The sequence below is a fragment of the Pituophis catenifer genome, unplaced genomic scaffold, assembly GCF_029215685.1.
Source record: "Pituophis catenifer annectens isolate HBS135680 unplaced genomic scaffold, rPitCat1.0.hap2 SCAF_3, whole genome shotgun sequence".
Lineage (NCBI taxonomy): Eukaryota > Metazoa > Chordata > Lepidosauria > Squamata > Colubridae > Pituophis > Pituophis catenifer.
In genome coordinates, this window is record NW_027256883.1 from 108645272 (window position 1) to 108887705 (window position 242434).

At 39.5% G+C, this 242434-nt stretch overlaps 3 protein-coding genes across 4 annotated transcripts; 1 reads left to right on the forward strand and 2 right to left on the reverse strand.

Moving 5' to 3' along the window:
- Nucleotides 1-18027: 18027 nt before the first annotated feature.
- OLFML2B (olfactomedin like 2B) lies at nt 18028-53722 on the forward strand. The gene is made up of 8 exons (XM_070939210.1): nt 18028-18174; nt 20368-20631; nt 29405-29512; nt 34817-34981; nt 37365-37590; nt 44297-44893; nt 50834-51010; nt 52772-53722. The coding sequence occupies exons 1-8, from the start codon at nt 18028-18030 to the stop codon at nt 53371-53373; spliced, it is 2286 nt and encodes a 761-aa protein (XP_070795311.1). The 3' UTR covers nt 53374-53722.
- A 2980-nt stretch (nt 53723-56702) lies between these two features.
- Nucleotides 56703-149937, reverse strand: ATF6 (activating transcription factor 6). 2 transcript variants are annotated; one of them, XM_070940915.1, is made up of 16 exons: nt 149866-149937; nt 145446-145522; nt 143462-143549; nt 141138-141238; nt 140098-140221; nt 138276-138476; nt 134709-134929; nt 131829-132014; nt 131289-131380; nt 126670-126789; nt 113176-113289; nt 111885-111987; nt 111175-111233; nt 110307-110421; nt 90230-90314; nt 56703-60765 (listed from the first exon to the last, which is right to left on the reverse strand). In XM_070940915.1, exons 1-16 carry the CDS (start codon nt 149927-149929, stop codon nt 60557-60559), a joined length of 1959 nt encoding a protein of 652 aa, XP_070797016.1. In that variant the 5' UTR covers nt 149930-149937; the 3' UTR covers nt 56703-60556. The 2 variants fall into 2 exon arrangements, with proteins under 2 accessions (XP_070797016.1, XP_070797017.1); XM_070940916.1 differs by lacking the exon at nt 56703-60765 and adding an exon at nt 89170-89239.
- Nucleotides 149938-154800: 4863 nt separating this feature from the next.
- Nucleotides 154801-198203, reverse strand: LOC139313766 (P-selectin-like). Its single transcript, XM_070939212.1, is given in 20 exon segments — nt 154801-155189; nt 157892-157947; nt 158875-158905; nt 169604-169726; nt 170384-170569; nt 172049-172234; nt 173465-173650; nt 175784-175969; nt 180439-180587; nt 180589-180619; nt 180874-181059; nt 183084-183269; nt 185074-185259; nt 186537-186722; nt 187590-187775; nt 188957-189145; nt 190207-190314; nt 193487-193870; nt 195449-195518; nt 198177-198203. Coding segments are annotated over 19 exon segments (2817 nt in total). The 5' UTR covers nt 198180-198203; the 3' UTR covers nt 154801-155189; nt 157892.
- Nucleotides 198204-242434: the final 44231 nt, after the last annotated feature.

The following is a 242434-nucleotide window of genomic DNA, read 5'->3' on the forward strand; positions in this document are numbered from 1 at the left end:
GAAAAATTTTTTTATTTCCTTATTATTGATTTTTGTATTTTTTTTCTTTCTGTTATTCTTTAACAATAAAAATATAATAAAAAATTAAAAAAAACTAAAAACTAAAATGGCCTCAACCTGCCAGGATGGGAGCTCCAAGATGGGACTTGATAAATGGAGCGGCTTAGGGGGAGAGAGGGGAGGGGGTTGCTCCAACGAGCCCACCAGCTGGGTTAAACGCTCGGGTGGTGGAAAGGGGTGGGGGGGAGAAGGCAGCCATGATGACAATGCCAACGATGATGCTGGGATGCCAGAGTCCCCAGACTGTCCATTCCAGCGTCTGACTTATCCAGACAATCCCCGATGAGCAGAAGCCAGAGAAGAGAAGGAGGAAGAGGAGGAAGCGCCCCTGCCCCCCCGGCTGAAGGGCGGCCTCAATCCAGTGCCTGCGAGGATGCCCGAGGGGGATCTGAGCGCCGTCCTCTTTCCCCCCTGCTTGAGCTTCATGCCTTAACTCCCAAGTCTGCCTTTGTTCACTCCGGCATTCCCAAGACCAGAAAACCCGCTTGTTGCAAGCTATGGCTACTTTCTGCCCAAAGAAAAGAAAAGCACCCTGTTTCTGTGTGGATGGCAGGTGCGCGTGGGGCACCCCCTTGCCCCCCCACCTTGCCTCCTCACCTAGTGCTGTTTGCACAGGAAGATTGCTTGAGGTAGTGGCCTGGTTGGCACTTCGGGGCCGAGGTTTAGGGATAAGACACATACACACACACACCGATAATAAGGCCAAGGCCATATTTTGGGGGTCAAAAGAAAATAAGACCCTGTCTTATTTTTGGGGAAACACAGTATTAAGCACTCTCAGATCCCATCCTCTCTTAAACCTCTGTTGGTTCCTAAACTCAGGTACCAGGTCTAAGGTGAACAGACTTGCCCCCAGTCAAGGGAGGAAGGGGCAGAATGTTTGCAGTGCATTTCCTTAAGGGAGTACTAAGTGTGGTTGAAAAATCCTGCCTCATCAGCACTGCAATCAGAAATAAACTTTCCAGAAAAATAGTCCCAATCTTAGTTTCAGATTCAGTGATGCAGATGACCTCTGGTTTGGCTGAGAGCCCCCCCCTCTTTTTGGTTTTTTTTTTTTTTTGTTTGCTCAGGATCTTAGACTACATTTGTAAGCATACAATTAAAGAAAATCAGATGGTTATGACAGTAGGTTCAAAGTGCTTATAGAAAGTTCTCAAATTTCATGAAATATTTGGAATGTTATTGTTACTGGTCATCTGCCAGCAGCCCAAGGCACTTTCTGCTCTCTTGCAATTCAAGTTCTCAATATCAATTATTTTCTCCTTCATGGATATTATCTCAGTATGAATGCTATTCTGACTGAAGCATGGAATCTGGAGTTTAATCTATAATTGACAACCTCAGCTTCTCGTTCGTTTGCTTTTTTGGAAAATAAAAAAAAAATATCTTCTACAGCTTTGCACTATGGTTTGCCTCTGCTTCTTTCTTACAACTAAGAGAAAGTGACTAGTCCAAGGTCCGCAAGCTGGCTTTATCCTTAAGGTGGAACTAAAGCCCAGTCTCCCAGTTTCTAACTTGATGCCTTAACCACTAGACCAAACCAGACCTAATATTTTAATTTTATTTATTTGTTCAGTTTCAATGGCCACCCAACTCAACCAGGTGACTCTGAGTGGCTATTTTATATAATTAGTTCCAAAATCCTATAGTAAAATTTCAATATTCTAAACTTGCCTGGACACTTAATTCATTTATCACTTACTTGGCTCAAAATTTTATTTCGCTTTTTGCCATTTACAGTATTTCAAATTCTTTAAATACTTATATATTATTAATTTAATTCTCCTTTTGTTCAGAAATGAAAATAGATTCATCCTGTTTATTAAGCCTCACTGGGATGTGGAACAAAAGGTCTGCAAACAAACCTGATGAATACTTTGCTACTGATCTCTCAGTGACAGGAGAATGCAACCATTAAGTATCTTGAACTCGACATACAGATGAGCTTTTAAGACTCTTCCCTCCTTTCTTCCTTCACTTTGATTTTTATCCTTCTTTGTTGATTTTTATGTACTGTACTGGTTTTGTAATACTTTTCTATTATTTTACAAAAGACAAGGGAATGTGATGTTGGGAGCGGTGGAAACGCCATTCCTGTGAAGTAAAAAATTGCTCTAAATTGGCTAGGAAGTTTTTGGGTGGAAAAAGTTTTATTTGAGATCTAAATTAAGACACAGAACTATGGTGAAGGAATAGGATGATTAATTATATCTAAGAAGCTGCTGAGAAGGAATTTACTATTTTAGAGCCGATGGGAAGGGAACCTGTAATTTACTACTGTACTCAGTTGTAAAAGCTGTATTTAGCCAGTGGGCAAAATACATGATGGAATTTCCACTCTCTCAGCAAATCATCTACCTCAAATCTCTCAATGAATGCATGGGCTAATCTCTGGGAAAATAAATAGTGTTACCAAAGGAGTGTCATTCCCAGTTTGGTGTTCAGACAAATAATGGAGCCAAAGAGGGCTGAAATGAAATATCCAGCTGCCCCTGATATATATACTAGAATTCTACTGTATCTTTATAAAACAGACACACATCTGAACTATACTGTGTTGATTCTCTGTGTCATATAATATATGTGGGTACATGCATAATTTTGTATTTATTTATTATCTTGTTATGTTTGTTTATATTAGAGGTAGAGACCCTTTGAGAGCTGTATGCAACGTAATTTCATTTTAATGTATGCTGATTAGTGTACATTCAAAGTGACAATAAAGTTATTCTAAGTCTAGGAAGCCTTCCAACAAACATCACTGAAAAATGGTGCTTTATTGGCAAATTAATTTATAAACTTTAGTATAGATCCAAGGCCACAGGATTATATTCAGGAGAATCAAGTCTTCCCTGATGTACCATTCAGTAGAAGAAAAGGAGTCACACGGTGTCACTGTAACAAGTTATCCAGTTACCAAATTATATAAAAAGTGTTTTTAATGTGCTCTTCAACCAACAACCAGTGGGCATTATGCTATGATGATAACCTTGCTCAGAAACAGATGGGGAGAGATTTTCAGATTTTCTTATAAGTCTTTTGAAAATTCCAAGGAAATAATGTCTTCTGGAATATGCTATCCACATAATGAAATTGTGGTGATCATGTATTCAACACAATCATTTGCAATTTAGCAAGTCTCTGGGACAAGACACATGCAAAAGGCCCTAAAACTCCACTGTCTCAGGCAGAAACCATTCTATCTATCCATATTGATCAGATATCTGCTAAACCTCAGTGACATGAAAGAGCTGTAGTAAACCTGATTTCTATAATATCCCCATCCTATCCCAAACTGAGTTTCCTTCTGCTTACTTTCAATTTGTCATATTGTACAAACACAATTACTATTAACATTCTTTTTTTAAATGGCTATCAATCAAACCACAATGTTTTTCCTGCTATTTTTACATCTTCCAACCAAGAGCCATTCTGTCACTAAGCAACCATCTTCTTAGATAGATGATCCCCACCCCACCCCTTTCTGTTCAATCCTCAGAGACTGCCTGGACAAATCTTTGCAGTTTTCTTGGCAAGGTTTTTCTGAAGTGGTTTGCTCTTGCCTCCTTCCTAGGATTGAGAAAGTGATTGACTTTGTACCTAAGACAGGACTAGAACTTAGGGTTTCTCGGTTTCTCGCCTGATGCTTTAACCACTATACCAAATTGGCTCTCTGTTAGATGATTCCTGTGATCAAAGCTACATGTCTATATGAAATAAGATTAGGATATGAGAAATTTCATTTCATGGAAGCAACACCTGCAGTGTCAAAGGCACAGGCCCAACCACTCCATCTGCTATGGCAGGACAACTAGAGTTCTAACATAGCAGTACAGGAGAAATTGCATGTGTTCAGGTTTTCTTTCACTGCTGCTTCTTTAGAGCTTGTATTTAAGACATGCCATTCATGGTGGCACAAATAGCAAACTGTCATCAAGATTAGTAGTCATTGATCATGTGATTCCCTGATTGTGATCTTCCTCCTCTCAAAATCATATACATTGATGGTGATCCGATAAAGGTTATTGTCATGGTAAATGTCTAACTACTACATCTCCCTGATCACCCGGACCTGCAAGGGTTAACTGACCACATATCCCATAACCCCTGTAACCACTCCTTACCTCTTTGCCCCTCCTCCTGGGTATAAAGGCTCCGACCACGTGGTCCACAGGCTATTCCAGATGTATACCTGAAAGAGAAAGGTACAAGGTCAGTGACCTCCAGTACCATTAAATCTATAATAAAGTTACAGAAAAGAATCGAAGTCTGTCTTTGAGTTATTGGGCTAGATCCAGCTTTCAACAAAATGGTAGCAGAGGTCGGTTGCCCATAACTCCAGATAATGACTGAACCCAAAACCTACCCTGAAGAAGCAGACAGAGTACAGACCAGAGCTCTTACCAAGAAGATGGCTGAGAAACTTGCAACCAAAGCCACAGCCATGGAGGAGACAGAAGCTGGAAGCGAGCAGGACTCCAGCCTGGACTCACAATCAGATGAAGAGGGGCCATCCAAGGAGATCATCGCCCTGGAAGAAGAAACAGCACAGAAAATGAATAAATTCAAACTCTCCATCCTGAAACTGATGGAGGCAAGCAGCGACAAAGAAAACCTCATCGCGGACCTTCAAAGCCTCTTCGAGCAGCAAGAAGCAGTGATTGAGGCCCCAAAGACCACCGAGAGAGAAAAGCCAGCAAAAAAGGGTAAGCCACCCCAACCCGATGATCCTGAGCTGGCAGAATCCATTTTCGCGCCCTCTTCCCGGCGGCCATCTTGGGACGAGCACCAGCCAATGGGAAGCCAGGATTTGAATCCCTTGGCGCGAAAATGCCCGAACCCCGAAACAGACGAGGGGGACTCAGAAAGCGACAACGAAGAGCCCAACTCTGAAAGCGACCACGAAGAAACTACAATCACTAAGAAAAAAACACCTACCGATCTCGAGTTGCAAAAGGCAATCGAGACCATCACCGCTGCCCTGGGCTCCGCTTTCGAGCCTCCTGCAGCACTCAAAAAATCAAAGAAAAATCCTGGAAAACACAAGAAGGCCAGGACAACCAACAACGACCAGGCAACCGAGTCACAGCCAACTAAAGACACCGCGCACACCAACAACCGGCACAAAAGACCGCCCACCTGCAGGAAGGATCAACCACAGGACTCGAACTCGCCACCCGCTACACCAACTACGCGAGGCCCGAGGGAGAAGAGAAGAACCGGCTACTCACCAACGCCACGACATCCACCAGGCTGATCCACGCGACCAGGGACCAGCGACCATGAGGGAGGATCCGCTGCCGCCGCCGCCATTACCGCCGAGCCGCTGGGTGCAGGGAATCCTCAACCTACGACCTCCGCTGCTGCCGCGCCGCCGACCCGCGGAAGTCCTCGACTTACGACCGCGTCACCTCCTCACCTTCTACCCTTCTTCGCCGGGGATACGGACATCCAGCAGTGGTGTCCACCTTCAGGAGGAATCTTCGGACCCACCGGGGGTGGGTCCAGCCTCCCACTGACAGGCCTAGGCCTGGGAGCTCCAGCAACAGGAACCTCACCCGATGGACTCCAGTGCGGAATGAGTTTCGCGCATGCCCAGTACCTGCCTGTAACAAGAGAAGCAAGCTACATAGATCCAAGCAAGTACAGAATGGCCACAGACATCCCAAAGCCTTATTGTGAGTTCAATCACAGTTTGGACCATGGACAGCTCCCCCCAGTAAGTAACCTTACTAACATTTATGGGGCAAATTATGCCAATTTGCCAAAATTACAGTTAGATGGGGGTAATGTTATAGAATGGAGTCAACAATTAAGAGTTGCTCTCATGAGAGAGAATGCACTGTTCCTAGCTAACAGACCTCCCCAAAAGCCCTGGTCACTGGAAATTGACTGTATTCATCACAGGGCATTTTGTATCATGTTAACCTCCATTCCATCTGCTATGTATCCATCTATTGAGGACAATCTGACTGTTTATGATGTTATGCAAAAACTATGTAACCTGTTTTATAGCCAGAGTAGAGCCACTACCACTAGGATATCGAGGGAGTTCCACTCCACCAAGCACAAGGCAGGGGTCCCCATGAGTGAGCACATTTTAAAGATGAATGCTACAAGGGCAGAGCTCATGCAGAGGGGGGAAATCATCACTGAAGAGAGCATGATAAGCATAATCATAAACTCTCTTGATAGCAGTTGGGACAGCTTCATAACCCAACTAAATAGCCTCAGCTTGCAATACCTAACACTAGGCGCACTGACCAGTCAGCTCGTTGCAGAGGACACTCTGAGGAGGGAACACCAACTATCCAAAAGGGATCCTAGACCCATGAAGAGGGTGGATTTCCAAGATAGGGCCAGGGATACCTCAGAATGTTATTCTTATGGGTCAAGGAACCACTTAAAGAGGGATTGCCCCAGGAACCATAGGGACAGGGGACAGCATGACAGTAGAGGGGGGAGGTCACCTGAACGCAGGTACCCAAAGGAAAGGGGGCGAGGGTGGTCACCCAACCCCAGGAAACACCACGAGCGCAGAGACCACTCCAGGGACAGTAACTCTGGCTCCATGTACGGGATCAGGCACGATGACCCAAATGACAAACATAAGGCAGAGAGAAACACATGGCTCCTGGACTCAGGGGCCACAAGTCACACTACTTGTAACCCAGAGCTGCTAGACTCACTCACAGAAGTAGACTCAGAAATAAAGGTGGCAAACCAAAGCAAGGTCAAAGTAGTGGGGAAAGGAAACGTACACATCACACAGATAGGGGATTTAAAAGGGGTACCGTACGTGCCAGAGATACCCCACAACGTGCTGACACGGGACACAAACATAGAGATAAAATTCAAAGATGGAAAGGCACACTTGATCAAGCAAGGGAAAGAGATAGGAAAGGTAACCATACACGAGGGACTTCCCTACTTCACACCCAACGCAAGGGAGGAAGAAGGCATTGATACCAACACGAACCACAAAGTAGATGAGTGGGGGGGCCTTTTATCAGGTTCGCCTGATTCGCCAGTTGCAGCCCTTTCTGGATCGGGACGCCTTGCGCACGGTCACTCACGCCCTTGTCACCTCCCGGTTGGACTATTGTAATGCTCTCTACATGGGGCTCCCCTTGAAGAGCACTCGGAGGCTCCAACTGGTCCAGAATGCGGCCGCGCGGGTGGTTATGGGTGCAACCCGTTGTGCCCATGTGACACCCCTCCTGCGCGAGCTGCACTGGCTCCCAGTGGTCTTCCGGGTGCGATTCAAGGTGTTGGTTACCACCTTTAAAGCGCTCCATGGCATAGGACCCGGGTACCTTCGAGACCGACTTCTGCCACCAATAGCCTCCCACCGACCAGTTCGCTCCCACAGAGAGGGTCTCCTCCGGGTGCCATCAGCCAAGTTATGTCGGCTGGCGACACCCAGGGAGAGGGCCTTCTCTGTGGGAGCTCCAGCCCTGTGGAATGAATTGCCCCCCGAAATACGAAAGATTTCCGACCTCCGGGTGTTTCGCTGCGCTCTGAAGACCCTGTTGTTCCGCCAGGCAGGGCTATTAACATAATGTTTTAAATTGGGGTATTTTAAATTTCTGGGATTTTAATTGGAGCCTAATTATTTAATGATTTTAAATTTTAATTGTTGTCGTGTTTTTTGTGTTTTTAAATAGGCTGTACACCGCCCTGAGTCCTTCGGGAGAAGGGCGGTATAGAAATAAAATTATTATTATTATTATTATCCAGAAATAGAGGGGGTGCAGCAAGAGGCAGGAAGTAGCCATGAGAAGGCCAACAAGTCTGTATCTATCGGTAAGCCATTGCATGATAACTGCGCCCACTTCCTCCACAGGAGGCTGGGACACATAAGTTTCCCCATTGTAAAGAAAATGACGGAATGTACCGAGGGTCTCAAAGTAAAGAACTGCGAAAACTACTTGGAGTGTTCGGTCTGTAAGCGTTCTAAGATCAAGGTTAAGGCCATCCCCAGGGGATCTAAACGAACCACAGAGTCCCCCTTCCAATTGGTGCATATGGACTTGGTAGGGCCATTGAAACCCTCTGTAGGGCATAGGAAGCGATTCTTCCTCACGATTGTGGATGACTACACCAGATACGGGTATGTCTACTCCCTCAGACACAAAAACGAAGTATTCCAAAGGTTTAAAGAATTCCACAGAAGAGTAGATATGCAACATAACATGAGAATAAGACAGATAATGACAGACAGGGGCTCAGAATTCATGGCCAAGGAATTCACAAGGTGGCTGAGAGAACAGGGCATAGCGCATTACACCTCTTCACCTTTCTCCCCCTTCCAAAATGGAGTCTCAGAGAGAAAGAACGGAGTATTGCAAACCATGATGAGGTGCGCCCTGGAGGATGCTGGGATGGGGCAGCATTTCTGGTCAGAGGCACTACACTACACTAATTACACCCTGAATAGACTGTGGTCAAGCTCTATCAATAAGACACCATACGAGATGCTATACAACAGAAAGCCCAACATCGCACACTTACACATATTCGGCGCCCCAGCCGATGTCCACATCCCCAGACAATTAAGAAAGAAAGGGGAGAAATTATCAAAAAGACTGAGATTCGTGGGTTATGAACCGGGCACAAAGGGCTACAGATTTGTCGACAACAACAACCGTTTTGTGGTTTCCAGGTCAGCCAGTTTCCACGAAAATGCAAACTGGTCAAGGGTACACTCCAACGACATTCCCACCAATAGGGTCACATTTGAACATGGCCAAGGGGAAAAGGAGGTCAGAGAGGTTGGAGGGCATAAAGCCAACAATCGCAAGGCGAGCATCAAAGAGTGGAAAAAAGGGCACCCTTCCCTGAAGATAGATGACCTGACAGACAAAGAGGCAGACAACATGCAGGAAACCAAGCCAACCCCCAGCAGGCCAATCAGAGAAACCAGAAACAAGCTGCCAAGGAAGCTGGAGGACTACGTTATGGCCAACCACAACACCCATTTCACGCCCAGCTCATACGAGGACATCCTCGGGCTCCCCCAGAAAGAGAAAGAAGAATGGATGTCTGCCATGGAGAAGGAGATGGAGAGCCTAAGGAACCTCCAAGTATACTCACCTGCCCAAATTCCAGAGGACAAAAAACCAATAGGAACCAAATGGGTGTTCAGAGTTAAGACATTAGAAGACAACAAGGTCCTGTACAAGGCAAGACTAGTCGCGCAGGGTTTCGCCCAAGGATACCCCGAAGACTATACAGACACCTACTCGCCAACCGTCAGGGCGGAGAGCGTCAAAAGCGCCCTGGTGGTGGCCACCATCCTGGGCTTGGAGGTTTTCCAATTCGACGTACAAACAGCGTACCTGCACGCCGAGTTGGACAAAGAGATATACGTTAAAGCACCGCCTGGGTACAACGAGGGTGGGAACCAAACCTGGCTGCTGAACAAAAGCCTGTACGGGCTCAAGCAGTCGGGCAAAAGGTGGTATGACTGCCTAGCCAAAGCTCTCAGATCCATGGGCTTCGAGGCCACCTCAGCCGACAAATGCTTCTTCACGAAGAGAGAAAACAACACATTCGAAGGTGTGCTCATTTACGTGGACATCTTGTACATCAGCAAGCACAAGGACAGATGTGACAAGTTCTCCACTGAGCCACTTCTCCCTAAAGTCACTTGGAAAGATCGATAAATACCTAGGGGTCCAAGTGATAAAAACCAACAAGGGTTTCCGCCTCTCCCAGAGAGAAAAGATCATCGAGCTGCTGTCCAAATGCAAGATGTCCGAAGCAAAACCCAGCGAGACCCCCATGCAACCAGAGTTCCTGAAGACCATGTACGAGGAATCTGAACCCTTCACAGACAATAAGTTGTATAGATCAACGATAGGGTCACTGCTGTATATATCCAACTGGACCAGGCCCGACATCGCCTTGGCCGTCAATCTACTGTCCAGACATGTAAGCAAACCCACGGTAACACACTGGAACGCCATCAAAAGACTACTTAGATACTTAAAATTCAGTGCGGATGCCCTACTCTGCCTAGAGCCAGAAACATCCGAGAAACCAAAGCTAACCTGCTATGCTGACGCTGACTGGGCTGGGGACATAGAGTGCAGAAAAAGCATCTCTGGCTACGTGCTACTACTCAACAATTGCCCCATCCATTGGTACACTGGAAAGCAAAAACTGGTGGCCACATCAACTACGGAAGCAGAATTTGTTTGCCTATCCAAGGCTGCAAACAACTTAGTATGGTTCGATGACCTGCTCTGCAACATCTGGGCTGAACCCTCATATCCAATAGTCATCCACGAAGACAACAAGGCAGCGATAGAGATCTCAAAGGCCGATGCTATAGGTCAGCGGTCTAGGCACATTGACATTAAATACAAACACGTCAGGCAGTTTTCAGAAATAGGTTTCATTAAGGCAGTACACTGTGAAACAGAGGAGCAAACAGCAGATATTCTCACTAAACCCCTACCACATAAACAGCATGCGTACCTCATGTCTAAAATGCGTGTTTACATGTAATTCGTGCCTGTGCCTGTATATTCTCTGTATGTATACAACCACTTCCCCAGGTACCCAGTTAGACATTTAGAGGGGGTTTTGTCATGGTAAATGTCTAACTACTACATCTCCCTGATCACCCGGACCTGCAAGGGTTAACTGACCACATATCCCATAACCCCTGTAACCACTCCTTACCTCTTTGCCCCTCCTCCTGGGTATAAAGGCTCCGACCACGTGGTCCACAGGCTATTCCAGATGTATACCTGAAAGAGAAAGGTACAAGGTCAGTGACCTCCAGTACCATTAAATCTATAATAAAGTTACAGAAAAGAATCGAAGTCTGTCTTTGAGTTATTGGGCTAGATCCAGCTTTCAACAGTTATCACCACAGTTTACCTTCTTCACTTTAACATATGATGACGATTAGAAATGCTTGACCTTCACTTCATTAAAGTTGTAGGCAGACTATTAATCAAATGTAACAATCAGTTGTCTCAGAGGTGGAGGAGCCCTTTGCTATTTCCATCAAAAGTTATCCACCCATTCAGTTCAATAGGATTTGAATGAATTCTGAAGTGAGACATAAAAGACTGTTTTGGGTCTCTTAATATAGAAAGTACTCTGCTTAGATTTAATGATGGATGGTGTTCTTGGTTCCAGTTTTCACACAGCTTTAATGCATCTGATGCAGATATATATGCCATTTTCTCAATCCATATCAGCTATCTGCAGAAGTAAGCTGTTCCTTGTAAAATCCCATGCTGGAATTAGTTAGGCACTTTCAGGCAATATATTTTCCCAGTAAAAGAGCAATTGTTAATTGTTTGCAGCAGACATCTAGAAACTTTTAAGTTGAAGAGGCATTTTTATAGGGGACATCAGGTTTCCCCAGTACTCAAAATGTGATACTGATTGTATGAAAAAAATGTTTTCCGCCCTCCTCCAGGCCTGATGTCCTTTGCAATTGTGAATGTGATAATGTGTCAGGGATATCTCAGCATGAGCTAAACTGGAGCCACTTTTGGGTGTGAAACACAGCAATGGTGTGGTTTTCCAAATACGGTTTATGCTTAGTAAGCATATGATAAATTACATAGCAGATATCTGCTGTGCTGAGAATATGAGCACTAAATACACATTGGGTAACTATGGTTAAGTGAAGGAGAAGATGCCACATATTTTGTGTGATTTACGGTACATTATTGCACCTGAAGGTATAAGTTGTTATTAAGATTGCCTGTTTATATACTTTAGTTCAGTTTTTTACCTATAAATGGAGAAAGGAAGAGAGAGGAATGGATTCATATTGCTAGCAATCCATTTGGGAACGAGTGAATTAAGCGCTCCCTCATTTAATTATTCCCTTTGTCTTCTACCCAGTTGTTAGTCAATTTCATATTCTGGGAACCCAATACAATCATTTTTAATAAGGATAAATCAACAATTTTATAAATAAAAATGGAAAACTTCCTGGTGTGATTTTTTCTAAATTGCATGAACTTTCCAATAGACAGAAGCCATACATTAGACTGATATTACTATACTCTCAAACACATGGTGTATTTTTAATTTTTCCTCCTAAGGAAAAATTGATTTAAAATAAAAGAATGTTGATACATCATGTGTTCCACAGGCAAATTTAACAAAGTGATAACAGTCATTGTGTTCCAACTTTATATTGAAAAGGCTCCAATTCTTATCTCTTTCCTTAAACTTATTTATTTATGAAATGTATTGGCTGCTGATTTTACCATAAGGTAATTCTGAGCAGTTTACAGTTGCATATAAGCTAAAACATAACAAGTTAAAAACAAACATTAAAATCAAAGACACATGGAGAGGGTTGGGGCAGAGTTGGGGGGAGGTGGGATCTGTTATCACTCAATCAATCACTTCCATTGCACTGGTCCCCTACTGGAGCCCCAGGCTGACTGGCAAATCCACGTCTTTAGGCCCTTATGAAAGGATAGGAGGGTTGTGGCCAGGGGTGAAATGCTACCAGTTCGCACAAATTCGGGACAACCAGTAGTAATAAAAGCTACCAGCTCAGGTGAACCGGTAGTTAAAAAAAGCTACCAGTTCGTCTGAACCAATATTTCTGACGATCAGCTGTGCTGCGTGATTTATATTCGCTAGAATGCAGGAAATCCTGCTTTCTAGTGAATCTAAATCACACGGCACAGCTGTTCCCCTCTCGCTGTTCTACTTACCTTCAAACGGCTCTTTTTTCTGAGCAAAGAGTGTGTTTGGTGCACACTGTGCATGCGCATGCGTGTGCTTGGCACGCACTGCACATGCACACACAGTGTGCGTTTGGCACGCACTGCGCATGCGCGGGCAGTGAACCGGTGGCAACCTGCAGAGGATTTCACCACTAGTTGTGGCCAACCTCACATGGGGGAGGGCAGGATATTCCAGAGGGTAGGAGCAACAGCAGAATTCCTGCCAGCCAGAATTCTTGGGCTCACGGGACGTGCAGCATGTCTCCTCTGCTGGCACAACAGGTACTGGCTAATCCCATAGGGTGAAATGGTCCCTCAAGTAACCTGGACCCATGCCATGAAGGGCTTTAAAGGTGATCACCAACACCTTGACTTGCACCCAGAAGCAGACTGGTAACCAATGCAACTTGCGGAACAGTGGTGTTACAGGGGCCATTTTGGTCCCCCCCCCAAAAAACTATCTGCGCTGCTGCACTCTGCACCAGCAGTAGCTTCTGAATGCTCTTCAAAGGGTGGCCCCATGCAGAGCGCATTACAGTAGTAAGAGACTATATACAGTAAATGGACTATATTCAGATCCTTGATTATTTTAACTGTTCTGTATTTTTTTTTGTTTATAACAGTAAATATGTTCAAGACAGAGAAAGAATATTATTTCAAATATTATAAATACATTCCTTTTTTCCTCTATATAGAGACTTCATAGGTATGAGAATTACCCCAGAAATTGTTAATTTGCTATTTGTCAACTTGCAAAGCTGTTTATTTTACATGCTTTTCCAACATATGTAAACTATTCTGGTAATGATGATTGTTTAATATGCAAAATGTTGATTTTTCCCCATTAAGATAAAGATACTTTGTCCTTCTGCTTCCATATTACAACATTTTTATCAACACAATCAATTTCATTGTACATATGTTGTGCACTGACAATAAAGATTTGAATTGACAATCAACAATATAGTAATTTTTGTCTCTTTTAATTTTTGCATTTAAATCTTTTTCCCATGTAATTTTTAATCTAAGGAATTCACAGATTTTTTTAAGCAGTTGACAAATATTTGAAATAGATTATTGATGCCTTGTGGGGAGGTGGTAATGTTTTCTAGTATTTCTCCAAAAACTTTAATGTCTAATATTTTCATCATATTATTTGATGCATAATTTTAGCTGGGTATATTTGCATGTAGCCTCTTAATGTTTCCTTTTTTCCTGTTTCCAATCTGCCTTCTGGATATTTGTTTTTAATTGGCACAGAAATCTAATGCCAAAACAGTTCATTCCGCTTATGCCTTGGATACAAGCAGTTAAGGAGGTCTGATTTATGTACAACTCATACTTACAGATAGCCTGCCTATTACTAATAATGGCAGATGCCGTTTTTCTTCCTTGAGCCAATGGACTGTTAGCCATGTGATGTTTTGTGAACCTCGGAAGCTATGCGTTTTTCATATAAAACCTGTTTACAGTGGTTTTCAATGGTTCACAAAAACATTGGGTGGCTTCAGCGCTTTGTCAGCTGAAGTTAAGGAGAATGCTATGTGCCATTTTTAGTAATAGGTAGCTCATTCCTAAATATAACTTCCAACTTATATACAAAGTTAATAAAGTTAAAGACAGATGGAATTCATTCTTAACCCAGAGACTGTCTTTATTAGTTTGTCTTGGCTGTAAAAGAAGGAATGGCCTACTGCTAGAAAGTGAAATAAGTAATACTGTGCTGACTTTTTTTCCTGTTTCCCCGTATTTCTACAGCCTATGCTTCATCCTATTCTTTGCTGTTTATATATTTGGCAGAAATAGAGAACTATGTCATGATAATGTCCTAGGAAATGTCAGTTCTGTTTGAATTTTGCCTAAATTCAGATATTTTAACCAATTAAAATCATAGTGTTTTTGCAAATTGGATATGCCCACATCCTTATTTCTTTGTTTGTTCACCAGATTTATAAAGCTGCCCATCTCACAAATGTAACTCTGGGCAACTTACAATAAAAGTCAGTTAAAACATAGTCTAAAACAATCATTAAAAACTATTAAACACAATCACAAATAAATATAGAATAGAAATAAAAGGAAACAGATTGACATCCAACATACAAAATAATCATCTTACAGGCTCCCCATTTCCCTGGGATGCCCAAGCCTGCAAAAAAAAACCCCACAATTCAGGGATTTCATAAGTGCCAGTGGGATCAGGTTTAATCTCATCTTGGGGGAACCATGTTCCAAAGGGTAGGTGCCATGCAGAAAAGGCTCGCCTCCTGAGCCCCACCCGATTAAGTTCTTTAGCAGATGGGACCCATAACATGCACCTCCTGCCAGTTCTGACAGGATGAGTAGATGTAACTGGGAAGAGGTAGTCCTTCAAAAAACTTGATCCCATGCCATGAAGAAATTTAAACATCAAAACCAGCATCTTAAATTGAACCCGGAAGGCAACAGGTAACTGAAGCAGCTGGTGGCAGAGAGATGTAAAGTGTGTTGTTCTAGGAGCATGTCTGCACTACCACATTTTGCACCAGTTGAAGCTTCTGAATGCTTTGACACCCGTGGCCAATAGCATCCAACACCAATATAAGGTTTGTAAACTCTGATGCCTGTCCCTTCCCCTTTCATTATGTAGGAAGTTAGCACCCACCCCTTTCCTAGAAGAATGAAATATTTTAGGAAATATTAAAAAGGCAGAATATTATGTTTCCCTGGATGAGAAATGGAGAAGCATGTTTTAAAGAGGAAAGCAGCTCCCACCTTCTTGCCCCCACCCCTTCCTTTGTCAATGGGCCAGAGGCAGAAACTCAATTCCCTCCCATCTTTGTCAATGGACCATCATCTGCAACACAATAGGACTCAGCCTGGTATGTAAAATATATTCCAGACCCAGTGGTGTATAAGTACAAAGAGACATGGATTTCTCTCAAGAAGAGATAAAGTGGATTTGCCCAATTGTGAAGGTGCACAAGAGTACTAGACCTGTTTTCTCCTTTTACTTTATCATGGTCTCATGTGTTTAAGCACAATATTATGTCTGTGTGTGAATCTTCATGATCCCATTCACTTCCCAGTGCTTAGTTTTTATTTATCAAGAGAAAGAGTGCAAATGTTCACAATCAGATCCTGCCCCATTCCAAGATTACTGCCATGATAATTGCATATTTTCCTGCCAACTGGTGACATTTAGCAAAGATTCCAAAGCTGGAGCAGCCAACCAGACACTTTCCTTCACCCAGCCAAGGAATGTCTAATCAGATCACCATCATTCACATGTGAGTTAGAACAAATGCAATAGAGCTAAGATAGGGATTGACAATCTGGGTACAAAACATTCTATCATTTAAAATTTCTCCTGACTGAATGGGTGGATCATGAACCAGTTTGGTGCAGTGATTAAAATACCAGGCTAGTGTAGAAAGTTAGCGCCCCACCCCTCTTCTAGAAGAATGAAATATTCTAGGAAATATTAAAAATGCAGACTATTTCCCCTAAAAGAGAAATAAAAAATCTTAAAAGAAACAGAAATAGAAGATTCCACCTCCCTGCCGCCAGCAGATATTTTGGTGCCAGTCTATCTACAAATCAAAAGACCTCAGTTTCAGGATGATGGGATTATCCTTCAGGGCAAAGCCATTCAGCCACAATAGGAAATTGCCCTTTATTGCACATCACCCAGCAAGATTCAACCAAGCCTGAATACACAGGTACAACTGCATAGCCCCATGGGAGTCTGACTGCAACCAATAGGATAAGTTCAAATGCTCAAAGCCCAAGAGAGGGTATAAATCTCTCTCTCTCTTCATGTTGTTAGCTATCCAGGACTTCAAACCCATGTGGTCCTGGTTCACCATTAAACCATCCTTCCAAGCAGTCTCCATATTTCCCGTGTCTTTCTTCCCACTTGGAACTGAACCCAGATGGACATTTCTTCCAACACTAGAAAATGGAAGACGGTAAATTCAAGTCCCTCCTTATACATGAAGCCAGCTGGATAACTTTGGGACACCCCTATGACAAAGGAAAATCACTTCTGGAAAAACCTTGTCCAAGCAATTGCCAGGAGTCAATATGTACTGACTTTAAGGTATCAAAAAAAAATGTGTGTGTGTGTGTTTGATAAGATTCATCTTCTCAAATCAAAGTGCCAGATTAGATATTAAAAACAGAAAAAAAGTGTAATTCTCCAAGAAGGGAATTCCAGTCTTCATGTCATGAATTGAGTAGGTTATTGAGGTATGTGCAATACAAGCTAAACCTCCAGGAATAATCAGGGCCGGTCAACTGGTTGTGTGGCTTTTCTCATCCTTGAAACCACCTCTCTCTCTTGAATGAAAATTCTGAATCAAGGAAGATCCCCAAATTACATTGGGGTGCAACCTATCCAGAACAAGGCATTTACCCAGTTTCCAGAGAGGTCCTTATTCCCAGCACTTCCTCTGGATAGGAGAATCAACTGCAGTTAATTGGCCTTATCCAAACCATTGTTGCCTCCAAGGTTGTTCCACAAAACACAACACAGTTTCCACCTCCCAGGTACTAAACCAGGCATATGAAAGCAGATGGTGATTTCCGTTATTTTTAGCCAGTCATGAAAAAAAGTTTCAACCAGAGAATTTTTGTGAAGATGAGTGGCCAGCTTCTCCACTAGGATCCAATGATGATTCAGTTGATGATGCCATTGAAACTGACCAGAAAGGCGCCAATTCTACGTACATCTGGAAGCCTTACTTTTGGCTCTATAGTGTCCCTAGAGGATTGTCCATGCACAAATCCACATATTCCCTGCATATGGATGTAGAGCATTGTAACTTTCTAGCCTCTTCAACCTGTCCTCAGCTTGCGACCCAAACATCCGATTCTTCGTGGTTTCACCGCAGATTTCAACTCTTTTGAGACGCGCCTTTGGGTTGGGGCTCGGGGAGTGCACCCCCCGGGGACCAGGAGCCTGCTGTTTTCGCCCTCTTTTCCCCCCACAGCAGCTCCTCCGGCGGACAGACGGGAGGACACAATAGCCGCAGAGAAGGAGAAGCGGGGGCAAGAGGGAGACTCCTCCTTCTGGCCCGCCTCGCTTTGCCTCAGCCGGGTAGCAACGCCGCACGATTCAGCCCACCTTCCCCCTCCTAGCTTCCCCCGGCGCGCCCCGTCCAGTTTGCTTTCCAACCGGGCAGAGGAGAAGCTTAGACCGCTCGTGCGCCGCCGCCGCGCCCGCCCCATGCCCGGCTCTCCCCCCAGCGGCGACCGCTAGCCGTCCATGGCGCGGCCCGGGATGCTGCTCTGCTGCTGCGCCGCGGCGCTGCTGGCGGCGTGGTGGGGCACCGCCAACGCCAGCCTGAGCTCGCCTCCGACCGGCGCCCCGCTGGAGGACGAAGCGGAGAACCAGGAGAACATTCTCTCGCAGGTAAGGCTTGCTTGGAAGGGGGAGTCGGACCCTCGAGGTGATTTCCCAGCGGCGCATCAGGAACGATGGGGAGTGGACTGCAGGAGTCCCAAAGGTGCTCTTGAAGTGCACAGATTCATCCCTCACCCTGGCTTCTCTCATGGCACCAAAAAAACAAAAACCCAAACCCACCACTAGAAATGCCTCTGAACATGTGCAAAAAGTCCTTCACAACTAATTAAAGCTGTGTACATTTGCAACTGCGGGAGGGAAATCTATCCTGGAATGGTCTTACCAATAAACTTGGATTGCATGGAGGAGGAGGTTTATGCTGTAGAGGGCAATTTGACACAGCACAGAGTGTGGCACAGTTAGGGAACCCAGTTAAGTCTTCAACATAAGTTTGATTTTATGGGATGATTTTAGAAGCAGTGAAGAACAGAGCAAGGAATCTACAGGTAGGTTTCCAAATAAAGACAGCTTTGTCACTTAAAAGAATATTTGAACTTAGTAGGACTTGCTAAAAGTTTACACCCAAAGGCTATGCCTAAAATTGTTGGCTGGGTTTATGTCTTGAATATATTGTATTAAATCAACCCTTCTTAAGTTCATTTCAGGAAAGCTGGGTCCTTGCACTCAGTAACAAGTACAAGGGTTTCCATTGTGTAGAATCAGCAAGCTTTGCATTATAGTGTTATACTCCACCTGTACAGAATTTGCTTTGTCCTCACCTGGTACCTGTTAGACCCAGGGGTGGTGATCAGTGCAGAAAAAGGACAAGCAGCTGTAGTTTTAGTGCATGGAGAAGCAAACAAATGGAAAAGGTGCATCTGCTAAAATCTCTCTCTGTGTGTTCTTTGTGAACTATGAAATACACAGAGGTAGCACACTTATGAATTTGACTACTCCAAGTATCTCGGATAAAAGTCTTTCTGAAGTAGATCTCTGGTCTCTCCATTTAGTAGACCAGGTTTGGGATTATTGCTTTGCTGCTCCTTTCTAAAAGCAACAAGTCCCTTCCCCCAACATATTACTTATTTCCTAGTCAACTAATTGAACAGAGCTGAATATATCCATATAGAATAGTGCTGTGAGAGCAATGCTATCTGTCAATTCCTCTGGTGCTTAGAGCCTGCAGCAGCTTTCACTCTGCTCCTCTTGGTTTTCCTTTGTAGCTAAAGCCAGCTAAAAGAGAAAAGTGCTGCAAATGGCAACATTTGTACAGTCTGTGGTGGCTGGGCCTCCTCCTTGTCATGAGCAAAATTAGTTGCATGCATTTATATTGAAGTAATTGTGCAATATAAATTGAAATTGTGTTAGGTTTGATGCTGAGCAAAAAGTCTTAAAACGGCCTTGGCACAATATCTGTCTGGATGGTGGAGGCCAATATCCCTTGAAAAATATCTGCATGAATTCTGTGCAATCAGAAAAACATACGTTTGACTACTTTTATTATCCAAAGTTGTATCTGATCCAGGCATATTCCCTTAAAGGAAATTCTTTGAATTGCATTTAATGTTTGTTGAAACCTTGTGTTGGCTAGGCAGGATGTGCCAGTCTGCTTCACAACTTTTGTCTTGTTCTTGAATCCAACCAGAAAAATGTCCTATTTATGTAGGACTAGCATTACACATTGGAAACTTCCTATCACATGTATCCTGATAGCTTTGGCTTTTTAAAAATCATATCTTCAACTTTTTTCTGAGGGAAACTCTTTTTAAATATACCTAAGTTGGGGTAGCCTGTCTTCCCAGCATGATTTTATGTACAGGATGCATGAAAATAAAGGAGAGATGCAAAGATCTCATGTGGAGCTCCTCTGTTCACTTCAATGAAATGTGTATAGGAGAATTTCCCAACAGATTGTTCCCATTATATTTAAATGAGATCATTCTGGAGAATGTCTGTGTTGAGCACAGCAGCCTTTTAATTTCCCCAAACCCAAGAGAAACCAAAGTTGTTTGGGTTCAAGTTGACTAGTTTGGGGTTTGGCTTTTGGATTCTTTTAGGTGGTAGAAGAAAATTACTTTCTCAGATAACCAAGGAGCAACGAACATGAAGCGTCAGCAACATTTTAAGCCAGACAGCCATTTCTTCAAGGTTTCAGAATGTCAGAGTTTCTCCCAAACATTCGGCCAAAGCAAACCCACTGAGAATTCCAGGACAAATTGACTGGCTTCCTTTCCCTCCCCTTCCCCTCCTTTCCTTGATTAGTTGCTAGGTGACTATGACAAGGTGAAGGCAGTGTCCCAAGGCTCAAACTGCCAGTGCAAGTGCGTGGTGAGACCGTTGGGCAGAGGAGCATGTCAGAGGATCAACGAAGGCTCTTTCAAAGCTGAGGATTTTTACATGGTGGAAACAATTACTTCTGGACCAGAATGCAAGTGCTCCTGTGTGGCTCCACCTTCTGCTCTCAATCCCTGCGAAGGGGACTTCAGGCTGAAGAAATTGCAGGAAGCAGACAACAAGGACTTCAAGGTATTTGCCTTTCCTGAATTTTTACTTAGTTAAAATGTATTTTTATTATTTCAGTTGATGCCACACCTTTCTACCCAAAGGGCAGTCATGAAGATTTTCCTCTCCCAAGTAATGGGAAAATTAAGGCAGGTTTTAACAGGAGTTTCATCTGGAGATTTGGTGTTTCTTTGCAGTACTTGCAGATGTACAAGGCTGAGATACCAGGGGACAGTTATCCTCAATTTATGACTACAGTTGAGCCCAACATTTCTTTTAAGTGATATGGTTAAGTGAATTGCCCCATTTTACCACCTTTCTTGCCACAGTTGTGAATCACTACAGTTATTAGGTTAATAATCTGGCTTCCCCATTGACTTTGCTTGTCAGAAGGCTGCAAAAATAATCACATGATCCTGGGACACTGCAATGATCACATACTAGTCAGTTGCCAAGTGTCTGAATTTTGATCACGTGATCATGGGGATGCTGCAACATTGTACACGTTATAAACATCATAAATCATTTTTTTCAGTCATTTTTTCAGTGCTGTTGTAATTTTAGATAGTCACTAAATGAAGTTGCAAACGGGGGATGCTTCCCCTGTTCACAGTCCAAATACTAAGTTGTGATCTGGTTTGTATGTTAAGCCATGGTTTAGAAATGTAAATTGCCATGTTATAAAAACCAAGGGTGATTCAGTTCAGAGAGCACATGTCAAGACCAAACAGACCACATAATATGCTCAATGAGGTGTGGGAGCCCCAGTATGTCTATTCATGCAATCTTAGCAGGACAGGGAATACCTGGAAGGAAGAAGCCAATGGCACTTAAGTCCATTTATGCTTATAATGTAGCTATCACTAGCCATTAAAACAACAACATAATCTGTTAAATATAATATGAGATGCACACCATCATAATGTCAAGTTAATTTTATAAACCGTGAACTGAAACAGTAAGATCAGGTTAACTAAAATGGCAGCTGCAGTATTTCATCTTGGCTTGGTTGTCCAGCAGGTGAGAAATTCATTTGCTCCTAGAACAGCTTTCTCCAACCTGTTCTTTCAGCTGTTGGACTGCAGCTTCATAATCGCAGCCAGCTCATCCCTTAGCGTCAAGGGACCAAACGTTGCAAGTGGGCTTAGCAAATACTTCTGTATGAGGCTCTTTAAACACACTCCAAAGTTTACTGCTATGAAGATTGCATCGAGCAGGAAGTGAACAGATTCTTGGCCTTCTCTGTCTGCTGGGAACAGGAAGAGCAACAGTCTTAATAAATATGTAGCTCTGAATTCTCCCACATGCACTAGGATGGAGACCTAACAGATATATGCTACATAATGGCACAGAAAGACACTCCAGTCATGAATGTTTTACCATTGTTGAATAGGCAAGGAAAAGATTCCATTATGGAACAATCTTATTTGTTACAAAAATGTGCATTATTGGGTGTTTAGCACTCAGTTTAAGTGGAAATGTGGTAGACTGCAGGGATAGATTTAACATTGATCTAGAGAAGAGGGAGGGAAAGTATTATTCCCTGGAAACTGTCCATTGACTGGTTGCCAGAATAGATATTTCCCCATCTGCTCCTTTTCTACCATTGTTGCTTGTTTTTCTCCCTTGCTTCTCAGGCCATTCTTGCCAGTGATGGCTTGAATTATGGCTTGCAGAGGGTTTTTGACATTAGACCTAAGGCTGCAGATTCAGAAATCTCTGGCTAAATCAGTGTCCTTGGCTTAAGCAGTTCAATAAGTCTAGTGCAAATTGGGAGGTATAAAATGGAATATAAATGCAAACACAGATGGGAATGTGGAGTTTGTACTCCCTCTTTCAAGTCTTCAGGCTGGTTCCTGTAAATGACCTAAAACTAAAAGTTCAAATTAGCATTAAAAGGGGGGAATCCCAGAATTTCAAACATTTTTTTGAGATCCAAACTTTAAAGTATCAGGACATCAGAAGATGTTCTTTAGCATCCAATTCTCAAGCTTTAAAGATAATGGCTACTATTTTAAACTGGATGTAATTATTTTATGCCTTGGTGAAACATTAGTTTGAGGGTCAAGATTCAAATCTATCCAAAAATAAAAGGGGGCAGATAGATCAAAACTAACTCTCAGAATCTGCTAATTGGATTGAGCTTCATTTCTTAATCCTCATTACTGGTCATAAACATTAATATTATCCCTTCCAATGCCAACCCTTGACTGAATCAGTTGAAAATGAGAAATGGAGCTGGGTATCATCAGCTTATTGATCACATTTCATATTATCAGAAAGAAAAAAATAAATGAAAAAATCAAAATCCTGAAAAGCCCTCTAGCTCAAAAATCAGTCTAGTTAGCACTTCTTTCTGGAATTAGCCATCCAACAGGAAGAAAAACTTGAGCACAGTGCCTCCAATCCACAGCCAAGAGCAGATGGTCCAGAAGGATACCATGGACAATAGCAGTAAAAGTGGCTGAGAAATCCAGCAGAATTAGCAGAGTGTTACTCCCTGTAATTTCTGCTTGCAAAAATCATCTGTCAGAGTGATCATGGCAGCTTCAATATCACAATTGAATAAGTACTGCCATTTTAAGACATGGCCCTCCAAAGGTAAACAAAAGAGAATTATTTTCAAACTGCACAAACTTATTTTTGAGGAAAGGACAAGAGAGAGGGGCACACTGCAAACAAGTAAGTAAGTAAGGGGCTTTATTCTAAAAACTGCTATAACATATTACCCCCTTTCTCAATCTGAATTCATGCTGGGGAGCAGAATTCCTGGCCAACATGGCCTGAGAATGTGCTGAATGAGAATACCTGTAGTCCAAAATACCCTGGACATGGCAGATCAAAAAGGATGGTATATTAAACTGAGATATGAATCCCAGTGTTTATGACAATTATCCTGATTTTTTCTAAAGAAAATCAGGATGATATATGTAGTTATCTTTCCCTAATTTATTTGCACCCAAAAAGTAGAATTTAAACTGGATCTCTCAGTAGAATTTACACTGGATCTCTGTTTGCAGTTCAACATTGCAACCATTCCAGTACATTGGCTCTCATAAGATCTTAAATTGAAGTGCCATCCAAAGATAAGTCAAGATTTTATGTCCTCTTTCCATAATCAAGTGTGGAGCGTTCTTATATCTGAGCTAAATTATTATTTAAATATATGTATATATAAATATTGGGCTTTGAATTATCCAAGATATATTATTAATGAATATGAATTATGTACTGATCAGTTCTGGTGAATATGCTTCTCTCTGTCTAAACATTTTATACTTCTTGGCTGCAAAAGGTTTCACCATGGGTTAAGCTCAGTTTACATTATACTTGATTTCCTCATCACAAATTTATATCACTTTTATATTTTGCACTTCTTGTGGGAAATTATCCACTGAAGGAGATCATGTACGTGGCAGTGTGTGATTGATGCAGCAGGTCTGTGATGAACGACAAGGGGTAAGGGAAGAAAATAATCTTTCTGGGAAAAAAAATCAGAATGCATTTTTAATATACCCTGCCTTTCTCAGCTGGAAATAAAATCTGATTTTAAAAAAGAATTGGCCAAGCAACATCCCAACATTCTTCTTTCTAATCTTGATGTACAAAATCACATTTATATTAGCATGTTTTTCCCAACAGCTATAAACTTGGAAATATTACAAGTCCAAGAATTGTGTTACTGGATCACATCAGTGGAACCTATTGAATTGCTATTGGCATTAGGAGGCAACAGCCCCATTTAGAGATATCTAAAGCACAGCATAAAAGCAGTGGCAGTCCCTTGAGCTGTTATTTTCCACATCTGGTACAGATTCTGAAAACGGAGGGTTCGTTTAGTGTTCTGCTTTATTTGGTTTGCAGTCCAGTTGTTGTCACCTTGGGACCGGATCCTCCAGGTGACTGCTTAAATTTACTTGGATTATCCTGTTAGGGAAAAGAAAGCCTGTTCTACAAGGCTGAGCCAAAAATGCAGGCAGCAACCAGCTTCACGTACTTGTTCTGGCAATGTTGTATTGTTTTATTTTCTGCTTACAAGTGTTTAGCTGTCCAAAACGTAACTGGAGATCATTGTTACAGTTTCTCAAGCAACGTTGTCCTTGAAGGGCATGATGAAAACTGAGCCATCAGCTCTTCCAAATGTGAGCAGCCTCAAATAAACTGTAATCCATTTAACAATTTGACCAGCTAACATCTGTTTCAACAGAGTAGCCAGGTGACATGGGACAATATTCCATTTCTGAAAGAGTCACTAGAAGAACATTATGAAAACCTACTGCAACATCCTTTCCCTATTTTACCATTCTGTTGGCAAATGATATAAATTCCCCAAACTTTGGGTGACTCTAATTATTTGTAGTTTCTTTAAGGCATAACTGTACTGTTATGCCTTTCCCTATAGCAATGATCTGTTAATGCAAAAATAATTTATTTCATACTTACTCCACCTATTTTTAAACTTTTTTCCTCATTTGTCAATTGTATATTCCTCGGAAATAGCCTCTTTAGAACTAAAAATATAAACATTTGGAAGGATGGTTTTCTCTTGATTAAAGCAATGCTAAGCTGTCCCCTGTGTATTATATGGACTGAGGCCAGTACTTGCTGGATCCCAGGTTTGAGAATAAGTCTCCCATTGATCCTAGATGTTCTTCTCCCCATTTTCCAATGGAATGAATGTCTCTTGGTAGCAAAAGAAACAGAATCATACTTTGCATCTTAGAACCTTCTTAATGGGTCACCACTGCAAAGAATCCAGGCAAGTCAAGGTTGACTCAGCGTTCCATCCTTTCTAAGGTAGGTAAAATGAGGACCCAGTTTGTGGAGGCAATAAGCTGACTTTGTATAAATATACAAAAGTATGAAGGCTATTGCTTAATGCATTGTAAGCCGCCCTGAGTCTCCGGAGAAGGGTGGCATATAAATCAAATTAAAAAAAAAAAGTCCTCCACACCAGATAGAAGAGGCAATGGCAGACTTGCGTTTTTCTTTCTCCATCTGTGCTTATGGTGGTGGGTAATCTTTGGACTTCTGATCTTGAGAGAAGTTAACTGTGTTTCAATTCATGTGCTAAGAAACCCTTGCTTACCTGCTATAGAAACTTTATTTCTAAGGCAGTTTCTAATTTCAAAACTGGTGGTCCTACCCTATCCTGGCTTCAGAGTCTATACAGTTAACGGCAAAACAGACTACTGTCCACAGAGAAAAGACTTCTCAAAAGAAAACGGGAATCACACTATACTATAGGACACTTAGAGGCATTGACCAAAAGATGGACCTCATGATTACTTGTATGAAAAGAAAGCAAACTCTGGAAGGTTTAGATCCATTCAAAGGAAGATTGGCAATAGTAGCTGCCTTTTAGGTTGCCAGTGCAGTATTTTGGCTTTTGGGAACCTGGAACAGAATTTGGAAATCTCTTCTTTAGAAAGCCAGTTATGGACACATGCTGTTAGATGCATTATAATCAGCCTCATTCAGCAACACATTCTTTCTTTCCTGTGTTTGTAGAAGTCCAGTTAGTTTTAAATACATTACTTGGAAGATTGTTTGATTTAAATGAAAAGCATCTGTCAAAAATACTGGCTCCTTACATAACACGTTTAGAACTGGAATACAACCATTGAGCCCCCCCCCTTTTTTTTTTTAACTGGTTAGTAGGTTGCATTGACAACCAAGAAAAGAAATGGAGTTTAAGAACATCGGAGTTTGGAGTGTTGAAGAGTACCAGTTTCTTCCTATTTGTTCTGGGAATTTAAAATGAATAAGTGTACCTGTTGCTTCAAATGCTAGTCTAGCTTTGCTGACCAGTTCTCCTCCTAATCCTTAGAACTATGTGAAACAAAAGGCATTTTGTTCAAGCAATTTGATTGCACTAAGCTGTTGTTGTCATAGTAGACCAGGCGATTTTAAAGCATGGTAGTTTTCCTGTCTGTCAATATATTATGCAGTTTGATTTTAGACTGTACAGACTAAGTAAAAAGCTGCAGCAGCAGTATTGTTTCTTTTGCAAGTGTTCAAAGGAATACATTTATAATGTAAGACTATTACACTGTCATGTTATGGATAATTGAGAGGGTCACAACTGTTCTATACACACCAGAAGGACAGCATGCTGGAGAATCTGTGCTGGGATAGCGGCTTGTTACATCCTGCAGTGACTTGTGAAATCAGCATGTATTATTTGAAATTATATAATTAAATTTCCACTTTGTCCAAAAACATTTCAGGGTGACAATGGAGATGCTTTGGTTTTATGGTACCACATATGGCATCGTGATTATCCTGAACTATGAATAAGGTTGTTCTTGATTTGAATCTTCCACTGATAATAGTGATTTGTCTTCCCCTGGTAATATAATAAAGCATGAAAACTGGTGGTTTGTGTGTGTGGAAGTAGTATTATTATCATTCTGTGCACAGAACATGTGTTTTGAATTCAGAATTAGGAGATAGACCAAAAAGGTTCACAGTGACTTTTCTTTCAGATTTTTTTTTAAAATCTGCCTTCCAACCTTTCCTTCTCATAAGCTCTGCGTTTCTGTTTTTTCACCTACCTTTTGCTGATCCTACCAATTTTATCCACTGCTCAAGTCCCAGGGAGAGGCCTTTCCTGGTCAAGATTCAGCAATGACTGAATCTGAAGCCTCTGTGTGCATGTGGAGCAGGTACTCTGCCATATTGCTATGAGCTTTTCCTGAACTACTTTGTGCTCCTTAAAAATACCACTTCACTTCTTCCTGCCATTATCCCTTTATCGACTGTACTTGTCCCACTGCTTCCTGCCTTTCCAGTAGTGAGCAGTCTAGGTCATTGAAAGGTGAGGTTTGTGTATTGTTAAGAATAAGGTGATGGGTCTGTAATTTCTTCACACAGCGTAATTCACACATATGCTTCTTCTGATGGTGGAATGATGACAAGGGTTTCTCTATTCTACCAGTTTGGGCAGGTATCTCCCTTCAAATTCCCAAGTTGTTTATAGAGGTTTGAATCTGGTACATTCAATCATGGCTAGAAAAAAAAAGGCAACCAAAGCAGCTGTTTCAGGTGCAATATTACATAGGCCACAACATTTAAAGCTAGCAACATTTTTTTTGTTCAGCTGTAATTTTCAAATTGCCTCCTTTAATTTTCAATGGGCCAATTCAAAAGACTCCTTAAAGAGGGTTATGCAAACATCCTTGGCGCTAGAACTCAAGCTGAGGACTCTCAGAACTAGGCCATTCAGGATGTGTTTCTGCCAAACCCAGTTCAAAGCAATTTATCATCAATGCTTCTCAGTGTCATTTAATATCTTTATTATTATTAATTTGTCTAGCTTAAAGAAGAAATTGGTGGAGGTGGCAAAGAAGAGCTTATTCTTCTTTTAATATAATGTTTTCCAGCTGTTGTGTAAAGTACATGTGCATAAAAGAGCCTCTTATTGTACTCCAAATATTGTTGGAACGCAAGAAAAGTTACTGTGCAATATTTTCTGATTTTGAAAATTTAAATTGTCATAACTGGATCATATCTGCATTGAAAAGAGAACAATCAATTATAAGTCTCAAAAATTAATGTATGAATTATGTACATACATTATGCAGATCAGAAATGTGAGATGGAAGGAGAGAGCCATGGAAATGGCCCTGAAGGGGTTATTCAGAAACCATCATAGAAACAACAAGGGCAGAATCATTTGTTGAACCCTGGCAGAGGAGTTAATACTAGGAAGGAGCTCAGACTGGCTCCTCTTTGACTCAGAAGGTTATAAATGGGAGGAAGGATAAAATACTTTACTTTTCAGATTTGCAAGATTCTATATATATCAATAATTTATAGTTCTAGTCTTCCTATGGAGTCAGTTTCTTGATCTGTCTCTCTCTCTCACATAGGGTGATCAAGTAGATCAAGTATTTATTAAAAAAAAACAAAATCACAGAAACGTACTCCTCTCTATTTTTATAAGCGTATAAAACCATGTGTGCAGAGGTGCCGTGTGGTTTGGGAAGGGTTTGCAGAGGCGCAATGCAGGTTGGAAAGTTTATGCGGGAATGTGCAAGAGATGCTGTGCAGGTTAGGGAGGGCATGTGGAGATGTTTGAAGGGTCCCACACAGGTCAGGGAAGGTACATGGGGTTGCAATGTGGGTCAAGAAGGGTGTGTGGGGATGTGCAAAAGGTGCCATGTGGGTTAGGGAAGGCATTCGGGGTTGCAATATGGTCAGGAAAGGAGTATGCGAGAGGTGCGGCACAGATCAGACAGGGTGCGCTGGGAAGCATGAGTAGCAGGCACAGTGCAAGTGAAGAAAGGCTGAGGAAGTTGCATGGGTGGAGAACACTTACCTAAGCAATTTGCGACCCTTCCCCATTGCCAATGCTCCCTGTCATCTTCCACAAGCAAAGACTTTGCTTATGGAAAATTGGCAGGGAGCTTTGGAAAGGATGATCATATGACCATGACTGACTGTAGCAGTGAAGCAGTAACAGCAGAGTGGTGCTGTGGTAGATAATGGATAGAAATATTCTATGTGAAAAGCAAGAAATGTGATTTCTATGTTATGGATCATATTACTCTTAAAGACATTGAAATAAATAATATTGTTTCTTTACTGGTGTTTAGTATACCAGTTGCTTAGATCCTCAGATCCGCTGCAGTGGGTTAGATTAAGTTATGATTACTTGTCCAGTGACTGTCATACTTAAGCTATTACATTTACTGCTTTCATCAAAACTATATGCAAAGTATGCTAATTAATGGAAAGCAAATCTAAAGTTTATAACTGTTACATCATCACAGCATTACTATCTGTTTTACAGCTTGCAGCTGTCATTGAGATGCTAGAAAATGCTTTCTATGGTTTAGACTTGCTAAAACTGCATTCTGTTACAACGAAACTTCTGGGTCGTGTGGAAAAACTGGAAGAGGTAAGAAGAATTCCATCTCCTTTGGGGATTATCTTAACCAGGGGTGAAATCCAGCAGGTTCTGACAGGTTCTGGAGAACAGGTAGCGGATTTTTTTTTTTTTTTTAAATAATCTTTATTTACATTTTGGTTAAAAAGAAAAGACAACACAACATAAAATTACACACAAAGAACAATACAACAATAAACAACCATACTTCCATATAGTACCTTAATAAACAAATATTCGGTACTGTAACTCTATATTATATTCCGGAGAAGACAGCACAGCTTATAAACCTTAATACATCAATTAGGTCTATCCGACCTCACTTATCCTACATAATATAAGTTTCTCATTAAATACCATTCCTCATCTAATGTGGGTTATAGTTTCCTCTTTTCTAACCATTTATAAAATTTTTCCCAAGCTAAACCTACTTGTGTTTGCTCTCTATCCTTTAATTTTTTAGTTAGCGTATCTGCTTCCGCACATTCTAAAAAAGTTTTTATAATAGCCTCCTCTGTTGGGATATTTTGATTTTTCCAGAGTTGAGCATACGTCAGTCTCGCCGCTGTAATGATATGTAGTGCCAAATACCATAAATCCCTTTTTATATTTTCCGGCTTAGAACCGAACAGGCATGTCTCTGGTCGCCAATCAATTTTTAACATTAAGATCTCATTAAGCCATTTTTTTATTTTCCCCCAAAATATCGCTGCTTTCGGACACGTCTACCACTGATGGTAATAGGTGCCATGTTCCCATCCGCATTTCCAACAATCCGCCGACTGCCCAGAAAACATTTTAGCTAGTCTATCGGGAGGCAGGTGCCACCTGTATATCATCTTATAAATATTTTCTTTATAGGCCGTGGATACTACTAATTTCATATTATCCCACCAAATTTCTTGCCATTTATCTAAGTGTATTGGATACCCAAAATTTTTCCCCCAGGCGATCATGGTATCTTTAACTATTTCCTCAGCTATCTCTATTTTCATGAGCAGTTTATAAGTTTTTGAAATCATGCCTTTTTCTTGGCCCATCAAGATTTTGTCTAGCTCTTGTGGGTCGCCATTAATACCTTTTCCATCTCTATCCTTTTGATATTTAGACTGAATCTGCAGGTAACTCCACCAATCCATAGCGGAAATTAGTGCTATTAGGAAATATTAGCGCTATTAGGGAAATTAGGAAATTAGGGTAGCGGAAATTTTGAGCAGTTTGGAGAACCGGCAAATACCACCTCTGGCTTGCCCCAGAGTGGGGTGGGAATGGAGATTTTGCAGTATCCTTTCCCTGCCGTGCCCACCAAGCCACACCTACCAAGCCACATCACACCCACCAAACCATGCCCACAGAACCGGTAGTATAAAAATTTGGATTTCACCACTGATCTTAACCCTCTCTTTATGGCTGATATGCAGAAATCAAACAAGTTTACAGCCCCATTCCAGAAAAAACTTCCTCTGACTTATTATCTATATTGTGGACTGAAAAAAATGATATGCTGTATGTAAATTTATGCTGAGTTGGAGAATTATGTAGGTTAACATGTTGAGAATCAAAGCTATTAGTAATAGAAACTACTGAAAGCTAAAGTCACTATATTTCATAGCCAAAATATGGAATGTGATCAAGTCAAGGTTGACCATTTAAAAGTTCTTCAGTGTGAGAATTTAAACAGGTGACATCTCTGTAAACTGCTAGGTTTTTTAAATATCAGAGTCTCTGGAAATAATTCAGGTGAAGTTTTGCTGACCGCATGGTTATTAAAAGCATATTTGACAACTCAATAAATATGAAACAACTGTTTTTTCACTAAGTAAAAACCATACTAACAGGCTTAATAACGGGAAACAATTTCAAATTTGACATTTAATTCTAATTTTACACCTTCTCATATCTTGGAGTGAGAATCTAAAAAAAAAAAGAAGTACTAGAGGTCTGCAGGGCAGTTGGATGATGACAAGACTGCATTTTAGAGAGGGCAGTTTGGGCTTATTTTTCCTCTTTGTGAGGATTTACCTTTTACAAAAAAAAGTGACCAGGTATGTATATGTTATGTGAGCTTTACTATATGTCTTCTTTCATAATGAAAATGGGTGGGAAATGATTGACTGCTACTTGTCAGTGGTGCAATCATGGATGGATAGCAGGACATAAGAAAATGCATGGTTTTTTTTCCATGCTGGCTATGCGCACACCTGCCTTTTAATTTATTTTGTCTTTAATTATAGCTTTATTTGGACCTACTATGAGAACTAGGTAGCCTTTTAATATTTGGCATCTTTTGATGATTTGAATCATCTGGTTGAATTGAATTTTGGACACATTATGCAGCAATTGGCTGCAGAAAATATATGGATATAAATTAAGATGTGAGCATAATGGAATCTCAATCCAATCTGTTATGGTGGAAATTGGCCTTGAACTTTTTTGCCAGCCTTCCCCAGTCTGGTATCCACCAGATATGTTGGACCAATTCTCACAATTCACAGTCAGAGGTAATGGTTCATTTATCTAGAGGGCACCTGATTGGCAATGCTGTAGTATTCAGGTTAGAAATACCTGTGCCCAATTTAGATGGGAGCATGTGTTTTTCCATAGATGTCTGATCTGATCACAGTGACTCATATCTTAACATACACCTGGGTTATTGTAATGTGCACTGTGCACAATTTGCTTTGAAAAGTATCTGGAAATTTACAATTGGTGCAGAATGTAGCAGCCAGATTGTTAACTGGAAATGTCTTTGAGGATCATGTTACTCCATTAATAAAATAACTCCACTGACATACATTCCATTTCTCAGTTTAATTCAAAGTGTCTATGCCCCTTAAAGCCCAAAGCCACTGGAAAATTGCTGGCTTCCATATGAGCCTGCCTAGTTATTATGATCTTCCAGGGAAGTACTTATGGCTTTTTAGCTAATTTCTGTGCTGAGTAAGTCTGAAGAATAGCTGACTGTGATATTCTCTCTCTAACTATGTTTATCTGGTCCCTGTCTGGATGGCTTGTGAGTCCTATATGAACAGAATCCTGCTTAAATCCAGCCTTGGAGCTATTATGCTGCCTTTCACTGCTTAAAAATATTTTGCCAATTTTCGTGTCAGTGATAATGGTTGATTTTTAATTTGAACTTTAATATTTTATTTTTTTTAACTGTCATATTTATATTTGCTCTTGCTGCTAGCTACAGGCAAGACTCCTGGGAAAAATGATGGCAAGAATAGGAGATGAATTAGGTAGACCCACAGTCTGACTCTGTAAAACTCAGTTCCAACTTGATGGGCAGCTTTTGTAAGCTCATAGCCTCATAAAATTGAATTGCAACCTGGAGCTTTAGCATAGGAACAACATGCTGAGTTGCAGCAACACACCCAGAATAGTGAATGGTCCATCACAGGAAGCCTTCAAAAAGGTTTGAACAGCTATTTGTCCAGAATACAATAAGATGTCCTGCCTCGGGCAGGAGGTTGGTCTAGAAGACCTCCAAGAACCCTTCCAGCCCTATGATTCTATAAACTGTTAATAGTAAACTAAATGTAAATTTTACATAGTTTTAAGTATTATTGTAAGAGTGAAATTTTTGTTCCTAAAAGTGGTGCTTACTGCAAATTGCACTTTTTGGGCTAAAAGGAGCCAGAGACAGCATGACTTCCAAAAGAAAACAGTTTTTGGAGTCCTGTCTGGGTTGGGAGCAGAATTTAAGGTGAGTCTCCTTGGGCACTGTTTTCCTCTTCAAAAGAAAAGTGGCTTGTATATGTTTATTTTTTAAAAATCACAGCAACAACATAAGGTAGATTGTTTCATAGTTTAGTTGTTACAATAAGGAAGACCAGTATTCCTGTCTTACACTGCAGCTGGAGTTGAAGATATATACTAGTGTCCCCTGAAGAGCTTGGAGTTTAAAGAACAGGCCAGATTTCAAGGAGAGAATCGCTTGTTTCTCAGGTGTCCATCCCCGTCCCCACTGTTCTCTTAAGAGTTAATTTTTCACAGTAGGATGACTGATGTGGATTATCTACATTTTTCCCCCACATCTAAAAGTAATTGTGCTGTTGCCTTCCATTAGAATTGGAACTGCAGCCTTTCAGAGAAGCCATTTCATCCTATCGACTATAAAATATCCATCTCCACGTGACAAAATAGAAAACACACACACTGTCTTTCTTGATAAAGTATTGCTGTTGTTCGTTAAAATGCCACAAGAGTCCTTGATTATTTTAAGGCCACAATCAAGTTTTTGCAGTTTGTAGTAGGAGGGATAGACATTTAGTTATATACAGTTTAATGGGGTGTGTTTGAACCTTCAGGTAATTCCACATAGTCATTGGGTTTACACCTTTTAGTAGCAAACTTGATAGGACTTTTTTTAACGTTGGGTAAATGAATGAACCCATGGCTGAATTCCACCATCCCATGTTGCCAGCCAACTGGCCAAGGGAAGGGGGCAAAAATGACAATCACCCCCCAGCCTATCCAAATGTAAGAACTTCAGTTGGCCACTAGAGATGGGCCATGGGAAATCTCAGAAGGAGTTAATTAACGTGGGAGATCCTGCCAATAGGAAATTACCACCTACCCTGCAGCTCCAGGGGAAGTGCTGCAAAGTTGTTTGTGCTGTGTTTCCTTTGTAGCAGGAGATGCGCCAATAGTTAATTAGCTTGGCTTCCTAGTCCCCAAGACATAGTGAGAACATGTGTTGAAAGATTTTAGGCAGTTATTGCATGCTGAATTTAGGAAGCAACAGCATGCAGGGATGCTTCTGTTGTCAGGAATGCTATGCCACATTCTGGGGTTGGATTGTTTGACCCATGGCAAGAATTAAATGAACTGTTGATAGATCTGGTGTCCTTTTAGAAATAGAGCTTGAGTCCTCTTGGAAATAATAGATGATTATGTGCCATTTACTGCCAGACTGGGCAGGTCTAAGCGTATATTGTATTGAATTGCTGCTGTTACAATTTGAGCAGAAGGAAGATAATATACTAGCAGGTGTTGTTGAATGGAACTGAACTGGTCCTGCTTCATTTCAGTGATACTCACCAGCTTCCCTAAATTTAATACCTTTGTGTATTTTTAAAACACTAAAGGGAAAGTGATTACATGCCTCCTTTTTCTGGCTATTGACTGAACTGGGCTCTTTCCCCTGTTTCTGGAAATTCAAGGCAACTAACCATTGAAGGCAGAAGGAAAACTCAGAAACAAGAGGATCTTTGATATTACATTGCCTCCCTGCCCAACACGAATTATAAAGTATTGAATGTATTCCAGATATAAATGATGTTTACTTTCTCATTTTGAAACATATTCTAGAAAACATCTAGAAACCTCATCAAAGACAATAAACAGAAGAGACAGAATGCAGAAGAAAGTTTTCAGGAGGTGGATATTGATAGCACAATTAATTCTTCCAACAACCATGCTGACAGCCAGAGTTCATTGCAGAGGGATGCTGCAGCAGTTTACACACTCACAGAGGTAAGGCACACACTCCAATCAGATTTCTATTCCACCCCCTCTGAACATTAGAAATATCCCTTACAAATAAAGTCAGAATTCTGTTGCCCTTGTTTTAAAATCTACAGTTCTGTGAGGAGCCCACTTAGTCCAATTACAGGCAATTTTTTAAAAGGGAGAAACTTAAGCAATGGGTAACTGGATTCTGCGCTTTTGAACCCACCCTTTGGGTTTCTGTAGGTGGATGATATCTTTGTGATTTAGATTTAGAGTTAGAGTGCGAAAGAACACAATGAATTTCTAGACCATCTAAATAATATCCCCTCTAATATTCAGTTTACTATGGAGATTGGACAATATAGCCAACTTGTATTTTTGAACGTTTTGACCAGTCAAGAAAAAGTAAGGCTTACGGTATTTCGAAAGACAATGAAAACACATTTCTATCTACATAAAAATTCTAACCATCCGTTCTGCCAAAAGACAAGCATAGTAAAAAATGTTGGTGCCTCTGCCAGACGTATCCGTGAGCTGGCAGATTATCAGATGAGTTGAGCCATCTTGCTAATGCTTACAGGATAATGGATATTCTTCCAGGGGAATCAGGCAAGCCATGTGCTCCGGCAATAAAAATAACATTGAATAAGGACAACCCACTCCCACTGGGAAATGTCTTTTTTCCTTACTCTGAGAATGTTAAAGATCAAACTGGTAAATTATTGAAAAGCATAACTTTTTAAATAACCAATTATAAACCAACAAAAAAGTCCAAAAAATTATTTCAATCACCTCAGGAAAGTAGCGGTCCATTCCCGTCATTAGTTTATTTTATCCCCTGAAATTTTTGCCAGGTTTATCTTGGATCCACAAAATGTATTAATAATACCCAATTAAAATAACATGAAAGGATTGCTGATTAGAACAGCTTAACAAATCAGGATGTGCACTGCTACATAAAGGACATAAAATCCAGTTTAAAGCCATACACAGGTATTAGTAACCACAATGCTTATATATGGTTGCATGGAGAAGCCATTGAGATTCACAAATATTCTAACAACTTTAACAAGAAGGAAGAGAGTCTAATGGTCAATCAACCAAGCCTGGATTGTGGCTTTATAGTTTACACTGTACCAATACAAACAATCTTTAATTAACCACCAACAAAGGGAATTTGCAGCAGCCTCACCCAGAGAAACACATAGCTATAGTTTGTCTCAAAATCAGGCTAATCAAGAATCAGTTTCCTTTCAGATTTCTTCACAAAAGGGAATTTGAAAAATCACCTAGTTAAAGAATCAGTCTAGAATAACCTTTCTCTGATTCCCATGAAATAATCCAAGGAGACAGTAGTTTGGACGAAAGATCAAACAGCAGAATTCTAATACCCAGCAGGTCACTTAGCTTTTGAAGATGTTGACCACAGATGCTGTCAGATTATCAGAAAATTAGACCAGAGCCACTTAGTCCCCAAACCCTCTGACTTATTTATGATTCCAGACCTATGAAACACAAATAGAAAATTTAAAATACAGAAAAGGCAAACCTAAAAAATTAATATTGAAAAGAGGATACCAACAAACCTTCATATTTTTAGGACATGTATGACATTGACAAGCTGCTTTTGCCCAGGAGGAGAATAAAATGTGTGCACCATTTTAAATTGATAAAAGTAATTTCTAATACTGATGCCATGTGGTTGTTAAAGCAACCTGCAACTGGCAAGTCAGAAGGATCAGCAACAAATTGTACCCCATAAGAATTTGGGGCTTTAGTTGGATTTCATTTTATTTAACCTTATCTAATCAATGTCTACGTTTTTATTGATTTCTAGAGAAAAGAGAAATAAATCATTCACATTAATCCGTTGGTACAGCTCTGATTTCCCTGACATATATGATACACAGTAATCTAAAATGAGATTGAAATACTTTTCTCATTAAATGCATATAGAGGAAAGTGCAGGAGAATCTAGCCTTAGGAATACTTTGACTGGATTACTGCAACAGTGTTGTTAAAGAGTTCTGAGAAACTGCAGGTGGTGAATAATACTAGACTTTTTACTTTGATGTAATACCACTTGCCTTACTATATTTCTAGGACTAATTGGTATTGACAGATATCTAAAAGCATCCTTTTTAATGTGGTCATAAATTGCTTCAGAAATCCCGATACGTCAAACCATTAGAAAATTTGCTTGGTGGAAATGCCAAACAGGCTGTCTTCATGTTCCTTCCAAAGAGAAGTTAGATTAAACCTATTTCTGATGGCTTTTAGGCAATTTGGGTTGCCACTGAAAGAGGATAATGGATGGGAAGGGCTTTTGGAGGTTTTCCAATTCATGGATGTGTCCCCTCAGCTAAGTTTAATAAAGTTATAGTTTAACAATTTTGGTTTCTTAAAGGAAAAATATGGAGATGTTTTTCTACATGATGAAAAGGCTTCTCGGCATATAAACTCTGCTGAGTCGTTGCATTATGCCCTTCCAGCTACAGGGGCAATGAATCCAAAGGCAGTTTCACCAAGAAAACTTCACGTGAGGAGCAGGCCTCCCACCCAGCAGAACGTTGTCCGAGAAATCACCTACTATAAGGCCAAAGATGCTGAAACAGAAAATGACCTTGAAGAACGTGAGTTAATGTTTTTTTTTAAAAAAATCATAATTGTTATAATTTTGGAAACTGTACTTTAATAAAATTCTGTTAGATGGTTTTTACTAATTCTTAAATTACTTTAACTTGATATTACTGATACATTTTTTAAAAAATAAAATATTTAAAAACTTTTTTGATAGGAACACAAAAGTGTTCAAGACTGATAAGAAAAGTATGTGTGTATGAGCCAAGGAATGGGCCTGAAAATACCATATGGCTTGAAAATTATATTCTTAGAAACAGTTTTACTGAACAAATGAACACATGTAAATGAGTCTCAGTGTGGACTTTTGAAATCAATGTGCCTTCACTTCCTAGGTTGTGATCTCAGACTTATTCAATTCTGGATGCAGTATAGATTATATTATAAGGTATGAATTGTGCTGCTAGGATTTCCGTCACATGAGGCAATTTAGAGCCTGGGATTTAGAGATTAACCTTTCCATTTGGTCAATTATCCAAGTTAGAGGGTGAGAGAATGTATGGTGTGCATGAGTGTTTGTCTTCCTTCCCTGACGTGAATCATTTGCTGTTGAACATATGGTGCTTTCTACGCTACAAAGTCCTTTTTTCAGAGCATTTGCTCTCTGTCACTGTCACTCTGTGGATTAGACTGCATACAACTTGGAGCAAGCAGGTGTTTCTGCTTCATAACTGGGAGTTGGATTATGGGGCTTCCACATTTCACCCCAGATCCTATTTTGGCTTTATCTACTTATGCCTCTATATTTTAAATGCAATTCAGAATTCAGAGAATTAAGCACATACTCATACATGACCCAACTCAGTTGCAGGTTTTTAAATATATCCTGAAGCAGATTTTGCAATCAATTATCTATGCAATAATTCCCCTGCTGTGTTAGTGGACATGTGTTTGTCTACTAAACAAAGCTGGAAGGCTGCCAATCAGCTGTTGAAGAAGGAAAGCTGGATCCTGCTTCTTTACTTCCTCTTCTCTGCCAAGCAACTGATCCGAAAGATGACATTTGAGTTTACTAGCTCACATATGTTCATTTCTCCAGTCTTGATTTAATTAGTATTACAAACACCTCTCCGAGGGAGTGGGTAAAATGCCTCTTTGTATAAAGATGACAGTTACAACACCTGTCTAATGAAATTTGTATGGGATGTTTCAAAGATGGGCAATTACAGACCAGTTTTTAACCTTTCATGTTTGAAAAAGGAGATCGTGATGTTGGTGGCTTCTCCAGAAGTCCTGGAGAAAACAAAGATCTCTTTCCATTTGAAATTAGTTTCAGAATGAGCTACAGATCAAGCTGATGGATGACTTTTGCTTGGAGGCTGGCAATGCCTGGAAAGTTTGGGAAAAAATGATTTTGCAATACGTCCATTATAATAATAATAATAATAATAATAATAATAATAATAATAATAATAATAATAATAATTATTATTATTATTATTATTATTATATTTCTATACCGCCCTTCTCCCGAAGGACTCAGGGCAGTGTACAGCCTATTTAAAAACACAAGACAAATGGATGAAGATAAAGAACAAGGAAGCACTAAAGAACAAACACCAACAGATAGTGCTCAATTAGCTGGAAAAATAAAGCACCAAATGGAAGATGCTGAAAGAACACGTTTGCCAAAGCTGAACCAAGTGAACCGGAAAGAATTGAGAAATGTACTAAAAAAGGTCAATGAGGCTGTGCAAACTATTCGAACCACTACATTAGCCGAAACTAACCAACTGATGTATGCAGCAGCCGTCATAACCACCAAAGAACTGGGGTTGAAAATACAAAAGAACCAAAGAGGCAAGAAGGGGAAGCCTAAGTGGAAAATTCGGTTAGAATTGAAGATCAAAAAAGTACGTGGAGATTTGAGCAACTTGAAGAACCTAAGGCAAGGTCAGCTAAAGAACAAGCAGGTCAAAAGCAGCCTGGAAGCAAGATACGATCTAAGGAATAAGGAGATTGCAGTAGTAATTGAAGAGCTAAAGCAGAGGATTGTTGCCATCGCTGAAAAGATTAAAAGGTATGAAAACCGAGTAACTCAGTTCAAGGAAAACTCACAGTTCAGAGCAAATCAGCACCAGTTTTATAAGAATTTAGAAAATGGAAACGGAGTAACAACAAATGAAAAGCCTGATAAAGAGAAAGCTCTGAAATTCTGGAAGAATTTGTGGGAAAACAACAAGAAGCACAACAGAAATGCAAAATGGAACAAACAGGTTGAGGACTCTATTAAAGTGCATAAAATGGAAGATGTGAAAATAACAAAAGCCATGGTGCAAAGACAGTCAAGAAAAGTGAAGAACTGGAGTGCACCTGGACCGGATGAGCTGCATGGCTTCTGGTTAAAGGCACTTACAAGTCTGCACAAAAGATTGGCAACCCAGATGAACCAGATCCTAAAAACACCTGAAAATGATGGATGGATGACAACTGGAAGGACATTTTTGATCCAAAAAGATAAAGAAAAAGGAAAGGACCCTGGAAACTATAGGCCAATCACCTGTTTGCCAACAACATACAAGCTTCTTACTGGTATCATTGCAAACCAAATCTATGGATACCTGGAAAGAAATAACTTGCTTCCTGTAGAACAGAAAGGATGCTGCAAAAACTCAAGAGGAACAAAAGATCAATTGCTGATCAACAAGCTAATCCTAAAGAACTCAAAGAAAAGACGAACCAACCTGTTCATGGCTTGGATAGACTATAAGAAAGCATTTGATTCAGTTCCCCATAGCTGGATCAAGAAAAGCCTGGAAATATTAGGCATCAGCAGCAACATACAAAAATTCATGGAATGTTCAATGAACCTCTGGAAAACAAAACTTATGGCTAATGAAGAAGAACTGGGTGAAGTTGAAATTAAACGAGGCATTTTCCAGGGCGATTCCCTTTCACCCCTACTTTTTATACTCTCAATGCTACCACTGACAATCATTTTGAAGAAGATGAACTGTGGATACGAACTTGCAAAGAAAGGACTGAAAATCTCGCACTTGATGTACATGGATGATTTGAAGCTGTTTGGTAAAACAAAAGCTGAACTGAATTTATTAATTGAAAACACAAAAGAATTCAGCCAAGACATTGGTATGCAGTTTGGAATTGACAAATGTGCAACAATAGCAACCAAAGCAGGCAAGATCATAAAAGAGGATGGAATAGAACTAGAGAATGAAGAAATGATAAAGGCAGTAAAATCAGAAGAAGGCTACAAGTACTTGGGGATTTTAGAAGCCTCTGACTTAATGCATAATAAAGTCAAGGAATTAACTTCAGCCAAGTACATTCGGCGAATTCGTAAGATATTAATGTCCAAATTGAGTGTGCCAGAAGTTTGGATTTGAGTACAGCAAAAACCACTGGGAACATCAGGTTGAGAAAGTTTAGAGAATGAGAAACTCAAGATCTTGTGGGACTTTAGGATTCAGACTGACAGGCACTTGGTCCACAACACACCTGACATAACAATAGTTGAAAAGAAAAAAGTATGGTTCATTGACATTGCAATACCTGGTGATGCACGAATTGAAGATAAGCAGCAAGAAAAAATCACAAAGTACCGGGACTTACAAATTGAAGTTGAGCGACTGTGGAAAAAGAAATTGTGTGTTGTCCCGATTATAATTGGAGCCCTTGGAGCAATACCCAAAGGGCTACCCCGCTATTTAGAAATCCTAAATTTGCCGGACTTGAACATTTTGACTCTACAAAAAACCACCTTACTCGGAACAGCTTACATCCTCCGACGATACCTTAACAGTTCCTAGGTCCTTGGTTAGGACTCGAGCTGCTGAGCTATTAACCAGCCTCAAAGGCTGTGAATCTCACTAAAGATTAACCAATAAATAATAATAATAATAATAATAATTATTATTATTATTATTATTATTATTATTATTATTATTATTATTATTATTATTATTATATTATTATTATTTCTATACCGCCCTTCTCCCGAAGGACTCAGGGCAGTGTACAGCCTATTTAAAAACACAAGACAAAACAGCAATTAAAATTTAAAATGATTAAATAAATTTGGCTCAATTAAAACCCCAGAAATTTAAAGTACCCCAATTTAAAACTATTATGTTGATAGCCCGGCCTGGCGGAACAGCAGGGTCTTCAGTGCGCAGCGAAACACCCAGAGGTCGGAGATCTTATGTATTTCCAGGGGCAGTTCATTCCACAGGGCTGGGGCTCCCACAGAGAAGGCCCTCCCCCTGGGTGTCACCAGCCGACATAACTTGGCTGATGGCACCCTGAGGAGACCCTCTCTGTGGGAGCGGACTGGTCGGTGGGAGGCTATTGGTGGCAGAAGACGGTCTCAAAGGTACCCGGGTCCTATGCCATGGAGCGCTTTAAAGGTGGTAACCAACACCTTGAATCGCACCCGGAAGACCACTGGGAGCCAGTGCAGCTCGCGCAGGAGGGGTGTCACGTGGGCACAACGAGTTGTGCCTATAACCACCTGCGCGGCCGCATTCTGGACCAGCTGGAGCCTCTGAGTGCTCTTCAAGGGGAGCCCCATGTAGAGAGCATTACAATAGTCCAACCGGGAGGTAACAAGGGTGTGAGTGACCGTGCGCAGGGCGTCCCGGTCCAGAAAGGGCTGCAACTGGCGGATCAGGCGAACCTGATAAAAGGCCCCCCTGGCCACGGCCGTCATATGCTCTTCTAAAGACAGCCGTGCGTCCAGGAGGACACCCAGATTGCGAGCCCTCTCCGTGGGGGGCAAAGATTCACCCCCAATAGTCAGCGATGGCACCTGCTGACTATATCGGGGCACCGGAAGCCACAGCCGCTCGGTCTTGGAGGGGTTGAATCTGAGCCTGTTCCTCCCCATCCAGACCTGCACGGCCTCCAGGCAGCGAGACATCACATCAAGGGCATTGTTGGGGTGGTCCGGGGTGGAGATGTACAGCTGAGTATCATCAGCGTACAGATGACACTTCACCCCAAAACCACGGATGATCTCACCCAGCGGCTTCACATAAATGTTGAACAGGAGGGGCGAGAGGACCGACCCTTGCGGCACTCCCCATGCGAGACGCCTCGACTCTGTCCCCCTGCCAACACAAACTGCGAGCGGTCGGAGAAGAAGGAGGAGAACCACCGCAGAACAGTGCCCCCTATTCCTAACCCCCTCAACCGCTGCAGCATGATACCATGGTTGATGGTATCAAAAGCCGCTGAGAGATCTAATAGGACTAGGACAGAGGAGCAGCCCCTGTCCCGAGCCCTCCAGAAATCATCCACCAACGCGACCAATGCCGTTTCTGTGCTGTACCCCTGCCTGAAGCCCGACTGGTACGGGTCTAGATAGATAGCTTCATCCAGCTGCCGGGGAAGTTGTCGTGCCACCGCGCTCTCAACAACCTTCGCCACAAAACGAAGGTTGGAGACTGGACGATAGTTGGCTAATTCAGCTGGGTCCAGGGAAGGCTTCTTGAGGAGGGGCCTCACTACCGCCTCTTTCAAGGAGGCAGGAAAGGCATCCTCACTCAGAGAAGCACTTACAATCCCCTGGAGCCAGCCTCGTGTCACCTTCCGGGAGGCCAGTACCAACCAGGAGGGACACGGGTCCAATAAACACGTGGCGGCACTAATCTTACCCAGAACCCTGTCCACATCCTCGGGAGTCACAGGATCAAACTCCTCCCAGATAACATTTTCAAGACCTGCCCTCGTCTCCTCCCGTGGACTCTTCCAATCGGAGTCCAAGCCATCCCGAATCCGAGTGACTTTATCCCTCAGGGAGAGTTTATGTGCAGTTAAATCTTCAGTTTAACTGTTTTTTCCCCCTAAGATAGTGACAGGGTGTCTTGCCCTTTTGAGTTGTGAATGGATTTGAGGAAGACAGAGACAGAGATCTATTTCTCTGTAATATTTCCAGGTATTAAAGCTCCTGAGTCCTGACTCTGAATAGTCTAACTGTAGCTGGTAAATTAGGAGTAATAAATCAAACCAAATTCAGTAAAATGGTCATCTCAATATAAAGTGTTTTAATTCCAGGGAATAAATAGATCTTCTCTTTCTGGATGGAGTTATATTCTCCCAAAATGAGCAGATTCAAAATCTGGGTTACATCTTGATCTGGATCTCTCTCTGGTTTCTGGATTGAAGTGATCATGAGGAGAACTTTATATTGGTTTTGGCTGATATACCAATTGTATTCTATCCTGAGGAAAAATTAATGTGCTCTGTGTGTGACAACCTATGTAGCTAGTCCAGAAGCTTAATTATTGCTTAATGTAACAACCAGGCTGGTGCCTGGAAAGATTTAAAGACAACATCCTACTGAAAGCAAGACACTAGCTGCCAATTTATTTTGGAGCACAAAATAAAATTTTGATTATCTCCTGCTTGTGCCCTAATTACAGGAAATATCTTCTTTTTATAGGAATATTTTGTGTATTAAGATATCTGGGAAGGTTTACCTTCAGATGCCACAGAAATATGTGGAGGAGTTTCAGAACTGAATTGCCTGTGTAGTCAACCCTGATTTGTAGAATGTGCTCATTGTTGCAATGGGAGAATTTACTAGCAAAAATCTTTAATGTCATATTTTTTCCCAGACAAAAAATGATTTTAATTTAACATATGTAGAGTTTTAAAAATATTTTATATTTCATATTTTATTATCAATTATAACTGTATAATTGATAAAATGTAATATTTAAAACATCTGTGTTTTAGCAGAAGAAGAGTCTTCCAGTGGTGATACTATAGATTTGCTGATTGAGGACCAACTTTTGCAACACAACTACCTGTCAAATGTTCCTTCAAGGAAACCACCACCTATGGAAGATCTGCTTTTACATGGTGATATTCAACTCCTGAAGGGGCATGTTACAAGCACTGCACCCAGTGGAAAAGTAATGTCTGCGAGCATTAGCACAACAACAGAAGCACCACTGTCTTCCACAGACAGGGTGCTTCCTCTAGAGTCAACCCCAGTCACTACCTCATCAGTTGTCTCTACTACCCAAGTCCCAGAGACCACATCAACAGCTGAATTTCCAGTAACTGGGGCAGCATATAAAAATACCCCATGGACCTTGAAGACAATGTCTCAGATTGCCACTCAGGCCCCCACAATCACAACTACAGCAGAACAGGACACAGCTACTATGGGGGGCCCCATAATTAGCATGACCACAACAGATTTCCACATACAGATGACGCCTGAGCCTACCATGATTGAAACTGTGACCTCTCCAGCCTCTGTGAATCCTAGCCTTACTGTCACACCAAAATATAGCCTCGATGAGGAAGATATCAGAAACAGCATTGGTGAGTTTGTTTTCTTTTCCCTTCCCATTTATCTTATTTCATTACTAGTGATGTGGAATTAGAATGGGATAAAGAAAGCTCTTACTTTGGGCCGAATCAATAGAAGGGGACTAAATAAATTATAAGTAAAGCAGTGTTAAATTCTCTAATCATGAATAGATGGTGTCAAGGACTGCAGAGAAGAATTCTTAGGTTAAAAAGCATGATGGGTAGAGACAGCATTGGAACAGAGCCTGGTGGATCAGAGGAAGAATCTGCAGGGGGATTTTTTTTTTTTTTTTTAATTTGATTTATATGCCGCCCTTCTCCGGAGACTCAGGGCGGCTTACAATGCGTTAAGCAATAGGATTTGGTGTCCCAGGGACAGGGTTAAAGAGGACTCTGTCATGATACAAGAACACAAGTGCTGCCCTGGAAGGTCAAAGGCTTTTCTCCTTAATACAGTATTGTTTCCATGAAATCTAAGTAGTTGCCCTCTATTATGTTTGGGTCTCTGCTGGTCTTAAATCACATTGTTGTGCTTTTTTATTTTAGTTTATGAAATGCAGACTTATACTGGAATTTTGTTTTTATTTTATCTTTGCAAGATAAAGTTTGTTTTCTAGAGGAATGGATGAATGAATTGGGCACAGGTTGACGTAATCTAGAACTATCAGTTTTTTTCTGGCCTTTTATTCTATTCATCAAATCAGTGTGCCCAGCTGACTGCCTCAGGCTTCCAACAAGCAGGGCTAGAGATTTTTCTGTGTATCGTGCTATAGTTCTTCTTATTTTGAGAATTGGGTGGACCTACTTATTTTTAAAATTTCCCTTACTGTGTGGCAAAACCACATATTATATGAGGAAAGCCAATTTTTTTGAATTGGCCAGAACCAAAATAAACATAAATTATCAAAAGGCAAAATGTCTGGTTCAAGACCCCTGTTGCTCACTGCCCTGTTGTTCTATTAATCACTCCTAGAATTTGGTACTAGTAACTTGTGATGTCTCTACTTTAAAAGATTTAGAGTCTAGACATTGTCCTTGACTATCTTTTGTGCCATCATTGTTCTGTTTATTAATATATTCTTGCTTAGGCACTTAGCATAAAAATGTATTATTAATCAGTTCCCATACCTTTGGTATGCTTATTTATGGGGAGAAATAGTTACAGGTTGGGACTGCAAAGAAAAGATGGTAGGCTGTCTCTGCCCATCATTTCTCCTGAAATGTGTGCACCCAGTTTTCTCAGGATTGCTATCATCCTAGAGCTGATTGGAGGGCAAGATGCTAGTACTTATGTGCTAGAGTCTGTGCTGCAGATAAGTGAATGTTACATCCTTGGTTGAAATCAGTTATAAGGAACAGTTGGAATTTATTTATTTTATTTATTTTTATTTATTTATTTGTCAACAAGAACAAGGAAACAAGTAACAGTATAGACATAGACATGTACACATGAAAAAAATTGGCACAAATAAAAGGATATAAATAGGCAAAACTGTTCTGTCCCCAACCACATGCACACACACCAACAGACGTTCAAGAGTTAAAGACCAAACCAGCCGGCAAAATCCTTTTCCGTATGATAACGGAACTTGGCAACAACCTAGTGGCTGCCTGCCAAGAGTTTATTATTTACGAAGAGGAGAGAGAACTTCTCCCCACTTCTGATATATCAAAAGAAACAGCTCAATAATTACAATCAAGTCCAGAGATAATCCAGCAAAGTCTTATAGCAAAAGTCCGGCAATGCAGAATGGCGTGGAAGCTTTCAGCTTTGTTCGTCACAAGGTTTAACTGGCCACCACGCTCCCTTTTATATCCTGTGGGGTGTGGTCCAGTGACTCAACCTAATCTCAGGCACGCCTTTTCTTCTGTTGCGCGCGCTTATCTCTGCGACGCTGACGTGGATCCAGCCAAGACTCATTACCCTCATCACTGTCCATCTGTGGCTGCGTGGACGTGCTTGGCCCCAGCCCTATCTCTTGCTCTTCGGCGGACACCGAAGGCATTGCCAGAGAGGAGGGTCCTGGAGAGGGAGGCCTTGCCAACTCCTCTCCTTCACTCTCAGAGTCCTCTCCTGCCGAAGACACAGGCTCAGGTAACGGAGCCACAACAAAAACATAGCCATAAACACATAGAATGATTACATATAAATGGGGACAATAGGACAGGGATGGTAGGCACGCTGGTGTGCTTATACACGCCCCCTTAGGGACCTCTTAAGAAACATGAAAGGTCCACAGTAGACAGTTAAGGTAAAAGATATGGGGATTAGTGAGACTAACAACAGGATCAGGTAGAGTGTTCCAGACATTTACTACTCTATTGCAGAAGTCATATTTCCTTCAATCAAGATTAGAGCAAATTACATTGTGTTTGAATCTATGGATAGCCCTTGTGTTATTACGGTTGAAATTAAAGTACTCATTTACAGGTAGGACTTTTTGGTAAATAATCTTATGAACTAAGTATAGGTCGGAACGTAGACGGTGTAGTTCGAGGCTATCCAGACCTAAAATTTCAAGCCTGGTGGTATAGGGAATTTTATTTCGAGCAGAAGATTTGAGTACTCTTCTAGTAAAATATCTCTGGACCAGGGGTGAAATCTATTTTTTTTTGCTACCGGTTCTGTGGGTGGGGCTTAATTAGTGGGCGGGGCTTGGTGGTAAGGTGACTGGGAGGACATGGCTTGTTGGTCAGGTGGGCGTGGCCAAGTCAATGTCACTTCTTTGCCCTTTTTTAACCTACAAAACACAACACAACACAACTGGCTCACCCACAATATAAAAGCAGCTGTGCTAGACCCAAAATGGCCCCTGCAACAAGCAGGAACCTCACACAGCCACAAAAAGCCCAAAAAACCAACTTTCACACACACAAAATTCCACATACAGCTTTGTGAGATTTTGTGTTTGTGTAGTTAGAGTGAAACACTACAGAAACACACTAAAACTCAGAAAGCTGCACAAATATTATTTTATTTTAATTTATTTTTATTTTTATATAAAAGCAGCTAAATTTAAAATTTCCTAAACTTTAAATGGCTAGGTCTAAAAAAAGAACAACTAAAAAAAACCCCAATTAACTATTTTTTTAAAGCTCCCAAAGGGGGAAAAAAGTTACCCAATAGAACAGGGGTCTCCAACCTTGGCAACTTTAAGACTTGTAGACTTCAACTCCCAGAATTCCTCAGCCAGCTTTGTTTGGCTGGCTGAAGAATTCTGGGAGTTGAAGTCCACAACTCCCTGCCTGCTTGATTGCAGGCAGGGAGATTCAGTTGCTTGCTGATGCAATCGATTGCAGGGATTACAGCAAGGTGTTGCGACCAGCAACTAAAGTAAGCAAGCTGAGGGGGGGAAGGGGAGGGATTTTTGCTACCGATCAGCAGGCAGAGCCATTTAAAAGGAAAAAAATTTTTTTTCTTTTACATGGCTCTGGCGATCCAAGCTGAGTTGCCTGATTAGCAGGCAACTCAGCTGGGATCCTCAGAGCTTGGCTGGTCAGAGCCAGGCAGGTGAACAGTATTCAGGTATAGGTCTGGCAAAGGTTTTATTTGCCCTAGTTTGAGGTTTAGAGTTACCAGAGAGAAAACTTTGTAAAATGAGATTGACAACTCTTAATGTCTTTTTTGCAATGATGTTACAGTGAGCTCTGGGATTTAGATCTTTTGAAGCGAGTACTCCTAGGTCCTTGACAGAGTGTGGGTCAACTTTTAGATCATTTCCAGCCAGCAAATATTTGATGTTCTTATTTCTATTGCCAATGTGCAGGTATGATAATTTGTTAGCAGAGATTTGAAGTTGCCAATTGTTTGACCAATCAGATACATAGTTTAGGTCATTTTGAAGGGTAGTAGAGTTGTCTATGGTGTTGAATATTGCTGCTGATGTACTGCATTCCCTGCTGCCCAGCACTATCCTTGCCTAATCTACTTGATTTCATGGCAAGAGATCCTGAGATTGTTAATTCTTAGGGATTTCAACTGATCACCAAGCAACATTCAGTTTGGGGCAGATTATGGAATGGTAGAAAGAAGTAAAATGGCTTTTTTTGGGGGGGGGTCATTGTATTGAATCCACTGACAGAGTCTGATGGCTCTGTTTAAGGTGACTAATTCCTTGTGGGGGAAGGACAAAATACTGGAAATTTTGTACAGCACTGTAAAATATATTTAAGCTCTCTGGCAGATAAAATTTCACAAATCCACTCAGAGGTCGCTATCATTTGGACAAGAGTAACTGAAATGCTCAGAGCATAGTCTTGTGTTGAGTAAATTGGAGCCTGTGTTAGGGATTGGGTCTCTCAAACTATGAACTTGATTACCTGTCATCCAGGCTCCCCCTTAAATTGTTAAGGCTGCCTGGGGGAGGGGGGGAAGATCTGAGATTGGGTCCATATGGCTCATACGGTGATGAGTTTCTTTGAGAGACAGAGTGATTCCTTCAGCCATGAAAGAGGTGGTTATGTGCTCCTCCTCAAGAAGTTATTGATAAACCCAATAGTCCTGGACAATTTTGTCCAATCTCAAATCTTCCCTCTTTTGGAAAAGTTGTTGATGTGATCAGGCAAGAGTCCTAGAGGATCCTGGAAGAATCAGATTATCTGATCTATATCAGTCAAGTTTCAAGCAGCATCATGCTTTTTTATGAACTTTGGCAGAGCTGGGATGGGAGTGATATGTTCTTCCTTGTGTTCCTTGATCCTCAGTGCTTTTGATACTATGAGTATCTTTCTGAACTGACTGTGGGAATTGAGAGTAGAGTGATGCCATATTGCAATGATTCTCCTCATTTTTCTGTGATTGTTTCAGCATATTTAGGGTGGATGGAATGTGATGGAATGTGATAGTGGGAAGTATGGTGTGCTCCTTTGTAAGATTAATACAGTTGTTTCATTGCTTTTTTATTGGTTTTGTTATGCCTAGGCTTATTGTGCATGATAGTAATCCATAAAAGTTCAATAAATAAATAAACATCTACATGAGATCATCTGTTGATTCACAGGGTCATCTGTATGCTGATGACATCCAATTATATATCTTGACCCTGCAAGATCCAAGTGATACTCTCTCTGTGTCCCAATATCTAGAGGCCGTACAGATCTGCATGACTCTCAGGCTCAATCCTGACTGGACTGAGTAGCTGTGTATATTGGGGGTCTTTAGTCTTGGGGACTTTCCATCTTTTAAATTGGGTGGGTAGCATTTCCTCGGTCAAGTCTGATGCACTATCTGGTCTTGGACTTATAGGTTCTGCTCAAAGAGCAGATGGTGCTGTGGCCTAGAGGGTCTCTGCAAAGAGCAAACTAGTGTGTTACTTATACCCATTTCTGGATTGGGAGGCTGTTCAGAAGGCCACACAGACCCTAGTCGTCTCATGAATGGATTATTGCAATGTATCCTATGTGGGGCTGCCATTAAGACCATTCAGAAACTACACTAGTAGCAGTACAGATGGTATTGGGCATGCCATGGTGTGCTCATATGGCACCAGTTGCTTCTGGATGCAATTCAAGGTTCTGGTTACCACCTATTGAGTTCCACATGGCATAGCCTGGTTATTCGAGATAACACTTAGGAAAATCAGGTAGACCAGAGAGCTCCCAGTCCCCTTGATTAAATAATGTCATATGTAGGTCTTAGAAAACAGCACTTATCTCTGGAAAGGATAGTGTCAGACATCTTGGAGTAAAGCAGTTGTTAAACCCCTACAGGATGCTTGGGTTTGAATGGTTTACTTCTGGGCAAATATGATCTTTTTAACTTTGTTCCTGTTGCGTTTAAAGTGTCAGCCACCCAGAGTTGTTTACAGTTGAGCAGTCTGTACATTCTCTCCCTCTCCCCCCCTCTCCTCCCCTCACTCTGTGTGTGTGTGTTAAGAAAGAGAGAGAGAAGCTACAACACCTTAAAGCCTTTACATATACATAGGAAGTGCTAAACATTCTTTGTTGTTTCAGGTCAATGCAAGGACACTTTGTCCACTATTACTGGGCCAGTAATTCAGAATACCTATGGGCGGAATGAAGGTGCTTGGATGAAGGATCCAGTTGCCAAAGATGAGCGAATCTATGTCACCAACTATTATTATGGCAATACCTTGATGGAATTCCGGAATCTGGACAGCTTCAGACAAGGTTTTATGTTTGCTCTCTATTATGGGGTGAATTGCTAGAGAAGATAACTGACAGAAGAGAAGAATTCTGGGTTGGGAGGTCAGGAGAGATTTGATACATCTCAAGAAAAGTTTAGATGGAAAATTGAAATCTTCCAAGCACAAACATTTAGAGAAAGGGCAGTTAAAGTGAGTTTGGGATCAAAAGTCTTAGAAATCTGTGAAATAAAAATTACATTGCAGGTAGTTTGTACACCAGCTAGGGCCTCCTCAGTTGGTGCTTTTTTTATGCTGCCAAAGCTGGAGCCTTTTTTCACGGGCTTCGGCCTCTTTTGCAAAAAAAGAAAAAAGAGAAAGAGAAAGAGAAGACTCTAGCTGATGTACAGATGGCAGCCCTGGCTGGTGCACGAACAGGGCTGGGACAGCTGGCAGCATTGGATAGATAGGCAACAAAAAAGGCTAAGTTGGGGAAGGGTGAGATAGGGAGATAGGGAGAGTTCCAGAGGATGCAGTCCCTTATTTTACCCAGGCTCCGGAGTAGGAGGGACCAAACCCAGAATGGCTTGGCCCAGGGTGGGTCCTTGCCTAACAATCGGTGGGATTCAGTTAATGATGGCAATGGGGACTGCCAGGATTGCCATTGCTGAGTGATTTGGTCATGTGACATTGTGCCAGGGGTGAAATCTAAAATTTGTTACTACCGGTTCTGTGGGTGTGGCTTGGGGGGGGTAATGTGACTGGGTGGGCGTGGCCAACTTTTTTTTTTTTTACTTTTAAAAGCATTTTTTCTACAACCTTAAGAGGTTGCAGGAAAAAAATGCTTTTAGAAGCCTCTGATGATCCCAGCTGAGCCGCGCGATCATCAGAGGCTTTTTTTTTTTACTTTTAAAATAATTTTTTCGGCCGAAGAGGTTGTAGAAAAAATGCTTTTAAAAGTAAAAAAAACAGCCTCTGATGATCGCGCAGCTCAGCTGGGCAGGGGGGGGGAGGGTGCAGGGATTTTTGCTACCAGTTCTCCGAACCACCTGCCGCCATCACTACCGGATCGGGCAATCCTGTCCGAACTGGGAGCATTTCACCCCTGCATTGTGCCTTATGACCACAGTGCTTAGCAACAGAAATCCCTGTTCCCAATTACAGTCATTAACCAAAAACTATCTGTAGAGAATTAAGCCTAAAATGGTGTAGCAGGTATGTGCCAAATACAGCACTTCTGCATCAATCCAGTTTCTCCCTATAAACATACATAGAGGAGCTAAATGGATTTTCTATTAATGGACAAACTGTTTGAAATCTGTTACATTTTAATGCAAAATTTGTGGTGCTTTATCTTTCATTTTAAGTGCTTTAGATATGGTGATGTCTTTATTTTTGGCAAGAGTCACGTAACCTATCCATGGCTATATATTAGAATACCTTGTTTGCCACAAGGCGGATATGCTTACTGTTAACAGATTTTAAAAAACTGAAAGCCTACAAATAGCAGATACACTGCAGATGTACAGAATACTAAAGAAAGAAATACTGAAACTTGAATGATAAAATCTACAGAAGAAAATGTGGGAGAATAAATTTCACATCTAGTTAGTATGTTCCAGATTAGGAGTTCAGTAACACATGAGTAAATCTCCAGATTTAATATTTGACATCTGCCTGAAATCTTGAACAGCTGCCACTAAGCAGTGGGTAGAATGTCTCTGTTGGAATCTTCACAGGAAACATATGTGCAAGTAGGATTAGGATCAAGTGTGCTCTTTAAATTATTATACCATCTGTTTCCTAGGTCGATGGAGTAACTCGTACAAGTTGCCCTATAGTTGGATGGGAACAGGCCATGCCGTTTTTAATGGTTCTCTGTACTACAACCGAGCCTTCACCCGCAACCTCATTAAGTATGACCTAAAGCAGCGCTATGTGGCTGCCTGGGCCATGTTGCATGATGTAGCTTATGAAGAGGAGACCCCTTGGCGGTGGCGCGGCCATTCAGATGTAGATTTTGCTGTGGATGAAAATGGCCTATGGATCATTTATCCCGCCAGTAATTATGATAGCTTCAACCAAGAGGTGATTGTCCTCAGCAAACTCAATGCCATGGATCTGAGCACCCGTAAGGAGACCACCTGGCAGACAGGTCTGCGCAAAAACTTCTATGGCAACTCCTTTGTCATCTGCGGTGTCCTCTATGCTGTTGACAGCTACAACAAGAGAAATGCCAATATTTCATATGCATTTGACACGCACACCAATACCCAGATCATCCCTCGTCTGCTCTTTGAGAATGAGTATTCCTACACCACTCAGATAGACTACAACCCCAAGGATCGGCTCCTTTATGCTTGGGACAATGGCCACCAGGTTACTTACAACGTCATTTTTGCTTATTAAGGACACAAGGGAGTGATTTTAATGGGCCACAGCACCTTTTTATATAAACTTGTTTGCTTTTAATTCTATAAATCAGAGTAAATGTGTGGGTTTAAATGTTTTTTAAAAAAATAAAATTGGACTGTAGAACAGTCTATATACCGAATCAACCTTTTTATTTTGGGCATAACTTTTTTATATGGAACATACTGCCTATCCTGAGACAATGGGACCTATGTCTGAAGATGACAACTCTGCCAAGGGCAGACACCCCAAAGGGGAAAACCACACGTCTTTTGCCTTTATTATTGTAATAGAAAACTTGGTTTGGATGAGAAAACCCTCTAAAGTTAACATTTTTTATAATAAAATATCAGTGTTGAAACTCAGTAAACCAGTGTCCTGTTCACATTTCTGCTTCTTACTACATGCTTCTCTTTTCTGCTGACTAGCTCCTACATGACTTGTTGGGTTCTTGCCTGAACTGCTGTAGCTTTTTACATTCACATTTTAGTTCAGACTGCAATCCTATGGTATTTTGGAGGCTCCAGGAGCCGTAATACTATAACCTTCACCGTCTGTAGGCAGAGATCTGCTGCAGAAATCCTCCTTTGGCTGAGGACAGAAAGGTTTGCACTACTGTGGGTGCTCTGATCTACAGATGAGAAGTGCAAAGGGGAGGGGGGAGAAGGCTTTGAATCTGACAAAGTCAAGCCTCTTTCTGAAGGATGAAGGGAAAACCATGCCAGCCCTGGAGATGGGTCCCCATCCCCATCTGCCATGGTAGGCAGCTTAATTTATAGAAACCTAACCTAGATGATAGATGCAGATCCTTTAGCCCCCACACCGCCTTGCCTCACTGCTGGTGTAGTTGCTGGGTGTTGAATCCAGGTGGCAAAAAAACTGAACCAGCATGAAATGTGGACATTTCTGCCTCTAATTGTTTAAGATAGTGATAGATCGATTGTGACAAAAAATTAATTGAAGTTTTGGCAGCATCAAGAATGGATCTAGGAGGAAAATGCATATGGAAGAAAAGCAAGTGTAAATAACTGAATGAGTGCTTACTTAGTGTCATACTTAGCTTGGTATTGGTTGATTTCATTTTCGGAGTGTTATCCTATTGACAGATAAGGCAAATGGACAGAATCCTGAGGCTCTTTGCATAATTTATTTCCAATGAGTCATTGGATAGAAGAAATGCAGACAAAAATGCTGTGGAAAAGCACATTTCACAGCATGATTGCTGCAAACAAATGAGGATGAGAGACAGCTATTTGAAATATATATAGAAAGAAAAAGCTGAAGAAGACAGACAAAAATTAAAAATGATTAAATTAAAACAATCAAAAACAATGTAGAGTGATTTTGATGGAAACAAAAGAATTGGTTTGGAAATGGATGAAATAGATTAAGCAAACCATTGCCAACAGAGTGAATGGTATTAAAAATAAAAAAAATAAAAGTGATGAAATTGTCTGGGATGAAACTAAAATGAGGGAATGTGGAAAGGAGTATTTTAGAGGTTTGGGTGAGAATGTTAAAGACGGGGAATGAAGCAAATGCTAAAAAAAAAAAAACACAATAAATCCAAGGATTGTTCATCTGCTACATGTAGCATCTTTTCCCAAAATCTTAACCAGTGCCCAGTGAGTATGAAAGAATGGGCAAATGGGAATTGATTGTTGAAGCCTTCCTGCAAAATACCTTCCTAATAAGGACATTTTCAAGACACAATCCAGCCAGGGTAAAATGCTTCAGCAAGCATAACCTGAATCATCTCTTGGTCAACTGAATTTATGTCTAAGTAAGCACTCCTAGGATTACAGCTTTTGTCAATAAAAACATATTTGTTGCAATTTTTTCCTGCTAGTACTTGGATGGATGGATGGATGGATGGATGGATGGATGGATGGATGGATGGATGGATGGATAGGTAGGTAGGTAGGTAGGTAGGTAGGTAGGTAGGTAGGTAGGTAGGTAGGTAGGTAGATGATAGATGATAGAATTCTTTATTGGCCAAGTGTGATTGGACACACAAGGAATTTGTCTTTGGTTAGCTTTTATATTATTAAAAGATTACCACAAGCATCCTGGAAAACAGCAAACACACCGAGGGAATTTGTTTGTGGGAAGCATATATTTAAAGGTATCTTTACATTTGGCAAGAACAGTCTTTCCCTGAATAAATAGACACAAAGGGGGAGCTGCAAATCATATGCCTCTGAAATGTGCTTTTATTATGCTAAATAAACCTACAGTTAGGGAAGAGATAGAATGTGACTGCAAATTGGGGGGGGGCACCCCCCCCAGTGGATGAATTATTGACAATTTCAGCAATTTTATCCTGCTCCAAAACAGCTCTGTCTGCCTTGGTTTCCTGGTCTGTGATGTCACATCTCTTTTGATTCCTTCCTCTGCCTGGTTCTTGTTTTAGCACTTGGCAATGAATGGGGGGCTGTCCATTAAGTGAAAGAAATTTCACCTTCCTGAGCTGGCAGCACATTCCCTCCAATGGTGATGAAGCCATTGAAACAAGGAGAAGCCCTACTGTGGGATGTGAATCTGTATCAGCCCCAGCCATGCTCTCTTTCAGCTGCAATGAGATCAAGCAGGGTCAATCACCCTGCTCATAACCAATGCTGTGTTTGGGTTTCAGAGTGTTTTTATTTCATATTTCGGGATGGCACTCTAGTTAATCTTTTGAAAGGCATGAATAATAGACTACAAAATGCAACTTCCGTGCAATCCCATTATAAAATGACACAACAGGTGAAAAATACGTTTGTGCTTTGAACATTCTATCCATGATTGTTAGGAAGGCAATTTCTGATTTGCTGGGTAATGCTAAGACATCAGTGTTGGAGCTCTTTGCTCAATTGAGAACAGCAATAGTTTCCTCAAAGAGGGGTGCCTTCAATCATGTACTATATTCTGCAAAATTGAGGATAATGCTTGGAGGACAGGAAAGGGAAAAAGGAGGAACAAGGAGGGGTAGTTGGTAGATGGGCTAAGAACTCTTCAGCCAAGAGATGTGAGAGGGGGCATTGAGAGATTGGGGCAGTTATAATACATATTTCTTGTTAGGGAACAAGGGGCCTGCCAGGGTGAATTGATTTCCCAGATTTCCCAATGATTAATACGGAATGATCCTCACCCCTGAGTTTGATATTTTTAACACTTTCACAAAGTTATCTGAGCACACTAACTCCCATTTATTTCTAAGTACGTTGTTTACTCGTAATCCTGCCAATGTTCCATTAAACTGCACTTCTTAGTACTCTAGGCAGAACTACAGTATCCTATAAAGGTGAATTCAATTATATGCAAATATAAAAACAAATGGCACAGCTCTACATATATGTTTTATTTATCTTTTAGAAGAGAATGTAAACATATAGTATTTTTTTATTGTGATGTCCCAGTAGTATGATTTCAATTCCAGGTATCTTGTTTAAAGACCAGCAGCAAAAGACAATGCACTCACTCTTCCAACAGTAATTTCAGATAACAAAATGATTTCTTATTCTTATTAAACAAAGAAATAACTTAAAAGATAATTGCCAAAACAAACAAACCAAACGTTAAGTACAAACTTAACAACTGTTAAGAGTGTCCCTTAAATTAACTAAACGTACTTTACAGCATTACTCAAAGCACAGGTCCAATCTAATGTGCAAGACACCATTTTAACATTGTTTAAAGGTGTTACAGTCTGTAAAGAAAACACCCAAGAAATTTTAGGCTTTTGTGATATACCCATATACTTTCTCAGAGGAGGAAGGCTGTTTGTTTTTAATAAAGTGTTCTGCAAAGAGTTGTATTTCCAGCACAGCAATGAAAAAGCAACACTGAACATTTACTCAGCCAAAAGCAGTCGGCCAATTTTGGACAGGGAATATTGAAGAAATGCTGAGGTTGGCAGGAGAACAGCTCAAAACTGATTTCCACAGTTGGCCAGACTAGAGATGAACAAGGGCCCTCAAGAAGGGGAAGAGTTTTTCAAACAAGGAAGGATGCTTAAGGCAGAGAGAAAACTAAAAACAAACATAGGCCCGATTGACCCAAAGTCTTGAATTCTTTTTTCCCCATCCCATTGATTCGTCTTTTCAAAAGGTACACTTTCCCACCAGCAGATACTTATAAGTACTTTAGTCAAGATAACATATTTAGCAAAATTGGATCTGGGATACTTTGATATTCAAAACCACTGCTAGATTTTAGTTGGCAATAGCTTCATGGATCTACAACTTACTTTGACCGCAAAAGATTTTTATTATAACATTGCAACATATAAGATGCAGAAAAAAATTAGCTGAACTAAAAATGCTTTTCATCTGGCAAATTCTTAATGATCTTGAGTCAAATTAATCTGAAAACCAGGATAACTACCAAAATTCATCTTCAAGATACCAAAGAAAACTTCTAGTAAACTGCTCACTTATCTGTTCCCTACTGTTTTTTTTAAAAGTGCACATTCAAACATCTTTTTGTTTATTTCCACAGCATCAAATTGCACATAGTATGGATGTCTATAGGGAACAGTTAACAGGGAAAAGCGTTCTCCGGATTGTGGCACAAAGGAACATCAGCATCCAAGTGAACAACGCCTTCTTTAATCAAATAACATTTACAAAACATTACTCAATTTCCAGTAAGGGCCAAATTTTCTCTAAAAAAAAAACCAAACCAGAATTATTTTGTCCCTCAAGACTGAACACTCTGAGATCCTCAGCTTCATGTACAGTGCAACTTCTTGTGACAGAAGTTAATTTTTAACAAGCTATTCTCAAGGCAGGGTTATGCATTGTGCTTCCGATATAAATGTTCATAGCACTCTATAGAATAGCTAATAAAAAATGATTCTTGCCTTGTGAAAAGCCTACTCTACACAACACAAACAAGAAATGGGGCAGAGCAGATGGAAAATATGGGGTGAAGCTGATTTAGCCTAATTCTGCTGCTAGTTTCTTTTCTTGTTCTGTAAGGATTTTAGTTTTATGCTATTCAATTATTTTGCTACTGTTTACAGTAGATTATTATCTTTGTTTAATTTTGTTAGATTTTGTCCAGGTCACTTTTGATGCTTCTGAAGAAAGACTTAAAAACATTTTGATGTACATATCATTGACTTTACATTACTTATATCCAGCAGTTCATTTGTGTAAATAATAGCACAGAAAATAAATAAAGCCGATAGATTTCAAGGTTTAAGTATACACAGGTAATATTACAACTCCTACTCAATCTGTTATCCAGAAGAGATAATGTATCAATGATTCAACCCACAACACAACAGTTACAGATAAGAATTTTGCCCAACCCTTTTCAGGGAAGACTATTGCTGTACATCTCTTGCACTTCCATCTGTCGTTATATTGCTCATATGTGTACACTGCTCATACATTTCCATAAATACATTTCCATAAATACATAAAATCCACTTCAGGCATTATGCAATGCCTGAAGTGGATTTTTGTGGAAGTTGTGATAATCTTTAATAAAGTAAGATTGCAGGATGTGGAAGTGGAATTTTGAAGGTCAAACAAGATCACACACATACAGAAGGGAAGAAAAGTAGATTTTGACTATGCAATGGAGTAAGCCAATGGAGGTTTTCTTTCCTGAGAGGCACACAAAGCTTTGCTTGTGACGCATATGTTCTCCACTTATTTGAAACAGCCTTTTACATTCAGAGTATTTTCCCACTTCACAGATGCTTAGCCTAGTGCTCTTTCCTCCTCACTAGTCTTACCTTTGCTATGAAATCTGCCCTGAGGATATTTACATCTAAAGGAGGCTCAGATATTTGATAAGAAATAAATATCTTAGCTTATGCAGTACTATGCTCTAATTTGTATCCCCTGCAAAGATCTACGCATTGGGCAACACATCCTCCCTTATCCCAATCTCAAAGTATATCCCAATGTGGGTATTCTATATGCCCAATGTGGGCATGAACTATGTCAATGAAAGAGGTGGAGTGGAAAAGGCAGAGAACCTGTTCTCATTGATCTGCTCTCAATATGAATGGGGGCCTTTCCACTAGAACGCACCCTTTTTTATCCTTCCCTGTTGCCAAACCAGAGGACCTAAATTATTCTTATGAGCAAATTCATGCAGGAAGCTCATGAAGATGCACATACATGAACATCGCTTCTTTCTGGAATATCAGGGTTTTGGCTCTCTTCTACAGAACCTGGGCCAATAAACAAGCACCACTTGCTCCAATTCTAGTACATTCACTTAAGGTAATAAGAGTGTTAGTATTCAAAACAAAGCTCTTCATTAATAATGTTGCAAGTCTCGGTCAATAGGTGCCCATGAAACTAGTTCAGATACACTGTGGGAGAATTTTAATTTCTATAATAGTACTAGAAACATTTCCCCAGTAACAATACTTTACAAATTTGCACATAGTTAAAGGGTGGTATCAACAAAACATCTGTATCTTATGTAACAAATTCAAAACAGCTGGACTGGGCATTTGTTGTATAATAAAGTACCGGAAAAAGCCAGTCTAGGATATAGTACTTTGTCTAGAGACTGAATAAAATAATGAAAAAGTACTGAAAATAGAAGTGCAACAAAGAATGGCTTAAACTCTAATTCGGTGAACAAGAGCCTGTAGTTCCTTATTTCCTTCCTCCTTTCCCATTGGTAAAAAGCAGCAGGAAAGAGAACCCAGAATAAGATTGAATAAAGAATGCAAAGTATAAATTCTATAGACAAACTGAAATTGAAAATAGAACAATACAAACAATTAGCGACAGACAACCTGTAATCCATATGTGGCTCCTACATTTTTTCTTCAGAAACTGGCAAGAAATTGATTTAATTTCTTATTTATTTCTAAGAAGGAAGGGGAAAGAAATGCCATTTAGTGTCCACCTCCAATCCCAGGATTTAGTTAACCCCACAGAAGCCTCACTTCCATCAATAACACTATTTTACCCATTGCAATTTTAGCATTTCTTTTAACAAAGTGAAGTTTTTAGACCCATATTGTTTTATAAAGATGGCAGATAATCTAGACAGAGTGAGCGAGAAACTATTTTTTGGCTAGATCTAAAAGCAGATAGAATCCTGAGATCCAGAAACCTCAAGCTGTTGTCTAAGACAGGATACTGCCCCTGACACTGCCATGGCAAACCTACATGGGTTGCCTATCCCAGAGCACATATGAAAGTCTCATTCAGAGAGTCTATTGGGGTGATTCAGTGATTGTTCTCACAGCAGGAGCTGCCTCTGGAACAGTTGGAGGAGAATGATAGAAGGACGTTGTGTGGTTCCTCTGCTGTTCTCGAAGGTAAGGTGGGATGGATGAGCTTTTGATATGCAGGATCCTGGTGTCCATTACTTCAGTATCTATCTGCATCATAACTTCATAGTCTTGCCCATTAATTATTTTCTCTACAAAAGGACAGAAGAAGGAAGAATTAATCAGAAATATATATCTTGTGGATATTAAAGGAAAAAACAATCCATGGTCAACATCACTATAGGATAGAGATACATATCAACCAATGACTTCACTGAAGCAATGGTGGCCGTAATTTATTTAGAAAAATGGCAGGCAGACAAAAGCAAGAAAATTATTTAAGATAAATAATAAACCTACTTCTAAAAGAAAAGTCAAAATACTTCAAAACATCCTGTTTATAATAAAGGCTTCACTCTTTCAGATTTAGTTATATTTTTATTTATCATCTTTTGAAGAATGCTCAGCAAATGCTGATGGTGTAGGATCAATTCAAGCAGTATTTAAAAGCCTGAGAATGTTACAAACATTATTGTAATATGGTTTTAAGCAAAGTATTTTTGAAAGCTTAATTTGCAAGGTTGAACACTTCTAATTTTTTAGTTGTTTAGATAATTTTATTGTTGTAACTTCTAATACTCCAATAACTATGGAAAAACTTTTGCCAGTTTATTCCATGGTTAAGCCGCAATAGTTCTCAATCTTTTCAGTTCCTTTTGGAATACCCTACTGCCATTTGGTATTATCAAGGTATAAGCAACATCTTTTTTCAGGTACTGTAACGTCTGGTGTATTGGGGTATAATTGAATTGAGAAGTCTCATAACATTTTACATGATCATTCTGAGTGACTTTATCAATGTTGTCAGCATACCTATACTTTGAGATATCAAATTCATACCTTTTAGATACATTCCAATATATTATTTCTGCCATGCATTTTTTAATTTTATAATCTGACAGGACAATTTTGCTACATCTACTTATTGAATGGTTAACAGCGGTTTTTTTTTTTTTTTTTTTTGTATGAACTATATTTGAAGTTGCTTCCAGTTTTTCAAGTTTCTGTTTTTCTTATTATTTTGCTAGTGCCTATTCTTGAGGTGCAAATATTAATCTTACTGTTCGACTCGAGATGGATGCAATATGAAGCTATTGCTTTTTATTTCTTTTGACCATGCAAAAGCTTTATCTTTCTAATTTTTCATTCACTGTTTTCTGTTTTGATTTTTGCATGCTGCCCTTGATGCTGTCACAATCAAAATATTTTCTTTGAACACATTAATTATCATTTTTTCTTTGCCTGGGTTTAGGTAATCATTTAAATCTTTGCTCATTTCCACAACAATCACAACAAACCAATTTTCTTTGGTATAAATGCTACACTCTTTGGATGTAGCACATACTGTACTGTTGTAAGTTTTCAGGTCTTGCAATTCAAAGCATTTAATTTGGCTTGTGTTCAGTCTTACTGCTGGGCAGCATATTCCAGTGACAGCCTAGGTTTTGATTATATTAATACCATTCTGCTTCAATTTAAAACTTTTCTAATTTGTTTGATATATTGAGATATGTTTTTCTTTTTCATTTGAGTTTGCAAGGTATTATTTACTTCTAAAATGCCCAAATATTTTAAATGTTCTTCCATTGTCAATGCTTTGATTTTAGTATCATTCCCATCTGGGCATTCAAATTTTTTCTTAACTTTTATTGTGAGTGCTATGCACTTATCCAATCAAAATTCCATGTTGATGTCATCACTAAATCATATTTAAAAGAAGTTGTATTTTCCTTCATTATTCCAAATCATTTCTGTGGTGCAAAAGTGATTTTCCCCCCTTTTGCTTGGATAAGTCCTACAGTAACCTGATGGCATTTCATTCAAAATGATCATCAGTGGAATCAGAGTGATATAAAAACAATGGAGATAAAAATTATCATCATAATATAGAATAACAGAATTAAGTTAATTGTTCTGTCAGTAAATTTCTCCTTAATGCTAGATTGGATCTCTCCTTGATAAATTTCCATCCATTACTTCTTGTCCTGCCCTCAGGTGCTTTGGAGAATAAGATGACCCCTTCTTTACTATGACAACCCACCAAATATTATAGGGCTGTTATCATGTTACCCCTAGTCCTTCTCTCTGTTCGACTAGTTATACCCAATTCCTGCAACCTTTCATTGTATATTTTACAGACCCCTTATCATCTTTGCTGCTCTTCTCTGCACTTTTTCTAGGGTCTCAACATCTTTTTTGTATTATGGTGACCAGAACTGGATGCAGTATTCCAAGTGTGGTCTTATCAAAGCAGTATAAAGTGGTACTAACGCTTCAGGTTAATAAAGAAGGACTTTGATCCCTCTTCTGATTGGCGGACTGCATTGGCTTTTTTGGCAGCATTAATGAGAGTCCTATTTCTAATTATACTTGCTCATCTAAACTCAACTGGCATCCATATTCAATTAAAGAGAAAGCATTTAAAATGTGTCCCTGCTTGATGATTTTCCCATAAGGATTTAGAAATGAAAGCTAAGGCTGGTTTTGTAATTCTCAATTTTATCCCTGTTTGGTGACCAACTAGTATTAAACAGCAGGACGTTCTTCCCTACAGTCTATACCAAAATGATGGAAACCATGCAATCTGGAATTTCCCCCCAAATGACCTCCAATGTCCTCATTCTTTTCTCTGTTGTGTTCTAGGATGATTACAAGAGTTAATATAGGCAAAGAAGATGAGTTTGAGTAAAAAGGGCAACAACATACTATTTTAAGAATAAAATTTTTATCATACAGGACAGTCTTTATTTGGGGTCATATTTATTTGGGTGAAATTATTACATTTAGGACTAGAAGTACATTTCTTCAAGGTCACAGTAGCTCCAGACTTCTGAAACACTGCCCGCAGTCTATGAAAGTAATCTGTCCTTTTAGAACAACATCAGGGCTGCAAAACTTTATTCAAGGCACTTCTTAACATCTGTCGCATTTTGTCACCTCATACAGAACACTAATAGGTAGAACGTTACCTGCCTTTTTTTGCTTTTCTTTCCTTTTGGGGAAAGTGTGGTGCAAATGAAGGAAGTTTTACCAAAACTTCTCATTTAGTGGGGATTTATGGCTCAGGTTCAGCCAATTATTTGATAAAAAATTTACTTTGAGCCAGATGAATTTGTCTCATGTGAAAGACCGAAAACAGGAGCAGAAAATTGAACTCAAAAGAGAAGCTGCATCTTTTGGGAATGAAGACTTCACTTCTACCATGTACTTAACTTTTTTAAAGCTTTATCCATTTGCCTTCTAGAAAATAAGCATCAGCAATTGTTTATGCCTGTATATTGATTATTTTATGAATAGACAACCCCCCCCCCACCCCGGAAAAGTGCTTTAAAAATGCTCTCAACATTACAAACATATCCACCGCCTTAAGAGTTTGTAGATTCCAACCCATGATATACCGGTAACTTCAAGGTTTCACTTTAAACCTTGTGTTGTTTGTTACAAACATGAATCTATTAAAAAAGAGTCCAATGTTACCAATATGCAAATAACTCCACATTCTATTCTTAATTTTATCTGAAGTAGTTGTTCAAGTTTTAAATTGGTGGACGTTTTAAATTAATTTTAAATGAGAGGCTAAGAAACAGAGCTTAATTCAAATGAATCGAGTTGTTTTTAATCATTCAAAACAAAGATGAGACAATAGTGATTTCACTTCTGTGAAATCTGATTTTTTTCCTCCTAGGACTTGTGGGCAGAGGAAGTTTTGTCCTGCCTCCGAGACCAACTTGCCTGGTGAGCAGAGCAACTGGGCTCAGCTGGAACACCCAAGGACCTAGTCTTAGTTACCAAAAGCCTCTTCTCTTTCACTCCTTCTTTCCCTGTCCTTCTCCCTATGCACCCAGATTAGGTACATGGCTGCCTCCTGGAAGATACAGGACTACTGGAAGGACACTCAGCTTCAGATGACCAACATAGCAAGGCTCTCTCTTTTATAGCAATGGCACTGTGCTGGAAAAATGGTTGAAGCAGACTACTGGTTCCTCTGGTGCTAAGTTATAGTATTTCTTTCAACTGTTGCTCTGTTGGTCAATGGCAATGGCAATGGCACAAAAACTTCACACCTACATAGATGGCTAGGAAGAGTGAACTGAAAACTAGATTTTTGGAACTGTTCCTCTCTCCCTTCTCAAAACAGACCAGACTAGGACATATACCACTATGCCTTATATATTCCTGGATTCAGCCCTGAACTAGGTGGTCAAGATTGCTGGCAGTTACAAATGGTATGCCATTTTGGGAAGTATATAATACTGGATGTGATGATGAACCCTAACTCTAATCCTTGGTTGTATTCCATTTGACTATTGTAACATATTTACATAGGGCTGCCTTCACAAGCATTTAGAAATCTAAGATAATTCAGTTGAGGCCAGACAACAGAACATATTCCTTTCCAGGGAGCTGTTGACTCCTTAATCTGAGGAGCTTTGATGGTTATTTGGTGCATTTCTGAGCACAATGCAAGTTACTGTAAATTATCATATACAAAGTCCTAAACAATTTGCAATCAGAAGGCTCAAATTCTCCCAAATGAGCTTGGCCTTGAGCGAGGTCCCCTTTATCCCCCATAATCACAGGGAATATGAAAAGAAAAATAACAGGGGTGGTTTTTTTTGATACACTATCTGTCTCTGGATCTCTGGGCTATTGGAGGCCAGATGAGTATTCTCTGTAGCATCTTTTTTTCTTACAGACAAAGACAGTTTTCTTTAACTTTGGCATTTAGTTGGTTTATTTATGAAATAAGCTTTTATTGGTTGGGTGCTATTTAGTCTTTGACACATTTTTAATTTGCTGTGAATTAAATTGATCTTTTCTGATATATGCTTAACTACTGTTAGTCATTTTAAACATCATTTCTGGCAGAAAAATGAGCAAAACTGCAATAGGAACTATTTCAACTCCCACCCCCTTTCGTAGTTTTGAAGCTATAATTAAAACCACCTCATTTAATTAAGGTACAAGATTATGTAGGATTCCTCTGAATAGTCTTATTCTTCATTAAGACTAATGAAACTTTTCTGAAGCTTTTCTCATAACTTATGCAATCAACCTCTCATGTTCCCTCCTAACATTTTTGCATACATGCCAGCTGGCCTTCAAACTTGCACCATCCTAGTACCCCTCAGTAGGTGGCCAGCTTCCTACATTCATGAGAGCTTCACTCCAAAGAATTCTGCAGCCTGAACTGCCCCTGGTTATTTTTGTTCTTGCTATTTGTTTTCTGAATGAGCTAAATGTCTGTAGAGAAACAGTACTCTTCACTACTAACTAGAAAAGTTTGATTTTCTTTAGTGAGTTTAATAGCACCATGAGCAAGGATGTAGTATAACAGAAAATATACTAAGGGAAGGAAATGCCACCCTGATCATGCCTAGCTTGAAACTTTACTACACCTCCACTCATTCAACATTCAGAAATAAAGAGACACAGAAGGTGTACTTTCTAATCCACCTAAGAAAAAACAAGTAAAAGGTCTGCCAAGTCACATAGGTTTTTGCTACTCTGGGCACCTCTCTCTCTCTATATATATATATTTTCTCCTCACTTTGTCAGCTTTGCCAAATTTAACACAAACTAGTTTGTCGTGAAAGCGACTGCCTGAGGGCTCCTGGATTGGGGCTGAAAGGCGAAAGGAAGCAGTATGCTCCTTCCCATATTTGGGTAGACCAGGTTGCTTCGATAGAAAACCATTTAATCTTCCCTGGTACAAGCTGACAAAGCAAGGAGAACCTATGGCTTAGACGTTAGTACATCTGCCTAATATGTAAGCAAGCCCAGGTTCGAATCCTAGAAGGGTATGGCTAGTTGATGAGAGCTAAATAGCTTGAAATAGATCTATACTAGTCTCCCTTTATTTCTTTGTCAGTAAATATAAATTTAACACAAAATAGTTTGTCATGAAAGTGACTGGCTGAGGGCTCCTGGATTGGGGCTGAAAGGTGAAAGGATGCTCCTTCCCATATTTGGGTAGCTTTAATAGAAAACCCGCAGATAGATAGATGATAGATGATAGACAGACAGACAGATAGATATAGATACAAAGTTTATTGTATACCCATACAATGAAATTCACATAACACCCATAACATTTATTCACAGCCCTGGTTTCTTCCAGTTACAGAACCACACTCTGAAAAATATTTGCCTGACAAAAATGGGAAAATCAGACAGTGGGAGACTCAGTCCGTCCCTCCTCCCCCCCATCTAGAAAGGCATGTTGGAGTTAGAAAGGGTTTTTATAACTGTAGAATGTCTGTACTTGATTATCTAGTTCATGTATCACTATTGTGGACATCCTCATTATTGAACCTGTGAATACAAAAGTGCCTGTCTAAAACACATTTTTAAATAAAAATTTAAAAGGAAGCTCATATAACATTAATTCCCAGAATCCATTTCATTTCCAAGAATCCCATAGGGCTTATTATAGAGTTTTTAGAATTATTATTATTATTTTATTTCTATACCGCCCTTCTCCTGCGGGACTCAGGGCGGTGGTGTACAGCCAAGATAAAACATTGCATATAAAATTTAAAAACAATTTAAAAAACAATTAAATAATTTCGGCCCAAGATATTAAAAACAACCCAATTAAAACCAAATTCAATTAAAACTGAGAGGATGGGATCAAGCCAGCCCAGCTAGATGGAATAGGTGTGTTTTCAGGGCCCGACGAAAAGTCCGGAGGTCTGATACCGTGTGTATCTCAGGGGGTAGGTCATTCCAGAGGGCGGATGCTGCCACAGAGAAGGCTCTCCCCCTGGGGGTCGCCAGCCGACACTGTCTGGCCGACGGCACCCTGAGGAGGCCCTCTCTGTGCGAGCAAACCGGTCGGTGGGAGGCTATTGGCGGCAGAAGGCGGTCTCGCAGATAACCCGGCCCTAAGCCATGGAGCGCTTTAAAGGTGGTCACCAACACCTTGAAGCGCACCCGGAAGACCACAGGAAGCCAGTGCAGCTCGCGCAGGAGAGGTGTCATATGTGAGCGCCCCGTCGCTCCCATAATCCCCCACGTGGCCGCATTCTGGACTAACTGTAGCCTCCGGGTGCACCCCAAAGGGAGCCCCTTGTAGAGAGCATTGCAGTAGTCCAGGCGGGAAGTGACGAGTGCTTGAGTGACCGTGCGTAGGGAGTCCCGATCCAGAAAGGGGCGCAACTGGCATATCAGGCAAACCTGATAAAAAGCCCCCCTGGCCACGGCCGTCATGTGCTCTTCTAAAGACAGCCGTGGATCCAGGAGGACGCCTAAGTTGCGAGCCCTCTCCGTGGGGGCCAGCGATTCGCCCCCAATAGCCAGCAAGGCACCAGCTGGCTATATCGGGACGCCGGAAGCCACAGCCACTCGGTCTTGGAAGGGTTGAGTCGGAGCCTGTTTCTCCCCATCCAGGCCCGCACGGCCTCCAGACACTGGGACATCACTTCAAGGGCATCGTTGGGGTGGCCTGGGGTGGAGATGTACAGCTGAATATTGTCAGCGTACTGATGGAATTCCACCCCAAAGCCACGGATGAAGGAAAAAAGGTGGTTTCAGGGCAGGATTGATTTGTAAATATATTGTGTAAATATAAAGCAAACTGAGAATTGATAATGAGCCTTTTGGTTAAGTTGGAGTTTTGTGAATAAGCACACACACACACACACACACACACACACACACCTGCCATAGCAAAGATTCTCTTGAGTACCCACAGCTTGCTTTCAAAAGTGTTGACCAAATTTAAAAAAAATGTTGACGATTCCCAAAACATTTATTATTTATTTAACTCAACATTCCCCAATCTGGAATCCTTCCAATGGATCAGGACTGCAACTCTCAGGGTTCCAGCCAGGACGGTTATTGATCATTCTGGTTAAGAATCCTGAGGATTAGCAAGAGTTCTAGATTGGAGAAGTGTAATTTAATAGCATTAGCGCTTTCTTTCCTCTTATTTAGTTAACTTTGAAACTAGCTGGAGTGAAACTTCACTCTTTCTGCAGGATATTTGTGTAGCATTACCCGGCTGCATATGACAGCTGTTCAATTACATGATGTTCAGTAAAAAACTGGCCAAGAGCCCACATTTTTTAAAAATATTTTAGTGCTGTGTGTTACTTATGCTGTAGTTGTTTTGCAGAATTACACAACATAATTAAGGAAATTACTTCCCTTCTCCTATCGAGATATCCTGATTTATAAATATGCCAGTAGTTGTTTATGCATCCTGAATGTGCAAATATAGTGCAGATACCTCCCAGTTGGTGGTATGTTGGCAGCAATATATTGATTTTCAAGGCAGTCTCTAGAGATCTAAGCCTCTTAGAACAGAAGAGCATGAGCATGCTTGAGATAAAACTGGGACTTGGTTATACTTGTGGAATAGTGGACAAAATGACCAATTACTCTCCTAATTGTTTGCAGGGAACACTACATCTGACATTAAGTCTGCAATCTAATGTTTGCCTTTCTATTTTCCTAAAAACCATTTATGTGGATTAACCAATTAACCAAGTCATGATTCTTGAATGAAGTCAATATTCACAAACTCACCTAGTGACAACCAATATAAAGGAAATATATGGTGAAGAGCATGAATGAATGAATGAACAAAATGAAAGGCATAATTTTGTAGTTTTAGACACAAACAGCCTTCACATTAGTCTTGTCTTTTCATGATTGCCTGGTCAAGTCCCTGCAGTCTTGGCAACATATTTTGAAGTGATTTGCTAGAGGCAATCAAAGTGCTTGACAGGATTATTTATGAGTGGTCTGCTTATTCCATGCATCTCCTTGGTTTACTAAGGAGATCTGAGAAATGAAGCAGATAAAGAGATGCCAGGAGCAATACTGGTAGAAAACAAGAAGCAAATATGAATTAGAGTTCAGGTACAAGCCTACTCTGTACTAAAGTATAATGCTTCTCTGCCTTTATTGCACCTGTGAAATGCTGGCCAGCTGCTTCATTTAAAATGTCCATGATCTTTTGGGGAAGAATAGGCTAAAATAACTAGCCTGTGTAAGTTGTTATCCCCTAGCCAAGCATTTTGTGAATAGAATGACTCACATTTGCTCTAAATTGGAACGTGGACAAACAGAATTTGAAATGACAGAAGTAAATTGAGGTGGTGTTATCTAGGAGGCTTTTGACCTGTCAATTCTGAGGAAATCAGCAGAGTCCACTGTAACTTTAGCTCTGCCGCTTGCAGATTGGACCTGCCTCACTTGGCTAGTTAAAGCAGGCAGGAAAGAGATGGGGAGTTTAATGCCTCTTTGAAAGAAGGGGAGGGGAGAGGTTCTTAAAAAGGAACTAATGTGACCACTCCCCACTAAGAAACCCTTCAGAGATCTAACAAAACTGAATTAACTGTAGTTTTATCACTAAACTTCTCTTGGGGGAAAAAGATTATTGAGAAGGTAATATGGCTGCAGTTGCTTGGAGAGGAAACTAAAGGATATAGATTACTGGACCCATAGCCATCTGGGTGCAGATGTGATCATGAGAAAGAAACCAAATTGGTTGCTCTAAGGAATATCCTATGGCACAATTTGAATGGAAGTGGCATGTACATCCTTATCACCTTAGATGTTTCAGTAACATTTCTGCGTAAGTATGGAATCACTAATAACATCATAATCAACTCTTCATCACGGCACACAAACACACATAAATAACAAATAAAAACTGAAGGTATGAAGTAAAATGTCAAGCTGCAATTTAGAAGGTCCCAGATCAGAATATTAAAGGTATATCCTGATAATTAAAATATAATTTTAAAAACTACTCAAAAGTCATTGGCTTATGTTTTATCGCTATCAACTTTTCACTTTCTTATTCAAGCGAGAACAGCTTCTATATCTTATATATTATGCAGACAAATTCAAGCATCCAAGGTATGGTTTCTAAGGGGAAAATTAATTTGACAAAAGAAATGAAATCAGAAATATATAAAAATTTTAAATGTTTATAAATAATGTATATTAGCTGCAGTACAACAAAGAATTTAGAAAATATTTACATATATTGAGACGTTTTTCTTCTTTCTACCTGTTTTGTGTATGTTTTATATCATTAAATAACAAAATATTAGAGACATAGATACTCAGCACATAGATTCAAAAAGATCTCTATAATTATTTTTCTAATTATGAAATAATTTAAAGTATTCTTTTTTATGGTAAATTTTCCCTCAATGATATCTGAGCATTAACTGTAGAACCCTAGTAATTTCTTTTGTGTAGTTATTGATACTATACACCCTTGATCTCTTTTTCTTCCTTTTAAAAGTAACTGACTAAAACATGAATTAAAAGAAAGTTTTGTTTTTCTTGTTTACTCAAGGACAGATAAGCCAGAAGATGAATGGAAATGCTTATTCAACTAAACACTATAGGAGTAAAATCTAAAACACAGTTTTTAGTTTTCCCTCAAAGACTGCCCAGGAATGGGGCAACTCCAAAGCAACCCAAGAAGATTTACATTAGATTATTTGCACGTGAGTGGCACAGCTGTAACTCATCCCATAGCTCACTTCTTGCAAATGCTGTGACTCAGACTAAACTGAGCTGTTCCACCACTGTCTGGACAATATTTCCATCAAAAGAGTTGCTAAGCGTTACCAAATATGTCTATAAACACCAATTACTATTATAGCAAAAAGCTGCTAAAAATACACTCCACTCCAAGAACATACCATCAGATTTTGAGATATCTTCTTTTGGTACTATATTTATTGAATTTAAAGAAAAAGCAGCTTTATGAATCCCGGGGCTTTATTTCAATGAAAGAACCTGCTTTAAAGCCATTTTGGATCAACAAAACTCATTTTATAGCACATTGTTCCTTTTAATTAGGTAAAATTTTCACAACTCTTGTGGAGTACTCTGAGTAAAACTCTGCAATAACACCTTACTTCACCCAAGTGATATCAGGTGCAAAACAAAGAATCCTGATCATTGTGAGGATTTCCTTGAAGTTATTTGAGAACTACAAGTAGAATACATTTGGATTTCAACTTCAGTTATTTCTATTTTGTTTTCAGGTTCAATTTAAACCACTTAAGTAAGTAAGTTTATTGTAACCACATATCATAACATATAAATTCAAACCACTCATTTTGACCTATAAGCCCGTATATTTACCGCCAGAATATGTAAATATGTAAATATGTAAATTTAAAGTTTATCATCAACATTGGAGAAACAACCTTTATATTTTGTAAAATGGAAAGATCTGGTGGGTGAGTTCATAAAACAGGTCATTTTCAGCAGCTCAATTTAGCCATGGAAATTAGAATGGTTCATATTTAATGTTTTAGAGGATTAAAAGATTGTTTTATTTTTTGTAAATTCTCTCAAATTTATTGCAACTTTTTTTCACAGGTTGTTTGATTTATTGTAAATTTTCATTACACATTTATTTCATACTGCTTTGTACATTAGGTAATTGGAAAGTACAAATAGGTTACATAGATGATGAAGTTCAACTTCCTCTTCCTGCAGATCTTTTTTAATAGCTCCTAATACCTGGGACTAGATACCAATTAAATATATCAAAGAGGCTTGAGATGTAAAAGGAGAAACAGCTTTGGTCAAGACATCTATACAAACAGAGGAGGAGGTCAGATGCTACAACAGTTACAATCTCCTTGTTGTGAAAAGAAACCAATGTATAATCAAGAAAGAAATCTGAAATATGTAACTGTTATGAATAGAGATGGGAGAGCTTCAAAGAGATTAACTTATTTTTAAAACTAAGAACAATCCTGATTCATTTGCAGTGCCCAGTTAAGATTCCCACGCTCTGGAAAATGGAATGTGATGGGACAAGAGGAGAAAGCTCAGTTCCCAGAAAATGCTAGACATGAGGTTCAAGTCAAGACAATAAAAGGGATATTAAGGGAATAAAATCTTGACCAAAAATCTCACTATCCCAGCAAATTAAACAAACTGCTACTCATGGGATTAAAAAACAACAGCAGCAACCACAAGAAACACCATCAAGACAAAACAGAGAGATGATTTCAATAAATGAAACTATAGTGACTTTTGTTTGCTTTCAAAATGCTTTTAACCAGCGGTCTCCAGTATTTCCAGAACAACCATGTACTTTTGGTTCAAGGATGTACTTGGTGACTCACTTTTCAAATTTCTATCATTTATTTAGTAAAATGTCAGCACACCAGCTGAAATGAAAGTCAGTGTTTCATAGTTCAGTTCAGTTCTTTGTTATGATCTCTGCTCAATACTGACAAAACATGTAATAGGTAACATTGCCGTTGTGTGTTTATGTTTTGTACCTGTTTCAAGCTGCTCAGAATATCTTTGTATAGAGATATATGTCTCTATATTTCTTTGCATTTATTTAATCAAAGAAATAAATAATCCAAACAAAAATGTTTTATGGAATCATGTGAGTTAACAAATATGCACATAAAGGACATGTAAACTTTAAACCTTATAGTAATGTGTGAATAAGAGTGCAATTTTAGCAATATGCCAAATTAGAAGTATATTTGTGGAAACAAGTATGAGACCTTGAAGCTAATTTAGGTGTTCTCTAGCTACATTAAGCCTTAACTGCCTCTGCCATCTTACCCAATAACCTAGCAAAGATGAAACAGTTACAGAGTGTAGGAATTCCTTGAACCCTTTCTTTGAGTACCGTTCTAATATTCCTTGAATCTAGAACCTGGTTGTTTTGGAGCATTTAAGAAAAAAGTCTGAATAGATTATTACTTTTACTAGCTATTTTTACAACCTGTCCTCCTGCTTGCAAATTTTCGACACAATGCTGATATATTAGCAATCAATTATTTAAAGGTGGGCCCTGTTTATTTGTTTTTTTTCAGGGAACTCACAGACAGGTGTGACTTTGAATTTATTTTCTCTTTTACAGCCTTACCAGGACAAATCCTTATGTTCCTGTAAAATCCTTCCTGCCAATTTAGACATTTCAGGAGTTATGCAACTCTTTACTTACAAGGTGCCTAAGATAACTTGTGCAAGCTTTCATATCTGAAGTATTTTGGTTTCTTGGACAAAGGCACTGAGGTCGTCAAGATTATTTATTACATCCGTGCACCCAAGTTGACACACAGAACAGCACCAAAGGATTTCACACATTTCTAACTTGTTTAATTTTGATTTTAACACTATGTAATTTATTTACTTATTACAACTGTGTTGAAAATAGATTCCTGACAAGAAAATAGCTGTCCATGATATATGAACTAGATACTCTACGTGTGCCCACTCCCTGGTCTCTTTAAAATGGTACTTTTGTTTTGCAGCAGCACAAGAGGGAGAAAAGATAGACTGTAAAATGGATTGGTTGATGAAATATATTTTCACTTCCATCGTAAAAAAATATGTTAAAGATAGACTAAAACTCAAGGGATGACATTTGGAGCAGAGTTCTTCCAAACATTAATTTAATATAGCAAGAGTGGAAAACTGAACAATCTACACACAGAATTCCAAAGCAAAGCAAGGCATGTAACAGTCTTTCCAGTTCCTAAATCTGTTCTTTCAGTTATAAAATAATCCTGCCTAAACACATGTTATATTGCTTTACAAACAAATCAACTACTAGTACAGATATATTAATTGCCCGGCTGACTAGCTCAATGCAATGCTTTACCTTGTGTTGTTGAACAGTAACATCCTCAAAGCTGAAGAATTTGGAGAAACTAAGACATCAATAAACACGAATAACAAACTACACTATTCCTTCTATCCAATCCTGGCAGAGCCAGGTACAATCACTCCTCTCCTAAAATGCCAGGAAGGATTACACTGCTCTGATGTCAGATCACAAGGAGGTTGTGAGGATATTTTTTTTGGCACCAAAGTGCTATGTTGTAATAGTAGGATGGTATTCTTAAAAATAGTATTATCTTGGGTGTGTTTTATTAGGGCTTTTATCTGTATTATAAGTCCTCCTTCCCTTCCCTTCCCTTCCCTTCCCTTCCCTTCCCTTCCCTTCCCTTCCCTTCCCTTCCCTTCCCTTCCCTTCCCTTCCCTTCCCTTTTCTTTTGGATTCTGATCATTGTTTGAAATAGATTGATTCAAATACAATATATGTTGTACCTACTGAAAAAGAATAAAAAAAAAAAATAATGGATACAAGCCTGAATTAAAATAAAGACAATACTCCCTAGAAAAATCAGATGTACAAATACGTTAATTGGTTATGCTAACGAAAAGCCTAATATGTGGCTACCAGGCATTCTCACAGCTATATTATGAGCTTCAAACTATAATTTTACCAGCATCTTGTCAGAAGGGTAGATAGTTAATTTGAATGACAAGGAAATCACAATAAAATATCAAAGAACATATCCTATCAAGAAAATTGTTTATAAACCTCCTCAGTTTTAATTTTGTTCTCAAACTAGTTTTCATTCCCTTTTTTGGCAAGAAACTGGCAGTGCATATATAGCTATATACAGAACCTGCAACAAATGTTTATGTGAAGTTCTTAGGTGGGCCAACTGCATGAATCTGCAAACCTAGCTGGACATGAAGATTAATTTATGGTTCAACCTTTCCTCCTTAGGATACCGAAGTGTTTGGATTAATGCTATTACAATGTCTTTCATAGGAGAAAGGAAAAAGAGACCCTGTCCAATTCCAAAACAGAGGCTCATTACCAGTTCTTTCAATATATGTTACAGACATGTCAGGCTACTTCTGTTACCTCTAAAATTGCTTTTCTGCTGCTTTAATATATAAGGCGGCAAGTTAGAAAAACAAGACAAGATGAAAATTCCCTGCAGAATTTGCTTTATTATTTCATTTCTCTGCTGTTTCCTGTCCAAGTGACTAAACACTTATGAATTTTCAAGTTACACAGATTTAGTAAACTTTATACACAAAAATACTCTTAATCATTTTTTGGTCTGTTTTACAAGTTGCCCTCTTACTCATAGAGGTGAAAATGTTGCTTGGTTCACATATGTAATACACTGAGATTTAGGCACATATTTTAAAGGGATGGTTAGTGCTGAAATCCAACACTCTTCATCCAAAGGCACCATCCCCTCTCCATTTCCTGATTTTTCAACCCTCCCTTCCCAGTGCTTTCTTCAGACTCCAAAAGCCCAGCTGCACTTTCCTCTACAGCATCTTCCAATCTGCCCAAACCCAGCTTTCCAGAGAACATTCTCAAATCTGTCTTTCAGTCTCCAGACCCAGTTGATCAACAGCCAACAGTGGATGCAAGACACCAGAGCTTTCAATATTCTGAAAAATGGCTTATTTATTTATTTATTTATTAAATTTGTATACCGCCCTACTCCCGAAGGACTCAGGGCGGTGAACAGCCACAAAATAAAACATGTAGATACAAAATTTAAAATAAGGATAAAACCGATTAAATAAATTTGGCTGAACCATTTTAAAACCCCAATAATTTAAAACCAAATTTAAAATTCCCATTTAAAAGAGGAAAATTTAGGTCAGGCCAGCTTGATGAAATAGGAACGTCTTAAGCGTGCGACGGAAGGTACGCAGATCCGGGATCCTCCGTATCTCCGGGGGGAGCTCGTTCCAGATAGTAGGTGCCCCCACAGAGAAGGCTCTCCCCCTGGGGGCCGCCAGTCGACATTGTTTGGCCGACGGCACCTGGAGGAGCCCCTCTCTATGGGAGTGTACTGGTCAGTGAGAGGCTATTGGTGGTAGCAGGCGGTCCCGTAAATAACCAGGTCCTAAGCCATGGAGCGCTCTGAAGGTGATAACCAAAACCTTGAAGCGCACTCGGAAGACCACCAGGAGCCAGTGCAGCTCGCGCAGGAGAGGCGTTACATGGGAGCGCCACGTCGCTCCCATCACCACCCGCGCAGCCGCACTCTGCGCCAATTGGAGCCTCCCAGTGCTCCTCAAGGGGAGCCCCATGTAGAGAGCATTACAACAGTCCAGACGGGAGGTGATGAGGGCATGAGTGACCGTGCGTAACGAGTCCCGATCCAGAAAGGGACGCAACTGGCGGATCAGGCGAACCTGATGAAAAATCCTCCCGGTCACGGCCGTCAAGTGCTCTTCTAAAGACAGCCGTGAATCCAGGAGGACACCCAAGTTGCGAGCCCTCTCCGTGAGGGCCAATGATTCGCCCCCAATAGTCAGCGATGGCTTGGAGGGGAAGTTGATATACCAAGTGAAATAACACTCCATTCGTATTCACAAGACGCTGGGAACAAACACTTAAACAATCACCAGCAAAATGTTATAAATGCTCTAGCAAGGGAAGGAATGCATGTATACACTGCTGCACTTTATCCTAGTACCAGTTTTTAAAGGGTTAGCGTTGCAGATAGTCCTTGACTTATAACCATTTGTTTAGTGACCATTTGAAGTTACAACAGAACTGAAAAAGGGAGTGGGGAAGAAGTATCCTATTTTTCCTGAATCTTCTTTTGAAGACTACAAGAGTCTTTCTTTCCTTTTTTATTCCAATCTTCTTTTGAGGATGGAGAATGTTTGTTTGGTTGTAACTATTAAAAACAGGCAAGCTTTGTCACCTAGAAGCTTGCCATGATTTTTTTCTAGTAAGGTTGGCACCAATCATCAATCAACCCACACAATCACCTCCAACCAGAACTTTACCTCCCAATGACCGTCACTGGACGTGACGTCCCCATCACAAGACCCAACACACTTGATGCAACCTATACCTGACCCATCACAAGACCCTAACCTGACATGGCCTCCCCATTACAAGAATTACTGACCACATAAAGCCCTTATAAACAAAACAACACCAAGAACCCCTAAACTCCGCTGGTAGCTTGGTAACGAAACATTCAAAAACCAACCCACAAGCTTGGAGAATGAACCTCCACCTTTTTTTTTTTTTTTTTTTAATTTGATTTATATGCCGCCCTTCTCCGGAGACTCAGGGCGGCTTACAGTGCGTTAAGCAATAGCCTTCATACTTTTGTATATTTATACAAAGTCAGCTTATTGCCCCCACAAACTGGGTCCTCATTTAACCTACCTTAGAAAGGATGGAAGGCTGAGTCAACCTTGAGCCTTGGAGAGATTCGAACCAGCAGTAAATTGCAGGCAGCTGTGTTAATAACAGGGTGCTTTAAACCACTGTAGTACCAAGGCTCTCTTCATCCTACATCTGAGCTAGATATATTCACCACCGTTGCAAGGCTATGTTTGTTAGATACAAAGTGAGCCAATTTCAGGCAGTTTACTACAGTAGTAATAGGACTGCTACTAGTTAACATAAATATAAACATGTTACAAATAAGCTTTTAAAATTCCTGGAATAAAATTGATAGATTTGAGATTTAGAAAAGCATGAAAAAAATAAAATGAAAGTTCTTGGAAATCAAGCGTAAGGGTCAGTGGTGAAATCAATTTTTTTTTACTACTGGTTCTGAGGGTGTGGCTTGGTGGGTGTGGTGTGGCTTGGTGGGCATGGCTTGGTGGGCATGGCAGGGAAAGGATACTGCAAAATCCCCATTCCCTCCCCATTCCTGGGGAAAGGATATTGCAAAATCTCCATTCCCACCCCTCTCTGGGTCCAGCCAGAGGTGGTATTTGCCGGTTCTCCGAACTACTCAAAATGTCCGCTACCAGTTCTCCGAACTGCTCAAAATTTCTGCTACCGGTTCTCCAGAACCTGTCAGAACCTGCTGGATTTCACCCCTGGTAAGGGTCCATTCTCAGATTGATAAGGATTCAGGAGACTGGGTTGGGTAAACAGACACCTGCAAGGTCATTCCCTTATCATGAAAAAAATCCTACCTCCTCACCAATTCTCACTAAAGCTATTGGAAAGAAATAAAAAAAGGCTTTGCCTAATGTCTTAGAAAATAAATTGGTTCTTATAGACAATAATTCAGCTGCTGACATTCTTAAAAGTCTATTCATTTCACTTTAATAAATCCTTTAAAGACAACTCTGTGACATTTGTGCCTGGCAAAAAGGATTACTTTTAATTTGTGTAAATTGTTCAAGAGTCTGACAAGAAGTGAGATTCTAGGAAACTGAATGTTGGCAAGCATTGTCCTAGATTTTTGCCAAAAAACTAGAATAGATGATTAAACTGTTTTGGAATATTTATAAAAAAATACTATTAAGTATTACTATTAATTTTTATATTTTTATATTTATAAAAATTACTACTTTTATCATTAATAAATCACTTTGAGCCAACCCTATTTCAAACATAAAAATACTGTTCAAATGCTCTCAATACAGTATACTTTTATTTCATCATGGACCAGATTTTCTATGATATGGTAATCTGAAAGTAGATTGGAATCAATTGATAGGTCTCTAAATGGTTTGCCATATATGTCTAGGATATGTCTTGTAGTTTTTTTTTAATGAGATGTCATAATTTTTATTGTTTCTCATTCTGTTTGCTTTATAAAACATGCCTTTGTTTAATCTGCTAAAGTATGTAAAAAGAATTCTTATTCCCTGGTAATTCATACATATATTTGTATGAGGATATGGCTCATGGGATATCACAGATTATGCCTTTATACTCAACCATTTTCTGTCTGGCGCTAGTTGGTAGACCTCAATGTTTTAGCAAGAACCAAAAATAGAATCCATGAGAGTGAACTCTGCCACAAATTTCTGCAATATCTTTGTTGACATATGATACCTTTTGGGCATGACTATTGCCCTAAAATGGATCCACAGTTGATTAAATACAACCATTAAGAAAACACTAAAAAATAACAGGAGTTGTACCGGGTATTTGCATTTATTCCTCTAGGCATTTTGTTAATTCCTTATCTAGAACAACCCTCTCCCTCTCCCTCCCTCCCTCCCTGTCCATCCATCCATCCATCCATCCATCCATCCATCCATCCATCCATCCATCCAATGACTTTTTTTCTCTTAAACTATATAATCAATAATGCTCATTTGTGGTTCTACAACAGCTCAGAGTCAGTAATTACACATACAAAGTTTTGACAGGAGAAGCAATGCAAGTATATTTCAGGCATTTTAAACTGGTCATAACTTGGCAAAGGCATGAAAAAATGAAGGCCTAAGAATTAGATATAATTAGCTAAGAAAGACTAGGATTAAGCTAAAACAATGCAAATATCATTAAAATTCTAAAGATTTGTTATGAAGAAAATGATTCATTCCTATTACACCAGAGGAAAAAAGCTAAAAGGGTGAAAATCAGAACAAAACAGAACAAGATGTTGTCTAAATGTTAAGAGAAAGAATTTCTCCTACAATTGTGAAAAACTATTACGATAGAAGAGATTGCCTTGGGTCAGGGAATGGTGGGCTCTCCCAGATATTTAGAGTAGAGAGTAAGTCACTAGCTGGCGTGGATACAGTATTGCAGCATTGCATTGCATTATACCGCCTGGACATTTTGGGACTAGTCTAGCTCTTATCCAGAACATTCCCTTCCCAGAACAGTAAATTTGCACATATCTGTTAGAAATCCTAGGGCCATGAATTAAGATTTGGATGGCATGGCTATTTATGGTATGACAAGGTTTTTTTTTATTTTTTTATTTTTTAATTTGATTTATATGCTGCCCTTCTCCGGGGACTCAGGGCGGCTTACAATGCGTTAAGCAATAGCCTTCATACTTTTGTATATTTATACAAAGTCAGCTTATTGCCCCCACAAACTGGATCCTCAATTTACCTACCTTAGAAAGGATGGAAGGCTGAGTCAACCTTGAGCCTGGTGAGATTCGAACTTACAGTAATTGCAGACAGCTGGTGTTAATCACAATGCTATCAGTCTGCTGAGCCACCAGGCCCCAGGTTAAAGTAAATGTTGATTTGAATAACTATTTTGTTAGAAGTGCCATCCTAAGAGTTTGGAATAAATATAAAACATGTTTTTTTGTGAAGATGCCTCTTTGGCTGCCTCTCCCCTCCCCGGAAGCTTTTTTTTTTTAGAAAAGTAATGGTGGTGAAGCCAGACTGGTTGATGTATGGTCAAATACCTATTTTCCTGAAAATAAGACCTATCCAGAAAATAAGACCTAGCATATTTTTACATATGTGCCTAATATAACTCTTACACCCAAAATAAGACCTACTTAACCATCTGCGCAGCTGGCCAATGGCCCATTCCGCCTGGTTGCTTGCAGTGCTGCTGACACAAATGAGGTGAGGGGGATAGAGCTGCCCCATGCGCCCCACAGCAGCTTACCTCAGGGGCCCCACAGCCAGCCCATGTCCCAACAACTGCCTCACAGCGGCAGCACAATCAACCATGTGCAGCAGGAGTCCACATGGCCGCCAACCCATTTCTTCTGCTTGCTCATGGCCACACATCACTCGGCCTCCTGCTCTTTTGTGGCAATGAGCAAGCAGAAGAAGTGGGCCAGCAGCCACCTGGGTTCATGCTGGACGGGGCTGTTGGAGCCACTGCAAGGCATGTGTCAGGGTGTGGGGACCCTAAGGTAAGTGTGGGGCACGTGGGGCAGCTCCATCCCCCTGCCTTGCGGCAGTGGCACTGACATGCCACGTGGCCTCATGTTCCGCTGCAAGCAAGCAGAAGAAGTGGGCCTCCCATAGATGGAAAAAAACTTTCCCCCAAAATAAGCCCTAGTGCTTATTTTAAGCCACCCCCCAAAAAAAGGCTGGGTCTTATTTTCAGGGAAACACGGTAATGTTTTAATTTTGGTGATCCTATCCTTAAGCCTAAGGAGGAGTTAGAATCAGAAGGACGTGTCTGCCATTGGTTTACGTATTTACAATTAAAAGAAATATTTAAATCAAACAAAAAGAATTCTGGATTTGATTTTATGAAAAATGAATCCTACTGCGCAGTAGTGATGAACATATTATTTCTAAGGTCTATAATTTTTTTATTGAATTTGGAGAATGAATATGTAAAGTATTGCATGATTCAATGGGCAAGGAACTTTGGATATAATGTAATGCTTGAACAATGGAATAATATGTGGATGAAAGATTTAAAATTTACACTAAATTATAATTTAAAAGAAAACTTCTATAAAATGATGTATCATTGGTATTTAACACCAGATAAGTTATAAAGAATGTATAAAGGTATTTCAAATGAATGTTGGAAATGCAAAAATAAAAAAATATTGGAGTAGGATTTACATCTGAATACAGAAGTTTCTCTAAATAAATATAAAGATAAAACCAGAAACTTTTCTTTTGGTTTTAATGGAACTTTGATGCTATATATGTTGACGGCAGGAAGATTACTTTATGCACAAAAATGAAAGGACACTTTGATTCCCACAATGGACGAATGGCTACAAAAACTGATAGAATTAGCAGAGATGGCTAAACTTGACTGCTTTGATTAAAGAAAAAAAACCACAATTACTTTTGTTTCTATTTGGAAATGGACTTTATGCTCGAGGTGGAAAAAAATGATTTGATTTTTGGTTTTTCTGATTGGATAGGTTTATTGTTCTAGAAATGGCTAGTTTATACTATTATGTAAAAATAAAAAGTTGAGGTTTGATGTTATAATCTTATTCTACTGTATCCCCCTTTTCCTACACTTTTCCCTTCCTTATTTTTCCTACTATTGTCTTTTGTCTTTTTGTCTTTTATATTATAAACTAATAAAATAAATAATAAAAAAAAATCCTTTCCAGTAAAGAGTTTAGTTATCTGGCTTATTTTACAATCCAATATTCTTATTCGTATTTAGTCATGATTTGTTTATTGGAAGTAAGGTGCCTTGGTCACCTTATCTGTATAATGGGATCACTAGGCAGTATTATGGTTGAAAATATTTTGCCACCAAAGTGCATATAAAATGCATTTTATATGAGCAACAGAAATAACTTTTCAAAGCTATTTATTTTTTATAAGACTTTGCCTGTAGATAAGTTATGTATATATATATTTAAATCAAAGTTAGTTATTTGGGTTGCAGTTTAATAAAAGAAAAGCCATTTCTATACGTATACAGATTTCTAAGAGCTTAGAAGGGCTATTACAAGCAGTTCTCTATTTATAACCATTCATTTAGCGACTATTCGAAGTTACAACAACACTGAAAAAATTATTTACACTTACACTTATGATCATCATACTGTCCCCATAATCGTATATTACAAATCAGGTGCTTGGCAATCAGCAGGTATTTACAATGGTCCTGCGGTCACATGATAGCCATTTGCAACCTTCTGACAATCAAAGCCTATGGGAGGAGCCTATCCCCTTAATGACCGCTTAATTTGCTTCATGACCATGGTGATTTGCTTAATATCCCCCCACCAAAAAAGATTGTACAATTGGGCACAACTCACTTAATGACTGCATCGCTTATCAATGGACGTTACAGTCCCAACTGTGGTTGTAAATTGAAGGCTACCTGTATTTCATCTTGAATAGTTTAAAAGCTGCAGGTTTCATTTTGATTCTGTTTCCAAAAAATGTTAGGTTTTAGAATTATAAAACTTTTTACAGATCAAGAAATGATGACAGCAGATGTTTAAGTTACTTTGAGAAATGCGGCAGACAGGAAGATTAATTGCAAATATAGGTTAAAATATGAATACACTCCAAATCAAACATGATGCTCTCTATGAATACTTTTCCAGATATTGAGATTTGGGGACACGAATCCTTATCTTAACAAGAAGCCATGAGCAATGAAAGAAAAGAAAGAGTTTGTGTCCAGGAACCATGAAAGATGAACAGCAACCAGACTGATGTTATGTAACCGATACCTAGATTTTTTAAAGAATATTTGGGATTGGATTTTGGAGGTCACTTTCAATATGACATTCCACAACATAAGTAACATGACTTATAGGTCACATGATCAAATTCAGGCACTTGGCAACTGATGGATATTTATGATGGCTGTAGTGTTCTGGGGTCATAAGATCGCCATCTGTGACCTTCCCAGATGGCTTCTAACAAGCAAAGTCAATGTGGGAAGCCAGATTCACTTAACAGCCACGATTTGCTTAACAATCACAGTGATTCATTTAGCAACCATTGCAAAAAAAGGAAATCAAATTGAGCGCAACTCACTTAGCAACTGCCTTGCTTAGAAATTCTGGTCCCAAATATTTGAGGACTATCTGTATTTTACATTTTTAATACAAAGATATTTCTATAATAAGAACCAAGAAGTTATATTTACCAATTAGCAGGATTTCTGAGAAACTTAGGAACATTTCACCGTCTCTGCCATATATTGTTGCTAACACATGATCACTCTCTATGTAGCAAACAGGTAATGTGATTTCATTAATGTATTTTAATATTACATCTAAATCATTATTAATAACTCACACAAACCTTAAGTAGAGGCAGTCCCCGGATTAAGAACATCTGAGTTGTAGACAACTTGTACTTACAAATGGGCTGCCTGTTACTAAAAATGGCAGATGGCATTCTCCTTCCTTGAGCCAACAAACTACTGATGCAGAGGAAATAGAATGCCATCTGCCATTTTTAGTAACAGGCAGCCCATTTGTAAGTGTGACTTCTGACTCTTACATACAAATTTGAGTTAGACAGATGGAGGAACAGAAATCATTCTTAATCCTGGGACTTTCTGTATTAATTATCTGAATTAACTCAAGACAGCTCAGGTCATCAAGTTTCCCACTAAAAATGACAGTGATTCAGTTTATTGATATCTTAGAAGAATGCTTTCAATTATCAAGATGTGACTCATTAATACCACACTACTGAAACATATACTGTATTTTTATGGCACCAGTATTAGTTTTTCTGGATCCATATCTTAGTAATAGCATAATGCTATGACAAAAATAACCTTGTTCTTCAGTAACTACCTCAACATTCAACAGAAAAAATATTTGAAAGTTTTTCAATGCCATTCTGCAGAGACTATCAAAAGGAACAGAAAAAACAATAGTTAAGTCATATGATAATTACAGAAAGACTTCCAAGTACTTAGAGATTTTACTGAAAAAGCTTCCAGACTTACTGGAGAACATCCAAATAGATTTTTCTGCTCAGATAAAATTCAGAAGAGGTGATTCAGGGGAGGTTCACTCATTCCTGATTTAAACAATCTTACTTAGAACTGTAATACCACACCCTAAGCAACATTAAAGAACTATTCAGATTTACAGATATTGCTCACGCTTCCTGACATATGTTGGACCATATGTATGTTTTCATGCCCAATCCCATTAAACGTCTCTTGCAGATTAAATACAATAAATGTTTTTTTTCCTTATAAAATAAATGTTATAAGGAGCATTTTAAATACTTTAGATTTATGCTTGGTAGGCTATCTATGAATAGATAATTCCCCAGACTGCAAACTACTGACTAGAGCAGAGAGTTATGGTACATGTGAGCATACAAATAATGGATGAAAGAACATGAAGCCTCATAGATGACACCATAAAATATATAATCTGCCTCTGAATTTCAAAAATGAAAATAAGGAGGAGAGCTAGTGAGTGATCAAATTTCAGCAAAAGAAACCACAATCACCTATGACTTTGCAAGGTTTCTCTTTAGTTTGCAAAACATATTTTGTTATCTAATTTTTCCAATAAATATACTTGTTTACTTTAGCAATCAGTGCATCAGAAAGTACATTTATACTCCTTTTGGATGCATCATAAGATCCTGTGGGCACACTCACCAGGATTCCTTCTTCTTAGGCTTTTTATGTGGAACAAAAGCACATTTAGTTCTTTTTGGCAAACTATCTTTGAATGAAAGGGACAGCAAACACATTTCCAATGGAAACGTGAGAGCTTCCGTAGCATTACATGTCTCGGGAACAGATGTACAACAAACAGCAAGTGATAAGTTACTTGCCTGCAGGTGTGAAAGCCTATGTCTGCTTAGAAATTGCTTCTACTGCACATAGTTTTTGAACATCAGTACTGTAGGTGGGAGGGGTAGATATGGCGGGAGCAGGGGGCCATATTGTGTTAGGGGAGTGCGCACTCGCTGTCTACGAGCGGTGGCGTGCTCCGGCCCCCAAGGCTCTACTCGCTCCTCAGGTTGCATAGACCCTCAGGACCCAGGCCTTCGGCTGATGCTGTGCAATGCCAGGTCCATAGTAAATAAAGCCCCCCTCATTTGTGATTTTGTTCAGGAGGGGGGTGCGGACCTGGCAGGTGTTACGGAGACCTGGTTGGGCTAGGAGGGGGGGTTCCCCTCATTGAAATGTGCCCGCCAGGTTTCCAAGCATTCCATCAGCCAAGGTCACAGGGGAGGGGCGGGGGGGGTAGTGGTTATCATTAAAGAAGGTCTGAGACCGAGGGAGGCCACTGTTCCTCAGACGGCCGGCTGTGAATCCCTTTTTGTGAAATGGGGTCATGGGGTTCAGATGGGTTTGCTGATCACGTACCTGGCTCCCTGCCACGTGGCAACAGCCCTGCCCGAGCTACTCAACGTCATCGCCGCGGTGGTGGTTGATACCCCTAGGTTTATGGTCATGGGGGATTTCAACCTGCCGTCCATGGGTGAGACGTCTGAGATGGCTCGGGAGTTCATGGCTTCCATGACAGCTATGGACCTGACCCAGTTAATTCATGGCCCTACTCACACAGGGGGAAACACACTGGACCTGATTTTTGTCTCTGGACAGTGGTTGAGGGATCTTGAGATAGGGGATATAGTTACTGAACCCTTGTCATGGTCAGATCACTCTCTCCTTCGTCTCGACTTTCAAACCGCTGCACCCCTGCCACAGGGAGGCGGAGCCAGTAAGATGGTTCCGCCCCAGGCGCCTGATGGAACCTGACAGATTCCAGACGGAGCTTGGGCCATTTCCTGAGGTTCTGGCACACGCCTCAACTGGAGACCTGGTGGCCGCCCGGGATAGGGTGGCTGCTGGAGCTCTGGATCGGGTCGTGCCTTTGCAGCCTCTGACCTGGCGCCGATCTCAATTGGCTCCTTGGTTTACCGAGGAGCTGAGGGAGTTGAAGCACTGGAAAAGACACCTAGAGAGTAGTTGGAGGGCCAGTCTTTCTGAATCTGACCGGACACTAATAAGATCCCACATTAGGAATTACCTAGTGGCGATAAAAGCAGCGAAATGTAGCTATTTTGCTGCTCTTATTGCGTCATCAGATAATCGCCCGGCCGCCCTCTTTAGGGTGACCCACTCCCTGATCCATCAGGAAGCACGGGAGGACCCCTTGGAGGGTAGAGCCGAGGATTTTGTTCAGTATCTGTATGACAAAATCACTCAGATTCGGGAAGATTTGGACTCCGACTGGGTAGTCTCAGGGGGGGAGACAGGGGCAGGTCTTGAGAATGTTATCCGGGATGAGTTTGATCCTGTGACCCCTGAGGACGTGGACAGGATTCTGGGTAGACTAAACGTGAACACTTGTTTATTGGACCCGTGTCCTTCCTGGTTAGTACTGGCTTCCCGGGAAGTGACACGAGGCTGGCTTCAGGGGATTATAAATGCTTCGCTGAGTGAGGGTGACTTTCCCGCCGCCTTGAAAGAGGCGGTGGTGAGGCCTCTCCTCAAGAAGCCTTCCCTGGACCCATTGCCGGTTGCTTTGTGGTGAAGGTTGTTGAGAGTGTGGTCACGCAACAGCTCCCCCAGCACCTGGATGAAATGACGTATCTAGATCCGTTCCAGTCGGGCTTCAGGCCCGGGTACAGCATGGAAACGGCATTGGTCGCGTTGGTAGATGATCTCTGGAGGGCTCAGGACAGGGGATGTTCCTCTGTCCTGGTCCTGTTAGATCTCTCAGCGGCTTTTGATACCATCGACCATGGTATCATGCTGCACCGGCTGGAAGAGTTAGGGGTGGGAGGCACTGTATTGCGGTGGTTCTCCTCCTTTCTCTCTGACCGGTCGCAGTTTGTGTTGACAGGGGGGCAGAGGTCAACCCCGAGGCCCCTCATATGTGGGGTGCCGCAAGGGTCGGTCCTCTCGCTTCTCCTGTTCAACATTTATGTGAAGCCGCTGGGCGAGATCATCCGTGGTTTTGGGGTGAAGTACCACCAGTACGCTGACGACACCCAGCTGTACATCTCCACCCCAGACCACCCCAACGATGCCCTTGAAGTGATGTCCCGGTGCCTGGAGGCCGTGCGGATCTGGATGGGGAGGAATAGGCTCAGGCTCAACCCATCCAAGACCGAGTGGCTGTGGTTTCTGACATCCCGATATAGTCAGTTGATGCCATCACTGACTATTGGGGGCGAATCATTGGCCCCCACGGAGAGGGCGCGCAACTTGGGCGTCCTCCTGGATTCACGGCTGTCTTTAGAAGAGCACTTGACGGCTGTGACCGGGAGGATTTTTCATCAGGTTCGCCTGATTCGCCAGTTGTGTCCCTTTCTGGATCGGGACTCGTTATGCACGATCACTCATGCCCTTGTCACCTCCCACCTGGACTATTGCAATGCTCTCTACATGGGGCTCCCCTTGAGGAGCACCCGGAGGCTCCAACTGGCGCAGAGTGCGGCCGCACGGGTGGTAATGGGAGCGACATGGCGTTCCCATGTAACACCTCTCCTGTGCGAGCTGCACTGGCTCCCAGTGGTCTTCCGGGTGCGCTTCAAGGTTCTGGTCACCACCTTTAAAGCGCTCCATGGCTTAGGACCTGGGTACTTGTGGGACCGCCTACTACCACCAATAGCCTCCCACCGGCCGGTACGCTCCCATAGAGAGGGGCTCCTCCGGGTGCCGTCGGCCAAACAATGCCGACTGGGGGCCCCCAGGGGGAGAGCCTTCTCTGTGGGGGCACCTACTATCTGGAATGAGCTCCCCCCTGAGATACGGAGGATCCCGGATCTGCGCACCTTCCGCCGCGCTTTAAAGACCTTATTATTTCACCAGGCGGGCCTGGCCTAATTTTCTCCCTCTTTCATAAAAGATTTTTAATTTTTAAATATCTTTTAGTATTTTATACATTCAATTTTAAAATTGGTTTTAAATAGTTTGGGGTTTTAAATTTGTTGGGGCCAAAATTATTTAATTTGATTTTATTCTACTTTTAAATTTTGTATGTATGTGTTTTATTGTTTGGCTGTGCACCGCCCTGAGTCCTTCGGGAGTAGGGCGGTATAGAAATCAAATAAAATAAATAAATAAAAATAAAATAAATATTTTGCAGACAAATGCCAAAATCAAATTATGATTTATTTAACAGAGTAAATTCTTGAATAATGAAAGGAAAAGGTGTCTATAAATACAGAATATTGTTAAATATCAATATAAAGATACTAAACTGAGAGTTTACTTAGGCGTTTCTCTTTCTGCTAATACCAGTATTATCCCCACTTTTCCATGCTATTTATGAAAATATAATAGTTAAAATGCTTAAGCTGTAGTTTTAGTCTTTTTCTTTGTACAAGATCTTTAATCAGAAAATACTTTTCATCTGCTTTACTGAATTTGGTATACAAGGACAAATCAAAACATATTAAAATAGAAAAGAAGAGCAACATCAATAAAAATTATAAGAAATCAAAGTTATACTAATATTTAAAAACACTTTAAATGCACCAAAATTTCCCTACTGTTGAGCGTGTGCATGCATGTGTATATGAGCCTCTCAATGAAATAGAAACATTGATTTTCCAACTTTTCTCTTCCTTTGCTTGTTTTTATAAGCATTCCATCATGTGATTCCTCATACCAGTATCTTGAAGTGACCTAATCTAGAAAAAGAATTGATTTAAATAAATGCATAAAGTGATTTCTATTCTTGAGATTATCCCTGGACCCAGCTATAGCAATAGCATTTAGATTTATAAATCACCCCATAGTGCTTTACAGCAGGGGTCCCCAATCCATGGCCTGGTGCCGAGTTGTGGCCCAGTAGGAATGGATGAGCATGTGATGCTACTGCTGCAAGAAGTGATGAAGAAGACTTCGCCTAGCTTTGGCTGGTGCAACCTCTACCTGAAGTGGAAGGTCCTACAATAGTGACTCATGGAAAGATCATGATTAGATTACTGCAGTGTATTTTATATGGGGCTTTAACTTCAAGGTTACCCAGAAGCTGCAACTGTTGCCAAACACAGCTGCCTGAGCAGTGGTGAGTGGGAACAACTATTGCTATGGGGCTTATAGTGTACTGGGGGCACTGAACTAGCTTTCAATAGGTTTCTGTATAAAATTTAAAGTGCAGATTTGTATTTTTATGGCCACAAATATCTTGGCTCCTAGGTTCTTATAGAACACATGAAGGCTCCGAAATGGTGCTTTCCTGTCCTGGCTTTGTATAGCAGTCTCCCATCAGAAGTCAAATTGGCAGAAACCCTCATTTCTTTTTTGGAAAGCTGCCAGAATGGAGTCATTCTGCAGTCTCTTTGAAAACTCACATTGTCCATTGCTAGATTGATGCTGCTGGTATGTGTTATGATTATTGTTTCTTTACTTTTACTTCTGCTATAATCAGCAGAACTGTTTTTAACTGTTTTTATCTGTTTTAATATCCCTTATGAATGTAAACTGACATGAATCATATGATTTTGGTGATGTATAAACAAAATAAATAAAATTCAAAAATTACTATTTGAACCACAGCTCACCAGAAGAGACTGAACTTATACAGATATCATTTTAAATTGTCCATGAAATATTCATATAATTTGACTGTAATGAAACAGCAGCTTTTTTGATAATTTGTTAACTTCCATACTCACCACTGATGTTTATTGCTGGTAACACTATTGACATCTTTGGTCGCCTGGTCTTATTGTGCGTGGTGGCAGGTAACAACAGATGATCCTAAAAAATACATTACAGATATTAAGTTGTACTGGTGACTTTTAAAATGTGAAAAAATTACGTAAAATAAAATTAAAACCAATACAAATCCCTAACTAAAGAACGTTTGACCCACTGCTGTATTTCTGTATAGATTCCAGGTACATGTATTTTCGGGAGCTAGCATTAAAAATAAATCCCACACCAATTCAGCATGTAAATTGCATTTGAGGTAAGGATTCAAACTTGCGTAACTGCTTCCATAAAAATATCATAGTTGAATACAGCCATCAGGAAAGACTGAACTAGTTTATTTTTGCCTCCTTTGGATTATATTTTTTTAATTATAGTATTAGTGAAGTATTCTTGCATTTTTAAAACAAACCCTAATATTCAGAGTGCCACATTCCCATTTGGATTACAGAACAAAACTCTTGCCACAAATAGTTCACAATCTGAATGTCCACCATTCAGATTGTCCGTTTTATCCACCAAATCTTCACCCATCATTACTATTCATGATTCTATTTGTTTTTAATTGAAACAATAGCTTTATCATGGTTTCTGGCTTTCATGTTGATGTGAGGAGTTAGCATTTAATTTTTAACTACCTCTCGCTTTTTAATTAACTGCAGTTTACTGAATATTCTTTATTCCCTGCTTCTTTTACTGCTACATTTTAAAAAGGTAAGCTAAAGGAGTCCCTGTGGATTTTAAGACACTAGTCATTGCTGACTACAGGGGCAGTACTCATCTCCGTTTCAAGGAGATTAAGCCAGTGCTGTCCAAAGTTATTTCCACAGTCATGTGGCCAGTATTACATCATGGAGCGCTGTTACCTTCCCAATGAAGTGGTACCTATTTATCTACTTGCATTTGCATGCTTTCAAACTTCTAGGTTGGCAGGAGCTGGGGCAGGATGGGAGCTTAACCCATCAATGGCACTTGGGGTCTTGAACCTGGGCTGCTAGCTTTCCAGCCGCCAAGCCCAGTATCTTAACTGCTGAGCCACCATGCTACCCCATTACATTATAATTTTTTAATTATGGCATGCGGCTAAGAAGAGTTTGAGGGGTTTTTTAAGTGGGTTTTTTAGTGGGTTTTTAACAAAAATTTTAAGGGGTTCGGGGGGGATTAGGGTGGGTTCTGGGGGAAATCCACTGGGTTCAAGACCAGCCTTAGCGAAGGGCTGCGACACTAGGGACGCAGAACCGGAGGTCGGGGAGGGGGTTGGAGTTCGATTTGAAGAGGGCTGTTCCATCAGCATAGTGAGTGGGAGGGGCAGATATGGCGGAAGCTGGGGACCATATCATGTGCGGGGAATGCGCACTCGCTATCTTAGAGCGATTGCGCACTCCGGCCCCCAATGCTTTTCTTGTTCCCCAGGCTGTCCAGATTCTCAGGGCCAGAGCCTCCGGCTGATGCTGTGCAATGCCAGGTCCGTTGTTAATAAAGCCCCCCTCATTCACGATCTTATTCAGGAGGGGGAGGCGGACCTGGCGGGCATTACGGAGACCTGGTTGGGCCATGAGGGGGGAGTCCCCCTCGTGGATATATGCCCACCAGGCTTCCGTGCATTTCATCAACCGAGGGCTCAGGGCAGGGGCGGGGGGGGTGGCGGTTATTATAAAGGAAGGTCTAGATCCAAGGGAGACCACTGTTCCACAGATAGCCGGATGTGAGTCCCTCTTTGTGAAGTGGGGTCATGGAGTACAGATGGGCTTGTTGGTCACGTACCTGGCTCCCTGCCACGTGGCAACGGCCCTGCCCGAGCTCCTTAACGTTATAGCCGAGGTGGCGGTGGCTACCCCCAGACTTGCCATCATGGGGGACTTTAACCTGCCATCCATCGGTGAAACGTCTGAGGTGGCTCGAGAGTTCATGGCTTCCATGACGGCCATGGACCTTACTCAGTTAATTCATGACCCCACTCACACAGGGGGACACACTCTGGACTTAGTTTTTGTCTCTGGTCAGTGGTTGAGTGGCCTTGATATAGGGGATATAGCCATCGAACCCTTGTCATGGTCTGACCACTCGCTCCTTCGACTGGACTTTCTAACCGCTGCACCCTGCCGCAGGGAGGCGGGACCGACAAGGTGGTTCCGCCCCAGGCGCCTGATGGACCCAGACAGGTTCCAGATGGAGCTTGGGCCATTTCCTGAGATTCTGGCTCATGACTCGGCGGAAGACCTGGTGGCCGCCTGGGACAGTGCGGCTGCCGGGGCCTTGGACCGAGTCGTGCCTTTGCGGCCTCTGACCCGGCACCGAACTCACCTAGCTCCTTGGTTCTCCGAGGAGCTTAGAGAGATGAAGCGCCGGAAAAGACGCCTGGAGAGTAGCTGGAGGACCAGCCGCTCCGAATCTGACCGAACACGGGTGAGGTCTCATATTAAGACCTACCTAGTGGCGATAAAAGCGGCGAAAACTAGCTATTTTGCCGCTCTTATCGCGTCATCAGATAATCGCCCAGCCGCCCTGTTTAGGGTGACCCGCTCCCTCCTCCATCTGGAAGTGCGGGATGACCCCTTGCAGGGTCGAGCTGAGGATTTTGTGCAATATCTGTATGACAAAATCGCTCAGATTCGAGAAGGGCTGGCCTCTGACTGGGTATGTCCGGACGGGATGACTGAGGCAGGTCTTGAGAGTGTTATCTGGGGGGAGTTCGATCCTGTGACTCCCGAGGACATGGACAGGATCCTGGGACGGCTGAACGCGACCACATGTTTATTGGACCCGTGTCCCTCCTGGTTGGTACTGGCCTCCCGGGAGGTGACGCGAGGCTGGCTCCAGATGATTGTTAACGCTTCTTTGGGTGAGGGGGTCCTGCCGGCCGCTTTGAAAGAAGCGGTGGTGAGGCCCCTCCTCAAGAAGCCCTCTCTGGATCCGGCTGTTTTGGCTAACTATCGTCCAGTCTCCAACCTTCGCTTCGTTGCGAAGGTTGTTGAGAGTGTGGTGGCGCAACAGCTTCCCCGGTACCTGGATGAAGCTGTCTATCTAGACCCGCTCCAGTCCGGCTTCCGGCCTGGGCACAGCACGGAAACGGCATTGGTCGCATTGGTGGATGATCTCTGGAGGGCCCGGGATAGGGGTCATTCCTCTATCCTGGTCCTGTTAGACCTCTCAGCGGCTTTTGATACCATCGACCATGGTATCATGTTGCACCGGTTGGCGGGGTTGGGGGTGGGAGGCACCGTTTTGCGGTGGTTCTCCTCCTACCTCTCCGACCGGTCGCAATCTGTGTTGACAGGGGGGCAGCGGTCGACCCCGAGGCACCTTGCTTGTGGGGTGCCACAAGGGTCGGTGCTCTCGCCCCTTCTGTTCAACATTTATGTAAAGCCGCTGGGTGAGATCATCCGTGGCTTCGGGGTGGAGTTCCATCAATACGCTGATGACACCCAGCTGTATATCTCCACCCCAGGCCACCCCAATGATGCCCTTGAAGTGTTGTCCCAGTGCCTGGAGGCCGTGCGGGCCTGGATGGGGAGAAACAGGCTCCAACTCAACCCCTCCAAGACCGAGTGGCTGTGGCTTCCGGCGTCCCGATATAGCCAGCTGACGCCATCGCTGACTATTGGGGGTGAATCACTCGCCCCCACGGAGAGGGCTCGCAACTTGGGCGTCCTCCTGGACGCACGGCTGTCCTTGGAAGATCATTTGACGGCCGTGGCCAGGGGGGCTTTTTATCAGGTTCGCCTGATACGCCAGTTGCGTCCCTTTCTAGATCGGGACTCCCTACGCACAGTCACTCAGGCACTCGTCACCTCCCGCCTGGACTACTGCAACGCTCTCTACATGGGGCTCCCCCTGGGGTGCACCCGGAGGCTCCAGCTGGTCCAGAACGCGGCCGCGCGGGGGATCATGGGGGCGACGAGGCGCTCCCACGTGACACCTCTCCTGCGCGAGCTGCACTGGCTCCCGGTGGTCTTCCGGGTGCGCTTCAAGGTGTTGGTGACCACCTTTAAAGCGCTCCATGGCTTAGGGCCGGGGTACTTACGAGACCGCCTTCTGCCACCAATAGCCTCCCACCGGCCAGTACGCTCACACAGAGTGGGCCTCCTCAGGGTGCCGTCCGCCAGGCAATGTCGGCTGGCGACCCCCAGGGGGAGAGCCTTCTCTGTGGTGGCGCCTACCCTCTGGAACACCCTCCCCCCAGAATTACGCATAATAACAGACCTCCGGATTTTTCGTCGGGCCCTAAAAACCTATTTATTCCAACAAGCTGGGCTGGCTTGACCAAATTTTTTAATTTTTAAATTGATTTTAAATTGGAAATGGTTTTAATTCGGCCAAAATATTTAATTATTTTAAATAGTTTTTTAGATTCACCATGTTTGTATATATGTCTTGTTTTTACCTTGGCTGTGCACCGCCCTGAGTCCTATTTTGGAGAAGGGCGGTATAAAAATTTAATTAAATAAATAAATAAATAAATAAATAAATTAATTTTAACTTACAACGTACATCAATCTATACATTGCATAAATATAAATTAATTTATATTAACAGACATCTCACTGGCTCAAGGTTGACTCAGCTTTCCATCCTTCCGAGATTGGTAAAATGAGGACCCAGATTGTTGGGGGCAATATGCTGATTCTGTAAACCACTTAGAGAGGGCTGTAAAGCACTGTGAAGCGGTATATAAGTCTAAGTGTTATTGCTATTGCTATCTTAAGCTTCCCAGATGGCATGTAAGAGTTATTTTAACTAAAAATGTGGTTAATTAAAAAAAAAACCCACCATGCTACAAAATAGTGATTACTGTATTTAGTCTCAAGAATCTTTGAAGCTAAATGATCAAAAGAAGGAGTGCCAATCTTGAAAACAAATGTGGCATGAAATTTAGTGGAGCTTTGCTTAATAGGAACTGTCTGTTGCTCTTCCTTGTTTAGATGCTACTGTGGAAATAAGTCTACAATGTGTAGCCTTTGCTAGTATCCTTCAACAGCTAACAAAATCTGTACTTTAACTTGATTAAAGAAACATACTGCCTTGAACTGAATTTCGAATGTACAGAGCATTGTGCTCAGAAGATTACTGAACTAGAGGATAGCCATGACAAAAATTGGAGCACAGTCTAATTTGGCAACATCATCTTTCCAGTCAGATAGTTTTCCAACCATTATGCCAGGCACTGAGTTTTAAGCTTTCTCTTGGATTGTCATTCCATCATAGTAAAAGTGTTGGCTCAGAGCTACAAAGTCATCTGCTCTGGAGTCTAACTTGCTTTGATTTATTTTGTCTTTGGATGACACTTCACATGAAAAGAGCATATGGTGGGTTTTTAAGGTTCATATTTCCATTTTTACCATATAACTTACTATTATTAACAATAAATTTAGGTATTTTGTATCTCAAATACTAAACTGCCAATTAATAATGCTTTACTTTCTTTCTCTTACTACTTTGGCAATAATTGAGAAACTCAATGAAATATGAGTTTTTTTTCTTATAATCCAAAACCATGGAGGAAGAAAGGATTCAAATTTTTTTTCCAGATAGTTAAATTCACCCATATGTATTAGGCCACATTAACTATCAGATATGCCACATCAAAATGCATAAAATTATGGAGACAGTAATATATTTTATTTTGACAAATTCAGTTACTTAAATGCATCTGTTTGCTTTAATTTGACAGAGACTCAAAGATACCACTTACATATAAATTAATACAGCTGCAATATGACATCCTATTTTTCTCTACTCTGAACACCAAATTGCTTGATACAACTTTTTCAGAATCAGTTAGTTAGTAAAAATAACCAAAAAGACACAAAAAGTATTTAGTGACTTCCTCCTAAGTAGATCATCATGGAGAAAATCTATCTATGTGGGTCAAGTTGAAAATGACTTGATGGCACATAATCATCTTTCATATTTAGGAAGACAGATGCTTCCCTTGATAATTTCCCTTTAGCATTAGGAGATGGCACAATAAAGACTGCATGAATGAAAAAAATGGCAAACTGTTTAAGGACAGCTTTTCCAAATCTTCTACTGGCCACTTCCTATTATTTATTTATTTATTATTTAAATTTATATACCAACCTTCTCCCGAAGGACTCAGGGCGGTGTATAGCCAAAAATAAAAACATAAAAATATAAAATTTAAAATAATTTAAAAGTATATTTAACAAATTTGGCCCATATTACTTAAAAAAACCCTTTTTTAAAAAAATGAATTACAAACAATTAAAAGAGCTACGCCAGCCCGACTTGCTGGAATAGAAAAGTTTTGAGGGCACGGCGGAAGGTGCGTAGATCCGGGATCCTTCGTATCTCCGGGGCAGCTCGTTCCAAAGGGCAGGTGCCCCCACAGAGAAGGCTCTCCTCCTGGGGGCCGTCAGTCGACATTGTTTGACCAACGGCACCCTGAGGAGCCCCCCTCTGTGGGAGCGTACTGGCCAGTGGGAGGCTACTGGTGGCAGAAGGCGGTCTCGTAGATACTCAGGACCTAAGCCATGGAGCGCTCTAAAGATGGTAACCAATACCTTGAAGTGCACCCAGAAGACCACCACGAGCCAGTGCAGCTCGCACAGGAGAAGTGTTACATGGGAGCGCCACGTCGCTCCGACAATCACCCGCGCGGCTGCATTCTGGACCAGTTGGAGCCTCCGGGTGCTCTTCAAGGGGAGCCCCATGTAGAGAGCATTACAGTAGTCCAGGCGGGAAGTGATAAGGACATGAGTGACCGTGCGCAAGGAGTCCCAATCCAGAAAGGGACGCAACTGGCGAATCAGGCGGACCTGATAAAAAGCCCCCCTGGCCACAGCTGTCACATGTTCTTCTAAAGACAGCCGTGTATCCAGGAGGACGCCCAAGTTGCGAGCCCTCTCCGTGGGGGCCAATGACTTGCCCCCGATAGTCAGTGACAGTGCCAACTGACTATATCGGGACGCCGGGAGCCGCAGCCACTCAGTCTTGGAGAGGTTGAGTCTGAGCCTGTTATTTATTTATTTTTATTTGTTTCCATTTCTATACCGCCCTTCTCCAAATAGGACTCAGGGCGGTGAACAGTCAAAGTAAAAAACAGAGCATACAAAATTTAAAAAACAGTATTAAAATAATTAAATATTTTGGCCGTAAATTAAAACAACCCAATTTAAAATCAATTTAAAATTTAACTCAAGCCAGCCCAGGTAGTTGAAATAAATAGGTTTTCAGGGCCCGACGAAAAATCCGGAGGTCTGTTATTGTACGTAACTCTGGGGGGAGGTTGTTCCAGAGGGTGGGCACCGTCACAGAGAAGGCTCTCCCCCTGGGGGTCGTCAGCCGACATTGTCTGGCGGACGGCACCCTGAAGAGGCCCACTCTGTGCGAGCGTACTGGCCAGTGGGAGGCTATTGGTGGCAGAAGGCGGTCTCGTAAGTGCCCCGGCCCTAAGCCATGGAGCGCTTTAAAGGTGGTCACCAACACCTTGAAGCGCACCCGGAAGACCACCAGGAGTCAGTGCAGCTCGCGCAGGAGAGGTGTCACATGGGAGCGCCTCGTCGCCCCCATAATCCCCCGCGCAGCTGCGTTCTGGACCAGCTGGAGCCTCCGGGTGCAACCCAGGGGGAGCCCCATGTAGAGAGCGTTGCAGTAGTCCAGGCGGGAAGTGACTAGTGCCTGAGTGACTGTGCGTAGAGAGTCCCGATCTAGAAAGGGGCGCAACTGGCGTATCAGGCGAACCTGATAAAAAGCCCCCCTGGCCACGGCCGTCAAATGATCTTCTAAAGACAGCCGTGCATCCAGGAGGACGCCCAAGTTACGAGCCCTCTCCGTGGGGGCAAGTGATTCGCCCCCAATAGCCAGTGATGGCGTCAGCTGGCTATATCGGGACGCTGGAAGCCACAGCCATCAGTCTTGGAGGGGTTGAGTCGGAGCCTGTTTCTTCCCATCCAGGCCCGCACGGCCTCCAGGCACTGGGACATCACTTCAAGGGCACCGTTGGGGTGGCCTGGGGTGGAGATGTACAGCTGGGTGTCATCAGCGTACTGATGGAACTCCATCCCGAAGCCACGGATGATCTCACCCAGCGGCTTTACATAAATGTTGAACAGAAGGGGCGAGAGGACCGACCCTTGTGGCACCCCACAAGCAAGGTGCCTCGGGGCCGACCGCTGCCCCCCCCGTCAACACAGATTGCGACCGGTCAGAGAGGTAGGAGGAGAACCACCGCAGAACAGTGCCCCCCACCCCCAACCGGTGCAACATGATACCACGGTCGATGGTATCAAAAGCCTCTGAGAGGTCTAACAGGACCAGGATAGAGGAGCAACCCCTATCCCGAGCCCTCCAGAGATCATCCACCAACGCGACCAATGCCGTTTCCGTGCTGTGCCCAGGCCAGAAGCTGGACTGGAGCGGGTCTAGATAGACAGCTTCATCCAGGTACCGGGGAAGCTGTTGCGCTACCACACTCTCAACAACCTTCGCAACGAAGCGAAGGTTGGAGACTGGACGATAGTTAGCCAAAACAGCCGGAGAGGGCTTCTTGAGAAGGGGCCTCACAACCGCTTCTTTCAAAGCAGCCGGCAGGACCCCCTCACTCAAAGAAGCGTTAACAATCTTCTGGAGCCAGCCTCGTGTCACCTCCCGGGAAGCCAGTACCAACCAGGAGGGACACAGGTCCAATAAACATGTGGTCGCGTTCAGCCATCCCAGGACCCTGTCCATGTCCTCGGGAGTCACAGGATCGAACTCCCCCCAGATAACACTCTCAAGACCTGCCTCAGTCATCCCGTCCGGACAAACCCAGTCAGAGGCCAGCCCTTCCCGAATCTAAGCGATTTTGTCATACAGATACTGCACAAAGTCCTCAGCTCGGCCCTGCAAGGGGTCATCCCGCACCTCCAGATGGAGGAGGGAGCGGGTCACCCTAAACAGGGCGGCCGGGCGATTATCTGATGACGCAATAAGAGCGGCAAAATAGCTAGATTTCGCCGCTTTTATTGCCACTAGGTAGGTCTTAATATGAGACCTCACCAGTGTTCGGTCGGATTCAGAGCGGCTGGTCCTCCAACTACTCTCCAGGCGTCTTTTCCGGCGCTTCATCTCCCTAAGCTCCTCGGAGAACCAAGGAGCTAGGTGAGTTCAGTGCCGGGTCAGAGGCCGCAAAGGCACGACACGGTCCAAGGCCCCGGCAGCCGCACTATCCCAGGGGGCCACCAGGTCCTCAGCCGAGTCATGAGCCAGAGTCTCAGGAAATGGCCCAAGCTCCATCTGGAACCTATCAGGGTCCATCAGGCGCCTGGGGCGGAACCACCTGGTCGGTCCCGCCTCCCTGCGGCGGGGTGCAGCGGTTAGAAAGTCCAGTTGAAGGAGCGAGTGGTCAGAGCATGACAAGGGTTCGATGACTATATCCCCTGTATCAAGGCCACTCAACCACTGACCAGAGACAAAAACCAAGTCCAGAGTGTGTCCCCCCGTGTGAGTAGGGCCATGAACTAACTGGGTCAGGTCCATAGCTGCCATGGAAGCCATGAACTCCCGAGCTGCCTCAGACGTTTCACCGATGGATGGCAAATTGAAATCCCCCATGACCATAAGTCTGGGGGTATCAACCGCCACCCCGGCTATCACGTTGAGCAGTTCAGGCAGGGCCGCCGCCACGCGGCAGGGAGCCAGGTACGTAACCAGCAGGCCCATCTGCACCCCGTGACCCCACTTCACCAGGAGGGACTCACATCTGGCAATCTGAGGAACAGTGGCCTCCCTCGGACCAAGACCCTCTTTTATAACAACCGCCACCTCCCCCCCTGCCCCTACCCTGTGGTCTCGGCTGATGGAATGCGTGGAAGTCTGGCGGACACATTTCAACGAGAGGGAACCCCCCCCTGGCCCAACCAGGTCTCCGTAAACTTATTCAACTTCAACTTATTGAAGTTGGAAGTTGCATTAACATCACATTTCACATTTGTGTAGATGGACAGAAAAGACAACAAAAAAAATTCTAGAATTTCAGATTTTCAGCTTAGTTTCAAAGTTATCTACATCTTATCTATGAGGTCTTGTGAAAAATATGTTTTGAAGAAGTATGCATGAAAAGAGGGCACAAAGGGAGCTAGTCGGGAAGTTTGACTTCATTAGCAAGGAATTTACCCACTCTAGAGATTAGATATTTTCTCTTCCAGATTATGGGGAAGCCAAGTGAAAGCTCTCTGTGCCAGTACTTATGAAATCAACTTTCTTTGCATTACATAGATTGTTCAACAATATTTCATATTATTCAGTTTCCATGTATTCTCCCTCTCCATTATTTCTAGCACTAGCATTATTTTCTAGCATTATTTCTAGTCCTATTGTGCTAACTATTCTGTTCCTCAGATATTATTTAAATGCAGATTCACAAATACCTTTTCATTTTTTGTAAAAAAAAAAAAATCCATATAATTCTATTCACTTTATAAACAAATCTGAAAATTTTGGAGGTAAGTACTTCTAATCCCAAATGTTTTTACCTCACTACAAAACAATCCTCCCAGGCTCTGTACTTTTGAGTAGGAATACTATAATCCCCTAACTTGTTTTTTAAATGTATTGAAGCTGACAACTTCCATAACTCTCAATCAGCATGACTGAATGTTTTCATATGATTTATGAGAAATATATTCTTAACCTGTCTGGTGGATGCCAGATTTAGAATGGCTATAATACTGTTGGACGGCCGAAAAACCAAGCAAATTAATCATAAAAATTAATCATCAAACCAATTAATCCAGAGTTCTCAGCTGAGGCACAAAATGACCACTCAAGGCAGGGAGCATACTTACTATTTCTGCCTCTTATTTTCCCCTACAACAAAACAATCCTGTGCGGAGGGTTAGGCTGAGAGAGAGAGTGACTGGCTCAAAGTCATCCAGTTGGCTTTTGTACTGAAGGAAAGCCTAGGGCTGACAGTCTTGACTTCTAGGCCAGCACCTTAATCACTGCAAACTGGCACTCAAAGTATCATATTTCAGGCTCATTATGTGAAGATCTATCTCCCTGGAGAAGGCTTTAATGATGGGAAAGGTGAAAGAAAAGAGCAGCGGATGACCAGCAGCAAAATGAATGCACTCAGTACAGTGGCAACAGGAGCACCATTGGAAGATCTGAAAGACTAGGCTAGGGATAGATTGTCATGGTGAAAAACTATGTGGTCATTAAGAGTCATGACGGCACATAATCAATCATCAATCAAGGATAAGCATAGCATGTATATTGAGGGATTCATAAAGACTTTAAGCACTTTAAAATTTCTGCTTGCATAAATGTATGGTTTCTATTTCTTAAACCAGGACACTTTCTTGTTTCCTGTTTCTTCCAAATGATACCAATCAAAACCTAGTCAAAAGCAAAACAAATTCAGCTTCTACATGTGTCAAACAATGTGAAAAGCCATCCCTACGAAAATCTCAGTGGGCAATTATCATTGTGATGGAAATTCTCTTCCAAGCCCTGAATCACAATCCAAAATGTAGGAGAAGTTTACAGAACATCCTTCTCCCAAGCTATAGAACTTCCTTCACTCAGTTGGCATATAGAAAATCTATAAAGAATCTATAAAAGAATCTCTTTTATAGAGATTATAGAGATTAGCAAACGTTTAACTATTATACTGTATGATTTTAGTGTACAATTTTACTATTACCGGTAACTTCAATTTATGTTTTTCAATGTTTATATCCTATTTTTTATTTTGCTTTTCTCATAGCCTTGTAGAAATGTGAGATATAAATCAAATAAATATACAACCCCAAGGTCAGAGCTGAAAGGCTCCATGTGTACTGAAAATGCCTTCTTCTGTGGCTAACCAGGAGTCCAGGCTTTCACAATGACATATTTTAGGGCCTTTTCTATTTCCAGAATGATTTCAGCTGCTTCCAAGGGGCTAGTTAAATATGTAATTAATCCACATAATTTTATAATCGCAGGTGAAAGGGAACACCAACTTCCATTATGTGACAACAAATCAGAAAACAGCAAAGAATTTCTTGCAACAAAACAGGAGAAATCTATTTTATTTTCAATTGAGCTAAGATCTACTCAAGCTCTTCAGGATATTGTGATTATTTTTTTAATGTGTCAACAGAGAGGCACCTTAAGTGGAAAACAGACACCATATATCCCCTAGGTCCCTAATTCTGCTTCTGAAATGATTATAGTTTTATTATTCATGTACAAATATGGCAGTAGCAAATTAATGAAGTATCAGCAATTATTCGATTTATGAAAGTATGCCAACTCTGCCAAGCTTCCTGTTCGTTCGTTCTATTTTTTCTTCAACAGAGATTGGGGCGCCTTACCCAATGGGGTGCCTTACAGATTTGTAGACTTCAATTTTCAGGATTACTTAGCAAGCATGATCATGGTTGAGAATTCTTGGAGTCTACGTGTCTATTTGGGAAGAACTGGATTAGGGAATTTCCACCCACAATATCAGAAATTTTTTTGATCCAAAAATGATAGCTTTTCATAAATTCAAATTGCAACATGACCATGCCATTTAAAATAGTAGTTAGAACTTAGTACTGGGTCCTTAAAAACCCAGGAAACGAAGTTTTTACTTTTTTAATGCTAGCAATATTCAGTTATTAGTTATGCTAAAAAAAATAACACAAAAATAGAAAAAAATAAAAATATTTTCCCTTCTATGCAGTATCAACAAATTCATATTTGCCAAAATAGTAGAGCAGGGAATTTCAATCACAGCCTAAATATAACAATTTTACCGATACACAAATCAGCTATGACTGCTCAACTATTAAGTAATACTTATCCCAAAGAAGAGATTTTGATGACTTACCTTCTGACATAGAACCTAAATGAACCTAAACTAAAGAATTTTGGAATAGGAAATCTATGCAGTTTACTGGGATTCATAGTCATAGGCTCCAAAAAAAATTTCAGGATTTTGTTTTTGTTTTTGCAAGTAAAAAGCCAATAGAGAGCAAGAATCATGGCTATGGGAAATTTCATATCCATTCTTCTTGGTCTAAAGCAGTGTTTCTCAACACTGGGAGATTCTGGGAGTTGAAGTGCACCCATCTTCAAGCTTCCAAGGTTGAGAAACACTGGTCTAAAGATCTAATTTATATTTTTCTGACAACATAATCAAACAAACAGAATCAAAGTCTCAGCATTTTTATGTTTTTTTTAAAAAAAGCTCTTAAATAAGTTCTCAGTATGATAGGTTATTGCTTACAGAATTTGGAACACAACATAGTTTCTATTAAAAGTTTCACATTTTCCCAGGTTCATTAAATTTATTTTTCAGATATGACTTTCTACAGTGCTGATGTTCCAGTTCCATAGCTATCTACCCACACTGTTTTTCTACTCTTTGTTTCTATAACAATGAAGAAACAGAAACACAGCCTTCTTATTTAAGCATTGTAGCAGGCACTGTCTCGTCCATAATTACACTGTAATATATTAGATTGCTTCTCTCTAACAATCCTAGACAAAACTGTGTGAACCTTTTCCTAGTTGTTTTGTACATTTCTTGAGTGGTTGCTTATGATAAGAATTTACAATACAGAATTCAGACCCCAAGTTTAAACTGAAGCCTAAAGGGGCTCAGCATAGCATTTGGCAAGAGACTTTTCTTTCAAATTGAGTCAAAAACTGGAAGGAAGTGGCAAAAGACAGAAAACTTACAATATCTGAATACCACTTCATTTTAAATTCTGGCATCTCACACATTTTACTCTTTCTGTAAAAATAAAGGACACAGGAAAAGGAAAATATAAAGAAAAATAACAGTCCTGAAGTTCATGTACAATCCCGAAACCAACTTTCTACTTGGAACATGGTAAGAAAATATCCAAATGCACTATCCTAAGGTCTAGGGTAGTGATGGTGAACCTATAATATGTGTATCACAGGTGAGATACCATGCCATTTTTTGTGACATGCCAGGCCTTTCAGAAACTCTGGAAGTTGCACAAGAAGGTCTTGCTCTTGCATAGTCTCTGGCCCTCAAAATCACATGAGCATTCTCATGCAATTTTCTGAGGTTCCATATATATCTATATCCAGAGAAAGAGGGGCAGAAAATAAATATGTGGGATCACTGTATGCAAATTTTTAAATATTTAGCCATAGAATTTTAAAGCACCTAATAATAAATTGCCAATGTCTATGCTGCCCAGTAATCCATCAAGAATAATAGTGTTTCCCATCATGAAGATCTCTAGTATGCAGATATGAAAGCCAGAGGATTACTATTCCGAAAGTAATCTTCTGGATAGAAAAGAGATTTCTGCTCATATTAATTTAAAATGGCATAGAATACTTAATCTGAAAAGATAATATTTTATTATTTGCAGTTACTACCTGTCATATCAGGGGTGGGTTTCAAAACCTGTCACTACTGGTTTGCTCGTGGGCGCGGGCATGCAGGTGACACTTCTGTGCATGCCCAGAAGCGTCTGGGGGGGTGGGCACAGCCTCCCACCACTGCTGCTACCGGTTCGCCTGATCCGGGGCAAACCGGTAGCAACCCACCACTGTGTCAGATGCAAAGCAAGGGAAACAATTACTACTACTATTTTACATTCTAAGAGCATATTCTTTTGTTTATCCCCATACGAATTTTATGTCACCCATATTATTTTACATGTTTAAAATTTAGAATTAGGTAGAATCCGTTACAAAGAAACATGGTGCTTTATTTCTGAAGCAGTTCAGTCTTCTTTCCAGTCTAGAAATAGTTTCTTATAAATGTGCTTTATAGTCTCTGCATAAATAATAGAAGAAAAAACTTCTAACTAATTACAGTACAGGAATGTTAAATATCAGCAGAGCTACTATGATTCTTAACCAAAAGGTGGTGCTGTGATCTATTGGCATCTGATATTTCACTGTTGTTGCACCTGGACTTTAAAACACACTAGACATTGTTGTATAATTGCAAACTTGGCTAAACAGATAGAGCCAAGGAAGGAAAAAGGCTTCATCTGTATGGAATTATCTCTGAAAAAAAACAGTTATATGACAGAGAAGTCTAGTGCATCAATGGAACTTGCCTGGCGTTAAGGGCATTTAACGCCAATGCAATAAAATCAGTAATTGCAATTGCGCACTTTGGAGAGAAATAAAATGCAGCTGGAAATAACCCAAAGTACAATTGTGGACTTATAAATTCAAGGCAGAAAATCAGTTCAAGAGACTGATTTGCTTCTGATTGGGAGGAAAAGAATAATCTTACGTTGTCGGAAAAGCAGCATAACTCTTCATCAATGTTCTCTCCTGTTCTAAACAACCTTCATTTTATAATGAGGGCATAGTTTTGGAACTAAGATTTGGAAAAAGATTAACTTTTTTATTATTCTTACATATTCTAGTTTTACCAACTCTATTTAAACCAAAATTAAGGCTCAATGAGAGACAGTAGAAGAGAGAAGATGGACTCTTTGAAGTTACATATTTGGCCTCTTTAATTCGGTGGCTGGATGGAGTCACTGAAGCAGTAGTTGTGAGTTTAAATGGACTCCAGAGAAGGGTAGAGGACAGGAAGGCCTGGAGGAACATTGTCCATGGGGTCACGATGGGTTGGACGCAACTAACAAAAACGAATTCCAAGTAGATTCCACGTAGCCATTCAGAATTGCAAAAATGAACCTTGCAGTACACATACTGATTTTTCCTGAGTTGCAGGATGAAGGTAGGTATTGGCTTAAACACCAGGAGGCTGTGAGTTCTAGTCCTGTTTGAGGCATGGAAAACATCTGGGTGACTTTGGGCCAGTCACTCTCCCTCAGCCCAACCCATCTCATGGGTTGTTGTTGTGAAAATAGAAGGAGAAAGTATGCTTGGTGCCTTATTTATAAAAATAACAACAGAGAATAAATGAATAAACAAATCCCCCCCCAAGAAAACTGATAACACTTCTTTTTTTGTTTTTACTACAAAACTCAAATATAATAATCACAATAAAATGTGATCAATAAGGAAATATTATTCTGTTCTTTCAGTGAATCAGAGGCAACACATGTAAGTCCTTCTTTTATCCTCAAAAGGACTGGAACCTGGAAAGTTTCTCTCTCTCCCTCTCTCTCTTTTTCTGGCAATAGCAAATCACTTCTTAAGTGTTTTCAAGAAAATTGCATAAATACAATTTAACTATGAAAGATGCTTTTCAGTCCACATGGGAAAAGGCAGCAGCAAGTAAAATCTTACCCTTGGATTTTTCTCCAGGTCTTTTACTCAGCATGGAATATAATTAGGCCAAAGCACTCATTCAATAGCACATAACAAACACAAGAGTGCCAACTGGACCTAGCCAGGTCCCCAATGTTTATTGTCAGTGAACCAACCCAACGGGTACTCTGCCTCTCCTATGTTATACTTAACTAATCTTGAAGTAGTCCTGGTGGAGCTTTATTCTGGCATGATGCCATGCCCTTTCCTCTGCTGTCCTCCAATACAGGAAGATTTCCTACCAGGAGAGACAATGCTTCTGGACACTGTCATACAGAAACAACAGAGCATGTACTCTCCCAGTGTCTGTATTACAAACATATTCATACTAGCTTCATCTCGTCATTACTGCATAAACATCTAGGGTGCACAGGACAATTTTACAGTCTCTACTGCTTTCAGATACTAACCGGGTTACAAGCTATCATGTTGCCAGGTTCTGCGCAGTAACATTTAAAATCCATCAAGTGATGATCTGTGCTATAAGGTAGTCTTAATGAGCATCTAGTTTGTCATTCTAGAGTGCCTATATTGTGATATACTAACATTTACACTCTCCCTACACCCATCTAATCCCACCCCCCCCTTTTTAGATTCCTTCTGGATTTTTGTTTTTTTATATTTATTTGTTTTATAGGTTTTAGCTTTTTATAATTTTTTTTAGACTCAGATGTATTTTTTATCCTTTTTAATTGATTATACACACCCTCATTATGCTAATCTTTTGGTCATAATGAAGATTTGATGGATAAATATATCTTTCAAATCATCAGAAATGAAGCTCAAGATGAAAGAGATTTTATCTAACTTTAAACTGGGAGTGGTAGGAAAAATCTTGGAGGAACGAGAAGAAACAGCAGGCAAAAAGTTCCTCATTTATATTTTAATAAATGTATGTTTTGTAACTGGCCATGTCTGTCATGGTAATCCTTTCTCCTCATCAGTCATTTTGAGAGTGCTCAAAACATACATAATTTCAAAATTCCAACTATATGTGCCAGACTAAGTAAAATCCTAAGTAAGCCCTACCTACATACAGTACCTACATGCACATGCATACATTTCAGTCATAAAAAACAACTAATTCTGTCTGGGTCTCAAAATATAAACATACTAACTAAAAACACTGAGTTTGGACACACTAGTGAATTTTTACTTATAGTAAAATTAAGTGAATTTATACTGATCTATGAGCATAATAAAGATTTGATTGATTGATTATATATGCCTGCATATGTATAGTAAAATATAGATACTAAGTATGACCACATCCTTTACCGTTTGGGAAGTTAATGTAATTCTACACATACTTTAAAATCAGAGAAAAGAAGAAGTTTTATATTATATTATAAACATTCTAATAAGAACAACAATTTGACAGTGGAATCAGCGATAATGTCCCTTTACTAAATGTACCGTGTTTTCCCCAAAATAAGACCCTGTCTTATATTTTTTGAACTCTGAAATAAGAGCTTGGCCTTATTGCTATGTGCTCAGATGTCTTATTTTCGGGAAAACAGGGTATTATAGCACATTTTTCATTGGATTCCTAGACTGAGCAAGGGTTTGGACTCAAAAGGCTAAATGGTTCCCTTCCACTTCTACAATTCTATAAAAAGGATTTTTATCATTTACTAAATATCAAACAAACATTGAAATAGGCTGAATATTAACTTTATATTAAGACACTGATGAAATATTCCACAATATGCAACTTCAAACAGCCTATTAAAATGTATAATTTATATACCGCATAAAAGCAAAATGAAGACTATTGCTAAAACATCTATTTCAATATTCCATTTATTGATTATTTTTGAAAAGAAACAGATGCTCTTAGTTAAAGCGAATACTTGTTTTCTCTGTTCTTGAAAAATTCAAGACAAAGGATCTCTAAAGGGCATACTTTATCCTTTAATTAGAATCGAATTGTAACCCTATCCTTTGTTGTCTCATTTATTGAATAGAAGAATTTTGTTTTTTCCTGGAGTCCCAGTTGATTTACTATATTTAGTCCTTTACTCTATTCAACAGTGGTAGAGGACTCACAAAGCTTCCTTGGTTTAAAGTCACAGGGATTAGAAATGGAAATGTGCATACAGAAGAGACCCAGCCACAAACACCAGACCACCAATCACAGAGATGATGTCCACCTAGCTTAGTATTTTAGTTTAAATGCCTTCAAATCAGTTTTTGACTCCAGCAACTACCTAGACAAGTCCCTGCAGTTTTCTTGGCAAGATTTTCAAAATGGTTTGTCATTGGCTCGTTCCTAAGGCTGAGAGAGTCATTGGTCCAAGGTCATTCAGTAGGGTTTGTGACTAAGATATGTGTCTCAAACTTACGATCTTCCTGTTTCCAGGCTGATGTTTTAACACTTCACCAAACTGCCTCTAGCTTAGTATTACCTGCAGCAAATGGCAGCTTTCCTTCAAATCTATGGTCTTTCTGCCTTCGAGTTAAAAACACGGCAAATAGAGGTCTGAAAACCCTCATTGCTGAAGGCTAAGTAACGATGCCCTAAGACCAGGTTGCTCAGGCAAGTGGAAGTACTGTAATACAGAATCCCACCTCTGGGTCTCCCAGAAGAAAAGTGAAAAATAAATTTAATACAGTGCCAGTGATAATGGTGCTGATCATCCTCAACATCCAAAGAAACTATCTGTATGGCTTATCCACGATGCCACCATTCATTCAAGAATCTTTTTCGGAACAGTGAGATTAAAGGGCTAATCAATCATTGTGAGAAAGTACAAGAGTTGCTACAAATGATAATAATGTAGGATAAGTTTTCCTAAAAGCTCTCTCATTTTTTACCATTTTTTTACTGCAACATGCATTTATCAGATGAAAAGAGAACCAACAGAAATTACATACATGGGACAACAATGAGCATATTAGAATATTTTCCAGAATCCATAATAATATACAAAGATTCCTCAGCAGACAAACTGAGAAAAATATCAACTCTTGGAGTAGAATGTTTGAAAAACAACTTTCTTAAAATAAAGTTAAACATTATCTCCATCTGCTGATAGATATGGGGATAACTCCACAATGTAAATATATCCTTTTATCCTTTTGATAATTAAACATACACTTCATTTCTCATTGATCATTTCCAAGAAACAAAATAGGATAAATTTTTAAAAAGTTGTTTACTAAAACTCACCTTCCATTCTGGGAAGTATTACTAGGATGGGAGGTATAATATAAAAATAGATGTTTCCCATGGCTGTCCTCTCACATACAAATTGGTTTCTATAAACTGTCAAGACCCTGATTATATTTTCACTCCCTATTCCATTATATTCTGCTGAAAAAAGAACTGCTGTCCGTGATTCCTGAAGCAAAACCACTGCAAATACCTAGAAGATGTGATGCCAATAAATTTATTTGTTTAGCATCAATGAAGAAAAAACACCTGACCAAAACAGACCCATTTGCACAAGAGAAAACTATATGATTTCATTTTCTGGATATGTACTGATATTTTTCAGGTATAAATCTCATTTACGCTCATTTTCTCTTCTTCTCCCAGTAAAGAATAATGGTCCTCATTTTTCTTAAGGGAACAATAAATTCTGATCAAATTCATGGGGATACATTTTTTTTGCTTCTTCATAGGGAAACACTTTTATAACAGGTTGTAATATAATTTCACAATCAAGATTTTACAATTTCTTTCTTAAGAAAGCTCAGGGATTATATGTTGAGAATACTTAAAAGATACACTAGCCTTATCAAAAAACAACAATTCTCAACAATTCTTGGATAGAATGTTATAAAAAAGGACAATCTTTCCACGTTTGTAATTGCTGAACATTATAATATACTTACCCTACGGAATGACACCACATAGAATGTATCTCCCCTTCTGTGAATCGCATCAAAAAAATCTTGATAATTTCGTGGCGAAGCATAATAAACCTGTAGCTCACTTCCTGAATTCCCACTGAAATAGATGAGAAGATACTATTGGAACTAGCATACATAAAACATCTGAATGTATCATAAAATAAACCAAGCATCCAATAGCATCATTTGCTCTCCAAATTATCAGGAATAGCATGCTTTACTGCTTTTGTAATATCACTGTACAAAGCCAGAAATTAGTACACAGTATCATAATAGTTACCTTTTTCTTTTAATGAAAGTATATACATGCCACCAGTGTTATAGAATCTAAAAATACAGTTAGTACACAGATAAGTGCAGAAAGAGGTGTGGGAGAAGCCATCTTCTGCTGACTACAAAATATGGAATCACAATGTATAGTTAAGTAACGATAATACGAATGAGGTTTTAGTTCTGATAGGCAGCAAAGAATTTATATGCCAATTCCAGCAAGACAATTGTTTCAGAGTAGAAAAAGTAGGAAAAATTGCTCATGTGTGACAGGTTAGGCCTCGGGTATCAGACATATTCAATATTTTCTGTACCCTGGGTAGCAGAACTAATGAAAGGGAAATATTGATGCTCTTGTGTACATTTGTGAATTTTCTAGAAAAATATATCTGGCCACTGTAGGAAATGGAATACTTGACTAGATGAATCCTTAAAAAGTTTGAATGAAAACTGGGTTAACAGGGGATTGCCAATAAAATTATCTGGCTCTTTTCAGTAAAACTATTAAATATTTCCTACATAAGGGAACATTTTAAACTATATAATATTATGCTGATGAGAAGATTCTATTTTGACTTACCCAACACTGTTGTCTGTATAGGGAAGAGTCATTAGTTCAGAATTTTTTCCTGAAGCACTCTGGGGATAGGAAAAAAATGAACAAGGAAATAACTTGAGTGGCGCAGCAGACTAATGCTACTGTTAAAGGTAGTATTTAGCTTCCAGCTGCCTGCAATTACTGCGAGTTCAATTCTCACCAAGCTCAAGGTTGACTCAGCCTTCCATCCTTTCTAAGGTAGGTAAAATGAGGACCCGGTTTGTGGGGGCAATAAGCTGACTTTGTATAAAATATACAAAAGTATGAAGGCTATTGCTTAACGCCTTGTAAGCCGCCCTGAGTCTCCAGAGAAGGGTGGCATATAAATAAATAAATAAATAAAAACTTATACCAAATTAAATATAAAAACTAAGTATCACTTAAAGACAACTGTGATATAGCATTACTAAAGTTCTATAGTAGATATACAAATATGCAGGAAAAATTATAATTAAGTATATATATTTTTAAAATGCAAGGCATTTTCAGATGTCTCCCAAAACAATTCAAACTACCAATGTAAGTATCTCACATGATACTTAAGTTCAAACATTAACACTGAGATGTATCAGAATTTTGTTCAATCCCCGGAACACACAATTCTGTCTTTTGAACTTCTGGGCTTGAGGATCTTATTTTTCCTCCTTCTCTTCTACTGTTGCCACAAAATATAAGTGATTCCACAAACCTACCTGGACAGTCTGCTCTTTTTGCTGCTGATTATTTGACATCCTTCTTGATCTTGTTCTTTCTGCTTCATGTCTATGTACCCAACCTCTTAGTTCATGACTTAACCTGTTCATATAACATGAAAATTAAACAAAATAATCATAGGACTGAAAAAATATCTTCAAGGACAACCTTCTCCATAAGAACTTAAAAGCACTGATTTTGAACTCATATTCAGGTTGGCCTTGTTTATGCTCTCAAAGAAGAATCTCAGAAATAATGTCTCATTTTATCTACATCAGATTTCAATATTTGCATTTGGATCTCCCAATCAGTTTGTGCCTGCTTAGGATAGATGAAGATTGGTAAGATGTAAGAAAGTAAATTTGCTTATTCCTAAATGATATTGGGAATATACTACATGAACTCCAGTACAGATGCCTATAAAACACATTTGCTTTTAGCTATGGCACTGAAATGGACATGGAATTGCAAGCTCATCAACAAACCTTCCAATAAATTGCTATCGTAACTCATAGTGTTGACTAATATTCTGTCAATGTTACAGAATTTATTTGAAATGCATAAAATGCATGAGAGGACACTTTTTATTTGGTAGTTTTATTCAATATTACAATTAAAAAAATAAAAATGAAAACTAAGAAAAATACAATAGAGAAAAAAATACAAAGTTCAGAAGGCAGAAGTAACAATAGGAAAGAAACAATAAAAATATACTAAAGAAAATAAAAAATAGAAATAAAATTAAAAAAGAAATAATAAGAATATACTAAAGATATATATAAAGAAATGACTTCTCCGTTCATCACAGTACAGTACAGTACAGTACAGTACAGGATAAATAATTTTAGTAATTTATCTCCTTCTCTTAAAATACAACACTGATCTCTTCTTCCCATACCTCATCTTTCTATAAACAAATCCTTAAATGCTTGTTATTCAGTCCTCATTAGCAAAAGTCCATTAAAGATTACCAGAGATAACAACATGTCTACTTTATCCTTGATCAATAAACCAACTTGATATTCCTTCCTTTTACTTTTAACAATCTTGATGTCTTTAAATAATGCCCTAGAACTTGATTTCTTTTCATTTTTTCTTTGTTCAAAATTTTAACAAGTCTCTTTTATAAATCCAATATAGGAAAATTATCCAGGTTGCTCTTTTAGCTTCTTACTTACATATTCCTTTTAACCAGTGAGTTTTATTTATACATCCAGTGAATTGAATACTGATGAAGTCAAACATTAGGTCCTAATGCGTATCTGGCACTAACATTTCTACTATTTTTACCTGAGTGATTGTGTCCGGTTGATAAATGGCTGGCAAGGTGGTGGAGGAACATATATTATTGGTTCCTCAGTAACTACCATGAGTGCTTTGTTATCCGAAACTGATGGCTTATATCTAGGAAATAATTTTTTAAAATATTTAACATTGTACATCTATTTTAAAATAAATGTATTATACAGACAAATAGTAAATTAAAAAAGAGAATGGCATCTGTGAAACTAATAAAATAGTTCAACCAATGAAATAAAGGTAAAGGTAAAATAGATTAAAATCAAGCAGGATACAAAATCTTTTGTTCATTCAGTAAAAACATATGACTGAGTGCCTCATAATATTTTCCTTCCGACTTCTGGCTGATGTCGCGTCAATATCAAATGCAGGGAATGGGTCTCTACATTCCCTGTGCTGAGTTCTCCGTGTCTGTGGGCTCCAAGAGGAGCCAAAGTCTCCTTGTAGGGGCGGTGAACCTAAGGAGGGGTGCCCTGAGAGGTCACGGAAGAGATCGCAACTCTCCTGCTGAACCCCAGGCTTTTTTCCCCTCTATGCCACAGCGAGAAGAGGCAGCTTAAAGATGGCTGCCATGAAGCTGGGACAGCCAAGAAACATCTAAGAACTGTACTGGAGCGGAGTTGTTGAACAGTGTCTGGAACTGGGTGAGAAGAATCCTTTTGTCAGGTTTTGAGTCGTCTCAAATAAATTGCATTTCAAACAAAGTCTTTGATGAAAAAAACTCTCATTTATTAAGCACGACATTCTAATTCAGACTCCATCGTAGCCAACACTGACTTCCAGACCCAAAACTCTCTCTTTCCGTTCCCCATTCCCCTGCACTCATTGGCCATCTTCCAAGTCACTCTACCCCTAATCTACTGCTCCAGCTCAAAGGAATTTCCCCCCTCCCATCCCATCTCCTAGGGGATATTATCTCCAGGGAAAATAAGTAGGTGAAAAGTCAAACATCCCTTTCCAGACGCCTCCGCTTCTCCTTATGTCAGCACTAGAGTAAATGCAGCTTGAAGTGCTGACACCTTTTTATTTAAAACTCAACCCCAAAAGAATATCCAGGAAAAGAGAGGCTCACTTCTATTTTTAAAAGCAGTGATTTAACATTTTGAGAAGAATTTCAAAATTGAAGGAAAAAGAATCAAAGGGAGAAAGGCAAAAACCTTTAAAAATACAGAAAATTGGATTTTTAAATTGGACAGGCGTTGTTTTGGATAGGCATTTTAAAATACTGGAACCATTTACTTAAAAAACTAATATCTTTATATTTTGGGTTGTTACCATTAAAATTGGATAAAACTTAATACTGAAATTTGAGTGCCACCTGCTGACAAAAGGAAGGCATAACACATTCCCAAAATCTTGGAAATACTTGATTATTGGAGATTTAAATGTGAGAATAATAATAACAACTATTATTAAAGTGACTCCTGAAGACATCAACTTTATTATTAAAGTGACCCCTGAAGACATCAACACAAGACTGAATTTATAGAGGGACTTATGAAGGTTCTGGAAAAATTCTTGGAACTCTCCAGAGGAACAGGTCGATCCGCTTTGGGATATAAAGATTCATGAATACTGAACTTTTTGAGAAGTGACCTTAGGTTTGAATATATGGTTTTTGGATTATTGGACAAAAGAGGGACAAAATAAAACTAAACGAGATGCTCCACCAGCAAGAAGAGAGTGGATTTGGGGAGGAACGGCATCGTTAATTCAAAGTATTAAGGATACTTTGACAAGAAGCTACAAGGAGATTATGAATAAAATGCAGATCATAGATGGAGAGCTGGAAAACATGATACAAAGGACAAGGAGTGACCAAGATGCCCAGGAAGAGGAGGAGCCAATTGAAAGAGTAGATGAAAAAACAGAATAGAAAAACCAACAAATAAAATGAGATGACAAAAAGGAGATAACCACAAAAACAACAATGACTGATGAAATAAGCTTTTTTTGGGAGAGAGATAGGGGCAAGAGTAGATCATTTGAAAATTAGACAATGGAATAGGGCAGAGAAGGGAGAAATGTTTAAAATGATGGGTCAAGATACAGACAAAGATCCAAGAGAGGAATATGGGAGGCAAACTAAGAAAAGAACAATTAAAGCTTTAAAGCGGGCAAGAGACGATGGATAGAAAGGGAATATTTTTAAATATAATAGTGGCATAATTAAGTGTTAGAATAGGGATGCAAAATAGAGGGGGGGATTAATGGAATACACATTTTTATATAATAAGGTGAAGTAATAACAAGAGGGGAAATCAGAATTTGAATGATGGTATTATCAAGTATGCTTGAATAATATAATGATTGGCATAAATATAACATATTGAAATATTGAATAATTAAATAATGGAAGATTATAATTTAACATAAATATGTGTATTATTATTAGAACCATATAAGCTTGCTAAATGTAATAAATATGATTAATAATATTTTATTTGTAGTAAAAGGAATGACACCCAGAATATGGTCATTGGCATAAAAATAACATACAGTATTGAAATATTGAATAATTAAACAATGAAAGATTATAACTTAACATAAATATGTGTACTATTACCAGAATTATATAAGCTTGTCAAATGTAGTAAACATGGTTAATATTATTTTATTTGTACTAAAATGTAAAACACTCAGATGCCACACTGTTCATGCAGTGATATGTTTTAAAAAAATAAAAAAATAAAAAACTTGAAAAAAAAATTTTCCTTCAGAAAATGATAAGATATGAACCAGCTGATATCACTGTTAAATGGATTCACCATTGACTGAATTACCACAGCAAAAGAATGCTCATTCATGCCCCCCCTCCCCAGCTGGGAGGGAAGTACTGAGTGAAGTCTCAAGAGTTTAGGATTTTTATCACTGACTCGATTAAGAGATTTCATATCAAATTTGGAAATGACACAAACTGGGATGGGAGTAATATTGTTGAGATAAGACAGTAGTTTAGAAAAAATAAAAGAAAGAATTGGCCTGAAAAAAATAGGATTGATTTCAACAGGGAAGGGGATACAATTATGCATCTGGATTGAAAAGGAACACATGTTTGTTTTATTTGTTTTATTAGATTTATATACTGCCCTACTCCCGAAGGACTCAGGGCGGTGAACAGGCACAAAGTAAAATACATAGATACAAAAGTTAAAAGACATAATTAAAACCAGATTAAATAATTTAGCCTGAGACAATTAAAAAATCCCAATAATTTAAAACAGATTAAAATTTCGATTTAAAAGAATTTTAAAACAGGGGAGAAAATTAGGCCAGGCCGGCTTGCTGGAAAAGAAGAAACTTAAGAGCACGGCAGAAAGTGCGTAGATCCGGGATCTTCCGTATCTCTGGGGGGAGCTCGTTTCAGATAGTGGGTGCCCCCATAGAGAAGGCCCTCCCCCTGGGGCCCGCCAATCGACATTGTTTAGCTGACGGCACCCAGAGGAGCCCCTCTCTATGAGAGCGTACTGGCCGGTGGGAGGTTGCTTGTGGTAGTAGGCGGTCCCGTAAATAACCAGGTCCTAAGCCATGGAGCGCTCTAAAGGTGGTAACCAAAAGCTTGAAGCGCACTCGGAAGACCACCGGGAGCCAGTGCAGCTCGCGCAGGAGAGGTGTCACACAGGAGCGCCATGTTGCTCCCATAACCACCTGCACGGCCACACTCTGCGCCAGTTGGAGCCTCCGGGTGCTCCTCAAGGGGAGCCCCATGTAGAGAGTATTGCAGTAGTCCAGGCGGGAAGTGACGATGGCATGAGTGACTGTGTGTAGGGAGTCCCGATCCAGAAAGGGACGCACCTGGCAAATCAGGCGAACCTGATGAAAAATCCTCCCGGTCACGGCCGTCAAATGCTCTTCTAAAGACAGCCGTGAATCCAGGAGGACACCCAAGTTGCGAGCCCTCTCTGTGGGGGCCAGCGATTTGCCCCCAATAGTCAGCAATGGCATCAACTGACTATATTGGGACGTCGGAAACCAGAGCCACTTGGTCTTGGATGGGTTGAGCCTAAGCCTGTTCCTCCCCATCCAGATCCGCACGGCCTCCAGGCACCGGGATATCACTTCAAGGGCATCGTTGGGGTGGTCCAGGGTGGAGATGTACAGCTGGGTGTCATCAGCGTACTGGTGGTACTTCACCCCGAAACCACGGATGATCTCGCCCAGCCGCTTTACATAAATGTTGAACACAAGGGGCAAGAGGACCGACCCTTGTGGCACCCCACATATGAGGGGCCTCGGGGTCAACCTCTGCCCCCCTGCCAAACACAGACTGCAACCGGTCAGACAGAAAGGAGGAGAACCACTGTAATACAGTGCCCCGCATCCCTAACTCTTCCAATCGGTGCAGCAAGATACCATGGTCGATGGTATCAAAAGCCGCTGAGAGGTCTAATAGGACCAGGACAGAGGAACAACCCCTGTCCCAAGCCCTCCAGAGATCATCAACCAATGCGACCAATGCCGTTTCCCTGCTGTACCCAGGCCTGAAGCCCGACTGGAACGGATCCAGATACGTCGTTTTATCCAGGTACTGGAGGAGCTGTCGCGCAACCACACTCTCAACAACCTTCGCAACAAAATGAAGGTTGGAGACCGGACGATAATTAGCCAACACTGCTGGGTCCAGGAAGGCTTCTTGAGGAGAGGCCTCACCACCACCTCTTTCAAGGTGGCGGGGACGTCACCCTCACCCAACGAAGCATTAATAATCCCCTGGAGCCAGCCTCACATCACCTCCCGGGAAGCCAGCACTAACCAGGAGGGGCACAGGTACAATAAACATGTGGTCGCGTTCAGTCCACCCAGAATCCTGTCCATGTCATCAGGGGTCACAGGATCAAACTCATCCCAGATAACATTCTCAAGACCTGCCTCAGTCAACCCCCCTGGAACTACCCAGTCGGAGTCCAGATCTTCCCGAATCTGAGTGATTTTGTCATACAGATATTGAACAAAATCCTCGGCTCTCCCCTCCAAGGGGTCCTCCCGCACTTCCTGGTGGATCAGGGAGTGGGTCACCCTAAACAGAGCAGCCGGGCGATTATCTGATGAAGTAGTAAGAGCAGCAAAATATGTACATTTTGCTGCTTTTATTGCCACTAGGTAATTCTTAATATGAGATCTTACCAGTATCTGGTCGGATTCAGAAAGACTGGCCCTCCAACTACTCTCTAAGCGTCTTTTCCAGTGCTTCATCTCCCTCAGCTCCTCAGTGAACCAAGGAGCTAGGTGAGATCGGCGCCAGGTCAGAGGCCGCACAGGCATGACCCGATCCAGAGCTCCAGCGGCCGCCCTATCCCAGGCAGCCACTAGGTCCCTAGTCGAGGTGTGTGTCAGAGCCTCAGGAAATGGCCCAGGCTCCATCTGGAATCTATCAGGTTCCATCAGGTGCCTGGGGCGGAACCATCTTACCGGCTCTGCCTCCCTGCGACGGGGTATAGCGGTTCGAAGGTCAAGGCGAAGGAGAGAGTGATTCGACCATGACAAGGGCTTGGTGACTATATCCCCTATATCAAGATCACTCAACCACTGTCCAGAGACAAAAATCAGGTCCAGTGTGTTTCCCCCTGTGTGGGTAGGGCCATGAATTAACTGGGTCAGGTCCATAGCTGTCATGGAAGCTATGAACTCCCGAGCCACCTCCGACATCTCACCCACAGATGGCAGGTTGAAATCCATGACTATAAGTCTGGGGGTATCAACCGCCACCGCGGCGATAACGTCAAGGAGCTCGGGCAGGGCTGCTGCCATGTGGCAGGGAGCCAGGTACATGATCAGCAAGCCCATCTGAACCCCATGACCCCACTTCACAAGGAGGGACTCACAGCCAGCCGTCTGAGGAACAGTGGCCTCCCTCGGTCTCAGACCTTCTTTAATAATAACCGCTACTCCCCTGCCCCTGCCCTGTGACCTCGGCCGATGGAATGCAAGGAAACCTGGCGGGCACATTTCCACGAGGGGAACCCCCCCTCCTGGCCCAACCAGGTCCACTCCCCCCTCACCAATTAAGTCACAGATGAGGGAGGCTTTATTTACTTTATTTACCTGGCATTGCACAGCATCAGCCGGAGAGCCGGGCCCTGAGGGTCTGTGCAACCTGGGGAACGGGTGGAGCCTTGGGGGCCGGAGCGCACCACTGCTCGTAAACAGCGGGTGTGCACTCCCCTAACTCGATATGGCCCCCTGCTCCCGCCATATCTACCCCTCCCGCTCACGGTAGTAATGTTCAAAGCACTATCTGGACAAACTCTGACTCCCCCCTCGACCCCAGGATCCCCACCTCCCACGCCGTGCTTTCTTGCCAGGCCCGCCCCTCCCCTTAGTGGGCTATCCCCCATGCCCACAACCCGCATTCCAATCAAACCCTCCCCCTCCCTAGAATCCCTTAAAAAGTTAACTAAAAATTTGCAGAAAGTGTAGAAAGAAATGGAAAATTGGAAAAAGCTACAACTATCATTACTGGGAAGGATTGCAGTAATAAAAATGAATGTATTACCTAGGCTTTTATTTTTGTTTCAAATGATACCAGTGCTTAAGAAAGATGCAAACTTGATGGAATAGCAGAAAGGGGTTAATACCTTTATCTGGGGTGGGAAGAAACCAAGAGTGAAATTGAAAATTATACAGGATGTACGGGAGAGAGGAGGTCTTAAAATGCCTAATTTAAGATTGTACTGTGAAGCAGCCGTTTTATCTCAAATTAGCGATTGATTTAACTTAACTGAAGAAAGAATGTTAAATATAGAAGGTTATGATTTGTTATATGGATGGCATCCTTATCTGTTATATGAAAAAAAAGTGGATAAAGTGTTTAAGGGTCATATACTTAGAAATGCGTTGCTGAGGGTTTGGAAAAAGTATCAATATAAGTTAAATTATAACATACCCATATGGGCAAATCCCAGACATGCAATAGAAAATATAAGTATAGAGCAAAAAACAGAGGTGATTACTTATAAAGAGCTTCTTTTTTTGGAAAGGGGTAAACTGCAATTGAAATCTTTAGATGTATTAAAAGAAGAAGGAATAATTTATACTTGGTTTCAGTATGGTCAGCTTCAAGCTAGATGGAGGGAAGACCAAAAAATTGGTGTTATGCAAAATAAGAAAAATCTTGTGAAACAGATTAGAGATCAAAGTCAGATGCATATTAAAAGGTTGTATAATGCTTTATTGGAATAGATTCAGAAATGGAATTGGTTAAGGATTGTATGATAAAATGGGCACAAAATTTTCAGGAACCAGTGATGATGGAAACCTGGGAAAAGTTTTGGGTTAGAAATGTTAAATTTACGCAAGCACAAAATTTGAGAGAAAATTTTTATAAAATGTTTTATAGATGGCATTTAGATCCTAAGAAATTATCATGTATGTATTCGAATTTGCAAGCTAAATGTTGGAGATGTGAATGTGATGATGCAACTTATTATCATATATGGTGGACTTGTAAAAAAATCAAGGCATTTTGGATAAAATTTGGTGGGTGATGCAGAACATTCTGAAAAAAAGGTTGAAATTTACTCCTCTATTGTTCTTATTGGGCATAATGACGGATTGTACAGTATTAGAGACTAAATTGATTTTGAACTTCATATCAGCAGCCAGACTGTTGGTAGCGCAATACTGGAAGAAGAACTCTTTGCCTACTATTGAAGAGTGGATACTGAAAGTAACGAATTTGGCAGAAATGGCGAAAATTTCAGCGAATTTGAAGGACTATAAACAAGAAAGATACGTATTGGAATGGAGAAGGTGGATTGATTATATTCAAAATAAGTATCAGACAAGAAAATATCAAATAGCTTATGAATGAATGCTAAGTACTAGAAGTATTATGTTATCTATAGTGGAGTTAAGGCTTCAGGGAGGGATCTAGTAGTCTAAGGATAGATAGTTTAATTTAGCTTATGATTGTTAATTGAAATACCTTGTATTTTGCTCTGGGAAGTCTGTGGGGGAGGATGGGTTGAGGGGAAGGAAAGGGAGGGGGGAATATTGGGGGGAATTTTTTTTCTTTTTGTAAAACTTTTCAATTAAAATAAAATTAACTAAAAATTTGAATAAAAGACCCCTCAACCCCCTAGTTTTCACATGCCACGTGTAGGATGGGGAAGGCCTATCTTGGCAATAGTACATGTGAAAAGACTCTGCATACCTTTGGTACTCACAAGTTAAATATGAAGTAGCAATGCATTACAGCTGTTAAAAAAGTAAATGATATATTGGGATGCATTAACAGGAGCACAGAATCCAAATCATAAGAAGTAATTGTTCCAGTCTACTCTGCCTTGGTCAACCCCACTAAGGGCACTGTATCTAGTTCAAGGCACCATCACTTGAAAAGGATGGTGTTCTTCCAAATAGGAACAGGTTCAGAGGAAAGCTACTAAGATAGTGAGGGGTTTCAAAACAGGCCCTATGAGGAACCTTTAAAACATATGGGTATATTTAGCCTATAGAATAAAAAACTAGGCAGAAATATGACAGCAGTCTTCAAATACCTGAAAGACAGTCACACAGAAGGAGTGACTGTGGAAATAAAGAATAAACTTATTCTTTATTTCCACAGGAGACAGGCTCAGAATCAATTGGTTAAAAAACCTCTAAGGAAGTAGGTCCAGGTTACAACTTATAAATATATGAACTTTCAGCCAGTAGAGTAAGATGCTGTATGAAGTGCAGAGTTCTTCACTGGAGATCTTCAAACAGAGCCTTTAATGACCGTCTGTCAGAGATATTCTAATAGATTCTACGTTGTTGGAGAAGATGACGTCTGAGCCCATTTCTAACATTATGATTATGCAAAGAATGTGTCTATGTTCACTGCATAAACCCTTGCAGCTGAAAATTCTACAGGAGAGTTATTACTCCCCTCTCCAAGTATCTCTATTTCAAGAATCCAGCATTTGAAACTGGCAAAACAACAACAACTGAAAAATAGATTTGGAAATGTTTTTCACTATTACCTGAAAAGCGAGAAGTTTGGAAGAAGTACTGTATGAGCTACAGCAAGGCAAGGGCAATTCCTACAGTTTACCAGAAGCCAGTATACAAGTCTGAAATAACTGAGAATATCAAGACACAGTCTGCAAGGATGCAAAAGCTCAAAAGGGTGAGCAAGAAAAGGAAAAGACAATGCCTGGCTAAAAAAATTGGACTGAGAATCAGCCACGTGTATGACCACACAAGAATTCTTGGAACATTAGGAAGGGCAGGCTCAGTCAAACAGAACATGAGGGAATCAGAGCTGAGATTAGGTGGAACATAGTCAAGAAAATAATGAGGCAGTGGGTGTAAAAGAAATACATCACAGCAGTGCAATATGAGCTCTCAGAATCAAGCACAGAAAGAAAAAGAAAAAGATGCAAAACAGATGAGGCATTAGCAAAAGAGTGAGCTGGCTATTCTAAACAGAAGAGTAGCTGTTGGTGAAGTACTAACCAGCACCTGGAATCTAAGATGTAGGCCAGGGAGTAGATAGTCAAATCAAATGAACCAAAATATTACAAATTTAGCCATGAAGTATGCTGATATTACACATGTGAGGAAGAGAGAATGGGAAATTCTATTCTTCAACCCCAAAAGGCCTGTTTCAGAAAGTTCAAACACAAACAATATTGGCTTTCTTTCAACACTCATGCCTGTGCATAGTTTACAATACAGAATTTTAATTGTAAAGACATTACAAACAGTCTCATTTTACTGCCTATTTACAACTATTTATGCTTTTGGCACATCTGTAGCTATCTTGGAAATGAAAGACTCTGTTAGATTTGAATCACCTATTAGCTGAAAATGCCAAATTTCAATCAGAAGATGATTAAGTGCACATTTACTTAATGCCTAAAGTACACTTCTGCAACAAGCCAACAAGAACATTTGCAAACAATCAATGGACATCATCCTAGGCAATTGAGGGACCAGACAGCAACCACAGGCACACTTAAAAATCTCAGGATCGGAAGAGTTATTCTTTTAGAAATGTTCATGTAGCCACCCATAGGAAGGGATCTTCTTCTGAGCTGCAAGTGGAAATTGCACTCTAATGTCACACTGACATCTCTGGGGTAATGCAGGAGTCATTGACTTACAACAATTCAGCCCAAAATGTCTGTTCTAAACAAGACAATTGTTAAGTGATTTTTGCCCTATTTTACAACAGTTGCCCTATTTTTTTGCCACAGTTTTTAAGTGAATCATTACAGTTGTTAAGTTAGTAACAAGGTTGCTAACTGAATCTGGCTTCCCAACTGATTTTGCTTAACAGAAGGTCACAAAAGGTAAACAAATGACCCCAAGATACTCCAACAGTCATAAATGAGCCAGTTGCCAAGAATCTGAATTTTGATCACATAACCACGGGGATGCTGCAACAGTCAAAAGTGTGAAAAACGATAAGTCACCTTTTTCAGAGCTATTGTAACTTTGAATGGTCACTAAATGAATGGTTGTAAATCAAGGACTACCTGAATTGCCTGAAACCAACAAAGCTATTATGTTCTTGATGCTCTCTGAGCTTGGTGGCTTTCTTGCAGTTATTCCATAACCAGCCGAGGTAACAATCATCATCATAAGAGCTGACAGATAATGAAATATCTGCAAAACAATCAAGCTTAAAAGAATGCCAAGAACCTGAGTTACATGTGTTCTCTCCATAGCACTGAGGGGCACCAGGAAGGGAAATGTACAGTTTAAAACATTTTGGATTAAGATCTTAATCAACATTAAATATTTGATGGTAGCATTTTGGAACATTCAAATAGATATTTGCATGCTTTTCTGTTGTTTTTCCTTTCCCCCCAATCATTTCTTCATTTTCCAAAAGGGTATGATTACTACTACTACTACTTCCTTATATATTCCTTCTCTGATAAATACTCCTTGTATGGCTGTTGTGACACATTTCCTTTGTATTTGTTTTATCCACACTATAATAGAGTAGCACACAATTTCCAATCCAGCAAACTTCTTTCCAAAAAGTACCAATACTTTCAAATTTTTCAAAGTAATAAAATTAAAATGATGTAATAAATTAACTAATTAATTTAATTTCGTTGAAATATGGCTTAAAATTAAACAAAATTTACTTTTCATCTCAGGCCAACTATGTTTTGAACTATGTTCCAAATTGTCACTAAAAGTTCAAATACAGCTTTCTACCTTACAAATAGCTGAGCACTCCTCCTGCTAGAGGTTTTGCTGGGTTCCTTTATTTTTTGTAAATATACAATGTAAATTCTTATGAACAGACTGCATCTTGTTTTCCCCACTGTTATACCCAGTGTTGATCCTCTGTAGCATATAATGCTACTGGATTATTACTCTCTGTGAAGTAATATAATAGGAAGAGGAAACCCTTTGCTTCAAACCATTCTCTGAGCATTCCTTAGCAATTCAGCATAGATTCACTCTTCATGAGGAGAATTTCTTTCTTCACTTAATTAAGGCCAGTTAAACAATTAAACAATACTGTTTCTCTCTCCCTCAGCATGTTACAGAAAAATCATCCTCTTCCAACCCTGGGGCCTAGTCTTCTGAACTGCTTAGAACAATTTGCCCAGGCAAATTGGGAAAGCTCTGGGGAAAACAAACAATAAAATGCCTCTACATTTGGCATGCCTTATTCCCTTGGCAAGTAAGAGCAGGATTTTCCATTGGCTTTTCATATTCATCTTAAACTCTGTGCTAGAAAAAGCATATTAAAAAGCATATTAAAATAAAAGTAAAATGAATTCCCATTCCAAAAGTATATGCCAGTAAACCCAGACTTGCCCTGAGAAGGTCTTCTTAGATCATGGCTCTAAACAGCAAAAGATGAACTGTTTTCCAGGCTATAAATTGATATGGATCTGTCTCAGCACAGAAAGAAAACTCCCAATGCTTTTCCAAGTTCACTACATAGAATGCTTGCTATATCCAAAGAAAATAATAAGATTATTTTTCAGACAAAGGTTCCAGCAGTTTGAATGCCCTTTTAAAAATCTTGGTTATTTGAGCAAAATGCTTCAGAACAGGCCTATTTGGAATGGGAAAAGCCTACATCTCAGAAGATGTCAAGTTTCCAATAATGTTAGACTGATTCATCTGGGAAAAACAAAGTTGTTGCATAAAAAATGAGGGAGACAGCAAGATGCTGGGACACAAACATTTCTAAGATGCACATCAACTAAAACTAGAAGAGATTTCTGCTGAAATATATTTGTCCTTTTGCAGAATGAAGCATTAGAGTAAGGAACAGGAAGCCTTCCTGATACTTCTGGACTCCACGTACTTTTCCACTGACCACTTCTACAACTGTAGCCCAACAACAATTGGAAAAGCACAGAATACAAAGCCCTACTTTACACTGAAGCTGAAGAATTGAATGATAGTTTTTGTACCTATAAACTAGCTTTCAGCCCCCAGACAAAATACAGGTAGTCCTTGACTTATAACAGTTAATTTTGTAACCGTTCAAAGTTACCACAGCACTAAAAATGTGACTTATGACTGTTTTTCAGTTATGACCTTTGCAGCATCCCCATGACCATGTGTTCAAAATTCAGATGCTTGGCAACTGGTTCATATTTATGACCATTGCTGTGTCCCAAAGTCTCATGTGATCACCTTTTGCGACCTTCTGACAAGTCAATGGTAAAGCCAGATTCACTTAACAACTGTTAATAAGTTGATAAGTTAAGTTACTAACTTATCAACTGCAGTGATTCACTTAACAACTGTGGCAAGAAAGGTTGTAAAATAGGGCAAACTCACTTAACAAATGTCTTAATAACAGAAGTTTTTGGCTCAATTGTGTTCGTAAGTGGAGGACTACGTGTATTAACCAAAACACTCTCCCCTTTTATCTTTTCCTCTAGATAAGCAGCAAGTTCAGATGCTCAGTGAAACCATTAACACAATATCAAATAATATGCAACGTCATTTTATTTTAAAACTATGTATTTAGCAGTTCCTGTTAAAACTTGCAGCATTTTGTAGCAGCTGAAGGTTCTTAGCACATATTTTAGATCTGACAAATACATACAGAACTATGGCAAGATCAGTTTTATGCAGGATATCAACAGACAGCACTTCTCTGTTAAGTAGTGAGAACAGGAATTTCACAGCAGCACAAATACTCCCCAACTTGTAAGATCAGATTTTGGGATAAGGCACATAGTACTGATGGGAAATTGTGTCTTGTTACTTTACAACATTTCTGAGACATAATATACACAGCTATTAGCTATATATATATATATATATATATATATATATATATATATATATATATATAGAGAGAGAGAGAGAGAGAGAGAGAGAGAGAGAGAGAGAGAGAGAGAGAGAGAGAGAGAGAGAGCTATTAACAGATGAAAATAGTCTGTATCATTAAAAAAACCAATTATGGACCCTTAAGTAGTAATAAGCAACACATTAGCCATTTGTTACATTTGTATATGTAGACTATTGCAAACTGGAAGACACTAAAGTATAAAGTTTTATGCTTACCCGTCATTATTCTTGCCATCTGTTTCCTGAGGCCTACTTGCAGAAAATTCAAGAAGATGTCGACTTTGGTAGCTAGTGCTGGCAAGATGTTCAGCAGAATCAGGTCTCCATTCAAACCCACTGAAAGAAAGAGACATAGTAGTTTAAATTCAGTACATCTTCATGTCGCATCCTGCATAAATTCATGGTGGTACACATGAAAAAACCAAAATGTGAGGTTTATGTACTGGTCAGGTGAGATCCACTTCAAGTGGGTAGTCCTTAAGGTACCAGGGTACCAATCATATGTCTAGATTTTTAATTCTACTCAGAAGCCTATTGGTAGCCACTTAAAGCCCTGGAGTTATGTGCAAACAGTGGCGCTTTTCTGTTAACAAGTGGACTGCTACGTTTTTGGACCCACCAAGTAGTTTTCATAGGCAGACCTATGTAGTATATGTTGCAATAATATAACCTGGGGGAAACAAGCATGTACATCACTGTTGCCAGGGCCTGATTCTCCAGAAAGGGTGCAACTGAAATACCATCTGAAAATGGGCACTGAACGCCCCCCCCCCCCAATTGGTAGCCTTTATCTGCCTATTCAAAGGGTTGTTGTGAATTGAGAAGGATGCCCATGCTATGAATCTGGTCCTTCAGGGAGAACATTATTGTTTCCAAAGCTTCCACTGGAACGAAGAGAGGTCCAGGGAGAGTTCTCCTCCCCTTTTATTGTTGAATCTAGGCCAATGTTTTGAGCCCAAGCTAATTTCCCCAAGTCTTGCAGCTCAGAAATAGGCAACATTTTGTGATTTTTATTTAAAAAACAAAACCAAAGGAAGTTGAGGGCAATAAGAATATAGCTAGATTAAGGCTTTGGGAGACTCATATAACTTAACTTGTCTTCCATTTTTGGAAGACAAAGCTGGCATTTGACCATAAGCTTTCTAGGATATATTCACAAAAGTGAACACCTTATTTTAAAAATCTGTCATATACAGAACCAAGCATAACCTGTTTCCTTTTATAAACATAGGAAAAACAATTTTAAAAAAAGAACAAGTTTATATTTGTAGCCATGAGAACAATCTTGGAGCTGAATATCTTCTGGGAATAACAATCCAATACTACAGTAGGGGGCTGGATGCTAAAACAAATGAAGAACAGTTGCAGGAATTGGGTTTATCTAGTCTAGTGAAAAAAAAAAGGGCCAAGGTGACATTATAGAAGTCTTCCAATATTTGACGGCCTGCCACAAAGAACAAGGGCTCAATCTATTTTCCAAAGCACCAGAAGGCAAGGCATGAAAGAATGGATGGAAACTAATCAAGGAGAGAAGCAATCTAGAACTAAGGGGAAATTTCCTAACAGTGAGAACAATTAACTGGCTTTCTTTCAGAAGTTGTGGGTTCCTTCACTGAAGGCTTTTTAGAAGAGACTGGACAGCCACTTGTCTGGAATGATCTAGGGCAGGGGTGTCAAATTCACATTGTCACAGCGGCATCATGTGACATATCAGAACTTTTCCCCCTTCGCTAAACTGGCCATGGGTGTGGCCAGCGCGTGACCCATCCGGCCTGCAGGCCAGGAGTTTGACAGCCCTGATCTAAGGTCTCCTGCTGGAGCAGAGGATTGGACTAGAAGACCTCTAAGGTCCCTTCCAACTCTGTTATTCTGTTACCTGCTACATATGGCAGTGCAAACATATCATCTATCTGCAATTCAATAGGGAACTGGCTCTGTTGCCAGGATGACATAGCTACCGCAGCAACAACAACAAAAAAAACTCAACAAAGCACGCAATTGTCCTTGTAATCTATGAGGATAATATTCATCGCTTTAATTATTGTGTGTAGACAGTGTGTTATCCCTTGCACTTAATTTTAATAATCCAGTACATTGAAAAAAACATTCTTGTTCTTTAAATAAAGTCTATTTGGAACTATTCACAAAATTTCTTATATGGTCAAAAACCTAGTTGTCCCTCTTGAAATGGAACAAATCTTTTGCATGAGCCTCAGACAGGATTCCAGATTCCTAGTCAATGACTTCATTCACCACATAAGAGAGTTCCTGACAAGAGTTGTAGCCTCTTCAGCAAGAAACTTTCTATTATACTAAACATGGAAGTTAACTTTGAGCCAAACATGAAGAAGCAGCAAAGACAATTTCCCCCCAGATACTGCACATAAAAAAGTATGTTCAACTGTACTGCTACTGACATTAGCACATAGAAGAGATAACAATGACTTCCTGAAAGTCAAATTCAGCAAATCAAGGACCAACTTCAGGGCTCCTTTTGAGCTATATGGCTCACTGAGTCATGCTTAGCAACAAAATGGAATGAGTAGATAGAAAGAGGAAAAGAAGAACCCACAGCAAGGAGCCTGATCAGCAACATACTCATTTGCCCAACATCATTCAGTGCTTAGTTCTACTCTACCTTCTCTGGGCCACATATTATTTTGACAAATTGGAAGGCTATATTTCCAGCTAGCAGAACTGGTTTATGATTTCTATATCTGGCTAAAAACAAGCTCTGTTCAAGTAAAAAAACCAGATACGGTATTTTTCATTTAAATTGTACAGTAACTACTTTGCTCCCGCCAACAATGATATCATCCTAAACACATGTTAGTTATAAAAGTTTTCTAGGGACAAAACAATCCTGAAATTGGGGCTGGAAAGTTTAAGCAGTATAAATGAAAAACTGATGAGGCAGACAAATGCCAGGAGAAAGATCTTTCCCTTTCCAGACAAACCTTCCACAAAAGCCTTGAAATGGACAATACCATAGCACAGCACAGAACAGAATAGAATAACAGAGTTGGAAGGGACCTTGGACATCTTCTAGTCCAACCCACTGCTTAGGCAGGAAACCCTATACCAGTGGTTCTCAACCTGTGGGTCGGGACCCTTTTGGGGGTCGAACGACCCTTTCACAGGGGTCACCTAAGACCATCCGAAAACACATATTTTCAATGGTCTTAGGAATAATTTTATGGTTGGGGGTCACCACAACCTGAGGAACTGTATTAAAGGGTCGCAGCATTAGGAAGGTTGAGACCCACTGCCCTATACCATTTCAGACAAATGGTTATCCAATCTCTTCTTAAAAACTTCCAGTGTTGGAGCATTTACAACTTATGGAGGCAAGTTGTTCCACTGATTAATTGTTCTAACTGTCAGAAAATTTCTCCTTAGTTCTAGCTTGCTTCTCTCCTTGATTAGTTTCCACCCATTGCTTCTTGTCCTGCCTTTAGGTGCTTTGGAGAATAGCTTGACTCCCTCTTCTTTGAGGGAAATACTGGAATATGGCTTCATGTCACCCCAGTCCTTCTTTTCATCAAACTAGACATGCCCAATTCCAGCAACCGTTCTTTCTATGTTTTAGCCTCCAGTCCCCTAATCATCTTTGTTGCTCTTCTCTGCACTCTTTCTAGAGTCTCCACATATTTTTTATAGCATGGCGACCAAAACTGGATGCAGTACTCCGAGTGTGACCTTACCAAGGCATTATAAAGTGGCATTAACACTTCACGTGATCTTGATCATGAATTGTTTATAAAAATCAATTATATTTTAACTATTATTCTAAAGCTTGGATATTTTCAAATTTCTTGCACAATTTTAGCTGAAGTGCTACAATTACTTTCTTTGAAGTGGTTGTAAGATTTTCAGTAAGGTATATACATATAAAGAATAACAAGAACAATGAAAGAATGCTAAAGGTACAGGGAATAGTATAAAAAAACCTCTCCATAATAAATATTGGTGATGTTGTTCATATAATCTTAACTTTCTGAAAATGGCCAACAAAAGCACTGCAGAAATCCTAGTCAATTCTTCCGGTGACACTGGGAATATGGATTTCTTGAATGCCAAAAACTGTTCTCCCTATTCTTTAAATGTGTTATGTTTCTCCTGCAATGCTCAATTCCACTGTTATGTCTTTCACAAATATTTAAATTCTATTTTATAAGAAAAGTTTGTTCCTGTAACAGTTTAGCCTGGGCATAGCAATGAATCTCTCTGTGGAAGAAGATTCAAGGATGAGACTTAGATAAGTTATCTTTACCGCAGGTTTAAAATAAGCTGTTATTAATGATGAAGAGCAGGTATAGCAGAATCCAGAAATAGAGCCATACCTAAACATTGACTCCAGTGTTTAAATCCTGTGTCACTTTTTCATATCCTTATACAGTAATAGTCATTTTGTTGCCCATTTCTCAGTCCTGGATATTGAGTATCTGTACAGTGTTTTGAAAACAATCTTTTCTTGTCTCAGACTTTATTTCTAACCTTGCTGGATTCAGACCCTACAATTCCCAATCCTATCATAATCTAAACCAGAACACAATACATTTGAAAAATGAAACAAATATTCTCTGTATATCATATAATCACTATGTAGTTGAAGATTCTGCTGGAGTATCCAGAAGGTTCTCTTGATATCATTGTCATTCGCTTGCCTGCAGATGGAGTTTCCAGTAGAAGATCGGTAAGTAGTCAGTGTAATCAATAGAATTTTACCAGCTAATCCCAAGAAACTACTACTGAAGTAAGAATTAAATTATCAGCTCATATTTTGTGTTTATTTTGCAACTACCCCCAAATATATTCTTCCCTATGAACCTTACCTTAGCCGATCATAATTTAACATTACAAAAGCAAGCAACACCATCACGCAGAACGCTCTTCTTTTTGGAGGGGAGCCTTTGAGATTCTGATTCTAGATAGAAAATGAAAAAAATAATAATCAAGTAGCTTCACTTTCAACTTTGAAAGGGCCATAAAGGGGCAGCAGCCTTGGTTAATAACAATACTAGCTACTATTGTTCGTTTTTCTCATCCTTTTGCCACTATTGCAAATGTCATTTGTGATCTCAATGAACAGGAGAAAGTATATGCCTATAAAACCATCATAAAATGTACACGTCGTGATCAATGTTCTAAGGAGTGCTCTATAAGGTATGTGAATTGGATGACAAGGGTAGCAGGAATTGCTCAAATTATTTTATTCATGACTATTAAGATTTACAGGTAATTCCTGTTTAGTAACTGATTCATTTAGTGATTGCTTGCAGTTACTATGGTGATACCAATCCTCACATTTACAACTTTTGCAGTAAAGCAAAGGAAAGTTGAAATAATTTTTTTTTCATAATTAATGCGCTTACCTCCACCGCCAGGTCATCTAACTGTCTCTTCAGTGAACCATTCTCTCTTTTAAGATGATCATTTTCTAACAAAGCAGCCTTCAGTCTAGCTTCTAAACCCTGCATGTATTCCTTTTTCTTCCTCCGTGACTGACAGGCAGATTCCCGGTTTTTTATCATGCGCTGCTGCCGTCTTAGAACATTCATCTGGGAATAATAGAGATGATGGGGAAAAAAACTGTTCAAAGCTCAGAAAATTTGCAACGGAACAGAGGCAACATAGGGCGATTGACAACAATACAGGGTTTTCTTTTTAAAAAGGGAGGGGGGAAGGATGTCATTATATTGCACAAAAACAAGTATTCCTAAGAATTCCAGAAGATCCCATTTCTCTTGTTACTTGAATTTATATAATTTTCTCTAAATCTAATATTCTATATTCAGGTTGTCCTCCACTTATGACCACAATTGCGACCAGAATGTCCATTAACCAGTAAAGCCATAATTAAGTGTGTTGCACCCAATTTTATGACCTTTTTTGCTAAGCTAATCACCATGGCCATTAAGTGAATCATAAGCTGTTAAGTGAATATGACTTCTCCCATTGACTTTGCTTATTAGAAGCCAGCTGAGAAGATAGCAAATGGCAATCATGTGACACCAGGATGCTAAATCTGTTGTAAGTAACATGCTGCTTGCCAAGCACCTGATTTTTGACCATGTGACCATAGATATGCTGTGACAGTCATGAGTGCAAGGACCAGTTGTAAATGGTTGTAACCATTGCAGTGCTGTCGTAACTTCAGCTATTAAACAAATGGTCATATGTTGAGGATTACTTGTATAGAGTATTTGACAGTACTTTAACTGTCAGATTTAAGATTATTTTACAAACTTACAATCTTGTCTCATCAAGCAATTAGATATCTTTAAAATTATTTTCGAACTAGCAATTTCTCATATCCGTATGACATTGCACAATAGCACCAGGAGAAATTAGAGTTTATTATTGGGCCATTGTTAAGTAATACCTGGGAAGCAGCCTGAACACATCACACTAATAAAATTAAGCTACAATTATTCCAGTTTTTCCCCATTCTAAGTAATGAAATGGTGGTAGTGATGCCAGAATAACCCTGCATCTCCCAGGAATGGACAGAGATTAAAGGAGAAGGCTAGGTGAGTAGCTCTATGCCTCACTGAATTCACTCAATAAACCTATTTATTCTACCCTCTCTTCCTCTTTTACAGAGTTGCTAAAAGCTCTCCTTCCAGCCATACAGTAGTGCCACTGGAGGTCAAACAGAATTTGTTTGCTGGATGCATGGATTAGTTGAGAAAGCTTTTTGGTCTCTATACTGATGATGTATTGAAGTGAGTTTTTACCCAGCTTAACAGGAGTAATTTGCAGACATTTTTCTTGTATTGATAATGTGTTAAGCACAATGTTGATTTAGCTGTTGGAGAAAAAAAATAAAGCATCAATTATACTCATTTCAGCTTCACTGTCCCAATGCTCACCAGATGGTCTGACAAGGCATTTCCCTGGCACTCCATCTGATACTGAAAAGAATGTGAAGTTGTAAAGGCAGAGCTGATCAGTAGTTTAATTTCTGTTAAAGTGATATCAGAGGTGGGCTGCTGCCGGTTCAGACCGGTTAGGAGAACCAGTAAATCGGACCTCAGTTGGCCCACCCCCACCCATTTTTGGGCTGTTTTTGCCCGTTTTTCTGAGTGAAAAACGGCCTGAAAAACAGCCTGAAAAATGGCCAAAAAACCAGGCCATTTTTCGGGGAGTTTTCAGGCTGATTTTTGGGCCATTGTCAGGCTGTTTTTCTGGCGAAAATTGGCCCGAAAAACAGCCTGATAATGGCCCAAAAAAGCTGGCTGTGAGAGGAAGAGACCGGTGAAGTGAGCCGGACCCAGATGTGTCCTGAGGCCCTCATCCCAGAAGCAGCAACCTCGCACTCTTCTTCTCTCTGCTAGTCCCCTTCTTCACACAGGATTGCCCAGCAACGGAGATGAAGAGGGAGAAGGGGACGGCGTTTCTGTGGGCTCCCGTTTCTGTGTGCCACTCTTCCTTCAAAGCTAGCGGCTGCCGCTACCCCCTTCTCCCTCTCCGTCTCCACTCCTGGCGATCCCGTGCGAAGAAGGAAGCTAGCAGAGAGGGGAAAGTGCGAGGTTGCTGCTTCTGGGATGTGAGGACCCGGGAAGCATCTGGGTCCATCTTACCCAGCTTCTTTTCCTCTCACAGCCAGCTTTCCTAGTCTAGCTTGACGCATTCTCTCTCTCTCTTTCTCTTACACACACACACATGTACACACACACACACAAACAGGTTGGATCTTTCTTTCCTCCCAACCCCCCACCCCACTGGAGACCCCTGGATTCCCTCCCCAACCCTGCCTGTCCCATACAGGTATCACCCACACAAGCGATGTAGAGTTGACCATGCCCACTCAGTCACATGTCCCGCCTCGGCCACCCACCCAGCCACGCCCACCCAGCCAGTCATTAGAACAGAGAACCAGTTGTTAAAAAATTTGAAGCCCACCATTGGCGCATAGGTGCACACAAATACTTCAGGGGCTAACCTTGGAACCATCTCCACCACCAGAAATAAAAAGGGCAAAGAAGCACCAATTGAAATGTCACCCCTTGAATTTCCAAGCCTTACTTATTTTCCAATATTCTCTTTAGTAGAAAATCTAGAAGATTGCTAGTTCATAGAAAAATTTAAATTGCTGGGAGGTGAAATCCCTCTCTGGACAATGTATGTTGTCAATTATGTCATTAGTGGTGTGTGGCTAAAACATTTTTGGCACCCGGAAAGCAGATCTGCAGCAAATAAACTTTCTAGGTGGAAGGGCTAATTACAAACAGAAGCTGGGAAGAACTTACATCCATGTTTGTGTTTGAGGAAGTGGTGTGAAGAACAGGCTTAGTTTCTGCTAGGTTCCCACTGGTCAAACTCTTTCCTGCTGATTGTGGTAATACCCTAATGGTGTGACCTGTTAGTGGTTTTAGTCCACCATTAACAGCAATGGCTGGATTTGAAGCAGGAAGAATTCCAGATGTCTGAAGATGAACCACAGCAGGCTGAGAAAGCATTAGTGGCTGACCTAAGACAGGAACAAAAAGTTTTGGTACAGTGATTTACCACTTATCAAAAATGTTACTTTCAATGCATGCTATGTTTTGCCTCATGATAGTTGTACAAAGAAGACAAAATATTGCTTTACTTTATAGAACTAAACATATTATAGGCCTAGAACATTTCTATCCTAGGCAACCAGTAATTTTTGAAGAATTCAAATATGTTGCTTTTAGTCATACCTAAAGGCTTGCATTTGCACACTGAAGATTCCTTCATTTAAATACCACACATTAAAGCATATCATATATCACTTGCTACTTTTGAGGCTGTAATTAGATTTTAAAATAGTATATACTGTATTTTTCAGAGTATAAGACACACTTCTTCCCCCCCTAAAAGAGGCTGAAATTTTGGGTGCGTTTTATACTCTGAATGTAGCTTTTTTGAAGCCTTTATTCAGCCCTAACAATGTGCTAGCAAGCGAAGCAATCTTCTGCTTGCTTTTCTCATTGCTTCTCTCTCCAAAGATCAGCTGTGCTTTAGAAGCTGTTTTTTATCCCCAAGTAGGGGATAAAAAGCACACGGCTCTCTCAAAACCAGCAAACTGATGTGCTGAAGCTGACCAGACTAAGGACGCTAGCCAGATGAATACCTGGTAGGCAGATTTTTTTTCTCCTATTTTCCTCCCCAAAAACTAAGCTGTGTCTTATACTCCGGTGCGTCTTATACTCTGAAAAATACGATAGTTAAAAGAGCAGATTAGACCAGAGAGCCACTTCTACAGCATCAATCCAAGCTATCCACTACCAACAACTCACATAATGTCTACATAAAATATCCACAAATTGTTCATAAGCAATACATCTAGACAGAGCTGCTTATCAACCAATGTGCTATAAGTAAACAAAAATTGAAAATCATAGATATACTGCTTTCGAACCTTAGCTTATTTATATTGTGTAGGTGAGTTTCTACTCATTTTCCAAAGGAGACAAGATCATGTAGATCGCCCAGGATTGGTTAATGGCCAGCCATTCCACTTCCAATGTACTGTTAATTTTGATATATTTGCAACAGAAAGATATCATGAATATAATGATATGAGATATAATGAATCTGTCAATGTATAAGAAATTATAAGCTGGTATAGCCATAACAACAAGTCAGCCAATGGGAAGTTTGCTGACTAAGAAACAAGATCTGTTGTGAGTCATGTGAGACGGCTTGGAGCCTGGGCGAGGCTTAGCCTAACTGTTCTGTGTATATAAGCTTGCTTCTAGTTCTGGTCCTTGCTTCTATTTCTGCTTCTTGTACTTGTACTTGTTACCACATTGCAAGAGCTGCATGGATATTGTATACATGCATCATGTTTTATATTATTGTATATAAGCAAGTTTCTTCTATCAACTAATCCTGCTGAATTATTTACTTGTGTGCTGGTTGGATTGCTGCAAACTCTGACAGAATCCTTCTCATCTTTCCTATAATCTTCTATTATTGGTATCTTATGATAATATTAGGGGACACAGTGGCTCAGTGGCTCAGATGCTGAGCTTGTCAATCAGAAGATCGGCAGTTCAGCAGTTCAAATACCTAGCACCATGTAACGGGGTGAGCTCCTGTTACTTGCCCCAGCTTCTGCCAACCTAGCAGTTCGAAAGCACGTAAAAAATGCAAGTAGAAAAATAGAGACGATTTGGTGGGAAAGTAACAGCGCTCCATGCATCTTCAGCGTTTAGTCATGCCGGCCACATGACCACGGAGATGTCTTCGGACAGTGCTGGTGCTGGCTCTTCAGCTTAGAAAAGGAGATGAGCACCACCCTTAGAGCCGGAAACAACTAGCACGCATGTGCGGGGGAACCTTTACCTTTACGATTATATTACGTTGTTATTTATAGGTACACTGAGAGCTTAGGCACCGGAGACAATTGCTTGTGAAAATAAAAAAGGCTTTAAAGAATAGCAATCACATCTTCCTATTTTTAAGTAAAATAAAAAATATCCTTTCCCAATGTTTTAATTAAAAATCCTGAATTTTTTGCTAATTCAGGCAGTCCTCACTTTGTTGTTGTTAATTGTGAAGTTGTGTCCGACCCATTGCGACCCCATGGACAACGTTCCTCCAGGCCTTCCTGTTCTCTACCATCCCCCAGAGACCATTTAAGCTCACACCAACTGCTTCAGTGACTCCATCCATCCACCTCATTCTCTGTCGTCCCCTTCTTCTTTTGCCCTCAATCGTTCCCAGCATTAGGCTTTTCTCCAGTCAGTCCTTCCTTCTCATTAAGTGGCCAAAGTATTTGAGTTTCATCTTCAGGATCTGGCCTTCTAAAGAGCAGTCAGGGTTGATCTCCTCTAGTACTGACTGATTTGATTGCCTTGCAGTCCAAGACGCCTTGCAGGAGTTTTCTCCAGCACCATAGTTCAAAGGCCTCAATTCTTTGGCACTCAGCCTTTCCTATGGTCCAAATTTCTCACCCATACATTGCAACTGGGAAAACCATAGCCTTGACTATACGCACTTTTGTTGGCAGGGGGATGGCTCTGCTTTTTAGTATGCTGTCTAACTTTGCCATAGCTTTCCTCCCCAGGAGCAAGCAATTAGAGCATGGGGCTGTAGTCCCCATGTGCGGTGATCTTGGAGTCCTTGCTTACTCAACACAATTGGGATCCACAATCATAAAGTGAAATATCAAATGACCATGCCCAATTTATGATGGCAGTTTTACAGTTCCAGCTGTGATTGTTAAATGAATCACCATGGGTCATTAAGCGCAACATCATTTAACTGTAACTTGCAAGTCCCTGCTGGCTTCTCTCACTTTGCTTATCACAAGCCGACTGTGAGGGTTGCAAGTGGTGATTATGTGGCTACGTGATGTTGGTATCATTATAAATATGTGCCAGTCGCCAAACATCCAAATCACAATCACATGAATGCTGGGCAGTATGACATCTGCAACTTCAAGGGTCAGTTGTGTCGCATTATTCAGTGCCATTGTAACTCTGAACAGTCACTGAATGAGCAATTGGTAAGCAAGGACTACCAGTAATTAGAGGTCAAGAATCCTGCCATTTGGAAATTAAATTATTTTTTTCATCTCAATTTTGCTCCAAAAAGCCCTTTTAGACAGAGAACTTGAAATGTTTGCCACTAGATGCTGACAGAAAACTAATGTAAATTTGAAGGTTGGACCTATTAAAACTGCACCCATTTAAAGCAATTCTACAGTAAAAATACTTAGCAATCCTCTCTTAGGCAATTGCAATGTCTGCATATTACACATTATATATTACACATTCAACATCACTTGCTAAATCCCGACAACAGACCTGGCATGCATCCCACTGCAACCTTAACCCATATACCTTTTGGAGGTGCCGGCTGAATAGTAACAACTGGCTGCTGCTTGGGCAGCGTCAGGAGTGTGGGAAGAGCTGGAATGACAATGGCTTTTGCCTGGTGACTGGGCTGAGTCTCACAAAAGGCATGCAACAGAGGCTTGGGCTGAATTAACGGTTTTGAGGCTGCTGGATTACTTCGTTTAAGGGTCATCGACGATCCATTTGCTGTAGAAGAGAATTTGCATTTGAAGTACCATATTTTTTGAAGCATAAGACACTCCAGACTATAAGACGCACCTACCTTTTTGGGGGGGAGAAAAACAAGGAAAAAAAAATCTACTTCTGCCTCCCAGCAATTTGCCTCCTTGCAGCAAACAGCAAACAGCCTGCTTTAATTTCATTTTCAGCACAGCCTGATTAGCACAAGAAAAAAAATCTGCCTCCCAGCAATTTGCCTTGCAGCAAACAGCGGAGGCCCACGTGGCAATAGGCCATGGCAATCCCTGAAGCCTGAAACAGCTGAGGGTCGGGAGGCCGATCCAGCTGACAATCAGCTGCTTGTGCTAATCAGGCTGTGCTGAAGCTGAAATGAGCTGTTTGCTGCAACAAGGAAAGTTGCTGGGAGGCAGAGGCCAAAGGATGGGGGCCGGCGGGTAGGCGGGGCTACATTCGGTGTATAAGACGCATCCAAATTTTCACCCTCTTTTATGGGGGCAAAAAGTGCGTCTTATACTCCAAAAGATATGATAGTTTTTTTTTAAGGTTATATTCCTCCTCATGCAATTGTCTGCAGGTCAATAGAAATAGAAGTTCTGACAACAAGGAGGGCAGGAAGAGGAACTTCATTAAATGAAGCAAATTGTAAAACACAACCTGGGATCAAACCTGCATTTAAAGATTACACATTTTACTTATTTGTAATATATGGGCTGGTTCAAATATATCAGCTGGGATCAAACAAAGTAAAGCCTGGTATTTGCACACTCCTTCTCTTCCTTCCGTGCAATAACTGTATTGGCTTTTAATTTGCTCAAATCTTGGTTCATTCTTAATATAAATTAGAAAAGATGATGTAAACTTATCACTGGCCAACTTCAAATAAGTGGCACACCATTTATTAAACACAGCTTGCTTTCAAGCACAGTCTCTAGTTTAAATGGAAAGATAAGCCAAGACCAGAAAGGAATAGCGAATTAAGTTCAATTGTACAAGAGAAGCACACAAAGGCAGGTTTTCTTTTATATCCTTTCTTGCTTGTGTACTTAAAATAACATTATAGTCTTATCAGCCTAGTGGTTCTATACACTTGAAAATAAATGAATAGCCTTAACTACAATAACCATTTATGTTTTAGCTGAAGAAGATGCTGATGTATCACTGCATACCTCTGTTTAAAAATCACAAGCAAGTAAGGAAGACACTACAGAAAGAAAAGTGGCAAACACCTAATTATCCTCAACTACCTCAACACTACTTCATTACAGTTTAATACTCAAAGCAGTATGGTAGCATTGTTTAATTGAACTAATTAATTAAAAGTTTTTAAAAGTGCCAATTTATTAGGCTGCAAGTTTCTGAATCACATACGGTACATTATTTGTAAATAATGTGAACAATAGGGATTATGTCTTTATGGTGAAGTATCTTTTCTATAATAATGCCATCTATTATATGAGCATACATAATCAAAAAACAAGGAATGATAACGTACTTAAGATCTAAGCAAACCAATGAAAATGCCTTCTTGATATTTAACTGAGTGAAAGACACAATTCTTAGCTATTCTTACTAATTTAGATCAGTGTTATTATTCCCATATTGGAAAATGGGCAAATAAAAATCATACCTGAATGTGTAGTTTTAGGTGGGGACTTCTCACTTTGCTCTAAAGGTAATGATGATTTGGAGCTGTGTTTGTCATATAACGATGCAGTGGATAAGTGCGAATTAGTGCCAAACTCCACACCTTCCTGGCAATGTTTAAAAAAATTACAAACACTGTAATTATTCTTGTTACAACAAGCAAGCAAAAGACAAATACACACTGGTAAAACTATTTTTCCCAGTTATGGTTTAGTCACAATGCATTTAAAACATTTTTGCATAACATAGGAGACCTCAAAAATTCTAAACTACCATGTTTCCCCCTAAAATAAGACCCTGTCTTATATTTTTTTGAACCCTGAAATAAGTGCTTGGTCTTATTGGCATGCCCTCAAAAACCTGATTGGGTTTATTATAAGGGATGTCTTATTTTGGGGGGAAACAGAGTAGGGCAAAAAATCATTTGCATTTCCATCCAAAACTCTGCAGGTCCACGTCTATGGAGATTCTCAGTCATCCAGGTCATGGTTGTCCCAAAGGTGCTTTTTCAAGACGCAACTGGACTTGCTGGTTTTTCTTTGAAGACATTTTGCTTCTCATCCAAGAAGCTTCTTCAGCTCTGGCTGGATGGTGGGGAATGCGATGTATGCATGTCCACCAACTACCACAGAAGCTGATAGCGTGAATAAAAGAATAGGGCAGAAACACAAAATTAAGGAGATGTGGAATGCCGTTGAGGCCACAAACTTGCAGATCTAATGGATCGTCTAAGTTTCCAGATTTGGCAAATTTATCTTAGGCATCAAGAACTTGCTCACTGACTCTGGCAAGTCTTCTAACCTTGGATTTCAAAACTGGCACTTTACTCTTTGCATCATTCCTTCTGAATGCTAATTGGTTCCTGAATACTTACAAAGAACTCAGCACCAGCAATAAAGGAAAAGTTAACTAGCAATGCAATTGTTTCTTTGCATCTGGATTAGTAGATGACAATAAAGATTATTTTGAATATTGGTTAAATATTACCTCATTGCATCTAACTAGCCCAAAGAAATTACTTACAGGTACATGTTGTACTGGAGAGTCCACAGGTAAAGGAGAAGGAACTGAATCTGTTGAAGCAGTTGGTGAGAGAGGTTCTACTTTGCACTCTTTATCTATATCTTTAATAGAAAGAATTAAAGAAAATTAACAGATTCCTCTCAAGAAGGATGGCACTAAAGGTATATTCCACATTCAGTACACTGGGGATTGGAGAATAGTGCTTGAATGGTCGATCTCTAGATCACAGCCACTCTGCCTTCCCTTCATAAATAGGGTACTGGGGATCTGGAATTTATTTCGCCTACAGAATCTTTTTACTCTAACTGCAAATTTCACTGTGAATGGACTTCATATAAAAAATGCTGAGTTAATAATAAAATGAAAGTAATGGAACTTTTTTTTTGTTTTATATGGGCATTTGGACTGAGCTTTCTTCAGAGAGATTAAAACTACGTCACTAGCTTTTTTGAACAAGCTGACATTTTCCCTCATTTTGGAGGGTTTCAACTTTTTTTAGCCCTTTTAAATCTGAAGTTGATTAAACAGTTACACTTCCATAGATAGTCAGGAATATTTATTTATTCATTCATTCATTTTCTATACCAAGTTACTCTGAGTGGTTTACAGTTCTAAAATGTATGTGTCTCTATAGCTTTTTCAGGTCTTAAACACAATACCCCTGTCTCTCACCTTGAATTTAGTTTCCAATCCCTTCCTTAATCATTCTTATAATTTATTTGCTCTTCCCTCTACCACTTTGGAGGAAAGAACCTTGGGGTGTCCAAAACTGGAAAAAGTACTTGAGATGGAGTCTGAGGAATTCAACATGGAGCAAAATTATTACTTACCAAGATTTTAAAACAATACTTTGCAGAAATCATACTGCTAACTTTTACTCAGTATGATAAAATACAATTTCTCTTACTATAAACAAACTAGCATTTGATTTTTTTCTAAAGAATTTTTTTTGCAATTAAATTCTATGCTGTTATTTTAAGCCCATTTTCTTAGTCTGTTGGTAGTATTTTGATCAGTTATAGCCTCAATTCTGTATTAACAAAAATAATGAACAGTACAATATCTAGGAGAGAACTCCACATGGAATACAGTAGGCCTTGCTAAATGATCATTTGTTTAGCACTTGTTCAAAGTTATGATGATGCTAAAAAAAGTTACTTATGATCAGTCCTCGCACTTACAACCATTGTAGCATCCATGCAGTCACATGATCTCAATTTGGGCTCTTGGGAAGCAGATTGCATTTACAACAGTTGCTGTGACTGGCTTGTATTTATGACAGCTGCAGACCCCTGTGGTCACATGATTACTATTTGCAATCTTTCGAGCCAGCTTCTGGCAAGCAAAGTCAATGGAAAAATCAGCTGGAGGTAGCAAGTCACATTCATGTAATATCTTGTTTAATGACTGCAGGTGATTCACTTAATGCTAGTGGCAAAAATAATAAAAAAACCTGGGTGCAGTTGCCTGGTGCCTCACTTCAGGATGAACCACTTAACGATGAATTTCCTGTTCCCTATTGTGTTGTAAATTAGAATATAATGGGATCTTGTAGATCATCTAGTGCAACTCCCTGCTCAAGCTGAAGACCCTATACCATTTCTGACAGACGGTTGTCCAGTCTCTTCTTGAAAGCTTGCAGCGATGAAGCATCCACAACTTCTGAAGACAAGCTGTTCCATTGGTTGATTGTTCTCAATCAGAAAATTTCTCGTTATTTCTAGGTTGAATCTCTCCTTGATTAGTTTTCATCCATTATTCCTTGTCTAGTCTTCGGGGTGCTTTGGATAGGCTGATCCCTCCGCTCTGTGACAGCCCCTCAAATATTGGAACACTGCTATTGTGTCATATCATATCAAATTGAGAACTATCTGTACTTCACTCAAGATTGACAAGGGATTGTTGATTCACTACAGATTTACAACTTTGGTGCACCACTCTGTCCATATATAAATAACCTATTCATCAGAATGTCAAAACTATTTCGTCAATTACTTTGTAAAATAAAAAGTATTCTACTACTGCAAGGAATGCATGCAATTGAAAAATAATATAAGGTTAATCTAACAATGCTAACTTTTTTACAAATCCATATTTCATATGCTCTAATTGTCAAAAAGCAGGAACAATTAGAGCAAACTACTTTGACTTCAACCTATCACCTAGTCTGCCTCCAAAGCAACTGATTTTTTCCTAGTTTAACTGCTCTTGATACGTAGTATTTCCCTCTCCTGGCTTAAATTCTTTGAGGAAAAGAATATCTTTTAAAGAGTTATACAATTCTACAACTGCTTACTATCATAAACAACTCAATCAAAAATTACCTGCTGGGATATGCTTCATAATATCCCATGCATCTGAATCCCAAGACATCAAATCTAAATCAAAGTCAAGGTCACCAAGGTTGCTTTCCTATAAACGACAGTAAGCAAGATTATGGAAAACACTGAAGTGGCCAGCTGCAAAAGAATTACAGTATTGCTTTACTTTATCTTCGAAGGTAGGTTGAAAATAAAGGATAAAAATACTAGGCCGCTATCAAGAGATCAATTTTACTACCTTCTCACTTTTGTTTCTTACTTTTATAATTCTGAAACAATATGTTTCATATATCAAACACAAACAAACCATGCCTTCCAGGACACAGTCTAATAGTTACAGAGTGTTTACCAAGATAATAATTGACAATGTAATCTTTCATGGCAGTACATATGTTCTCTCTTATTTTTCACCAGCATTCAGTAAGGTATAACAAATGGAAAACTTTGGACCATCAATGTTGCATAATCCCTCATAAAACACTACCTTAATAATCCACAGCACTGGTATTTAATTTATTATGTTATTGGTATATAGGTATTTTAAAAACTCAGTAATTATTGAATACAAATTGCTTACACTACAGAAATGTTTTACTATTTTATTTACTGTCCATTACATATGTTAGTACAAGTAGAATTCACATATCATCAATATGCTTTTCATATATCTTGCCTGAAATTTTAAAATTAAAATTTCAAAAAGCTTTTTAATTTTAAGAACAAGTTTAAGTTTCATGGAGACAGAAGAAAACATCTTAGCCATGTCAGCACTATAACACTATTTTACAAATTAATATTTCACTTTCTCCCAATTCCCAATAATCAGATGCTTTAACCAATTCCAAGTCCATATTTTAATATAGAAATAATCAGCATTTCAGGAATTACTTTCTGATGTAAATACATTTAATTGGCTCCTCTACAACCTACGTGCTTTGATCCTTTAAAGCAGTGGTTCTCAACCTTCCTAATGCTGCGACCCTTTAATACAGTTCCTCATGTTGTGGTGACCCCCAACCATAAAATTATTCCTAAAACCATTGAAAATATGTGTTTTACGATGGTCTTAGGCGACCCCTGTGAAAGGGTCATTCGACCCCCAAAGGGGTCCCGACCCACAGGTTGAGAACCACTGCTTTAAAGCTTGCTAAATAATAAGAGATTGGACAGCCATTTGTCTGAAATGGTCAAGGGCAGGAGTCCTCAACTTGTGGGCCACGGCCCACTATCAAGCCGTGGCCTAATCGCCACTGGGCCGTGTGAGTGACTGGCCGGTGCGCACACTCCTCTCACACATTGCCACAAGCGTCATGGGAGGTCACAGCCCCACTCGCACAAGCATCGTCGTGGCCTGTCATGGCCCCACTCACGTGAGCATCACCACTGGCAGTCTCAACCCCACTTGCGCGAGCCTCGTTGCAGGTGCTTACGGCCTCACTCGTCCGAGCGCCACTACACACACGGGCACCCCTGCATGTGCACATGCACCTATCCCTCCCACAAAATCATCCTCTCTTTCCCCCCCTCCCCCTGTTCCAGGCCGCCAACCTGGAAAAATCTAAGGGCTCCTGCTTGAGCAGGGGTTTGGACTAGAAGCCCTCAAATTCCCTGTTATTTAAATAGCCGGATTGTTTCAGATTTCTTATGTTAAATCTACAGCAGGTTCCATCTGTTGCTAATCAGAAAAATTAAGATAGGCTTGTTTTATAGCATTCTTGTGATAAGTGATATCTGAAATTCAGAAAGATCATGAAACAATTTCATAGCACCAAGGCTGGTACATTCGTTGATCTTTCTATCACTTACTTCTCTCCACCTATTAAATATGGCTATTTTCTGTTCTGTTTTCTTTTCTGTAGTTGAACAAAATCCTAAATCCCTTGACATAAAATTCTTTGCAGCATTTTATTGGATTGAAAAGAATAAAAACCAGGATATGTACACAGTATAAAATAATTAAGGTTAATAATGCTTTCCTCTTACTCACATAGGTTTCATTCTCCACATCTAGCTGAAGTTCATCTTCTCCTAAGAGATCACCAATTTCACTGAAGAGAAGAGATTCTAGGATTTAAATAAACACATAAGGAATATAAACCAAACAAAATAATTCAGGCCTTCCTCATTTCCTAGAAATAAGGTACAGACCATTCCACTGGGCAAATTCTGCAATGGTATCAAAACAAAGAAGGAGAACATAATTTTATTGTATGTTATTTCAAATTATTTCCATTCCAAGATTCAGTGTTTAAAATATATAAATGCACATTTACTTTTCAGGAAGTGGGCTCTTTTCCAAATTAGGTGGTTGTTTATATATATATATATATATATATATATATATATATATATATATATATATATATATATATATATATATACCTCTTCAATCATCTTGGACTTTAGGTGGTTTACTAAAATAATAAACATAAATTTTAAAGCTTCAATAACAAAGTTATAACAGTTAATGTCAATTAATAACAAAACAGACATAAATATGCACACCCCACCCATAGCCCAGCCCCCCAAAGGCTTCTGGAAAAAGCAAATTTACCAGCTTCCAGGCCATCCTCACCTCAGGAACCAAGCTGTTATATAAGAGGGAGTTGTCAGCAAAACATCCAATGTTTGGTCTCCTCCTGATAGATGAGGACTCTTAACAGATACTCTCTAGCCATGTGGGATAGATAACTGGAGACTATCTGAGAAAGATGATATCTTAGATACCAAGGCCCTAAGCACTGAGGGCTTTAAAGGTAGCAACCGTTATATTGAATTGCATTCACAAACACACTGGCAACCAATTATAATAATAGTGCATCATTACAATACCAAGATTGGTCAACAAACATGCTAGCGCTTGTATTTTGGACCAGCTGAAGTTTCCAGGTGGTCTTTAAGGACAACATTAAGGAGAGCAAATTACAGAAATCTAATCAGGAATATCTTGTTTCAGATAAGGTCACCTGATATACCAGCTCCAGCTGGGCAAAGCCTCTGCTGATCACATGGTTTCCCAGAGCTATGAATGAAACTAGGAACTCAAAGGACCACAACCCTTTCAAGAGTCAAAGATGGTATAATTCTGGAATCAGAAAGTTCTTCAATTAAGAGTCACTCTGTCTTGTTTGAATCAAGTCCTGGCCTGCTTTTCCCCATTCAGTTTCTGAAAAATCTCCAGGCCCTGGGACAGGACATCTGTTGCATCTTTTACTGGGCTCAGATTGGAGATTGGAAGGGGATCAACAGCATCCCAATGGATGACCTCTCCCAGTTGTTTCAGTGGTGCTTAAAGTTTCTGAACCCTTTTATCAATATTTCTGCATAAATATGACCTGAAATGTGATCTGTTTTCCACAAGTCTTAACATTAAATAAAGAGAATCCAGGTAAACCAATTAGTTTAAAAAATATTATAGTTCTTAATTTATTTCTTGAGGAAAACAATCCAAAGCTACCTATCTGTGCATGGCAAAAGTATGTGAACCTTTCCTTTAGAATTGGTGTGTTCCTCTTTGGGCAGCAATAAATGCAGCTAAACATGTTCAAAAATATTGATCAGTTCCACATATCAGTTTTGGGAAATTTTAGCCCATTCCTCTTTATAAAACAATTTCAACTCAGGGATGTTGGTGAGCTTTTTTGCATGGACTACCTGTTTCAAGTCTTTCTATAACATTTTTATAGGATTAGGGTCAGGACGTTGATTTGACCTATTTTTAAGCACTGCTCTAACTTGGCACCAAAGGAACCAGCAGACTGTTCAATAATGCTTCCTGCATAGTGCCAGTGCTGCAAAAGAGAGTCTCGCTATGTTTATGATCTGAAGCTGAATGTCTCTCTAGTGCAGGGGTATCAAACTTGCGGTATCACAGCAGCATCACGTGACATATCAGGATTTTCCCCTTCACTAAACCAGGTATGGACGTGGCGAGCACGTGACGCATCTGGCCCACAAGTTTGACAGTCCTGCTCTAGTTGTTTTGTATCTTCCAGGGAGTAGCTGTGTTTCAAAGGACAGGGAGAGAAGTAATGGAAAACCCCTAGGGCTGGCGACCCCTAAGGAGCGGACCTTCTCTGTGGGTGCACCTACCCTGTGGAATCAGCTCCCCCTGGAGCTCCGGGTGGCCCCTAACCTTCGCTCTTTCAGCTGTGACCTTAAAACATGGTTATTTCGCCTGGCTGGTTTGGACTGAAGGGGTTTTAAAGGGGATTTTAATGGTCTTTTATAATTTTATTGGGTATTTTTAACATTGATTTTGCTTGTTTTTATTGTTGTGAGCCGCCCTGAGTCCTTCCGGAGATAGGGCGGCATACAAGTTCAAATAATAAATGAATGAATGAATGAATGAATGAATGAATGAATGAATGAATGAATAAATAAATAAATAAATAAATAAATGAATGAATGAATGAATGAATGAATGAATGAATGAATGAATGAATGAATGAATGAATAAATAAATAAATAAATAAATAAATAAATAAATAAATAAATAAATAAATGGAAAACAGAATGAGGTTTTTCTTTTTGTTAAGATTAGACTTTTAGGAGTTCCATCTGGACCCAACTGCTTTGCTTACTAGGCAAGATGGTCTAGGAGGCAGGACAAAACTACCTACCAAGAGAAAGCAGTCAGATTTCACTCAGCACAAATGGAATTACTGTTCTTTTATCTTTTTTTTTTTTGAATGATTAAAACTTGATCTTGATTTGATCCATAAGTTCAGTTTTTTAACTTTCACCAATTTAAAACAACCAACTCATATAAAATTGAGAAATATTTAAAATTCATATAGGCTCACAAATCTTTAAGCACTACTGCTGATGTAAGCAACAATGTTACATTGTGAACTAGATTACTTTTCAAGCACTGGTCTTACATCAGCCCATGAGATAATACTGTAGCATATTTGCATGTGGTATTTTATTAGAATTCCAACATGCTATTCCAAATTGCATGATTATTTTAATTTGGATACACTCACTAAGTTAAATAAACTACAGAAACTCAAAGACTAGGAATTCTTTTTTTTTTCTAACACATAATACATTCAATACAAAAACCATAATGTATCGAAGATGTCTAATTCTTAGCATCCTTGGGAAAGAAAAGCTAGAGAAAGATCTGGTTCAGATATCATGGAATGTTTTATCACTTCCACCACTAACAGGAGCCACACAGAAGGTATTTTATTTGTAATTAAACAAAATTATTATATTTTTGCACAATCTATAAATGGAGTCATAAGCTACCTGTGGACAATTATAACAGGAGTGCAATAATGTCAATGTTTTTTTCTCATGCCATTTCCCCATTTTTAAGCACATTCTCCCCACCCCCAAAAAGGGCAACAAGGTCATCAGTTTTAGAGGCAAGAATGTCATTTGGGCATTCCTGAGCAGGAATTTCCATTAAAAGTAGCCATTATATTAACCATAAAATTAATATTTGCTGGCTTAGATATTGTATATTTCCTTCCTCCGCCCCCCAATTTCTCTTTCTCCTCTCAACTGCATTTGTAAGAAAATAAATCTGAGGGCAGAAACTGTCAAGGCTTTTAATGATTGTACAAACTGTTCCAAAAAACCTTTCAAGTTGGAGAACAGAGTATAAAAAACATCAATCAAGCTAATAAATACATGCTTTTTTTTTTATAAAAGTCCTTGCTCTGGCTCAAACAACAGTGAGGTTCCAACCTTATTTAATTAGAGTTTCACAGAGTGCTTATACAGAGAGAGCCTTCTGTAAGAAAAACAGAGGAAATCCACCAGTCTCTTGTCACAAATGTCCTTGATGGCTTTTAACAAGTTTCTTTTCCTCCAGGAATAATAAACGTCAACATAGGGATAAAAATAATACCTGCCCTATAAGATTACAGCGACATAGGTAATAGGAAATACCCTAAATCCGGGGTCTCCAACCTTGGCCACTTTAAGACTTGTGGACTTCAACTCCCAGAGTTCCTCAGCCAGCTTTGCTGGCTGAGGAACTCTGGGAATTGAAGTCCACAAGTCTTAAAGTGGCCAAGGTTGGAGACCCCTGCCCTAAACGCTCAAATTCATGGCAAGAAAACCGGCGGTAGGAAGATGCCTAGATAAACTTGGCCAAGATCCTCTCTTAAACGTATCTCTGTCTCCTCGGCTGATCATCGTAAGAGCAAAAGAGGAAGCAACCCGAGAGAATTTAAAAGAAGGGGGAACAACTAGAAGTAGTAATTGAAGAAACGAGGGGCAAACCAGCCCCACATGGTGTAACTCTCACTAAGTCTCTTCTGCCCGGGGCAATATCCCCCCCCCCGTCGATACATAACGCAGTGAAACCCCCCCAGCCCCTTTACTGCAGACGGTGACCAAGTACGGCTTGATGTTGCCGCCGAGCTCTCCGCTCCCACGGCCGGCCTTACCCCATTCGAGGCTAGGCTCTCCGGAGGGCCAGCCGGCGATGGAAGCCGTCATTGCCGCCGCCATCTCCGTCTTCCGGGATGGAACACCAAGATCGTGAGCTACGTAAAAACGTTGTATGTACACTCATCCTAGTCGCAATCCCCGCCCCCCTCGATTACGGGGGCCGCGAAGGACCAAAATCGTTAAAACAACGTTAAGCGTCTCCCTGTTTTGATCTCGCAGTCTCTCTCTCTCTCTCGATTCCCCTGCGGAAGATAGCGGCAGCGATGGAGCTGGAAGACACCTCTGTCAATAATGTTGTCTGGGTCAGCTTTTTAAAAGACAGGAACTTAAAAGAACTTAATCGAATTTGCAGCCTTGTAGATTTCAAGTGGGTTCCCGGCTTTAAAATTTTTGTTCTGTTTTGTGCTCGAGCCAGCCTTGAACTGTGGAATCCTTGGTGCTCTCTGAGCTTGGTTGTTTGCTTGAAGGGCGTTTCATTATCCAACTAGTTAACATCGTCGGCGCATAATGATTCCCTGCAATTTTCTTGGCAAGATTTCAGAAGTGGTTTGCCATTGCTTTAGATGCTGTTGGAAGAAATGGCCACCTGGGTTCGGTTCCAAGTGGGGAGAAAGACACTTTCTTTCTGGAAACATGAAGACTGTTTGGAAGGATGGTTTAATGGTGAAGCAGAACCACCAAACAGTTGTGATTCTGGGTAACTGACCACATGGAGTGGAGCATGGGTGGGTTCTATTTACCTTTACTACCGGTTTGCATCGTGCACGCACATGCGCACTCGCTTCACTCATGTGCAGGTGCGCTCTTCTGCGCATGCGCAGATCTACTTTGATGACATCCGGGTCAGTGGGCAGAGCCTCCCACCGGTTTTACTACCGGTTATTGTGAACTGGTCCGAACTGGGGGCAACCCACCACTGGAGTGGAGAGAGAGAGAGATTTATACCCTCTCTTGGGCCTTGTCCTAGAGCAGTGGTTCCCAATGTGGGGCTCATGCCCCACGGGGGGCAATTTGATTTTTAATGGGGGCAATTGGAACCTTGTTTAAACCAAGTTAATGGCCTTTTAGGCTTCCTCCTGTGAGTAGGAGTTCACTTTTTGAATAGTAAGAATTATATATCACAGGAGGGGGGGCATCAGGATTTTCGAGATGCTTAAGTGAGGCATGGCCAAAAAAAGATTGGGAACCACTGCCCTTGAGCTTCCTGTTCCTGTGCAAAAATGTATCCTATTGGTTGTCAGACTCCCAGAGGGCTATGTGGCGGTCCAGGTAAACTTGTAGGCTGTCTGTGTCCCAGGCTTAGTTGAATCTTGTTGGGTGATGATGTAATGAAGAGGCTTGTGTTCTGAAAGGGTGTTGGGCAATTCCTGTTATGGCTTAATGGCTTTGTCTTGGTTTGGATCTTCTTGTTACAAGAAGAATCTTCTTGTTGTGTCCGACTCATTGTAACCCCATGGACAACGTTCCTCCAGGCCTTCCTGTCCTCTACCATTCCCAGAGTCCATTTAAGATCACGCCGATTGCTTCAGTGACTTCATCCAACCACCTCATTCTCTGTCGTCCCCTTCTTTTCCCCTCAATCATTCCCAGCATTAGGCTCTTCTCCAATGAGTCCTTCCTTCTCATTAGATGGCTAAAGTATTTGAGTTTCATCTTCAGGATCTGGCCTTCTAAAGAGCAGTCAGGGTTGATCTCCTCTAGGACTGACTGGTTTGATTGCCTTGCAGTCCAAGACGCCTTGCAAGAGTTCTCTAGTACCATAGTTCAAAGACCTCAATTCTTTGGTGCTCAGGGGAGGAAGCTTCTTTTAATTTCTGGAGCGTCTTTTAATTTCTTGGCTGTAGTCCCCATCTGCAGTGATCTTGGAGCCCAGGAAAATAAAATCTGTCACTAGCTCCATTTCTTCCCTATTTGCCAGGAATTGAGAGGGCCGGATGCCATGATCTTAGTTTTCTTAATGTTGAGTTTCAAGCCAACTTTTGCACTATCCTCCTTCACCCACATAAAGAGGCTCATTATTTCGTCTTCACTTTCTGCCATTAGAGTGATATCATCTGCATATCTGAGGTTGTTGATATTTCTCCCGGCAATCTTAATTCCAATTTGTGATTCATCTAGCCCCACCTTTCTCATGATATGAACTGCATATAAATTAAATAGGCAGGGCGACAGGATACAGCCTCGCCGAACTCCTTCCTCAATTTTGAACCAATCAGTGGTTCCGTGTCCAGTTCTCACTAATTGCTTCTTGACCCGCATATAGGTTTCTCAAGTGACAAATAAGATGGTCTGGTACTCCCATCTCTTTAAGAACTTGCCACAATTTGTTGTGATCCACACAATCAAAGGCTTTAGCATAGTCAATGTATCTTGGATTTGAGTGAGGGCTAATCCTATCACCCTGGAGCTGAAGGCCTTTTGTCTTGTAGATAAGATGGCCTAGTCTTCCTGGGGCTATTAACAAAGGTGGAGGCTGCTTTCCAAGAGCATGTTTCTCCTTTTCTCGTCCAGGGAAATATAATATTCTGCCTTTTTAATATTTCTTAAAATATTTCATTCTTCTAGGTGGGTGGTGGATGCTAACTTTCTTCAATACCTTTGTAACAATCCTACTTAGGAACTGTTAAAGTTAGTAGTGGTGCCCAAGTGCTGTGTTCTTAGTCCCAAATCAAACATTCTGGAAGCAGAAATGTGGCCTTTGAAATCTTGATGTTAGATTTAACTGCATCAGAAACATTGCTCACTTCAAAAGAGTATAGTGTGATGAATAGAGATATATATAAAAGGACTCATTGTCTTTTTATTGTGAGTGTGTCCTGTTCTCAGCTGTTGGAACATAAATTGGCTTGACAATATTAGACATGTAAGAAAGGCTAAGAAAAATAATGAAAATCAAGGAAACTCTAGGCAATGATTGGTTGGAAACAAAATGCACAGAAAAAGTTACTCAAGCCAAAACACATATAAATTAAAAAATCAGTTACAGCATTTGAGAGAAACACTTCAGAAGGCTAGATATCCCATAGGCTTAGAGGATCTAAATTGCTTCAGACTAAGAAAAAAAAATTACAACACTTCCTGAAAGATGAATAGAAATTCCATTCAAACAATTTTATAGTATAACTATCTCTCTGACAAATGGCAAGAACTGAATAATTGTCCAGAGATCTTTTGCAACATTATGGAAAACTTTGGTGATCAGCACAGGATCTATACTGGAGCCTTTGTGGGAATCTCCACTATTGTAGGGTTTGTTAAAAACACAATTGCTACTCAGTAGGTACATGACTACAGCACAAAATTGATAAATAATGTTTTAAATGCATGCAAAGAGTTTAAAATATTACATGTTTTAATCCCTAAAAGTTACAATTTCCTACTGCTGCTGTTTTAGCTTGTTTTAAACAAAAAGAAGTCAATTCCTATCTTCGTATCACAATCATATATTTATAATATTGTCCCCTATTTTTTTTCAAGTTACAAAAATACGGCTTTTATGAAACAACATTAATTTGTAAATAATGAATTTTATTACATCCTCCCATTGTAATCATAATATATCTTCCATCACTATGAGATAGATCAGGCTGAGATTTGACAATATCAAATTAATTTTGTGAGGATTTCAATCTGTTATATTACTACTTTAGCATGCTAGGAAAGTTGTCTTTTCTAGTTGTAAATACTAATGGACAATGAAAGAAGCAATGCAGTGTAGTGAGACTTGTTTGAGTCTGAAATATTTGACTGTGTTGGAGCAATAAGTCAACTAACAATACCTAACAAGATAGTTGACCAAACTGTATTTTTGAGGTAGTATTGATTTTTAGACCATTTTGATAACTAGCCATATTAATTATTATAAAGGGATTGTTCATTTAAAATATAAAACATGTTTGACTCCTGAAAATGAACAGTATATGATCAGCACTTTTGAGTTTTCATGTATTTGCTACATGTGCAGAATGTGTCATTGATTGCAGCTTACAATTTCCTAGAGTTGTCCTCTTTCATTTGCTTTTGAAAACAAGATTCTAGCCGTTATTTAAAAAGATAAATTCCAGTATGTGAACAATTTCTAGTAAAGTCTCAGGGGCCACTGCAAAAGCTGGATTGTTTTTGTTGTTGTTAGTTGCGAAGTCGTGTCCGACCCATTGCGACCCCATGGACAACGTTCCTCCAGGCATTCCTGTCCTCTACCATTCTCAGGAGTCCATTTAAACTCACGCCTACTGCTTCAGTGACTCCATCCAGCCACCTTGTTCTCACTTGTCCAGTTCTTCTTTTGCCCTCAATCTTTCCCAGCATTAGGCACTTCTCCAGTCAGTCCTTCCTTCTCATTAGGTGGCCAAAGTATTTGAGTTTCATCTTCAGGATCTGGCCTTCTAAAGAGCAGTCAGGATTGATCTCCTCTAGGACTGACCGGTTTGATTGCCTTGCAGTCCAAGACGCCTTGCAGGATTCTTCTCCAGCATCATAGTTCAAAGGCCTCAATTCTTTGGTGCTCAGTCTTCCTTATGGTCTAACTTTCACAGCCATACATTGCAACTGGGAAAACCATAGCCTTGACTATACGCACTTTTGTTGGCAGGGTGATGTCTCTGCTTTTTAGTTTGCTATCTAACTTTGCCATAGCTTTCCTCCCCAGGAGCAAGCGTCTTTTAATTTCTTGGCTGTAGTCCCCATCTGTGGTGATCTTGGAGCCCAGGAAAATAAAATCTGTCACTACCTCCACATCCAGCACAAGATGGATATTCTCCTTCAAAAATATGGAGCGCAGGTGTCTTCTGTGTATTTTTCTTTTTTATTATTATTATTATGAAAACCAAGCTTTGAAAGAAGCAAGCTTTATTATGTCTTTACATCTGTATCTTGATACAAGAAAATAGAAACAATTTTTAAATCTACATTTCTTTTTTTTAAGTGTTGAAATTAGTATATTTTGGAAAATCAGCCACAATTTCCCAAAAAGACTTCTTGGCATATCTACAGCATCTTCTTAGCAATAATGGTTAGCAATGTTATAAGTAGTTGAAAGTCCAATAACACGGGAAGAACATGGATCATTTCAGAACATCTTGCCAGAAGATAAATAACAATGAATTCTGGTAAGTTTTGAGATCCTTTAAGTGCTATAGCTGCATGGTGAATGGAAGCTCCATGCAACGTATCTTTTAAAGCTACATGTTTCAAATATTAATTTATTTTCTCTGACTTCAGTGAACCCAGATCCTAATCAATAATATTAACAGAACTGAATGAGGTGTACGAATATTCCATTGCATCAGCATTTTTCTTCATAGCATGTTCCGGATGAGTTCTGTGGGATATAAAGAAACAATAACTTGTTTATTTATTAATATGAAAAAATAAGCAAACTAGTGATTAAGAATGCAATTACATCTGATATGGACTGAAATGATCAGGCTTCCCTAATGTGGCACATTCTAACTAGGTTGAATTTCAATTTACACTCATGTTTTATGGAATTATAGGTTTGGGTTATGTTGGCTGAGATTTATGGAAAGTGAAATCCAACCCATTGGGCAGCACCAGTTCGAGTAAAGCCACAATACAAAATATTATAATTAAAACTAATTTTGTAGGGTTTGAAGACATACTTAAATTTTTGGATTTATTGTTGAAATAATTGTTTAAGGAAAAAATCATTGGGAACACAGAAGTTGTCAGACTCAAAGGTGCTTTTTCAAAAGGCAACTGGATTTTCTTTGTTTTTCATTGAAGATGTTTCACTCCTCATCCAAGAAGCTTCTTCAGTTCTGATTGAATGGTAGAGAAGAGATGAATTTATATGTTTTGCAGTCATCTGGTCATTGGCAGTCTCTCCGAGAGTCGTTGAGGCCACTTGGTCTCATGACCTCAAGCCCTTGAGCACCTTTGGGACAACCATGACCTAGATGTCTGAAAATCTCCATAGACAGAAATTGTCAGGGTATCGAGATATGTTTGTTTATGAATATGGGGGCATTTTCTTTTTATAAAAAATATACCTTGTCTAATTTGTGATAAATTAAATCAATAATTTGTTTTCCCATGGGATATGTAATATGTTTCCATATTGGGCAGTGAAATGGGCACGGAAGACAATTAGCAATGGAAACAATGCAAAATATCATTTGCTGAAATAGGCAGCTATGGAAATAAAATAAAATAAAATAGTCAAAGCCCATTTTAAAAGCTAATATTAATCTTTGAAGCATCTGATCAATGGAGAGTGTCATGGTGGTTTCAGGTAGGTCATGGATTTTTCAGATGCAGTGGAAAAGACATACTATAAAGCTAGTGGATTGCTAATCTATTGTGGGAACACTCTCAGTCAACTGAGGTTGAAACTGTTGAGTAGAAACTTGCACAACTAAGAGTTTTGATAGTCAAGAGTCATTCACAGACCTTGACTAAGTATCAAGTTCTAGAATAATCCAACAACCCTGCAGCTTCTAGAAAGGATAAGCCATTAGGCTAAAGCAGTGATGGTGAACCTTTTAGGGACTGAGTGCCCAAACTGCAACCCAAAACCCACTTATTTATCGCAAAGTGCCAACACAGCAAACCTTAGTTTTACTACCAGTGGTGGGATTCAAATAATTTAACAGGTTCTTCCTAATGACCTGGTGGGCGTGGCTAGGGGTGGTCATGTGACTGAGTGGGCATGGCCAACTCTACGTCACTCATGTGGATGATGCCTGCATGAGACAAGCAGGGTTGGGGATCCAGGGGTCTCTGGTGGGTGGGGCTGGAGAGGGGTGGGAGGAAAGAAAGATCCAACCAGTTTTTGTGTGTGTGTGTGTGTGTGAGTGAGAGAGAGAGAGAGAGAGAGAGAGAGAGAGAGAGAGAGAGAGAGAGAGCACACCGCCGCCAGCCCTGATATAACTCTCCAAGATTGGGTTGAATCTCTCTCTCTCTCTCTCACACACACACACACACACACACACAGGTTAGATTGGATCTCTCTCTCCCTCCCTCCCTGCTTTAGGCAGGCTTAGAAAGTCTGCCAGGCCCAGCATGCTGCAGATGCTCCTCGCTCACCCCCTTTGCCTGGCTTCCCTCCTCTGTGGTCTCCTCAGTGCTCGTTCACATTCAGTCTAGCTTGACGCAGGTGGCAACGCGCCCTTTGCAAACCTGCTGTCGGTGAAGCTGGGTGCTGGTGAGGGCTGACTTTTTGCCTAGCTTTGTCCGGCTGTTGGGGGGGAAATGGATGGGGGCCTGGGGAGGAAGCCTGCATCAAGCTAGACTGGAAAAGCTGGTTGCGAGAGGAAGAGAAACCGGATGAGCCAGACCCAGACCCTTCCCAAATCCCTGAGTCCCAGAAGCAGCAACCTTGCACTCTTCCCCTCTCTCTTCCTCTCTCTGCTAGCCCCCTTCTTCACACGGGATCACCCAGCAGCAGGAACGGAGAAGGAAGAAGGGGCGGTGTTCCTGCATGCTGCTGTTTCTGTGTGCTAACACTGCTTTTCCCTTCTTCACACAGAATCACCCAGCAGTGGGAACGGAGAGGGAGAATGGGTTCACACTCAATTAAGGAGCAGATTCAAATTCTGTAGCAACAAACCCATTTTCCTTGACCAGCACCTTACTTCTCTTGGATTTCTGAGTTCTTGGATTTTTGACTGTTTTGATTTCAGGCTAACATAGCTCATATTTGTGTCAACTTCTCTCATGCTTATGAATTCTTATAGGTGATTCAGAGCAGTTTACCTCATAGTTTCTCATCTACTTCCTGGCTTAGACATTTTGACTGTGGCTCAACTTCCTCACCTCATTGTTTGCAAGTTCATAGCTGTGGACTATCTTGCATAGGATCAGGCTCATAGCCAAATAGCATATCTAATTGCCAGGGGAAGGTTGGGACAGGAGTCAGCCTTGAACCCACTCCTTCTGCTCCCCATCCAAAGGTCAATTGTGTCCCAGATATTTGTGAAATGTTCTGACAGAGAATGGAGAAGAACAATAAAGGCCTTCCTTGGAAATCAACATGACAAAATAAAGCATTTTTTATCTTACCTTAGGAGACTGAGTCAAATGCTGAATTGGAATATGTACCAGGTACCCCCAACTCACTAAAAGGCAACAGATAAATAGTTATCATTGTACAATTCATGTCACTTAGGAAAATAGAGCTGAAGGCCTCAAGGCACACTTTACAATTAGGGTTTTGAAAATCTCAGAATTAATTTAATATGTGATGTTCCTAGTGCTTGAAATTGCTTTTTGAAATGTGGAGCGAAGAAAAAAAAAAACTCATCCTGTAATTTGCTTCTATTCTCAGTAGTGCAACATCTTTTGTACTGAGCTTCCAGAAACAACATTTTAGACAAAAACAAGAACAAGTTTTCTGACACCTTAAAAACTAACACATTCATATCATGTAACATTTGCCTAATCAAAATCCACAGAAAAGTTAGTAGTTGACACAAAACTGTTCAAGTGCAACTCCTACAAATCTGGTCATCCAGAGCATTGATTGTTGGCTTAGCTTGTGAATAGATGTTTGCATTAATTTGGGCAGTGAGGTGATTAGCTAGAGTAGGGGCCCACAACCCTGGGTTGAGGCTCACTACCGGGTGGCAACCCATTGGGAACCAGGCTGTTGAAGTGGTGGGTGAGCTTGCAAAGCTTCATTTGCGCATGCTTCATTAGCTTGCACACACAAAACCATTCCTCCTGCCACCAAAGCAACCGCCAGTCCACAAAACCAAAAAGGTTGAGGACCTGCTACACATAAGACAGCCACTCACACAGCAAGACATCTCCTTATCCACCTCTCACCCATCTATTACCACAGATACCCCCAGAAAGTCCCCCTCTATCCCCTATCTTTTGCAGGCATGCCATTTTATTGACTTAGTGTTTCATATATTTAACGAAGTAGAATAAAATCTATAAAATCATATGCAATGATAAATGAATTAGTGTTCATATTTGCATTATTTTGTAGCTTCATTTAAGAAATTTGATGTACTGTAATTTCATATTGCAGTCAGTACCTGGTATGACTTAGCAGTTTCTTTTTCTCTTCTGATGGAGTCATAGTTCCCATTGGATGGTGAAAAAAGATAAAAAGATAGATTATTCCAATGGATTACAATATTACAATTAAATTATTAATGTAAGCATTAGTTAAAAATAGCAGCAAGGGTGTAAATATTAGTGTATTTATATCATGTATTTTCTTCTTCAAGTTCAGGGAACTTTTCTGTTATTCCTCTAATAAGTCTTATTTCTCTCTGCTAGGTAACACATAATTTTTCAGAAGGGCAATTTTCCAGAAGATTTTATTAATTGTGTCAATTGCTCCTCTCCTAACTAACCAATCTGTGTTAGGGAGGAATAAGATAGACTTTCAGATTGACCCATATCAATAAACTGAACATGGTAGAGGCATCATAGTTGGTTTAAACTTAGCCACTCCCATTGACTGGAGGGTCAGTTTAATGTAGGTAGGTAAATGCGGGTCCAGCTGGATGATCACTGAAGGGCCCTCTTTAAGAAAAGAAATGTGCTTGTTTGAGGGAAGCCAGTTGAAAGGAGAGAATTCCTTTGAAGTAGAAACATTCAGAGGGGCCCCTTAGTTGTCAGAGATAAGAGACATTTGGTGATATACAGAATGAAGGTTAAAGAGATCAAGTATGACCACATGTAATATTAACAAGAGATAATTTGAATCTATGCTTCTGTAATTGGCAAAAAGAATTATGACTGTTGGCAAAGAATAAAATGAAACAGTAATTGGGAAGTGTCAATTAAAAATGACAAATGTATATGATCACATAAACTGCTGAGTTAACAGAATCCTTTGTCTAGAAGGGTATAAAAACCATTGTACCTAATTTCTGTCTTTGTTCAACGCTTCATGTACAGAGCTTTGAACCTATTGCACAATATACATAGTCTCTGATTAACCCTGAAAGTTGTGTTGGTCTTATTAAATCCACAACATTTATGGCACCCCAAATGGGACTAAGAAACAAAGAACTTTTGTTCTACCAGACAGCCTGCCTCAGCGGGAATCGACGCCTCCCCAAGGAAAATACACTGGCCGGCCATTAGGACTCCTTTGAAGTCCACAGAGATTCAGTGAGGAGGTGCCGTAGACCCACTGGCGAAAACAGGCCAGTCAAGAATCCTTGAAGGTTAATCAGACACAGAGACTCAACATAAATACATAAAAAAAGAAAGAAAGAAAAAGGAAAAGAAAACAGGTAAGTATAAATCAGAGAGTTAAAGTCTCTCTGTTTAGAGGTACCCACCCTTTAAAGGGTGGAAGAGTGGGGCTCATCACCCCCTTAGGAGACCAGGTGGCGTCCTGAAGTCTCTGGAATTAAGTATTTAAGTATTGGAATTAAGGAACTAAGTATTCTGTGTAATCTTATGTGTGGTAAGAGAAAAGAACTAATTGCAGTGTTATAAACTGACATTCTTAAACAGCCAGAGAACTCTGAAAGAACTAAGAATAAAGAAGAAATTGTTTACTGTTCTTCCCACCCGGGGTTTAGCAGGCAGTAAAAAGGTAAAGCCTGTCTAAATGGGAAGACACAGATAATTTGACTTGATCAATTTGGTGTGATTTCTGTTAATATATATATATATATATCTTGGCAGTTGCATATATATATATGCAACTGCCAAGATCAAAATTTAATCCCCACAGGCTTCCAACTGAAATTCCACTCCAACTCTGCAGCCACCAAACGCATTCTGAAAAGAACAGAACTAGCCCTAATCAGAAATGAACTCCACAGAAAAAGATTCCTCCTAGACCGAATCAACAAGGATCTCCTCACACTTCACCTCAAACTCAGCAACAAGATCCACCCCGCACTTTGGGACAAATCCAAACAACTTGCTGTCTGAAGAGCCGAAACACAGACCACCCTCAAGACAGACACACACACCAACAAACTCCAAAGACTACCAGAATGCCAGAAACAATCCCCTCCACCCTCACAGCCACACATGAAACAAACAGTGCATAACATCTCAGATAGGATCCTCACCAAAGCCGAAACCAATGTCCTTTCCAAAGGATTCAACTTTGCAGTCGCTCCCAAAAGCATCCCCACTGAAACCATTATATGCGGAGTTGAAACCAGCCTGACCAAAATCAACCCCGACAACGCAAACAGAATCAGACTCGAAATCACCAACATCCTCTGCACCAGCAAGCCACCCAAAAGTAACTTACCCAAGGAGGAACAGACAGCACTACTTAACCTGAAAGAAGACACCAGCATAATAATCCTACCAGCAGACAAGGGCAATGCCACGGTGGTTATGAACACATCTGACTACCAAACCAAATTAACCAACCTACTCCAAGACTCCATATACAAACCCCTAAACACAGACCCCACCACCTACCTGGAAAAAAACACCAGATCCAAAATAAAAGCCTCCCCCATCAGCGAAGAGATTCAGCAAAGAATCATTCCCAGAGAGAAATCATCCAGATGCCCTAAGCTTTATGGCCTCCCCAAGATACACAAAGAAGGAACCCCACTTAGACCCATAGTCAGCTCCATAGGCTCACCTCTACAAAACCTAGCCAAATTTCTCGCCAAACAACTACAGCCCTATGCAGAATCCATCACCTCATACGTAAAAAACTCATTCCAGTTCATAGACATCATAAAGCAACAAAACTTACACCCAGTGACCTACTCGTGAGCTTCGATGTCATATCCCTCTTCACCCAAGTACCAATCAAAGAAGCCTTGACAGTTATCCAAAACAAATATAACCCCCCCAAGCACATCTTAGATCTGACCAACCACTGCCTATCCAACACATACTTCATCTATAATGGACAGAAATACAAACAAACAGAAGGAGCACCCATGGGATCACCCCTCTCACCTGTCATTGCCAACCTCTATATGGAATACTTTGAAACCCAAGCTCTAGAAAAATCTGATCACAAACCCAAACTCTGGCTCAGATATGTGGACGACACCTTCATAATCTGGCCACATGGGAAAGAAAAACTGGACAACTTCCTCACACACCTCAACAGCCTACACCCCAAAATACAGTTCACCATGGAAACAGAAGCGAACAACCAACTTCCCTTCCTGGATGTCTTAGTCTACAGAAAATCCAATGGCTCCCTAGGACACACTATCTACCAGAAGAAAACACACACAAACCGCTATCTGCACGCACTCTTACACCACCACCCTGCCCAGATCAACTCTGTAGCCAAGACACTCATTTCCAGAACAAAACGCTTAGCTGACGAACAACACCTAAAAACCGAACTACACACTCTCACTAACGTACTAACATCCAATGGATTCCAAAGAAATAAGATCACCAACCTAATCCAAAAAGAAACCCCCACTAAAATCCAAGACAGAGAACAAGAAAACGGCAAAGCCCTCCTCCCATACATAAAAGGCACCACAGACAGAATAAGCAAAATCCTCCACAAACATATCATCAAGACAGCATTCTGCACAAACCAAAAAATATCCACCATCCTAAGGAACCCCAAAGACAAAATTGAGTTAGAAAATCAAGGAGTATATGAAATCCCATGCACCGCCTGCCCCACCACATACATCGGACAAACCAACAGACGAATAAGTGCACGCATAGAAGAACACAAGAACTCAGTCAGAAAAGAGGAACCAACTTCTTCCCTGCAACACCTTAAAGCCACAGGACATGATATTGACTTTAAAAAGACCAGAACTATCGCCAAAACTGAACACTTTAACAACAGAATAATCAGAGAAGCCATCGAGATAGAAAAATGCCCACACAGCATGAACAAACGAGACGATACCTCCCGCCTACCAGCCATTTGGAAACCTGCCCTTATTGACAAACGAGTCCCTAACACGACGAATGACACCAGACCCACACTCACGAGAGCCACACAGGATGTCACCACCACACATCCACGTAGAAAGCAGACTCAAACCCACACTGATAATGAGCCACGACCAAGGACCAGAAGCCAGACCGCAGCTGCATCATTAGCCACTTTAAACCCCTCCAATCCATACATGAAGCAGACTGACACCCACCATGAAGAGCTCGCACGGCCACAAACACGAAGCCAAACAACAACAACGCAGCTCACCAGCTCAAATCCCCCTGCAACTCAGACTAAGCTGAGCACAATCAAGCCCCCACCCAAACAGAACACACCCTCAGCCAATCAGAGCACAACCAACCCCCCATCCAATCAGAGCACAGCCAAGCCCCTAACCAATCAGAACACACCTCCACCCAATCAGAACACAGCCAAGTTCCCACCCAATCAGCTCACACCCCCACTAGCAGTTAAAAGGAAGAGACAGCTGCAATCTTACATTGCTCCTGGAAGCACGAAGCCGAGAACACCAGCCTGAAGATGACGAATGAGACTTCGTCGAAATGTCGCCAAGACACTTCCAATTTTACATGGGAGAAGACCCGAATAACCAAAGACCTACAGATAGATAGATAGATAGATAGATAGATAGATAGATAGATAGATAGATATAGATATAGATATATATAGATATATATATATATATAGATATAGATATAGATATATATAATGATAGTGTGTAAAATTGAATGGGATTGAATTGATTGTGATATGTGTGGCTGGCCAGCAAAGTGAATAGACTTGTGCTTGAGGCTGTGGGAGATGTTGAGATGATTGTAATGGTTGGTTTGCATGAAGTGGGATTTTTTTGTATGTGAAATTGGTTTAAACAAGAAGTCTGATTGCAGTGCAAATGTGAATGCCTGTGTGTTGATAATGTGAGAAATTAGAGAGAAATGCAGAGGGTTGTGTTGTTGAAAGGAGAGGCGAAAGGAAGATGAGAATTCTATGCAGTTTAAACATTTTTTCCCCCTGTATTTCCTTCCCCCCCCCTTCCTTTGGAAGAAAGAAGCAGGAAAAGGGTGGGCTGCGGACAGCACCTCTCTCTCTGCTGAATGAGGAGAGAAAGGAGGGGGAAGTGGGTGATCGGCTAATGCGGTTTTGCTGCTGGTCTCTTTAATTTGCATATGAAAGCTTTTCTGCTCTGAATACAATTTTGATTTTATTTTTTTCTGGAAATTTTTGAGGTTTAAAACACTTAATTAATCCTATATAAAAGAAATGATTTTGAAAGATTTTTTAAATCTGACTTGCATTTTACTAAAGGCAGAGAATTGAAGCTAAAGTTTGATCCAAATATATTTCAGAGCATTGATCTAAAGTACCTCATTTAGATTGTTTGTTTTATTTTTAATGTCCTTATGTCTGTGTGCATTTTGAATGCTTAGGTGCTCCATCATATAGCATTGTTGTTTGCTTGTTTGTTTGCTAGCAGCACAAGTTACTGCCCTTTTAGGAATTGTTACAGAGATGAGTTAGAAATTACAATATGTAGTAAGAGAGAGTCAGTGGCATTTTTGTCTAAAATGTTAGATTCTGCCTCAAGAGTATGCTTGTTTTTGTTTGAATCCAGTTCAGTTTACAAGGAGATTTAGAAGGACGATCAGATATTGGTGCGGAGAAAGGGTTAATTTTTTATAGATGGGAAAAGAAAGTGGTAGCAGGTAAGAGAAGACATTTAAGTAAGTTGGTTTGCACAGACTTGTGCTGACAGCGGTAGGAGAATTGAATGTTTTGTAAGAAGAAGGAGTTAGAGAAAGTAGAATTGATGGAAGGGACAAGGTATGTGATGTGTTTTTGGAAAGTTATGGAGGTTGGAAGAAAGAAATGTGGAAGTGGTAAGAAGTAGAAGAGAAGTGGTGTTTTTAGTTGACAGAGATCAGATTAAGTGAACAAAGCATTTGAATACACTTAATCAGTGAAGGGAGTGTTGGAAGATTTGAGAAGCTCAATATTAAAAGAGCAGGGAAATTCCCCTAAAGAAAATAAGCAGAAACTCAGGCAGAGTTCAGCCCCCACCTTTACCAATGGGCCATTAAGAAGCTGAGACGGCCGCCTTATTTTCCACAACAAAGGAAGAATAAAAGATGTGTTTGTTTCTTGCTTGCCTTACTAGGAACAATAAACTGATTCCAGGAGTTTTGAATTCAGGAAGGGAAAGCTCTGACTTTCAGCAATCCTTAAAGGGAAAGACTCCCCCCCCCCCCCGACAGGAGTAGTAAAAATCACTCCTGATAGAAAGGAGGGGTGGCGTCTCCGCCTCTATCTATAAACAAGCAAGAATTAAGATAATTCTATGCAAAATTAATTGAATCTGGACCTTGGAGTTTGAAATGGGAGGGACATGAAAGAGGAAGCCTTGAAAATTTGAAACAAGCTTTAACCAAGGCTCCTGTATTAAGTTTACCAAATTTGGAAAAGCCATTCAATCTCTTTGTAATCATAGAAAATTGAATTGCACAAGAGGTGTTGGCTCAGAAAGTAGGAAATTGACCTTTGGGGGAGCCCTTATTGTAAGCACCCCACATCAAGTCAGAACCATCCTTCAGCGGTGGTTACCTGATTCAAGATTCTAAACAAAAATGAAACAATTTTAATGCAGCAGACAGATTTGATTTTAACTACAGATCACAATTTGAATCAAGCACAGTTCTTAACCAACACCATGTTGGAAGAAACATCCTTCTAGGTTCTGCTCCAAGTGGGGAAAAAGACACTGGAGACATGGAGACTGCTTGGAAAGATGGTTTAATGGTGGACAGGATCACATGGCTTGAGTTCCTGAACAGAAAAGGGGCAGATACAGTAAATCCTCAGGTTTTTATGCTCTCTCTGGCTCTGCATTTCTTGGGGCCCAGAAAGAGTATCCTGATTGATTGTCAGACTCCCAGGGGGTGGGGGTCTTAGCTAGCCTGGCTGGCTGATGGTCACATGTGCTTCCCAGGTCACATTTGGTGAGTTTCTGCTGCTTTTGTGTAGAGGGCTAATCCTATCTTTGTTGGATCTTTGGCAATTCCCACTATGGCTCTGCCTGAAGGAGGCAGATCTTTGTTATGTAGAATAGACTGGCCCAGGCCTTAATGGCCCATTGACAAAGGGTGGGGGGCAGGAAGGTGGGAGCTGCGTTGTCTGTAAAATATGCTTTTCCATTTCTCATCCAGGGAAATATAATATTCTGCCTTTTTCATATTTCCTAAAATATTTCACTCTTCCAGGAAAGGGGTGGGTGCTAACTTCCTACAATCCCTACTTTTTTTTTCAAAACATGAGTTTTGAAACAAGTTCTTGGCAAAAGATTAAAGTTGATCAGGTCAAGGAGGCTTGATGGGTGCTTTTAATTGTTCTGATGCAAAGGGGGAAGGCATTGTTAGGGGCAACAGAAAAGGATTCCTTCAGTGGCTCCTGAAAGCTTTCAACCATGAAGGTCTAGCAGCCAGGAGAAAAGTATTGCAGGAGAAAAGAATTTTACAGTATCCAATTTTCCATGCCAATTAATTTCAGACTTCGGATATTACTTTCTGTGAGCTTCCAGTCAGGTTTTAAGCAAGCACATGTCCCAAAATTTTTCACAGCCATGATTTTCCTTTAAATTACAGGCTGCCCATTTCATGAGTTGGTTACTGAACCTGCCCTAGCTCTTACTTTATTTCATCCAGGATTTGTGAGTCCAAATTGAGGTTAGCCAGTGTACAATAGCCATTCTTTTTTTCTTTTTTTCTTTTTTTTTTGGTGTTACACATAATGAGCCCTGGGATTTCTACTCATGAGACCACCAGTGCAATATATCTTCCTTTACTGGGCAACTGAGCAGCATCATTTGTGAGTCACAGTCAGGGCTTGGGTTTTGGATATCACTTTTTCTGTTATCTCTTCAAGTAAGGGAATTGCTTGAGGGGGATTGCCCCCTCCCCCATGGAATTAACAGGGAGATATGACTCCTTGGGCTTTTAGTGCCACAGAGCAAAAATGAACCTAGGAGAAGCTTTGTGTGGAGGTAAGTGAAGGGAATAGTTTCAGTCTAATTCTGAATGGTGTGTCTCTCTGTGTGTGCATGTGTATGCAGCTACTTTTACAATACAGGCAATACAAACATTTTGGACATATTTCTCCTCCCCACCAGACAGAAATCTAGAGTGTACATAACTTGCTGTGGCAATTACTCCCAAATACAATTCTTACAATAAACTGATTACAATATAAATGAGACAAGAAAGAAAACCTTACAATGAATTTCCACCCTCCCCCCATAGTCTTTCCAGCTGTCTTCTGAGGATTGAAAAGAGTCTTTTGGTCTTTACTTGTACATCTCAGGGTCTTTTCTTTCATGTCTTCTGGTAGAATGCTTGGTGGTAAGGCTGGTCAGTCAGGCTTGGGAAGGTCTGCTCCACTCTGGTTGCTGTGCTGACTTTCAGTGGAGACTGGATTCAAACCCAATTTCTGGTTCAAACCAATGGAAGGTCTATGTGTCTTCTTCCCCCCTGTTTGAAGGACCAATTCTCAGAGATAAACAAAAGGACCCTTCACTAGAAGTCCCATTGCAACCACTGGCAGGAATATTTGTGGCAGGGACTCTGGGGGTCTGGACTAATGACAACTACCATAAGATCCATGCTTTCTCCATGAACATAGGAGGTATGTGTGTATTCCTGGGAAAAGACTGTTGTTTCTATATGAATAAATCAAGGACGGTCAGAGAAATTGCCAAAGAATTGCAGGATAGGGCATCCAAGATAAGTCAGAGGTTACAAACTACTGACGTGTGGTTTTCTTGGTTGCCTGGATCCGGGTGGATTAATATGGCTGTGGCAGGCGTAGCTTTTATTCCTTGTGCAATCCCTATGCTGAAACATCTATCAATAAGAGCAGTAAAGGAAATTCAAGTTGAGAAGGAACTAGGTTTGACAGAACATTTTCTTAATCAACTTGTTATTTGCCTTTATTACTTATATTTTGTTAGAACTTATATATTGTAGATTTGTTTATTGGAACCTTGTATACTCAGTTGTTACACTTATAATAGAGTAGTGGAAGTTTATGCATAGAAAAACTTCCAGAGGGGGGAATAATATAGGTAGGTAAATGCGGGTCCAGCTGGATGATCACTGAAGGGCCCTCTTTAAGAAAGGAAATGTGCTTGTTTGAGGGAAGCCAGTTGAAAGGAGAGAATTCCTTTGAAGTAGAAACATTCAGAGGGGCCCCTCAGTTGTCAGAGATAAGAGACATTTGGTGATATACAGAATGAAGGTTAAAGAGATCAAGTATGACCACATGTAATATTAACAAGAGATAATTTGAATCTATGCTTCTGTAATTGGCAAAAAGAATTATGACTGTTGGCAAAGAATAAAATGAAACGGTAATTGGGAAGTGTCAATTAAAAATGACAAATGTATATGATCACATAAACTGCTGAGTTAACAGAATCCTTTGTCTAGAAGGGTATAAAAACCATTGTACCTAATTTCTGTCTTTGTTCAACGCTTCATGTACAGAGCTTTGAACCTATTGCACAATATACATTGTCTCTGATTAACCCTGAAAGTTGTGTTGGTCTTATTAAATCCACAACAAGTTAATTGCAATAGCATTGAGATTCATATACCACTCCGTTATGGTTTACAGCCCTTTCTAAGGAGTTTACAGAGTCAGCATATTGCCCCCAACAATCTTCTAGGTCCTTATTTTACCAACCTTGGAAGGATGGAAGGCTAAGTCAACCTTGAGCCGGTCAGGATCAAACTGGCCGTGGACAGAGTTAGTCTGTCATACTCAATTCTAATCACTGTGCCACCATGGCTCTCTAAGCAACTTTAACCAAGAGCCTTGGTAGTACAGTGGTCTAAAGCACCCTGTTATTAAGACCAGCTGCCTGCAATTACTGCAGGTTCGAATCTCACCAGGCTCAAGGTTGACTCAGCCTTCCATCCTTTCTAAGGTAGGTAAATTGAGGACCCAGTTTGTGGGGGCAATAAGCTGACTTTGTATAAATATATACAAAAGGATGAAGGCTATTGCTTAGCGCATTGTAAGCCGCCCTGAGTCTCCGGAGAAGGGCGGCATATAAATCAAATTAAAAAAAAAAATAAAAAATAAAAAATAAGAAAAATAAAAAAAAAAACTTTATGCTGCTTGTTTACAGGAAATTCTGAAGAATTCTGGCTGGCCATTTGAATACATTGTTTTGGCTCACTAAAAGCGTTATTCCAATGTCAAGGCTGGATTTTTTTTTATGGTCAATGCAATGCTATTTTTGTGAAGTTAAAATTATGTGGCTTTGAACTACAGATTGTCTTCGACTTACGACTACAACTTAGCCCAAACTTTCTGTTACTAAATGAGAGTTAAGTGAATTTTGCACCAGTTTATAATCTTTCTTGCCACAGTCATTACGTGAATCACTACAGTTGCTAATTTAGTAACCCAGTTGTTAAGTGGCTTTCTCATTGACTTTGCTTGTCATAAGGTCTAAAAGGTGATCGCATGACCCTAGGACACTGCAACTGTCATAAGTATGAATCATTTGCCAAGTTCTGAATTTTAATAATGTGGCCATGGGAATGCTGCAACAATGTGAAAAATGGTTATAAGTCACTTTTTTTCAGTGCTGTTGTAACTTTGAATGGTCTCTAAATGAATGGTTGTCGAGGTCTACCTGTACTATACATTTTTGGTATAAAGTGTACTTTGGAAAGGCATTTAAATTGGAGGGAATGGGAAGTTGTATTCCGTTTTAACTATTATAATTATATCTGCTAAAAAATGTGAACTCTCATGCTCATGAGGATGAGATCACAAGTAACTGGGCGATCCCAATTAGATGGTGTAAATCTCCTTACCTCTTTTGCCGAGACGCTTAATTGCTAGAACTATCAGACCCCCAGAGATCATTAAAACAACAAGGGATGCTGTGACTCCACCAGTATAGAGCAAAACTTGCTTTAGGTAAATGGCAGCGTTTTCTGAAATTCAATATATTAGAAACGAAATAAGTCAACTAGAAAGTACATTCTTCTCTTATAAGACTCCAATATCCTAATATTGGCTCTGCAGCTCTACAGATCTCCATCCATTTACATCAGAACTAAACGCCCTTGACCTCAGACTCTGAACAAAATCTCACGTACTTTGTACACTTGGAAGTAACATTATGAGGAAATGTGCCAAGCTAAACTTTCTTAGAAAATGGGGAGGATATGAGTTTTTAAAAAATCCTCAACATTCCTTTATGAGTCATTTTAGAGAAATAAATATTACAGCAAAATAATGATTTTAAACATATTACCGTAATTAGTGCTTTCTAAGTTATTCTTTGCAATTACTATGTCAAAAGAAACATGTTAAGTTCTTATAAATTAAATATTTCAGTTTTGAAATGTTGTCTAGGTGCTTCATTATATTTCTAAGATAGGAGGACACAATAACAACAGCTGTAAAGCATAGAGACTTATGAAAATTACTTTTTCTCTGAAAAAAAATTAGAGTAAATCAGCAGAGGGCAGCACTAATACACACTTCTTTGGCAAAAGTCCTACCCTACTCTCTATAGAACTGTTTTGCAACTGTTTTTCGAAAATGGAGCAGATGATTGCAATTTGCATAGAAAGAGATCATGGTACCTTGACAAACAGGCATCTCAGCAGACCACCGGCCATCAGGTTGGCATTGCATCCTACTCGTTCCATTGAGAATGAAGCCCTCAGTGCAGTAGAAGTGACATGTGGAGCTGTAGCTGAAGTGGCCCCAGGGGTGGGAGCAGTTCTTTTTCATGTTCTCTGTCTCTTGAAGGGGGGAACACTTTATGGCTGTAGGGCAGGCAGGAATTAAAATTAAGAAAAGTACATCACAGGATCTTTTAGAACTGGACAAAGGCTGATCAAAGAATCACATTGTGAAGAAAGGTCACAATATTGGTTGTAGTGATAGTGATGTTGGAATTAGAAAAAGAGTAATGGGTACATGATGTTTGTATGTGCAGGAGCATCTAAATGTGTGGGGGAGGGGCGGGGAGAATTACTGCTGCTGAAAACTTGGTGTACAGACTTTGGATTCTATTATTGAAAGAGAGAATAATTCTCCCTCCTGTGTACTACTGAATTCCAAGGTCATCCTATGACCCTGACTGCTGGCAGATTCAGGATGAACAAGTGGATGGGTGGATATGTATTTCAGGAAACAATGCCACCAATTCCTTCAAATTGCACTTGGCTGGGTCCAGGGACCACCACTTGCAACCACAGAGCCTAAGGTATTCCTATCATGTTAATGTCCAGTTGATCAAATATAGGAACAGACTGCTGGGTGGTAGCAGCATTTAGCTTGATCCAGGAAGCCTCTTTTTACGGTTTTACCTGAACATACATGTACCCGTAATTAGGCAAGCTTCTTGGAAAGGGCATTTTATAGTTGGGATATTATTGCAAAAAAAAAACCCCTCTCAATACTTCTTCAGTGTTGTCCAACCTACCCAGGATTGGGAACGTACTGAAGGAGGGTTTTTGCAGATGGTCTTACTGCAAGGTGAAGTTAAAAAGGGTTAGATGCTCCTTCACAATTAAAATAGGAGGAGATCCACGTTGTTATATGGTGGCAAAAAAATCAGAAGTCTGATAGCACCTTTCTCATGGACTACAGCTCTTTTTATCAGATGCACAAAGACTGATGTAGGATTTAAACTGAATGAAGCTTTTCTAAAATAGTCATTTTGAGGTCTGCTATTCTTAGAATCATTGAGCGAGAAAGTGTTGTACTCACAGACATCAAAAAGTTTCAGCCATTTTCAGAATGGGTTGTTAACTTTAGATTTTTAATACAGTACAACAATGATGAATTGCCTGTAACCTGTTTTATGTATAATCTGTCTTCCTTTCGCCCATCCCAAACTTAGCCCAGTTTAAATCCTACATCTGTCTGGCCACTTTGTGTTTCTGCTGAATAAGCTTGAGCTCACAAAATCATGTGGCTATTAATAATATTTGTTAATTGGAAAAGGTACTACCAGGCTCCTGGTTTTTTCCTTCACAGTTACGCACATTACAGCCACGTGGCATAAAACCAAGAAGGAGCAGAAGTCTTCCATAAATCACAGGAAGTGGAATAGGAAACCATTTTAATATATTTTGTTCATGTACGTTCATTTATTAAATAATTTCTCCAATAGAAGAGAATATATGTAGTTGAACTGTGGAATTCTTTAAGCTCTCTGAGCTTAGTTGTTTGCTTGCAGATGTTTCCCTCCTGCATTTCAAGCAGTGTATAGCACTCAATGTGGTAAGTTATCTGACCTTCACAAGATGGTGCAAATCCTGTCCAGTCTCCTGTAGCTGTACAGTTCACCCTTTTGGATCCAATTCTTTTAAAACCCATATCACAGGAGAAGACACAACTGGAGTCATATGTGAAGTTTCCATAAGATTGAGAGCATTTGAGCTGTCCATTCTTTGGAGCCTGCAATTCAGGGCACTTGAGAGCTGGCAAAAAAACAAATTGAAACCTTTAGGAGAAAGATCTACAAATGTTGCAGAAAGAGGCAGGAGGAAGAAAATGTTAAGCAATTAATAGTTACAGCCTCAAACCCTGACAGTTTCAACTTCAAACTGTTTACTGTGGACTTCACTCCTTTCTTAAGAGGTCCATAAAGGGGTCGTGCATAAGTGCACCAGCATGCCTACCGTCCCTGTCTTACTGTCCCCATTTATTTGTATTTACTTCCTTTGTTTATGTTTATGTTCATACATATACTTGTTATCTTGTAAATGTTTGACAAAATAAATAAATAAAATAAATAACAGAAAGAGCGAATGAAGGAGAAGCCTTTAGCGACTGATGAGCTACTGCATGTTAAATTAACAAACTAGAAACATCTGGGAATATTAGACGCTAGGCCAAAAAAAACAACAGCTTTAAGCTTGTATGAAACTTTCTCATTTATTTTAAGCTTTTTAAATTATTTGCATCATTTCTGCAGAAAGTTCATATTCTACCTATCATTTATCACTGGAATATATTTAATTTGATTTTAGAAGAGCACTGCTTCTTCGATGCTAAATGCTTAAGTCTCAATTAGTATATCTGTAGCTTATTTACCAGGATTGTTCCTTTAAGAGAGAGAGGGAAAAAAAACAATAAATGAAAAATAAATGTTGTGATCTGCATAGAGCATTTGCATATGTGCTATGGTATATTACTTCATATTGTATTTTGATTTTGATTATTTTACTATGTCAGGCACCCAGAGTCACTGGGAATTGAGTGGCTTCTAAATCCAATAAACGAAAATAAAAATGCTGTTGTATATGCTTGTAATAAACTAAACATACAGAAAATATTTCTGTTGTTAAGATGTGGAAAGGTATCAAATTTGTTATTTCTGCTGCTTGTTTGGAATTATAAACCAAGAAGCTTACTCAAACAGGCAGTGTGCTGTAAGAGTAAACTACCGGTATGTTATGTATCTTTATATCTGTCATATAATGGCTACAAAAATAAACCAAAGGCATTCTATAAATCAGGAAAATTGACTTGTTGAAAATTAAATACTTCTTTCATTTTTTTTGCAATCCTCAAAAGAATATATTTTTCATCTTCTGAAGCTCCTATGACTTTACCAGCTCTAAGGCTACATTCAATTTGGAGATGAACCACCATGATAGAGATGAAGAATTTCTAGCCTTCAACCCACATTTTTTCCTAAAACCTACCTTCACAGATGGGTGTCTCTCCAGTCCAGTTTCCCTGATCTGTGCAATTCAGCTTCTCTGATCCAGCTAATTCAAACCCAGAGTTGCAGGAGAAGGTGCAGCTGGAGTAATATGCAAAATGTCCATAAGGATTAAAGCAATTTTCTTTGCCATTCTCTGGGTTTTTCAGGGGTGGGCATTGAACAGCTAAAACAGGTACAAGTACAAATTAAAATAAACTATATCATCTTGGATGAATCAAATAATGCATATCATTCAATTATGTTCTCACAGGTTCCATACTGTAAAAAGGCAGTTATGCTACTTTCTGCTCCTGTCTTTTATCAACAATAAGTGTTTTTGAAATCACACTTTAATAGAGTCAGGTTTTTTTTTTTGAAGATACAGCATTGCAGACTTATTGTATTTTAACTATTTTTATTAATTTGCAAGTTGAGTAGAAGGAAATTTAGACTAATTATTAAAGTTATATCACCTCTTCTGAAAGTAAGCCCAGTACAGTGTTTGAAGGCTCACAAAGCTAGCTAATGCTTCCCAGTCAGGTGGTCAATTATCATCTTTGTGTGTGTATACAGTATGTGTGCGTTCCATCAAATGAATTATTTCATCTCTCACCTAGATAGATGACAATTGATTCAATCACTAGACGGCAACTAGCTGTTAAAGCCACTAAGACATGCACACTATAAGAGGTGGAATGTTGTTGAAGTGGGACCTCCTCCTTTCCTCCCAAAGCATTCAATGAAAATGGGAAAGAAAATTGGCTCATAAATTCCATGGATTTCATTGTCTATGCATTAATGCTTCTGGCATGGAAATAGAATAAACTTGATCTCTTAGCATAGAAGAGCAAATATGATGTGGTGGACATAATGAAGACTGGCTAGGCTGACTACTCAAATAAACTTTGAAGATATTATTTATTGAAAGGAACTGATACCAAGTCTTTAAAGGCTTAATAGATTAAAACCAACAATTCAGTTATAATTCAAACTGAATCAGTAATAACACCAACGCCTGTAGTATGGGAGTTAAATGCTCCCAGCATTTGGAGATTAACAAGTGGGCTGCTGCATTCAGGATCAGATATAATTTATAAGTGGTCTTTAAAGACAGCCCCAAGTAAAGCACACTGAGGTAGTCTGTACAAGTGGTGATGAGGGCATAATTTACTGCACCTAAGTCCTCCTGTACCATGTAAGATACAGGAGATGATGCTCCAGTTATAGCTAGGCAAAATCCTTCTAGACAAGAGTTTACATCTCCACCTCATGCACCTGCCTATAAGACCAGAAGAATCCCCAAACTCAGAAGCTATTATTTCACAGGTGGCACCTGCCCATCCAGAGGTACCACTGGGATTGGTGGAGAAGCCAATGTACAAACAGCAACTCTGTCTTGCTTCCATTCAACTTTAGCCCATTTACTCCCATCCTGACCTTTGCAGTCTCTAAACACCAGGATAAAACATCAGTGTCTCTCCTATAGTCTGGGGTAGCACAATATATAATTCGGTATCATCAGATCAAATAAAAAGCCATAAAGAGCTCTAAAAGGACCAGAAGAAGAACACTATCTCCAACAAGGTCATCTAGAAGAGCGACAAAAGTCATCTTTGTCTCCTATCTGGGCCTGAACCTGATTGAAAAGAATACAGAAAATTTGCTTCTTCTAGTGTGTTATGTACTGTACTTGATCCATCGCCACTGTCTCAACACCTTTTCCAAAAAGGAGGGCTTTCTAGGATCACAGAATAATGTAGCCTTTTCAAAAGAGAGCACTTCATAGGCTCCTTCAAGCTGCAGGCAGCTTCTCTTCGCTTAGGGAGGAATTAGCAAACTAACATATTCAAGTGGTCACCCTTCTACTTATTCCTTGCCACAGGCAGGATGAACAGAGGTCCACATTATATGTTTGAAGGACAATCTAGAAAAACCCTACCCACTTCTTTGAAGGCAATGAACCAAAAGGAGCCCCAGATAATATGGCAATATGGTAGCTTAGTCACCATAAAAAACTCTGCCCATGGGAAAAGATTTCGATGAATATGAGTGACTGTTGACAATAACACTAAGGCAGATTGGTCAAAATGCTCAGGCAGGAGTTGGTGACCTTAAACAAGGTTGCTGATGATAGCTTGATAATGCAATAAGGAGAAGTGAGCCCACTTTGCCTCCCTTATCATAGTGTAGGCTGCGTGATCAGATTCACTCTAGTTTTTCTTTACAGATGTGCCAAGCATTACATTTGACAATTCATTTCTCAGCTGGCCTCAGATAGTTTCTGCATCCCTTACCAGAAAGTGTACTTAATACTGACCTTTACAGGAAGGCATTTCTTGAGTCCAGTTTCCTAATGCGGTGCAATCAAGTGTTGCCTGCCCAACTAGTTGAAAACCAGCATTGCAGGAAAAGTTGCAACTGGAGCCATATGCAAAATGGCTATGAGGGTGAAGACACTTTAAATGGCCATTTGCTGGCTTGTGTAGAAATGGGCACTTGGCAGCTGAAATGAACAAAACAAAGCTGTAAATACAATAAGCTGTACATATACTTTATATATGGGTGTTTAACAAAGGTGATACAGGTAGTCCTCAACTTAAAGATCACAACTGAGCCCAACATTTATATTGCTACATGAGACAACTAAGTGAGCTTTGCCCTGTTTTATGACCTTTCTTGCCACAGGTGTTGAGTGCAGTTATTAAGTTAGTAACACAGTTGTTAAATGAATCTGGCTTCCCCATTGATTTTGCTTGTCAGAAGTTTGCAAAAGGGATCACATGACCCCAGGATACTGCAACCGTCATAAATATGAGTCAGTTGCAAAGCGATTGAATTTAGATCATATGACGATGGGGCTGCTGCAAGGTTGTAACTCTGAAAAACAATTGTGTCACTTTTTCCAGTACCTTTATAACTTCGAACAATCACTAAATGAACCATTGTAAGGTGAGAACTATCTGTAATATGTGTAATATTAGGCATTCAGCAATGGAAACAGACTACAAGGTACAAATACTACATAGACATACAGTATACTTACACACAGACACACACACACAGTACTCATATAACGAAATATGTAGCACAGAGGATGTTTTCTTAAAATGAAGAAAGTAGAATTCATTATATTGTACATGATTCAGAGCTTAATACAACTGATAAAGAATTGCTCTCCAAAATTTCAGGCAGAGGTACCATTCCTCTCAACTAAAATAAGATCCTTATAACAAGAAATATATCTACTGAAAATAGGACCTTGGTTTCAGCAGGCAAAACATCAGCTCTATTCCATTTCAACATAGTGTTTATATAAGAGACCACTTTGAAAAATGGCTAGAGTTCTGAATGATTATGTTCCATTTCTTATCATTGTTGGGAGGTGAAGTAGATGATTGAAAGCAAAAATCACACATTCTAACTATTTCACTTGTCCCCACAGTAGTTACAATCATCCGTGTAGAGCCATTCTTCCATTGATTATGCTATCAATGTAGAGATACCTATTGGGACAATGGTCAAATACCACTATCATTAAGATCATGGCCACTGTGAATACCTTTTCCAGCCACAAGAATTATTCCAGCATAAACATCCCTTGCTTTTACACTAAAGATGAGCAGCCACTATAGTTCACTCTCTCTAAATCTGGTATTCATGAATGTATATTGGGAAGAAAGGAAAGAATGCAACCTTGCCAACAATTCATGCTTCCCTAATCTGATGCCTTTCAGATGTGTTAGATTAAAATCTCTCAGTGATTGTGCTTTTGAATTAACACAAATTGCATCTGACATGCCTCAAGGATACTCAAATGTGAACAGTTTCAGTACTGTGTTTATATTACACACATAGGGAATTGCTTATCCACACGTATCCAAATCTTCTGACTTTTGCAACTTCACTCTTATTTCAGAATAAACAGCTAGAACTTACTGGTATCCAAGCTATATTCTTGTGACATAGAAAAGTATATCCCAAGGAGCCACTTAGTTAGTTGCTATATTCCCAAAATTCTGAATAAGATTTGGGTGAAATATGTGGGGCGGGAGGGATGAAATCCAGTTGTTGCTACTGCTATTTCATTAGTGTTGCATTACAGCAATATTTCTTAAAGGTTTTGCTCTCGGGTCCCTTTCCTGCTTTTAAAAATTTGGAGGAATAGTGGACTGAAGAGGTCTTTGTGATGATTACAGCAATGACCAAAGAACCTGTGAGTAGACCAATTATTTGGAACCTCTACAGATTAAATGAGAATGGGAGATTGCCTACATATGCTTTGGACAGCAGCTTCCCATGAGGGGAGTGCAGGACTGCAGGATAGTGGTCTCCTATGTGTGTGAACACTGGGAAATGACAAGAATAGCTTTCTTACTTGTAACCATAGTTGGTGCCTTTTAAAGGACACTAAGTTGCCTATAACTCACTCTCTAATCATTGGGGCTGGAAGCAGTATGCTCCGTCTCATACAGTCAGGTCCAGAAATATTGGGACATCGACACAATTCTAACATCTTTGGCTCTATACACCACCACAATGGAGTTGGAATGAAACAAACACAATGTGTGTTAATTGCAGACTGTCAGCTTTAATTTGAGGGCATGTACATCCAACTCAGGTGAACGGTGTAGGACTTACAGCAGTTTGCATATGTGCCTCACACTTGTTAAGGGACCAAAAGTAATGGGACAGAATAATAATCATAAATCAAACTTTCCCTTCTTAATACTTGGTTGCAAATCCTTTGCAGTCAATCACAGCCTGAACTCTGGAACGCATAGACATCACCAGACACTGGGTTTCATCCCTGGTGATGCCCTGCCAGGCCTCTACTGCAACTGTCTTCAGTTCCTGCTTGTTCTTGGGGCATTTTCCCTTCAGTTTTGTCTTCAGCAAGTGAAATGCATGCTCAATGGGATTCAGGTCAGGTGATTGACTTGGCCATTGCATAACATTCCACTTCTGTCCCTTCAAAAACTCTTTGGTTGCTTTTGCAGTATGCTTTGGGTCATTGTCCATCTGCACTGTGAAGCGCCGTCCAATGAGTTCTGCAGCATTTGGCTGAATGTGAGCAGATAATATTGCCCGAAACACTTCAGAATTCATCCTGCTGCTTTTGTCAGCAGTCACATCATCAATAAATACAAGAGAACCAGTTCCATTGGCAGCCATACATGCCTAAGCCATGACACTACTACCACCATGCTTCATTGATGAAGTGGTATGCTTAGGATCATGAGCAATTCCTTTCCTTCTCCATACTCTTCTCTTCCCATCACTCTGGTACAAGTTGATCTTGGTCTCATCTGTCCATAGGATCTTGTTCCAGAACTGTGAAGGCTTTGTTAGATGTTTGGCAAACTCTAATCTGGCCTTCCTGTTTTTGAGGCTCACCAATGGTTTACATCTTGTGGTGAACCCTCTGTATTCACTCTGGTGAAGTCTTCTCTTGATTGTTGACTTTGACACACATACACCTACCTCCTGGAGAGTGTTCTTGATCTGGCCAACTGTTGTGAAGGGTGTTTTCTTCACCAGGGAAAGAATTCTTCGGTCATCCACCACACTTGTTTTCCGTGGTCTCCCAGGTCTTTTGGTGTTGCTGAGCTCACCGGTGCATTCCTTCTTTTTGAGAATGTTTCCAACAGTTGTTTTGGCCACGCCTAATGTTCTTGCTATCTCTCTGATGGGTTTGTTTTGTTTCTTCAGCCTAATGATGGCTTGCTTCACTGATAGTGACAGCTCTTTGGATCTCATCTTGAGAGTTGACAGCAATAGATTCCAAATGCAAATAGCACACTTGAAATGAACTCTGGGCCTTTTATCTGCACATTGTAATTGGGGTAATGAGGGAATATCACACACCTGGCCATGGAACAGCTGAGAAGCCAATTGTCCCATTACTTTTGGTCCCTTAACAAGTGGGAGGCACATATACAAACTGCTGTAAGTCCTACACCGTTCACCTGAGTTGGATGTACATACCCTCAAATTAAAGCTGACAGTCTGCAGTTAACGCACATTGTGTTTGTTTCATTCCAACTCCATTGTGGTGGTGTATAGAGCCAAAGATGTTAGAATTGTGTCGATGTCCCAATATTTCTGGACCTGACTGTATTTGGGTAGACCAGGTTGCCCTGATAAAAAACATTCACTCTCTAATGACTTTTGGAAATTACTTTTAGGCTATTAGAAACCCTCAGAAAAATACCCGATAAGTTTGCCTTCAATTCTGAATGAAAGAAAATATTAATCATAAACTTAAGAATTTAAAGAATTTAAAATAAACAACCAAAAACTAAACAAGATTGTGATCTTACAAAGCTATAAACAGACTAAGGGTCAGGTAAATTTGGAATATAGAAACTTTTACAATAATATTTTGAAATTAATTATAAAGAACATAAAGCTTCTCGTGATAAATATATCTTTTTTAGAGATTAGGAAGGCTGACACAATGTCCACAGTGTCAGTCATTATGCCTGCCTCCATGGATAGACTCTGTCCAAAAGATGTTATTGAAAGACAAGATATGGAACAAATTTTATCTAACAAGATAGAGATGGTACTGAAAGTGGATTTACAAATGACAGAGCAAAAGAATAATTTGGAAAAGGATGTCTCACTGGGTATACAAAAGAAACTAGCTGATGTTTTAAAACTCAAAAAGGAAAATGTCAAGTCCATTCAGTCACCTGGATATTTTTTTTCTTGTTGCAGTTACATGAGAGGTGTAATGGAATTATGAATGACCTTGCGGAAAAAGATGAAGAGATGCTGTCTAGGAAGCAATGAGGCAGGGGAAGTCTGAAGTCACAAGCCTCCCTTTTCCATCTCTTTCCTCCAGTAATAAAAATCTGTACTAGATAAAATAATAGTTTCTTTCTAGTTTAGTCTGTTTCTTGTTCTACATTACCATCTACACAGCACTGGATTCTCTATCTAACTGCTAAGATTGTATTCTCTATTTACCTTCACAACTGGGTGTGGCTGCAGTCCACTTTCCCAAATGTGTGCACTGAAGTTGACTTGTTCCAATGCGTACAAAGCCCATATCACAGGAGAAGGCACAACTGGAATTATAAGCAAAACTTCCATGTGGATGGGAACACTTTAATTCTAACCTTGAATGCCAGGTTTGGGCATTCAATGACTAGAATGAAAGAGATTGTTGGTGAAAGAATTACGACAGCCAGCCCAATCATTCCAAAAGAAAGTCCAAGAATGAAATCAGTGCTCTTCAAAGTGGAGATTTCTACAAATCTCCAAAGTGGAAATTTCCAGATTACAATATTGTATTTAAATTGAAACTGTCCAAAGTTGAAAGAGCTGACCAATGTCAGAAAAACATTAAACTTCATTGCAGAAAATAGCAACAAAAATCAAGGTGAGGAGAAGGAACTTTACCATGGCATGCTGGTAATGGAGAACTCCAATGCCTGGTTGCCAAGCAGAAGGTTGTATTTGTTCCAGTCAAGAGAAAGCCAGGTTCACATGCAAACTGACAGGTGGATTGGTAAGCAAATTCTGCAAATGGGTGAGAGCAGGCCATCTCCCCATTTTTAGGCTTCTGCAAATGGTGGCATTGCGTAACTGGAAAAAAAAACGGATAGCTTTTATAAAGATACTGACTTTTAAGCATGGCTCAGTTTTATGATGGATTTTTCTTAAAAGAAATAATGCTTAGATACTGATACAGATTAACAGAGTTGGAAGGGACCTTGTAGGTCATCTAGTCCAACCCCCCCCACCCAAGCAGGAGACCCTTTACCATTTCTGACAAATGGCAGTCCAATCTCTTCTTGAAAGCTTCCAGTGATGAAGCTCCCACAACTTCTGAAGGCAAGCTCTTCCATTGGTTGATTGCTCTCACTGTCAGAAAATTTCTCCTTATTTCCAGGTTGAATATCAATGAGCTATTGAATATCTCATTGTTCAGTTTCCATCCATTATTCCTTCAGGTGCTTTGGAAAATAGCTTTACCCCTTCCTCTCTGTGGCAGCCCCTCAATTATTGGAAAACTGCTATCATATTTCCCCTGGTCCTTCTCTTCCCTAGACTAGCCATGCCCAGTCCCTGCAAACGTTCATTGTTTGTTTTAGCCTTCAGTCCTCTAATTACCCTTGTTGCTCTTCTCTGTACTCTTTCTAGAGTCTCAACTTCTTTTTTATAGTGTGGTGACCAAAACTGGATGCAGTATTTTTTTTTTTTATTTGATTTATATGCCGCCCTTCTCCGGAGACTCAGGGCGGCTTACAGTGCGTTAAGCAATAGCCTTCATACTTTTGTATATTTTATACAAAGTCAGCTTATTGCCCCCACAAACTGGGTCCTCAATTTACCTACCTTAGAAAGGATGGAAGGCTGAGTCAACCTTGAGCCTGGCAAGATTCGAACTTACTTTAATTGCAGACAGCTGGTATTAAATTACAGTGCTTTAGTCTGCAGAGCTATCCAGGCTCACTAGTATTCTAGTATATTCTAGTATCACTAGTATTCTAGGTGTAGTCTTACTACGGTTTTATAGAGTAGTATTAGTACCTCACTTGATCTTGATTATACCCTTCTGTTAATGCAATTTAGGATTGCATTGGCTTTTTTGGCTGCTGCCGCACACTATTGATTCATATTTAATTGGTTGTCCACTAAGACTCCGAGATCCCTCTCACAGTTACTGCTATTAAGCCTGTTTTTTCTCTAGTTTATATGTGTGCTTTTCTCTACACTGAATTTCATTTTCTTAGATAGGGCCCAGTGTTCAGGTCTGTCAAGATCCATCTGTCTATGCTTGGATTATTAATTTTTGGATTACTTTTATAACATTATGTTCTCTCTAGTTCAGTGGCTGGAAAATGCTGGGAGGCTTGCTGATGAAGCCAGTCAATTCATGATTGCCAGTCTATAACAGTGGTGGATTGCCCCCAGTTTGGACCAATTCGCAAGAACTGGTAGTAAAACCGGTGGGAGGCCCCGCCCACTGCCCCGGATGTCATCATCAGCATTCTGCGCATGCGCAGAAGCAAAGCGAATGCATAAGCGAAGCGATCGTGCACGCGTGATCCCGTTGCGAACCAGTAGTAAAGGCAAGTAGAACCCACCCCTGGTCTATAACTACTACCTAACCACAGGTTCCTCCTCTTTAAAAAAAAGAGAACAAAATAACTTAGCAGTATCCCTAATTTGTATGCAAAACACAAGATCTTTGAGAGTAGTTAAGTAGCCAGTATGTTCTGACCAGTGAGGAGAAGTAAAATCAAATGAGAGTTTGAGAAAGTGAAAACCTTTGAAATGATGTTACATGAGGAGCATCTTTTTTGGAAGGGAGAAGCCTTATGGAATGCCTGGAACTCTGAAAATTGCCAGGGATAAGAGTTTTCTTCCAAAACAGATTATCTCCAATGCATGGAAGCTATCCCATTATATAGGATGCTATTACAAATATAGTAGACCGTATTGGCAATGTCATGACAACTAGTACATTTTGTAACAATGGGGATGTGATAAATCAATCAGAAGCTTCCTTGTCTTCTTGCTGTACCTACTAAATATTACTCAGTTCTCCTTACTAATACCAGAATCCTAAAATGGAGATTAAGAAGAAATAGAAAGCCTCAAACCTTGGCAAGTTGGCTCTGAAGCACTCCATGCTCCAGATGCTTCACACATAGTGGCCTCTGCTCCATTGATCAGAAAGCCTTCTTTGCATTTAAAGTTGCAACTGGACTGGTAATGAAATTCTCCATAGATATGAATGCAGCTGAAGTTTCCATTTACGGGGATATTTAATGGCTTGCACTGAACAGCTAAGGGAAGAAAACAGAGACAATGCTTTAATACAGTGGTGAAATCTAAAATTTGTTACCACCGGTTCTGAGGGCGTGACTTGGGGGGAGTGTAATGTGACTGGGTGGGTGTGGCCAACTTTTTTTTTTTTTACTTTTGAAACCATTTTTTCTACAACCTCTTCGGCTGAAGAGGTTGTTAAAAAATGCTTATACGGACTTCCGGCATATGTTATATATGTTGTGTATGTTTTATTTGTATCTGTATGTACGTTTTTTTTCTTTTTTTTCTCCTGTGTATATGTTTTTATTGTTTTTGTTTTTAAATCAATAAAATCAATATAAAAAATGCTTTTAAAAGGCTCTGACGATTAGGCAACTCAGCTGGGATCGTCAGACGCTTTTAAAAGTATTTTTCTACAACCTCTTTGGCCGAAGAGGTTGTTAAAAAATGCTTTTAAAAACTTCTGACAATCCCAGCTGAGCCGTTTGATCATCAGAGGCTTTTTTATTTTTTTACTTTTAAAAGCTTTTTTCGGCCGAAGAGGTTGTAGAAAAAATGCTTTTAAAAATAAAAAAAAGCCTCTGATGATCACGCAGCTCAGCTGGGCATGGGGGGCGGGGAGAGCAGGGATTTTTGCTACCAGTTCTCCGAACCACCCATCTCCATTGTTACCAGATCGGGCGATCTGGTCAGAACCAGGAGCATTTCACCCCTGCTTTAATACCACTAAAGATGTAAACATTCTGAAAATTTGAAGTCATTAACAATACTTTTATTATGTTGAAAACAGAACACTGGAGACAAAACAGGAATATACAAAGAACTTATGTTCTTACTCTATAAAAATATTACTTCACAGAAGTATATTTAGCCTATAACACAAAAGCATAGCTTTATTATTATAAATATCTTTTATGTTTGTCACAAATGGAACTGCAAGCTGTTGAATTTTACACAATACCAGCATCACTTCAGCCATGTTGGGAAAGATACAGACACACAGTGAAGCCTGGGGTCATAGTCATAGTACATAGAGAAAGAAATAAGAGGGGCGGTAAGACATGTAAGTGTAGGTATAAAAGTATACTACTCTATCATAAGCTTTCAATGTACCATTTTGATCTGATAATCATTCAAGAAGAGATTTTTTTTAATTTCCTGAAATAAAAAACTTTTCAACTACTAGACCAGTCAGTTGCTCTCTCTTGATATGCATAAAAGGATATGTATTGGCTATCAGTTAATGATCATTAGCTAAGGCAAAAATGCTTTCACCACCCCAAAAATTGTGGGAGAGTCAGCTAGGTCACCTCCGGTCTCCCTGAAGATGTATCAGGTTCTAGGATGAGGTTGCCAGGACTATTATTTCCAATACCTTAAGCAAAGAAAGTCTTGCTTATTTTAATGCTTGTCTAGAAGAAGGGAGGATACTGAGAATCAACCTATAACAATTCTAATTTATTTTTCAAATCCACCTTTAAACGGCTAACTGTTATTCACTGAGATAATATACTGGTATGTAGTATAGCATCCTTTGGACCTGTCACTATTTGGACACATGGGAAGCGTTATGCTATCTATGCAGCATACACAAGGCTCCTGTCCATAATTCTGATCTGTGACTGTAATAAAACTTCTATTCACACGAATCTCTTTCCTACCTCTTTCTTGGTTTCCTATTTTCTTTCTTTCCTTCAGTGCAAATGCTAATGGGTGAAAGAGAATCCATTTCTTTTCCTAAATGTTGAAAAATGAGTTGCTTCTGTTTTTTCAAAATAATTTTTACATGGGCAAGAAAGGCCTTAAAAGGAAACTCCCAACCTTGGCAAACTGGGGCTGGAGCTGTCCATTTTCCAGAAGCTGTGCACTCAGTGACCTCTTTTCCACGTAACCGAAAACCCTTGGTGCAAAGAAAAGTGCAGCTGGATTGGTACTGAAATTCCCCATGGAGATGAATGCAGGTGGTATTTCCATGAGCAGGTGCCTCTAGGGACTGGCACTGAATAGCTAAGGAGGGGAACAGAAAAGTCAGTCAGGATGAATACAGATAACAGGTTTAAAGAGCGTTGAAGATGGCTTGGAAGAGATACTGTTTGTTTGTTTGTTTGTTTGTTTGTTTGTTTGTTTATGCACCCGTATACTGTTTCATCTGGAGCTTAAGATGAGTCACATGATAGCAAAATGGATCCTACATCAACCAAAGAATTCATCTTTGTCCTTCATTGCAGGAGGACAATCATGTTAGTCTATGGTGGCAAAAATCAGAAATATAGCAACAGCTCTTCTGGCTAGCAAATATTAAAAAGCTTTCATGAGCAACTTCTAACTTGCACCTGCATACACAGCCTGTATTCACCTCTCCCCACCCCATCCCTGTTCACCCCAATTTAAATTGTACATTATTTTAGCCATTTTATGTATTTGAGGTGAGTATAGCTCACAAAAATATATTCATTTTAATAGAATTCATTGGTCAGAAAAAGTGCCACCAGATGCTTTCTGGTTCTCTGTCTTTCAGCCAATTCATTTGTACTTTAAATCAATCCTATCACATGAAGATATACATATTCTATATGTAAGAACTTGATTTAAAACTGATGTCATTTTATCCAAGTAACCAACTTCTGTACATTTTAAGTACTTGTGCTAAGAGGACCTGGATTTCCTTAAACACAAACATGATTTTTTTAGGTTCAGTAATGAGTCCGTTGGTTTTGGTCTTCTCCTTCTCACCAATTAGTTCACAACATCAATTCCACCACTGAACTATAATGTAAATAGCTGCAGAAGGCTAATAAACTTTAAGTGAATTGTAATCTGGGAATTCTTAATATTAAAGTGTAATAGGAGTTACGGTTTGTTTAATTCTAAACAAGAATGGGTTAACTGAATATTCATTGTACTTCAATTATATCTACTGAAATCTACTGAAATTCCTGAGAGCAATTATTCATGACTAATCGAAATCTCATTTAGATGGATCTTACAAAAATCTTCAGACACAACTCAAGCAGTGGTGGATTGCCCCCGGTTTGGACCGGTTCACAAGAACCGGTAGTAAAACCAGCGGGAGGCCCCGCCCACTGCTCCAGATATCGTCATCAGTATTCTGCACATGTGCAGAAGCAAGGTGCATGAGTGAGTGAAGCGATCACGTGCGCGCGATCCTTTTGTGAACCGGTAGTAAAGGTAAGTAGAACCCACCCCTGAACTCAAGTTATAAATAAATAGTCTAAACAGAAATTTAGACATCAGATTTCATACAATTCCATTAGATAGCATACCCTGACATGTTGGTATGGGAGAAGTCCACTGACCAGATGCACTGCAAATCAAAGGCTGGGAATCACTAAGTTCAAAGCCCACTTCACAAGCAAAGCTGCAAGTGGAGTTGTAACTATAATCACCAATTGGGTTTACACAATCCATAATTCCTCTTGCAGGTGGCTGAATTGGCTGACATTGCTTAACTAAAAAAAAATAAGAAAGAATGGGATTGGAATTAGAATACATAGGATAGATAGGATAAGAGCCGTGGTGGCGCAGTGGTTAGAGTACAGTACTGCAGGCTACTTCTGCTGATCACCAGCTGCCAGCAGTTTGGCAGATCAAATCTCACCAGGCTCAAGGTTGACTCAGCCCTCCATCCTTCCAAGGTGGGTAAAATGAGGAACCAGATTGTTGGGGGCAATATGCTGAGTCTGTAAACAGTTTAGACAGGGCTGTAAAGCACTGTGAAGTGGTATATCACTCTAAGTGCTATTGCTATACATAAAAGCAAAACATATAAAAAGACTATGCAAAAGACAATACTTTCATATGATTATATGTTTAGTAAATGGGAATGACAAATTATTACTACATTTCCCAATGTTCCTAGCCTTTCTCATATCAGCATGATGATTTCTCAATGAACCAAAATTGTAAAAGGTCTTCATGACACAAATGAACATCTTTCAAATCTAACTTAATCCTATGGATAGCCACACATTTTCATGGAAGTAAAAATTATTGCATCAATTGATTGACTTCTCAAAGCATAGACCTGCCCTATGGAAAGGATCTTTTCCAAACTTAATATACCCACTATTTGTTTATCTGTAACACCATAGTGTAATGCTATGTACTTCTAGGCTCCAGGTTCTAAAAGAATTGCAACATGTCTATCTTGGCTTTTGAAACCTGACATCAGAACAACTAGTAAATTTTGTAACAATGGGGATGTGATAAATCAGTCAGAAACTTCCTTGTCTTCTTGCTGTACCTACTAATGATTACTCAGTTGTCATCACTAACACCAGAATCTTGGAACTGAGGAAAAATAGAAAGCCTCAAACCTTGGCAAGTTGGCTCTGAAGCACTCCATGCTCCAGATGCTTCACACATAGTGGTCTCTGCTCCGTTGATCAGAAAGCCTTCTTTGCATTTAAAGTTGCAACTAGACTGGTAATGAAATTCCCCATGGATATGAATGCAGCTGAAGTTTCCATTTACAGGGATATTTAATGGCTGGCACTGGATAGCTAAGGGCAGGAAAGAAAGAAATCAGGTACAATGCATCATACACCTCAACAGATGTAAACATTCTGGAAAATTTGAAGTGCTGAAAAATGTTTAGAAAACATAGAAAACTGGAGACAAACTGAAATATACAGAGCACTTATTTTTACCACATTTTACATATACGTTATTATTTTATAAAGTATTAGTGTGTAAAAGTATTCTAGTATAAGTTTAACTTTATAATTATAATTATTTCTTATTGTTGTCACAAATGAAGCTGCAAACTGTTGAATTTTATAGGATCTAGTACAGCCCGTTTAGGAAAAGTAGGTAGGTAAACAGCTAACACTGGATTTCTCACACATCTACGAACATGGTGCAAAAACTAGGAATCTGAGCTAGAAAAACAGGAACTAAAGATGAATTGCAAAATGGTGGAAAATAAGAAAATGGAATAAATAAATAGCAATTATTTTAAGAGTGTTTTATTTCAATTATGCATTGATACGTAATTTTTAAAGCCTATTATCAAAATCAAAATACATGGTCAATATATTTCTTCTATTACATATGTCTTTATACACAGTTTTCCTATGAAATACATTTTGATAAGCAAAAGGCCCTAATGTATTATGTTTATACTACTATATCTCTTTCTATTTATAGTTTAATACTGAATTCAGAGGAGTACAGATCTAAAAGATAACAGCAAATTAGTTTATATAGTAGTTTGGGAAATATGGTTAAGATCAGGGGTGAAATCCAGCAGGTTCTGACAGGTTCTGGAGAACCGGTAGTGGAAATTTTGAGTAGTTCGGAGAACCAGCAAATGCTACCTCTGGCTGGCCCCAGAGTGGGGTGGGAATGGAGATTTTGCAGTATCCTTCCCCTGCCATGCTCACCAAGCCATGCCCACCATGCCACACCCACAGAACCAGTAGTAAAAAAAATTTGAATTTCATTACTGGTTAAGATTCAAATTTTCCCATACAATCTGGATAAATTTTGTTTTCATCGCTACTTATTTTCTAAATAATAAAGTAACAAGGATAATTGTCAGATGAAAATTGTACCTGATTCCCAAACATGGCAAGGTTGTAAAAGCCTTCATCCATTTTTGCTCAGCTAACCCACTACCAATTTATGGTCTTGGCAAGGATCCATTATGCCAACACTTGGTACCAATGAAGTTAGGTCATACCTGTACACTGAGGTTCTTCTGCTGTCCATTGCCCAGATGACAAACATTGCAAGTTGACTGGGCCAGTTATTATAAAACCTTTATCACATCTGAAGCTACAATGAGATCTATAACTGAACTGCTCCAGCGGATGAGTGCAATTCATGAGCAGGGCCTGATGGAGAGGGCCAAACTTGTTGCATTTTACAGCTAAACAAAGACATGAAAATATAACATTAAGCCATCATCATCACGAACAAAACTGTTTTTCCTATATTGCAATAAAGATAGGGAAGTTCTTGAATTCTGATGAATTCAAGGGCTTGGCATCTAAATTGTCCATTAACACAAAACCTCAACTATTTTAAAAGCTCCTGAAAGAATAATGCAATTGTTTTAATAGCAAGATATTTAATTTTATGGAAACATGGGCTCATCACTTCCTCTGCTGAATAAAATTGCTGAAAGAAAGACACTTATGATCTAAAATATCTTAGGGCACTTCTTGACAAACCTTTATCCTAAGCATATAAACCCAACCTGCAGTATGAGAAAGCACAATCCACATTGCTAAGAAAAAACTGCTTGAAATGTCCTGTTGTTTTCAGTGTATTGCTAGAATGACATTTCTTTAAGTCACTGATATTTTTCATTATGCTTGCAAATAACTTAATAGAAAAACAGATGTTGTTATTACATTTAATATTTTAAAGTTTTGATGTATTATCAGACTTAAAGATCTCTAAAAAGAAATTCAACTGGTTATTCAGTGCTAACCATGCTCTCTTCCCCCAGTGCATCCCTATGATGTAACCGATGCAGCTTGCCTGATGCTACTTGCGGTGTTTTTTGGAATGTTAGCACAGTGAATTCCTTTAAATATTGTTTCAAATAAAATCAATAGGTTTCATCAACACTAAACGAAAACCATAACATAGGAGTTCCCACTCACCAAAGAGAAAACATTTTTTCCTTTGTGACCAAGGTCTTCTTGGAAAAATAACTGGGAGACTGTTCAGCCTATCCCCCAGAGAAAATAATAGCACTGAAATAAAATGCTTGTAATGCTTTAAAGGCTGAGGACCAAAGTGGACGTGACATTTTTCATGTAGTTTGCTCTTGCATGAGGGAATCACATTGATTGTATCAGTACTGTGTCATGGAAACTGAAATAATTATGTTATCTTTGCTGAGAATATGCCTCCCTCCCCTTATAGTCACTGCTTCTATACTATTTAATCACAGTAGAAAGAAAATGTCAACAGACTCACCATTTTCACACAAAGGGCCATAGAAACCAGGGTAGCATTGGCAGGTATAATTCCCAATGGTCTCCACACATTCACTGCGTTCGTTGCAGGAGGAAGGTTCACAAGAAGCTGCATAAAAAATAGAATTGGATTAGAATTATGCAATGAGCTTTTTTTCTTCCATTCAACCATGTCCAATTTCTGGACATGTCCCTGCAGCTTTCTTAGCAAGGTTTATCAGAAATGATTTGCCATTGCCTCCTTCCTAGGGCTGAGCTAAAGTGACTGGCCCATGGTCACCCACCTGGCTTTGTGCCTAAGAAGGGACTAGAATTCACAGTCTTCCACTCTCTAGTTTGAGGCCAAACTGTCTCTTGTCATGAACATACTAAAGATTTAGAACTTTTTGGCTTCTTCCAATTACAGGATTTATTTTGGAAGAAAAAGCCATGTCAATAAAGGGGAAACGGCTTATGTCAGACTGTAAGACAGATACAAGAATCTTATGACCAATATCTCTTGCATTCAATCCAACATGTGATCATTCACAAATGGGATCCATTGTAATGCTGCCATATCAAAAGTGATGGTAAACTAGGATAAACAGGGGACTTCAGCATATATTACCAGTATTTTACCCACAAAAATCATCATTCTCAATTAGTAACATCTGAAAATCAAAAGGTGACAATTTTTGGGTTTCATTTCCACTCGCTTCCCATGTGGAACTGCTAGTCTTGCACCTATCAAAGATTAATGTACTGCATGAATACACAACTATGGTATAAAAGACAATATTTGACATGGCGGTCACAAAAAGTAAAATATGTTACTATTTTAAACCCTCACTAATTTCTCTGTCCTGAGAACAGAATGTTTTTGTTCAAGAACATGCTTTAGAAAATTACATTAGCAACTGAACTCTTGCTAGCATTTTCATACTTCTTTATTTGTGTCAGAAGCACCTCCAAATAATAGGCAAACTATGTCTATAATTTTCATGCTAAGAATACATCTATTTAAACCTTAACATTGAAAGTCACTTTCGTCTTTGAACTATCTTGTGGTACCTTTGTAGGATCTAGAATTATTTTGCTGTTTATTTCTATTTCTTTAGATGTCAAATTTATCATACATTCAATATATTTTATTATATATTTCAGGTAATTCTCAATGTCAATTTTTTCTTTGATTCAAAAATGCCTTTTGTTTTATTTGCAGAAATAATTTCCAACACCATCCTCATTAATGGATACAACATATTTGCTCAGTTCCCAGGAGAGAAGCTTCTATTAAAACAGGGACCAAGACCAGTGAAACAAAAGGCAAACAATATTAGAGACTTATGACATGATGTTTCCTCTTTTTGTCTGTTGATTGCATTATAACAACTCAATCCAAGTAAATCCAAAATTCATAATTCATAAATTTGTCTTTTTTCTTCCCTCACTTCAGTTCTACTCATGTACATTTGTTTTCTGTTTGGAAAAGTATCTTCCACTTCTTATCACTTCCAGATCCATTTCTATTAGCCTATTGCAGAAGAAACCCTGAAATAAATTTCCAGTACAAAGTCTTCAAGATTTGAATAACAGAGCCTGCCCACAATCCCAATCTAGCCTCATAGAGCGAAGTTGACTTCTCAATGTTATAACAGTTGCTAACAGTTTCAAAAATCACTCTTTCCTTGCAACTATTCCATGTAAGCACATCAAAAAGGGTGCTTTTAAGACTACTGGACAAAATATATTCAGCAATTATTTGAAGATGGAATGGCTGGTAATGAGGTAGTGTTGCTAGCATTTTCTGTAGAGATTGCAGTATTTATCTGGAAGTAACCACAAAAGAAAGTTCAATTTAGTTTGGTTGTGCATTATATTGATTTTCTTATGACCCTCATGAACTGTTTGTTGTGATTGTTAATGGGCAGAGTTACCATTCCAGAATATTTCCAGTGAAGTTATGGGCATATCTACATTGTCTAGTTGTTCCATTGCCAGAAAAGACAATGACCATTTTTTGAGGACAGAAATGGACAGTGCCAGGCTTTACCTATCTCCCATTGCAAATTTTATACCAAGCGTATTTTCCTGATGCAGTCTTTTCCTCTGAAAAGTAGTCTTTTCCTTGTAGGTCCCCTTGATTGCTTTTCTTCTCTTTAGTGGAGCCTTTTGCTTCCTTACAGATTAACTTCAACAGTCCCTTGGCTACTGCACTCCCAGAGGAAGAAATGCTCCTTCAACTGAGGCAATAATTGCTCTAATCTAAGAGTATTCCTACCTTCACAATTAGTATTAAAATAGCATAGTGGCTAAGAGCATTGCCTAGTTAGTATGTAAGAAGTTGCTGTTTTGAGCACTACCTTTTAATTTTGAATTTTTTAATATACATGCTTTTACATTTTACTTATGTGCATCTCTTTCTGTTTATATTTATGAACATATAAAAATATGCCCAGGAAGGAAAATTCCCCTGAATCAAAAGGGAGATAACACAGCAGCCAAAGAATTGCTTTTTAGAAGGATGTGACAGCCTGCAGCTGGGCTGAATGGCTTGCAAGCTGTTTTAGAGTCTTTCAGTCTTGACAAGTTTCTTGATCCATCTTAAATTTAAGTGGCCATAAGCACAATACAGGAATAGCTTCAATCGTAAGTGCAAATATGCCCTAGGAGCAAAGGTGCATAATAATTATTGATTCTTTTCATATCATCATTTTTATATATAAGAGACTGCAGAGTTGATTTCTGTATCCCTAGTATTTTTTTTCCAGGACTCTATGACTTCAGAATTGCAAATTCTAATTTCCCAGTTATTATCTTGTTACCTGTAATTGGATTTTCTGCAGCATGAGGAACCTGATAAGCATAGGACTGATTATAATTCTGATAACAGGAAACTCTGCATCTCTCTCTTTGAACAAAAAAGTCACTTAGATATGAACAATTGTAATGTTCTAAAATCGTATTTGTTTAATCTTATCTTGGTGGATTATTTGAAGCTGCAGTTCCAACTTTGGACAAACTTAACATCAAAATAATTTGTTTCATTGCAGTCTATCTTCCTGTGCTAAGGTTACATTCATGCAATACCCTGCACCACAAATTTACCCAAACAAATGTTGACCTAGCATTTGGGGAACCCAGGTTATGCTGTCAATTTATAGTTCAACACATCAAACAATCCTAGAAAACTGAGTTGGGTTAATCATGCCCAAACTAATCTCAAGCTAGAACATCAGGCAAACAGTGCCTAGTAGTATAAAGAAACTCTTATAACTACTCAATATGGAATATTTCACTACCTTTATAGCAGAGTGCCCGTTTCTTCTTCCCACAAGGCTCATCATTCCATTTTCCAACTTCATAGTCCCTCTTAATGTAAATCTCAACACAGTCTTGGTTGGATCGCCTGTTGTTAGGTTCCTGATAAGCCCAGTTCTCTGCCTCTTTGGTCAGGGCCTTTCTGGTTCCTACCCATATCCAGGTGTTGTTTATTTTCCGGATCCCAATCCAGTAATACTTTGAATGTTTTGGTAAGAAGTCATTGAGATAGGCAATTTCTTCTTTGTTCTGGATTGCAACCAGGTCAGTATACCAGGTCTTGCAAAATGTCCGTGCATCTTCCCAGGTTAGGTCTGATTGGGCCCCATAGTGGTAAGTCCAGGCATCCACATGAAAGAGGAGTCCTGCCAGATTAATAAATAGCATCAAGAAAGAAGAAGCTTCAGTTATTACAACTATATTAATATTATCGGAAATAATAATGTACCAGGCCATTTAAAGACTGCAAGGTTGTCTTTACCCTGAAAAGGGCAGAGTGATTTGTAGTACCTGTTTAATAATAAGAGAGAGGTTCTCTGATCCTAACACTTGCTAAATGACATTCAACCAGTGAAACATTTCTGAAATAATATAGAAAAATTGCTGTTAATACTTTCTGGCAATTAAAACTTCTTAAAGGAGGAACACATCACTTACAAAGGAATGATCTCTGATTAACCATAGATCAGGTTTGTGTAATGTTTCATTTTTGTGCCTTTATATTGGTTCTTCATAACCTTCCTTAGACTTGAAAAAAATTCAGTAACTAGACAAGTCAAAATCTATGAAATCTACAATCAATTGTATATGATTTTAAATGTTATTTAAATAAAGTAAAATGACTATCTTTAGTTTATTAGAGAAAAGAGATCAGTTTCTTTCTGAATAAAATAAATAAGCATTCTATTTTTATTAGTCAACTAGACAACCTTAACCCCTTCTTTGAGTCATCCTTTCAGAGATATTTCCTCTCTCCTCAATGCCTTCAACACTAAGAGCACTTCTAATGTAGTACTGGAAATCACCGGAAAAGCTAGGATACATTTAGAGATGTATCTGCCTTTAAAATAGCTCATGTTGAATTATACAGCACAGTAAAACATCAGAGCTGGAAAATCTTTTATGACATCTTGTATTACATAAAAAACTGTTTTATGGTCATTTTTATGTCATAAAATGTTTTCTAAATTTGTCAGATTTCGGTTCCACAGGAGTCTTGGAACTCAAATTTTTGATGCATTCTGTAAGTTAGCCCATTTGACATACGTTGGTTCAAAATGTTTTGTCCTGTGTTGCACTTTTTTCCCCACTTAAAAGTTATAAGAAAGGGCTTTTACTAGTATATAGATTTTTAACACTCCTATGAAACCATTACTAATGAAACTAATTTACTAATTTACTTTATTTTGCACTGATGACATTACTTTGTTAATTTGGATAATGGAATGTCTGCAAGAAAGCAAGCTCAGAGACCACTGTTTTTTAACCAAAGCAGTTCTTTGGTTACTACTTCTTTGTAAACTTCTTTGTAAACTTTTAATTTTTGAGATTTAAATATCATTTTATTCTTATCAAGACCACTTTGAACTTAGAAAATAACATATAAGATTTTGCATTAATGATTTTTTTTCTGATAACTACAGGAAAGAAGACTTTGCTTTCTAAAAGATTGCATGCTACAAGCAAAATGTCACAATTGTGACCATTTCAGGAAATTGTCCCTGATAATAAGAAGTAAAATATCTGGTTTAACATGATTTCCAGTGCAATATACTAATTTTTTTCTGGAATGGTGCCCATATCAGAATGAAGCCAGCCACAAATACATTTTGGTTACAAACCGTTTAATCTAGAGTTGCTTCTCTTTTTACTGCATAATTTGTTCATTTCGTTGCATAAAACCAAAAAGTTATTTTCACTAAATTTAAAGATTACTTACTTACCCCAACTAATAATAGTAAGCAAAAAGCAGTCATGTACCCATCTGTACCAGAACTGCCCATTGACCAAAGCCTGTGGATGAAAAATAAATATGTACTATTCGGTCATGACCTTTAGATCCAAATAAATTAATGGAAGTCCAACAGCCTCCATTTTTAATAGTAAACTATAGATTTCTATACCATTGATTGGATACACTCAGAAAATATCTTGGCTACTGAACGATCAAGCTTTAGATCAGGATGCTTTACCGAGGAGCAATGTCCAATTCTATACTATTTAGCTGAAAAATACTTTAGCACTTCTAAAGTGGCCTATGTTGCCTTTACTGATTTAAAGGTGGTCTTTCACTCCATCCCTCATGGCAGGTTCTGCAATAAATTAGCCAGAATATTTATTGACCATCAGTCTTCTCAGCTTGATAATTTTATTATATCAACCTCTGTGATGCAGAGTCTGTTAAGGACCTAAAGTATCTAGGTACTGACTTCTAATATCCCTTGGAATAATACATTGAATGAGTTCTATTAGATCTCAAGAAGTCAAACGTAGTGTGCCTCAATCAACTTCAAATGTCCTTACTCAGTTAACAGTTTAGCTACATCTCACCTGAAACACTGCTAGCTCAGATGTTGTCTGAAACAAATTTTGTGTACTGAACCTCTTGTTTACTTTAACCTGCTGGATAAGTCTTCTCATCCCTCACAAGATTGACTCCACTCTGGCTTCTTATAGCTTTGTGTTTCTTGCAACATCATCAGTTAACCCAGATAGATTATTAATGTAATTTAAATAGAGGATTCGGGATTTAGAACTTCAAAATTACAGGACCAAAATAACCCACTCTCATTATGGTGTGATTGCAGGTTCATAATGGACAATTCATAGTTTATAACATCTTAAATTATAGATTCAAGTTTAAAAAAGGTTTTTTTTTACTCAAGCTCAACTTGATGTACTATTCATATTATGGAGATAGTACCCTGTTTCCCCCAAAATAAGACATCCCCTGATAATAAGTGCATGGCAATAAGGCCAAGCGCTTATTTCAGGGTTCAATAAAATATAAGACAGGATCTTATTTTCAGGGAAACATGGTAGGCTATATACTTTCCCATAAAGTAACCATGTGTTTGCTCCAATATAAAGGTTGAGTCAGTCTCCTGTGTATTGTTACACTGCTCTTTGTACTATCAATGGTATCTGGCATTCATAATCCAGACTGTTAAAAATTTTAGTTCTCTCTGGTCAAGAAATTACTGTTTTCCTCTCCAGATCTCTGAGGAACTTCTCTACACCATCAGCCACAACCAATGTCGCAGGCCATTGGCCCCCAGGCCAGGCGGCAGCAGAGCCAAATTTTCAGGCTTTTCTGGAAGACCAGGAATATGGAAGCAACCACACCTCCAACAGGAGAATATTCCAGAGAATGGGGACTACAAAAGAAAAGTCTCTTCTAGTGGGCCCCACCAGCCAAAATTTGGCAGGATCCAAAGTAGACTTTTTCCACTGGAATGAGTAGAGTTTATTAAAGAATAAGCTCATCTTTGGACAAAGTAACAAGGGAAAAAGGGAAAAAACATGTCAAATCTAATCAAAGTGTTATTTAAAGAGATACAGTTATATATCAAAGAAATATTTCTTGACATTATTAATGTGTTGCACCATTGCTTCAATATGAATGGGAGAGGAAGAGTACTCAGCTGAAGCAAACCCCCAAATCAGCAATTTAAGGAATTAAACTTCTTTGTCACAAATTTCCAGATATGTTTTCTTATATCTCTTGTCTTAGAATATAATAATCCCCTACAAAGTTACAGAGTTAATACAGAACAGAAAAAGGGGCTGGAGGCATCTGTCTGAAAGTACTCTATCCACAGTAGCCCACCAGATGCTTATGAGAAAGCTTCAAAAAAGACACGAAAACAATGACACTTCCCCACTCCTGTTCTCCTGCTATAACTCTTGAGAACCATTAGTTAGTTAAGGTGGGCCAAACAGATAAGTGGAAGGTATACTAGCACTGCTTTCCTTCTATGCATTTCAAGTTGGACCATGATCCATCCAATGTGATGTTATAGACTGACAGTGATGTTCCAGAGTTTCAGACAGGAATGATTTCAGGATCCACTACATGCAAAGCAGTGATTCTCCTGTTGAGTCATGATCCTGATTACAGTGGGGCTTGTGCAGGAAATAGTTTAATACTCTAAAATAGTTAGATACAAATGGTAAAAACATTAGAGACTCCCTAGAATTGCAGTAAAATATAAGAATTAAACTATATTTATTATTAATGAATTTGAATATGATTTTTAAACTTAAAACTAGTACAACCTTTTCAAGTTGGATCAAATCATTTGGTTATGCATATAAACACATAAGTCATATTGATTCCCATCCAGCTGTATAACCTAGAGGTCCATGCCAGTACACATCTGGCTAATTATAATAGTACTTTGTGCCGTTTAAGATAGTCATAGTTCAGCCACACTTCTCCCCTGCCCCTATTTCATATCCTTAGAATCATAGTCGCAGAGTTGACTGCATGTATCTAGACAAAATGCTGTAATGCATTCTTCTAATGAGAACAATGAGTACTTTTACACTGGATACGCTGATTTTTCCCAATTGCAGTGCTATTGCAGAGAGGAGAGCTTACACCATCCCCTGACTATTTAACCATAGTCTTGGGGCTATGTTAATTACCTAGGAAGAAAGAGCACCTACCATTTCAATGGAGATTCCCTCTTTGATTTCCTCTTATACACCTTTCCTTATGTAGCTTCTTGTATCAGCACTTCCTCTAAAAGTGCCTCGAAGCTGATTGCTGATTTCCTATTGCCTTCTTCACTGGACCGCCCTGCCACAGCCACATACAGTTAACTCCTTGCCAGCTATTGGCCTGAATATTTAACCCTGCTTTTCTCAGATTGGGGCATAAATCTAGCCACATGGTGATATACTTTAGACTTTTAAGGCTGTTATAACAAATAGTAGGCATAGTATGAACCTGAAAGCAGTAAGAGTACCTATTCATGGACTACACATAAATATGCTTATATATAGAGAAGCCACTAAAATCCAGGGTTAGTCAGATGTTGTGGTAGATTCAAGGGAACATTTTGAATAAATTGTAAGAGGCACTTATTTTATAAGTTTCTCTGCTACCTTAATACTAAGTACAAAGGTTGTCTAAGTTTACAATAGCCCAGTGCTATGTGTTTTGCCAATTAATTAGTTCATGAAAAACTACAACATCCTGAAGTTTTTCATTACAAACCAAAGGGAACAGCAGCAATTGAAATCCAGCACCCTTAAGGGATTTGGAAATTGGGGACGACAACACTGGAGGACTATGCATGATATTTTTCAAAGTAATATTTTTATTAGGGCTCTTTTCTCTGCTGTTTCACACATTCCTAGAACTAAGTGCTGAGTTAATATGCTTGCATGTTTAGAAACCCTGAAGCTGGCCTGACTGAGCCATTTTGAGACTTCAGTGCTGACACATTGGAGAAGAGGGACGGGGAGGGGGGAATAGAGATAGTTGTGGTGTTGTAGTCAAAACAAAATACTTTCTCTTGGGAACCAAGGGCATTCCTGCAGGTGCTTGGAAGGAGGGAACTGGAGTCACCTAGCAACTGGACAGTATCCTGATTGAATCATGTGACTGATTGTTTTGAGAAAGTGAAAACCTTTTATTTTTAATTAGGTGAAAATCGCAGGAACAATCAGAGTCGGTTTTCACCAGCCTGTGCCAATATGACATATCCAATAAACTTATTCTTTGAGGAATCTATCTGCCTCAAGAGTTTTGTTTGCTATGGGTATGTTACTTGGAACCCTGACATCTTCATTATTCTATGCTTAAATATCAGCTATATTGAGGCATGCGATCAATCCTAAATATGCTTTGAATGTTAGGCCTACACCTAAATTAAATATAATTCTATATCCACCTACAATTCCATGTTGTGATAAGGATGGTGCAGACATCTACAACTCCTGTAGGAAGAAAATATTTAACAGAAAATATTCTGATAAAAAATTAAGAGTCCAATGAAGTCACTTTATTTTGGCTTGCATTTGTCACTTGAAACTTAATGTTCTCATAATAAGAACTTTAATTCAATACTATTTTACAAATCTTCCATTTTATATTGTGTTTGATTCCTACATTTGTTACAGCTTACATATCTGGATTGTCTACATCTGAAAGATAGATGTTGTTAGAGGACAGTAAAGGCATAGAGGAAACAAATTCTTCGCTATCATCTAGTTGTGATAGAGATTTTTGCAAATTAGATCTGATCACTTGTACTTCTTTGCAAACTGTTGTGCTATTGCAACCAATAGGAAACATCAATGTATATTATACATGCATACAAACCACACACACACACACACACCAAAAAAACAAACAGGATTAAAATAGAAACAAAATTCAATATAGTATAAACCAAAGGCATTGGCAAAAAAGTCCTCTGAGTCATATTGGTACAGCTTTGGCAAATGGTTTTGCAACCTCTGTTTGTGATTCTGGCAAGACCTAATAGATGACTTAGACAAGTCAACTTCTTATTTTTCTTTCTTTCTAATATGGTGACAATCTCTTTTAATGTCTATGGTTCTATCACGGGTGGATCTCAAGGGATCTTGAATGAGGAAGAGAACCAGGAGGACTCACTGCAAGAATTTGGACCCTGCACTGCCACATTATAACAAACCAAGAAGAAGGCCTATTGTCCCTGCCATTGATTCAGCAGACTGTAACTGTAAGCATACATGCCTGGGATCCAGCTGATTCTAATCTACACCAGGAATCTTTTCCCCCCAACCTTCAGCAAGAAGACTTAAGACTTAAGAAGACCTAATGATCCAAAGACAAGAGGAAAAAGAGTGCTGGACTACACTAAGAAACCACTAGACTTTGCAGAACTCCTCACAGGTAAATTACTGAAGGAAACCAGGCCTAAGTGGTAGTCAGAGGCTGCTGATATTTAAGGAGCGACCTGGGTTTGTTAAGCTTTGCTGGAAGAGGGATGCCCTGTGAAGGGTTGTGTGTCTCAAATCTCCCAGCTGCAGAGAGCTCCTGAAAATTGGCTTGGATTGCCTGTGGACAGTCTTTTTTTTGGGTACAATCCTATACAGTCTTTATATCTTTGGGTACAATCTGCTTAGGTAGATGAAACCTGAGCTGAATACATGATTTGATGAAGGATTTACTATCCCAAATAAGGACTGCTATTTTTAAGGCCAACAACAAAACATTAATGCAGGTTGTCCTCTAATTAGGATAAGCATTATGTAAAGCAGGCATTAAGTAAAACATCACAAAACCACCCCATTTAGTGAGCATCCCACCATTGCGTGAGGCCATTATGCTAATCACATACAGTTGTTAAGCAAGACATCCATGATCTCCTGCTGGCTTCCCCATTGACTTTGCTTGTCAGAAGCGGGAAATGTTGGAAATGGTGATCGTATGACAGCAGGTCACTGCATGGTCGTAAATGTGAGAAATACTTGTAAGTCACTTTTTCAGCACTGTCATAACTTCAAACAGTCACTAAACAAATGGTTGTTCAGTGAGTATACACACACACACACACACACACACACACATACACACATACACACACACCAGAGGTGGGTTTCAGCAGGTTCTGACCAGTTCTGGAGAACCGGTAGTGGACATTTTGAGTAGTTCGGAGAACCGTAGTAAAAATTTTGACTGGCCCCGCCTCCATCTATTCTCTGACTCCCAAGTCCCAGCTGATTGGGAGGAAATGGGGATTTTGCAGTAACCTTCCCCTGGATTGGGGAGGGAATGGAGATTTTACAGTATCCTTTCCCTGCCATGCCCACCAAGCCACGCCCACCAAGCCACGCCCACAGAACCGGTAGTAAAAAATTTTGAAACCCACCACTGACACACACACATACTGTTGTCTGTCTGTCTGTCTATTTATTATAAATGGCCCATTCAACCCACTTCTAAGATTGCAGAAAAATTGCAGGTAGTTTTTTAAACCTAAGATAATTAATAATCATACCTGGTGAAAAGGATCAGGTGCCTTTAGACAAGGTAGACGCAATATTCTTGGACACAAGATTTGGGACCCCAATATTATAGCATTGCTTCAATTCTATAATTCTTTCGTCTCAGAACTCTTTGAATAAAGTAGAGATACCCTTGAGTGAATAGTTCTTAAGACATGCTTAAGAGCAATCAATAGTTGCTCTTAAGCAACTGATGATCTTTCAGTTAATGATATATTGAAATCACGTGGGCAATATCTAAAACAGCCAGTATTTTCCTACAAATGTACAGTGAAATAGAGTTCTACTAATGATAGTGTTGCTTGTTATTATTGTCTTTTCCTGACTACTCATACTGCACGATCTAAAGAAGGGAGTTTTTCCCTTGCAATAAAACTTAAGTACTTGCTGAAATTCTCTTTTTTTCACAAAATAATTCTAAAGCAAATTCATTTTCAACGAATTACATGAGAAGTAGTAGAAGAAATGTTAAAAGGATAGGAATTGGTAAGGACTGGTTACAACACTGATTAAGAAGACTTGATAGTTACATAGGTATGTGTTGTAGAAAATGAATTTGTGCTGGAATGAGTTCATTTTGCCCTCTGCAACAAATTTTCTGGAACAAGAGATTTCTTTAGAAATCAAATAATTTGCTGGAGCGTTAATGCTATGAATATTTTTCTTATGTTCAGCTGGTACATTTTAGAACACAACAATCCATGCATTTTCTAATAGTTCCTTTCATGGAAAATGTGTCTGGAGTAAGTCCCAAAAATTATTATTGCTTCTAGGATGGGGATAATTTTTAACAGAATAATGCTGGAACACACCCAAAATCTAGCTTGTTATGACTCTTCCCAATTTATTTTTTCCTCACTTGAAATGCCTTAGCTCTATAGGAAGCTCTTTGATTCATCTGATTTTTTCCAGACGCAATGCCCACTTGAATTAAAACAAAACAACCATGTTTCCGATATTCTCAATTAGTTTTGAGCAGACAAAAGGAGGAAGTGACGTTTAAATGTGCTTTCTAGAGATGTCTTTAGTAGACCAGACACAAAGGATATGCAAGGAAGACAGAAATTCTCCATAAAGATTGTTTGTTTGGATTCAGAGCAAGAACAGAAAAAAAAGCTGATGAAAGACAGAGAATGAAAATAGTTATAAATGATGGGGGCATTCAAATGGACTTGGGAAGTAGACACTCAGTTGTTTCTAGCAGCATATTATATGTGATAAGGAAACAAAATGTGATGCAACAAATGTGAAATATTTTGTAATTCTTAGGATGGGTATGGATGAAGGCCTTTGAATTTTTCTCATCTCCTGGAGTCAGTTCAGGTACTTTTTTCTCACTGGTTCATTTTTTTGTATCTTTGCAGGCTGGGATTACAGAGAAGAAGGAAGGGATGTAGATGAAAATAGAGACTCTCTTTAAAGTTATGATTTACCATAGGTATCTGCTTGACTACTGCCTCTTCAGGGACGACCATCCTGTCTGGTGTGATCAGCTACAAGGAGATGCTAAGAAGACTGGAGGAAGCGTGGGTGGATAGAGTACACTGGGTTTTGGGTTATGCTCACATGTATGAAACAAGATGCTCCTGCAGATCCCAAATTTCACTCTAGAAAGCAGTAAAGAAAGCCCAAACCTTTTGAAGTGCCTTTGATGTCCATACTTTGGACACTAGGATGTGGCTTTACATTTGGGACAATTTATTACTATTTGATGATTTTTTTTAATGCTTGAAATTGCCATGAGTTTAAGTTGGTAGTCTATAAATAAGGTAAGTAAGTTAATACACTTATTTAGTCTTCCATTATACTTTATTGAATCAGATATGTACATCTTTATTGCAGTGGTGAAATTCAAAAGTTTTCCCTACCGGAAAACAAGAATACCGGTTTGGGCAATAGGTAGTAAAAAAATGCTTTAAATGGTTAAAAAAAGTTCTGACCATTGCCCAGCACAGCTGATCGTCACAGCTGATTGTCGGAGCCTTTTTTTTTACTTTTTTTCAGCATTTTTTACTACCTATTAGCCCGAACCGGTATTAAAAAAATGCTGAAAAAAAGTTCTTTAAAAGTTCAGAAAATCAGCTGTGCTGTGTGAACCAGTAGCATTTTCACTACCCAAACCGGTAGCATTTCACCCCTGCTTTATTCTTATAAAACCTCAAACTGTACTTGATCATAAGTAATAGCCACATAAATATAAAGCCCTGGGCAGCATTCAAATTATCCTTAGTTTTCTTTAAAAACAGCTAATATGCTTACAATTAGTGTCTGCATTTCAAGAACACTGAACACATAGATCTGCTGGTAATGATATGAGTTGAAAACAGCCTTACTCAAAAGGTACCACCTGGGGAGACCTAATGTGTAGAGACATGCAAAAAAAAGCTTCAAATACAATGTAATCTTTCTTCAGAGTAAGTCTCATTAAATAGAGCTAAACTTTCTAACTGAACATTTGCAAACATATTTCTGTGGTTTGACTTTTTTTACATGCTTCAGAATGAAGAATTCAAGCTGCACTAGTTGCCACAAGGGCCTAGTTGTTTAAGGAGCCACTTTATCTCCTGTGATTTCTGCCGACCCGGTACAAGCTGATGGAATCAACGTGCTGCAAGTCCCCTCAATTAAAAAACATCACCTTTTGCAACCTGGGAAGCACTCCTCTTTTGCAGCAACTGCCTTCCAGAATGAGGTCCCCTATGAGATCCTGATCCTGATGGCCTTGTGGTAGAGTGAGTGGAACCCTTGTTAGATATGTTTGACATCTGTTGCACATATTGCTGGCTTAGCTGTCCAGATTTTTATTTATATATATATATATATATATATATATATATATATATATATATATATATAATTTATTTATTTTCTTTATAAGAAAATACATTTTTATTTTCATTATTGGGCTTTTGTCTTGTTTATTTTAATTTTGTTTGCTGCCCAGAGTCAGTTTGGAGCTGACAGTTTGGAGTCAGCAACAAAGTCAATTTTTTAAAAAAATATCCTCTGCTAAACTGCAATTTTGTTTTTCTCCTCTTGCCCAATTGCTAGATGGTTTGGGGAAGCTGTTTGCAATCTCTTCTATGACTTTTCTGTAATATCTTTTTATTTGTAGGCAACCATAAATGAAAGGTTCTTCAGTGCAAAGAGTCAGGTCCAGGTCTTTGCTTTGCTTCCAATATGTAATGCTGATAGTTTGGTATCAGCTAACACTTGCCTACTCAAACATTTCTATAGAGAGCCACTTAAACTATAGAGTATAAACACATACATGCAATGGAGACTTCCGGTGCAGCTGTCAAGGCGGAGGATCGGCGCGAGCTCCGTTGTGCCGATCAAATTTCTTGACGCTCCACGGCTTTTTTTAGCCGCTTCCAGCCCCGGAGAGGCATTTCTTCGGAGGCGAGGAGAGGGTGTGCGACCCCCTCGCTGTAACGAAACGTGAGCCCCGAGGATCCGGAGATCAAGAAGAAGGCCGCGTATAAGCGGCCCCGAAGCCAATGACACTACGGTTTTGACCGGCACGGGGAGACAGGACAGAACGTGAAGGGAGAAGAAGAAGAAAGAGATTGATTTGAGAATCGCAGGGCTGTACAGCGACTGGAGAGAATAGCGGCAGCCCAGATAAGAAAGGAAGGAAGTTTTTATTTACAAAACTTTTGGCAATCTCGCTGCTGAGGAACTGGAGAGAAATGGAAGGGCGAGTGAATTGGACTAAGTGTTGGTGACTATTGGAGTGAGTGAAAACTCCTAGCTGGGATAAGAACTAAAACTCAGTGGATTAAGGAGCAATATATAACGATCAACTTTATAAAGCCAAGGATGATTTGGGGGTGAATCTCTTTTCTCCGAACCCCCCCTTCCTCCCTAGGAATTTAGCATGATAGTGAGCCCTTTTCCTGTTTATATTAATCAGCTGGACAAACGGAAATAAGAGTGGGGATTAAAGAAGCTTTCCTTTTTCTTTGAAGACATAATCAATTCTTAGTATAAGTGTATATAATAATCATGATCTAATAGATTGAGTACTTAATTATTTATTTAGATTTATTTATTACTTAACATAAATTGATATAATAATTTGCATATATAGTCATATAGATTTTACTTAATTATAGATATATAAGATAAGACTGAATTGACATATGGTTATAAATATTGGAATTTGAGAGTGTATTTTGATAGGAATGAAATAAGGGAGAAAGTGGATTGAATGTGCATATTTAAATAGACTTCATAATAATATTTAATAATAATAATACGTAATAATAGTAGTGTATGATAATCTGGAAAAGCTTTCTTTGTTTAGCAAACATGTCAACCACAGTAACCTCCACCAAAGTGACTAAAAAACATATAGCTTCTACAGTGGCATCCTCACCGATCACAACGCCTCCAGGTCTAAGAAAATCAGCTGAAAATTTACCAACAGCAGAGAAACCAATCACAATGCAAGGAATGCAGACAATGTTCCAAAATATCCAAGAATTAATTGAAAAGAACCAAGAAGCTACATCTAAAAATTTCGAGGACCTGAAAACGGAGATGAGTGAATTAAGAGGAGAGATGAAACAAATCAAAGAGACATTGGGAGAGATGAGATCAACTCTGACGAAACACGAGGAGAGATTGACTGAGGTTGAAAAAACTACTGAAAGAGTTGAAACTCAAATAGACAATTGTGAAAGGAGATGTGCTCAAGCGGTCGGGAAACTCGAAGAGGAAGTAGTATTTTTAGAGATGGAGAAGTCTGCTTTCTTCCTACGTTAGCAAAATGTGGCGGAGGACAGAGAGGAACGGTTGGAGGAAATTGTGGGAGAAGTGATTGCTGAAGTAGTGGGGAGGAAGAAGGAAGAAGTCTGTGGCGGGATAGATGAGGCCTATCGTGTTTATACCAACTATGCGAGACGGCATAATCTGCCCAGAGAAATCCACATAAGACTTACTAAAAAGGCGCTCAGGGATGAAACCCTTCATAAGGCCAGGGACCAGAACATTACATATAAGGGATGGCAAATTACATTTTTAAAGCAGATCCCTAGAAGGGTGCGAGAACAGAGACAGAGTTACCAGTTTATAACCTCGCAATTAAGAAAACACAACGCGCCTTATCGATGGTTATTGCCGGAAGGACTTCTGGTGACCTGGCAAGACAGAAAGATTAAAATTGAAAACATACAGGATGCACAGGATTTCTGTGAAAACTTCTTTGGACCCACTGAAGGTGAAAGAGAGAAAGAAATAGTTAAAAAGAATCAGAAAGACCAGAAAGAGGAGTGGAGAAATGAGAGAGGAATACAAGCATACCAAGGAAAGGGGAAACGAAATGGGAGGAAGGGGGAGGAAGGAGAAATAGAAGAATACGGGGTTGAAACTCGTCTAGCAGCTAAAATTAAAGGGACCAATAGATAGGGATGGACCAAGGAGTGAGACCATTGACAGTAAATGTCAATGGCCTCAATGCTCCGGCAAAGAGGAGACGTATATTAACTAAAATTGTGAAAACTAATGTGGATATTGTCTGTATGCAAGAAACACACATCAAATTATCACATGTTAACTTACTGAAATGTCCTAAAGCAGGGAAATTGTTTGTAGCGGCCTCAAAGGAGAGAAAGAGAGGCGTTGCAATGTATGTAAAGGAATATCTCTCCCCAAAACAACTTTTCGCAGATGAAGAGGGACGAATACTAATGTTAGAGGTGGAAATATCTCAGAGTAAAGTTTTATTGATAGGAATTTATGCCCCAAATACTAAACATACATTGTTCTTCCGGAAAATACAAAGAGAAATCCGTGACTTGGACTATGAGCAGGTATGTCTTCTGGGCGATTTCAATGCAGTCGTTAATAGGACACAGGATTACAAAGCAGGGGAAAGTCAAAAAAGAAACGGAGGACAAGATAGGATAATCTTACCAGTCATTTGCAATGAAATGAGAAAGGAATTAGGACTGAAAGACACATGGCGTGAGCACAATCCGACCAAAGAACAATTTACTTACTACTCATCTAGACATAAATCGTGGTCCAGGCTGGACATGATTTGGTTGACACAAGAACTTAACTCTTTAGTAGCAGAGACTAGAATTATGCCGAATGACTGGGCAGATCATAATCCAGTACTAGTTATATTAAAGAAAGAGGAGAAAAATAGAAGGAGGTGGATGATGAGGTCAGAGATCTTAAAAGAGACTGAGTTCATACAGAAGCTTAAAATAGAAATACCCCTGTTCTTTCAAGAGAATAAAACACCGGGAATGTCACTTCAAACAATATGGGACACTGCTAAAGCTTTTATAAGAGGGATTAGCATTAAATATATGGCCAATAAACATAAAAAAGAAGAACAAGAAAGAGGTGAGCTAATAAATAAACTAATAAAAGCTGAGGAACAATTACAAGATAACCCACTCTCTGCAGGGGCAAAAGAACAGATAATACTACTAAGGCATCAGCTTAATCTCCTGGAATTGGATAAATTGAAAGATAAGATAAAGAGAGCAAAACAAAAACACTTTGAATCAGCTAATAAATTAGGAAGATGGCTGACATTTAGATTAAAAAAAGAAAAACAGATTAGACGAATTGACCAATTGGAAGACAAGGAAGGGAATCTATTAAAAGATAAAAAAGGAAAGGAAAAAATTGCAGTGGACTTCTACAAAGAATTGTATAAAAGGGAGGAGATCTCATCAGGTGCAATAAAAAATTATATAGAGAATTCGGACTTACCCAAGATATCTAATTTAACGAAAGAGATACTAGAGGAGGAAATTACTTTAATGGAGATTGAAAAAGCAGTAAAGAAACAGGGGAATCTAAAAACCCCTGGCACAGATGGACTTCCAGCAGAACTATACAAAACAATGTTTGAGGTTATAGGAGAGCATATGAAGGATCTATTTAATGAAGTAGTGGGAAAAGCGGAAATTCCCCATTCATGGAGAGAGGCAAATATTAGTTTGATTCCTAAGGAAGATCCCCCCCATCAGATATAAAAAACTACAGACCAATTTCCCTTCTGAATTCAGATTATAAAATTTTTACTACAATTTTCGCAAATAGATTAAAAGGGTTTTTGAATGAATTTATACATATGGATCAAAATGGATTCCTACCATCACGACAATTATGGGATAATATGAGATTTATGTTAAATACATTGGAATACTATGAAGAACACCCAGGCAAACAGGTTGCATTAGTTTTTATAGATGCCATGAAGGCATTTGATAGAGTTAATTGGGATTTTATAATAGTGCAACTAAAATATATGGGATTTGGGCAGAGGTTTATAAATGCGATTAAAGCTATTTACTCTAAACAAGAGGCCAGATTATTGATAAATGGGGACTTGACGGAAGAATTTGCTATTGGTAAAGGCACAAGACAGGGATGTCCCCTATCTCCCTTACTTTTTATTTTATCATTAGAAACCTTATTACGTAAAATAAGGAATGAAGAAAAAATTAAAGGCCTTAGAATTGGACAACAGGTATATAAAACCCAGGCCTTTGCTGATGATATGGTTTTTATTTTGGAAGAGCCCATAGAATCCTGTTTATACTTATTAGAGATAATCGAAGAATTTGGGGCTGTAGCAGGGTTATTAATTAATAAAAACAAAACAAATATATTAACTAAGAATATCCTAGAAGAACCTAAGAGAGAGCTACAGGAGGTAACTGGACTAAAAGTAGTTAATAAAGTTAAATACTTGGGAATCTGGCTAACTAATAGATGTTCGAGTATACAGGAGGACAATTAAAACAAATTACTAATTCAAATTAAAAAAGATTTAGATAGATGGGGTAAAATACAACTCTCACTACTAGGACGAGTTACAACAGTGAAATCCTATGTTTTACCGAAGTTCAATTTTTTATTTCAGACTGCACCAGTGAGTTTATCTAAAAAAAATTTGTTTGGCAGGGGAAGAAACCGCGGATCAAAAGAAAGATGATGCAAGAAGTAAGAGAAAGAAGAGGTTTAGGATTACCATGTTGGGAGAATTATTATTCAGCTGCTTTATTAACTTGGGTAAAAGAATAGATTACCTTATCTAATAATCGTCTCCTTAAGATAGAAGGTTTTGATATACAACAGGGTTGGCATAAGGCACTTTGGCGTGAGAATACCCCACAGAGTAAATGGTTTACCCAACATTATATAAGAAAGATTCTAATCCGAAATTGGGAAAAAGTCAGTAAAAAATACTACATTAAAATGCCTTGTTGGTTAGCATCTTTAGAAGCAGTGACATATCCCAATTTATATAATGTGGCTAAAAAATTAACATATAAAGACTTGCTGAACGTACAAGGGAGATTAAAGTCTAAACAGGAATTAACCTCCCAAGGAGTGCAAATGGATTGGTGGAGTTACCTGCAGATTCAGTCTAAATACCAAAAGGATAGGGATGGAAGAGGGATTGATGGAGAATTACAAGAACTAGATAAAATCTTGATGGGCCAAGAAAAAGGTATGATTTCAAAATCTTACAAATTGCTTATAAAATTAGAGATAGGTGAGGAAATAGTCAAAGATTCTATGATCGCTTGGGGGAAGAATTTTGGGTATCCAATACACCTAGATAAATGGCAAGAGATTTGGTGGGATAATATGAAATTAGTAGTATCTACGGCCTACAAAGAAAATATCTACAAAATGATATATAGGTGGCACCTGCCTCCCGATAGACTAGCTAAAATGTTCTCTGGGCAGTCGGCGGATTGTTGGAAATGTGGAGGGAGCATGGCACCTACTATCACCAATGGTGGTCGTGTCCGAAGGTAGTGATATTTTGGGGGAAAATTAAAAAATGGTTCAATGAGATATTAATGTTAAAAATCGACTGGGGACCAAAGACATGCCTGCTCGGCTCTAAGCCGGAAAATATAAAAAAGGACTTATGGTATTTGGCATTACATATCATTACAGCGGTGAGACTGACATACGCGCAATTTTGGAAAAATCAAAATATTCCAACAGAGGAGGCTATTATAAAAAAAAAATTGGAATGTGCAGAAGCAGATACGCTAACTAAAAAATTACAGGATAGAGAGCAAACACAAGTAGGTTTAGCTTGGGACAAATTCTATAAATGGTTAGAAAAGAGAAATTTATAACCCACATTAGTTGAGGAATGGTATTTAAAGAGAAATTTATATTATATAAGATAAGTGTGGTCGGACAGACCTAAGTAATGCACTAAGAAATATAAGATGTTCTATCTTCTCCGGAATATAATTTAGAGCTATAGTACCAAATACTTGTTCATTAAGGTACTATATGGAAGTATGTATGTTTACTGTTGTACTGTTTTGTCTGTCACTTTATGTTGTGTTGTTTTTTCTTTTTAAATGAAATGTAAATAAAGATTATTTTAAAAAAACAAACACATACACGCAATGGTTGGGGGAGAGGGGATTAACAAGAGTTGCCAGGAAAAAAAATGAAATCTGAAATTGGCAGAGAGGAAGTTTTAAAAATTGCATAAAAATGATTGCACAGGACAAAAGAAGGTGGCACCCATCTATCTTAGAACTGTCAGTGCTAACTCACAATTTGAGGAAATGAACTTTTTGCTCTTTTCTGTAAATTTAGGTTCTAAATGAAAGCCGACTGTTTCCCTTGCCTGCTCATACTCTCTTTCTTTGTGTAGCAAAGTCAGGGGAAGCCAGATTCGCAGAATAGAATAGAATAGAATAGAATAGAATAGAATAGAATAGAATAGAATAGAATAGAATAGAATAGAATAGAATAGAATTTTTATTGGCCTAGTGTGATTGGACACACAAGGAATTTGTCTTGGTGCATACCTTCTCGGTGTACATAAAAAGAAAAGATACATTCATCAAGAATCATAAGGTACAACACTTAATGATAGTCATAGGGAAACGGTCAATATACCGTATTTTCCGGCGTATAAGACGACTGGGCGTATAAGACGACCCCCGACTTTTCCTGTTAAAATATAGGGTTTGGGCTATACTCGCCATATAAGACTACCCCTCTTCCAATGCACACCAAATAAAAATTAAAAAACATCAACTGGCTCACCCACAATGTAAAAGCAGCTGTGGTAGACCCAAAATGGCCCCTGCAACAAGCAGGAACCTCACACAGCCACAAAAAGCCCCAAAAAAACAACTTTCACACTTTACACACACACAACACAACTGGCTCACCCACAATGTAAAAGCAGCTGTGCTAGACCCAAAATGGCCCCTGTAACAAGCAGGAACCTCACACAGCTACAAAAAGCCCAAAAACCCAACTTTCACACTTTACACACACAAAATTCCATTGTGTGTAAAGTGTGAAAGTTGGGTTAGTGAGATTTTGTGAGATTTGTGAGATTTTGTGTGTTTGTGTAGTTAGAGTGAAACACTACAGAAACACACTAAATCTCAGAAAGCTGCACAAATATTATTTTATTTTATTTTTATATGAAAGCTAATTTTAAAACTTCCTAAACTTTAAATGGCTAGGTCTAAAAAAGAACAACTAAAAAAACCCCAATTAACTATTTTTTTAAAGCTCCCAAAGGGGAAAAAACTTACCCAAAAGAACAGGGGTCTCCAACCTTGGCAACTTTAAGATTTGTGAACTTCAACTCCCAGAATTCCTCAGCCAGCTTTGCTTTGCTGACTGAGGAATTCTGGGAGTTGAAGTCCACAACTCCCTGCCTGCTTGATTGCAGGCAGGGAGTTGCTTGCGGATGGAATGGATCGCAGGCAAGCGAAGCAAGGCAAGCGTTGCGACTAGCAGCTAAAATAAGCAAGCTGGAGGGGGAAACTTTTTTCCTTTTACATGGCTCTGGCGATCCCAGCTGAGTTGCCTGATTAGCAGGCAACTCAGCTGGGATGGTCAGAGCTTGGCTCGTCAGAGCCTTTCGGGTTGGTCTGCCTGGTTATAGGAGAACGACACCCAGCGTATAAGACGACCCCCGACTTTTGAGAAGATTTTCATGTGTTAAAAAGTCGTCTTATACGAAAAGACGGAAAATATGGAAATACGGAAAATCGTATGGATATCAGCAACAAGGTTACAGTCATACAGTCGTAAGTGGGAGGAGATGGGTGATAGGAACAATGAGAAGATTAATAATAATGCAGACCTAGTAACTAGTTTGACAGTGTTGAGGGAATTATTTGTTTAGCAGAGTGGTGGCGTTCGGGAAAAAACTGTTCTTGTGTCTAGTTGTTCTGGTGTGCAGTGCTCTATAGCGTCGTTTTGAGGGTAATTGAGGGTAATGACCACAGTGCAACTGCAGCAAAAAAGGTCATAAAGTTGGCAGAGCTCAGTGATTGCATTGCTTAGTGATGGAAGTTCTGGTCCCAATTGTGGTCATAAGACAAGGATTACCTGTTGTTGTTGTTAGTTGCGAAGTCATGTCCGACCCATTGCGACCCCATGGAAAACATTCTCCAGGCTTTCCTGTCCTCTATCATCCTCTGGAGTCCATTTAAGCTCACTCCTACTGCTTCAGTGATTCCATCCAGCCACCTCAGTCCCTTGGACTGCAAGGCGATCAAACCGGTCAGTCCTAGAAGAGATCAACCCTGACTGCTCTTTAGAAGGCCAGATCCTGAAGATGAAACTCAAATACTTTGGCCACCTAATGAGAAGGAAGGACTCAATGGAGAAGAGTGTAATGCTGGGAAAGATTACCTGTATATCACTTCCATTCACAAAACTGTTTCTTTCATGATAGGATCATCTGATGTCCTATTTACTGCTGCTGTTTCATGCATAGAAAGGTTAAGGCCTACTTTGGGACTCACACACTTTTTTAAAAAAAATATTTTATTTTTTAAAAGGCCTATAGACAGACAAATCAATATGACGTATGACCCTCTTTTTCACAGTTACAATAGTCCAACCTCCCTTTTAGATATTATAGAAATCCCCCTTGTCCCTCATTTTATCTACATCTTTCTTCAAAGCCGTAAATCTTCATGTCATTTCACCACTTTGTGATTCTCCGTGCCAATTACTGTTTGCAATGATCCCAGTGTGCCTTTTGATAATGTAAATTGTTGCTTGGCATTAATTTCTCTTTCTTTCAATGGTTTTGCCGGTCTTTTGTCCCATTTTGCCAGTTAACTGTTTTGATGTTTGCTGATTTGTAATAAATAAGCATTAACCTACATTTTTGCTGGCTGAAATGAGAGGCATGTGTGCTTGCTCTGATCTGGATATAAGGAATGCTTGGGAGTGTGTTCACTCAACTACAAGTTTTACAACTAGAAATCACACACAGCAATTTCCCAACAAATATTGCCACAAACTAAGTGATTTTAGGATTTCTATCAGATATAAGGTAACTCATGTAAAAGTATGATGCCAAAATTATTTGTAAAAGGCTGCAGTAGCCATTGGCTCAAATAAGAGTAACAGATATTTTAAAAATCACACCCCAGTATGATCTACATGGGCATTGCCTCTGTAATACTAGATTTTTGGGGGGAATCCGTTCTCCAAGGTAACTGAAGAGAGCCCTAATAAAGGCCCATCTACAGTAGAACTAAGTAAGATAACACAAATATATGGCAAGTGTGAATCTCTGTATTCCTCTAAGAGTCAAGACATTTTTGTGATAAGGCTCAGCTCCATTGTGCAGCTCTGTATTTCCAATCTACCAGCTAATTACTTGACCATATCCAAATTCCAAATTAGCAGAACATTTTACTTTTGTACATCAGCCCTGTGTACCTAAATTATCATGTATGGTTAGAAAAATCAGCCTGGACATAACCAGGTTCCTCTTTAGTCATAATTAAAATTGATTGCCATAATCTTGTCTCCCCTCTAGGGAACCCTGCTGCCACTCACTACTGCCCTAAGCACACATTTGGGTAATGTATTGGTAATGAAAGTCTCAAAACTCAGGCTGCACTTTTTCATAGGATGCAGAACAGGAACAAGTCCCAGCTATGTCCCATTGATTGATTGATTGATTGATAGATTGATTGATTATGTGTCATCAAACCATTTTTCACTATTAGCAACTCCATAAATAGAGTCACCTGGAATGTCAAATGATTATGAATATATTTGCTCCATTATCTGTTTTATATTTTGCTTTTTGTTTTGTAAGTTTTGACATTGAAAAGTATGTAAATTGTTTTAAAGGCTTGAATTAAAACCTGCTTTAGGTTTGAAGAAAACTCAGAAAATCCAAGCCAGCTCAGAAAAAAACATAATATATTTGTTTTTTTACCCAAAAGATTTTCTTTCAGTTTCAAATTCCCACTGCAAGGGTGGAAGAATTAAGAACTGCCTGAGAGAGGGTCCTTGGCAAGGGAGATTGGTGGTCAAAGCAAGAGAAAAGCAGGTCTATTTACATGTGACTCCTTCTCTGAAAACATTGTCTACATATTTGTTGTCAACTTCGAAATGTGCCTATGCAGTCGCAGCTATCTTTTCGTTTCTCAGCTTGTCACAGTCTATGGGGGGAGGGAAAGTTTTGGAATGCTAGTCCCAGATGACAATGAGAAATCATCCCATGGGAACCAAGGTCATCTCAACAGATGTTTGGCAAGAACTTGAAGGAGTTGCCATAGAGACACCATAACAACTAATTGGACAATGTGATTTGGCCAAAGGAGGGAGGAAAGAATTGATTCTTTAATTAGGTGAACACCACAGCAACTAGCTAGATTTGGTTTTGCTTCATGCATGCTGAAGCATGCATGTACTCAATAAAGTTATACTTAAAGAGATCTGATCATCTTGATTTGCTGTCTTGGTTGGGTTCATTAGTTGGAACCTTGACATCTGTATTAAAAGGAGAAATTCAGGCAAAAACTTCTCATGTGGTCCTGCAGAAAAGAGCAGGAGAACAAAGCAATACTTTTTTGAACAGTGCTGAAAAGTTTGGTATAATGTGATCTATTTGGTTCTTGTAGTTTTAGATTTTGAAAGCCCTTCTCCTTTTCCTTCTCCTTCTCCTTCTCCTTCTCCTTCTTCTTCTTCTTCTCCTTCTCCTTCTCCTCCTTCTCTTCCTTCATTATAAAGGACCAAAAGGAATGAAAAATATCTGAATTCAAAAATTCCTCTTCTTGTTTAAGCTATAGGAAATTCTAGGGGAATTTACGTATGGTGAAGTTGTGGTCATGGGCTAATAGAAATGGAAGGATCCTGCAAAAAGGAGGAAATGAAACATATGCCATATAGCAAAACAAGGCATAACAGGGTGTAGCAAACCACACAGGAAGCCAGTCATCCTGGCATAGTAATTGTGCAACACTTGTAGGATACTGAAAACAAGAGGTGATAAAGTTATAATCTCATAACCCAGTACCTATATTTTTTAATGCTAAAGTCAGATATGGTACTTTGCTGCATTACTACAATTGCATCACTATTACATGTTGTTGTTGTTTTTCTGTATTAGAACCCAATGCACATTTGCACAACTCTGCCTTAGCAGCAAGATCCTTGGCTCCATTAGCACAATGAACAGCTTTGTCAAGGAAGCAGTATCTTTGTGCACTGAGGTGTTAACTCTTTTAGTGTACAATTAAGCCTTGCATTTCCCACTATGACACCTTGGTGTAAGATATCCTTTTATTCTGGAAAGTGTTGCAGGACCAGAGGTTTGGTCATTTGCTAGAAGAATTCATTACACTGAGAAGGAATGTAGGAGCCAGGGCCTCATTATTTATGCCAACCTCCATCAACTTGAAATCTACCAGAAGTGCTTGGCTACCAGAGTTCCAACCACTGTATCCATTGACTTACACTGTTCCTCATTTTAAGTTCTCTGTGTCCTCCATTCATTAGATTTATCTATTTATTTAATTTTTATCCCATTATTTTTGGCCAACTCAATGTATAATGCTCCCAGATCCTATTTTTTCTACAATAACCACCAGATGACATGGACCTGGCTGAGAGAGTAGCCCAAAGTCACCCAGCTGGCTTCTTTACCTAAGGGAGAACTAGAACTCAAGGTCTCTAGTTTAGCACCTTAGCAATTAAAAAGTAAAATAAATAAATAAAAAATAAACATGCTCCCCAAAAAACCCTTGACAATTATTGGAATGCCAAACTTTCAACACCAGGATGGCTACCCATAAAGGACTGCAAATTTTCCAGTCCAAGGCCATAGCCAGGAAACCAAACCAGTTTTGAAACAAGACCACTTCCAGCATATCAAATAATCAAAGACTTTCCTTTCAGTTCTCCAAACAGAATAGGGGGTTGTTCTTGCCTGGCCAATCCTTTCCATTCCTTCTTTCAAAGCCTGTTTTCTGGCATAAATTCTTAGCATAATTTTGTTTTTAGCTCAAAAAAGACTGGACTTCTATGATAATTTCTTATCATGTTTTCTAGCACTTCCTCGCTCTAATATGAGCTAATGTTGCCTATTTCTTTTCCTTTCCTTTGAATCATTTGGTTGTTTCGTTTGATTAGAGAGATCTGTTGGCCAGATACATGCCAGAACAAGCTCACAGAATCTAAGGAATAGTGTGATGACCCAGGGCACGGCACAGAGCTAACACACAGCTGGCAGTTCAAACCGCCCCTTTATTGCTCCAAATTACCCCAAACGCTTCCACGTTTCTGGCAAGTCCTAGAGCAGAATGATAACAAACCCCCCCACAAACCTCAAGAAGCCTCTGGCTGCAATTAGTCCAGCCCAGCGCTGTCTGCACCAAGGCTGCATGGTAATAAATCCCAAATGTATTTGGCAAAACAAGAGCAAAACAAGAGTTCGGGGAGTAAAAGATCCAGGTAATTAGTCCAGAATGCCAAAAGGAATGGAAGAACTCTTGACAAGTTCAAACATTGGCACACAACACTTCAGGAACTCAGTGTTTGTTCCCGAAAAAATGCCCCTCCCCACAGCGTCTCCTTAAATTTCATTCCCCAGATGTGCCTGGTGAAGATGGGCAAGGCATTCTCCTCTCGAGTAGCTTGCTCCAACTGCGCTGATCATGCCTTCTCTGCACTCTCCGAGCCCTTGCATTAGGAGGGAGTGGTTCTTGCTTCCCGTCTGAGCTCCATCTCTCTTGTTCATCCTGCCTCTGTTCCTCCCTGCCTGCAGGCCTTACTAATTCCAAAAAGCCTTGCCTGACTATGCCCTTCCCCAGTTTCCTCCAAGGCCAATGGAGCTGCCGCCTCAATTGCTGTCGGTTCTTGTTCCAGCTTCCCCCACAGATTCAGACTCTGACTGGGGCATGACAAATAGCTTCCAGCATGGTGTTGTGCAGCCTGAGAGCTCCTGTCTTTTTCTTTTCTTTTTTTGTAGGGTGCAGTACCGATATACCAGCTGCAAGGCCTCACTGGAAGCATTTGCATATTACCAGTGGGTATTTTAATTCTTGGGGTGTGAAGAGATGCTCAATGCAAGCAAAAAAGGAGTAAGACTTCATTTTATCAGATGTAGCTAATGGTCAAGGAACTGCCTCACTAGGAATCCTTGCATACTATGGGAAGATTCTGGGAGAAGAACTCGCCATGAGCAACACCAGAAAAGTGGGACTTTGTCTCATTGGATCAAACTACGGTATCAGTCTGGGAACTGCATGTTGTACACTATTAGAGAATTCTGGAAGTGTGAAGCGTTCACTACAAGCAATAGTGAAATGGACGTTGTCTCCTTGGAAGACAAAGGAAATTCTTTTTTTTTTTAAATAATCTATTTACATTTCAGTTAAAAAGAAAAAACAACACAACATAAAATGAAACACAAAACACAATACAACAATAAACATACGTACTTCCTACTTCCATATAGTACCTTAATGAACAAGTATTCGGTACTATAGCTCTAAATTATATTCCAGAGAAGACAGAACAGCTTATATTTCTTAGTACATCACTTAGGTCTATCTGATCACACTTATCTTATATAATATAAATTTCTCTTTAAATACCATTCCTCATCTAATGTGGGTTATAATTTCCTCTTTTCTAACCATTTATAGAATTTGTCCCATGCCAAACCTACTTGTGTTTGCTCTCTATCCTGTAGTTTTTTAGTTAGCGTATCTGCTTCCGCACATTCGGCACCAAGCCAGGAAAGTGCTCTGTGCACTCCCACCCTTCGCCTGCGAGCCCGGGCGCTGATCTGGACGGCTGCAGAAGGAACTGGGCACCGGCTGTCGTGTCTTTTCTGCTGTGCGGGGTTCGGCACCTGGGCTCCCGGGGTTTAAGCCTCTGGGCCGGCCCGCGCTGCTCCAGGATGTTCACTTCGGGCTCCTTGGAATTGCTGCTGGGTGGTTCTTCCCGTTGGGGCGATGGTGGGTGGCAGCAATTGGCGTCGCTTGGACTGCAGGAGCCACGGCAGTACTGGCTGGGCTGGGTCTGGTGCGGCGGGTGGAGATGAAGGAGCAGCCTCGGCAGCAGCAGCAGCAACAACAGCAATTACAACCGGAAAAGCCGTGGGGAAAGGAGGACGAGGAAGATCTGGCAAGGCGGTGCGAGCGCTTCATGTCTCCTCCGGTGAGCGGATTGCGAGAGCTGCGCGACTGGGGCGGAGACATGCGAGGTCGCATGGAGCTTCTCATAATGGAGACGCAGAGCCAGGTGTGCAAGGCGCTGGCCCAGGTCGACCGTGGCGCCGCTTTCACCATGGATCTCCTTGGAATGGCCTTGGAATGCTGGAACCAGCTGGTTGCTGCGCGGAGCTTCCCCCAGGCATCCAGGGGGATATTACCGACGCTCTGACTTCCCCAGACCGGTGGGGCTCGCCATCAGTGGGGGTCAGTTGGGGAAGTCGGAGCGTCGGTAATATCCCCCTAGATGCCTGGGAGAAGCTCCGCTCAGCAACCAGCTGGTTCCAGCATTCAGCAGCATGCAGCCTTGACTAGATCGGCACAGCTTCCTGTCAATGTTGCCGGCGCTCCCGTAGCGTCATCAGTCAGTGCCAGCAACTCAGATTCATGAAGCTGTGCCGATCTCGACAAGGCTGCATGGGTGAAGGAAAAAAACCTGGTACAAAATAGCCCTCTTGACACTACACGTAGCGTAGCCCATTACCTTTCTCTACAGTACAGCAACAATACATACAGTACAGCAACAATACATACAGTATAGTATACAAATATAACAGTCAAGACCCCATCATGGCTCCACCAGCAAGAAGAAAGAAATATGAAGCCAGTTTTAAACTTAAAGTTGTAAACTTTGCCATGGAACATAATAACTGTGCTGCTGCAAGACAATATGGAGTAACAGAAAAGATGGTTCGGGACTGGAAAGCAAATGTAAAAGTATTAAAGAGTATGCCAAGGGGTAAGTGTGCATTAAGAAGAGGCACCCCACATTGGCCAGAACTCGAAAAACATGTAGCAGACATGGCGAATGAGCATCGCCAAAACGGTTATGTAGTGACACAAAATAAAATACGTTTGTTTGCACTTCAGTGGACCAAATCTAACCCAGATCACAGCAACAGATTTAAGGCCACTGTATCCTGGTGTACTAGATTCTTGGAAAGGCATAATTTGGTTCTGAGGCAAAAGACAAAAATTACACAAAAATTACCTGCAGATCTTGATGCCAAAGTAAATAGTTTCCATCGATATGTAATAAAACAGCGCAAGAAACATGGCTATGTGTTAAGTAGTATCGGAAATATGGATGAAACTCCAATGAATTTTGATATGATTGGAAATAAAACTGTCCATCCAAAAGGTGAAAAAACAATTTTAATTAAAACAACAGGACATGAGAAGTCCAGTTTTACAGTGGTACTAGCATGCACAGCTGATGGCTCCAAACTGAGACCAATGATTATTTTTAAAAGAAAAACAATGCCGAAACTAAAGTTCCCTGTTGGTTGTTTTGTACATGTGAATGAAAAAGGCTGGATGGATGAAGAAGGGGTAAAGCTATGGCTTGATAATGTATGGAGCAGGCGACCAGGTGGACTTATTCAAAAACTTAGTCTATTGGTGTGGGATATGTTCAGGGCTCATTTAACTCCCAGCACCAAGCAAAGGCTTGCAAGAATAAACACAGATGCGGCAGTTATTCCTGCAGGATTGACATCGTTGGTACAGCCACTGGATGTGTGCCTAAACAAGCCATTTAAAGATCGCATTCGAGAACAGTGGAATGAGTGGATGGTTAGCGGTGAAAAGTCATTCACAAAAGGAGGAAACATGCATGCTCCACAGTTGGATGTTTTGTGCAAGTTTGTCATAAAAGCCTGGAATGATATTGATGCAGAAACAGTAATCAAGTCTTTCAAGAAGTGTGGCATATCAAATTCATTAGATGGTATGGAGGACGACTACTTGTGGCAAGATGAAGAGGAAGCCGAAGCTGAGACCACACCATCTGATACGGAATTAGATCCATATGATGACTGCCTTACAAATGTATCACAAGATGTCATTGATGTACTTATGATATCAGATGACGAACAGGAGGATTTTGAAGGCTTTTAAAGGGAAACTGTCACGCCAGCAAAACCTGTAAAAATAGCTTGCAGTTATGATGAGCGTTGCTGACTCGCCAGGGACTTGCCCGGCACTGGCTCTCTATTGTTTGTTATCTTCCTCCTATCATCATCAGTTCCAGTTTGGTTGACAGCTTAGAAAACAGCTCCCATGGGTTTATTGTCTTATCCTTCCTTTCAGCTTTAGAGTGAATTAGGAAAAGTTTAATCCAATTGCACTGTTTTATGTTGACATGTTTGATGACAAACAGCCTTATGTTTATAAGTGACAGTTTTCCTGCTAAGTACCTGCGTGTCATAAGCATTTGAATTAAAATTACCATATTGAAATCAAATCTGATGTTTTTTAATTTTTATTTGGTGTGCGTTGGAAGAGGGGTAGTCTTATATGGCGAGTATAGCCCAAACCCTATATTTTAACAGGAAAAGTAGGGGGTCATCTTATACGCCCAGTCGTCTTATACACCAGAAAATATGGTAAGAATAAAGAAGACATTGTTTACTGTTCTTCCCACCCGGGGTTTAGCAGGCAGTAAAGAGGTAAAGCCTGTCTAAATGGGAAGAGTCAGATAATTTGACTTGATCAATTTGGTGTGATTTCTGTTAAATATATATATATATAATGATAGTGTGTAAAATTGAATGGAATTGAATTGATTGTGATATGTTTGGCTGGCCAGCAAATTAAGTAAACTTGTGCTTAAATAATTGTAATGATTGGTTTGCATGAAGTGAGATTTTTGCGTGTGAGATTGGTGTATGCAAGCAGTTTGATTGTAGCGCGAATGTGTGTTGAGTGTAAAAGTTGCTGTGAATGCACTTTAATTCCCCTTCATATAATTTGTGGGAAATGTCTGTGAATTATGGAAGTTAGAGAGAAATGCAGAACGTGTTGCTTTGTTGGAAGAATGCTGAATGAAGCAGGGAAGTGAGGCTTGGTTGCCTGCTGTAAAACGTTTTTTCCCTCTCCCCCCCTTCCTTTGGAGGAGAGAAGCAGGGGTTTTTCAGCGGACAGCATCTCTCTCTGCTGAAAGAGCAGAGAAAGGAGGGGGAAGTGTGTGACCGGCTAATGCGGTTTTGCTGCTGGTCTCTTTAATTTGCATATGAAAGCTTTTCTGCTCTGAATACAATTTTGATTTTATTTTTTTTCTGGAAATTTTTGAGGTTTAAAACGCTTACTTAAATCTATATAAAAGAAATGATTTTGAAAGATTTTTTAAATCTGACTTGCATTTTACTAAAGGCAGAGAATTGAAGCTAAAGTTTGATCCAAATATATTTCAGAGCATTGATCTAAAGTACCTCGTTTAGATTGTTTGTTTTATTTTAATGTCTTTATGTCTGTGTGCATTTTGAATGCTTAGGTGCTCCATCATATAGCATTGTTGTTTGTTTGTTTTTTTGCTAGCAGCACAAGTTACTGCCCTTTTAGGAATTGTTACAGAGATGAGTTAGAAATTACAATATGTAGTAAGAGAGAGTCAGTGGCATTTTTGTCTAAAATGTTAGATTCTGCCTCGAGAGTATGCTTGTTTTTGTTTGAATCCAGTTCAGTTTACAAGGAGATTTAGAAGGACGATCAGATATTGGTGCGGAGAAAGGGTTAATTTTTTATAGATGGGAAAAGAAAGTGGTAGCAGGTAAGAGAAGACATTTAGGTAAGTTGGTTTGCACAGACTTGTGCTGACAGCGGTAGGAGAATTGAATGTTTTGTAAGAAGAAGGAGTTAGAGAAAGTAGAATTGATGGAAGGGACAAGGTATGTGATGTGTTTTTGGAAAGTTATGGAGGTTGGAAGAAAGAAATGTGGAAGTGGTAAGAAGTAGAAGAGAAGTGGTGTTTTTAGTTGACAGAGATCAGATTAAGTGAACAAAGCATTTGAGTACACTTAATCAGTGAAGGGAGTGTTGGAAGATTTGAGAAGCTCAATATTAAAAGAGCAGGGAAATTCCCCTAAAGAAAATAAGCAGAAACTCAGGCAGAGTTCAGCCCCCACCTTTACCAATGGGCCATTAAGAAGCTGAGACGGCCGCCTTATTTTCCACAACAAAGGAAGAATAAAAGATGTGTTTGTTTCTTGCTTGCCTTACTAGGAACAATAAACTGATTCCAGGAGTTTTGAATTCAGGAAGGGAAAGCTCTGACTTTCAGCAATCCTTAAAGGGAAAGACTTTTTTTTCCCAACAGGAGTAGTAAAAAATCACTCCTGATAGAAAGGAGGGGTGGCGTCTCCGCCTCTATCTATAAATAAACAAGAATTAAGATAATTCTATGCAAAATTAATTGAATCTGGACCTTGGAGTTTGAAATGGGAGGGACATGAAAGAGGAAGCCTTGAAAATTTGAAACAAGCTTTAACCAAGGCTCCTGTATTAAGTTTACCAAATTTGGAAAAGCCATTCAATCTCTTTGTAATCATAGAAAATTGAATTGCACAAGGGGTGTTGGCTCAGAAAGTAGGAAATTGACCTTTGGGGGAGCCCTTATTGTAAGCACCCCACATCAAGTCAGAACCATCCTTCAGCGGTGGTTACCTGATTCAAGATTCTAAACAAAAATGAAACAATTTTGATGCAGCAGACAGACTTGCTTTTAACTACAGATCACAATTTGAATCAAGCACAGTTCTTAGCCAACACCAGATCAATGGATCACCTTGGATTAGAACATTATGGTGTTCATGTAATTGGTTTACATACAAAAATAAGACCTGATTTGGAGGGACACCCCCTGGAGACAAATTGCCTCGAAATTGGTCTGCTCAAACCTTTGAATGGTATTCATTAAAGTAAGCTCTATGGACAGGGAGCCTGGATAGCTCAGTAGACAAATGCATTGTAATATTAACACCAGCTGTCTGCAATTACTGTCAATTCGAATCTCACTAGGCTCAAGGTTGACTCAGCCTTCCATCCTTTCTAAGGTAGGTGAATTGAGGACCCAGTTTGTGGGGGGCAATAAACTGACTTTATGAAGGCTATTGCTTAACGCATTGTAATCCTGAGTCTCTGGAGAAGGGCGGCACATTAAAAAAAAGGGGGGGTGCTGTATGCTGTATGCATTTGGGATAGTGCATTCAGTTGGCAAAATATGGGTGGAGTCATTGGGGAATTCAAGCTATTGTAGATGAACTTTTAAAAAGCTATGGTTGTATTGGGATATATCCTTTAGTAACATCAATTATAAACAAATGTTTGATTTGTAAAAAGGTGAATGAACAAGCTGTCCGGAAACAACAGATGGGTGGGAGACCACCAGCTTTAAGACCATTTCAATGTATTCATGTGGATTTTACAGAATTACCAAAAGTGGGGAGAGTAAAATATTTATTGGTCATAGTGGACCACCTCACATGGTGGGTTGAAGCTTTTCTGTGCAGTAATGCTACAGCAACAGTGGTGTCAAGAGTTTTATTATACCCAACCTAGAAAGATTATCATCATATGAACTGTTGTTTGGAGTAGTTTTCACTACAGGAAGCATATGCATTGATTCCCTGGAAACCAGAGACAAGTATTGAAACAATATGTGTATAAACTGTCCAGATATTTTAAAGTTTTTAGGAAACAAGGACTATTAGCCCAAACACCACCTTTGAAGTTTCCAGTCCATAAATTCCACCACGATGATTGGATGTTGATCCGGAGCTGGAAGGAAGTTAAACCCCAAGTGAAAGGGCCCGTGCCAGCCCCAAAGGAGTGGAAGGTGGAATCTCACCAAGGAGATCCATTGAAGTTGATGATCCAAAGGATCCAAGGGACTGGTGGGCAGTAACCAGTGGGAATAGTGTTCTTCATCTTCTGGGCTATTTTTGTATTTTTTTTCTTTAGGATTGAGTGGTTGCCTATGCTGTTTCCCAACTGAAGAGGACTACAACTGCTCAGATTCCTTTGCGCGCTCTCCCAGATGTATTGGTTTTGTAATTGTGCTTTTAAGACCTTAGAAGGAAGATCCTGGATCCACTGGATGAGACTGAAGCCTGCAGACCAGAGTGATCCGGTCACATACCAGGTAATAATAATAAAAAAAAACTGACAGGCCATTGGCGTGGAAGTTCAAGGAGAATACACCCTGCTGAGTCCTACCGGCAATGGACTCTCTACGCACGGTGGTGATCATCAGCCTTGTCGAACCATCCCGGAAGCTGGTTCCCTGCGCACGGCCGAAGCTTGAAACGGAGAACGACAACATTCCACGATTGTAAATTGTAATGTAAAACCCATTAACAGTGATAGTATCCAGTAAGCACTTATTAAAAACACTCATGGTTGAGGAAGATTGGGTGTGGGGACTCTGGGCAACAGCTACTTTAGCCCTTCTGTTGGTATTGTTTTAATACAATTGATATTGCCCTACCCCCAAGTTCCACATATCCCTAACCCTCTTCCTGACATGGTGAATTTGTAAACTACGGGTCTTGTGCTCTTAAGGCCTTGTGGGTGTGGGAATTAGGTCACTATGATTTATTTATGGCTTTGGGTACTATTAGCCAAAAGGTCTAGTGAGTGATACTACCTTGAACAGTAGTTCCCAATGTTGCATCAGTGTCCAAGAAATCCCCCTTGTCCCTATAGAAGGAATTAAAGATGTCAAGAATCCCAGGGGACCTAGCAGCATCATGACACTGAATGGGGACACTTTGGGTCAAGTCCACTCCCACCAACAACGTGGCATCAGAAGGTGGAGTGGGTACCTTATTCCTAAACCAACTCCTAGACCTAAGGTTAAGAGTTTAACAATCCCGGTACAGGGGGGAATAGAAAAGGAGAACGGGCCCCTACAACAATTGAAAAGAGGAGATTGCATATCAGGGATACTGGAATTGGGTCGAAACCTTGTTAAATCATAGGGTCACCTTCCCTGTGTGTAAAGAGACATCAGAAACCTGGTAGGCCTATAGGATCCCTGACAAAAGAACAATGTCCATCAGAAGTGTACCTTGGTCCTAGAATGAACCTTAGGGATGTAAAACTAACCAAAGATCTTTTTCCTTCGGCACACCACTCACTTTCTCACCACCACCAACTGCCATCATCACAAAATGGGGAGGATGGAAGAGGTCCTGGAAGGTATCCAAGGAAAGGTGCACTAGTCTGTTCCAGCCCCCTCGCTTCACTATCTGGCTCTCCGTTAGGTCCAACACAGGTTTATGTGTCTTCTTTCCCCCTGGGATACTACCTCCCGGTATCTTTTTTTTTTTTTTTAATTTGATTTATATGCTGCCCTTCTCCGAAGACTCAGGGCGGCTTACAATGTGCTCAGCAATAGCCTTCATCCTTTTGTTGGTCTTCATCCTTTTTGAAGGTCCAATCCTCAGAGATAAGCAAAAGGACCCTTCACTAGAAGTCCCATTACAGCCGCTTGCCGGAATGTTTGTAGCAGGGACTTTGGGAGTCTGGACTAATGAAAAGAACCATCGAACCCATGCTTTCTCCATGAACATAGGCGTGTGTGTAGGGGAAAAGGGAGTTTTCTTTTTCTGTGGAAAAGATGCATATTTATGTTTACCAACAAATTGAACTGGAACATGCACACTAGTACACCTTTTTCCTAAAATAGGTGTTGTCAGTGGAGAACATACCATCCCTGTTCCTCTCATGGGACATGTTCAAAAACGGGTACCAATCCTAGTCCCACTATTACTAATCATGGGGATAGGAACTGCAGTGGAAACAGGTGTAGGTGGGGTAACACACTCAGTAATACAGTTTCAGCAATTATCAGAAGAAAGCCTGAACCAAATTGCTGGAACCCTGGTGGAAGTCCAAGACCAGATAGAGTCATTGGCAGCAGTGGTCCTACAAAATCGACGTGCCTTAGACCTCCTGGCCGCAGAGAGAGGAGGTATGAGAAGATGGTTGTTTCTATATGAATAAATCAGGTGTGGTCAGAGAAGTTGCCAAGGATTTGCAGGATAGGGCATCCAAGATAATCAGAGGTTACAAACAACTGACAGGTGGTTTTCTTGGTTGCCTGGATCCGGCTGGATTAAACAAATGTTATTCTTGTTGATATGGCTGTGGCAGGCCTAGCTTTTATTCCTTGTGCAATCCCTGTGCTGAAACAGCTACCTATCAGAGCAGTGAAAGAGATACAGACTGTGAAGGAATTAGTTTTGACAGAGCGCTTTCTTGAAGAAAGAAGTTTCTGAAACAGACACATATGTCGAAATGGGGTCTGGGAAAAGAATGGAGGGAGTACCTCCAAGGATTAATAGGGTGAAGATCAAGAAATACCTATCTCTTGTCTAGATTAGTCATATGTTGTGGGATATTATATGTTGGCTTTGTGTATTAAGGGACATAGAGTGTTGTATAGGAAGTAATGGAAGTTTATGCATGGAAAAACTTCCACAGGGGGGAAATGAGGTAAATATAGCAAATAAAGAATAATGTAGATAAAAGAAATAATGTGAATAAAATAGGAATCATACAGAGTCAGATATATGGGCTCTGGGGGACCCTCTCTATTCACATTATTATAAGGGGAAGACGTGCTTGGATACATGAACTCTGAGAGACCCTATCTATTCACATTATTATAAGAGAGGAAAGTGCTTGTTGGAAATTACATTAACAAACAGTTAAACCCCTTTAAGTGGTAATATATCTTCTGAGACCTAGATGTCACGGAAAGGACTGCCATATGGAAAAACATCTGAGTGACCTCACTGTGAATGACACAAAGACCTATATGTTACAAAGAGTTACTTAATCCAATAAACTTACCCAAGGACAGTAGTAACTCTCCCATTAGCAACTCCGAGTACTTAAGAAAAGTTGTGCGGCTAAGATAATTTTGTAAACTAAGATTAATGCTTTAAGTAATTAGATGAACTTATTATCCAGTGTATGTAACCATATAAGGAAAATCGGATGTATGATCTCATGATTAACCATATATGGAAAATGTATGATCTCACTGAATCCTTTGTCTTAGAAATGTATAAAAACCATTGTATCAGAGTTCTTTCTTTGTTCAAAGCTTCAGGTACAAATCTGGCTCTGAACCTTGCACAATAAAGCTGTCTCTGACTGACCTGGGAATGTTTTTTAGTCCTTCCATTCCACAACACTGTGAAACTAAGTCAAACAGACAGTAGGTAATAATTTTTATGAATTACACAGGTACACTGGACCTGTGGAGTGGATAAGTCAATCAATCAATTGATAAATCAATAAGAATAGAGCTGGAAGAGACCTTGGAGGTCTTCTACTGTCCAACCCCCTGCTCAAGCAGGAGAGCCTATACCATTTCAGAGAAGAGTGACTGTCCAGTCTCTTCTTAAAAACCTCCAGTGATGAAGCATGCACAACTTCTGATGGCAAACAGTTCCACTGGTTAATTGTTCTCACTGTTAGGAAGTTTCTCCTTAATTCCAGGTTGCTTCTCTCCTTGATTAGTTTCTATCCATTGTTTCTTGTCCTGCCCTCTGGTGCTTTGGAAAATAAGTTGACCCCCTCCTCTTTGTGGCAGCATCTCAAATACTGGAACTACTATCATGTTCCCCCTAGTCCTTCTTTTCTCTAGACTAGCCAGATCCTGCAACCGTTCTTCATATGTTTTAATCTCCAGGCCTTTAATCATTTTAGTTGCTCTTTGAACTTTTTCCAAAGTCTCAACATTTTTTTTGTAATGTTTTTTGTAAAACTGGATACAGTATTCCAGGTGTGGCCTTGCTAAGACTTTATAAAATGGAACTAATACTTCAGTGATTTTGATTTTATGCCTCTGTTTATACAACCAAGGATTGTATTAGCTTTTTTGGCTGCAACCACACACTGCTGTCTCATGTTTAAGTGATCGTCCACTATGACTCCAAGGTCCCTCTCACAGTTACTGTTTTTGAGCCAGGTTTTGCCTAATCTGTACTTGTACCTTTGGTTTTTCCTTCCCAGATGTAAAACCTTGCTTTTCTCCACATTAAATTTCATTTTATTGATAGGGCCCATTGTTCATACAGGGAAATAAATGTGTGGTATAATTATTAATGGAAGGGTTAAAATCTTTATCATAGAAAATGGATTGATATCATCTATGTTATAGTGCCGTGATGGCGAACCTATGGCACACGTGCCACAGTGGCACTTGGAGCCATATCTATGGGCACGCAAACGTTGCCCTAGCTCAGCTCCAGCGCGCATGTGCACGCCAGCCAGCTGATTTTCGGGCCTTCCAGGCTCACTGAAAGTTGGGAAATGGGCCACTTCCGGCCTCCAGAGGGCCTCCGGGGGGGGGCTGTTTTTCCCCTCCCCGGGAAAACCTCTGGAGCCTAGGGAGAGTGAAAAACAGGCCTACTGGGCCCACTGGTAACTTTTTTGCCATCACATGCCAAAAGCAGGGGGGAGCATAGGGGGGTCACAGGCACATGTGTGAGGGGCGGGGTGGGGGGCATTAAATTATGGGTGTTGGCACGCGCGTGCACAACCCCCCCCTGGACTCCCCCCACTTTTGGCCCGCAATGGCAAAAAGATTAGCCATCTCTGTTATAGTGTGTCCATATGAAATGTGAAATCCATAAATTCCTGAAATGGTGGTCAGATGTTACTGTCTCACACTTCACATTTCTAGAGAACAGTAAATCTGCTTTTAATTTTAATAGTATTTGAAGTAATTTATGCAATAGTGGTTTGCCTTATAAAAACAGCTGAATTTTAACAAGCAACATAATGGACCTGTTTTCACAAAATGGTTAACGTGGGGTGAGGTGGGGAATATTCTTGGAACATTAAGTACAGATTGATTCAGTTCACCAATCCTATGGAATTAAATTTAGCCCCAAACAAATGCAATGATGCACAGAGTTAAATTCCAACTAGTCATGTAATCATTTTATTTTATTTTATTTTATTTTTATTCTTCTAAAAAAGCTGGAAAAGGTGATCAGAAGAGTAGTCCATTACTGAATTAGAGTTTTGAATCTATGTCACCCAAAAAAGGTATATGTTACTGAATTTCAATGACAGCAATATCTGCTGTTTGTAAAACAGATGGCATCATGATCACTGTGTATTGCAGAAACATAGAACAGAAAAGGTGGGTATAGCACTTTCACAAGAATGACATGATTGGAAGAACATCCAAATGTACTTTTGGAGACTGAAGATGGGAAAGAGTTGTGCAAGTTAAATTGTGAAAGAAAATTACATAAATGTTAATAACTCAACCTTGTGCTGCCTTTAAACTGTGCTAAAATCTCTGGAGCAGTTAATGGACTTTATAGAAGCCATCCAATAATATTTTAATAAGGAATACATGAACACTCCCATGTAACTCCTCTCCTGCGCGAGCTGCATTGGCTCCTAGTAGTCTTCCGGGTGCGATTCAAGGTGTTGATTAACATCTTTAAAGCGCTCCATGGCTTAGGACCTGGGTACATATGGGACCGCCTTCTGCTACCGACAGCCTCCCACCGGCCAGTATGCTCCCACAGGGCGGGGCTTCTTGGGGTGCTGTCAGTCAGACAATGTCGACTGGCGACCCCCCGGGGGAGAGCCTTCTCAGTGGGGGCTCCTGCCCTCTGGAATGAGCTGCCCCCGGAGGTACGGAGGATCCCGGACTTGCACACCTTCCGCCGTGCCCTGAAGACTTTGTTATTCCAGCAAGCCGGGCTAGCCTAATTTTAATGGTTTTAAATTTTAAATTGGATTTTAATGGGATGTTTTTAATTATGGGCCAAAGTATTTAATCTGGTTTTAAATTGTTTTTAATTTTTATATTTATGTATTTGATCTTGGCTGTTCACCGTCCTGAGTCCTTCGGGAGAAGGGCGGTATATAAATATAATAAATAAATAAATAAATAAATAAATAAATAAATAAATAAATAAATAAATAAATAAATAAATAAACACTAAATGTACATGTGGTCCTTTTTGTTTGTTAGAGAAAAAGTGTCAACTAAGCCATGGGCAGAGAGATGCAACTAAAGGCAGATCTGGCATTTCATTTATTAATACAGTTTGTATCATTCACTTTACAAGCTGAAAGGAAGTTCATTTCACATTGTAGATGAGAATCCTGTTTTTTGTCTCTACCTTTAACATACTTCTCTAAATCAAGCATGAGCGAAGTTGTTTCTTCTTTGCCATCTAGTGGTGAAGTAAAGTCCAGCAACTGCAAACCACTGCTTGCTTCTCCCACATAGTGCTTCTATGTAATTTATTAATATCATTTGCTTATGCTCTGAGATAAATGCTACAGAGAAAACTTCCAGGCAAGGTTTCTATAAAATTATTGTTCTGCTTTCTTCAGGAATTTCATAGATTCCACAGACTTCTTCATCAAGCTGTAAAAATGCTAATGGTTTTCCCATCTTCTTTCTCAGCAAGAACGTTTTCATTCTGGACTGCCAGTATGAATTCTACCTACATATCATTCCTATTAGATTTTAAAATGTCCAGTATTTTACCTTTACCTTCATCATATGTAGCTATCAGAACTGCACTGAGCAATTAATGTGCAACCTTGTGATTCTGGAATTTGCAGAGAACATTTTCAGGCAGCCATTGAGCCAATTATTAAGTTTACTGATCTCCAGTTGGCTTCCAGAGCCCCTGAATTAACATCAGCCCTTCTCTGTCCTTTGTAGAATGAGAAGCAAATATGATTCTAACTCTTCCTTCATTCCTTTTCCCAGTCAGTGCATGTACAATTACCTTATCATTTGCACAATATTCCTCCCAATATTGCTATTATTAATCAAATGTAGCTGCCCATCTTACTCAAAGCAACTCTGGGCAATACACAGCAATAGATAAAAAGTGAGAATATAAAAATAGCAAATACAAAGATAACAGACATAATAATAAATATCCTTAAAAAACTGGAAATCCCATCATTGAAAGAAATAAAAATGGTCCCTTCAACAATGGAGGCATCTAGATAGGTCTCTGATTCCATGGGAGCCCCAAGCCTTATTGTATAACCAGGTGTAAAGAGCCTTCTAGAATATCAAAATCGATGGGAATAATCTAATTTGGGGTGGAAGAATATTTCATAAGGCAGGCATCACAGCAAGGCAGGCATGTGTCCTGAGACCTTCCAGATGCACCTTGAATTGGACCCCAAGGCAAATGGCAACCAATGCAACTCACAGTGCTGAGATCTAATATGTGTTGCCTTACAAGCGCACATAACTATCCATACTGCTGCATTCTGGACCATCTGAAGCTTCCAGATACTTTTCAAGGGCAGCCCTATGTACAGTCCATTGCAGTAGTCCAATCTGGAAGTCACTAGTGACTATAAGCAGTGTCTGCTGATCCAAGAATGAGCACAACTGGCACACGTGACAAATCTGGGCAAAAACCCTTGTAGCCACGACTGCCACCTGCTCCTTGAATAGGAATTGTGAGTCTACCCCCAAATTGTGCATTGGGTGTATCTGGAATTGTGCAACCCCATGCAGCCTCAAAAATGGCATAGTAGGCTACAAAAAACCAAAGCCATTTAGTTGTGCCAGGGTTCAGCTGACATTTGTTGTCCCCCATTCAGACCCTCACAGCCTCCAGGCATTGGGATAAGACATTAATGGCAATGCTTAATTCACTGGGGGTAGAGATGTATATCGGCTATCATCAGCATACCAATGATATCTAACCCTGTGGCACTTGGTAGGGGCTGAGGATGGGACCTCCCCCACAATCATCACCGACTGAAATCAGCCTTGAAGGAAGGAGGCAAATCAGCATAACACCCAACTGTACAATAAGCTATAAATGGGATGGTGACGAGAAAGATTGGTGGTGGAAGCTGGAAAGCTTCTTCTTTCATGGTATCAGATCACAGATACAGGAGAGGTGTGTCTTCCATAGCTGCAAACTCATGCTGGCAGAGCTGCTTCATAATGCTTATCCTCAGGCTCTGCTAACTGAAACACAGCTGAGAGGTGGAAAGTCCTTACAGTGGGAAATGAAATACACATAAATGTAGGATGGATTCATGAGAATGCCATTAATGTGAAAGTTCAAAATGAAAACTGCTTTGGGCTGCTGGAAAACCAGAGTATTTCGAATTTTGAAACACAGCACAATGAGTGACTGTTAGCTTCAGTATCAATAATGTTGTTTTCGGACAGAGACACCTGGGACAAAATTGAGATATGGAAAGGAGGGAAATAACAGAATAGAGTAGTTGTACCTGTGGAAGATACTTCGGGATTTCTCCTCTTCCCTTGATTTGAATTTCTGGTGATTTAAGTCCAGGTCTAGTACTTAAATAACCTTGCCATTAATAAAGTTCTTTAAATATTAAGTGACAGCATTGCTAATTCTGCTCTCCTTTCTGCTGAATTAATAGATCCGATTTACAGGGTAAATACTCAGTTGGGAGAGTACAAACTGTGCAGGAGTGTTCCATGAATATTGTAAAATACTTGTTACATAGTAGGGTGCCATGGTGGTCGAGCAGCCATGAACCAAAATTGCTGGCAGTTGTTTTCCTTAAATAGCCATTTCACAATAAGCCTCGGAAATGAGCTAAACAGCTTGTAAAATAGAAATACTAAAATTTAGGAGTAAATAATTGCAGAATTGTACAATCATAAATGCAGAGTGCTCAACATAGAACATGTGCAATTTAATTGCAAATGATCAAGCATATTACTACCAAGCTATTCACATTAACTGAAATCTACTTAATACCATATCAATTAAACATATAAATATATGAAATGAAATTTTCTTCTTATAGCTAAAGATCAGTTGGCTAAAAGTCTAATATAAATCAATACACACAATAAGTCAAGCTCTACATATACTGTATGCACACATAAACATCTACGATCTAAAACCAGTCCAAGACAGACAAGATAAAATCAAATGAACTAGAAGTCAAATAACTATTCACAATCATTCACAACTGTGGCCTAAATAACTCATGCTGGATTCTAAATGTTTCCCCAGTAAATTGGAATTTAAAAAATATCTCAATGAAGTTACTTTACTTGATTTCAGTAACATATTCTCTTAACATCTTCATCTGATCCAAATCCATCTCAGTGTTGCTGCTATGTTATTTTAGTCTTTCCTACTAATAAACTATTAAGTAATAGTAATAAACTATCCTACTAAGATAATAAACTATCCTACTAAGATACTATTACTACTAACCGTAGTAATAGTATCTAATTTTAATTAAAAGTAATTCAAAACAAATAGTTTCCTCCTGATCCCAGAGTATTTCATGACCTAACTCCACGTCCTTTTTTAATATTCAGTTCTCACACCCCTGAAAGATAAAATGTAGCAGCCTCCTCCCCCAGAAAAAATGTCTGGTTTCATTGAACAGCTGCCTCTCTGTTTAGTAATCTAGACCATCTAAACTGAGATTTTATAGCTAGACATTTTTTATTTTGAAAAAAAAAACCTGAAAGCACTTTATCAGCTTTGTTAGTTCAGCAGCAGCCTGCAGTCGAGGGGTAGAAGCTGCCCCTCTCAAAAACCATAAATACTATTTACAGAGGTATAATTCTGCCCATTGGTTGATACTGTTGGTTTTTTCTCTGCTATTTACATGTTTCCTGTTTGTTAAAATCCAGTTAAAATACTGCTTCAGGGTGCATCATTTTTCTCTTAACCAACCAATTAGATTTAGTGAACATAAATAATTAGTAAACATCAATGGTAGAAATGCTAGCAATGGGATTATTTCAATTAGTTGTTTACTTAATTTACTCTACGGGAAAAGTTAACAGCTAGGATTTTGCAATATAAATTTATTACACATAGTTGCAACTGAATTTATTCCAGAAAAAAACATAAGTAAGATGATGAATGTAATTTATCTTGAGTTTGATGATTGAGTTTGGCAAGATACTTTACTCATAAAAAGGCTACAACAGTTAACATCCCAATAAAGGGGATGGGAATTAAAATTTTGCATAAGGAGAGTATGGGTGAGGGATAAGTTGCAAGCTCTTTGTGCGAGGATGAGAGCTCTTTTTAAGAGTGTTTATAAATAGTGGGCTCTTATTTCTACTGATCAGCCATCCTGTCTTAACACTCTGATTTTTGTTCTTTTCTAAATGGTGAGGAAAGGAAGAACCTGAGAAACACAGAAAAGTTTTAAATGGCTGGACCAGTGTTTCTCAACCTTGTCTGGACCCGCCATATAAACTTGTGGTGAATGAATAACGGAATGAAACTGAACAATATAAGCCTCATGGTATAGTCCCTAAAATGATCAAGAACAGACTTCTTAATTTTTTTTCTTTAATTATTTTTAAAATAATGGCAGAGAAACTTTTAAAAAAGCAAAACCCCAAAATAAAAATAAATACATTGTCAAAGAGGAAAAAAAGAAAGTTTTCATTATTTAAAAAAGTACAAAATACAGTAAAAGAAAAAAATATATAGCATTTTAACTGTAAAATAGTTACAAATCTATATATAGCTATCTTATTATTCAAATACATACGATTTATATAATTATCATGTTTTAATCTAATGGATTTTGTATAAGTAATGCAATACATTTACTATATATACATATATAAACTAATAAATTGATATAACTAACTTGTTTTTTAAACTACTGTACTTTGTATCTTATTTCATTTTATTTATCCATACAAAGTCTATTTGTATAGGCAATCTGTTCATAGGTAGCAAATGCAATCAGGTCCTCAACCCACTGAGTAAAAGGGACCATACATTTATCTTCCCAATGCTGCAGTATTAGTCTTTTGGCCATAATAAGGGCACGGAGGATCAATTTTTTGTTGTATTGATCAAATTATTTGTTAAACTTGATCTTAAATGTTATTTTGAAGTGAACATGGAATTGGGTAATTTTGGGTTTAGCGGCATTCCAGTCATGCAGCTTTTGAAAAAGGAGAGGTAGGGGTGAAAATTTAAAGAATCTGGAATGTAGAGTGTATGGATTCTGATGACAGCACTCAATCAACACCTCAGGTGGCAGCTTGCAGATAGGCGGGATTGACTGCTAAAATCTGGGCTGCATACTTGCTGCAATCACAATTCAGATATAGGAGATAAAAAGAATCGAGAGGTAAATTAAGCTGAGAATAAACTGAATAAACATTTCCACTGTTTTCACTCTCTAATCCCTCAGAAAATCGCAGTCTAATTCACTTTTGCTAACCTTAGAATGAGAATACCATGATTCACTTGGTGTTTTCTCCAGCTGACCAATATGAAAGTACAAAAACAGAGGATACCCCACACATGAACTTCAACTTCCAAAAACCTTCAGCCAACCTACGCCAAAAGGAAAAGAAAATATTGTAAACTCTTTCCATTTTTTATACTTGTCTTTTTTGTCCCTTGGTTTGTCAGAGATTTATTTATTTATATACATACATACACTTATGTACTTATTTATTTATTTATTTATTTGTTTGTTTGTTTGTTTGTTTGTTTGTTTGTTTGTTTCTCTGTAATATTGTTTTTGTTTGGGTATTTATCATCTCATTTTTGAGATAGTAACTCAGTAATAATAACCTGAGCATGTTTCATCAGGACTAAAATTCTCCAAGTTGTATTACCTGTGCATTTTAATCATTTCTACAAGCCAAGTGAGTTACGTATCCAAATATTCCTGCTGTTTTTAGTTTTTGAAAAGAACACTACTCCTACTTATTAGAATATACTCTCATGGAAATTGCATTTCCAAAGAAGGTTCTTGTTTTCTAAAGAAGGTACTTGTCTTAGAATAGGGTAGGGTAGGGTAGGGTAGGGTAGGGTAGGATAGGATAGGATAGGATAGGATAGGATAGGATAGGATAGGATAGGATAGGATAGGATAGGATAGAATTCTTTATTGGCCAAGTGTGATTGGACACACAAGGAATTTGTCTTGGTGCATACGCTCTTGGAGTACATCAAAGAAAAGAAACATTTGTCAATGTATCTTAATGATAGTCATAGGGAAACAGTCAATATAAATCTTATGGCTACCAACAACAATGTTACAGTCATACAGTCGTAAGTGGGAGGAGATGGATGATAGGAACGATGAGAAGATTAATAGTAATGCAGACTTAGTAACTAGTTTGACAGTGTTGAGGTAATTATTTGTTTAGCAGAATGATGATGTTTGGGGAAAAACTGTTCTTGTGTCTAGTTGTTCTGGTGGCATCAGATGTTATCACCATTAATGGACTAGTGACAAAGCAAAGAAGTATTGGGCTCTGATTCATGTTACAATGCAAAAAATTCTTAAGATTAAGCTAAAATTGAAACCTGAAGGGTTTTTTTAAGGACTACTAGATAAAGAGTTGGCAAAAAGATTTGCAACTTGGTTATTGTGCATGTTAATTGTGGCAACAGTTCTGCATGTATAGAAATGGAAAAATACTTCAATCCCCACAACAGAGAAATAGATGAAAAAAGTGAAGGAGCTAGCAGAAGTGGCAAAATTGACTGTTTTAATTAAAGAAAAGACTGTATTAAGCTTAGTTCTTACTGGGAAACTGCTTTTGGACTTTGTGCTCGACATAGAAAAAAATGAACTTTTGATGTTGGGTTTTGCTGATTAATATAGTTTGTTGTTATAGAAATGGCTAGTATTTATTAAGTTAGTAAAATAAAAAGCTGAAATTGTACTTTATTCTGCTAAAAAAGTGGAAGTCAATACTTTTTCTTTCCTCTTTTATCTATATATCTCTTCCCCATTTTCTCCCCTTCCCTATTTCCCTATTTCTCTATCATCTTTATTTTCATTTGTATTGTATATTATGGTAACTTTAATATAATTCTTTAAAAAAGTAATTGTATTTGCACGGATTCTGTCTTCAGAGAAAGAATTAACCCTCATCTGTTCAAAGTCTTTTGAATATATTAATGAAGTTTTAAAGATTTATACCAATAGTTTAACTTTGCTAATTTATTTCTTTTTGTAGCTGTTTGATTCTCTTTGGTAAAAGTGTAATATAAATTTAAAAAATTAACAACCTATGGATAGGAATTAAAGTTGGGAAAAGTAGACCTTTGAAATATGAGTTGGGTTTTCCTCCAAACAGCTAAAAATGAAACTTGTAATTACGGTATATATAGAAACACGTTCCAGACTATTTTCCACTGCCAAAACAAATCCTATTTCTCAAAGTGTTTACAACAGAGAATAATTAATAGAATGGAGTAGAGAATTTCCATTACGCAGTCAGTGCAGGGAACCCACTTGCTGGTGTTTTGATGTTTTTATGGGTTCCTGCATACCACCCTCCTTACAAGGTTGCATACTTTAACCAACACATTGCAGTGCTTTCAAAGACCATCTAAGGAGAAAATAAATCTGCTACTCATACAAGAGTATGTCAGCAATCATTGCTATCTTATCACCTTAGACTTTTCATTTCCTACCCTAATGTGTTGGAGAAAGCCTCGGGACTCTTTTGTTTAGGAGTAAGAATGGGAGCAAAGTTACTAATTATCGGGAAAGTATGTTTGATACAGTGTATGTGGCACGAGATATTCCAGATAAAGGTAAACCATTTTTCAGATACAAATGTTCAGCAACCTTTAAGGAAAATTTACAGAGACTGTAATCCATGAGGAAATTCTTCTCAGTGAACAAAGTAAATTACTTTTGTGTATCTGTCCTACATATTAACATAGAAGCAGGATAGGAAGATTATTGACATTTTTGAACTTTGGAATTGGAGAAGACTCTGGAGAACAACATGGACAGCCAAAAAACAAACCATACCAAACCATACCCAAATTTTTCATGGCCCATATACAGCCTTGCAGCTGTACACTGAGTACTTAGGGGAACATAGGGCAATATCTGCATGTAATCTGTTACAATTAAAAAAGAATTGTAATTGTCTAGGATATAAATGTGGCATATCAATCTGGGGTGTAATTATTCCAGAACTGTATCTTGATGTAGAGGCACTCTGGGAAATTCAAAATAGGAAAACAAAGTGATCAGAAAAAGAAATACCAGGCCTATGTTTCACATGCACTAAGAGTGCTAAACTCTAGGAGCCTAGGAATGTTGCGGGGGAGGGGGGGGAGGTGAAACATAGCAAAAATGTCAGTGAGGTAGTATTTCTCTGGAGATCTGACACAGTGGCCTGTTTCACAACACACTTACAATATCTATTTACTGGTTCTGGCAGTACATATACATACCACCTAAGCCAAAAAATCATCCTATGGGTAACAGAGGAGGCCCACCCACTTTACAGAGAAGATGATTGCTATGCCGTGAAGTCTTACACTTTGAGAGTGTTGCTAATATTTCTTAGCATCACTAGTCAGATCCTCATCAATGCACTAGTATTGCTTTGCCACTACAAGGAACCACACAAAAACTGTGTTTTGCCACTGCCACTGCTACAAGGAACCACATGAAAATGGTGAGAGTTTTGCTGACTGTTCTTAGTGAGTTCTGTAATGGAAGATGGTTCTGTAATGGTTTTTTCAATTGTTATTTGTCTCTAAAGTGTTTTTTTTAAACTGAGATTTATTGTATTTATTTATTTATTTATTTTATTTGCCAAACATCTCGTACCAAACGATGAAGTTAATTATATGCAAAATTATTTTATTTTATTATTTTTGGTGCCTACAAGTCAATGTTGACTCATGGCAACTGCCTGGAGAAGTCTCTGCAGTTTTCTTGGCAAGATTTCAGAAGTAGTTTGTTCCTAGGATTGAGAAACAAGAACTAGTCCAAGGTCACCCAGCTGTCTTTGTGTCTAAAACGGGACTAGAATTCACAGTCTCCCAATTTCTAACCCTTCCATGAAACTGGCTCTCTATATGCAATGCTACTTGTAGCTGAACTAAATCCCTGAGGTGGGTTAATCAACCGGGTCAGTTTCTCTCTTTTGGGAGTATCCACATCTTAACTTCCTCAGTGAGTCAATTAAACATGTCATGAGAATAAGGCCATCCAGTCTGTTGAGAGTATATTAGCCTATTTTTTATTTGTAAATAAATTCAAATTCTCAAAAATGTCATGAGTTTCCAGTAGTTTTCTTCTAAAGGAATCAAGCCCTATTCCTTACTAGAATAATTTACTAGGGGAAGCAAGGTAAGCATGAACATATATACGTGTGTGTGTGTGTGTGTGTGTGTGTGTGTGTGTGTGTGTGTTGGTTTATTTTTCTTGAATGAACCCTAGGAATTTGATTGATTGATTGAACATGTGCCTTTGATTTGTTTTCAACCCAAGTAATCACATACTGTAACTAGATCTTCTCCATGACAATCTTTCCCTAACCTAGGAATTTACTTTGGGGGAAAATGCAAAAAATTCAGTGATACCATCGTTCAGTAAAGAGAATACTCCTAAAATATCTTCAGAAAAAAAAAATCTGATGTGCTAGAATACTGAATAATCATTCATCTAACCTTGGATAGTTTACTTAGTAAATCTACAGCAGGGAAGAGCTCTTCCAATGTCTAAATTTTGAACTTTAGACCTGCAAATCCAGATGTTCCTCTCTTTCATTTTGTTTATAGGATTTTATTTCATTTTATTATTTCATTTTATTATTTTTTATTGTATTATTTTTTCTTGAACTGCTTTGTTAAGCCATCCAGAGTTTAGCCATATAAATTTTCTAAATTAATCAATACATGAATCTGCATTTAGGCTAACTTTCCTATGATCCAGCCATATGTTAAATAAGTACTATAAGAATAGTTTGAAAAAAAGATGCCTGATATTCTAACGTTTAGTCAGTTTGCATTTTTCATCTTGGAAGCTCCTCTCAGTCCCTTTCTCTAGCCCTTCCAGGAAACATTTTCTGGCTATTTCTTTGAGTTGACAAAAAGGAAAGGATTGACCTTTCTATGAACCCCTCATGGAATTTCCCATTTATATGACCTATCTGTGCTCTTCCATTGAATCTTTTCGTTGCATGACCTTGCAATGATCTTCCATGGAACCTCCCATATGTATATCTTCATTCTTTTAGATTGTTGATAAATTGAAATAGCTTTGCTCATGCAAAGTTTACATTTGTAGCTTGTAGAATTCATATATGGTTTATATGCAGTAGGCCATGCACAACAACATACAATACTCTGTTCTATCATGTATGCCACATTGTATTTTGCAAATAAACCTGTGGATTATAAGAAATCAGGTCTGAGTAATCTATATGAGATGGGACTTGGTTACAGTCTTTTACAGCACTCTTCCTGAAGTGCAATATTAAAAGAAGATTTTGAGGGGCATCTTGTTCCAATCTCTATTACAAGTCTATAGCGTCCTTCATGCTTTCTTTTTTTTTTTTTTTAAATTTTAAACAAACTTTATTCATATTTAAAAAAAAGACATTTAAAACAATTATAAGAAAAACTGAACAAGTTTTTCTTAATCAAACACACAAATTACAAGTACATATACTATACATATATAGTGCTCAATTTCCTCTATCAACTACTTTCTAATGTTATATATACATATATATATATACACACAGTGACTATATTTCCTTCTATATCTCTCTGACAGTGCAGTTGTTTATTTACATTGATTTCTCCTAACTTTCATCTCTAAGCATTCCCTCTCTCTGACTTATCCACTGGTACCAGCTATTCCATATTTTAAAATAATTTGAATCTTCCTTATCCTGTAATTTTAGGGTTAATTTATCCATCTCTGCGCATACATAGATTTTCTGTATTACTTCCTGATCAGTTGGCAAACGGTCAATTTTCCAGAGTTGTGCCAATGCTAATCTTGCCGCTGTTATAATATGGAGTATTAGGTATTTTATGTCCTTCCTAATATTTTTATTGATCATGCCGAGTAAAAAGACTTCAGGTGTTAATTCAATTTCGTGATTTGTTATTTCTATTATCCATGTTTTTATTTTGTTCCAATATTTTTTGATTTTTGGGCAAAGCCACCAAGCATGGTAAAAAGTTCCCTGTGCTTTTTTACATTTCCAGCAAACCGGGTTCACATTTGGATACATTTTTGCTAACCTTGCGGGTGGCAGATACCATCGGTACCACATTTTATAATGATTTTCTTTGTATGGTACCGATTTTGTCATTCTATAATTATCTTCCCAAGCTCTTTCCCAATCTTCTAATTGTATATTATGCCCTATGTTCCTCGCCCAGGCTACCATCTGCCCTTTGACCAACTCTTCTGCCAGATCGAATTCGAGTAAATATTTGTAAATTTTTGAGATTAGCTTCCCTTCTTTTGATTCTAATAGTTTGTCTAATTGATTTTGTTTTAAATCTATTCCTTCTTTCTCTTGGTCTTTTCTGTATCTTACTTTTATTTGCGAGTAGGGCCACCAGTCTATTTCCATTCCTTGTTCTTTAAGCTCTTCCCTAGTTTTCAAATTCCCCTGAACATCTACTATTTCCCTATATTTTAGAATCTTTTGTTTTGATAATATGTTGGGGTGAGTTATTGCTTCTATAGACGATAGCCAGCCAGGAATTTTCATGTAGTGTTTTTGTTTAATTTGTAGCCATGTGTTAATTAAGGATCTCCTGATTGTATGGTTGTTAAAATGTTTATATATTTTATTTCCTGAACTCCATATAAAGG

Bases quoted from the DNA above. Each gene is read 5' to 3' on its own strand.
- ATF6 (XM_070940915.1), bottom strand. From the start codon at position 149,929: ATGGCGGCGGCAATGACGGCTTCCATCGCCGGCTGGCCCTCCGGAGAG. The intron at 145,523-149,865 runs GTAAGGCCGGCC...TTTAAATCCTAG, and splicing joins AGAGCCTAGCCTCGAATGGG to AATCTCTTCTCTTCAGTGAA. The intron at 131,381-131,828 runs GTAAGCGCATTA...TTTTCTATCTAG, and splicing joins TAGATGACCTGGCGGTGGAG to AATCAGAATCTCAAAGGCTC.
- OLFML2B (XM_070939210.1), top strand. From the start codon at position 18,028: ATGGCGCGGCCCGGGATGCTGCTCTGCTGCTGCGCCGCGGCGCTGCTG. The intron at 18,175-20,367 runs GTAAGGCTTGCT...TTCCTTGATTAG, and splicing joins AGGAGAACATTCTCTCGCAG to TTGCTAGGTGACTATGACAA. The intron at 51,011-52,771 runs GTTTTATGTTTG...TCTGTTTCCTAG, and splicing joins TCTGGACAGCTTCAGACAAG to GTCGATGGAGTAACTCGTAC.